The following is a 243,793-nucleotide window of genomic DNA, read 5'->3' as shown; positions in this document are numbered from 1 at the left end:
AAGACACAGCAAAGGCAAGAATTCCCACTCCCTCCTTTCTCAGTCGTGGACAATGAAAGTATCCCCCTGTCACTCAAAGCTATAATCTGGATGTTAACTTTGACCTGGCCCTCTCTCTAGAGCCTCACATCCAGGACATATCTAAATATTTCTACTTCTTCCTAAGTGACACCTATAAGATCTGGCCTTTTGTCTGACAATTAAACTCCTATCCAGGTCATCGTCCTCTTACGCCTTGACAATTGCAACTTCTTCCTCCTCTCCAACCTTGACAAATCCCACCTTACTCCATTTCCATCCATCCTGAATGCTGCTGCAAGATTCTCTACCATCTCTTTATGATGTGTTTGCACAGTATCTACCCCAATGGGGTTTGATCCATGATTGGGGCCTCAAAGCATCTCCTTATTCCAGATAATAAATAATAAAAAGGAGGAGCTAAAGATAATTGCATTGGATGGTGTAAAAGTGTGGCACCATACCATCAGCGGGTGTCAGAATCCATAGGAAGATGCTAATTGAGCCATGCTGACTCACTGTTGAGAAGTGCAGCTTGTTGCCTCCACCCTGGTGAGGAGTGGGGAGGGGAGAGTAGCCTTCTGATCAGGAGGAGTTAGAATCTGGGGGCTGAGAAGTTCTCAGGAAGGAACAGTAGCTTAGTCCAGGAGAAGTGCTGTGGCTGGAATTTATATTGTATTACTTGGAATTACCTTGGGCTAGACCTGTAAAGGGGACTTAGGCTTAACATTGCAACACCTAAGTTCAGGTCCCCTTCTACCCAGTGGAATTCTCAGGCCCAAGTTAGGTGCCCAGGCTCCGTTCACAATGCACAGGTAGAATTAGGCGCCTAAGAAAGAGATTCACAGAAGCCAGCCAGCTAGCAAGCTGAGCAGGTTGCTGCCTAAGCTAGACAGTAGAAAATTCCAAGGAGAAGGCCCTGGCCTATACCCTGATCCTCAAGGGGAATTAAGCATCCAACTCCAGGCTCTAATGCTCACTATTATTTTTTTGTTTCTTCATCTTCCTTTTCCTCTTAAAGACTTTTCTCTTCCTCCAGATTAATTACTTTCCTTTCTTGCCCTTTCCTCAGTGGCTTGTTATCAGGATCAAATTGGCATGACAACTTGCAGATGTTTTTTTGGGTTTTTTTTGGCTTGTAGTGTTTACAGGTCTCTTGTGAAATTGATAGGGATCAATGAAATCCTCATCACTTTAGTATCTGAGCTCCCAGTTTGTTTTTCATCTCCTTTCTATGAAGCATCGGGGACGGCCATGGCTGGAGATGGGACATTGGACAGGGAGGACTAGGCCTCTGAGGCGACACCGAGCATTCTCTCTCTCTCTAGTACTTGGCTGGTTGGTTCTTGCTCATGTGTTCAGGGTCTAACTGATTGCCATATATGGGGTGGAGAAGGAATTTTCCCCCAGGTCAGACTGGCCTTCCTCTGCAGCGTGTGAGTGTGGATCATTTAGCTGCCATTGCTGTTGCCTTGGGCACTGGTGTACCATGGTCTCTCCTGTTCTCTGGCTGTGGCACATATAGTCTAGTCTCCTATAATACTTCGTATAATTTCAGTTTAATGTGTGGGTGCTGGGTGGGGGTGGTAGCAAGGTCAGACTAGATGATCTGGCGGTCCCTTCTAGCCTTAAATTCTGTGGCTCTAAAAGTCATCAGTGATCTCCAGCTGCTTCTCCTCCGGCAAAATTATGGACAAACTAATGGTCTTGTAGCATGTTCTGAAGACTATGCTGTTGCTCGTGCTTACCATAGTAGTGCTAGTCTTGCAATATTTGGCATTTTTCTTGAAGCCTCTGCTGCCGTACTCATCAGATTATGTGTAGATCTCCACTTTTTTTTTTTTTAAAAGCAAGTTTCTGGCCCTTGTGTTTGTGAAGAAAAGATTGAAAACGTGAACCTTAGAGGCAAATAAAAAGCTGCCCAAACTTATTTTTTAAAATAAAATCTTGTGATATTTGTCATCAGATGTTTGGCTGCGTGTGTGTTCTCCTTGTGTGCTGTCCCAGCTCTGCGCAGATAGCTGGCACAGCAGATCTTGAGCGAGCTGCCCAATGATCACAAAATCCGTTAAGGTTCGAAGGCGTTTGGTCAGGTATATTGTCAGCAAAGCACGGTCCTAGCTCCCCGGATCTGTGTCTACAGTTACACAAGCACATGTATGCCCGTGACAGTCAGGGGCGGGACTTTCCACTGCCCTCTCGGCTGGACAAGGACGCTTCCTCTGAGATACATCTTTACACACCAATACAAACAAGTTACGTATCGCCCTCTGACGTATCAGGGTGCCACCCACTGCCTTGTACCTGAAGGTTCAATCAAAACATCTCTACTCATCATGCTGTCATCCTGACCTTATCCTTAAGATGGGTCAGCGTGTTCTTGTTATCATGGGGGAATGTGTTTATCGGGGTGTTCTGGTACCACCCTTCTGCAATATGCTTGTGCCTTGCACCTCTTAGGGGTATGTGTTTTTGCAATATCAGCCCTGTGCTCCGTGCCAAATTCTGTGAGCAGGGCCTGCCTCTTGCTCACAACCTGACTTTGCTTTATATCAGCAAAGTTTCGACCACTTTAATTCAGGCCTCTGCTACAAGGGCTTATGTGTCAGGTGCTCTTCCTACTACCACAGTTATGCCAGGCTCAGGCTTTGGATGGGGATGGTGGTGTCTGGCGGGATTTCCGAGCGCTTGGGACGACTATAGTGGAGCGTGGTGATGGATTCACGGGAGGGCCAGCGGTGGGATCCCAGCAGACGTCCCTGTGGATGCAAGGGGAGGGTCCCGTTGCCCCTGCTGACCCCTGTGGTTTAAACTGGCTGTGCCTCTGTGACAGGGAGGTATCCCCCTTCTCCCTCAATCGCCGGCCCCACCCTGGTCGGGCCCCGCCACAGCCCTGCCAGGAAGAAAAGGAGTACTTGTGGCACCTTAGAGACTAACGAATTTATTTGAGCATGAGCTTTCGTGAGCTACAGCTCACTTCATCAGATGCATACCGTGGAAACTGCAGCAGACTCTATATATACACAGAGAATATGAAACAATACCTCCTCCCACCCCACTGTCCTGCTGGTAATAGCTTATCTAAAAGCCATTTCCAGCACAAATCCAGGTTTTCTCACCCTCCACCCCCCCACACAAATTCACTCTCCTGCTGGTGATAGCCCATCCAAAGTGACAACTCTTTACACAATGTGCATGATAATGAAGTTAGGCCATTTCCTGCACAAATCCAGGTTCTCTCACTCCCTCACCCCCCTCCAAAAACCCACCCCCATACACACACAAACTCACTCTCCTGCGGGGAGCAGAGCGCAGCCGCAGCACGAACTACATCTCCCAGCAACCTCCGGGGCGGGGGGCCGGAAGTCTGCTCGCGCGCGCGCGCGGGCGCACCGGTTGCTGTGCCGGGAGCCGAGCGCGGGTGATTTGGGGCCGGCTGCGGGCGGGTCGGGAGCGGGCACTGCCTGTGGCGGGCACCATGGCGCTGGCCGAGCCGCGCTGGCCGGAGAACCTCTCCCTGCTGAAAGTAAGTGGGAGGGAGGCTCCTCGGGGCTTCAGTCCCGGCGCTGCGCTGGGGGAGCTCGCTGGAGCCGCGGATCCTAGCTGTGTGGGCTGGGACCGAGCCCCTGCACTCCCCCCTCCTCTTCCCCCCCCCGACAACGGGGGGTAGAGGGACAGTGAGAGCGGGGGGAGGCCTGGGGCCTGCCCAGTGAGAGCTGGGGGGCGGGGCCTGGGGGAAAGGCACTCAGGGGGGCGCCCGTTGATGCTTATTGGGGGTGGTAATAGACTTATGGTCCAAAGAGCCTTATAAGTCAGAGTGGAGTCCTTAAAATCCTGAAGGAAGAGAGTGGTTCTCCAGAGCTGGCCAAGCGTCAGGGCTGGCATTTTGATTCATGGGGGGCTCCCAAGAGTGACGTTGGGGATATCTGAAGTATCAGAGGATTGTAGCTGGCCTTAGAGTGGAATTTACCGTGCCCACCCCCCAAAAACTTTTAGGTGGCAGAGCAGGCCCTTTGCTTTCAACAAGACCCATGTCCCTATTTTTCCGAGGGAGGGAGCTGGATGGGAGGAGTTTGTCAGGAGGAATATCCGATAATATTGAATTACTAGTAAAGCTCCCATTTGGGAAGGGTCTTCTGCAAGAACTGCCTTTCCCTTCCCCCTTTTCACTCTTGAGCTCTAGCAGGAGTGCCAAAGATTAAATATACACACTGGAACTGATTTTGGAAGCTGTTCTATGTTCAGTTTGTTTATTGAATTTGTGTTCAGCAAGCCGAATAGCTATGTGACCATTTGCATTTGTGTTTACATTTAGTGTAACAGCTCTTGATGTAAAGCAACTGTTAAATGCATCCCCAAGAGATGTGAGGGATTTTTGCTTTTCATCTATGGGGTTTAGGAAACTGCTGGACAAGAATTTCTGAGATTGAAAGCGTGTAGATATTTCTTATATCATACATATAGTCAGACGAAGAGCTCTTGAAGGGTGTCTTCAAATGACATTAACTTTATTTTTCCCGTTTCAGGCAGTGGATGATTTGTTGCGTTGTGGGATATGCTTTGATTACTTCGATATTGCAATGATCATACCACAGTGTTCACATACCTGTAAGTACAGGAGTATTTTTATGGGTCTGTGTATATATCCCTTACTAGTGTCTGACTCTCATTCCATCCTGTCATCTCTTCTATTAGATCTTAGGGTATGTCTATACAGCAGTGTAAGCCCAGGCTTGAGCCTAACCCCCTCTTGCATCCACATACAAATTGTGTTAACCTAGGGCTTGAACCTACAGTCTCAGGACCCTGCAGGGCTGGAGGGTCCAGGCCCGTGTTAAGCTGACACCTACATAATGGCATAGAGAGTACACTTATAAAGTTTTTGGCTGATAGCAAGCTTTGAAGGGGTTGCAAGAGCTTTGGAGGATAGGATTAAAATTCAAAATGATCTGGACAAGCTGGAGAAATGGTCTGACGAAAATAAGATGAAATTCAATAAGGACAAATGCAAAGTTCTCCACTTAGGAAGGAACTATCAATTGGACACATACAAAATGGGAAATGACTGCCTAGGAAGGAGTATTGTGGAAAGGGATTTGGGGGTCATAGTGGATCGCAAGCTAAATATGAGTCAACAGAGTAATACTGTTGCAAAAAAAGCAAACATCGTTTTGGGATGTATTAGCAGGAGGGTTGTAAGCAGACACAAGTAGTAATTCTTCCGCTCTACTTCGTGCTGATTAGGCCTCAACTGTGTATTGTGTCCAGTTCTGGGCACCACATTTTAGGAAAGATGTGTACAAATTGGAGAAAGTCCAGAGATGAGCAACAAAAATGATAACAGTCTGGAAAAAAAGAATTGCATTAGTTTAGTCTGGAGAGGAGAAACTGTGGGGTGATATAACAGTTTTCAAGTACTTAATAGGTTGTTAAAAGGAGGACGGAGGTAAATTGTTTGAGTCAGCAGTGTGCCCTTGTTGCCAAGAAGGCCAATGGCATTTTGGGATGTATAAGTAGGGGTATAGCGAGCAGATCGAGGGACGTGATCGTTCCCCTCTATTCGACATTGGTGAGGCCTCATCTGGAGTACTGTGTCCAGTTTTGGGCCCCACACTACAAGAAGGATGTGGATAAATTGGAGAGAGTCCAGCGAAGGGCAACAAAAATGATTAGGGGTCTAGAACACATGACTTATGAGGAGAGGCTGAGGGAGCTGGGATTGTTTAGCCTGCAGAAGAGAAGAATGAGGGGGGATTTGATAGCTGCTTTCAACTACCTGAAAGGGGGTTCCAAAGAGGATGGCTCTAGACTGTTCTCAATGGTAGCAGATGACAGAACGAGGAGTAATGGTCTCAAGTTACAGTGGGGGAGGTTTAGATTGGATATTAGGAAAAACTTTTTCACTAAGAGGGTGGTGAAACACTGGAATGCGTTACCTAGGGAGGTGGTAGAATCTCCTTCCTTAGAAGTTTTTAAGGTCAGGCTTGACAAAGCCCTGGCTGGGATGATTTAACTGGGAATTGGTCCTGCTTTGAGCAGGGGGTTGGACTAGATGACCTTCAGGGGTCCCTTCCAACCCTGATATTCTATGATTCTATGTTGTCTTTAACCTTTGATGGTAGGACAAGAAGCAATGGGCTTAAATTGCAGCAAGGGCGGTTTAGGTTGGACATTAGGAAAAACTTCCTAACTGTCAGGGTGGTTAAGCACGGGAATAAAATGCCTATAGAGGTTGTAGAATCTCTGTCATTGGAGATTTTTAAGGGTCAGTTAGACAAACACCTGTCAGGAATGGTCTAGAAGATAATACGTAGTCCTGCTTTGAGTGTAGGGGGCTGGACTAGAAGACCTCTTGAAGTCCCTTCCAGTCCTATGATTCTAGGATCTGAGCCTTGTCACTTTCCTGTTTGCATGTGGCTCCGGTTTGACTTGGGTCCCAGAAGTCTTCTGGATGTATCCCAGAGTTCATTGGGGCAACTTCCTTAGTTTTCTCTATGCGGACAGTCTGTGATGCAGTCTATTGGACTGTATTGCAAATGGAAGCAGCTCAGATAAGCTTTAACTTGTTGTTTCCTGAACACTGGTCTGCAAGCACACTTTATCAGAGAGCCTGCAGGGTTTTTAGGGGAGACTGATCAGAAGAAGCTTTTCGCAGAGGGAGCTGGTCAGCCAGATTTTAGTGCACGCTGCCCAGGTGCCCCTGCACACGCAGCCTCAGGGAGGGCAGGAGAGGCCAGAGAGCAGAGTGTGGACCAAGTGGCTGCCCTGCAGGAAGAGGGAGCATCAGAGCTCTTGGCTCAGCTAGGCTGGGGGAAGGGATGACCCCACAACACCGTGGCCATACCTCCTTCTTGCAGGGCAGCTGCTTGGTCCCCGCTCTACTCTCTGATCCACTCCTGCCCTCCCTGGGGCTGTGTGGGCAGGGGCATCTGGGCAGCGCACACTGTCAGGGCGGCAAGTGGTAGAACGCTGTAAATCTGCTTTATATTCATCGCTGCAGATATCCGTGGACCATGTTTGTGGATCTGATGCGGATAAAGATTTTCTATCTGCGCAGGGCTCTAGCGAGGGGAGCCAGCCCCAAAACCACCTCGTAGCCTCCTGTGGCAGTGACTCTGGCTACTCCTCAGAGCTTGCCCAGAGCAGAGAGCAAAGCTGACAGGTGGGAGGTGGCTCCCAGCTGCCAGGATGTTGGGGGTTATCTCTCCCCTGGCTGTACTGATCCAGGACCTCTGCAACTCTGCCTCCATTCAGGGCAGCCTCTTTGTCCCACTCTGCCCTTTGTCCCTTGCTTCTGGGGCTCCCCTGCCCTTCCTGGGACTGCGTGTGCAGAGATGCCTGGGCAGCATGCACTGTGAGGGCAGTGAATGGGAGCCAGTCCCAAAACTTCACCACATGCTCCCGGGGACCCCTTATCCCTGCCTCCAGCAGTATAGCAGGGATAACGGATTCCCAGGGTGTGTGAACTGGAGTACGTTGCACCCCAAGACCTGGGGATGCACTTCACTGCTTCACAGCTTGCAGCAGCCACGCTGTGTGTGGTGTGTGGTTTTTCTTCTGAAACCTACACTTTGTCAACCTTCAAAACAAACAGACAACAATAAATAAATAACCAAACAAACAAAAACACCTTCATTGAACATCCTATTTTAAAAATTAAGAATCACAAAGTTTCATTTTAATAGTTTCTCAGCCCTGGACAGGGATGTCCTAATTATCCTCAGAACAGGTGCACATGGGGATTTTTCTGCCAGTGTGACTCAGCCTAGAGGTGGAGAGCCCCATTCTCAAACTAGATGGTAGTTCAGTATAAAGCCTTCTCAAACTACCTACCAAAGGAGCTCATTGTGCAGTTTGTGTTACTGAAGGGACTCACGTGCCCATAAGGAGCACCATCAGAGTTAGGAAACAGGGTGGGCAGTAGAGCTTTCTCACTTTGCAACACGTTCGTAGGGCTAGAGCATCAATGCTGGTTTGCGGGGGAGAAGAGGCACTAGGCACTCTGGGACAGAGTTATTTTGACTCAGGTCTGTGCACTGCAGTGTGGACGCCAGAGTTATAGGTTCGAGCACGGGTCAGAAAATCCTTAACCTAGGGTTAAAATGCAGTATAAACATGCAAGCCCAGCGTTCTCTGACACAGTTTAGCTGACTTGAGTCCCACTAACCCTGGGCTTACATTTCTGGTTAGACATGCCCTTAGGGTTTGTGTGCATATAGGTGAACCTTTTTACTTCTTTTGCTTTTTACGACAAGCTTATGCCTACTGTCCTGTGACTAACATTCTAGGTTAGTAAAGGTCATATAAAAGACTTAGACTCAGCGATTACAATGAGCAGTTACAGAACTTGATTCTGTAGCCATGCTCTGTACAGGAGTTCTGTTCACTTGAATTAACAGGAGTTCTACATGTGGAGTGACTGCAGAATCAGGCCCTACGTGAGTGAACCCCTGTGTGGTACATCAACAGATGGAGGCTAAAGTTATGCAGATTCCTTTCCTGCCACCCCTCTTTGGCCTTATAGGATTTATTGCCTAGAGCTAAATTTTCCATGCATCTCTCCACTCTGTCCCAGGGCATACAGGAACAACAGCAGCATAACTTAGGTTGACTTACAGCTTTAGTGTAGACTAGCCCTTAGGAAGGTATATTGCAGAAGCAGTTTGACGTAGGTGTGCTTGTGACTGCTGGAGACAGAGAGGTACAGGAAATTTAATTGGAATGATAAGAAAATGCATGCTAAAATTATCTTTAATAATTGTTTGTTATTGCTTGATGTGTTCTTCCAGCTGTTATTAGACAGCTGAATACCCAAAGCAATCTGTGAATAACTTGGGATGCAGAGCGTGATGCTTCTGACAGACTTTTCCTTAAAAATAAAGTTGTTCCAAGAGGAAGTGCAATTATAATATTATTGGAAAGTTTAATCAACTCTACTTAGGTGTAATGAAAGCCATATCCATGAGTTAAAACTAGGACAGAACATTTACTTGAAGTAGACTAGTAGGGAATAAAAACCTATCAGCAGAGAACTTAATCAAATCTATTAATTTACAGAACAGTAACACTCATATGCTTATGGAGCTTTACATTCTCAAAGCACTTAAAAACACCCCTGTGAGGGAGGTCTTATCTCCATTTTACTGAATGGAGAAATTGAGGCAGAGAAGTGAAGTGCCTTGCCCATATCCACTCACTGAGTCATTGTCAGAACTGGGATTGGAATTTAGGAATTCCTAGGCCCTTCTTACTCCGTTAGTCTGGAGAAGCCCTTCTGGAAGGCTCAATTGTGCAAGATGCTGAGCATCCTCAACTCCCACTAAAGTAAACTTTCAACTTTGGTTGAGGGCACTAAGCACATTGCAGGATCAAGCGCTTACCCCCTTTAATCATTTCTTAGCAGGAGGATAAAAATAATGGCTAATTGAAGGCTCTCTTAAGTTAATGGGAGTTACTGAATTGACTTCAGCGAGCTTTGGACAAGGTCCTAAAAGATAGGAGCATGCAACCTGTGTTAAATCTTCCCCGTGATTTTACTCCATATACTGGATTGGAGTTGAATTTTGTGGTTCTAGGAAGTGTAGTTATTTCAAACTTGAAGGTTAGCTCAGTAAACCTTGCTATTTTAACAATAGTAGTTGATGTTACTTTGGGGTATATTTGCTAAATATTTTTTTTTTTAAATGGACACACAGACTGAGATCAAATGCTGAAATATGTTGGTAAACGTTCCATTAAAATAGAATAGTATTCTTTATTGAATGTTTCTCTTTTTACGTATGACTATAATTACTTTAGTTCACATTTTGCTAGGTTTTTTAAAAAAAAAATAATATAGTTACTCATCTTAGCTTAGTACACTCTGATTATATGGTATGTAACTTGTTTTTTTCAGATTGTTCCCTTTGTATACGAAAATTTCTGTCTTACAAAACTCAGTGTCCAACATGTTGTGTGGTAAGTGTTTTTGTTTTGTTTCGTTTTTTTTTATATATTGTTTTGGGCAAATCTTCAGTATTAAGACCTTTTCATCTTTGGGTCTAATCAAATATGTCATTTTAAGATATACAGAACTGCTTCTTATAGTGTTCACCTCTGCTGGTATTTTCAAACGTGAGGTCCTCAAGTTGAGCACCTAAAATCCATATCTAGGCAGCTACCATAAATAAGTGTCATGATTTTTTTCAGAGGTGCTGAATATTAATTGAAGTCATTTAAATCTTTGGCACCTAAATAAGTGGTCTAATACAGATTTAGGCACTCGTAGGCACCTGAATGCCCCGAAGGGACAATTAATTTTCATCAATCTTTGATCATTCCATGGTGCACGTTACTGGTCTTTTAAAGAGACGCTGTCAGGTTGAATTTGATCCAGAATTTAGGATTAGTAAAAATAAGCTTTTATAGAAACTATAGCCAATAGAAATGGCTTTTGATTGATTCTTCCCTCCCCCCCTCCCATATTTTAAATTGAGGAGTACATGTTATTTGGGGGTGGCTGGTGATGGAATGTTTAGATACAAAAATCACTTCTGAGTATACTCAATGAGAGCATTTTCTAACATTTACAGTTCTGATTAAGTAAGTCCTGTCGATGCTGCTGCTCCACTTTGCATAGTGGAGATTAAGTGTACTCCTATGTGTCTATTGTGTAGAATACGTAGTTTAATATATTTGCTACTCATATTGTAAAATGTGTTCCATACAACACATCAGATATGTAGTGCAGCTCTTCTGGGGTGGGAGATGGCAGTAGACTATACAGAAGAGGGGTGATTGATGTTGGCCATGGATAATGGAGTAAATCCCTTCTCTTCTGAAAAACGCTGTGAGGACCAGCAATACCCCTGCATTACAGGCAGGACTGACTTATTAAGATCTTATCTGAAAGACTTTCACTTAATAAAGTGCATGGAAGACCATTCATCTTTGGCTTTCAGCCAGTTGGGTTTTACTGGATGTTTTTAAATGGTAGGCTGCTTAAACACAACAAACAGTGTTTCAAAAGTACTGGCAAAATATAGGTGATTTTCCTTGCATATTCCTAAAGCATAAGTCTGTTCAAGGCCAGAATTCAGAAAGGTCTGTTTGTAATATATTATCAGTTTTTTGACGTTTAAAAAAGTGCAGACTTCTCGGTATATATTTCTGGACTGCACATTTTATATCCATCCTTCTACCTTCTTAAAAATTGATATGAGTAAGAGCAAAGGAAGCTCTGGAATGGTAACACAGGAGAAAAATTAAAATAGAGAGGAAGGTTCTTTTAAAAGAATATGTATGCAGAAAACTACCCAATAATCTGTATCTTTTATTCCACCATTATTCAGACTATGACATTGTCCTTTGTTTACTCCTTCTTGCTTAATGTTTGCATCTCATTCTTAGGAGCCTACTTTTGTCTTCCAAAATAATTGGAGCTAGGGTACAATAAAGCATTGTTGGAAACTAGTGTTAATGGGTTGGTCTTAAAACAAAGTATTGTTTTTTTATCTATGCTTCTGGATATTACCTAACATTTTCAAGACTCACTTATTTCACGGTCTTAGATGGTTTTCAGTAGAAGATATTTGTACTTAATTTTTATGGAACTTTTTTGACATAACAATTTTGAGGGGTAATGGTTTTATGGGTGGTGTCTGAAACACACATCTGAGAAGTAAATTATGTGTGCTTGAACACTGTCTGTTTACTTCTGTTCTTTTGTAGGCAGTCACGGAACCTGACCTGAAAAATAACCGGATATTAGATGAGCTGGTAAAAAACTTTAATTCTGCAAGGTACAACAGAATTTTACAAATATTATGCATGTTTCCATGGTTAGAAATATAGATATCACTTGACTCCTTTAGTTCAGATTGCACGCCATAGTGTGTGTGGTTTGAGTTAGAAACCCAGGCCCATGTGTCATAATGCAACCAAAGAGAATAAACTAGTGAAAATTTTCACATCCGTGTCTCATATAGTAGAGGAATTGATTAATGGGTGTATGTGGGCAGACTCATGTTTAATTTGTAACCTAAATGCCACAAGGATGGACTAATTTTAGGAAAAAAGGGCCTGATTGTAAAGTGCATTTTGCGTACTTAATTATAGATGAAGTCAATGGAATCTTATATGGGCAGAAGATGTCTCTAATGGTTTATTACAGGTTTTTATAAGGAACCCATCATTGTGATAGCTGTGCACATAATCTGGTTTTAAAAAAAAAAAAAAGTCGGGAGGAAGGGGTGTTTAGCTCTTCCATTTTTACAAATTATGTAGCTTCATTCTGTTCAGCCAAATAGACCAGCTTTGTCATTCTGACTTGAGGCAGATGACCATTTTGAGAACTTGTTCGCCGTTTATGAAGAAATACTGGAAAAAATCACACTCCTGGGCTGTGTGATAATCTTTGTGAAAGATACTAGGTGCTGGAATGTGTTTACATTGTAGTGCACCAATACAAATAAATTAATATAAATAGAGATACATTTACTTCTACCTTTTTGTACCTGTATTCTTTGCACTTCTATTGCCCGATCCAGTGTCTACTGAAGTCTATGGGAGCCTTTGCATGGATTTCAGTAGGCTTTGGACCTGGCCCTTCGTACTTCGTAGTGGTGCCCTCTATACAAGTAAGTAAGATAGTTGGTAGCAGTGTTACAGCTGCTTTATGGTGCTTCAAAGATGTTTGTAATTAATTTTATACTCAAGTTTACTCTGACCTGTGACCTCCCTCCTAGTCAGGTTTGCTTGAAGCCGATAGCAGTACTGTAATTACTGGAAGTCAGAACTGATAATTGTATCCTCCACATATTGCATTGGACAATAACAAATTGAGTGTTGGGTATGCCTGGAATTTCTGTTAAATAGTGAGACCTGCAAACAGACATACTCTGTGGCATGTACTATACTAGAAAAGCTCCTCTGTTTATGTAAATGAATGGTCTTTAGCTGAAAATGACTGGAAGAAAGTCATAACTGCAGTAGAAATACTAAACTAGATATGTTGTGTGCTAGAGTTACAGTATAAAGTTTGTTAGTGTGATTCTAAAATGATGATTATCTGTAAAATTGTAAACATGACACAAGCCTATGAAAATCTGAGAGAGAAGTCCATTTTCCTATTGGATGCTGTACTAGTCTTTATCTACTAAGGTAAGTTCAGTGGAATAAACAGAATATTATTTCAGATTCGTTTGGAAACGTTAATAAATGAGTTAATCCTTTTCAATTGCATTATAAATCATGAACCTCAGGCTTTTCCTAACAGCTAGTGATCTGCTAAATGAAAGAGGAGAAAGCCAAAGCCATAAATAACCGTGCAATACTGAGATTCCTTACAACCAGCCATTACCAAAGAAAATGTAATAGAGAACCTGGCAGTGAGGCAGAGCAGGTTCTGGAACATTTCCTGTAACTCACTAGTCCTGCTGCTGTTGCCAGCCAGCGTAGTCTGCCACCTTGGAAGGCCTTTAAGCTCCTGTTGCTACTGATTTCCCATAAGACCCTTCAGAGTCATAAACTCATGTTGGGAGCCAGCGTACAGGGACAAAGGGAAAAGCAGTGTCAGAGTGCACAAGGTACTTCCTCTGTGAAAGAGATGTTGCCAAATCCATTTTAGGGTTATAGTGACTATTGTTTTATTAAAAGGTGCTGATGAAAGTTGGACAACTTCTTTGCTAGTTGTGAGAATGAACTGTGTTAGCATTGATCTGCTTGTCTTCCAATTCCTAAATGTAATTTCTTTAGTGGGTGATTCATGCTTATTTGCCTGAATGGTTCCACTGAACTTCTGACCTCCCTGTACAGCGTAAACTGTTCTTTTAAATACATTACTAACTCATATATAGGAGGTGTTAAGCCTCTTGTTACTTTTTTTACCTCAACAAAACAGGTTAACTTTATTAATAGGCTAATATACATATGCCCATTTCCTTCTAAGATCAGGGCAATTGCCCTGGGGAAAGGGATTGAATACTGAGATTTGTACAGGGCAGTACTCTGATGGGTTTTCTCTGTAATAGTAATGCTTTTCTTAAATGTAAGGAGTTAATTTTGGACATGGAGATTTATATCATTGCTATGTTTCTTAAAGAAATGAGGACACAAAGGTGAACCACAGAATGGAGAAATGTTACAGTGATACAGATTCAAAAGGACACGTATTCCAATCTAGAAAATCCTAAAACCTGGAACTAGCTCAGAAAAGTCACTTTCATAGGTGAAAGGCAACTGTAAAAAAAAAATAAATAAAAATATTTTGGAGAAGACTTGAGTGATGTTGCTGATATTCTATGGAAGCAGTTGCGTTTCTGAACAGAAACAGAATCCTTCTGTAGCAGAGATGATATAATGGAAACTACGAGAGGGGTATTTATTAGATGCCTGAGACGATAATGGAAGGAAAGAAAGGTCTAACATGCCAAGAGAAGAAGGAGATGTACTGGGAAGACCTAGATTGCCACATCCTATGGCAGCAGCTGCTTTACTTACTTACTGGTCTTAATGAAGTTCCAGCTTGCATTAGTGATGCCTATGAAGGGCACACACAGACCTCACTGAATTTAAATTTTATTTCTTTCACTCATTCTTGTGGGAGAATTTGTGATCCAGAGATGAATTGGAAAGTCCACTCGTAGAGTTAGTGACATTATTCTGGTACGGTGAGGGTAGGAAAAGAGAAAATACACCTTTGCAACAGTATTGTATTACAAATACGCATAATTGAAAGAAGAGTATTTGAACAATACTTTTTAGCCATGGATTTAAAACAAAAACAAAACAAAAAAACCCCCAAAAACTTGTCTGGGTGAAAATTTTTATTTATTTTTAACTGAGCTCACGCTATAATTTTGTAAAAGAAAAAGGGAGTTAAATCATGTAATTTCAATCCGGCTTCAGATTTTTGATTTAAAAGGGCTCATAGAAAAGTACTAGTTTTGTGTGAGAAATTAAAAAAAAAAAAAAATCCCCAAATTTCCCATGAAAATTTTTCTTTTTTATGACCCACTGAAAACCTTTTTTTTTTTTTTTCCCTCCCCCCCCAAAATCAGAAAATATTTTTGGTTTCAAGGTTTTCATAGGAAACAAAATAGAAAATTTCAACAATAATGAACATTTTCAGCAAAGTTTTCTTTTTGGTTGAAAAAATGTTTTGACAAAAATATTTTGACAGTTCTGATGATTATTTACTCAGAAGATAATTCTCACTTAAACTTAAGGGGCAGAAGAAATGTAAAGTTGTCCAAGGAGCCTAAAATCTGAATTTTTCTAGTTAGTTAATAGGTTTGCAGGAATATTGTGCCTTCACTTGGATGTTGTTGTCTTCCTTATTTCCTGCTTTGCTCTTGGTTCGCCTTAGGGATTTATTTTGTGCCCTGAATAGTGGGAACAGTGAAAGAAGCACAAGTTGGTATAGAATTTACCACAGTGTCGGTGCATTTGGCTGTGTGAGATTTCTTGTGCTCACAAAAGGGAAATGGAGAGACTGGTAAAAGGAGTAAGATAGTGAGTGATTGTTTTTGTTCTTTGCTCCTCTTTTTAATTATGCTTCGTTATGGGAAGCAAACGTGGCTATAGGCCATTGTTTTTTTTTTTTTAAAGCTGACCCTCTGCTTGAAAGTCAATGAGGAGTTTGACTTCATAAATGATGGCAGGATATATTGTTCATTTTGTGTGTCTGTCTTGCGAAAGGTCCATGGATGCAATTAGGTTTAATTGAATTTTTTAAAAAAGATTTTAAATTAAACAATTCCAATATTTTAGCTTGCACTTTCTCTCTAGTGACAAATGGATTTTTTTTTAATTAGGATTTAACTTTTCAGGGAACAAGCAGTGCTGACTTGGATCCATTATTATATTGAATCTTAAACCTTAATTTCTTTTGACTGCTTTGATGAATCAATATAAATCTTACAGTTCACAGTGGTTTAATAGTCTTCCCCCTTGTGACTTGAAATTTCTCAACATAGAGCTGGATCAATAGACCTAAAACAATAGTGTCCTCCACTAACCTGGGAAGCATGTAAAACAGCCTTGAAAAAAATGTTTCACAGAGGGGAAAGGAGTACTTGTAGTGCATCAATACTATTCCTTACTGACCTTTGTGGTTACTGTGAATTCCCAAAATCACTTTCTAATATGAATATTTTTCTGTGATGACTGTCAGGTTGCAGGAAGTGTTTGAGGCATAGAATAGAATATGCGTCATAAAATATTTTAAATTGGAAATTGTTGAAATTGGAAAGGTGACCTCAAATGCATTGCATTAGTGCAATTACTGAATTTTGAGCCAATGTTATATTTGGAAGATTATGTAAGGGCTTGTCTACATGGTGCATTAGTCCATGCCAGAGAGATTCTAGTGTGAAACAGGATTATATTCGTGTGCACTAGAGAACTTTAAGGTGTGCCCGCAGGGTCTATGTAGGCCAATTAGTGTCATATTGGTGCACAGTAGAATTTCCACCCCTGTAGTGCAGATTAATGCACTGTGTAGACAAGCCCTCGGTAATACCTCTGTTTGCAAGTCTCTGCAGTGTAATTGCATCAGATTCATTAGAGGGAAAAGTGTATTGCTTTCCATTTTCCCAATTTTAATGAATAATTAGTGCTCTGTCTTCTTTCTATTGTGTGTGCACAGAAGGACAGCTATAGTTGACTATTCCTAAGCTCTTTTCTAAAACCCATTTTGAGACTCTTGTAATTTTCCAATTCACCTTTTTAAGCTAAAGTTTTCCAGCGTTATTTATTTATTTTATTTTTGAAAGTATGTGCAGAAATATTTAGCTGTTTACTGAGTACAAGAAGTGTGAGGGTGGGGAAATATGCCAGGCCCATTTTGTACTCACTCGTGTGGTGCTAAGACTTCCTGGGATATATCCCATGATTTGTAGAGCCTCAAGAAGTTGAACTGCTCTATGAACTCTTCCTAGTGAATTATGGGAGAACTTGTCTGCTTTTCTGGGCACACAGAGTAGAAGGGGGTATCGTAGAAAGGTATTGGAGGACTAGCAGCACTGAGGTGATTGCGTTTATACTACAGAGTGGCCATGTTAGCAGCTGACAAGTTGTGCTCACTCGAGTTCTAGCCTATGCCCCTGTGTGGGCCAGCCAATTCAAGCGAAAATTACCACAGTCATGAGTTAAGGGGTTTTGTGTGTGGATGGGGCTGAATTAAGGGTAACACTGGACTTATAACTCAAGTTAACATGGCAATGAAGACAAGCCCTTACTGTGCTTCGGCTGGACAGTGGCTAAAAGGAGAGTAGCCTTCCTTCATGGAAATACAACTGCTAGAAAGCAGAGGAACATCTGGTCTGAGATACACTGCAATAACTGCTGGTAATTGATTTTGGACACCTAATGAGTGTTTGGAGGCAATAGGGAAACAAAGAGGGGTGAGGGTGTTTCCCCAAACACCTCCATGTGTGGGTAGACTGCTGAAGGAGCCTAAGTGCTATGATCAGGCCATAAAAAAGCCTAGCTGGAGAGAGCTTTTTGTGTGAGATGATGATGATGGGCTGTAATGGCTTGGTGAAAGATGCAGTGTTCTTACTGTGCAGAACTGTGATTGTTTCTCTCACCCCCATGTTTAGTAAGCAGAAAGGATGGTTATTCACCCTTGATGTGTGGAAGGGATGTGCATATAGCTGTAAGGGGCTGGGGACTGATTGGCTCTGTCCTAATGTATAAAGAGCAGTGTCATTAAGCTGTGCACATGTTTAGTGCTAGCTATGGACAGGGCAGTTCATCAGAAAGGAAAGAAAATGGGAGCCTTGGAGGCCTTCTGAATGAGATATGAGAACCATATGGCAAATTTCAGAGTAGCAACCGTGTTAGTCTGTATCCGCAAAAAGAACAGGAGTACTTATACATATGGCAAAGCAATTGTGGCTCCTCAGGGCAGTGGTGTTCTTAAGCCAAAAATCTGTTTTTTAGCAGGGAGTCTTGCTTAATTATAATGTGGTGGTCTTGTGTATGATACTTGCCAAAAAAAGCTCTCAGCTGATGTTTGCAAGAACAGAAACCACCTCATTTGCTTCAAGATTACCAGTCTCCTCTATGTTACTCTCAGGCATGTAAGAGAATGAACACATCACTGGGATACACAGTTTACATTTACATATACATATTTTTGAGACTGGGCTTACAATTCTGTAAGTAATCTCTTAATCAGCTGTATGTGATCCTGAAATCACATGCAGGAGCTGGGAGACTGCTTGTGAGGTTACTGCAGTTGCAAAAACAAAAGTATCTGCAGTAGTTAGTCATTTATAGCCTGACATGGCAGTTCCTTTGCAGCCAAAGGTGACTCCAGTAGGAATATTGCCTGAATGTGGACTCTGCGCATCCAGGTCTTACGGCCCCATTTTGTAATACACAGAGCTGGTTTCTGTCCTGCAGTGACTTGTGCAAGACACTCTTTCCCTTTTCTTCTCCTCCCTCCTGTCCTCTCAGAAAACCTCTCTCAAGTGCCTGACTTTCAAAAGTGCCAAGCACCTGCAGCTTATATTGATTTCAGTTAGAGCCCAGGTGCTCAGCATTTTTAGGCCTTAAATAAATAAATATTTTGTGTGCCACAAAATGGCAATATTTCTCTTAAACAAGCCTTTATGAAAGAAAAATGCTAACGTTGCAAGCACATTTTGATCAATGCTGAGTAAAAGCATATGCTCCAAGGTCAAAGTGTGCATGGGCCTGGAAAGGAATAACCAAAATAATTTTAAACAGTCTTAGGCCCTGATCCTGCAAATTATGTTTGTGATTATCTTCAAGCCCATGTGTGTTTGCAGGATGGGGAACCTAATAAGGATGATGTGGACTCTGAATGTTTGTGAACTGCCCACTGTGTGTAGTGACTCCTGCCCCACCAGGTGGATGTAGAGGGCTCTGAATTGGTATAGTTCCACAGCACAGGTGTATGGGAAGGATTCTGAGGGCTTGTCTTCATTAGCACACTACATCTGGTGAAGACACGCTATGTCGATGGGAGAGTGCGCTCCTGTCAACATAATTACTCCATCTCATCGAGAGGCGGAAGCTATGTCAGCAGGAGAGCGTCTCCGCTGACATAGAGCGGTGTAGACACCACTTTAAGTCAGTGTAACTTACGTCACACAGGGGGGTGGTTTTTCACGCTTCTGAGAGGCATAAGTTACATTGACTTAAGCAATAGTGTAGACAAGCCCTAAGAAGCTGCTTTGGGTGGGGGGTCTTTTTGGGGACTGCATCCCATAGAACTGTGTTCCACATGATCTCCTTGCAACTGACTGGAGGAGAGGGAGTTTTGGGGGGAGGGGCAGGCTACATGCCAATTCACTGGACATTTTTTGGAGCAAGGGAGTGCCCCCCTTTGGGGGCAGTTGCAGCCCTGAGGCTATTGTTGTAGCTGAAAAACAGCCTTTCCCCAGCCTTCTTGGATTTCACCAGCTCACAGCCTGGTTATTTGGGCCATGCTCTAAGGACAACATTTACCACTCTTTGAATGGGGCATGAAAGTGAATTGTGGATCTTGGAGGGTAGAATGGACTGCTGTTGATGCTGCCCATATGTGTTAACAGTGCTGAGCTGCATCACTGGCAGTAAGAACAATGGTTTCCAAACTAATCAGAAATATAAACTTGGGCTGATGTGGTTAAAAAAAGCTCATCTGCCAGAGTTTGTCTTCACTACAACATCTAGCTCAAGTTAGTACTGTAAAGTTACTTCACTTGAGCTCATCTAGGTGTATATGCCAATTTACAGACAAAAGAGAAATTCACTGCCCTAAAGAATTTACAATCTAAATTAGACATAACACAGGAAGATGGCAATAAACAAAGAGTAGGAGGGATGCAGTTGTGAGGATTAAAACAATGAAAGGTTGTGAGATGTTGATTATTTACAGATCTTGTTGGCTCCTCTTTATACCTTTAAAACTAAAGAGCATACACATTCTCAAACTAAGGTTTCCCAGTTATGAGGCTGTAACCTTTCAGATAGGATAATATGCTGCTGTGTTAAAATTATAAAACATCTCATAGATAATTTAGATGAAGGTATAAGTCATTCTTAATCTATAGTTATATACACTTTGCATTATGTTTGCAGTTCCAAATGTGCAATCTTACTGCATCAAACCAGTACTTACCACTTGAATACATTTCTAGGTGAAATTTACAAATCTGGGTGTGACAGAAAGTGAGTTATATGGTAGCCTTGTCTCTGGCCTTTCTGCCTTCTGGATATTGAGGGACAAACGGAACTGCAGTATAATCCTAGTTGTCAAAACCACTTAGAGCAACAATTGTCAGAACCACAAGGGATAATTTGAAGTTGGGATAACTGGGATTCAATAGATGGGAAGAGAAGGTGGTGGCAGTTAATAATACAGCTTCAAGTAGTGTTGGTTCAGGTAAATGGGGCTATATTGTATTTACAACCAAACATACTAGTGACTTTTCATTAGATTTTGGCATTGTGTTGGGGATGTTTGGTTTATCACACACACAATATAGCCACTAGATGTCACCACACAGCTAAATGTAGCTGTGATATGTTGTCAAAAACCATTCGACTCAGAAAATCCCATTGTGTGACTTTTGTCTCCTTTCTCGAATTTAGTAATAGTATTTTGATTCTCCCACAAAATAAAAAGCAGACTGACATGATCCGTTTGTGTTTTGGTAGACGAGTTAAAATACAGTAGTCACAGTATGGATGTCTGAATTGTGAAGGTGTTAAAGTTCTTTCTATTGTGTGTAGTCCAAAGTTTGGTTACTGATGTCTTCAGAAAGTCTGTTTTCAGTCTTGATTATCTAACTCAACATGAGTGAGAATATACTTGATTGTTGTTCACAGTTCAGTTTGGGTAATTGATTTTGAGAGAGAGAATCTTGCAAGTTAATTTTGAAGGATACATTTTTTTTTTATCCCATATGATTTGTGGAGTGGTGTTAGTCAGTAGAGCAAAAGAGTTTGGACAAGCTTCTTTTTCTGTCTTCCTTAAGAAAATATGTGGTTCTCTTAGGCAGGTTTTATGGTTAACATAGAACGATTAACCCATTTTATTTATAGAGAAACTAGGTTTTTGTATTTTACTTTTTAGAAGCCCCGCCTCAGTCGTTATCCCTGGCATTGATGCCTACTTTATACCAGAACATATTTTTAGTATGAGAATTGGAGTTACAAAAACTGCATACAGGATAGTTGTCTGTACATTAGTATCTCTTTTATTTGTATTTATGTAGGATCATGGAGCTATTGTTCTAGCCACTGTACACTGAGATACAAGATGATTCCTTCCCAGAAGAGTTTATAATGTTACTAAGATGACACACTACAAGCTGTAGGCAGGTATAATGATCTTTCCCTGGAAAGATATTTTACTCTTTTCCTAATATTTATCAGTCTAAAGTTTGGTGAGTAGGTAAGCTGATCAGAAGAATGAATTTAATTCAGACATCTGTCAACCATGGACTGGTACCTCTCCAAGCTTAAAGAAATATAATTCTGTCCCAATTATTTTTTTAAATAGTAAACCACATTGTTTTATTGAGGGAATGTGACATCTGTAACATGAGCTGAATACATGAGACCATAAGCTGAAAAGATAAGAGAGATAGATTTAGCTCTGTCATGTAAGAAAACCGAGTTATGGGCCACTAGGTAATCTTTTAGCTATTTCACCAATAAGAACGTATTAGAAGTTTTTTATCATCAGCAATAACATGTGAGAGCTGATGTGTATCAAAGCCAAATGATTATCTTTTCTGATCTGTTTTATGTTATCTGAACTGCGCATAGTTCAGTTTGCTGCAGTGGAGGGAATGGTACCTGCTTGATTTCTGTATAAAAGAACAATTTGAAAAGACTGTTTGCTGACTGTGAATACCTGATTCTGAAGATATGTGCATTTTATGGGACAGTAAGACAAACACCTTGCCCTGACCACATTCTCTCTCTCCCTGTTCTGCTCATCCCCTCCCCCAAAATTATGCCATTGGCAAGACACACTGATGCAACCCTTGTTAGAAGTGAGTTGTGCCTAAATATTTATGAATAATAGGTGTTTAATTTTTTTGCATCTTTGATGTAGGATGCAGCAGTCCACCATGTGACAAATCTTCTAAAATTTCATCATATTAATCTTAATTTGAAGATTACTGTACAGTGATCTGCACTTGTGTCATAAATGTAAAGGGAAGGCTAACCACCTTGAAATCCCTCCTGGCCAGAGGCAAAACCCTTTCACCTGTAAAGGGTTAAGAAGCTAAGATAACCTCGCTGGCACCTGACCAAAATGACCAATGAGGAGACAAGATACTTTCAAAGCTGGAGGGTAGGGTGCGGGGGACAAAGGGTCCTCTCTGTCTGTGTGATGCTTTTGCCGGGACCAGAGCAGGAATGCAGGTCAGAACTCCTGTAAAGAGTTAGTAAGCAATCTAGTTAGATATGCGTTAGATTCTGTTTTGTTTAAATGGCTGATAAAATAAGTTGTGCTGAATGGAATGTATATTCCTGTTTTTGTATCTTTTTGTAAGTTAAGGTTTTGCCTAGAGGGATTCTCTCTGTTTTGAATCTGATTACCCTGTAAGGTATTTACCATCCTGATTTTACAGAGATGATTCTTTTACTTTTTCTTTAATTAAAATTCTTCTTTTAAGAACCGGATTGCTTTTTCATTGTTCTTAAGATCCAAGGGTTTGGGTCTGTGTTCACCTATGCAAATTGGTGAGGATTTTTATCAAGCCTTCCCCAGGAAAGGGGGGTAGAGCTTGGGGGGATTTTTGGTGGAAAGACGTTTCCAAGTGGGCTCTTTTCCTGTTCTTTGTTGGTAGCAGCTTTTAACCTAAGCTGGTAAGAATAAGCTTAGGGGGTCTTTCATGCAGGTCCCCACATCTGTACCCTAGAGTTCAGAGTGGGGAAGGAACCTTGACAACTTGTCTTGTCCTGTTCTCCCATATATGAATTATAATGTTCTTTTGTTGATGGTTAAGGCTTTAAACGGATATGCTGTCTCATAGTTTTCTGATCTTTTAGGATGAAATTAACCCCCCCATGTAAGCTTCTAACAGGGAGCATAAGTGAGTCATAAAGACACTCTGCATGAGATGAATTTCACTCTTTATGTTCTGAACCAGCTAGCTCTTATTTTTCCTGAATTTAGTCCTGTGACAGCTAGAGTTTTTTGTAATTGCAGGTCTGTCGTGGAATAACAACCCTTTCACCAATAGAAACTTACAGTCCACATCTGTTTGAGAGCAGATATCAAAGCATTTGTTGTTGCTGCCACTCTTAATTGCTCTTGACTCTCTCTTGTTTGTGCTGTAGAAGTTCCCTTTGCCATGCTACTATTATAAATGTCAATTTGCAAGTGTAAGGTTGATTTTTTGTAATGTAGAAAAATCAGGATAAGAGCTCTGGGTTCTCTGTGTGTGTCTTAAATAGCTGTTGCAATTATGCCAATGGTACATGGGCTAACAGGTTCAGTGTGAGTGGTAATTGTGGTCCTTCCATTAATTTAAGAGCCATTAACTAGTATTATTGCAGATTCACCTAGTGGCAGAAGTCTGGATTAAAAAAAAACCAACCAACCAACCAAAAGATCTTGTGCAGTTGCTGTGTCTGAATGCAACAAATCTGCACCTTAAACCACTAATAAAAATAGTCTCACTAGTTGGCCTAGTATAAGAATGTCTTGAATTGGACATTGTTACTTGTTCTTGCTTTAATGGGATCTTTCTGTTGAGTGGACAGTGATAATCTTTACCAAGGAGGAGTAATCCTCGGGTAATGCAGAGGATGAATACAGAGAAAAGACTACACTAGTACAAATGGTGTAATGCCAGTGTTTTTGAGAAGGTCCCTGACAGTTTCTTGAATTACTGATTCAGAATGCCAGTAGTCATAGGCTTATATCTGTAGCTTGAAAATACTAATCCTGACACAGGGAAGAAAGGTAAGCATCAGGATATGGATCCTGGACTTCAGGAAAGCAGACTTCGACTCCCTCAGGGAACAGATGGGTAGTATCCCCTGGGGGACTAACATGAAGGGAAAAGGAATCCAGGAGAGCTGGCTGTATTTCAAGGAATCCCTGTTGAGGTTACAGGGACAAACCATCCCGATGTGTCGAAAGAATAGTAAATACGGCAGGCGACCAGCTTGGCTTAACGGTGAAATCCTAGCGGATCTTAAACATAAAAAAGAAGCTTACAAGAAGTGGAAGGTTGGACATATGACCAGGGAAGAGTATAAAAATATTGCTCGGGCTTGTAGGAATGAAATCAGGAGGGCCAAATCGCACCTGGAGCTGCAGCTAGTGAGAGATGTCAAGAGTAACAAGAAGGGTTTCTTCAGGTGTGCTGGCAACAAGAAGAAAGCCAAGGAAAGTGTGGGCCCCTTAATGAATGAGGGAGGCAACCTAGTGACAGAGGATGTGGAAAAAGCTAATGTACTCAATGCTTTTTTTGCCTCTGTCTTCACGAACAAGGTCAGCTCCCAGACTGCTGCGCTGGGTATCACAACATGGGGAATAGATGGCCAGCCCTCTGTGGAGAAAGAGGTGGTTAGGGACTATTTAGAAAAGCTGGACGTGCACAAGTCCATGGGGCCGGACGAGTTGCATCCGAGAGTGCTAAAGGAATTGGCGGCTGTGATTGCAGAGCCATTGGCCATTATCTTTGAAAACTCGTGGCGAATGGGGGAAGTCCCGGATGACTGGAAAAAGGCTAATGTAGTGCCAATCTTTAAAAAAGGGAAGAAGGAGGATCCTGGGAACTACAGGCCAGTCAGCCTCACCTCAGTCCCCGCAAAAATCATGGAGCAGGTCCTCAAAGAATCAATCCTGAAGCACTTACATGAGAGGAAAGTGATCAGGAACAGTCAGCATGGATTCACCAAGGGAAGGTCATGCCTGACTAATCTAATCGCCTTCTATGATGAGATTACTGGTTCTGTGGATAAAGGGAAAGCAGTGGATGTATTGTTTCTTGACTTTAGCAAAGCTTTTGACACGGTCTCCCACAGTATTCTTGTCAGCAAGTTAAAGAAGTATGGGCTGGATGAATGCACTATAAGGTGGGTAGAAAGTTGGCTAAATTGTCGGGCTCAACGGGTAGTGATCAATGGCTCCATGTCTAGTTGGCAGCCGGTGTCAAGTGGAGTGCTCCAGGGGTCGGTCCTGGGGCTGGTTTTGTTCAATATCTTCATAAATGATCTGGAGGATGGTGTGGATTGCACTCTCAGCAAATTTGCGGATGATACTAAACTGGGAGGAGTGGTAGATACGCTGGAGGGCAGGGATAGGATACAGAGGGACCTAGACAAATTGGAGGATTGGGCCAAAAGAAATCTGATGAGGTTCAATAAGGATAAGTGCAGGGTCCTGCACTTAAGACGGAAGAACCCAGTGCACAGCTACAGACTAGGGACCGAATGGCTAGGCAGCAGTTCTGCAGAAAAGGACCTAGGGGTGACAGTGGACGAGAAGCTGGATATGAGTCAGCAGTGTGCCCTTGTTGCCAAGAAGGCCAATGGCATTTTGGGATGTATAAGTAGGGGCATAGCAAGCGGATCGAGGGACGTGATCGTCCCCCTCTATTCGACATTGGTGAGGTCTCATCTGGAGTACTGTGTCCAGTTTTGGGCCCCACACTACAAGAAGGATGTGGATAAATTGGAAAGAGTCCAGCGAAGGGCAACAAAAATGATTAGGGGTCTGGAACACATGACTTATGAGGAGAGGCTGAGGGAGCTGGGATTGTTTAGTCTGCAGAAGAGAAGAATGAGGGGGGATTTGATAGCTGCTTTCAACTACCTGAGAGGTGGTTCCAGAGAGGATGGTTCTAGACTATTCTCAGTGGTAGCAGATGACAGAACGAGGAGTAATGGTCTCAAGTTGCAGTGGGGGAGGTTTAGGTTGGATATGAGGAAAAACTTTTTCTCTAAGAGGGTGGTGAAACACTGGAATGCGTTACCTAGGGAGGTGGTAGAATCTCCTTCCTTAGAAGTTTTTAAGATCAGGCTTGACAAAGGCCTGGCTGGGATGATTTAATTGGGGATTGGTCCTGCTTTGAGCAGGGGGTTGGACTAGATGACCTCCTGAGGTCCCTTCTGACCCTGATTTTCTATGATTCTAATCCTGCAATTTCAAGTAAGGATTAAAAATATACCTTTTACTTCTGTTCCCTTCTGTTTAAAGGATTGGAACAATTGTATGCTGTTTACTTTGATATAATGTAACATATTGCCAGTCAGTTTGATACATTTAAAAATGTAACTTACTTGCTTTCCTCTTGTTGTTGCAAAAAACCCAAACCAAACCAAACAATCTTTTTCCTTCCAGACTTACCATTTTCTCTCTTTATTTTTATTAATAGATTATGGTGCATCTGTGTTATCTCTAGTGACATTCTTCTTCTTTTATCCTATACTTTCTTTCCTACCTTGTATTCTCTACCTATTCCATTATATTTTATTTCTCCTTTTCTATGCCACCCAGAAAATCTGTTGCATTCACACTTTTTTCTAACTTAGCCAGTCACCACATGCCTTGAGCTTGGGAATGTTGCCAATGCCTAAATCTTCTAGCCGTCTACAGTAGATGAAGAATGGAAACCCATTTTTCAGAGACAACATTCCATTGGGAAGCCAACAGTTCCTCTCCCCCACGCAGGTGTTGGAGAAGAGGAGGATTTTGGGATTCTTACCAGGATGTTGCTCCTGGACTCTGCAGTGGGTGGTAGGGGAGGGGTTGTTCCCTCTTATTTTTCCCATCTATGTGCAGAAGGAATTTTGTTATGAACACCAATATGGAGGTGATCTGTGGTGGGGGTCGGGCTGAAGGGTTCGAAATGTGTGTGTGTGGGGGGGGGACCTCAGGGCTGGGGCAGAGTGTTAGGGGCTGTGGGATGAGGGCTCTGGCTTGGGGTGCAGGCTGCCCTAGGGCTGCGGCGGGGAGAGAGGACTCCCCCCAGTTCTCTTTCCCCACAGCCCTGGGGCTGGGGCCAGGGGAGAGGTGCTTCGCCCTCCCGCAGCAGCCCTGCATGCCCCAATCTCCCTCATCACCACCCCCCACCTCACCCCACTGTCCCCAAATACCACCTCATCCCACTGTCCTCTTCCAGGCCCACCTGTGGCCACTTCTCTGAGTGCAGTGTGCACACCTGCGTGGCTCTGCTAATTAAGTGTGCTGCCCTTTGTGGCCTCCTGCGTGGCCACACAGATACACACCTTACAGGGAACGTAGGTGCGGAGCTTAATGTTTTGCATCAGTCTTCAGCTATGAGGCAGCTGATAAATTAGAAGCACTCCAAAGCCATTCTCCTTCTGGAAAAGAATGATCATTCCATCTCTCTTCACATCCATATTCCCACCTCCTAACTTCTTGGCAACCAAGAAGGTAAGAGGATGTGGGTGTAGGTGTAGGACAGAGGTGATCAAACTACGGCCTGCTGGAGGCTTGCCCGTGGCCCCTCCCCCATTGTTTCCCCTCCCCCGTAGTTAAGCCGCTGCGAACTCCTGCCGCTCTGAGCGGCATGGTAAAGGGGGGGTGGTGGCAGCACGCGTGCGGCAGTGGGGAGGTTGGGTAGGAGGTCCAGGGAGCAGTTGGGGCAGTGGGTCTGGGGAGGCAGTTGGGGCAGGGGGTGGTTGGATGGGGTGGAGGTTCTGGGGCAGTCAGGGGTCGGGGAACAGGGTGGGTTGGATAGGGCGTGGGAGTCCTGGGGGGCCTGTCAGGGGTGGGGGTGTGGATAGGTCGGGGCAGTTAGGGGAGTGGAAGATGGGGGGTTGGATGGGGGTGGGATCTGGGGGGGTGGTTTTGGGTGGGGGTCCCAGGAGGGGCAGTCAGGGGACAAGGAGCAGGTGGGGGGTTCTGAGGGGGGGCAGTCAAGAGGCGGGAAGTGGGGGTGGGCAAATAGGGGGCAGGGGCCAGGCTGTTTTGGGGGCACAGCCTTCCCTACCCGGCCCTCCATACAGTTTCTCATCCCGATGTGGCCCTCGGGCCAAAAAGTTTGCCCACACCTGGTGTAGGGGGGTAGGTATGTGTCTGCACTACACCTTGTCTTCCTTCAGTTGCAAAATATATACTTGTGTCCACTACTCTGAATTTCTTTAGCCTCAACTGATGAGTTATTGTGTACAAGTAGCACCAGTGCCTGCCTCTGCTACTATTCAAAGCTTTCCCAATCTTGAACAGAATGAAATTGACCTGATTCCTGTTAGTTTCACTGTTGCCTTTAGGGGGTAATTTTTATATTGCCCCTCTCTAAGAAGTGCAGCACAAAAACAAGCAGCTCTGAGATGGTGGTAGGGGCCAGTGAGACCCTTGATATAACGTGAAACAGCCCTGTGGATTACCGCAGCCTGTTCGCAACTTCCTATGCTCAGAGTGCCACCCAGAATTCCAGCAGTGTTGTGTGTTGTAGACACACTCCTAACATGTCCCTCAACCCCCTGTGTTGGGGCTTGAAGTGCGGTGGCCTCATTGGGCAATACAAGCTGCCTTGTGCAGACCTGTGCCAGGAAGAAGTTTCCCAAGGCCAGCTCTGGAGCTGTAATGGACATTTTAGGTTTCTTCAGCAGCATGAAAGCCCTATACTAGCAAGGAGAGTCTTTCCCAGGGTTCTTTAACAGTTTTCACTTAAGCCTTTTCATTGTGCTTTAGCTGCCACAGGGAATTCTGAGCTGCCACAGAGGCACTAGCTCTGTCTGTAGATTTAGGAAGGTAGCACTGTGGTTACACTTGATTAATGTTTAGTAAGTTCTCTTTGCTGGAAGAGATAGACACTTCTTATTTGTAATGAATTCTTTGATTCTTCAGAACCCTTGAATGCTTCCTATTTTACATGAGGAGGTGCATTTCTCAAGCTGTGCCTTGTTAACAGGCAGGTGAATGACAAAGAATTGGAACTAGAGCTTAGGAAGCTTGCCCTATTCTCTTCACTCCCTGTTTTTTTCCCAAAGAAGGGTAGAGTGAAGCCTATCAGTGGGACACAATGCTATGTTTATCTAATTATATGTTTCCCTTTTGGATATTTCTAGGCAGCAACTGTTCGAGTTGGTCTTGGATTCACCACCAGTTTCTCCTTCAACAAACTATACCAAATATTCTGCTGGCAAAGGTCATGCTGCGGGTTCCGTGGTGGGTTCAGTATTAAAACAAGACAAACAACTTATAGACCATTTCTTGATAAAGGAAAACACTCAGACCCCTAAAAGGAGATCTGTAGCTGCTGAGGTGGAATATAAAGGTTGCAACAACGAACAAGAAAGAGATAATAGACGTTGTAGTTCTGCAGAGACTCATGATGTGGTCAGTGAAGGGATGGCAGCCACAAGTCCCGAAGGCATGAGAAATCTTGAGAAACCCTCTACATCTGTAATGAAAGTAATTACAAAAGGTGAGTTGCCTGTGTTGTCTCTCATTCCATGCTTCAGTTTGCTGTATTCACTAAAATCTTCTACCCTGTTTGTTGCCAATATCAGATATATGCTGCATGCCTTAATTAATTTTTATTAATTAATTAAAATGCTTAATTAATCTTTCTGTATTACTTTGAGATGAAAGGTACATTTACATTCTGCTATATTTAACTGGATGTGCTTCATCCAGAGGGCTGTATTATGGGGACATCTTTGGGTTTGTTTACATTGCAAGTAAAAACCCATGGCTGGCCCATGCCAGCTGACTCAGGCTTGTAGGACTTGGGCTAAGGGGCTGCTTAATTGCACTGTACACATTCAGGCTTAGACAGGAGTCTGGGCTCTGCAGCCAGAACCCAAACATCTATGCCACAATTAAACATGCCGTTAGTCTGAACCCCATGAGTCCAAGTCAGCTGGCACAGGACAGCTCCGGGTGTATAACTGCAGTGTGGACATACCCTTTGAGGGTACTGAATGGTATTGGCGGCTGCTGCTTAATCAGGATGATGTTGCATTAAAAACATACTTCATGGGGGGACTTGGCCCTGCGCCAAATGATTACAATGTAATTCAACTTTGAGAAAGTTATTAGTAAAAACAAAGGCTTTTTTCTCTCGCCAGCATCTACTGAGCCTAAAGTTGTTACAAAGGAGACTATTATTTCTGATGCCGTGTTGGGAGTTGAACCATAAATCTCAGATACAATAATATGCTGTGTAGAATTAGTTTATTGTACTTCTGTCTTGGCTAAGGTATTTCTGATTTGAAATACCGATTCAGGAGCCAGTGGGTACTACCAAAAGTGTGATCACACAACTATCTTTTAGAGTGAGCTTTGTTAGTCTGTATCAGCAAAAAGGAGGAGTACTTGTGGCACCTTAGAGACTAACAAATTTATTTGGGCATAAGCTTTCGTGGGCTAAAACCCACAAAAGCTTATGCCCAAATAAATTTGTTAGTCTCTAAGGTGCCACAAGTACTCCTCGTTCTTTTTACAATTATCTTTGAGTTTCACAAGGTTTTTGCAAATGTGTTATTTGAAGTCTCATACAGCATCAAATTTCTTTACAAGAAACAGTATTACAGGGACATCAAGAATTAATTTTTCTTGTTTAAAACTGACCCTTTTCGTATTAGCACAGTGATGATGATTGAAGAATCTCACTCTCAAATTATGCCTTAAAAATTACTGAGTAGTGGGGTTTTATACAAAGTGATTGACCACGTAAGGGCAAGCATATTAAAAGAATAAAAGGATTTAGCAATATCTTTGTGGATCTCACGGTAACTTTTTACAAATATATGCTTGGGGGAACATAAACACATGAGTTCATTTAAGATGATCTCTGCTGTAGGTGGAGGGGGGAGCATGTCTTACTGGCAGAGCAGGAGATTTTGGATCAGTTCTGGGTTATGCTATGACTAAGTCACATAACCTCTCTCTGCCTCAGTTACCCCTATGAAAAATGAGGTTAATACTTGTCTTCGTCACAGGGCTCCTGTAAGGCACAGTTAATGAATGAATATGTGAAAGTAGTCCTTTTGAAATCCTTGGATTAAGGAAGTGCTACATGAGTATGAAGTATTAGCATAATTTATTATTAATCAGAATTTAAGAACAATTTCCTTACTGGGAGTTGAAATAATTCAAACTAAGTAAACTCACAGTTATGCACAATTCCAGTGGCATAGAAGCCCAAATATTGTTACTCCTATATTTGCAGCATTCATTAGCTAGTACCTTATAGCAAACAAACGAAACATATAAGCTCTGCCAGGGTAGAAGATTCTGCTCAAAATATTGAAAAAGGTAGGAATAAATGTTTTAGAAATAGAAGTGATTACTTTTTTAGTATTTGTCTGGGTGGATGTGCCAAATTTCTAAAAAGAAAAACTAGAATTCTGTGTTTGATTCTCACGAAAGCTTATGCTCAAATAAATTGGTTAGTCTCTAAGGTGCTACAAGTACTCCTTTTCTTTTTTCGTAAATAACAATTGTATTTTTCATATGAAAATATTTGGCTTTGCTGTAAGTAATGAACAAGCTTTTAAAAACACATCAAGTTGCCCTTTATTTTATTTTCAGTAGATTGTCCTGTGTGTGAGGTTGCTATTCCAGAGCAGTATATAAACAGACACTTAGATAGTTGTTTGACAAGAGATGAGAAGAAGGACGGCCTCAGAAGGTAAGAAACTTAAATGTAAGAACTGGTATGTGAATTTGACCAGTTGCTGCTACTTTTGGAGTGAGAAGCTTGCAGTGATATATTATAATAGTGAACTGTCTTCTTGCTTCTCTGTTACGTGCTATGGACATAGAAGTTGCTATGTAAATAACGGTGGTGGTGGTTTTCTTCTCTCAACATGATACATTCAGCACCAGTCTTATTTCTTTTCTTGTAATTGAGTCAAACTTTTATACTGGTAGGAAATTTGGTTAAATTTTATAGGTTTTATGTTGAGTTTAGTCTTGTACGTTAGTGTCTCTGTAGTTCTGGTCATTGAAATTCTATCTAGATGGGTTTTCTTTTCATTTTTCAATGGATGAGAAGGGGCCCTTACTTCAAATTTTCCTCTTTAAAGCTCTGATATTGAGCCAAAAAGCAGGTGTTCCACAAGCTCTCAAGTTAAAAGGTAAAATGTACAATCTCCTGCTTTCAGGGGAGGGGTCTCAACTGGATTGGGCGCAGCTTGCTCTTTAAAGTCCTGATACTGCAAAGACTTGTGTACATGCTTTATTTTATGCATGCATCCCAGGGCCAGTGTTCTGTTACAAGTACCCTCCTAATGATGTCCCACTTTTGCCCTCTTCACATCAGTGATGTGGAGTCTTCTCCCTCATTGTTGTCAATTATCTAAACTGAGCAGGAATATTATCTTCCACTGTTACAGATCATTGAGCCATGCAGAAATTTCTCTGCATGCACCTCTGACATTCCAATTGTATTTCCAGAGTCCTCTGACCCCTCTCCACTTCCTCTTGCTGAGTCCTGTGCTGTGACAGTTTTCCAACCATAGAATGCTATGTATGGTGTTAGGATATAGATATTCAGGCCTGTCTGCAAAGGCCTGTACTTTAAGAATTTAGGTGTATTCTTATCACTTGGCTAGTTAGAGGTATAAAAGAAAGAATCAAAATCACTGTCTGCCAGTGTAAGGTCCTTCTCTTACTGTGACAGTCTGAGGCCCTGTTCTTAGGCTAAGGCCTTTGGCTAAGCAACAGAGGCAGCCATAAGCTGGGAAGCGACCAGTCACGTCCTCACATTCCAAACTAGTCACATTGAAAGAAGGTGCTTTTGGGCTGTTAGGAATACACTCCTGTCCTGATAATGCCTGTCACCTCCAGAGAAAGGGAAAAAGGAAACTTAGTTTGATAGCATCCTGTCTGGCAAGAACTCACTTATCAATAGCTGGGGTGTGAAATCCTCACTTCTGTATTGTTTTGTCATTATAGTTCCCACTTTGCTATTGTTTGTCTGTATAATCTCTGTCTGGTTCTGTGATTGTTTCTGTCTGCTGTATAATTAATTTTGCTGGTGTAAACTAATTAAGGTGGTGGGATATAATTGGTTACATAATCATGTTACAATATGTTAGGATTGGTTAGTTAAATTTCAGGAAAATGATTGGTTAAGGTATAGCTAAGCAGAACTCAAGTTTTACTATATAGTCTGCAGTCAATCAGGGAGTGGGTGGCTGGGTGTGGAGTGGGGAAATTGGAATTATGTTTGGCTAAGGGCAGGAATGGGAACAGGGACACAGGTGTAAGGCTCTGTGGTTTCAGAGCTGGGAAGGGGGACACTAAGGAAGGAAACTGGAATCATGCTTGCTGGAAGTTCATCCCAATAAACATCGAATTGCTTGCACCTTTGGACTTCGGGTATTGTTGCTCTCTGTTCATGCGAGAAGGACCAGGGAAGTAAGCGGGTGAAGGAATAAGCCCCTAACATATGGCTCCCTCCAGAGACATCTTCAAACAGTGCCTTGTTTTTGCCAGAAGCAAGTTGCTAGAGGACAATACAAGTGCTTTCTCCCATCCAATTTCTGAGCACTGTTTCTAGACCTTGCTGGCCCAGGATCGAACACTGGATCTCTGACACATGCTGTTGTGCCAGTACTGAAAGTGATTTTATGTCTGCTTTATTCAGTGCAGGTTTAAACTTGTTTTCTGCATTCTCATGCTTTCTATAGCAAAATCTGCAAGCTGAAGTGTTTGCAAGTGAATAATGGCATTAAAACGTTGGAATTGAGTTGAAAGACTTTGTGCTCTATTCTGCTGCTCAGTGAGATTATCGCTGTTTTCTCGTGCCTTCTTTGACAAATGAGAAAATGGGCTAAATTTTCGTTTTGTTTGCTAGATCCAAGATTTTAAATACAGAACTCTTGTGGTTTTCAAGAGAACAGCTAATTGTGTACGTTAGTGTGGCCATTGCTGTCAAGAAGACAATGACAAACAATCGTAACCAGTCTTATTGCCACAGGAGTGTACTGTGCAGCTCCAAACAGGTGCTAACATCTTATTGTTTTGACAGGTTGTTGACCTTTAGCTAATTCTTTATTAGTTGCAGTTGTTAAGTGCTCATGGCAAGTACATGGTTGAAACACACTTTCCCTTTAGAATATAAAGAATTTACACTTTTTTGTATAATTTGGTTTATTTTCATCTAGACTTCTCAGAGTTTAAAAAGGTGTCCCAGAAGGTATTTGTCATGATGGATTAGTTCCTGTGGAATTAGGCATGAATTTTGAAATATTTTTATTTTTTGCCATAACACTTTTTTAGATTTCTGTAGCACTTCGTATGTTTTTAGTTCCTCTCTGAGAAATTTGCTCAGTTTCTGCTTGTCCTTAATTTAAGGACATATTGAATGCTGTATTAAGAAGTGTCTCATATTTCAGTGAGGCTAGTTATTTAGTTCCAAATTGCACACAGGAGATCAATAATTATAGATAAGTATGACTTTAGAAATTTAGAATTTTTTTTAAACAAAACATCTGTAGAGATCCAACATTCCAGTGGAATAGCTGGCATTATCAGGCAGCTGTCTTTGGCCCCATGCTGTTCTCAGTCCACTACATCATGCAGCCTGTACGTTACAATAGGTGTTAAACTTTTGCAGAGCTTTGAAAAGTTTTAATTCAATAAAAAGTTTGTTCCCCAATAGAAACTTAAACAGCTCTCTTTTCTTGAAAGTAATTGGGAGGAAATGCATCTTTTTGCCAGATGTGCTACAGTGATTACAAGAGATTAAAGTAAAGTAGAAAGCTGTTATATTATGTCTAATGTAGAGAGCCATACTTAAATTTCTGCAAGGGGGTTGTATTCTGCTTCAGAAAAGAAAAGTATCTGCAACTGTTGGTTTTTTTTCAGAGTGGTAGCTGTGTTAGTCTGTATCCGCAAAAAAACCCGAGGCGTACTTGTGGCACCTTAGAGACTAACAAATTTATTTGGGCATAAGCTTTCGTGGGCTAAAACCCACTTACAGACAGCCCCCCAACCTGACGCAAATACTCATCAGCAACGACGCAACAAAAACACTAACCCAGGAACCTATCCTTGCAACAAAGCCCGTTGCCAACTCTGTCCACATATCTATTCAAGGGACACCATACAGGACCTAATCACATCAGCCACACTATCAGAGGCTCGTTCACCTGCACATCTACCAATGTGTGATGTGCCAGCAATGCCCCTCTGCCATGTACATTGGCCAAACCGGACAATCTCTCTGAAAAAGAATAAATGGACACAAATCAGACCTCAAGAATTATAACATTGAAAAACCAGTCGGAGAACACTTCAACCTCCCTGGTCACTCAATTTCAGACTGAAAAGTCGCAATTCTCCAACAAAAGAACTTCAAAACAGACTCCGAGAAACTGCAGAATTGGAATTAATTTGCAAACTGGACACCATTAACTTAGGCTTGAATAAAGACTGGAAGTGGAAGGGTCATTACACAAAGTAAAAACTATTTCCCCATGAAGAAAAGGAGTACTTGTGGCACCTTAGACTAACCAATTTATTTGAGCATAAGCTTTCGTGAGCTACAGCTCACTTCATCGGATGCATACTGTGGAAAGTGTAGAAGATCTTATTATATACACACAAAGCATGAAAAAATACCTCCTCCCACCCCACTCTCCTGCTGGTAATAGCTTATCTAAAGTGATCACTCTCCTTACAATGTGTATGATAATCAAGCTGGGCCATTTCCAACACAAATCCAGGTTTCCTCCCCCCTCCCCACAAACTCACTCTCCTGCTGGTAATAGCTTATCCAAAGTGACCACTCTCCTTACATTGTGTATGATGATCAAGGTGGGCCATTTCCAGCACAAATCCAGGGTTTAACAAGAATGTCTGGGGGGAGGCGGGGGAAGGAAAAAACAAGGTGAAATAGGCTACCTTGCATAATGACTAAGCCACTCCCAGTCTCTCTTCAAGCCAAATTTAATTGTATCCAATTTGTAAATGAATTCCAATTCAGCAGTTTCTCGCTGGAGTCTGGATTTGAAGTTTTTTTGTTGTAAAATAGCGACTTTCATGTCTGTAATCGCGTGACCAGAGAGATTGAAGTGTTCTCCGACTGGTTTATGAATGTTATAATTCTTGACATCTGATTTGTGTCCATTTATTCTTTTACGTAGAGACTGTCCAGTTTGACCAATGTACATGGCAGAGGGGCATTGCTGGCACATGATGGCATATATCACATTGGTGGATGTGCAGGTGAACGAGCCTCTGATAGTGTGGCTGATGTTATTAGGCCCTGTGATGGTGTCCCCTGAATAGATATGTGGGCACAGTTGGCAACGGGCTTTGTTGCACGGATAGGTTTCTGGGTTAGTGGTTCTGTTGTGTGGTATGTGGTTGCTGGTGAGTATTTGCTTCAGGTTGGGGGGTTGTCTGTAGGCAAGGACTGGCCTGTCTCCAAGATTTGTGAGTGTGTTGGGCCATCCTTCAGGATAGGTGGTAGATCCTTAGTAATGCATTGGAGGGGTTTTAGTTGGGGGCTGAAGGTGACAGCTAGTGGCGTTCTGTTGTTTTCTTTGTTAGGCCTGTCCTGTAGTAGGTGACTTCTGGGAACTCTTCTGGCTCTATCAATCTGTTTCTTCACTTCCGCAGGTGGGTATTGTAGTTGTAAGAATGCTTGATAGAGATCTTGTAGGTGTCTGTCTCTGTCTGAGGGGTTGGAGCAAATGCGGTTGTATCGCAGAGCTTGGCTGTAGACGATGGATCGCGTGGTGTGGTCGGAGTGAAAGCTGGAGGCATGTAGGTAGGAATAGCGGTCAGTAGGTTTCCGGTATAGGGTGGTGTTTATGTGACCATTGTTTATTAGCACTGTAGTGTCCAGGAAGTGGATCTCTTGTGTGGACTGGACCAGGCTGAGGTTGATGGTGGGATGGAAGTTGTTGAAATCATGGTGGAATTCCTCAAGGGCTTCTTTTCTATGGGTCCAGATGATGAAGATGTCATCAATATAGTGCAAGTAGAGTAGGGGCATTAGGGGACGAGAGCTGAGGAAGCGTTGTTCTAAATCAGCCATAAAAATGTTGGCATACTGTGGGGCCATGCGGGTACCCCTAGCAGTGCCGCTGATCTGAAGGTATACATTGTCCCCAAGTGTAAAATAGTTATGGGTAAGGACAAAGTCACAAAATTCAGCCACCAGGTTAGCCGTGACATTATTGGGGATAGTGTTCTTAACGGCTTGTAGTCCATCTTTGCGTGGAATGTTGGTGTAGAGGGCTTCTACATCCATAGTGGCCAGGATGGTGTTATCAGGAAGATCACCGATGGATTGTAGTTTCCTCAGGAAGTCAGTGGTATCTCGAAGGTAGCTGGGAGTGCTGGTAGCGTAGGGCCTGAGGAGGGAGTCTACATAGCCAGACAATCCTGCTGTCAGAGTGCCAATGCCTGAGATGATGGGGTGCCCAGGATTTCCAGGTTTATGGATCTTGGGTAGCAGATAGAATATCCCAGGTCGGGGTTCCAGGGGTGTGTCTGTGCGGATTTGATCTTGTGCTTTTTCAGGGAGTTTCTTGAGCAAATGCTGTAGTTGCTTTTGGTAACTCTCAGTGGGATCAGAGGGTAATGGCTTGTAGAAAGTGGTGTTGGAGAGCTGCCGAGCAGCCTCTTGTTCATATTCCGACCTATTCATGATGACAACAGCACCTCCTTTGTCAGCCTTTTTGATTATGATGTCAGAGTTGTTTCTAAGGCTGTGGATGGCATTGTGTTCCGCACGGCTGAGGTTATGGGGCAAGTGATGCTGCTTTTCCACAATTTCAGCCCGTGCACGTCGGTGGAAGCACTCTATGTAGAAGTCCAGTCTGCTGTTTCGACCTTCAGGAGGAGTCCACGTAGAATCCTTCTTTTTGTAGTGTTGGTAGGGAGGTCTCTGTGGATTAGTATGTTGTTCAGAGGTATGTTGGAAATATTCCTTGAGTCGGAGACATCGAAACCTGGATTTGTGTTGGAAATGGCCCAGCTTGATTATCATACACATTGTAAGGAGAGTGATCACTTTAGATAAGCTATTACCAGCAGGAGAGTGGGGTGGGAGGAGGTATTTTTTTCATGCTTTGTGTGTATATAATAAGATCTTCTACACTTTCCACAGTATGCATCCAATGAAGTGAGCTGTAGCTCACGAAAGCTTATGCTCAAATAAATTGGTTAGTCTCTAAAGTGCCACAAGTACTCCTTTTCTTTTTGCGAATACAGACTAACAAGGCTGTTACTCTGAAACCTATTTCCCCATGCTAATTTTTTCCCCCTGCTGTTACTCACACCTTTCTTGTCAACTGTTTGAAATGGGCCATCCTGATTATCACTACAAAAGGTTTTTTTCCCCTGCTGATAATAGCCCACCTTAACTGATTGGTCTTGTTACAGTTGGTGTGGCAACACCCATTTTTTTTCATGTTCTCTGTGTATCTATATCTTCCTACTGTATTTTCCACTGCACTGATGAAGTGGGATTTAGCCCATGAAAGCTTTGCCCAAATAAATTCGTTAGTCTCTAAGGTGCCACAAGTACTCCTCGTCTTTTTTGTTCTTTTCTTGTATCAGTAGCACAAGATTATTTAAATTGAAGATTAGCTAGGAATTAGTATGGGTCACTAGCCAAATCTAATCAGCTCAGATACAAATTTCACCATTAAGGTGACCTGAGCATACGTTTGCAGTTTTATGCATTCTCTGTCTCCAAGATTATGAGTAGAGAGAATGTTACGCTCATTCAAAAATGTAAATGTTTCACTGAGCCTTCCAATTTCTACTATTTCCTGTAATTAAGCCATTTCCCCTGTGCTACAGCAGAATGGATGTCTTCACATTCTTATTTCACACTAAGCAATGTCAGGAAGTGGAGTTCTTTGTAGGAGGTAATTAATTGGGATAGCACTATTAATTTTCTTAATATAATTTGGCACCTACAAATTTGCTTTCAGGATAGTTATTTGATGGTTTTTTCCTTGGAGTATTTCTTTCAGGAAACTGGAAAGTTTTCTAACACAAATCTATGTTGTGACCTTTTAAAATCTCAGTAACTATGCAATTAAGGCGCAGCTAGCATTTGGATGGAATACCTAGGAGCTGAATTCCCTCTAAGTCCATGCTGAACTTAGGCCTCAGGGTAGCAGCTGATATGAATTTGAAGTCTTCACCCATTATAGCTATTAAAGATTCTGTGGTGCTTGTTACAAGAGATGGAGGTGTTCACCCCAATTTCCTGAGTAAATTTAAACTAGAGTAAGTGCATTCTGTATATTTAAAATCCCCCCTCTTGCCCCCCCCCCCAGCTTTAGATGGGTAAGGTGTTCTCACTTCGTAGGGATGTTACTGTCGGTACTGCATTGCACCCTAGAGGTAGCAATATTTCAATAGTGGGTCATATGATTCTTATACGTGTTACATGTAAAGTGCTTTGAGATCCTTCTGGATGAAAAGCACTATAGAACTGTAAGTCATTGCTTGGTTTCCTGCTATACAAGACAGAATTTCTTGGTTTTTCATTGGTTTACTTTTTCTCCTGCAGTTCTGGTCACAAAAGGAAGTGCCTGCCTAAAGTCGTTTACAACTTACTTTCTGACCGTGATCTGAAGAAGAAGCTAAAGGAACATGGGCTGTCTAGCCAAGGAACGAGGCAACAGCTTATTAAAAGACATCAAGAATTTGTGCATATGCATAATGCTCAATGTGATTCTTTAAATCCCAAATCAGGTAGGATGGCAAAGCTATGATGTTTTCACCTAGAGTTCCTAATACATTTTAAGAAATTCTCTCTTTCTCTATCCTGTGAGAAACTGAATTAGCTTTCAGAGTAGGAGCAAGACCGTTTGGGTCCTTGTGGAATAACATGGGGATTTGGAGAATTTGCATTAATCATATAAAAAGTGACCTATGAAGCTAACATTGCAAAATTAGTTGACACACATACTGGGAGAGCATCCAGCACAAACAATTTGTAACTTAACTTTATTAAAAAAATGCCTCTTCTTTTCCACTGACACTTCCTAGTTTGCTCAATGAATTCCAAAATGTTTTGTGGCACTACTGGTACTGCACATGAATAATGATGTTGGGGTGTCTCCAGATTAACTCTTTGGGTCATCACTAGCAAGCTAGGAAATATCAGAGGGTTTTAAGAATGCCAGTGGGAAAGGATTAATAATTATTTCTGTGTTGAATTTCTCTCATCTTGTTCAGTGGGGCATTCTGTATATATTGTTGGGTTTAATTTCAATTTTAGACTTATAAAGAGGAGATGATGTGAAGTGTGTGAAATTACTGAGTAAGAAAGTGCATTGCTATGGAGAATTTTTCCATCAATATAGATATGTGGCTTTGCTGCAGTATAATTAACTGTAACCATAGATCTCTCTAAACAGTTTCCTTTGCTTTGTTCGGAAATGGAACTCGTTCTAACATCTAATGAAATTACAGGGTAAATTTATTCTTTAAGCAACAAACCACTGTTTGTCTGGTGTGGGTTGCATTCTCCTTAAATAGTGCCATGTGTGGGACATGAATGAAATGCATCCAAGCCTTCCAATCTCTACAAGGGCGTGTTGGCTCTCTTGGATTTCTTCTCGCTTTATAGGCAGCATGACCCTTGTTGTTTCTGTGTAGTGCATGTGAGTTAGAGGGAAGCAACTGTATCTGTTACATATACAAAACAATTGGCACAATGGTATAGAAAGAATTTAGTGTAGTTCAAGCCACAAAGGTAACTGTCAAAAATAATATCTTGATATAATTTATAAAAAGTTATGTCTTTTCCAAGACCGACTGTTTGCTGTCACACATTTAATTTCTGTTTTTATTATTATATTTGTGTTCCCCGGGGTTCTTTCAACCCAAAGCTCTTGGTAACTTACTCTGTGCCAGGTAACAAATCGGGGGAGACACGGCCGTCCGACCGATAGATGGCTAGCATAAACAGGACAACACAAGAGTGTTTTCACTTAAAGCTAAACTTTACTTAGTCCCAAGCACTTACATATGTCCGCAACAGGTTAGTAAAACACCCCCAATCCTCGATAATTACCAAAGCTGAGTGTAGCTCTCCAGTGGCACAGCGGCAGCCTGTCTGGATTGTCCCAAATCTGTAGTGAGGAAAGGACTGATGGTTAATTTATAATCTGATCTATTAGAAATGTCTGCCTTTTAATCAGCGAATACCTGTATCCCATACCACCTAAATACCTGGAAAAAATGTTGAACTCCAACCTAAGTTCTCGTGCAGAGATATAATGTGCACCAGAATAGAAACTGATGTAAAACTCTTTGCAGCAATATGTTTGTTACATTTGTGAATGAGTATCCAGATTGCATAGTTGGAATATTCTGATGGTGGGACCAGTCAGAAAACCAGAAATAATTCTTATATTTTTTAAAATAAAACAAGTAGGGGTAATACCATTATGCCTTCTTCTGTCTCGTTGTGGAAACACAATTATGGGACAAACTATTGAGCATGGGGAAACAAAATATTATACCAAAGAATACAACTTCATTTGTCTGATATGACTGTTTACATATCTCCATAAACGTGCATAGCAATTTCCAGTAGCTAAGTAACTATAACTAAATGCAAAGAATGATACGTAAGCCTTGAAGAGCTTGCTTGCAGTCTGAAGATAACAATAGATGCAACATAGGGCTTGTCTACACTGTGACGTTGACGAAATTTTGTCTTTCACGGTGTCATAAATATAGAGGGAAGGGTAACCACCTTTCTGCATACAGTGCTATAAAATCCCTCCTGGCCAGAGGCAAAACCCTTTCACCTGTAAAGGGTTAAGAAGCTAAGATAACCTCACTGGCACCTGACCAAAATGACCAATGAGGAGACAAGATACTTTCAAAGCTGCAGGGGGGGAATAAAGGGTTAGTCTGTCTGTGTGATGCTGTTGCCAGGAACAGATCAGGAATGCAGCCTCATAACTCCTTAAATTAGTAAGTAATCTAGCTAGAAATGCGTTAGATTTCATTTTCGTTTTGCTCTTTCCTTGTTCTTTGTTTAACATGCTTGGTGGTGGCAGCATACTGCTCAAAGACAAGGCAAAGTTTGTACCTTGGGGAAGTTTTTAACCTAAGCTGGTAAGAATAAGCTTAGGGGGTCTTTCATGTGGGTCCCCACATCTGTACCCTAGAGTTCAGAGTGGGGAAGGGACCTTGACACATGGGTTCTTAAAAAAGCTGACCCCACCCCGCGAAAGACAAAAGTTTTGTTGATGCAAGTGGCAGTGTGAATGTGGCTTTGTCGGCAGGAGCACTCTCCTACTAAGCTAACGCCACTTGTGGGCTGGAAGTATTTTGTCAACATAAGCGCTGACAAAATACCTACAGAGAGCGTTTACACATGCTGACTTTTAGCGACAAGGCTGTGTCGACACAGCCTTGTCGCTAAAAGCTGCTTAGTATAGACAAGCCCATAGCAATTTGAATCTATATAGTTGGGGCTACAGTGATGGTACTGTATGATTATGTTGGATTTTCAGATGCTTTTAGTAGGACAGGGAAAGTTCACGCACAATAGGGAGACTGTTCTAAGATGAACGGGCTGCTTGGAAGAAGGTGGGCATGGATGGGAACGGATAGATGAGATCGGGAAGTAACTTAGGTGGGTTAGGGAGTAGACAGAGATAAAGACAAGGGGTTGGAATTAAAGTTTCTGAAAGTGAGGAGAAGCTTTAATATATTGTGGAATTAAAAAGGGAAGCCAGTACAATGATTGGAGACAGTTTGATATAGTTAGAGATGAATGATGTTGGCAGCTGTGTTAATCCCTGTAGTAGCTTAAATGGAAGAGAGGCTACTTTTTTATTGCTGCTTTTTAGAATTGATTTATAATGGTTATCAGTGTAGTTTAAACCAGCTTTAATTTAATGACCAAATTTATTATTGGTGGTAGTGGGTTACAACTCGCTCTGAAGTGGGAACAATACTGAATGTGGCCTAATATCTTGTCTTGCTGACAGTTCAGGGCAACACAACACATAGCAAAACTTCTATTTTCATGCATACTTTTAATTCAGACTGACCCTGACCCTGTATCTGCAAAAAGAACAGGAGTACTTGTGGCACCTTAGAGACAGTCAGCTTTCATTTGAAACAAACAAACACAAAAATGGTAAGTGAAAACCCGAAGGAAAAGTCTTTTGCATAATGCTGTGCGGGAACAGATTCTCAGTGTACGGTAATGTGCTTAGGAGAGAGGAGCAGACAATGGTGGTAAAGAGGTAGTCATTCCTTAAAGAAAACACAATTATAAATTGGTTTGTTTACAAAACAACAAATGTGAAGGTGAAAATCCTTTATCTGTCTGCCATAAATCCACAACAGAATTATGGCTCTTTATTTAACTGTGGCATATATATTATTTTTTTGTGTAATGTAATTCCAGTATGCAAAGTTTTTAAAAACGCAGTTTTTTGAATTGCTTCTGAATAATTATTTTAAGGGTCTATGAAATGACTTTCTAGGAATATGATATTGCTCGGAAGAAACTGTAATCCCTGTTACTCAAGAGAAAGTTTGTGTATTCCTGAGCTGCATATACCATATTTTACATATTGAGAGACAGCTTTGCCTTCAGTTTAAGGTTACTGTTATGTATACATAATGAAATGCAAACAGTTTTAAAGGGAAAGTAGGTAGAGATATATACACATGTAATAATTCCTAGTCACTGATATGTACACCTACAAAGTAGCCTATTAAAAAGCATATGCTTTTTCCTCCTGAACAGCTATACTAGATTACTCAGCATGTTTATCAGGAAATCATGAGCCATAGCAGGTTTCTATCTTTTGTATGTAGTCACAAATTTTTTAATCTAGGTCACCTAGTGAAGGTAACTATATATATGTATATGTATATTTAGAAGCCATATGTCGCTGGTAGCAACAAATGAATGGTGTGCTTTAATTCTACAAAACGCTGGCTAGTGATCCTATAGAAGGAATACACACGTTAGATTTGGGAGCAGTAGTTGTTGTTGTTATTTAATATTTTATGTTGCCATAATTGCTAGAAGCCCAAAGCAGAATTGGCACACCAGTGTAGTAAGGCATTATATGAACACATACCTGCCCTGAATAGTTTACAAAATGTGTTACTTAAGAACATTTGTACTTGGGTTTTCTATACATCATTCCCCTGTTATATTTTAAAGCACTCTGTTCCCTATGCTGTTAATCACAGAGGAAAGTGTTTTGTATGTATAATCTTTTTAGATGTAATGCTTACAATAACTTTAGATTTGGGTAGTGGGTTAGCATTGTGCTTAGCACCCCCATGTAATAAATGTAATTTCAATCTGTAAAATGAAAACAAACAAACAAAAAAACATCATACCCCAGTAGAACCTCACTGGTGACTGGAAATCCTTTGCAAACTACTGAATTTTTCATATTCAGTTTTTAGTCCTGCAAAGAGATCCACCAACATGGATTCATATGCCTACACAGAGATCTATGGAAGTAAGGGAAGATCTTGCCTATTAAAGTAGATGAGACTCTGTATGGGGGCTGGATTAGCGTTAGGGTTTTTAGAGAGTAGGTCATGAGCGAAACAGTTCTACAAGTTTCCTTGAAGGGTCGACGGTGAATAGAATGTTGGGAAGAGAGATAAGTGCAGAAGGTTATGGCCTTCTCTTAAACTGTGAAGTAAGGCTTTTAAACTTCCCCCTTTATGGATCCTGTTTAGGTTCTGTTGTTTATCATCTTAGAGGGCAGATCTGTGTTGGTTACTAGGGGAGGAAGAACAGGAAAAGCAAAGTATAAGCTCCAGAGAGAGGGGGAGGTAAGCATTTTGGGGAAACCCATGTGCTGGAAATATTTATTTCCTCCTTAAATTTCACACATGTCCACCTGTATTTTCAAACAGGATCATCTTGTGTTTATGCACCACATGGTTTTGTGCATGCGTGTTTTAAAATATTGTGTAAAACTTATGCAATATTTTATGGTTTGCAATAATTAATAATTATTATTTGCAATTAAGTTATTTTATGGTTTGCAATTATTTTCACACTTCATTTTGAAAATTTGTTTAGTAAGTTTAGTCAATTGTAGATTCGTTCCATTAAAGAAATATAGATGCTGTTGTGTAGCTTATTTACTAAAGGAACAAAACTAAACTTAAATTTCTTGGACCTTGATTTTACGTAGTAACTTTTACATTGTAGAAGTTTCCTGGTGAAATGAAGTATGGTTTTTGTTTTCCTATTTGAAGAATGCATGTACTGGGGAATGGCTGAGTCTGTCTATAATCTTTTATCACCGTAGATTTGCTTTAAAACAAGAAAATATTAAAAAACAAAACAAAAAACCACTGCCCTTTGAGAATGCCATGAAATTTTTGTTTTGTAATAGTGTATTAAATAGTTGTGTGTTTTGCATTATTACTGGCCATTTCCTTGTCCCCCAAAATAAATCTACATAAACAGAATTCCAAGCTACGTAGTGTCTTCTGGATAATGTTAACCAGTAATGAATAACACAAGCACTTTCTATAAAAAAAGCGCCATTTACAGTTGGCTCTGCCAACTGCACTGTACAAATCCTTTTTATTACTTTAACTTTAATTGTCATACTGTACATCAAGAATAAATATTTGTAGGTAGTAATTTTTATAAGAAATCTAAACAAATATATATTCAGTTACAATACATAAACTTTCTCTTTCAGAATTTCATGTTTTAGCCTAGACTGCTATATTGCTACAAAACAACTGAGATCTAATAACCAGATGAGTACTGTAAGGTTTGATTGTGTTTTTTGGATGCATCAAATTATTTTCCATTTGCTTTGCAAACCAGCATTGTGGCTTTTTCCCCCACTCTTAGTCTCTAGTTAGTGGTACAACTGATATGGTAAAGTTTGAAAATTACTTTCCATTATAACCTCCATTGTCACAAGCTCATAATTTTCAGAAACTTTCCCCGGGAAGCGGGTGGGTGAGAGAGAGAGAGGTGTTTTTTTGTTTTTTTTTTAAATGCTTTGGCCTTTTCTTGATGGTGACTTTTTTTAAAGTTTGAGCAAAATCCCACCAACTGGGGTTTATTTGAGTTATTGGAAACAGATCATTATTTCCTCATTTTAATAAACAAAAATGGTGACCCAGGTTTTCATGAAGGCAGCTACATAAAAATGGATGAAGTCTGAAACACTGTCCTTACTGAAGAGTAGTACTGCTTGGTTTAGTTTCCATGCACCTCATCCACATGAAGTTAAGATTACTCAGGAAGTGAATTTCCCTCTTGAAGATGGCAAAGAGTTAACGTTTTGCATTCAGCATATTAACTTTCAAGTGTCTTAGCATTTGAGTGCTTTCACTTGATCTCCACTCATCACTGTTGTACAGTATGCTTAGGTGGTAAGCTGCTAGTGTTATCGTTTGTTTTAAATGTAGGCAAACTAAGGGCTAGTCTACAGTGGCAATGTTTAATGTGGCTTGTGTAGTCGCGACAGAATGCTGGGAGAGAGCTCTCCCAGCACTTTAAAAAAACCCACCTCCACGAGGGACGTAGCTCCCAGCGCTGGTGCACTGTCTACACAGGCGCTTTGCAGCGCTGAAACTTGCTGCGCTGAGAGGGGTGTTTTTTCACACCCCTGAACGAGAAGTTTGCAGCGTTGTAGTGTGCCATTGTAGACAAGCCCTTAGGCTTGGTCTACACTACAAAGTTAAGTTGACATAAGCCATCATAAGTCGACCTAATTATGTCAGTCTCTACACTAGAATGCTGCTTCTACCGAAGTAAGTGGCCTGCTACAGTGATATCATAATTCCACCTCTGTGAAAAGCCTAGCGCTTATGTTGGTGTAGCTATGGTGATGCAGTGTCCCTGTAGACACTGCGTTACTTACATCCGCTGTTTACTGTCACTTTGTCAGCAACAGGGCTCACAGCTGGAGCTGTGAAATAGACAAGAATGTCTATTTCCGTTAGGTTCCCTGTTGTGAAACTGAGCTTTGTGTGGGGCTCACAGCTGGCCCCACTCACCCCACCCCCATACTCCTGGGTTACAGCCTGAGGTGTGAGCTTGGCACAGGACTCAATTTCTACTCCTGGGAGAATTCTGCATCACTGCACGTGTACAGAATTCACAGATTTCTTTGCTTCCCCACAGAAAAATGACTTTCTGATGCGGATGCAATGGGAAGCCAAAAAGTGGTCACGTGCCCCTCCCCAGCAGCACAGGCATGTGGTTTTGGGCACCCAGAGTGGCTGGTGGAGAGGTAAATCACTGTGGCGGGGTTGGGGATGCCTGGTCGGTATTGGGCCAGACCCCCCATCCCCCTATCCACCCAACCCCCGTGCACCTGGACCCCTCAAACCCGGACACCCCCTTCCCCCTCCCGGCTGAGCCTCACCCACCGCTACCAGTCCCGATGGGTGGGGGTGGAGGGGGAGTGCACTTCTCCTACACAGAGCAGCCAGGGCCGGGTAAGACCACCCCAGAAACCTCCCCCAGGTCCTCACTCCCCACCCTGCTTCCTGCCCCTCAGCCATGGGGGAGAGGGGTCACTATATGGGGAGCTGCTCCCCCACCTACCCAAGCCCCATGCATCCGGATGCCCCCAGGGCTCCCCCCCCAGAGCCGCACACACTTGAACCCCCACCCTGACAAGTCCTGCCCCCTGTGCACCTGGACCCCTCCCGATAAGCCCCCCACACCCAGACCCCCTCCGCTGAACTCCATCTCTCCATACAGACCCCCCACCCAGCTGTAGGTCTACCTAAATTAAGTTGATCTAATTTTGTAGTGTAGACAAGTCCTTAGACGCAGACAGGTTAAGTCACTTGTTTAAGATCACACAAAGAGGCAGTGGCAGAAATGAAAATAGAACCCTGAAGCCCTGACTCTTCTTCTGTAACCACTTGACTATACTGTGTTTGAGAATATAATTACCAGTATTCTAATAAACATGGTAATTTTTATTCAGTGTATAGTGTAAAAAAATAAACTTTTGTGTCTGAATAATGTCAAACACCAAAAAGTTCTAGGTAGGCTTGGCAGAATTCAATTTTTCTATAATTCTGATGGATAATATCAATATTTTATTAAGTATCTTAAAACATTTTTATCAATATTAAATTTTCACAATTGCACAAAATTATGGGGTTTAAGCATTTTTTCTATTGATTTGAATGTTTACAGTTGCAGGAAACTATGAGGCGGGTCACAATTATTTAATGACAGAAGATCTTGAAGTTGAAAAGGTTAAGGTTTCATAACCATTTAAAGCACACATTGTCAATATCACATGTCAAAACATACAAAGTAAATATCATTTCATCAACAAACCAGTCCTATTTTTGCTATTCATTCGCTAGTCCATTTGTAACCAGCCTAATTCAAAATCTAAGTAAAAAATAACTGAATTTTGACTCTGATAAATTCTCAGGCAGAGTTTTTCTTTCTTTGCCTGTCTGTAAAGTTTGATTATCATCTATCAAAATATTTTTTCATTGGTTTGTGTGTATATGGTGAAATTGATATTTTCCGATATTTATCTATTAAAAATCTACTCCTTCCAAGCCTAGTTTTAGGCAAGCATTTTCATAAACAGGAGCCTAAAGTTAGTCATCCAGGTTGGAACTGTGCTTTTCAAAATTAGGTAACTTATTTAGGAGTCTAAGGAATTGGAAGTGTAACTTTAGATTCCTGATTTTGAAAATCTTGGCCTTACTTCCCAGTTCATAAAACACTCTCAGGATTATATAACCTAGTATTTGATGTATGCACCAAAATATATGAGGTACCTCACAGAAACAAGTACATACAGGGCTCTTTACAGAACAGTAATTGAGAGAACTCAGTTTGACATATCCAACACTCATGGGGGTTTTTCATTTTGTTCATTATTTTATGAAATTATTGACTAAGAGTAAAATATTTTAAAGCTTGTAAATGATTTAGGAGCCTAAGTCCCACTGACTTGCAGTTGAATATAAGCATATGAATTGCTAAATCCATTTTAAAAATGGGACTTGTAAACTTCATCCTAATTTTAAAACTGAGTTTGATTACAGCAAGCTTCCTTTAATTATGGAGGCTCAGTAGTGACTCCATCTTTAAGGTGTGTGAGATTTGCCCTTAAATTAGGATTAAAACTCCCAATTGACAATTTCATTATTGAATTTTAGTCTCCAGATTTAACAGAACTCCTCAGAGGACAATTATATTTATTATAATAATTTTTACTAACTTTTTTTAAAGAAATATTAAAAATGATCCCCCTTGAACTGACAGAAAATGGTGGCAGGTGGAAGAAGGATGCAGTATCTAAGGTTAAGACAGAGAATTCAGAGAGGACAAGGAGGAGCACAGGAGTGGAGGGATGGGTTCATGGAAGTGGGGTTTTTACTGGTGTAGGGTTTGTTGTGGCAAAAACAACATAAAAAGAAACCAGTTCTGATCAGGCTTTGGTAGCATGTTTACATAAGACCCACTAAACGTAGGTGCTGCAGTACACACGGTTCTGTATTACAGTTCCAGGGTTCTGGGCAAAAGCTTATGCTCTAATAAATTTGTTAGTCTCTAAGGTGCCACAAGTACTCCTGTTCTTTCTGTTCTAGGGGTGATTTTCACATATAGATTCCCGTAGTAGTAACGAATACTTCCACATGTACTTTAAGTAGCAGCCCATAAATGATGCAGTGCTACCTTTACCAAGTTTTGACTTAGTGTGCTGCTTATAAAGCTGGAATATTAAATCCCAGGAAGCATTAAATCATCCTCAACTATAGCAATGCTGCTGGGGCATTGTGAAATAGGGAAAGCTGAACTATTGTATGCCAAATTCCTGGATTTTAGCTTAAGCCAGGTTCTTTCCAATTTTTATTCCTATGTAATTTAAGGTTTTTTATTCTCTGACCAAACCCTGAACACTTAATTGTCTCATAAAAGTATCTGTTTTTATAAATGCACATAGTTTTCTGGTGGCTCTGCAGATATATTTGGGCATAGAGATAAATTAGTAATGCATATGGCACAATAAATTACACAAAGTACTATATAGCTCTAGTTATGTCTACAGTGTTAATGAGCCCAATTGTGCTTAATCATAATCTATAGATGTGCCTAATTTAATTCTTACAGTAATATGTGATCTTTCTTTGGACGATGGGTTTTGCACTGACACCCACAGGTAGTTTTCTTTTGCATTTGGATGTAATCCTTGGAGCTAAAAAGAATATAAACAGCATGTTTCATAATTTAAACTTTCAGTTAAATATGTGCTATAAAATGGAGACTTTCTACAAATATATGTCTAGATAGCATAGAAAATCGAATATGTTGGTACATGTTGAGAGAGAGATTGAAAATGAATTTCATACCGGGAGAAAGTGAGAGATTAATGGCCTGGGACTGGCTAGGAGCCATCTGAAAGCAAGCACTGTGTAACCTTCAAGGCAGCTCTGCCAGGGCCCATAGCTCTTGACCTTGTGTGCAGACTACCAATACTACTGAACTATTGCAAATTTTGGTTTTGCAATGTTAACAAATGTCCACTAGACTACTGGGATAGGCCTATTATATTTTGTTTTCACTTGTGACTCAAGTCTGGATCTCAGACTGAGTGTCCTGAGGTGAAAGATTAATGCATGTAGGCCTGAATGTCATTTAGCTCTAGGACAGTTCTTTTCAGTGCTGTTTTATTCTTTATCTTAACAGTTATATTGTGGTTCTGCCATTTATAATGCTTGTTGATATTAACAGTTGCAGAAATAGTGAAAGAGCTTGAAAACAATGAGAAAACTCGGACTCAACTTGAATTTAATAAAGCTGGTGAAAATGTAAGTTTATTATCTCTGTACCAAAAGAGTTATGAAGCATTTTTACATATTTCTTCATTAAAAGAATTGCTGGTTCCTTTCAGTGTGCTAAAATATTCAACTGGAAAACCCTTTATATCTGGGGCTAAATCCGACCCAACTCAATCCTTCTGAGCAGGGAGAGGGAATCATGGTGATGGTGATACTTCTAACAGGAGAGTGCTGTTGTTGGTACATGGCAGGATGGCTTGGGGGAGGGAGAGGCTGAGCAGAATGCATGGTGCCAAGACGCTACGATGCCTTTAAATTTAAATCAACCATTAGTAGCATATTCAAGATATTTGTGTGGGTGTATTTTAAATAACTAGTGTAAAAGAACTTACAATTAAAATGTGATATCACTTATTGTTAAGGAGAATACTAGTTTGTATGGTACTGATGTTTCTGTGGTTGAACCACCTACATTTGAGCATTTTATGATTGCAGTAAAAATACCCAGGGGGTTTTATAAAGTGAGATAAAGATACTGACCTGGCCTTGAACCAATCAGAAGACTGGAGGGAGGTTTTAAGGAAGGTCTGTTTTTGTTCTGTTTAGTCTCCTTGGCAGCTTGGCGTTCTCCTGCTGCTCTTGTGAAAGTAGAGCAAAGGGGGCACTTATAGACAGCCCAGGTATATGTTAAATGTTAACAGGTAGGGCTGAGCAGAGGTGGTGGGAAAGAGCTGAACAAATGATCTCCTCCCATATAGGGTTGACATAGTCCTTATTAAAGTGTAGTACTGATTGTTTTGGTGTCTAAAGAGTGGGGGTAAAAAGGAATGATATTTCCTCTGTTTCAAAGGTAAGTTTCCTGCATGTTCTGACATTAAAGCTTGTGTTTTTTAAAATGTGACTATCTTCATTTTCTTCTTCAAATGAACATTTTGTATCACTTTGCAGAGCATGACATTTACGAAGGACCAGACAGAAAAGGAAATGGATGAGATTCACACCTATTATCGTAAGTAATACAACGTACGCATTTTGCATTTTCAAAACTCCTTTGCTGTAGGCGTACATGCAAATATAAAAATAGCCTCTCTGTGCCTCAGTTCCCCATCTGTTAAAAAACAATGAGGACAGTAATATTTCTCTGTATTTGTAGGGGTGTTGAGGCATTAATATACATTCGATATTGTGAGGCTCTCAGATAGTGTGGGTGGAGGCTATATATCTTAGATAGGCAGAGCATGATCTTCCTCCCTCACCTAAGAAGATAATTAACTAATGCATCCAGTACAGTTTCTGTACCATAGCCAGGCCTAAACCCAAACTGACAGGGCTCAAGAATTCTTGAAATTGAAGGATTCTGTTGCAGTTATCTTAGTACTACATTTCCAATAACCTACTTCAAAAAGGGAAGATTCAGTATGTAGTAATTAGACAGTTTGTCCCCAGCAGCAGTTGGTGTGTTGAGCAAGTTGGTGTGTTGAAAAATCTTTTCTTTGAGACCCTGGCACCTAAATAAAGGGTAAGTTTTTATTAGTGAGGGTAATTAACTATTGGAACAATTTACCAAGGGTCCTGGTGGATTCTCCTTCACTGGCCATTTTTAAATCAAGATTGAATGTTTTTTCTAAAAGAGATGTTCAAGGAATTTTGGGGGGGATGTTCTTGTGGCCTTTGTTACACAGGAGGTCACACTAGGTTATGACAATAGTCCCTTCTGCCCTGGGAATCTATGAACCTGTCCTTCCAGAAGGGAAATGTTCAATTCCATTAACAAGACCAATGATTGACTAGATTTTCCAAGCAAGAGGATGGGTTTCTTGCTATTTAAAAATTTATTATGTAGTGTGCATTTTATTCCTTGTATGATCTGATCCTGCAAGTTCCTAGCATCTCCTAAGAGGGAATTTGGAGCTCTTGGTACCATTTGGGATTCATCCTTATTGGTTGGGTTGCATCCTTGCATTCAGATAGCTGGACCTGCATCCTGTTTTCCAATAACTTGCTGCAGAAATTGCATTCACTATATTGATTTTCCTGTTACTCTTTGTGTATTTGCTGGGTTATATGTATATAAGTAGAACATTCACAGTCCTTAGTTCTTGAATTTTAACTTTGCTGTTCTTGGATTTTTTCCTCTCCTATCTACCCCAGTCATTTCACTTCATCGGCAGTCTGCTTGGAAACTAAAGCAATCTCAACAGTGAGCCATATTCCACCAATACAATTTTCCACATTTTACAGGAGCATTACATTTTAATGTCTCCCATTTTAAGCATGGAGAAGCTATGCAATGAAGGGACAGTTTGTCCTGGTTAAGGATCCATTTAAAACTGTATATCCATTTAAAACTGGCTATATTTCCTGTTTCAACCTATCTTTCCTCCAATGCCTTAGGGCCAAACTAATCTCTAGTCTAGAATAATACAACTCTGCATTTACTAGATACAATTCTGACGACGTTTGTAAGGTTGCAACCACTTATGCCAACCCTGAATTTGGGCTTAAATTGTAGGCAAACCTTCTTCTCTTTTACTTTTAACAGTTTTATTTCAGGTATATTTATATCACTGCATACACTTCGTTGTTGGTTTTAGATCTTAAGCAGTTTCATTTAAGTCAAAGCAATTCATTAATAATACTTCTGCTTCCATGCAAAAATCTCTACTAATACAATTTAGGGGAACAGAAATGCAGAAATTCTGATTTTTAAGCTTAAAGGCCTTTAAAGGGTATGCTTTCCTAATTCTGACAAGTGTCTAGTAGCTCTTTAAGGGACTGATCCAAAATCCATTTAAGTAATGTATTTGAACAGAGTATCATGGGCTGCTGAGGACAAGTCTCAAAATGTACCCAGACTTAGACTCCAATCCTGCAAAGTTAGAGGACATTTCAGAATTTAAAAGACTTTCATTGGTATGTTTTGTCTGTAATATGGAGGTGCTTCAGGGTTTTAATATATAGCATGGAACACTTTCGTCCTTTTAATTTAGTACATTTGCCTCCAAAGGTTCCAAATTCATAGCTGAATTCATGTTCATTCTTTGGCTTCCTGCTGGCATGAGTTCCATAACATTCTAAAATATTCCATATGCGGTATTATTTCTTTTGTTGTATTCTTCAGTATGAAACTTGCGACAAGGTGGTATTTTCTTCAACAACCTCTTTTAAAAGGCTCAAAGTAGCCAGAAGCAAGACCCATTTTCTTCTGTTGAGTACAGTTTGCCATACTTTCGGCAAATGGTGAAGTACGCAATTTCCTCTTCAGGTGTATGTGAAGTGTTTTTGAATGACAAATGAATATTTTTTGTCTCAGTAATCTGAATGCGGGTTTGTATGCGTGCTGCTGAAGGCCACTTGAGCTGCTACGAGAATCTGTACCTTTAAAAATAAAAAAAAAAATAAAGGTGATTTTTTTGTGTGTGTGTCAGAGTGGATCCCACTGTAAGTGTGCCTGTGCCTCATGTACACAACCTTAGGGCTTAGCTACAGTTGCAGATGTAGAGTGATTTGCACTAAACCAGCCTTCGTACAGCGCAGTAGGGAAAGCACTCCAGTCTGTCCACACTGACAGCTGAAAGCGCACTGGCGTTGCTGCACTTGCAGCTGCGTTGGGAGCGGTGCATTATGGGCAGCTCTCTCAGCATTCAAGTGGTTGCAGTGTGCTTCCCAAATGGGGAGAGGGTGGGGTGGAGTGTGTTGTGTGTTGTGTGTATGTGGTGGGAGAGATTGGGCTTTTGGGGTGCTGAGAATGTGTCAGCACGCTGTCTTGTAAGTACAGACCCCCCGCTCCCTCCCCCGCCCCTCTCTCACTCACTCAAAGCAAACATTAGCCGTTTGTTTTTTTTCTCGGAGCTGGTAAGCAGCCGGCACTCCAAAATAGAGCTTTGAAAGGGCAACTTCCGCATTCCTGCTGGAGTTCACAACAAAGACAAGAAGGGCCACTTCAGTTAATGGGATTATGGGACGTTTTGGGGAGGCAATCAGAGCGCTGTAACGTAACTCCTCGTTCACACTGACGCTGTAGCGTCTCACCCAATATGCAGCAAACCTTATCTCTCTCGGGGAGGTGGAGTACCAGCAGAGCTCTAGCCAGGGAGTCAGAGCGCTCTGCGTGCCTTGCCAGTGTGGATGGGGAGTGAGTTAGAGCGCTCTGGGCTGCTTTATTGTGGTATAACGTGCAAGTGTAGCCAAGGCCTTAGAATCTTTTGAATAGCTGTGTCTATCGGGGTGGCAAATTCTCCATTTGCCACTCCTCCTTGCACCCCAGAAATTGAGGGACATGAGGCTCCAGCTGCACTTCTTGCCCTGCCATTAGTAGGGGCAAAGCAAGCCCAGAAGATGTTCCAGTTGCCGTCTCCATGCGAAGACTCATCTTTTTCTCTGAGCGAGGCAGTTGCACCAATCCTAATCTTCCTCTGGAATACTTTAGAGCCTTCCAGGAGCTTCACCAGGACAGCAGACACCTTGGAAATTGAGAGGAGAGTAATCCAAGAGAACATACACAAGATGTTCAACATCTTGAGCTCCTCAGTGCCCACAAGGTTTGCTCTACCAGTTAACGAGGGCAAATTGGAGACTGTGAAGGATCACTGGCACATGCTGGCCTTACTTCTGATTTTGAAGCAACTACAGAAACATTACCAAGTCCTGCCTGAGGGCTTTGAACAGTTCTCACATCCCACACCAGGATTTCTCGTCCTCTCAGTGATTCAGGGCAGAAAACAAAACCAAAGATCAACTAAAGCAGGGGTTCTCAAACTGGGGGTCGGGACTCCTCAGGGGGTTGCGAGGTTATTATATGGTGGGGGGGTTGCGAGCTGTTGGCCTCCATCTGAAACCCCGCTTTGCATCCAGCATTTGTAATGGTGTTAGATATATTTTTAAAATGTTTTAAATTTATAAGGGGGGTTGCACTCAGAGGCTTGCTATGTGAAAGGGGTCACTAGTACAAAAGTTTCAGAACCACTGAACTAAAGGGACCCCAAAGAATAAGGATCTCAAGAGGCTGGATCTTTTTTGGGGGGGAGGGGAGGGAAGGTCGACTCAGCTTCCCTGCAAGTTAGAACCACTCATTACCAAGCTCTGTTTTGCAAAATAGAGCTTCCTGATATCGGAGTGGGTGACCCTCTCTTCCTGTTGAGGCTCCCACAAGACTGCTGGGAAGAACTTAAAACCCCATCAAAGAAGGGCAAGTAGTAGCCAGAACATTGCACTTCAGCCTGATTCCCAGAGGCAGCAGGTTTGAAGAGACGGTTGTGAGCCACACTGAAACCAAGATTCTGTAGCCAATCTTCGGAAATTGCCTCATCCTCTTCCGTTGACCAGGGATCACAGCTGACATATGGGTGATAGACATTGTCACTTATGGCTACCCCATCCAATTCTTCTCTTTACTTCCTACCTGCCCTCTTCATTGTCTCTTTGGGGTATCTTCGCACAAGAGCCAGTTGAAAAAAAAAAAGTGGCTTCATTGCTCTGTTTAGGAGCCATAGAAAAAGTTTTGTGAGATTACAGGTGCAGATATTTCTACTCCTGATCTTTCCACATTCTGAAGAAGAAAAGGGGAGAGGTCTTTGTCCTGTCCTAGACCTGAGGAGACTGAATACATACATATGCTGCCTCAGCTTCAGAATGGTAACACTTGCCTCCATCATTCCAGCTCTTCAGACTCACGACTGGTTTGTGTCTGTAGACTTGCAGGGTATGTACTTCCACATCACCATCCACCCAGCCCACAGGAAGTACCTCAGATTTACAGGGAGACAGAATCATTACCAGTACATTTGGATTCTCTACCTTATCAAGAGACTTCACAAAGTGCCTTGCTGTGGTGGCAGCACGCCAAAGGAGGATAGGCATCCACGCCTATCTGTATTTAGTTGACTGATTGATCATAGGCAAATCCTGTCACAAAACACTGGCAAATTGACATTTATGAGACCTTGGAAGTGTAAGGTGTTTAAATTACTATATTTAAAGTACCAGATAGGCATGGACTTTTGGGACAAATGTGTTAAGTGGGTTTTCTGGGGAATAGCTAATGCAAATTCTGCAACCCTGGTTATTAAAAACCCTCGCCTTTTGAACCTGCACTCTGAGGATACTGGTAATTATTTGTTCCCAGAGACTGGATAGTAAAAGCCCTTGCTGTATAAAGAATCAGCCGAACTTTCTAGTTGGGGTCTGGTACGTGACCTAAAAACTGACATGAGCTTGTAACCAAAGGGAGGAAAAACCCCATTTCTGGGGTCTGAAATACTGGGGCTGGAGTTAAGGGTGACCTCTGGTAAGCTTTTAGTATGCATGTAAATTTTTATTATTTTTGTTTTCTCTGTAATGCTTTTGCATTAAGAATTAAATGCCATTTGCTTTATGAAGGCTGGTATACACTGCTGTAGCTCCTGGAGAAAGAGTTAATCACAGGTGCTGGACCCTGGTTAGAACTGGTGGAAAGAACAGTGAGGTGTAGCGAGACTGCAAACCTAAATCCAGTCTGAAGGGAGATAGACATGGGTCTCTGCCCCAAGAGAGATGGCAGCTGGGAAGCCTAAAACCTTAAGTGGGTGCCCTCAAGGAAGATTGGGAGTGTGTGTGTGTGTGGGGGGGTATTCCAAAGGTGCCGTTAACTCTGAAGCTGTGGCAGTAGTCTTTCTCTGTTTACCCAACTGGGCCTCCTGGTGAACTATGAGAAATTGTCTTTCTTTCCATTCCCGATGACAGAATTCATAGGAGCCAGGGTAGAGTCCAAAACAGCGAGAGTGTACTTAACCTCAGGACGGGTTTGTCTCACTAAGGTATTTAATAAACAGGGTGATAGCATGTCCTATTATGATGTTACGGACCTGCTTAAATTATTAGGCCATGTATCCGGTGCATCTGTGACAGCACTTGATAGACTTCACTTGAGGCCTCTGCAACTTTGGCTCAGGTCCATCTGCTCCCCCACCAGGCATAGGCTAAGCAAGAAAGTAATAATTCTGGCTTTTGTTTTCAAGGCACTGACTTGGGGGCTACATCTTAACAGTGCCCAGAAAGGGGAACCACTCAAAATCCCATCCCCTTCTAGAGCATTGGCTATGGATGTGTCTGGAACAGGCTTGGTGTGGGGGGGAGTTTGGTCGGCCTGGGTATCCTACTGCAGGTAAAAGGGACATGGTCCCTAGGAGACAGGAGATTACATATAAATGTCTTGGAACTGATATCCATCATACTGGTGTGTATGGTGTTCCTCCCAGTCCTATGGCCCTGACAGATACTGTCAGATCAGAAGCCAGTGATGTGCTACATAAACAAGAATGGGGCCAGACCTCCTTCCCTGACCCAGTAAAGAGGTGATTGAACTATGGATTGCTACTGCCTACACAGTATAGCCCCGATAGCCCTTCATCCTCTGGGGTCGAGCAACAACTTGGCAGATTTCCTAAGTAGAGAAACTGTCACCAACCACAAGTGGTCAAGTCCGTCCAGTTGATGTTCCACCAATGGGGGAAATCTGGTGATAACCTGTTCACTTCTGGGGGCAGCACCAAATGTCCCAACCTCTGTTCCAGAGGAGACATAAACCTTCCTTCTGCACTAGAATCAGGGAAGTTTTTATGCTTTCCTGCCAATCCTACTGATATCCAAGGTGATTGCCAAACCCAGAGACCAGGCCAAGTGCATCCTTATATCTCCCTATGGGCCAAGACATTTTGGCTGATGGACCTGCTCAGAATGTTCTTGAAACCCCCCGGATCAGGCTATCAAACTGTCAACACCTTCTGTTGAAAGATCATGGTCAAGTGTTCTATCCAGACCCAATGATGCTGTAGTTGCTAATCTGGATGCTGGCTGGCTGAGTACTATGGGAAGAGACTGCTTTTGCACCTTTGTAATATAAGGCAGGAAGCTATTCACAAGAAAAACTTCTTCATCCCATAGGCTTTCGTGGGCTAAAACCCACTTCATCAGAGAGATGCATCTGATGAAGTGGGTTTTAGCCCACGAAAGCCTATACCCAAATAAATTTGTTAGTCTCTAAGGTGCCACAAGGACTCCTCATTGTTTTTCTTGGTGTTAAAGATATTCTTAAGGTGCTTTCTCAGTTCCATGTAAACCAATCTATTGTCTTATCTTGGGGTCTTACCAAAACTGCATTCCATGCATGGGGAGAAGAAGCAACACACTTTGGATGTTTCCAGAGCTCTCCAAAATTACACTGATAGGACTAATTCTTTCAGGTCTGGTCTACGCTACGGGGTTAGATCGAATTTAGCCATGTTAGGTCAGTTTAAAAATGACTGCGTCCACACAACCAACCTCGTTCTGTCGACCTAAAGGGCTCTTAAAATCAACTTCGCTACTCCTCCGCGACGAGGGGAGTAGTGCTAAAATCGACCTTGCTGGGTCGAATTTGGGGTAGTGTGGACACAAATCAACGGTATTGGCCTTCAGGAGCTATCCCAGAGTGCTCCATTGTGACCGCTCTGGACAGCACTTTGAACTCCGATGCACTAGCCAGGTACATAGGAAAAGCCTCGGGAAGTTTAGAATTTCATTTCCTGTTTGGTCAGCGTGGCGAACTCAGCAGCACAGGTGACCATGCAGTCCCCCCAGAGTCGTAGAGCATAGAATGTTTCCACGCTCCCCCTATCATCTCCGTCCCTGAGGTTATCACAGATTAGAAGGCGAAAAAAATTCACTCGCGATGACATGTTTTCCAAGCTCGTGCAGTCCTCCTGCACTGATAGGGCACAGCTTAATGCATGGAGGCATTCAGTGGCAGAGGCCAGAAAAGAATTAAGTGAGCACGAAGAGCAGAGGCAGGGCTCGATCCTGAGGCTAATGGGGGAGCAAACGGACATGATGAAGCATCTGTCAGAGCTGCAGGAAAGCCAACAAGAGCACAGATCCCCGCTGCATCCAATGTATAACTGCCTACCCTCCTCCCCATGTTCCATAGCCTCCTCACCCAGACGCCCAAGAATGCGGGGGCAGAGGCTCTGGGCACCCAGCCACTCCACTTCAGAGGATGGCCCATGCAACAAAAGGCTGTCATTCAAACAGTTTGATTTTTAGTGTGGCTACAATAAGCAATGTGGCCTCGTCCTTCCCTCCTCCCCCACCCCACCCGGGCTACCTTGTCCGTTATCTCTCTTTATTAATTTAAAGTAAAAAAAAAAAAGAAAGAAAGAATGCATGGTTTCAAAACAATAGTTACTTTATTTTGGAGGTGGGAGGATGGCTGGCTTACAGGGAATTAAAATCAACAAAGGGAGTGGGTTTGCATCAAGGAGAAACACATACAACTGTCACACCGAAGCCTGGCCAGTCAAGAAACTGGTTTTCAAAGCCTCTCTGATGCGCAGCACACCTTGCTGTGCTCTTCTAATCGCCCTGGTGTCTGGCTGCTCAAAATCAGACACCAGGCAATTTGCCTCAACTTCCCACACCGCCATAAAGTCTCCCGCTTATTCTCTGATGTTATGGAGCAAGCAGCAATAACAATGGGAATGTTGGTTGCGCTGAGGTCTGACCTAGTCAGCAAACAGCGCCAGCAAGCTTTTAAACATCCAAAGGCACATTCTACCACCATTCTGCACTTGCCCCGTACTACTGTCCAGGCTTCATGAGCCATGGGAGCAAGGGGTAGGCTGGGGTAGGTGCGACCATGTGGTGCTGCCGGCTGGGAGAGCAGCCTGAGGCAGAAGCCTCCAGCTCGCATGATATTCCAGGCAGGACTGAATCTCTATGAGATGAACAAGAAGAGACTGACCTGGAGTATCTGGCTCCCATTCGGTGCTCTAAGAGGAGGATAGCCATGTCTGTCCAGGCGCCCACGATCGACCTCAGAGAGGTCTGCCAGGAGCACCCAGGAGACGTATGACAGCAATTAGTCCTACTGCACAGTCTGCCACGAAGGCAAGGAGCTGCTGCTGTGTAGCAATGCAGTACCGCGTCTGCCAGCAGCACCCAGGAGACGTATGATGACTGTGAGCTGAGCGGGCTCCACGCTTGCCATGGTATGGTGTCTGCATGGGTAACCGAGGAAAAAAGGCGCGAAACGATTGTCTGCCATTGCTTTCACGGAGGGAGGGAGGGGGACTGACAACATGTACCCAAAACCACCCGTGACAATGTTTTTGCCCCATCAGGCATTGGGAGCTTAACCCACTATTCCAATGGGCAGCGGAGACTGCGGGAACTGTAGGATAGCTACTCACAGTGCACCGTTCTGTAAGTCGATGCTAGCCACGGTAGTGAGGACGTACTCTGCGGACTTAATGCGCTTAGTGGGGACATACACAATCGACTGTATAAAATCGGTTTCTAACAATCGACTTCTATAAAATTGACCTAATGTCTTAGTGTAGACATACCTGCAGACTGTCACCACATCTATTTGTGACTACAGCTGGCCAATCCAAAGGCCAGGCTGTTTCTTCACAGACTGTCTAATGGATAATTCAGTGTACCTCACTGTGCTTTCAGCTGCCAGATGTGCTGCCCCCACTAACTATCAAGGCTCACTCAACCACAGCCCAAGTAACATCCTTGGCCTATCACTGTAACGTGCTGCTATCTGAATCTATAAGGCTGCTACATGGAGAAATCTGCTCATATTTGTCAAATGTTATGCCCTGGGCCTGGCTGGTAGGTCTAATGCCCGATTTGGAAAAGTGGTACTCATCTCTAATTGACTGATGCAGCTGATACTCCTCTTTCCCACCATCTTGAAAAGGATACTGCTGGCTAGTCGCAGAAGAATCCAAACTGACCCATTCTCAAAGAAGAGAAAACAGTTGCTAATTGTACAGTCACATTGGTTCTTCAAGATGTTGTCAGTGTGAGTTCCGTGGCTCATCTTCCGTTCCCACTTTAGGAGTCCACAGCTATCATGAACTTCAAGTCGCGAGAGAACTGAAGGAGAGTTGTGCCTGCTCTGCCCTTTATGTCCTTGCACAAGAGCATGAGGAGACATAGGGCAAGCCGTGGCCCCGCCAGACACTAATATTCAAAAGAGTCTCGGCTCATGCGCATGAGATGAATGTACACCTATAGCAGGATCCATAGTCACTACAATATATTGAAGAATTACTGGTAGGTAAGTAACCATTCTTTCCTTTCTGTAATAGCACATGGTACGTGCTGCTGTTCCCATTGAATTCAATGACAGAAGGACAGGGCCTTTTTTTTTATTTGGAGCTGGGAGTGTGCTCAGCTCTTTGCAGGATCAGGCTCCTGTTTTTTCTGGAGATTTTCTTTCATTTATACAAAAAATCATTTTCTACTATAGCTTTTCCTTGTGGATCTCTGTTTGTCTTAAGGTGATTCAGAGAGAGAGGTTTAGTGATTGATATCATTTGGGTTTTTTTTAAATGTTTGTCATTGCATTTGTAGTTGTATTATCAAAAGACCCACAATTCTTAAAAACATGTGCCTGGTGTGATTTCAGAGACTGCACAACAGTGGTTTATATTGTATGCTAGATGTGGCTTCTTTTCCAGGACATCACTTGAGTGATTTAAATGCTATGTAACTGCACCACAAACTAAAAGAATACTGACAGAGGTGGAGGAAAAATGCAAAGAGCCAGAAAAATATCTTAACCAATATGTATTGGTTTAATTCATGCATTTTATGTGTTAACTTTTTGATTGAAAAGAATTGTTCATGGTGTGTTTATTTTCTGCCATCTGCAGCAAAAGGAAGGGTCTCAAATGCACAAGATAAGGGAATACACCATTTTAAAATCTTTTTTTTCCCTTCAGTGGGTAAGAAAGCAGTTAGGATAAGCTATGTCAAGTCAATATCACAGAACTTGAATTCATAGTTAAATAAATTATTATTATTTAAATGTGCATGGTGCTTTACAGAACACTTAATAGCGTCCTTGCGTTGAACAGTTTAATTTCTGTCTAAATTAGTCTATTCCATCCACCACTGTGGTGTGTGAATGTCTCAGATATGATGCATAGGACAAGTTCTGATGGAAGAAGATGTAGAGGCATCTGTGGTAAGAAGAGTAATGTTGAAAGGGTTGGCAGAAGAAGTGAGGTAGAAGGAGCTTGTTGTATGGATCATAGGAGGCACTTCTAAGAATAGTCTCTAGATGAAAAAAAATTGAATCAAACTTCCATAGGTTTTATTTGCTTATTGAACCTAGGATCTTTGCCAAGGCACCTCTGGTTTCTGTGAATAGATTGCAGTGTGCTGATAATTCTTCAGCAGAGCTACATAGAGGGATATTCAGATGAGACTTTTTGTTGAGTTATATCTGTATTGATTTTGATCATTTCATAAAAATCTGTTTTGTTAATTCATTTTCTATGCATCTTCTAAGTTCCCTTTTTCTACCTGATCCAATATTTGCATGCCAGAAAAATCTGGAACTTTGGAGGTCAGGGGAGCATACTCCTCCTGGCTACTGTGAAGAGCCAGGGAGCTCTATTTCCTTTTTATGATGGCTGAAAGACTGTCATAACTGATGAGTGAATAGGAGAGGAAAGGGTGAGTGGAAGGGAAAGAGAATGTGAATGCGACTAAGCTCTTGAGGAGGAGAAAGGGTATGAAGAGGGAGAGCAGTGAGTGGGAATGGGAAGGGAGGCTGGGCATTTGGCAGTGAGGTAGAGGAGTGGAGTGGGAGTAGAAGGAAGCTGGGGTCAAAAACACCAACAGGGGCCTCTTCCAATATCTTACAGGATGGGAGGAGGGGTAGGTGAAGGTGGAGGGTGGGGTGATGGAGGAAAGTGCTTCTATTCTTCCTTTTCAAAGTGTACATGCAAGAGGTGTTAGAGTAAACAGAGAGATGGAGGCTGAATTTCCAGGGGAAAAAAAATCAAGGCTTGGAAGTATACTTCTGTGTCAACTGGGCCAAAAGATTGATTTCACAATTGCAGGATTCACAGCACCTTGGTTTCAATACCAGAAATTAGCTTTCTTAAGCCCTGATGTTATAGGACTGCATATGAAATGTATTGGTATGTTAGATTCCCAGTCTACTAACATAGACTTTGTTGAGTGGACAAGTCCAAACTGATCGTTAGCTCAGTAAATTTTGCAGTGGAAGTAGGTCCAGAGGTAAGCCAATGGAGCTAGGCTGATTTACACCAGGTGAGGAGCTGACCCTTAGACTCCATTTATTTCTTCTGAGGGTTCAAATTAGTTTTTCTGCTACGTGGTTAGGATAGGATCTGCCTCCTCAGTCTGCTCCACAATAAGTGCATTCAGGGCAGCATGTGAATGGCTTTTACAAAGAAGCATCATTAAACATTGTTCTAGTCGACCATAAAGCATAAATATTATTCTGGATATAGGAGGAATTGTTTCCAGGCACCATACTATTCAGTAGCTGTATTTGGTATGTCTGTACAGTACCCCTATATGCTACTATTCTGAGTAATGGTTTGCTAACAGATCGTACACCTGTGTTACCAACAGACTTCTGTTATAATAAGTGGTGACAGAAGAGAAACATTATTGTTTCTCAGAATCCCCTCTGTTAAATGAAGCACTGGAAAATATTTCAGTTTCTTTGATTTTGGGATAGTCATAGAGTCATTTAACTCGTACATCTGTTCATGTTTTTTTTTTTAGGTGATTTGGCTGTCTGAAATCTCTGTGGACAGGCTCTTTAGGTATATTTATGTGGAGTCCTGGAGAATGTCGAGATTAATTTTTTGTGTCAGTAAAAACAGATCTTCGTTGTTGTATGAAAATTTCAGAAATATATTGGGATCGGGGTTTATTTAATTCAAAACAAAACAATGGAAAACAAACAGCTGCTTCTTCCACCAGGTTGGATAGTCCAAATATTAATTATTCTGAAAGGCCAAAAAAAGAATAATCTATTTTTCAAGACAACTCTAAACTTTGGGACTTTTCAGTGGAAAGAAATTTGTAGCCTAACTCTGCCCTTAGATTGCAATACAATAATCTAAAACTAACTACAGGTACCAATACATTTGCATGGCTTTCCTTACTACTGGTAATTACAGTCAAATAACTAATCTTTGGTAAATGTCATTTAAAAAAAATAAACAGTATCTTCTCAACCTATAGGTAGTGTGTCATCTACATAATCTTCTGTCTGAGCAAACTTCTCATTTTGCCAGCCTCTTAGTAAGAGAATTTTGAGTGTCCAAATAATAAGCACTGCATTGACTGACTGCCAGAAACTGGTCATAAACATACTAAATCATCGAAAATGTAATGAGTACATAACTAAAGGGCAGCATTGAACTGTGCTGAATCACTGAGGTATCATAAGTAAACACACAGATGTGTATTAAAATTTCCTTTATTGAAAAAATTGTCATAATCTTGGAACAGAGAGACTTTTTTCTTCAAACGTGAAATAACAGATGTAGTCGTAAAATTTCGCTCTCTGTAGTAATATTTATTAAAATGTGATGCTATTTGACAAAAAATCTGTTGCCTATAAAATTCATTTGGCAAAGTTGCTCAAAAACCAGAGTGCATGGATTTTGAATTACAACTGGAAGTTACATTAGTGCAGAATGAAGATTACCATTCTACGCATAGCATTTTTAAGATTGCTTTACAGAATGTATGTATAGCCTGTTGACCATGCTTTTCCCTAAAACAATATGCAGATATGTTTCACTATCCCTTTCCAGAAACATTAAGTTATAGGGAAGGTAAGGAAAATTATGCGAAGTCTGAACTTTCCTTATTAAATCTTTTTGTTTCCATTGAGTCTAGAAGCTGAAATGGAATGCTGGGAGGTTGACAACAGTGGCACCCAGATAAGACAGTGATGGGTAGAGTGTTTTGGTATTGAAAAAGTTGAGGATAGCTGGCCTAGAACAATGCTTCCCTAAGCACAATCAATGCTTCCTTTTATATAACACACACGCTGTGTTTTCAGGGGAGCTGAGTTAAGGCTGCATAGGCATTCTGGCATTTCATAACTTTTGAATACTTGACTTTGCAACCTTTTATAGTGTTGGTGTATTTTTTTTTTTTAAAAACTAGATGTCTGCTCTTCGTGACACTTGGCATTTTCTTTGCAAAGCCACTTATGCCTGTCTTTCTGAATTCACGCTTTCATTCAGAAAAAGGTAGTAGGCTATTCAAAGCTAGTGCTTTATTTTCCAGAAATATTGATGTAATGTATAGTGGCAGTCCTTATCTGTGTTAGATTGGGGAAGGTGAGGCAAGAAGTGAAATTAGCAAATACAAAATTCTAAGATTAGTGGAGCTTCCTCATTATTTCAGCTACCTGGAAGCCATGATTGTGTGTGTGCAGAAAAGGCAGTTCTGCAAGTTCTGTGGACATCTGCAGCGAAGAGAGAACATCAGTGATTTAAGGCCTTAAGTTCTCCTTTAGGTATTTTTAGCCTTTCCTAGTGGCACAAAATGCCTTAACATTTGTTTTTGATTTCTTTTCTTACAAGAAAAACAGAGTTCCAAATTGTGGTCTGGATCAGCAGTGGCTCACTGAGAGTTGTCTGGCATCTCTCTCTGTTAAGTTTTGAAAGGCCCCCTGTAATATATATGAGTGTTTGAGTTATATTGATTGTCCTGAGGACTGAATCCCTCTGTGCACGGAACAGGGCAGAGCAGCAGCCGTGCACATTTTTCCTACACAATGATCTACCTCTTTCCTATGGAAGTAGAGGGCACCACTGCTAGGAGTAAGAGAGGCAGTCCAGTCTCCATGACCATTCTTTTTTCTGTCAGGTAGTGCCAGCCACGGTGGTTGTTTGGAATGGAGATAGCTTTCCACTGTGTAATGGACTGAAAGCTCTAGCACCTTCTACATAGGCCTCTGAACAGATCCGTTGTGATAACTTTCATTAACTATTGTCCCACTGTGAATTAAGACAAGTGATAGAGGTGAAAAGCTTGCTGTCCCCTTACTGATCAATTCACTGAGCCATCTGGACCCTAATGAGCAACCGGTACTCCAGCAAATCCCAAGGGAACTAGAATTCTTCAACAACATTATCTAATATTATGGCAAGAATAACTGAATTATTTAGCAGATTTTTTTTTAAATTGGCAGACAATGGTATCAGGGAAAAACAAACACTGTTTAATTCCAATGTGCTTGCACACTTAACCTGGCTTTTGAATGAACAGATGTTTTTATTCTATAGCTCATCTTGCTTTAAAAAAAAGTTTAAAATGAATTTTAGGAAAATGCGAACGGACTAGTAATGTTTCTTTTTGCATGTTCTCTTGTCCTACCTTGCATGTGTGATGCTGTTTTATGGACAACATTTTTGTAAAAGTAAAAAACAAAACAAACAAACAAAAACCCTTCCATTTTCTTAAAGGGGGGGAAAAATCCTGAGTCTCTTATTTACATTTTTGACTTTTTAAAAAAAATCTTTTGCATAATTCTATACCTAGTAGTTGGTGATGTAAAATAACTGCCTAAAGTAACCAGAATAAATGGTGGAAATCATTTTTGAATACAAAAAGATATGTGGTTCCAGAGGTTTTAACCAAGTTTATTAAAAAAAAAAAATTAACTAGAGAGATACCAAAATCCTAGCTCCTTTGAAATTAATGGCAAAACTCCCTCTGACTTCAGTGAGCACTTTTCAAAATTGAGCCCTTAAATAGAACACTTAAAATGTTGCAACAGTGAGTCAGTTGGTGATTTTTTGAATTGAGAAATGTTTTCATTATTATGCATTTGTGTTTCTGTTCATGTCCTTTTCACTCTCCCCTTGCACACTCATGATGCTGCCAGTTCTCTGAGCAATTTGTTTTTCATAGAGGAATGTAATTTTGTGTTTCAGGGAATAAACATAAAGGTGAATTTCAGGTTTTAGTGGATCAGGTAAATAACCGATGGAAGAAAACTGGTAAAAGGAGAATCAAGAGCTTACAAGAGAGAGAAGCACCCACTGCTGAAGACCAGGCTATGGACACAGGTGAGTAATGTTTAATACATCTGAAAATAAAAATAATTTTTGGGTTTCCCTAAGAAATGATGCATGCACGCATACCCCAAAGCCACCAATTAAACAACGTCAACTACCCAGTGTTCATGTAGGTCATGATTTAACAAGGTAAATATTTACATGCTTAACCTTAAGCGTATGAGTAGTCCAGTCTCTAGGAACAACATCCAGCATAGATATTCTGTCTTTATTACCTGCAGAGACAAAAAAATACCCATGGGTACTGTTAGTTCTCACACTAGTTTTCAATCTTATTTGTTTTAAGAAATTGCTTCTTGTGGCAATGTGGGTATATCTTTGGTCATGTTTTGGGGATGATCTAGGAGGGTACTTCTAAGTCTAAGCCTTGTGGAATTTAAACATGTGGTTGCAATATCTGTCAGTGGGCAGGTTCTATTTAATGACCTCTGCAAATCGTCCAAATTCCTACCATGTTTTTGATGATGCTTGAATCACTGACTGGACTTCTACATAGAGTGCTTCCGCCGACGTGCACGGGCTGAAATTGTGGAAAAGCAGCATCACTTGCCCCATAATCTCAGCCATGCGGAACGCAATGCCATCCACAGCCTCAGAAACAACTCTGACATCATAATCAAAAAGGCTGACAAAGGAGGTGCTGTTGTCATCATGAATAGGTCGGAATATGAACAAGAGGCTGCTCGGCAGCTCTCCAACACGAGTTTCTACAAGCCATTACCCTCTGATCCCACTGAGAGTTACCACAAGCAACTACAGCATTTGCTCAAGAAACTTCCTGAAAAAGCACAGGATCAAATCCGCACAGACACACCCCTGGAACCCCGACCTGGGATATTCTATCTACTACCCAAGATCCATAAACCTGGAACTCCTGGGCGCCCCATCATCTCAGGCATTGGCACCCTGACAGCAGGATTGTCTGGCTATGTAGACTCCCTCCTCAGGCCCTACGCTACCAGCACTCCCAGCTACCTTCGAGACACCACTGACTTCCTGAGGAAACTTCAATCCATCGGTGATCTTCCTGATAACACCATCCTGGCCACTATGGATGTAGAAGCCCTCTACACCAACATTCCACACAAAGATGGACTACAAGCCGTCAGGAACACTATCCCCGATAATGTCACGGCTAACCTGGTGGCTGAACTTTGTGACTTTGTCCTTACCCATAACTATTTCACATTTGGGGACAATGTATACCATCAGATCAGCGGCACTGCTATGGGTACCCGCATGGCCCCACAGTATGCCAACATTTTTATGGCTGATTTAGAACAACGCTTCCTCAGCTCTCGTCCCCTAAAGCCCCTACTCTACTTGCGCTATATTGATGACATCTTCATCATCTGGACCCATGGAAAAGAAGCCCTTGAGGAATTCCACCATGATTTCAACAATTTCCATCCCACCACCAACCTCAGCCTGGTCCAGTCCACACAAGAGATACACTTCCTGGACACTACAGTGCTAATAAACAATGGTCACATAAACACCACCCTATACCGGAAACCTACTGACCGCTATTCCTACCTGCATGCCTCCAGCTTTCACCCTGACCACACCACACGATCCATCGTCTACAGCCAAGCTCTGCGATACAACCGCATTTGCTCCAACCCCTCAGACAGAGACAAACACCTACAAGATCTCTGTCAAGCTTTCTTACAACTACAATACCCACCTGCGGAAGTAAAGAAACAGATTGATAGAGCCAGAAGAGTTCCCAGAAGTTACCTACTACAGGACAGGCCTAACAAAGAAAATAACAGAACGCCACTAGCCGTCACCTTCAGCCCCCAACTAAAACCCCTCCAACGCATTATTAAGGATCTACAACCTATCCTAAAGGATGACCCAACACTCTCACAAATCTTGGGAGACAGGCCAGTCCTTGCCTACAGACAGCCCCGCAACCTGAAGCAAATACTCACCAACAACCACATACCACACAACAGAACCACTAACCCAGGAACTTATCCTTGCAACAAAGCCCGTTGCCCATTGTGCCCACATATCTATTCAGGGGACACCATCACAGGGCCTAATAACATCAGCCACACTATCAGAGGCTCGTTCACCTGCACATCCACCAATGTGATTTATGCCATCATGTGCCAGCAATGCCCCTCTGCCATGTACATTGGTCAAACTGGACAGTCTCTACGTAAAAGAATAAATGGACACAAATCAGATGTCAAGAATTATAACATTCATAAACCAGTCGGAGAACACTTCAATCTCTCTGGTCACGCAATCACAGACATGAAGGTCGCTATCTTAAAACAAAAAAACTTCAAATCCAGACTCCAGCGAGAAACTGCTGAATTGGAATTCATTTGCAAATTGGATACTATTAATTTAGGCTTAAATAGAGACTGGGAGTGGCTAAGTCATTATGCAAGGTAGCCTATTTCCTCTTGTTTTTTCCTACCCCCGCCCCCCTGATGTTCTGGTTTAACTTGGATTTAAACTTGGAGAGTGGCCAGTTTGGATGAGCTATTACCAGCAGGAGAGTGAGTTTGTGTGTGTATGGGGGTGGGTTTTTGGAGGGGGGTGAGGGAGTGAGAGAACCTGGATTTGTGCAGGAAATGGCCTAACTTCATTATCATGCACATTGTGTAAAGAGTTGTCACTTTGGATGGGCTATCACCAGCAGGAGAGTGAATTTGTGTGGGGGGGTGGAGGGTGAGAAAACCTGGATTTGTGCTGGAAATGGCTTTTAGATAAGCTATTACCAGCAGGACAGTGGGGTGGGAGGAGGTATTGTTTCATATTCTCTGTGTATATATAGAGTCTGCTGCAGTTTCCACGGTATGCATCTGATGAAGTGAGCTGTAGCTCACGAAAGCTCATGCTCAAATAAATTCGTTAGTCTCTAAGGTGCCACAAGTACTCCTTTTCTTTCTGCGAATACAGACTAACACGGCTGTTACTCTGAAACCTGTTCTCTTACTGCATCTGAGGAAAGATGATCAGGACTATCTCACTTGCTCTTGACGGGCTTTGTGTCTTAAATTTCGAATCTTCATAATATTTTTGTATTCTTTAAATATTGTTTGAATTGGTTTTTGATTACAACCATGTTTAAAAAAAGCTTTAATTTTGGATACGTCTTCCTTTGGGGAATTGTATTCTGACCTAATAGATCTTTCCCATTTCTAATCCATTAATTTCAATGGAGCTATGCTGATTTATTGACAGTCTAGCTCACTGAATTCTGCAGTACATTCACAACTGATATGATGAATCCTCTTGATATTTCATTCTGAGTCGAGGGAAACGGTGCCTAAAACTAAATGCCTTGAAGCCTTTATCCACACTGTAGCTACAAAAGTATTTGGCATTTTGTCAAGATCAGTTCTGCAGTGATAGGCAAAGTCATGGTTGACAGTCGTTCTTGAAATTTTTTCTTCTAAGCAATCATGGTTTACATCTCCAGTATTTGCAGGACACTTGTTATTGCAAATTACCATAGTAGGGACTAATGCTTATCAGGTTTTGAGCATTGTATCTAAGCATGGTTTTAATATGGGAATAACTACATTGGAAAATGAGTGTAGACCAGGTATAAAAACAATTTAGTTTCTTTATAATATTGTCTAGGGAATAACCGATATCTCTGTCCCTCTGGAATGACAAAGGGAATCACTTGGGGGTAACAACTGATAAAAACATTTGTCAAATATAAAATAATAGAATTGTTTTAGAATAGTATTTCCTAGACATGCTTCCTTAACTTAAAAAAACCCAAAAAGTCAGTATATTGACATTTCTGTCTTTCCAGAGGCATTGGCAAAGCATCAGCTTAGTTTTATTTACAGCCACCTTATTACCTTGAGCTGTCAAACTTCCGTGTTCTAAAACTGTGGCGTGTAATGATATAAAGTGAATTCATACTGAGCACCAGGAAACAGAGCTGCCACATTTTTGAGTATTTGCTAATTTTTAAAATATGGTGATTGGAGACAAGTGCACATACACACCCGTGGCAATTTCTCTCACCCTCGCTTAAAATAGATATTGGACAAATGTTGCTGTTATCTCTGGTTCATGGTGAGTGTTTACTATGATGGGGAAAAACTTAGGCACTTTATTGAAACAGTGATTCTGATAGAAATCTTGCACAGGTAGTCAAAGGAGGGGAGGAAATATGTTTGAAATATGATTTAAAAAAAAAAAGTTTGGCTTTTCCAAGCTAGAGAATAACAAACTGAAAAAGACACAAAAGGGAAACTAAACTATCTGCTAGGTATTAATCTCTGTCTTGTATTATTTCTGCCAGGAGAACAGAATATTAAAAACCAATGCACAGACCAGACCTTTGTAATAGACCAGTTACCTAAAGCCGAAATACCTGGTTCTGACACAAGCAAATCCTATAATTTGGCTGAGGGCTCAGAATCTCTTTCTCCTGCATTCTCAGAGTCATCAGGATCAGCAAGGAGGTTAGTGGCATACCGATTTATGTCAATCTTTTCTTTCTTATGTATCTCATGATAGCCCTGACAACAAAGGTGGGAAGACTTGTGATAGCATCAAAATGCTGCCTTTCCCTGTGTTTTTATTTCAGCTTCTTGGCAATGAGTCCCTTTTTGTATCATTAAGTTGGGGGTCTCAATTAATTACAAGTAATGTAACAAACTTGTGCATTTTCCAATAGTGATATATTTTTGAGAAGAGACTCGGTTGTTTTTTATTGACAATGAATTACTTTGCTAACGTGAAACCAGTTTTGCTGACAAGTCCTTTCCATTGTTTGATGTTTAGTGCTTGTTTAGGATGTTTACTGTCTAACAGTTAATCTGCCATCCATTCCTGTGTCAGAACTGCGTGTCTTTCTGATTAGTTTTTGATGTCTCTATGATCTTCTAGAACTATCTGGGAGTGTGTGTTAAGTAATCATTTATAAACTGCAGTATACTGTCTGGCCAGGTCGTTTTTGTAAGTGAAGACATGCTCTCAAAGGAAATAGTTATATTAGCAATTTAATTGTAACGTATAGCAGACATTTTAAATGTGCCTTTTTATCATACCTTTTATCTGAGTGTCTCAAAGTACCATGCAAACAATAATTTTCCCTCCATGTTAAGTAGGGAAATATCATCTCTCTTTTACAGATAAAGAAACTATAAGGCTCAGAGTTTAAGTGACTTGCCCATGGTTGTTCAAGAACTTGTCTGTGGAAACATTAGCAAAAAATTCAGTTGGCATGGCTTTCAAAGGTGCTATGCGTTCTCAAGCCCTGTTGAGGTCAATGGAAGCTGACAATTAGGCCACACAGCTCCTAACCCTCACAAGACCATGCTGCTTTCCCATATTACTGCCATCTAGAAATATCGGTGGGGTTTTAATAACGCAACTGTGTATAGACAATAAAGGTTTTGAAAAAACTAATCCAGTGATATAAAATATCTGGCACAATGGAGAATTAGCAAGTTTATGTGAATTGTGACTAAAAATAAAACAAAAACCCTCAACACAAACATGGAGAATAAAAGCAAGATTGTTGGTCTTACCCTCTTAAGCAATTAGACATTCAGTCACTTAAGGAACAGTGTAGTTAGGGATATGGAGACAGTAGGTCTTCCAAGGGATGACAAGCAATTTAATGATGGAAAAGAAAATTGAAGTCAAACATTTTAATTCATGCAAGGAGAATTACATTCTTTATCTTACTGTGTAAAAAGGAGAATATGGGAGAGATGCTAGCAATAGAACATGTTTCCCAGAAGAGGAGGAAGAAATATCAGGGGAAATAGTTTCTGCCATAAAAGGTGATTAAAAAAAATTGTGCTATTTGTTAAATGACTAGTCAAATGGGATCCATATGAAAAGACTCTAGGGCAGTGATACTCAGACCTCAGTGAAAAGAAAAGGAGTACTAGTGGCACCTTAGAGACTAACCAATTTATTTGAGCATAAGCTTTCGTGAGCTGTAGCTGTAGCTCACGAAAGCTTGTGCTCAAATAAATTGGTTAATCTCTAAGGTGCCACTAGTACTCCTTTTCTTTTTGCGAATACAGACTAACACGGCTGCTACTCTGAAACCTGTCAGACCTCAGTGATTCAGGAGCCAAATTAGTGATCAGCGTTACCCTAAAGAGCCACAGTAGTGTGAATTCATTGTTTCATTTATTATTTTTATAGTAAGCTTAAGCTTGTTTCTCTCACCGACAGAAGTTGGTCCAATAAAAGATATTACCTCACTCTCCTTGTGTCTCTCTAATGTCCTGAGGCCAATACACCTGATAGACAGACATGTTCTAGAACAATAAGAGAATGAACTGTAAATCCCTGAACAGAGCCTGTGAATTGTGAGTCTCCCTTGTGAGTGAAAGTAATTTAAAAGAACTGCTCATTACCTCTGTTTTGCTGTCTCATTACATCTGTATATAATTGTTTTAATTGCATTTTTTTCATATAAAGTGGCCTTCTCTGAAGCTCACCCTAGATGGTTATGAAGTTCTGACTTTATAAGGAACATTCCTATGAACCTGTAGCTTAATATGGTCTAGGAGCACCTTGAAACTGTTTTAAACATATTTTTCTTGGTTACTTTATTGAAACAAACCCATTAAGCATTTTCAGAGCTTTTTTAAAATGAATCATGAATACTGGAGACTTGTATTCACAATTAGTGTACCTGGAGATGCTAGTCAGAGTAAAAGGGTCATTTTCATATCTTGCTAAGTATACTGTTACATGTGGCTTTAATTTTTTATCAGCGATACATATGAGACAATGACCGTAATTATATCTTGCTATGAAATAAATCCAACACCGCAATCTCAAAAGTCTTTCAACAATGTAACTATGTCATGGGATCTGCAAGAAAGGTGGATCAATGCTCTCTTGCATTTTGGAAGCATGGTTGCACAGGTAATGAGTTCATCTTTAGTGGGTATATGGAACTCTTGGCCTGCTGCATTGACTTTCCGATTAGCAAAACAATTTATACAGTAGTTTAGCTGGATCTGCATTGACATTATGCAAACTCATTGAGGGAATACTTTATCTTTCCTTCACCACTGGCTGACTAAAGACAACTGAGATGAATTGAAAGGATTCATTTTTGCCTTCAGATGAGCTGTTGCACATTGCCATGTAGCTTTTAAATTAGCTTTTGTACGTGCATGCACAAGATCGGTAGCCTATTTGCAAGTTATGCAGTGATACATAGCTAAGGGAGGCTCAAGCTCTGACCTTTCTTTTACATTCTCAAGGAAAGCCTTGCTTTGGGTGAATAATGAGCATGACTTTTAATTGTATCATTTGTCTTTTGTTTCTTCTCCTTGTCATCGGAGGTTTTGTTGCCACTGGCACTGGCTGAGGGGTGGTCCCTCCCATTCCATCTGCCAGTAGGAATGTCTTACTTCTGTGACCTACAAATGATCCGGCTCACCTGTTTTTCCTCTCACCAGCTTTTTCTCTTGCCTTTGCTGGACTCGATGCAGCTGGAATCAGCCCTGCTTTATTGGCATTTTTTGTGTGTTGTTTGTTTTGGCGTCATCTGTCTCCTTCTTTCCTGAAGCTTTGTGTTTCAAACCTGCAGCCCAGTATAACCCTGGGGACATGACCGAGCTTTAGTTAACAAAGGGTTTCGGGTAAACATGTTTGGCAGCATGAACCACACAGGTTCAGTTTGTGTACACTTTGCAAATTGGAAGTCTGTTCACAAGGATTGGTGGTGGTTCAACTCTATGAAGTTCACGTTGAGGGTCAGGTTTTACAAGCACACATCTCAAAGGGGGATCCCCTGCCCTGAACATTACTACTACTATAGCTGCCCCAGGACTTCCTCTTGCTGTTTTAGTTCCACAAAGTAGACAGTAGATAGAAGGGAAATCAGACTAATGAATGGAAAAAATAGTGCCTAATTCTCATCTGTATTACTCATTTTATTTTCTTGATTTCAAGCTAACTGTTTGGCTTTAATATCCTCAGCAAATCTGGAATTTTAATCTTTTTTAAATGAAAAGGCTTTTTTTGAGAGGCAGGAATAGCATGTAGTGGTTCATTAATTTTCTGTATCATAAAATTTCTGTTTTATTGCAAGTTTAGTGTTAAGATATGCCCTAGGCCTTAGTGCCCTCTCCTGCAGCCTTTTATGTCAATGTGGACTTTACTTCATGTAGGAATTTGAGGATCTTGCTTTCAGCAAAGTTACCTTTCTGTTTACGTTTTATGTGTGCTTTCAGACCTTAATTGGAAACATGGCTGCTTTGTTCTCTTTCATTGCTTAAAAGTGCTGAACATGCAGCAGCAAAAAAAATAAATCTCAGTTCTTCAACTTTATTTAATTAAAGAAAATATTGAAAATAAGGAATTGTAGAATGTGTAGTAGCAAAAACTGTAGAGTTGTTGTGTTTGTCTTTTCTCCATGTGTAGTGGGCTGTTACAGGGGGTCCGTGGTATACATCGGGGTTGTGTTTCTGAAAAGAATGGATACCGGGGAATTTTTCTCCATAAGAAATAATGTCCATCCTGCTTCTTCCTACCCCCCCACCACCACCCCCACCTCCAAGCACGCCCCATCTTCGCTCCTCCCACTCCGTCCCAGTGTCTCCTGGGCTCCGGGGAAAGCACCCAAAGAAAAGCCATGCGAAAGGGGAAGTGACGGATATGCGGATCGGGACCAACGTGAATCGGAACACTTTCCCCTATTGATGAGCGATGGATACGTGAAACAACGGAGAAGGGGGAGATGTGTACCGGGGACCCTCTATATACAGTATGCTCTTTGGGTGAATTCTGACCATGATATGGTCTAGCTATATCAGGTACCTAAGTCTTTTAAAAAGTGTTGGTCCGCCTGCCAAGCTGAAGTAGTGATTATTATAAGTTCAATTATAAGTCTGTTCTGCCATCTTTCTGCTCTAATTGCATAGGGTCTAGTTTTGTCACCCTTACTCATGCTGAGTAATACCTTACTCCACAAGTAGTCCTTTTCTAGTCATTGCGGCTACCTACAAGATGAAGCACTATTAAAAGTAGCTCATGTTGGTAGACTGGTATGTAGGTAGCCATGCATTGTGAAATATCCAGTAAAATTGCCATCTGTACTTGAAATTTGAATGGAGTAGCTGATCTGACCTGCACACAAATCTGAGCTGGCAAAGTATTGTAGGATTTGTTGGAAGAGGCCTTTACAATTTGATTTGCATATTGGGCAGTATGCCCACTCTGCACCCCCTTGTGTCCCCTGTGACAGTGGCTCTGCCTCTCTTTCTCACTTTGTCCCAACAATAGTTCTGCGACAGACCTGCCTTCTCTCAGGGAGGGCCTGTCAGGTAGCAGTGTCTAGTGAAGTCCAAAAAGCATGAAACAAAAAGATCTTCTGCCCATCCTGGTCTGCCCTGCTTCTGTCAGAGTGCTGATCCTGCAGGGCTTCTTCTCTGAAGTCCTTTCCCCCCAGTCTGGTAATCTCCAAGCTGTGTTCCTGGGGGTTAGTCTTTTCCAGAGCTTGCCATAAGAGCCTCCTTTTGGGCCAATCGCAGAGTTAAGCTCCATCCTGCTGATATCCTCCTCAACTGAGCTGTCCCAGCCCTTTTATGGAAATCACCCAGATCTTCCCTAGATGAGTGTAATGGCTGCATTGATCAGCTTGTAGCGAAGTGGGGTGGTAGCTGATCTGTCACACCTCTTAAAGGGCCAGCCCACCTATGACAGCGTATCTTTCATATTTTGAATTAGTTGAGCATAAACTCTATATGCAGGTGATCTTAGTCTGTAGCCTTTATCCTCACATGCATATATGTAGTCAGCACTTTCATTCAAGCTTTGTTTGTGACCTCCACTTCTTTTGTTGGTTTGATTTTTGGAGACACACAGAAAAAATCATTATAAATACAAATACACGAGAATGTGAAATATGTAGAAGATTTTTTGGGAGGGGTAAGGGGGAGGAATTTGGCTATCTTTAAAAAACGTTTTTTCAGTGTAAATTTGCAGAATAGTTGAGGAACAGATGTTTCTTTCACTATCTTTAGAAGATTGTTAATCCCTAAGAATGATGCTTATGTTAAACTGTTTTTGTCAATAATTTATGTAGGTGTGATTTTTATTGCTGATTAGTAAGATCATTGTAACTCTGAAGTATGAAGTCTTCTCTGGAGAACTGTAAGATAATTCTGCATGCCTACACTTTAAAAACCAAACATGTTTTCTATAAACAGATGGTTGGGAATGAATAGATTGCAATCATTCTTGCCTCTCAAGTGAAATGTGCTGTCTTCTATTCACTCTTAGAACTTCTGTTAACCTATGTTTAGAGAAATAATTTATTCAACTGATCTGCCTTTGTTTGGATAACTGAACACACAGATATTCAAATTTTCTGATCAAGGAAAGTACATTTTATTTTACTTTTTTACTTTTAAAAATCCAAAATGGAATCATACTTTAGCTTATATACCTTGACAGGGTAATGGAAAAATGAAGCTTAATGAAGTTAATGCAGCTTAAGCCAAGAAATTTAGTATTTGCAGATTAATAGAGGAGATATTAATGACATAGACCTATTAAAAACTCAGAATAATGTTGATTACTGTCATTTTTAATCTCATTTAGTTTATCTTATTATTTCCTATTATCCATTCTGAAAATTATCTTTGGATCTTATCATGCCTTCTAAGATCATAGAGATGATTTGCAGATAAGTAGCTATTTCAAAATCAAAACCTCTTTGGAGTATATAACATTCCACATATAGTAACAATGGTTGAAGATAAAATAGAGAGAGAAAACTCACCAGTTTAAATGGCTGCCATGAAAGTTTGTTTAACCTCATCTTGTATGTATGTAACGTTGAAAATAGCTTTAGAGTTTAATGTGAATTTTGCATGTGTTTAATTGCATCACTGTACTTGCATGCTCAACAGGATTTTTAATAATGAGACTGCCAAATTACAGACAACTTTTTTAAAAAAATGCATTAGCTACTGTGTGTAAATCCATTTACAGACAGATTTATTAATATTGTCTGTTTACAGAGTGGGTACCTTCTGTTAAAGTCACTGTGTAGTGAAGACAAATTTATCTGCTTTTATTGTACTATTTTTTATAATAGACAAAATATATTCAAAAATAAAATAAACTATACAAGCATTTCAGCGTAAGTATTTAAACAGGAATCTTGTCTACACTGTTTTGACTTTTCACCCTTTTCAGAAAGTGCTATGCAAAATTACTTTTTCCATTTGTTTCTTTCTTAATTCTCAAATGTTGTAAAGTTTGAACATTTCCCAGGGTTGATAGGAAAAGTGTATTAAATTTAAACTGATAATTGGGCATAGAATGGTTGAGTACCTGATGTCAAGTATCAGAGGGTATCCGTGTTAGTTTGTATTCACAAAAATAACGAGGAGTCTGGTGGCACGATAAAGACTAACAGATTTATTTGTGCATAAGCTTTCGTGGGTAAAAAATCCACTTCGATCTGAAGAAGTTTATGCCCAAATAAATCTGTTGGTGTTTAAGGTGCTACTGGACTCCTTGTTGTTTTTGTGAGTACCTGATATTTCAAGACCTCCTTGTTTTCTCTCCTGCCAAACCATTTTCTGTATTCCTCTTTCTGTCTTAAATTTTAAATAGAGAGAAAGGATGAGTGAGGTAATATTTTGTATTGGACCAACTTCTTCAGCTCTGGGAAATGTATTCTCAGCATTAGATTAAATACAAGATGGAACAAATTGTTTAGTATAAATAGTCAACATATTCTAAGGTTAAGTTGCACGTTAACACCCCTGCAATCACGGGACAAAAAAGGGGACATTAGCAGGTTACAGATTGTTGTAATAAGCCATAATTATAGTGTCTTTATTAAGACCTTGATTTTTAGTGTCTAATGAAGTTATAAATTTGCAGCTTCCAGGCTCATCCTTTGAGGTGTTGTGCAGATTTCCTTTGAGGACGAGGACTGAGAGGTCAGATATGGAGTGATCATTTTGTGAAAAGTGTTTGCCCACAGGTGGTATGGTGTTTTTGTACTTTTTTCTGTGTGAGGTCATTCGAAAGCATAATGATTGTCTGGTATCACACACACCATTGTTGTTGGGGCATTTAGTGCACTGGATGAGGTATACCACATTTTGTGATAGGCATGTATAGGACCCTGGATCTTGAAAGGTGTGTTGTGGGGAGTATTTGTCATTGTAGCAGTGGACATATGGTAGCAGGTTTTGCATCTGTTTTTCTGGTGGGGTCTGGTGCCACTTTGAGTTGTTGGGCTCTGGTGTGTGGGGATTTTGCTTCTGATGATGAGCATGAGGTGGTGTGTTTGAAGGCCAGAAGAGGGGGTTCTGAAAAGATTTCTTTTGCGGTATGGTCCCCGTTGAGTATAGGTTGTAGTTGTTTACTGATACCCCAAATGGGTTCTAGCATGGGGTTGTGGGTGACAGCTAGGGTAGTGTGGTCAGAGGGCTTTTTTCTGTATTGAAGCAGGTTTCGTTGGGGTATTTGGGTATCCCATTCCATGATGCGATCTACTTCGCTGGTGGAGTGTCCTTGTTTGTTTGGTATGTGGTGATTTCTTGTTTGAGATGGTCCCTTCTGGAATATTTGAGGTGTAGCAGATGATTCCTCAGTTTTTCTGAAGTTCTTCTGCAGAGCTGTTTGGCACATTTGAAGTTGTATGTTTTAAGTTTTAAATGTATAAACTTCAGTACTTGCTGTAAGAAAGTCTTGTAAAGGATATTAATGTTGCTGTTACTGATAATCTGAATGTACTTTATAGTCCCAATCTGGCGAGTATATGGATGCATTATGCCTAGCCAAAGACAGTGTTTTTGTCCCTCCCTTGTATGGGAACAAAATTTACTCTCAAGTGCAAAAACACAATGAAAAATATCCATGAATTCTTGAATTGTACCCATAATCTCACAGATGCGAACAGCAGGAGGTATCCATTGTAATTATCTGGACCTTCTTTACAAAAATAAATTTTTCGTAGTTGTCAGTGATTTACTCTTTGATCCAGCTCCATGTTGAGTTGCCTCAGAGAAACTAGAGGCTCCAAAGAACTGTGTTTTTTCAGACTCTTTCCTGCTTTGGGGATATTCCTTGTTTGTTTTTTAGTTCAGGTTACTGTGCGACTTAAAATCATGAACCTTAACAATCAGGTACTGGAGTGGTTCAAAAAGATCTTAAAAAATTTGGCAAGATTGTATGTTAAAGCAATACACACACATTCAGGAAATTAGACAGTGTCTGGAGTGCCCTTAGAGTACCACACGTCGTAATTTCTTTGTCTTTTCAGCAAACATGGAGCAAGACTAATGCTAACACAAAAGGTTGAAATGAAGTGCGGAAATGACTGTAGATATGTGCAAGGCAACTGCCCATTGCCAGCTGTGCGTTCCTCTCTCCAAGCTTCATTTTGTTTGAAAAGCTACCAAATATGTTTTTCTGAGAGAGCCACAAAGACTGTACAGACCAGCACTTTCCCTTGCAAGAAAACACACATCATAAATGTTGGTGATTTAAAACAACTCCCTCCCTCCCATCTCCCCTGACCTAGCTCGTAGAGACTGTTAAGAAAAATATAGCAGCCAAAGATGCAAAAAGTAGCCATCTCACTTGGGCTCCCTTCACCCTTGCTCTTTCTCTATCGCTCTAAGAGATAATCTAAAACAAATACTAGAGCTAAACCCAAGCCTGTCTGTTCTTTTTGCCCCTTGAGGAGGATAATGCTGCAGCTGTGTTTACAGCCTTCCCTTGGTTTTAGGCCTGAACGACAGAGTTCTTGCACCTCAGAAGACTGCTTTTTGTGCCAGTCTTTCTTCGGTCAGTGTCTGGAGCAGTTTCTCAGTGTGCTTTGCTGCCTTTTGCTTGCTCTTTACAGTGGTGGACCTTTAAGTAAATGAGGGCTAGTTTGAACATTTAGACTCAAGCCTGATTATGAGTTAGCACCTAGCAGTGTCACCCCAGGAGGAGCATCAGTAAGGAATTGTCACTGTTCCTCTCTTGTGGTTTGTTCTGCCTACCTGCTAGCAATAGGGAGCTTTGGATTACTCTCTTCTCTACATCCAGAACAGCGATCCAGGCATCCCTCATCCAGCTGTGTGGGGGAAGAGTAAGGACACTCTTCCTGCTCAGTTGCATCTAGGCTAGGGATGATCTAGCCCAGGGATGGGCAAACGTTTTGGCCTGAGGGCTACATCTGGATATGGAAATTGTATGGTGGGTCGTGAATGCACATTAAATTGGGGGTTGGGTGTGGGAGGGGGTGAGGGCTCTAGCTGAGGGTGCGAGCTCTGGGGTGGGGCCAGAAATGAGAAGTTCAAGGTGCGGGAGGGGGCTTGGGGTGCAGGGGCTGGGTGAGGGCTCCAGCTGCGGGTGCAGGCTCTGGGGTGGGGCTGGGAATGAGGGGTTTGGGATACAGGAAGGTGCTCCAAGCTGGGACCAAGGGGTTCGGAGGGCGGGAGGGGGATCAGGGCTGGGGCAGGGGGTTGGGGCACAGGAGGAGGTATGGGGTGCAGGCTCCGGGCGGTGCTTACCTCCAAGCAGTTCCCAGAAGCAGTGGTATGTCCCCCCTCTGGCTCCTACGCGGAGGCGCGGCACCGGCCAGGTGGCTCTGCACGCTGCCCTGTCTGTAGGTGCCGCCCCTGCAGCTCCCATTGGCCTCCGTTCCCAGCCGGTGATAGTTGCAGGGGTGGCGCTTGGGGACGGAAGCAGCGTGTGGAGCCCCCTGGCTGCCCCTATGTGTAGGAGTCAGGGCGGGGGACATGCCACTGCTTCCGGGAGCCATGTGGAGCCACAGCGTGCATGGAATGGGTCAAGCCCCCAACCCTGCTCCCCGGCTGCAGCTCAAGGGCCAGATTAAAACATATGATGGGCCAGACGCAACCCGTGGGCGCTAGTTTGCCCTCCCCTGATCTAGCCCTAAACAAATATTTACATTTGGGCAGCTTCAGTGTTTGTAGTGTTCAAGGTATTTTCTGTAGTAGATATTGGGAAGGAGCACCTCGATTCATTTTAGGGAAAACGGGCATTTTTTTGAATAGTCATCTCTGTATTTACTGTTACATATACTGTAAGCTTAACTGGCTGCCCCAAAGCTTTCTTTTTAAAGTCAAAAAAGGCTATTGACATTGGAAGTCTTATTTACCAGAATACATGCAGTGCATTAGATTCAACATAGTATAGCATTTTCTAATTGATACCTGGGATTTAGATAGGTACGATGTTAGGAAAACTTTGCTCGACCATGATTTGTACCTCTTATTACTGTTCATTTATGCTTCATATGAATTAAACTCTTAATCGTATTTGAAGGAAGATGCAGGGCAGATTCTTTATACCCTTCTGTCCTTCTGTGCAAGATGTTGGTAATGCATGGTGGAATGTAATAGTATGGTAATGTAAAAAGAAAAGGAGTACTTGTGGCACCTTACAGACTAACAAATTTATTTGAGCATAAGCTTTCGTGAGCTACATCCGATGAAGTGAGCTGTAGGTCACGAAAGCTTATGCTCAAATAAATTTGTTAGTCTGTAAGGTGCCATAAGTACTTCTTTTCTTTTTACGAATACAGACTAACATGGCTGCTACTCTGAAACCTATGGTAATGTAGTTAGCATGAAATTAAAGTATCTCGTCTGATTCTTGAAACTATTATATAATAGTTCTGGTTATTATATAATCATATAAGAGTAAATGGAGCAGGACTTTAAGAAAAAAAGAATAATTTAGCTCTTTGATTTAAATAGCATTAAATATTTTGTGGAAGACCATGATTTTTGTGAGTGTTGCACTTTTTTTGATAACAGGATATCATCTAGCAATAGTCAGTGCAGTACATTTAAAAGTCCAAACCTGCATGCTAAATATTTATAGGAGAGTAATATAGAGAAGGATTTTTGAGCAAATGACCCTTAAAGTTTAAAAGAATGTATGGTTTCTGCCTTTTTTTGTAATGAAGCACTGTACTCTACATAATTTAATTACCCCTATATTGTTATGTTCATAAAAACTTGTGTTTAACTAAATGATTAATACTAGTCCTTGAGTTTAACTAGTACTGATCTGCTGATATTATTCTAGATCTGCATACTAATGTTTTTAATTGAGGAAATGAGAGTAAAGGGCACTTGATGATATATGTCTAAAGATTTTTAATAAAGTATGTAACTATGGAGTATGACAGTAATTCAGACGTGTTCAGTCTTTTTTCGTCAATTGCTAAACCCACCCAAAGAACAAAATATAAGATGCCAAATGAACAAAACTACAAAAATGCATGACTTTTAAAGGATAATTTTTCCAACAGGTTTAAATGAAGTCGTGTATATAGCTTTCACGAACTGCTGTGTTCTGTATAAATAGTTGTGGTACAGTAACTCCTTGCTTAATGTTGTAGGTATGTTCCTGAAAAGCGCTACTTAAAGCAAAACGATGTTAAGTGATTCCAATTTCCACATAAGAATTAATATAAAGCGGGGGAGGGTTAGGTTAGGTTCGGTTCCAGGGAATTTTTTTTCACCTGACAAAAGACTATATTTTTTGAGGTGTTGGAGTTAGAGGGTAGGATATTTCCCAGGGAATGCCTTACTGCTAAATGATGAAGTAGCACTCGGCTGAACCCTCCAGGGTTAACACATTGTTGTTAATGTAGCCTCACGCTTTACAAGGCAGCAGGAATGGATGGAGGAGGCACGGGATGGCAGAGAGACACAGAGATACACACCGTGTGTGTGTGTGAGAGAGACACACACAGACACACCGTGTGTGTGTGTGAGAGAGATGCGCATTGCCCCTTTAAGTAAGCTGACTCCACTCTAAGTACACTGCCTTTTTAAGGTTTCAGAGTAACAGCCATGTTAGTCTGTATTCGCAAAAATTGGTTAGTCTCTAAGGTGCCACAAGTACTCCTTTTCTTTCTGCCTTTTTAAGTAGATCAGCAAGTTGAGACAGCAGTTGCTGCCCGCAAACTCCCTCCATCCTGAGCTCTGTTGTGTGCCCCCTCCCCCGCTCTTTGTGGAGATAGTTTTCAGCAGCAGGGGGAGGGGGACACCCTGACATTAACACCCTTCTTCTTCCCCCTCCCCTCTGCACAGCAAGCAGGAGGCTTCATTGGAGTCAGTGCCAATGCCAATTTAGCCGTGCCAATTTAAAGTTCTGAGCTTCTGATCCCTGGTATTAAGGCCTCATCCAAAGCCCGTTGAAGTCAGCTGGAGTCTTGGCATTAACTTTTTGTGCTTTAAATGAGGCTCCAATGTACAGATTTTGCAAAGCACTTAAGCATGTGCTGAAGTACTTTGCTGAACTGGGGCTTTTGTCTGCCAATTTAAGAAGCAGATATAGGGAGTGTAGGAGGCCCCTTTTCATTTAGAAAACATGAAGTTTACCAGATATAAACAGTTCTACTAGCCTGTAATCAAAATGTCTGGTTAAAGGGACACTCAGTTTAAAAAAATAATGATATGATCAAGTCTCTTGCTGAATTGGACAAATGAGCTACAGTCACTCATTGTGGATCCTGAGATGAGACCGAAGACCAATTTTGGACCTGCAGCCCTGTCCCCAAGTGCCACAGGTGAACACAAGTTTAGATAAATGTGCACTGCTTTTAGCTTTATGCCTTGCACAGCTCTCCTTGATTGCAGCAATCTATGAGCGCTTGAAGTCTTCCAGTCCAAAGTACAGAGGACTTGTTATGAACTAGGAGCTACCAGGTTTTGAGGTCAACATTGCAAGGTTGACCTTTAGAGTGTCATTATGTTGTTTTCTTGGCCTGCTCTCCACCCCCCCCGCCAAAAGTTCCAGTCTGCAATGCTCCATAGAAGAGAGCCTTTGGTATTTTATTGTTGGACATGCAGACTGCTTGACTGCACCATCTCAGCTGTGCTCTCACTATAAAGGTGTCACCACTTATGCTGTTTCAGGACTCAAGGACCTCGGTGTTTGGAATCTTGCTATTTAATACCCATTAACTACCATAGACATTGTATGTGCAATTAGTCCAAGTATTTTATGTGGCATTAATAAATAGTCCATGTATCTCAGCCATAGAAGAGTGTGGTATGACAACAGCACGGTAACATCAATTTTTGTTTGCAGTTCTGATACCGTGTTTGCTTCAAACACTATGGTGAAGTTTTCTGAAGGCATCTCTGGCTGCCCCAACGCATTTCATAATGTTGTCATCAGTCATTGCATTACATGAAACAAAACTGCATAGGTAGCAAAATTTTCCAGTGAGCTTCCATGGTACATCATCGATGGATGCACCTGGAGTAGTTGCAGTACTTCTCGGTTGAAGCTGGCCCATGACTTCTGTCATCTTTGAGTTGATAGTTAATCCAAAACGGTTTGCAGCACATACAAAGCAGTCAGTGAGCAACTGAATAATTGTCTTCATACCTTTCTGTCTTTGCACACAAGAGATGCAGCTTCAAGAAACCTCCATCCATACTGTAGAGCATATAAATGCCATACTCAATGTCTCTGAATGCATTTATTAGAACAGCTGCAAACATGATGATAATGAAATTGGGGCAAGAACACAAACTTCTTTTACTCCATTGGTGATGACAACAGGGAGCTGAGAATCAGCCTCAGTCAAGGACATAAATCTGAATTCCAGAATGAAAATATTTGATAATGTTGACCAACTTATTGAGGAACCAAATGTGCTGAGGACTGTCCACAGGCCATCTTGATTTACAGAGTAAGTTTTTAATAAGATTGACAAAAACTACGTATAGGTCTTGATTCTGCTCATGGCATTCCTCCTGAATTTACTGGGGTGCAAGGATCATGTCTGAAGTACCAAGTCCAGAACAGAAGCCACATTGGATTTCAGGCATTATCTCCTCTGCAAATTGAGCAGTTAGGTTTAACATGACTCGAGTATTTTTTCCTGCAGTGGCAAGGAGCAAGATGTCATGATGGTTATTGCAAGAAATGTGATTTGTTTTTTTTTTCGAGGTGAATAATGTTGGCTTCTTTAAGTTCCTGTGGTACAGCCTCCTGTTCCCAAAATCTTAAGTTGAGGCCAGTGAGCTTCCTGATCGGCTCATGGCCCCCACATCTGAAGATCTCTACAGGAATACCAGGTGGACCTGCTGCTTTGCCGTTGTGACATTTGCATGACAGCTTTTCATGCTTCAGAGGTGTTCGTTGAAATTGAGAGTTGGTCTTGAATTGGACGTTGTTCATGATCATGAAGTGCTGATGCTGACGTAGTGGACGGGCAGTTCAGAACCTAATTAAAGTGTTCAGCCTATCTTTTCTGAGTTTGTCCATGATCGGTGAGTAGTAGTGACTTATCTACATTGCAGATGGGGTGATACCAGATTGCAGGCCATACTTGGTCTTCAGCTCGTCAAAAGAAACAACCCACCATTTGGAGCCTTTTTGGTCTGCCACTGATTGAAATTGCTCAGCTTTTATTTTCCACAAGCTGTTGTTCATTTGGTGAAGCTTTAGCTTTGTACATAAATAAGCCATCTTTTTAATAGATGAGTTATTTATCCAAAATGCCGGAAGAAAATGCATGGATGTCAAGAATTGCTTTATCTCTGCGTCATTTTCATCAAACCTGTGCTGATTCTTCCTCTTTACAAAGCTGAGGACTTCTTTAGGCACATCAAACACTGTTTCCATACAGTAAACTGTCTGGTCATCTTTTATCTGACTGAGAGAGTGTGTCAAGAACTTAACATTTTTTTAACAAGTATTGTACACGTGAACTCATATTTCAGTGTGTGCGTGTTGAGCTTGGGTATTGGAGATGGATGACATCTACGCTGCTAAGTACCTAATACCCAGAAAGATGGACTGATTAAAGACATTGGCCATTCCCTCTGAAGCTAAGAAAAACGGAGTCCCCCTTTAAAATAAATAAATGTAAAGAGACTAGCTCTTTTTTTTTATTTTAGCTTTTTCTTTTTTCAGGACAGTTGGTTTTCTTTAAATTTTTTTATAGTCAAATCCAAACTCTAGTCAATAAAAGAATGCGTTACTGCTGGCAGAATGCCTATTATTCCATTGTAGTAGCCAGCCATGAATAAACTGAGCCAGACTTGGAAAGTGCTTCAGACTGATGTGATCTGCACTTAACACAACTTGAGAGCAACTCCAACAAATGAGTTCAGACCCCTATTGCTGTAGTTCTCAACTTTTCCATTACAAAGCACTTGAGTTTCAGAGCTTTATAGTTCTGCTATTAAAATTCACTCAGTTGAAACTTAATATGCAAAGTCTTAAGAGCAATGGTTTTTAATAAAGACAAAACAGAAAACAGTTGTGCAAAAAAGTTGTCTGTGGTTTTGGAAGCTGAATGAGATCTCAGAAGTTTGGCTCACGATGTTCGGTTAAGTTAGGTGCACATTTAAATCATATTCAAAAGGCTTGCTTGCTGGGGGAAGTAATCTGTACCTGGTATATATGGCTGGTGTAGTTTATTTCCCCACTTAGAGGAAATGGGGAACCAAGAAGTCACCATCTGATTCTTAATATGCTCCTGGAGCAGCAACTACGCACGGACCTTTGGTCAGAGCTGTGGGAAAGCCACAACTTAACTCATAGTGAAGCGGATGACTATTTTCTTATTTTTTAGGCAAAGGAGAGATTTATGATGTGAAGTAAAAACACTGCTTTCCAGTGAGTGAATTGGCAAAATGGCACTATAAGCTCTTCCATAAGGACAATAAGTGCTTGAAAAGTTTGGCTAACACAGGGAGTGGACATGAAATTGCCGTGTTCAGTCTCCTGTAACTCTCTGTATTAACAGAAGACCAAGTAATGAATCATGGGCTGGATTCTGATCACAAGGTGATACAGTTAAATCTGATGTCAGTTAACTGAGAACAAAATCATGACTATAATTTTTGTGTTTGCTGTTGGTCTCAGTTTAGTTACGTGAGTAATTATTTTGTGAAATAAAGGCTGCATCTTTGTTAATTGTTAGCACTATACCATACAGTGGAAATTAAAATAATGTGGTGACTGACTGGCTCAGCAGATTGGGAATGAGATAACAGTTTTTCCTTGTTAGTTGCTAGTTCAAATCCATTACAGGTTTTAGTGATCAAAAGTCATTACTCTCTGATGGCTCTTTTGTGGTATATGTGAAATTAATTATTAGGGCTTGAATCCCTGCTGCCTGGCACCTTGTGTAGTTATTGACGCTTGTACAAAGTAAATGCAAAGTGAGCATAAACAGCTATTAATCAGAATAGAAGTGTTTCGACACTCTGTAGAGGTGTAAATGATAACACTAGGTGTAAGGCAGTGAAAAGTTGGGCCCAAAGTTTCAGCCTGATTGAGTGTGAATGATCAGCATCTATAAAAGGAAAAAAAGTATTCTATCTAGCAAACTAAGGCTGATCGACACTGCCGAGTTTTGTCACCAAAAGGCAGCAAAGGATGAAACAGCAGAGGTGTACACACTGCAAAGCCACTTTTTGCAAAGAAACTCCTCAGTTGCAGCGCTGTAATAAAACCACCTTGACGAGAGTGGTAAGGCTTTTTGCGCAAAGGTTTTATCGCCAAAGTGCCAGTGTAGGCTGTGTCTACACTGCCACTTTCAGCGCTAAAACTTTAGTTGTTCAGTGGTGTGAAAACACCCCCCCCACGCCCCCGAGTGACAAAGTGGCAGGATAGACAGGGCTTTATCAATGGGAGCCATGCTCCTGGTGATAAAGCTATCACCCCTTGTTCGGGGTGGTTATTTTTTACGCCAGGAGAGCTCTCCCCGGTGATAAAGCGTGACTACACTGCCCATATAACAGCACTACCGTGGCCGCACTGTAATGTGGGCAGTGTAGACATACCCTAATGTAAACACCTTTCTTGCTTTTATTGCTGGTAATTGGCCTCCAGAGGCGTCCCGCAATGCCTGCAGTGACCGCTCTACTTTTTTTTTTTTTTTAACTCAGCAGCCCTCAGCAGCAGGCATGCGCCCTTCCTCTTTCAAAGCCCCCTTCTGACAGCCAGCGTGATGTGCTGCTCTGCTTCGGGAAACAAAGAGCAAATCATTAACGTGGAATGCTCCTGCTGTCTCACACTAGGAACACAGAGGCAGGCAGGGGTGGATGTGTGTGCATATATCCTCAATCTCTAGTACAACATATTTAACACAGTGTAAGGGTTGATTTGAGTATTGGGTTGAAAAAATCCACAATTTCAATTTTTTTTTTCCCCTCCAGAGCTCTGGTTACTATTTGGATTGATAGCTTTTTGTGAGTTTCAGTAGCTAATGTTCCCTAGGACAGTAAGTAACTACATAGTGCATTATGTGCTCAGCTTTACTTCAGTCAAAAACTATTTCAAAACCATGTGTAAAATATGCACAAATATTATGAATTTGTTATTGCTCTTGAGTGTTGCCCAATTTTTTTTCATTTTCGTACTGCTTTGCTTGTGACAGTGGCCTTAGTCTGCCCTAATTGGTAACAAAACCACATCTTTAAAAATCTTTCCTGTAAAGAAAGTATATCGTATCCAGGTACTAACCTGCCTCTTGCTCTGTCAGGGGGTGACTTTTAAAAGCTGAATCTTTTCCGTACAATCAGATATCACTTAGGACGCAAAGAAGGCCTCACCATCCCTGTCTATCATGCTGTTTCAATAACTTAATTTTTTTACGAAGATGGGTTGTTGGCCTATTGCTCAACCCCCAGCCTGGAGGTCCAGTAGACTGCTTTTCATCTGGCCATACCATTTTGACCTGTCTAGCTTGTGTGGCCATACAAGGAGTTAAAACTCACACCGGCATAGCTCTCAGGATCATTGGAACACACAAACCTTCCCATCATGTCAAAGTGCAGTCCGGAGGGAAGGACTTCTTTAAGTATTTTTTTAATGTATTTGGGACAATAGGGTAGGATTTTAAAATAACTACTCATTTCTTAGACCTCCAGCTATCATTCCAGCTAGCCTGCAATAGAGAGGGCCTGTTTCCAATCTCCCACTGCTTTTACTCTGGTGTAATGCCTGACTTCAGTGGAGTTACTCTGGATTTACTCTAGTGTGAGATCAAAATCAAGCCAGTAGTGTCCGCTATTGTTCTAAAACGGGAGAAAACTAATTTGAAACAACATTTCCAGCATTAGTTTCCATTGCGTAGAGTTACAATAAGGATTCCTGCTTTTTGTGTCTGGGTGTTGCAGATTTTTAATGAGACTTATCCTTTAGTTAGCTATATATAGAAAATAGCTGTAGAATTTTAAAAAATCAAATGAAATTAAGATCTGTGAAAAAACCCAATTACAGCAAACTTTCTCACGCCATCCAAACTCACTTTGTTGCTGAGAGCAAACAAAGCAATTGAAAGCAGTACACATGCACAGATTTCTCATAAATTGTCATTCTTTTGTGTGTGTCCATAGTACTGTTAAACTTATCTGTAGTGTTCCATTGCCAATTTCAGGCCAAAACCATAAAACTTCTTGTCTCACCAAAGAGAGATTACGGTTGTGCAAATATCTGTAATGAACTTTTGATAAGCCCGTAGGACTAATGACTAAATCCAGTAGGAAAGATAATCAGACAGATTAGTTAACAGCTTTTATCTCTTTCACTGTAAATCACTGACAGTTAGTTTTGGGTGTTCAACTTCCACATACAGTTCTGTATGGAGACCTCATTGGGAGAGTGGATCCCAGTGAGGTGATGACAGTATAGCTATGTGAAGCCAGTTGTGTATCTGCTCTATAAATCAAGTTTATATCCTTCCCCGGAGGTCAATCATGTTTCCTTTGTAGAATAATTAACTTTTAACTGACCTGAGGCATAAGCCATTGAGTTCTAAATCTACTCCCAAATGTATTCTAGAAGTTCTTAGTCTTCCAGCTGTCAAAAATGTTTTACTATCCTTGTGTTATAATGAAAGTGCACTAGATTTGTCCTTTTTAAAAAAGAAGGCGTTTGGTTGGCAAAATTTTTGCCATGTGAGTATTTAATATTGGTGCAAAGCTTGTACATCATCTATAATAATAGATAACTAGCACTTGTATAGCTATTCATTATTGGGTAATTTACTCTGCCAATGAAAGAAGGAAAAACAGCGATAATCCCTACTCCATATTTTGGACTCTATTTACCATTTAAAATTGCTCTTATTAATAGTGTTCATTATAGTAGTGCCAATGGGCCAGCCAAGTACAGGGTCCCTTTGTGCTATGTACTGGAAGTAGAGACACTCCTTACGTCAAAGATCTTACTGTCTAAATAGACAAGACAGACTAAAAATAGGGGCACAAGCAATGTATTGATAGCCAATATTTGTTCCACCACCTTATTTCCATTTTCTTTTGTTTAAATCATGGTGCGGTTTTGTTCAGAAGTGATCAGCTAGATGATAACATAGTGGTAATGTGATTAAAAGGCAACGTGGTAGAGATTTGAAGAGTATGTTGGAAATACGAAATTTGAAGCCTTCAGTCTCAATGTGTGAAATACAGAAGAGGCCAGCCGCCTCTGTTGCTGTTCTGTTTTCCTGGAAAGAAACGTTCTATCAGTGAAAAATCTTATTTTGAAATAAGAACTATTTTTCTGTCCTTTATATTGCCTTTTTAATCAGCTATTGATTTTCTATCATAGCATAACCTTTATTTAAAGCGATAATTCACTTCACAACATCAATATATTAGATACCCAGAAACCTGTTGTCTGGCTGTGTGCCTCACTGTGCATCCAAAATGTGTGAGCATTCATTATGTCTGTGTACCTCGTTACACTTCTGCTTACCCATATAGGATGTGGGCTGGTTATCACTTAAACCAGTGCAAAACTACAGTAGCACCACTGAAGTCAACAGTGTAGCATTGATTTAAGATCAGCATGTACATAACCACAAGATGAACACATAATCTCTGCCGTGCCAGGGTGTGCACTCAGACAGTGGTCCCTTCAGTGACAACAGAATTTGCTCTCATTAGACCACTAGGCAGGCCTGCTACTCCATTCTTAATGAGCTCTGTTGTGCCTGGACATTTACAGCATTTAAGATCCCACATACCCAGAATGATCTGAGATCCTTAAATTACCTGTGCACAGTGAAGTGAATATGTGACAGGCAACAATTACTTTGTTGTTTGTTTTTTTTGTTTAAGTATGCTTATTTGTTACGGGGCTAAAGGACACGGCAAATTAACTTTTTCTTTTTTTTTAGGAGCTCTGATGTATCTTTTTACTTTAGTTAACTTGCTCAGATTAGTTTAATTATTGCACAGTAAGAAACCAATTATTTCCTCCCCATCTCCCCAGCCCCTGAGTGTTGAATTCACTATAAAATCATAGGTTTCAGAGTAACAGCCGTATTAGTCTGTATTCGCAAAAAGAAAAGGAGGACTTGTGGCACCTTAGAGACTAACCAATTTATTTGAGCATAAGCTTTCGTGAGCTACAGCTCACTTCATCGGATGCATACTGGGCACAGGCCTGTGCCCAGTATGCATCCGATGAAGTGAGCTGTAGCTCACGAAAGCTTATGCTCAAATAAATTGGTTAGTCTCTAAGGTGCCACAAGTCCTCCTTTTCTTTTTATAAAATCGTAGTCCATTTGTTTCTGCAGCTCTTAGCTGGTACAATATGCTGGTGCTCTGTGGCAGGGCTGATGTTTCAATACCTGATTCAACAGTGTGTAAGCACGAGTAGTCACATTCAGAATTCAGGGATTGCTTGTGCTTACAGTTAAGCATGTGCTTAAGTGCTTTGCTGAATTGGAACTCAGAGTAACACAAGTGACTTCTACATAGGTCACGTTAAATCATTCCTCTCCTCTTAACTTTCCCGCTTGTGGGAAGGATGGAATTGGAGGGGGTGTCAGACATTTGTTTGTTTTGGGGAGGGAGGAGTCTTGGTCATTCACGGCTATCAGTTGCGTGGTTTATGTTTATGTAGCCATGTTACTGATTGTATACATTTGAACTCACACAACAGCCTTTGGAGCTTGTTTAGAATGCTGAAGCTTAATCTGGAGACAGGTTTCAGAGTAGTAGCCATGTTAGTCTGTATCGGTAAAAACAACGCGGAGTCCTTGTGGCACCTTAGAGACTAACAAATTTATTTGGGCATAAACTTTCGTGGGCTAGAACCCACTTTGTCAGATGCATGGAGAGTTACTGAGCCCACCAGGCAAGTGTCCATTTGTAAGCCAGATGCAACTCAAGTGGAGATCCCAGGTAGTCATGGAGCAGCTCTTTTCCCATTCTGCATCCTGTGGGGGAAACAGAATTCCTTCCCACTGGCCCCAATGGAGCCCTCTTGTGCCGAGCCCTATGACCAAGCATTGGTGCATGAGGGAGAAATTTACCCCATAATCACAATCACTGCTCTTAATTTCAGATAATGGTATGTCTATATGTTTTATATTATTTGTTAATTACAGATTCTTTATTCAGTGGTTCACAAATGATCCAAAGGAACCACTGGAAAAAGTCTAATGCTTCGCAGGAAACTTTGAAAACCCATTCTGCTTTGAAATCATTTTGTCTGTATACCTCCACTGGTTCTGCTTTTTATCTTCCCTTTTTATCATTATGACTGAGCACGTTTGCACAGACACACAAAGTGGGTAAGGTAATATCCCAAGCTTTCTACGGTAACACGGCAGGCATATTTGCATAAGAAGTCTCACTGCTCCATAGCACTTAATCTGATTTTGGTAGTTTATTTCTCCTCTGAAATCCTAATCCTTTTAGTGATTTCACAGTTATCTCTACAGCAACTAATCGTAATCTTTGCAATCAAGGATTGTACTTTCAGCGGAGGAATAAGCAGCAAGAAGAAAAGAATTGGTAATGGATGAACAGATTCTAATTTTACGTACATGTCTCTTGCCTTTTATTGTAATTTTTAAAAGGGAAGTCAGAAAAGGATATATGTTTGATTTGAGCACTGACTGGGACAGTGTTGCCTAGTATATTAAGCATTGCACTGGGATTTAGGAACTTCTGATACAGATTCCCAGCCACATATACAGGCCGCACACTAGCACAGTCATTCTAATTATTTTTAAAAATATGGCACTCTATCTCATTGAGATTCCATCCTGGTGCTGTGTGGAGTGTAAGAGGTTGTAGAAGGCAGGGGAGAACTGGCTTAGATTAGGCGCATTGGGAAACCTGGAGAGGGTTGGAAACGGAGCAAGAGGAGGTGTTGGAGCAGCAGTTGGCAGGCAGGAGGAAATATAAAGTGGATTATTTGTTTGGCCAGAAGGAGCAGATGCAGTGGCAATATGAATGTTGAGAATGAAGGAATCAGCTGGAGATTGGAAAGACGAGGTTCAGATGGGGATCACTGGGAAATAAAATTTGTGATGCTCCACAAAAGCAGCATGTTTTTGCTTTCACAGTGGCCATAATGTGATTAATTGTACGACACTCTGACATTTATCATCTGTTAGTATGAACAGGTTTTTTTTCATTTTTTCTCTTATTTGTGCTTTTATATTTTTGATCCAATATATTGAAATTATTTTTTTTAAAAGCTTTTCTCTTTAATGATGTTACATGATTTTGGTGCTTGGAGAGTTTGTTCACTATAACACGAACAGGTTCCCTACCCTTGAAAAAATCCTGTGAAATGATTGAGAGAGCTGGACAAGGAGTGGAGTTAAGCCAAAATGACAGTACATTGGTTTATTGTTTGGAATATGGCAGTTCAGTATGATAGGGTTTTTTACGCTTAATTTGTGGTTCTTCAACAGAGGTGATACGTTTTATAAAGAAATTGACATTTTGGTATTCTGCTATCAAAAGTTTGACAGAAAAATTGACAGGAAAATATTTATCTTTGAAAACAAACTAGACACAATCTCTTTATATTAAAATCTGCCTGGTCAAACTGTTCATGCATGATGGTCACTGTAAACAGACAAGGATTACTATGCTCATCTTCAGAGACTCGTTAATCTTGTGGCTGTCATGTTTAACCGCCTCCATGGTAGTGCTCACAGAATACATGTGAGTCTTTATTTCATTGATGCTAACCTAAATGACAACTAAAGGGCCAGTTTCTTTATTCTAATATGTGCCCCTCCCCATTGTACTATGTGATTGGTGCAAAGAAGAGGGAAAGCAGTTGGATCTGGCCAGCTGAGAATTCCACGAATGTGGCTGATTCTTCGTCCCTGCTTGCACACTGATCTCTGGTTCAGGAAGTGGGAAGGGGAAGTGGCCAGAACATACTGCATTCTGGCTATGCTCAGCTGGTGTGTGGTCCTTTAACTTCACTAACCTATGCTGGAGCCTCAGTCAGCTAAGAATCACCCTGAGAATTGGGGATCTGTAATAAGTTCCATGAGAATGAATTTATTATTGAAAGTGGAGTGCTGGATAATAGTCAAGGATTGCTTATATAGTCTAAAAGGTTTTTTTATATTATCCTTTCAGCTCCAGTTCGGATATTTTGAGAGATCTGCAAGAAGTTGAGATGGTTTCAGAGTCATCAGATAAGTGAGTACAGTACACGGATGAATGACATAATTGGTTGAGACTATTTTAGGCCATTTGATGGTTTCCTCTACATAAATAAAAAGGCTTGGTTTAAATAAACAAGTAACAGAAAACTTTGTAGTTAGGGCTGACACGATGGAGTTAGAAATGTTGGAAGATCTTGCATCACAGATTTTACAAATCAAGCACACTTTATTCCAGGCATTCATTTTGGATTCCTTTTGTGTGGAGGGAGAAGTCCACTCCTCTGCATTTAAAAGCTCACCATTTTTTAGAACAGAAAATAATGTTTTAATTATTATTTGTGTTATGGTAGTGTCTTGTGGTCCCAACTGAGATCAAGCTTAATTGTACTAGGCATTGTATAAACACATAGTGAGAAATGGACCATGCCCAGAAGCTTACAGTGTAAATTGATCAGGACACACAAAGGGTGGGAGGGGAAATAGAGGCACAGAATGATAGATGGTTTTGCCCAAGATCACACAACACTGGCAGAGCTAGAACTAGAATCAAGGTGTTCAGAGTCCCAGTCAGGTGCCTTATCCCCAGTAAATTTCTAAAATCCTCGGAAGAGCAAATAGAAATCAAGATCTGGAAGGATTCTGCAACAATACTGCAGTTTGTCATATGAGACTGTGACCTTTTTTTAAGTCATATGATTGGACTAGTTCGTATTTCTGAAAAGTCCAGTATGCCCAGAGGACTGAACTAATTTTGCATGTAAAGTCCCTCCGCTGGTGCTGGAATCCCTGCTTGAATATCATGCCAGCTGCAGTAGTTGGGCATAAGAGGGTGATATTAGAGGAATCGTATCCGCCTTAATTGTGAATTACATTTTTTAAGGAAGTCCTTAGAATACTTAATTGGGGAATTATCCCAAGAACATGTGTGTTCAGTAGATTGGTGCAGCTCTTCATAAACCCCATAGTCCATAACTGAAATGAAATTTGGAACTCTTAAAAGTGTGTATATTATTTACTCAATAAAGTATGGTGCTGTACTGGATAATAACAAATTATAATGGAAACACTGACTTGATTATAATGGTGCCAGAAATCAGTGGGAATGTTAATTAGTAGGAAAGCATCAAATAAGTAATCATTAGAAGTTTAGTGTAAAAACAGCCCTTGGTTAGGAGAGAAATGGGTGATGTTTAGAAGAAGAACGTTCATAAGCACAATTTCTGACAGCACAATTTCTGACAGCACCTAAAAGTGATTTACTAAGACCAGCATAAAATATTCAGTTGTACCTATTTTCCAGTGCTGTAGTCTGCATTGTAACATTTTCCTCATGATTTCCTTCTGCTGCTGTTTCCATTGTCTAGAACAGCGTTTATCAAACTGGAGTCCACAGAGGGTACTCCAGGGAATCCGCAGGCCCTGCTGATCAACTCCTCCCATTTCCTCCCAGCACATCCTGCATGCCAGGGAACAGCTGTTCAACAGTGTGCAGGAGGCTCTGGAAGGGAGGGGGAGGGGATGGAATCATGCCCAGGGCCACTGACCACCCTGCTGATTAACCCCTCGCCATCCCTTCCAGTGCCTCCTGCATGCTGGGGAACAGCTGTTCGGCAGCATGCAGGAGGCACGGGGAGGGAGGAGGAGCGCGGATGGGGTGTGCTCGGGGAGGGGGTAGAAAGAGGTAGGGCAGGGGTGGGGCCTTGGGGGAAGGGGTGGAGTAGGGGCAGGGCCTGGGGCTGACAGGTGGGCTTAGGGGTCCATGAACATTTTAAAATCAAAATGGTGGTCCTCGGGTTGCTAAAGTTTGAGAACTGTTGGTCTAGAAAATTAACCCAGAAGGCAAGCAGCTGTAGCTCTCTTTGCAGCAGGCAGGAGTTAGAACTCCTAATAGTTAGGGTATACTCATGCATGAACCACTTGACTCCTTCCTCAAACACCCGCTTTCTGAAAAGACACATGCGAGTATCATTGTATGATTGGTATGCAGATGTTGGCAACCTAGTAAGAGATGCAAACTCCTTCAAATGAGTTATTACATTTGGACCATAACATATTATCGAGCGTGAAATGATACAGAGTTGGTTACAGCTCCCCTTCGCTTATCTAAAATAATTTTGAATGTGATTTGAACATAAATTTAAGAAAAGGAGTACTTGTGGCACCTTAGAGACTAACAAATTTATTTGAGCATAAGCTTTCGTGAGCTACAGCTCACTTCATCGGATGCATTCAGTGGAAAATACAGTGGGGAGATTTATATACACAGACAACATGAAACAATGGGTGTTACCATACACACTGTAAGGAGAGTGATCACTTAAGATGAGCTAATACCAGCAGGCGAGCGGGGGGGGAGAAAACCCTTTGTAGTAATAACCAAGGTGGGCCATTCTGCACCCTCTCCCCTCCCCCCGCTGGTAATAGCTCACCTTACCTGATCACTTTCCTTACAGTGTGTCTGGTAACACCCATTGTTTCATGTTCTCTATATATATAAATCTCCCCACTGTATTTTCCACTGAATGCATCCGATGAAGTGAGCCGTAGCTCACGAAAGCTTATGCTCAAATAAATTTATTAGTCTCTAAGGTGTCACTAGCACTCCTTTTCTTTTTGCGAATACAGACTAACACGGCTGCTACTCGGAAATAAATCTAAGAGATCCTGTTTTTGAAGTTTATTGGGGCAGCAATTTATTTTAGGATTGGGCTTGAAGGTGGTAGGATAGATTTCACCTTTTTATTCTGTCAAGTGCAGTTGAAAATGGGATGAAAATAACTCAAGGCTAAAATATGAAGTATTTTACGTGTTGTTTTCCTCAAACCCCAGCAGAAATGTGATTTGCGATGATTTTTTATACCTTCTGTTGGCAAAATATGTATATATATGTATATATCTTGCACCTGTTCTTTAGACAATTGGAATGTCCATAAAGACTTATCTGGGACATTCTGTCATTTCCCTAAAAATGTCACTTTCTTGGTTGAATTCAGGTAACATTGCTGCAAGGTACTGAAGAAGTGTTGCTGGGTTTGTTTCCTGCCAGATACTAATAGCTGGTTTCAAAGGCAACTATTAGGCTGGAAAAGTAACAAATAGAAGTGGCTATGGAACAGATTTATACTGCTAAGAAGCTACAAAAATGAGAATATTTATTTGTTTGCAGTTCTTGTGGTTAAGGAGGGAAGAGAGGTATATAAAATATTCCATCTTGATGGGTTGTTAGGAAGCTACCTATGTCTCTTTTTAGTCTCCCATTTTTGATCAGCATATAAATCAGGGTACATGTTTACATATTTGCCTTTTTTTGAAGAGAAAGGGCAAATGTGGCAAGAACTCCTCCCCCTCCCCCGCATCACAATAACACACCTTTGCAGAACAGATCCATACTCTTGTAAATGTTTCTACAAAATGATACGTCCAGATCAACAAATTGCATTTTGATGCACCATATAAAAGGGATTGCTTATTTACTGAAACTTACTTTGTCAAAAAATGACAGCTCATGGTTTCAGATATGAATCAGCTGAGAGGTTATTGCAGATGACAAACATAATAATCATCTGACCATATCTGATGAAAGAAGGAAATTGAAAAGGTCTTTAGATTTGTCCTAAATAGTTATGTTGAAGGATGACATTTGACCTCCATTGCTCGGAATGTTTCCTATTGGGTTACAATTTCTTAAAATATATCTTTGATAATTTCTCTTATGTCCACTGAAAGCATAATACAAATTAGATTAAATTTATAAAAGCAAACCAAAAAAGCATATATATTTGCAGGGCGTATATTTGCATTTCTTATGCTGCAGACTTCACACATTTATCCATAATGAACTGGGAGCTTGTTATAAGCTAAATGTATTCAGTTCAAATGTAGTTTCCATATTTTAGAAAATGCATCTCTATCAACTTGCTTGATCCATAATATCCAAGAAACAAAGTCAACTAACAGTTTCTGACACAATGGAACTGGATGTTGCTATTGTTGAAATGAGTGGCAAAATTTCCATTGGCTTGAAATGGGAGCAGGATCAAACAAAAGGGGGGAGCTAGAGGGCTCTGCTGCATCAGCAACTGCAGACTGGTCACTCTGCTTAGACAAGGAGAAGGAATCCTTCTCCCTTAGATGCCCAGAATCTGCCCAGAGCACAGCTCACTTGCTGAGGGCTGCAAGATGCAGACAGGATTTGGTCCTGTACTGTAGAGAGGTCTCATTATACGCTCCCAAGAAAGATAGACTGGTTTCTTGATTCTCAGACCACAGCTGGAGTCTTTCACAGTGACCATGTGAAGTAATGTGGCCATATGCATGAATAAAGCAAACTGCAGTAATGCATATATCTTTCATTCCTTTATACAATATTTTTATCTCTTCTCATCAGCTAGATGGATATCTTCCTTTTTTCCATTTTTTAGCTCACGACCTAATAGAAGCACCTTATATCATACGATACAGCATATTTATTTTCAATATTTTACTATAAGACTTAATATCATCCCCGTTTTATGTTGAGTAAACTACTAGTATTTGATATATGCTTTCCATGTGAGGATATTTCAGTGTACATTCTGGGGATTTTTTTATTTGTCCATAACTTTCCAAAGTTGCAGCTTATTTATGGATCCTATTGTAACTTTTTCCCATCTGGTGCCACATTTAGAACCCATTGTTTAAATATTTTGGCAGTTGGAAATAATTATTTCTTAGTGAATTATTTTTCTTTCTTACTCCATTCTTGATTATTTAGTATTATCCAGTCTGTCATTGCCATGTATTTTGAGAACGTCATGCCAAGGTTAATGGGGCAGCTAAAATGTCTCTCCCTAGTTGGGAAAATAAGAGTCCCTCCACATCATCATTATCCTCTGGGTCATAGATGGAAGGCCACCATTTTTAAACTACCAGGGAGTGACATGCAGCTAGTTTTCCCAGTGACTACAGAATAAAAATCCTGTGCTCCCTTTTGTGCCACTGAAACTGTGATCCAGAGAATGCCAATGATTGATTTGGTATGAGCAGAAATCCACAGGCTAAGGGGGGAGTGGAACCATTAGCTTCTTTGTGGGTTTGCAGACCATGTTCTATAGTGGAAGAGAGAGTTGAAACTTGCAGAGTTTCTATTCTCCTATGCAAAATATTTCTGCACAGCAGTGTGGGAAATTAATATTAGCAAGATGACTTGTTCATAGAAAAATCATTCCTTGCCCTTGGTAATTTTCTAAACCAGAGAATCTAGTCATTTGATGGGTTTGTTTAAGACAAGTTGTAATAAGATGTGGACAGATTGATTTGTGCTCAAGAATCTAGAGCAGAAGGTAAACTACAACTTTGATTATGCTTCATGTTCTTCAGGTTAATTATAGAACATTATTTATACTTCAGCAAGTGGACACTGAGCTGTACAATAGGTAACTGTATCAAACAAGTGCCTTACCCTGAAGAGTTTATTATATAAAATTACAAGCAGGTTGTAACGATGCTGGTTCTGGCAGGATCCAACTGGGAGTGCTAATTCAGGACAAATTGCTTAAAGCAGGGCAGTTACAGCCCAAGGGTGGGGTTTTTCCACCTCTAAGGCAAACCAAACCAGCCAGACAGAGAAGACTTTGGTTTTCTCCACTGGCTAACCACAAGTCACACAAGCAATTCCCTTAGACACTCCAGTTTCCCAGTATCACCACCAGTGCCACTCATTATGGGGACAGATGGTTATGAAAACCAATACCCCAGTAAAAGAAAAAAGGTTCTCTCGATCCCAAAGGACCAAGCCCCAGACCCAGGTCAATATACAAATCGGACCTTACGCACAAATCACGCTGTTGCCAATCCTTTAGAATCTAAAATCTAGATTTATTCATAAAAGGAAAAAGATATAGATGAGAGCTAGAATTGGTTAAATGGAATCAGTTACATACAGTGTAATGGCAAAGTTCTTGGTTCAGGCTTGATTTCCTTCTGCAGTGATAGAATAAACTGCAGGTTCAAATCAAGTCTCTGGAGTACATCCACAGCTGGGATGGGTCTTTCAGTCCTTGGTTCAAAGCTTCAGTGTAACAAAGTTCCTCCAGAGTTATGTAGCAGGTTTGAAGACAAGATGGAGGAGCTGCAGCAGCTTTTTATATTCTTTTGCCATGTGGTCTGTCTTTCTTTGTTCCAAAGACAAGCATTCCATCACATGGCATGGAAAAACCTCAGAGTTCTGTCCATACGCATGTCCCTGCATACCTTGCTGAGTCACAAGGTGTATCTGCCTTCTCTCAGTGGGTCAGTTGTATAGCTGATGGTCCTTAATGGGCCATCAAGCAGGCTAGGCAGAACTGACACAAACTTGTCTGGGGTGTCATCCAGAAGCATAGCATAAGTTTGAAATACAGACAGTATAGAGCCAATACTTATATCTTTAAATACAAAAATGATACATGCAAACAGATAGCATAATCATAACCACCAAACCGTAATCTTGTCTTAGACACCTTATTTGACCCCCTTTATACAAGATTTGATGCCACTACAGGACCTTGGTTGCAACGATGTTCTGTACAGTCCCAGTTCAAGTCAATAACGTCACACAGGTAAATTGTGGAACAGTCAGAATGACGTGTGGAACTGAGTTCATTTAAAATTAGTCAAGCCAGATACAGACCATTGTTATCACATACTTTTCTATAAATATTTGCAAGAGGGGGATACTAAGTCAAATGGTAGATGGATAGGCCACAGATTTTGGCTGTATGTTTTATAACTTCACTTAAAATATATGAGTGAAGAAGACATTAGTAACATTCCCCAGGTTAGTCTGGATTGCTGAACTCAATTCTCCATTCTGGGATGTCTATTACACTGCTTCGCTATGGGAGCAACCACTGGCCTTGCTCACACACTTCCTCTAGCGTGTAAATTACTCCCAGCTGAGTTATGTGAGTACTTCCAGCCAACCACTCCTGAATTGTTCTGGGGTGACACCAGCAAATACCCAGTCCCAGACTTGTCCCCAGAAATATACATCTTGTACTTCCCAGCTCTTTCCTTTTGTGCAGTACAAGCTCATAGAAAGTCTGTCATTTCATTAAAAGAAAATATGTTATCTCAAACCCTGTTATCTCAAATGGGTGGTTTCCAACCTCTTCAATCCAAACACACACTGGTTTAGATAAAATAAAACAAGTTTATTAAGTACAGAAAGATATTTTAACTGATTACAAGTAATGAGGCATAAGTCAGAATTGGTTACAAAGAAATAAAAGGTAAAATGCCAACTAGCACCTAACTTAACAAGCTAAGTGAATTTAAAGCAAAAGATTTCTCTCCCCATATGTTCACAGCAGTCTGGCTGGATTCCTTCAGCCAGGACCACTTCCCTAGTTAAATGATACTTCCTTTGTCTTTCAGACATTCTTGATGCTGTGAGTAGTGATAAGGGGAGAGAGGTGGTTTGTCTTCTCTTCCTCATTTTTGTATCTTTTTCTTCTCTTTGAGAATCATCTCCAGCTGGGGTTCAGGCAAGTGCCAGTCTGTTTACATGAGAACCTCCAACTGTTACTGTCAAAATGTACATTTCTCTCTCACCATCCTTTTTCTTGCCAAAAAATGGCTACTTATCTAGGTGATCAGCAAACTGAGTTTTCAGATGATACCTCACAAAGCATATTTTGTACAAAATTTGTCAGTCCTGTAAAAGTTTGTGAATATAGGGGTGTGACACTGCACCCCATAGTCTTCACAGTGATATTATTCTGACATAATTATAATGTATTTTATGCAAGATAAGTCATGTGAGGTGTCATTGGAAAAGTTATGATTAGCTGAATATGATTATTCTATTTGTATGCATATATCATTTTTGTATCTGAAGTTATTAATATTGACTGTGTATATGTTTTTTCAAATGTAGTTACGTCTGTGTAATGCCCACTAGACAAGATGCTTTCAGTCTAGATGGTGGTTGGGGAAGGGCCTATCCAGGGCAATGGGCCAGTAGGAAAAAACAATAGGCCTTAGGAGAAGCTTATCTCCCTCCTGGGAAGCCTTCCTGTGAACACTCCAAATAGCTTGTGAGTGATGGCTGCTACAAGGACATGTGATGAGACCACATGTCTCCAGACTCCGTCTTGGGATATCAGTATTTTTCCACAGACTGGTCTGGGAACCAAGTTTTGAAACAAAGGGTTTCCGCCATATGCAAAAGCTATATAAGGGAAGGAGTGACATCATCTGGGGTTCTTTGCTCCTCACACAAAAGGACTCCTGGAAACACCTGAGGACCAAAGACTGAACTGGGGAAAGTGCTGGACGCAGGCTAAAGGGATTTTTAGCCTGCGAGTGAAACACCTGTGGATTCCAAACTGTAAAGCAAGTGCAGTTTGCCCCTTAAGAATCTGCAGCCTGCTTGTATAATCTCTTAAGAGGAGAATCTGCTATTCATAGCCAATCTGTTTAGTTTAGTTTGCAGTTTTTGTTTATTTGCTAGGTAATGTGCTTTGATCTGTTTGCTATCACTTTATCTTTTGTAGTTAATAAACTTGTTTTTGCTTTATCTAAACCAGTGAATTGGACTGAGGTATGTGGGAATCATAACTCAGGGGCAGAAGTCTGTTGCTTATTCCTCTACACATTGAGGGAGGGGGAAAATATTATGAGCTTATGCTGCACAGTTCTCTGTGCAGTGCAAGACCGTATAATTTTGGGTTTATACTCCAGAGTGGGGACGTACCTGAGGAGCTGGGAGTAGCTTTCCGTGCAGGGGCTGGTCAGAGACCCTGCTTGTAACTGCAGCTGAGTGTGTCCCTACCTGTACGCATGTTGCTGAAAGTGCAGGCTGGAGGGCTTTGTAGCTTGTCACAGCAGTACAGTGTGAGAGGGAGCACCGCCTGGTAGGTTAAGGGGCTCATTGGTACCCCAGTTCCAGGTGGCACCCTGGGGGGAACCCGTCACAAGGGGTACAGTCTGTCATAGTGGTGAATAGTCTCCTACTTTGGAAGAAGTCAAGCAGTAAAGCTAGAATAGTAAAATGTAGTATAATATCTGCATAGAATGAGATTTCAACTTTATTCTGTGACTTGAGTAATCGGTTCTTGCAAGGATAGTCATATGCTGCTAAGACAAAAATAGATGCAACTGGCAGCTGCACTTTGTAATGCGATACAACGGACACAGCAGATAGTTTTGATCCGTGTTTCTTAGCCATATACTGTACGATAGCTTAGCCTCACTGTAAAACAAATGCCAACATTTGTGAAATATATTGTCATCTTATATCTAGAGTTTACACAACAGAAAAATCTAATAAGTATAGGAAGAAGGCTTTTCAACATATGGTACAAAAATAAAAGTTAATACTGAACTTTTATATAAATTTTGCCTTTTTTTCCAAAGCAGCATAAGGCACTTAGATCAACTTTGAAAGGTAAAGAATGTTCAAAGTGATACCTTCAAGAAAGTGGAAGAGTATCTTTGTATATAGATGGGCTAACCTACTGAGGTGGGCTTTAAACTAGGTTTTATGGTAGGAGACAAAAGCTAACAGGCAAGTCCAAAACAGAGACACCTGGGTGAAAGGTTGGAATCTGGGCAGAAAACGGGCAGTCACAGCAGGGACAAAGGAAAGACTAGAAGGAATATAGAGGGGAAACCTAATGAACATCTTAGACGTTTGTTTACTAATGCAAGAAATATGGGGAATATACAACTAAAAATACTGGTGAATAATCACAATTATGACGACATTGGCATCACAGAAACTTGGTGGGATTGGAATATTTGTATAGATGTGTACAGCTTGTTCTGGAAGGACAGACAGGGAAAAAGGGAGGTGGTGGTGCCCTGTATATCAAAGATACATACACTTGCACTGAGGATAAGGTAGAAGTGGGAGGCAGACGTGTTGAAAGTCTCTGGGTAAAGGGGTAAAAAAACCCAGGGTGATGTCATGGTAAGTGTCTACCATAGACCACCTAATCAAAAAAAAGAGGTGGATGAGGCTTTTTTTAAACAACTGACAAAATCATCCAAAACACAGGACTTAGTTGAAATCCCCTATCACCACTACCCAGACATCTTTTGGGAAAATACAGCAGGGCAGTGATCATCTAATAAGCTTTTGAAATGAAGTTTTTGGAATGAAGATGGAGAAAGCAACTAGGGGAGAGGCGATTCTAGATTTGATTCTGACAAACTGGAGGAACTGGTTGAGTATTTGCAGGTGAAAGGCATCTTAGAAAATGATCATGAAATGATAGTTCATGATTCAAAGGAATGGTAAGAGGGAAAACACAGAATGAAGACAATGGACTTCAAGAACGCAAACTTTAGCAAACTCCTAGAATTGGTAGGTAAGATCCCATGGGAAGCAAGTCTGAAGGGGGAAAAAGGGTTCCGGAGAGTTTGTGTTTTTTCAAAGAAACTTTATTAAGGGCACAAGAGCAAACTATCCCAGTGCATAGGAAAGATAGGAAGTATGGTAAGAGACCACCCTGGCTTAACCAGGAGATCTTCAACAACCCAAAACTCTAAAAAGAGTCATTAAAAAAGTGCAAACTAAGTCAAATTATGGAGGATTAATATAAATAAAAACCCACAAGCATGTAGGGACAAAATTGAATGGCCAAGGCAAAAAATAAGATTCATCTAGCTAGGGACATAAAGTGTAACAAGAAAACATTTTACAAATCCAAATGAGAAGCCAGAGGAAGACCAAGGACAGGTAGGCCCATTACTCAGTGAAGGAAAGACAATCACAGAAAACACAGCATTGGCCAAAGTGTTAAATGCCTTTTTTGTTTCAATTTTCACGTATAAAGTTAGCAATGATTGGATGACTAACAGTGAACATCAGTGTAAATGGGGTAGGATCTGAGGCTAAAACAAGAAAAGAACAAGTTTAAGAATTACTTAGACAAGTTAGATGTCCTCAAGACTGTAGGGCCTGATGAAATGCATCCTAGAATACTTAAGGAGCTAGCTGAAGAGATCTCTGAGCTATTCATAATCATCTTTTAGAACTTGTAAAGGATGGGAGAGATCCAGAGTGTTGGAAAAGTGCAAATATAGTACCTGTCTACAGAAAGGGGAATGAAGACAACCCAAGGTATTATAGGCCAGTCATCTTATCTTTGGTACCTGGAAAGATACTGGACCAAATAACCAATCAATTTGTAAGTACCTAGAAGAAAATAAGGCGATAAGTAACAGTCAACATGGATTTGTCAAGAACAAATCATGTCAGACCAACCTAATATCCTTCTTTGACAGGGTAACAAGCCTTGTGGATAGGGGATAAGCAGTTGGTGTGATATATCTCAACTTTACTAGGGGCACGTCTTCACTGGGAACATTAAAGCACTGCCGCGGCAACGCTTTAACGTGGCTTGTGTAGTCGTGGCATAGCGCTGGAAGAGAGCCCTCCCAACGCTCTAAAAACCCACCTCCATGAGGGGCATAGCTGCCAGCACTGGGAGCACGGCTACTGGCGCTGGTGCACTGTCCACCCTGGCACCTATGAAGTTAGCAATGTAAAGTGCCAGTGTAGATAAGCCCTAAGGCTTTTGATACTGTCTCACAAGAGCAAACTAGATAAATGTAGCCTGGACAAGCTGACTGTGAGGTGGGTGCACAACTGGGAAAAGCTTACGTAGAGTAGTTTACAGGAGTGGTTCATAGTGAAGGTGGAAAGGCATATTGAGCAGGGATCTGTTCTGGATCCAGTTCTATTTAGTATCTTCATAGAAGATTTGGATAATGGCATAGAGAGGACACTCATAAAGATTGTGGATGATACCAAGCTAGGAGGGGTTGCAAACACTTTGGAAGGCAGAACTAGAACTGAAAATGATCAGAACAAACTGAAGAAATGGTCTGAAATAAGTTGGATGAAATTTAATAAATGCAAAGAACTATACTTAGGAAGAAATAAACAATTGCACAAATACAAAGTGGTAAATGACTACCTAAGTAGGAGTACTACAGGATTGGAGGTTATACTAGAACACAAACTAATGTAATACCATTGCAAAAAAAGTGAACATAATTTTGGGAGTCATTAGCAGGAGTGTTGTAAGCATGTCATGAGATGTAATTCTTCCACTCTGCTCATCACTGATAAGGCCTCAACTGGAGTATTTTGTCCAGTTCTGATCACCAGACCTTGGGAAGGATGTGGATAAATTGGAGAATGTCCAGAGAAGAGCAACAAAAATGATTAAAAGTCTAGAAAACGTTGACCTACAAGGAAAGACTGAAAAAACCTTTTGTTTAGTCTGGAGAAAAGAAGACGGGAGGGGTGGGCGGCACAGTAATGCACGTAAAAGGTTGTTATAAAGAGGAGGGTGATAAAATGTTTTCCTTAATCACTGAGGATAAGAAGTAATTGGTTTAAATTGCAGCAAGGGAGATATAGGTTGTTACACATTAGGAAAAAACTTCCTAACTGTAAGGGTAGTTAAGCAGTGGAACAAATTACCTAGGGAGGCTGTGGAATCTCCATCACTGGAGATTTTTGAGAACAGGTTAGACAAACACCCACCAGAGGTGGTCTAGATAATACTTAGTCCTGCCTCAGTGCAGGTGACCACACTGGATGACCTCTCAAGTTCCCTTCCAATCCTACATTTCTATGATCAAAATTCAGGTTTTATGATGGGAGGAAAGATTCTTAAATATGTATCCAAATAGCAATGTTTACCCACTTAGTATTTGCAAATCCAGCATTACAGTATTGTGCTAGAGCATGAGAACCTACAGAGTACAACTGATTAGGAACCTTATCTACCTTGCTTGTTGGTAACGTAGGTACAAGAAATATGTTTTTATCCAAAAAAACACAAAACTTTAACTTGAGAGTCCCCTTTTGAACACCACCTTTTAAAAATACTTATTACTCTAAAACCACATTTCCTTTCTGTGATGAAGAGGCTAGTAAATATTACTACCTAGGCAATTTTATGTTGTAAGGGACAGCTAACATTGTTCATTGTTATGGTCTTTAAAGCAGGACGATTTTTTTAACCTTAATAGGGAAATGATTATTCCTCAGCTAAATGACCATTCGTTCTGTCAAGTCTGATTCAGAACATTTAACACTCCTCTAACTTTTTACTTAATGTGTTTTTTATGTTTTCCACCCTAATGATTTTTATTCTATTGCGAATTAAGGTTTCCCTTGGGTCTGAATGGATTACAATGCAGACATGCTAAAACTTGTGTGGAGAATAGGTCAACTAGCTGCTCTGTGTTGAGTAGCAAAAGGATAGCTCAGTAATTTAATTTGCCTAGGGTGGTGGTGGTGCAGGGGAATGTATTTCTATGAATGGGAAATCAGCTTTGGATACTTCTCCACAGATCACTTTTTGCTACACACTCCTTTCAGTCTCCACTCAGAGTTGGAACAGTCAGCTAGGATCCTTTTGTTGAACTCCTGAAGCCAGATGACAGAGTGCTTTCAATGGGGAGTCCTTGACTTCGGCATGATATACCACAGCACAGTATGTCAGCCTTTAGGGTATGATGCCGATGCCTTGTAACTTTTCTTTTTCTTTTCAGGGTTAGTGGCTACAAGAGAATTTGAGGGTATCTGAGGGTAAAAGGTGGAGAGTGGCAGTGGCAGAAAAGCGTCTTTCTTTTGATCATTTGATGGCGACAGTTTGGTTTTTAGTGTTTGATAGTACACCTAGTATGAGGGTGACAGGTATGTTACAAATTTCAAAACAAATAGGGTCCTCTGAAAGAAAATCAGAAACCAGATAGCAATCTATACACTTCTGTTAACAGGTATCTAATCTGGTTATTCCTTGCCTGAGGCAGATCAAGAAAGAGCATAATTGAGACTGTAGTTTTTGGATTTTAATTGAATTCTAGACCTTTTATTTTCTAGTAGCTTAAAGTTGGTCTGATCTTACCAACTTCTCCAGTGCATTACCTTTGTTCAGACACAACAGTTTGAAAATGAAAGCTGTATTGACGGTTTTATTGATTGCAACAGGATGATGTTTTGTACATATTAATTTAAGCGGTAGAGCTAATAAAGGATAATTTAGTATTCATATGATGTAGTTAATAAATTGCCTACTCTCATAAAGCTTTTAATGAGCACCATAGAGATGTTACATTTAATCTTCTGGAATCCCCTTTTATTTGCACTAATCAGTCTACATTGACACACACCAGTTAAAAGTTAATATTGAAGCAGTAAATCCAAATATTATTTTTTATTTATTGCACTTAATAGTTATTAATGAAAAGTGTGGAAATGGGCAGCTTAGTAACATCTTACTCCTTTTTACTGGCCTTTTGGCCACTTTTTTTACCTAAATCTTGGGCTCATTCCTGAAATGTATTTAAGCACAATCTTTGCTTTCAGAAAGTTTCTTTTGTTTTTTATTGCTTCCCTCATCCTCTGGAGAAGTAACAAATCAAGCTGCTATCTTTTCAGATATGCTGAGGAGGCTTGCAAACAAAGTTAATTGGAATGTACATGCAGATCACCCAAATCTAATTAAATTGAGGTAACATAGCAGGTGCTCAGTACTGAACTCTGTAGATTCTACTGGAAATCTTCATGGTGATAACTTTATGATGGGTTCATCTATACACAAGATATAGGCTCAAGACATGAATCTGAATCCTTCCGATATCTTCAGACATCATTTAAGGCAGTGTTTCTCAAATGATGGGTCCTGGCAAGGTTCTAGATGGTTTGTCATGCCCATCACTGGGTCCTGGCATAGGCAAACATATGTGTCTCGTGGCCCAGTGTGGAGGGGCAGGTCTGTGGGGTTTGGGTGGATGTTAGAGAGCAAGCTCACCTAGCAGTGGTGGATCCTGTCCTGCCCAACGCCCCATTCAGTTTCACTAGAACTCTGAATGAAACCCGGATATGCTGTTGTAGTTTTTCCATTGCAATATTAATGAAGCTTCAGAAAAAATCTGTGTATACTTCTATTGTATCCTTTGAGGGGGGGAGCAGAGGTAAATTTTGTTATAAACATATTGCTGATATAGGAAATTCCTCCATCGCTTATTCTCCTTTTTAATTTTGAGAACAAAGTGAAATTTGGTGCTGGTGGAAGGTACCAGTCTGTTTGACCTCCCAGGAGGAGGTGGAGCCCCTGAATGGGATGTGAAGGGTACCAGGTGGACAGCCATGCAGTCTGAAAGTGTATCTTTATCCACAGAACTGGTATGCCGTGACCACTGGAAATGCAAACTACCCCAGACCTCACCTTCCACTGTGCTTCAGCACAGTGGGGCCACTTCTAAGGGTGACAGAGTAATTCAATTTGCATGCCCATTCAGTGCTTGTTTTCATTCAGCCAACTTGCATGGCAGTTGCAGTAGTTTTGGGATGATGGCACTGAAAACTGACATTAGAACACAACTTCATTTTGCACACTGTATACCATGTACATTTTGTACCAGGTATAATCAGATGCAACCTGGAATAGCTTCAGACAAATGAAAATCTCTACTTCCCAATACATAACCTATACAGTTCGCCAGGAAATGTTTTATTCTTAAAGGTGACTGTGGTAAGATGTTGATGTAATGTTTGGCTGTGTGCACGTGTTTCATCGGTGTGCTGCCCCAATCCTGCACAGACAGCTGGCCTGGCAAACCTTGAGCGAACCACCCAATGACCACAAGATCCTTTAAGGGATGAAGGCACCCAGCCAGCTTTATTGTTGACAAAGGACGGTACTAGTGTTTCGCAGACTCTACCAGACCACTAATATATGTATGCCCATAACAATGGACCATCTTAGTGAATGATGGGATTTTCTGTTCCTCCCTAGGCTAGACAAAGATGCTCCCTTTGAGATACATCTTTATATCCAGATATAAACAAGTTAGTAGTGCCCCTCTGGCATAGTTAGTTACTGCCCCCTGACATGGCTAGGTATCACCCATCACCTTGTACATCTTGGTTTGATTAAAACATCTCTATTACATACTGTCATCCTGACCTTATCTTTTAGGAGGGGTCAGTGTGTTCCCGTTCTCCTTGCGGAGTGCTTTGTACCATCCTTGATATTGGGCTGTGTTTTCACGAGTATTTTGTGACCAGCCCTTCTTTGGAGTGTGTGTTTCTGCATGGTCAGCCCTGCTCTTGCCAGGTTCTGTGAGCTTGTGATGTTTCCTCACAGCCTGACTTTTGCTAACGTTGCTTTATATCAGCAAAGCCGGCTCAGTGCTTTAGCTGAGGCCTCATGCCAGCCTGTTGATACACGGGCGTACATTTTAGGCTCTCTTTCTATTACAGTAACTATAAAAACATGACCAGGGCTTCTTTATTTATTGTAGATGATTTGCAGATCCTATTTGCTAAGTGTACAAGTTAAAAAAAAAAAAAAAAAAAAGTGGTTTTTTTTTAACTCTGCACTGTCAGCTTGACATAGGATCTGAAAATCAACCTGTCCTCTTCTCCAAGAGTAAAGGTCCTGCAGTTAGAACATACCTGTCAAATTTTGTTGGAGGCAGTTATGAAACAAAATGGAGAATCCAGCTTCACCTTTCTATACCCACATTTGCTCAGATGAGATAAAGGGAGTTTGGGATTGGGATGTAAACTCATTGTCTAACGAATAGCCTTGGTGATTAAGCAGATATGACTGTGACATACAGGGAAGATCTGTAGAGTAAGGAGCCAATTTTACATAATCAGCATTCTGAGTATATCTGTATTTTGGTAAATATACAACAGATTTTGATCAGCACTGATGAGATTTAAACCAGGGTGACTTTTATTACCCTTGTAATAGAATACATTTAATTGATAGATGATTTTCATGGCCATCTAAATTGGGTCCCTGCCTAGGATCTGATATTTTTCCAGTTGTATTTATTTGGTGCTTCACAATGGCTTACTAGCACTTTTATTTACTTAGAGTCTATTTTAATATACTCTTCTTCAAGGTTTTTATTGTATTTTACAGCTGCTAATTGCTTTTTGGTTCCTTAAAGGCTCTTGTTCCATAAAAATCCCCCAAAGTGACTGCTCGTTGCTTGTTGTTCCATTCTGGTATCCAAATGAGTTTTTCGGACTGTCGTCTTAACTAACCTACAATCTTGTAAGTTAAATTCATTATATTCATTTTAGCTTACTTTGTCTTTAATCAATTAAAGTGATGGGTACATGTAAATTCATGTGTAGTCTGGCATCACTGCAAAGCATGCTAGGTTTCAGTAGACATTTGCTTAATGAGATCATAGCTTAATTGGCAATTTTAGATGCCATCAGGGTGCACCAGTTAAGTGTATTTTGCTATATTGATGAAACTATTATTTCATGGCTAAATGACCATTCATTTTACTTGATTCTGTTAGTAACCTTTATTAGCTTACCTAGACTTCACTTCTCCTGAAATGGAGATGAGCAGCTATGTACTCTGGGATTATGGGTTTGGGTTGTTGGTTTTTTTTGTTTTGTTTTGTTTCTGGGGGTTTTTTGTGTTTTTTTTTTCTGTTTTTCTTCCCCTTCTTCCATTAAGTAATCAATCAAGTAAATGTTTTTTTTTAAATATACAGATTCTTTCCCTCATCTCCTTCTCTAAAAAAATTAAAATCTTCATTTGTTAGCAGAGGGGCAAGTGTACTTGTTTTGGATTGGACTTCAATGGAGTGCCAGTTTATCTACAGTTCAGTGCGCCTAAGTAAACAAAGGTTTCAGAGTTGCAGCCGTGTTAGTCTGTATTCGCAAAAAGAAAAGGAGGACTTGTGGCACCTTAGAGACTAACCAATTTATTTGAGCATAAGCTTTCATGAGTTACAGCTTTATGCATCCGATGAAGTGAGCTGTAGCTCACGAAAGCTTATGCTCAAATACATTGGTTAGTCTCTAAGGTGCCACAAGTCCTCCTTTTCTTTTTAAGTGAACAAACACATTATCGTAATTAAAATGAATGTATTCGTGTACTTGAGTCTATTTTAAAATAATAATCTACAGTAATTGAAGTCTTGGACCCCGATTATACAAGGTGTTTCCAAATAGGTTGGCTACTTGGCCCACAAGAAGCCCCATTGATTTCTGTGGATCAAATCAGAGGCTGAGGGGTTTGCTCATGCAGAGCACTCTATGGGAATAGGGGCTGAATAATAAAATGCCTATTGTAAAAGGACTAGTTCAGTAGAAACTATAGAAGTAATTGATGTTATAGGTTTGATTTTTTTTCTCCAAAATATCTCAGTGACCAGCAGTTCTCACGTATGCATTCAAAAAGTACTCAGTATGTGGTAGTTCCTGTCGTTCTCAGAGGAAATTACAGAATGCGGACCATCTTTTGAAAGTCTGGCCTTAATTGTAGGTGGTGAGCACTTCTGAAAATCTGTCTGAATACAATGCATAATTACTCTGAAAAATTTATGAACGTCACCTGAATTCCTATAGAACTCTTCCTTGAAAAACAGTGTCTCAAAGAGTACATTCTAGTCTTTGTTTCAGATTAATCCGTCTCTCTTCCAAAGTCTGGTGGAGAGAGAGATTTTTCTTCCCCACCATTTAAAAATAACTCTGCTTCAGATTTTAGGACAATTATAGGCAAATCTGCACTTTTGTTGTTACATTTATCAAAATATATCCTCTCCTTTTTTCTTAAAACAAAGAACATACTGAGTTTAAAATACATCTTTGTTAATGATAGGATAATCTATAGGATTTTGTCCCACTTCACATAAATGCTGTTGATTAACTGGGTTCGTTTCAGAGAATCATTTGATCTGTAGTCATAACAACTGAATAATTGTTTCAGATTAATACATTTACTTAATGACTGTCTGGGTTCCACAAACATATAGTATTTCTCAGACTAACTGCTTCAGATATTTCAGCAGTCATTTTTATCCTACAATCTCCACCTCTTATTCACCAGATGGATTAGAAATACCTGAACCCATGCCTTCTTTCAGTGAATGTTCTGTATTGCTAAAGACCATCTGTAACATTCCATGCCTATTATACCAAAAAAGGTGGAATTGTGGGTTTTATGGTAAAAGAATGAAATTTGCCACAGTCTTAGTGCATGACCTAATAAAGATTTTCAGATATGGGGCCATCGCCAACTCATCCCATGTGGCTATGGCAGCACTTTTAATAATTTTGTCATAATTGGCAAATAACATTTTACAGTTGAACATACAAGGGATATGTTCTTGGTTTTGCTTCAGCCTGACCTTAACATTGGTGTAAGGACATATTTTGATTGTCATTGTGGTCGTGGCACAATTTAGTCACATTTCTCTTTTTTTCTTTCAGATGCTACTTTTGTTGTGTGAAAGATGTTTGGTGATTTGGGTAATATTAACTGTACACAATAGTGAAAGATGTTAGATGACTATTGGCTATTAATAGTACTTCAATCATGTCAGAAAGATTCAAGCTTGTTTGAGAGCCAGGGCCGTCAACGGAGACATCCCTTTCACCTACTGATTGGAGCAGCGTGTGTTTTATCGGGAAGACAAAAGTGCAGAGTTGATTAATCCAGCAGAATCAAAAAGAGAGCAGATTGGATCTATCAGACTCTAGCAGAAAATTTCAGATGTGTTCATAAACTGAATGCATTTGCCATATCCACTGAAATACATAGATTAAATGATGGTGATGGTATTGAAAAAATGTTGAACAAGAACAGTGGACAGTGGCACAAATCTTGCGACATTATGTTTAACAGGACCAAACTTAAAAGGGCCGAAGGGAAAAAAAAAATCTGAGAAAGCTATGGATCGCCCTGATAAACTGCAGAGGAAATGCACACATTTAAGTGACTGACACGAAGAGCCTCCAGAAAAGAAGTGTGCTTTATTTGTGAATTGCACATACCATCAAAAGACCTCCATGAAGCTTGACATTGATAATGGAGTCTGCAGGTGTGCATGCCAGGTGCAAAATCAGCACTTATTTGCAAAACTAATCGTGGCACAAGAGGCAGAGTATCATGATCATGCAAGATGTTTGGTGTTTCCCTACAACGAAGTCCAGGAGAGGAAAACTGAACAAAGCAACACAGATGATGTCCAGTGGGATTGCTTTTGCTGAACTGATAGTATACGTTGAAGAGACAAGACTGAATGAAGACGTGGCTCCAGCCTTTAAACTAGAAGACCTCAAAAGGCTTTCTACTGCTAGGCTAGAACAGTTGGGGATGACACTGGCTGGGCACATTCACAGCACTGAATTAAAATCCTGTATCCTTTCATGCATTCCAGATCTCCAAGCACACAGAGAAGGACATATGTTCCTTGCCTTCAATCAGAATTTTGGACCTTCCAAAAAGTATGTGAGGAAGACTGTGACGAAGCAGCACTTCACCTGTCCCAAACAGCAAAAATTATATGAAGTCACATGTTTCAAATGAAAACCGAGTTTACTGGATCATTTGATCCAGGATGCCAAGCAAAATCTGTGCCTAAGTCAATATTGGCACTGATGCCCATGACATTGGATGGTCCAAACATTAAAACTCAGTCAGAACAAGTTTCCATTTATCCTGCTACCCTTACTTTTGAGTTGCAGTACATCATCATCCCTCTCCATGAAGGAACAGAAAGTTTGTACCACAGCAGAGCTCGAGGAAACACTTTTACTAATCTACATTGGTTTTGACACTTCATGCATGGACATGAAAAAGTGAGCTAATAGATACTATCTTTAAACTTGGATTGTCCATCTTCTATGACAGTGCTGGCCATCTCTACCAGCATAGCAAACAGTGCATGACAACAGTTCAAGGATGAGAATGTAGTCGGTCCTCTAAAGCTTCATGGTGGGCTGTTCACTACTAAGTCCATAGACAACATAGAGAATAATCCTAGCTCAACCACAGCGACAGATTCCTTCCATGGAACTGAGATGTCACTTTTTCAGGATCCCAGTACTCAAGACAGGGGAGTTGTCTATGGAATTCTCACCCAAGATTGTGAGACTGCAGCATCAATGAAGAAGACTTCATTGATCCTGAAGAAAACCAATGGTTCTATCCCTGCTGCAAATATTGATATCAAGAATGATTACCAGCTGGTTACACAAGCCCTGCAAGAAGAATGCTGGTGACTTGAACAAGTAAGGCAGGCAGCAAGTCTGAATACCTTCAACAGAGATCAAGATGTTTCTTAAGTAGCTTATCATGCCAGCAGACCACCAGTGCCAGACTTAATCCCCAGAAATCACGGTGCTTCTTTCACTCTTTCTAAATGACTCCAAGTCTGCGGCAATGATATGTCACACCATGGGTGTTATAAGGAATTCTGCACACCACCTAAAGTCATGCCAAGTGTCAGTGATCACTGTCTATCAGCCCCTTTTCACCATAATCAAACATAAAGGGAACCTAGCTTGCTGGGTATGCGGAGGACAAATTTGTCATTATGCTGGGTGGTATACATCTGGAAATGGCAAGTCTAAAGCAGAATGGAGATTGGCCTGAACAAGGGCTTCTGTCCATCTAACTTTTAGCCAAAGTGGCCTCCCCAGGAATGGTTGACTCCTCCTTGAAAGTGTCTCAAGTTACATGTGCTAGGCATACTCTCAAAGTAACTGCCAGCAATCTATACATCTTCCTCCAAAATGCATATACCCAGTATACCCAAGCTCTCAGGGAAGATGAGGTTTCCATGGGGTATGATAAATTGTGTGACAAGCAAAAACTAGAAAGTCCAGTGTTCCACTTCTGTCATCCCACACTTCACCTGGAACTTCTTGTATAGACCTATGTGCTGTCAGTCCACCAGGCAAACTTTGCTGTCTACATTGAATGCATTGGAAAGATGTCATCCTGGTTCTTTGTGCTGGCTCATACTAATTATGCTTGTTGGATTCCTGTTCACCTCCTAGATATGGTAAGCCTTCACACATGCATCCAGACACAGCTAGAGAGTTTCTAAAGGGGAACTTCACTATTCACAAGATACAGCATGTTTTCTCTGTAATCACACTTAACCAAGCTCATGAGGCCATAATCAAAGGGGATGGTGGAGCTGTTGGTCTCACGCAGAGTCCAGAGGTCCTTTGGCACTGGATGATAGAGTGACCAGAGGTGGTCAGATTGATAGAATTTGAAGCCACACCAGAGAAAGGAACCACCTGAAATGGGTCTAACACCAAGCAACCTGTGCAGATGAAAGGTGTTCTGGCTTCTTTTGCACGACATGTCAAAATATTTGTTGAGGTCAGAAGACATGGGTAACCCTTTCTGAGAAGAGTGTGTTGACTTAAACTGGACACCAAAGGCATTTGAGAACCTGCTGTGATTGTCTGTTAGGGAGGTTAAGAAGATCGGGCAGCAGCAGTACACCACATTTGTAACAGAGATTGGAGGACAAAGCCAAGCCATTAACAGAGCCTATCAAGTGAAATAATAATAATGGGAAATAATCTCCCTTTGTTTAGCTGACCTCCTACAAGGGAGATCTCCAAGACCAAATTGCGGCTCTCCCTAAAAAATGTTGGGGACGCCAATATTTCAGTATATTGAAGACCGTGAAAGACTTTTTTGTTTCTTAACGCATTTTAGGCTGTGTGTTTACATAAGCTGCCTTTTCAATCTTTTTGAGACACAGCAATATCCTGTTATGCATATATCAATCTGAAATGTTATTATCAAAGAAAAATGTAACTTTGTTCATGAGTAGAAACCTACAAACTTACTATGGTATTTTTCTATATAGTATTTCAGTAAATACTCCCTGGTGACATGATACAGAACATGTTAATTAATATTTTCATATAATTTCAAGCCTTTGCAATTCATTGCTTTAGTTTTTAGGATACCAGAGACCATATGAATATAAATGTACAAAAATGAAAACCCACTGGGATGTTTTCATATCATAAACAAAATCTATCAGAAAAACATTAGGAAAATGCATTCAGATTTTAAAATGTCTGCCACAGCTAGTATGGCATGAATTGGTGATTGACCCATACATGAAAATCTTCTAGGTCATGCCCTAAGACTGGCAAATTTCATGCTTTTATCATAAAACCCATAATTCTTTCCCAAATCTGATCCGCTATTAATGGAACTCTGAATCAGATGCATACTAGTCTGTAGAAATTTAAACTTCCATAGCTTTACTGGCAGATGTAGTTCTTAATTTAAAGCGTAGGAAGAGTGTATATTTTTTTTGATCTCACATACGAAAACGGTTCCTGATTGTAAGCAGAAATGTTAAAAAAGGTTAAACTAGAAGACAAAAAGATAACCAAATTGATACACGTTTTTTAATTCTCATTGTTTCTTGGAGCCTGACTCATGATTTTTAAGCACTTAGAGTTGGCAGCATTACACAGTGTTGTCTACACTACACTTTTAGGATGTGTTAGTCAGTGCATGTGTGTTAGCCAACACTTTCTAGTTATGCATCTTTAAATCCTAGTCAAGACAAATGTACAGTGCTGTCAAATGAACAAACTGAAAACATTAAAGTATTCTTTTCTCTAACTTCTTTTAGCTGTAATTATCTTCCCTGTTCCTTGTAACTGCAGTAGGTTAAAAAAAAATTTCACACTGAAACAGTATCCCTTTAATTTTAAATGTTCAGAATGTCAGATAAGACTTTGTTTATTCACTCATCTCCTATGGGTTCGTCTGTGGTTTTCAATTTCTTTCATACATTGTATATGGAAATACTTCCTAGGGGCCCAGGTTATGAAACTGGAACTTCCTCAGTTTGTTGAATAGGGTCTTGGGGCCAGATTTCCAAACATATTTAAGAGTCTGAAGATACAGACAGCTGCTTGAAGAGATTTTCAGAAGCGTCTATAAGCAGATTAGGCACCCATGTCTCATTGAAATCAATTAGAGTTAAGCCTATAACCTGTTTACGTGCTTTTGAAAATCCCACTAGGCCCTTAAATTATCTTTGAAAATCTAATCCCTGGAGACTACTGTAGCAGTATGGTGAACACCTTTTTGCTTTACTAGAAAGTGAACTTGTCACTGGAACTGCACTCCATTTTGTGGAGAAAATGCTCTGATTCTGAAAGCTACAGTATTTCGCTCTGGGGTCCACTTGTGTAGGAGTTGCTGTATTGAGACTTCGAAGTTCAATTTTCAGTATGCATTATTCCTTGATAGGGCCCCCCTTTTCACCCAACGGCCAAGTATTCTCTTTGTTGCTTGTCATCTTGGCTAGAAGGATAGGGGAGATGCAAGATCTCAAGGAGGATCTGCTATACATGTTTTTTCACAAGGACACAGTCACCCATAGATCTAATGCCAAATATCAGCCTATGTTGGTATCCAAATTTCATATCAATCAATGCACTCACAATCCAGATTTCTTTCTGAAACATCATTCGTCCCCAGGTGAAGAGAGACTTCATATGCTCGATGATGTCTGGGCTTTATTTATTTTTATTTATATTTTTTCTTTGGACAGAACCAAACTACATGCATGCTCAGTCTTCGTGGCATTTGCTGAGAGGGTTAGTGGTCAATCAGTATCATCACAGAGACAATCCAGGTGGATCTCAGACTGTGTTACTCTAGCCAATAAAGACCCACCAGTGCAGTTAGGGATCACTCTACCTGTGCTTCTACAGCCTGCTTTGCAGATGTCCCCATTTCTGAAATATACAGAGCGGCAACATGGAGTTCTGTCCACACATTTATTTTCCGTTATTCCTTGGTGCAAGCCTCGAGGTAGGATATAGACTTCAGGGGGCGCTCCTATGATCACTCTTCAAGTAGACCTTCACTCACTTGCCTCCTGGCTTTCAGAGGGCTACTTGCTGATCACAAAATACAATCTGTGTGGACAATCAGTCAAAGAAGGAAATACAGTTACTTATCCAACACTAATAGTAGTTCTTCAAGATATGTTGTCCACACAGATTCCACGTCCTGTCCTCCGTACATGCTCATCAGAATCTTATACCTGGGATTTTTATTGGCAAAGGAACTGAGCATGGGTGGAGGATGCCCTATCCCTTATATCCCCCACTACAGGCAAAGAGAATGTGTGAGAGGCACAGAGAATGTGTGAATAGCCCCAATGGACACTGCTTTTGAAAATAATTTGATCTTGTATGTGTGGGGCACATGGGCACCAAGAGTGGTATCTGTGTGGACAATACATCTCAAAGAACTGCAGGGTAAGGGTAGGATAGGGTAAGTAACTGTATCTTCTAAAGCTGGCAGTGATGGAACAATTTGATGTACTTAGAATAACTATTAAAAGCCTTAAAAAGAAAAGGAGGACTTGTGGCACCTTAGAGACTAACAAATGTATTTGAGCATAAGCTTTCGTGAGCTACAGCTCACTTCATCGGTTGTACTGCTTTTCTTTCTGCGGATACAGACTAACACAGCTGTTACTGTGAAACCTGTCATTATTAAAAGCCTTGGCATGCATATCACCAATGGAAAGCCTAGTGCAATGAAAATGTATGCTTAGAATGAACAACTTCTACAAACTTGCTCAGCACCCTTATGGTTCACTTTCACACAGCGACTGTTTCTTTAAATAAAAAAATGTAGCTGTGGTTTGTGGAATGCTTTATACAAAGTGCTAATAATAAAACACCTCCGATGAATAGTTGTAAAATTAATAACAACCTTACGTTTATTTCTATATCTTTATGGTCAAACCTTTGTTTTGACTAATGTAACAAGATATTTTTAAATAAAGCCATGCAGATCCATTGCAAGCGGTCTTTATGAGCTAAGTCAATCAGTGATGGGCTTATTAGAAGTGAAGATATCACTAGTTTTATATTTAATTATAATAATGGAATTGTTATAATAAAGTACCATTATCAAATCAATGCCAGCTTGACAAAAAAAGGATCTGTTATCTGTGTTTAAATCTGTTTTTACTCTGTGACCTTGAATATGATTTAACTTTTTTTAAAGGATAAAATTTAGTATTCGTGAAAGTGGGGGACAGGTATATATCAACATTTTACCTTGTAAACTCTTTTTTAATCAGTGCACTCCATTACTGATTTAGGCTCTGATCCTACAAATACTTATGCATGTGTGTAACTTTACATACTGTGAATATCTTCATTGATTTTTAATGGGACTACTCACAGTACGTAAAGTTAGGATATGCTTAAGTCTTTGCAGGAGCAGGACTTTACATCACTCCTAAGTTTGGCCTTGCATCAGGAAAGCACTGAAGGATGTGCTTAGCTCCCATTGACTTCAAATGCACATGTGTGTGTCAGTCCTGTCCTGAATAGGGATGCTGTTCTGAATTGGGGCCTGTAATCTCACAAAAACTGTCATTTGTGTGCTGGTCTCTGAGTATAATTGTGCCCTGAGCCCTTCCAAACTTGTTGAAATTGTTCCTATATCTAAACTCTTTGAACCTACGGTGACAGAGGGTTAGAGGCTTGTGCATTAACCTACTGTGCCACCTACAGTAACCCCTCGGATAAGAATTTAGCATGAATCATTAAGTTAATTGAATTTTGCAGACGTTGTACCTTGTCAAACTGATATTGACATTCAGAATTAAAATAATTTGATTTTAAGAGATTTATTAGATGCTGAAACTTTGTCTCCGAATGCTGTCTGATAACAGTGAAATGCTACAAGAGCTCAGTCTGTGTTTCTCCTACTTTTTTTGTTCAAAGTGAATATAAATGGATTTCTTCACAAGCACAGTTTAAAGACATCTGCTGTTTCCATCTTGTCCATTTAATAGGCGGTAAAGAGTTTGGAAATCTAGTAGCACTTCTAATATAGGAACAATATAGAAAAATACTTTTTTATAAAAAGCCATCACACGATGAGATTTTGGGGTTTCTGCAACATGTACTTTCACTTTAAAGACAGCATGAACATTACTATGTACCGTGTAATAGATACGGTAAACAGTTTATATTGAGTTTTCTATTTCTCAGATGTTGTAAAGCTCATCAATCTAGTGTTTCACATTTTGTGGCATGCATACTATAAATGTTCTGACCTAATGAATTCTATATTACTGGCAGATTATCCAATTTCAGCTCTAGCAATGAAGCAGTGTGATGATTTGGGTGATCTATCTATACAATTTATAAATTCAGGTTGATACTATAAAGTTGTGACCGAGAAGATGGTTCTGTCATTGAATGTCTGTGTAAATGTGGTATCCGCCATGGGCTGGCAGGGGGCTGTATCATGTCTCTGCCAGACCAGTGACAATGTTCATTAGAATTTAATGACTGGACAATAGGCATGCTGAAGAGGTTGCCTGAGTGGAGAAACTATTTTTTTCCAACTTCCTTCAACAAGTGCTGGGGGCTTTGAGAGTGGAAAGTTACCAGCAGTGGAATAAAGGCATCAAGGTAGTGATGCTAGCCTTTAAAATGAATTCACAGGGTTGAGAGAGATGGGAGGTTCTTGGCAGGAAAGGGAGGAAGGGCACATTCCAGCCAAGGTCCGTGACAGCTGAGGGAGAAGGTTCCATGTTTCAGAACACAGGCCATGTACTGCAGAATGGATGGCTTGGATGGCTCCAGGTGACTCTGACCCCAACCCAAAGAGCGCTCTGGAATGATGAGGAAACTGAGAAAGGGAAATAAATACATGTAAAGTTTTTTTGTATTGATCTGTGTATCTCTTAAAGAGAGAGAATTCTGTGCAGTGTCTGTGCATTTCATATGTTACAGCTACCATGTGCCCCCTTCGAGAGAGAAATCAGAAGGCTCATACTTTGTGCTCGAGTTCTGGGAGAGGGTGTGTTTAAGCTATGTGGGAAGTCTGGCTGAGTCAGCACTAGTTCTAGGGGCTGGACAGAGGGCCTTGTGTATGGAACTCTTAGGCAGTGCCAGGTGGAACTGCACCCTGAGAGCATGTGCAGAGCCCCTAAGACAGCAACAGTGCCCAGTTCAGAGTCTTAAAACTCACAGGATCCAATGGCTAGATTCCCTCAGTGGTCTGGTGAGTGGTCAAGAGGGGGATTTTCAATGGGAGTTGCGCCAGGCAGGACATCTGGATTAGTGACCTTTTATTTTCAGTGTATTTGCATTGTTTACAAATCAGTGAGATATTTGTCACCTTGAACTGGGTATTTGGTATTGTGGGATCACAAAACCTCAAATAGTGTTTTCAAAGTCTAGTGTCCTGACTGACTTAAAACATTACTCCTGAATACTTGGTTCTTAAGTAATTTGATTTTTGAAAGGTTTCATGAATATAATGAATGTTTAATGATGTATCGATGTTTTGCAGTGACTGAACTTAAGTGTTCAGCATGTGAGTGGTGTTGCAGATTCCAAGGCAGCTATGCGTATACATCTCAGTAACTGACTTGTAACAGTCTCAACAGTTCTAGTACAGCATCTTTCCATGGGATGGTGTTTTTTTGATATGAACAAAAATCCACTAGGGATCTGATCGATGCCACTGTCTTTGTGTGATTGTAATCTAACTACAAGCCTGTTTCTAAATAAGCTTCTGTGACACAAGAGCCCCACATTTTGGTCCTGATCCTGCAAATCCTAACTCAAGTGAACAGCCCCAGTAAAGACAAAGACCATGTGAATGAAGGTTTGCCGAGGGGGCCCTTAATCTCTATTGGATGAAAAAAAAGTTTGTGTAACACACATCTGTTCTGTTCAGTAATAATTATAAAGTTTCAGTGTTACTTATTCAGAAAGTCACCTGCCTGTGCATGTTAAGCGTGGGCTTGGCTTGCTTCTGTGAAAGCTGATCGTATGTGTAAAGTTAAACATATGCTTAAGTGCACTTCCTGCATCGAGGCCTCATGCTGTTGCTTTCTTTTTATATACTGAAGTAAGTACTTTGGTTTGGACTTTGAGTGTTTACATCAGCTTTTCATTACTGTGCCAATTGATTGCCTGTCATGTGTAATGATCACCACATAGTTTCCAGAATAAAGGTTCATTTTAAAAGTACAGTACAGTTAAAACTTTAAAATGTAAACCTCCTTAACTATGTGATTAATAACACTTCAAAAACGAAGAAAAAAGTAAATGAACAGCACAACCAGGCTTAATTTTTTTAGGTCTTTAAATTTTAATAATCTAACTTTTCACTATTTTTGCTGTTTTCTTTAACATTTCTTTAAACAAAGAAAATAAACTTAGTGGGTTTAATTTTTGTTTCTAGGGAATTTCACTGGTTCTCACGGATAAATTAAATTCTGCTATATTTGGGTTGTAAATATTGTAAGGGATGTTTGCTTTTAAAATGAAATTACAGTTTCAATAAAAGAGGCTTGTATGGGGCTCTGGTTTTGTAAACTTTTTTTTAAATAATATTTTTCTTTTATAAACTCTACATTTTGAACAAAACTTGATCTGATAGTGAACCTTTATATTGTGGCTTAATATTCTACGAACATTTTGTCAAAATACTCTTAAGGTATTTCTGCAAAGTAAATATAAATTAATTGTATACTGCTTCTGAGAACAAAAGCAATATTAAGTCAATTTTTAAGTGTGGGATTTTTTAATGAACAATTTATTTTTAAGTAGTATAGCAATACTTTTTGGATGACTTTAGAAAAATCTATTTTAAATTGGCTTAAATATACGGGGATAGAGGGAGGGTTATATGAAATATTCATTCCTATAGAAATAAAATTGGTATTTCTAAAACTTCTTGAAACCCAAGTAAACATAAATTGTTTTCCAATGTATTTTTTGGAAGAGATAAAAAAATAGAGAGGGATTAGGGTTTTACTTTATGCACTAAGATGAAGGGATATTTGGTGGGGAATAATTTATAATAGCCTTCAGATTTAAATAGATAATTAAGCTCAAGTTTTTATTAAACAGAACAAAATGAAGCTGGTATGAGAGCAGAGAGTTGTATGTTTTGAATTTATGTAATCCTCAGGTAGCCAGTGTCTCCAAATTTGTGGAATGCAAATTCATTACAGATTGATGCACTTGGCCTATAATTGTCCTAGGGCTGTTTCTGCTTCTTGCTGACATACTGTGCTCCCTTAAACCAATGACTCTGCTTCCTGCCCAGTCTAGTGCTTATCCCATATCCCTAAAAACAGCTATATTTGCACTTTTCATGGTGTATCCCCTTCCTCCTAACTGTTTATACATTTCAGCAAATGGATGACTACATGTGTGGCTGCTGCGTCATGGAATGGCTTCTGTTACAGTTTTGAGGGCCATATTTTGGAACACTGAGTTCTTTCTTGGGCAACAGTGTATAAGGAGTCCTAGAGAGCGGAAAATAACAAAGTTAGCTTCTTAGAAAATGAAAACTAATAATACTGTGTATGCATTTCAGATTAAGTGGGAGGAAGCTCGAAACAAGTAAAATTGAAAGAGACTTGGGTGTGATAGTGAAGAGCATATTAGACAAGAGTATGTATACTGAACAGCAAAATTATTTTGGCCACCTGTGCTGCCATACTGCTTGGCAGAGACGTGTAATGGATTAGGGAGGCAATAATCAGTGTCTAATCTGTTCTGGTATGATCTGGAATATTAAATTGATTTCTGGAGTCCTCATTACTAGAGAGATGTTAAGAAATCAGAGGATTATCAGAAGGGAGCAACAAAAATTATCAATGGACTAGAGGAAGTATTAATTAAGTTAATTTGCCACGATAATTGCCTGGCTAAGCAGTGACTAATTGAAGACCAAGTAATGGTCTACAAAAACATCAAAGGTATAAATTTTATGGATGGAGAGAGATTACTTTGGGTAGTACAAGAGCAGGGTTTTGATAGAAATAGTGAGGTAAATATCAGAAAATACTTCACACCGGTGTGATCCATCTGCTTGAGCTTAGGAAATGACACTTCAATCTGGACCCAGCAAAGTACTAATAAATGTACTTCAGGAAACAATCCTGCATTGGAAGGACAATTGTTCCCTAACTTTTCTATGGTGCAGATCACCTCCGAATAGAAAGTGTTTCCTGGAAAATCTCCTCTATCCATCATGTCTGCATAAATCACCACCTCTCGTTTACAATCAAATAACATCCTGTGGCAACTATGGCAATTGTTTATAGGAAAAGTAACATTAAGAAAGTATTTAATGTATGTAATATAATTTAGTATCTGGAAAAAAGGTCGTGAAACCAGCACCATTTGAGCACCAGCAAGTGCTCTGAATACCATCCAGGGTCCATGTAATTAGAGGTTGACTAATGCTCTAAAGCATGAAGGTTTATATCCCTTTCCTTTGCATGCATGTCACGTGCCCAGAGAACTTTGACTGAAACAGGTTAATCTGCAAGAATCCGGTAAATAGATACCAAAGGAAACCACTCCAGCCTGTTTTGTGTTATGAATACTTTGAAAATAGCTCTGTTGCTGATGTTTGAAAAATGACGTTTTGGTATTTGGCAAACTTATAAAAAAGCTGCAGCAACCTAGATCTGTTATGAATGTTTCTGAGATTGTCCAATGGCTAAAGGCTGGACTCTGCAGGGGAATGCTTCAAGGGAACTCAGAGATTGGGATGCTCACCAGCTTGTTTAGGTCATCTGAGGATCAGGTCCAGTTACATTGCCTGTGGGCATTCAGGAGCTCTTAGGATCACACAAACCACCAAAGGAGCATTCCAGTGTTGACCCTGATGTTCAGGGACACAGTCAGTGACTTTGCAGGGGCTTCATGCAGGTGCTGGGGCCCTTCCGCTCTCATTTCAATGCAGGACTAGGGTCTGAAATACGAGTTGCTCCAGTTGTTGGAGGCAGTAATTTTGGCACTTCAGATTTTTCCATTTTTACTTTCTTGCAAATTCCCAGTTTAGCCAGATGATTTTTCCTGGACAAATTTTGGCAAATGGTAAAAAACAGAATGTATTTTTGTGGAGAATTCTGGTACTGTAATAGCTATGGACTGGTGAACATTATGTCACTCATGTCATCACTACATGGGATTCCAAGCTGCTAGTCTGAGAGATGCAATTTAGCTGCCTAATTTAAATGCACCTACTACTGCAACACTCTGCTCAGTTTTAATTAACTCTGCGAATAAGGAAAACCCCCCTATTTCTTTGAGTTGTTGATGGAAAATTCATTGGTACTAAGTGTGAAGATCCTCTGGCAAATGGGGACTGTCTCAAGAAAACTCCCCACAAGTTCCTTTTTTAATAGGGAGCTATGGCAAATATCACTTGTAACTTCTCTCAAGCTCTTTATTGCCAGGAAGAGTTCCATTTTAAGTAGACTTCTTTCAATAACTTACTTATACTGCTTTGTCAACGTTAGCCGTGATACTGGAGGGTTATCTTTGAAAATAAAAATGAAGAGAATTTTATTCTTTTTGTTCAGAAACACTGAAGGGAGCAACTGTATTACTCTTCCAATACTTTGTAACACCAAGAAAGTGCCTGATGGTTGTGTTTTCAATAAGCAATAAACATTTAATTTCAGCTGCAGCAGAGCCTTGTGAGGCAAGGATGTCAGCTAACTGACCTAGAAAACAGAGTTCAGTTTATAGTTTTAAATAACTTTTCTAAAACATATCTCCATAGCTGACATCCTGCTTCAGTGAAATTTTCCTTTTGTAAACTCTTCATAAATATCTTGTTCTATCGTTAACAAAATTCCTTTGTACTGCAGGTTAAAGATGAATATCGTGCTTTAGTCTTGGTTCCATAACCTTTTTCTTTATTTGTGAGCCATAGGAAATTTTTACTGATGCTAACAGGCTAGAGATCTTTTTCAGGGGTGGGGAGTTAAATGGGAGTTAAAATAAGGGAATTTAACATTTACTGTGGTTAGAGCCCCAAAATGATGCAGCTACCATCAAAACATGGCACATGAGAAGTTATTTATTGTAAAATCAAATCCATGTATTTTTGTAAAAAAATATTTAATAAAAGGCAGAATATAAAATATTCCCCTTGCTGTGCACCCATTCTTTTATCAAGATGGGGTATTTTGGGGGGGTGGGAGGGAGGGTGAAAGAGAGGTGGTCAGGTGGTGGAGAAACTGTCTAGTCACCCCCAAAAGTGTGGAGGACACTTTCTCACGACAGCAGCCACTCACTTTCTCTCTGTGTAGCCTTCTCCCTCTAGCATACCCAGGGCAGCAACCACATTTTTGTTGGTTTAACTGACTATACCACCAGTGAGAAAATGAACCAGGAATAGGATTAGAGGGAGGAAAATGAACATCAACAGGAAGCAACAAGATTTAGTATAGGTGTTCCAACTCCATGACTCTGCCGGAATACACACTGGTGGGTGTGGATGCCTGGGAGGAACTGAGTAGATTGGCCTTTCGTTACCAGTTTAAACACACATGCACACACGGTCGTTTTATCAGCTAGGAAGTTTACAGTATTGGAATAAGAATAATGGAGCCCCTTTTTCACAAGGAAAAGATTTCTTTTGCCTATCAAACCTCCAAAGCTTAAGTTTTTTTTTTCCCCTGCAAAGTGTAACTCAAGTAAGGACAACAGCATTTAGGGCTTGTCTACACAAGGAAAAAGTCTGCAAGTGCTGGTGTGCACCAACTACTCCCCACTAACTCCCTGTGTGGACACTCTTAATACATACTGAGTGCCTTTGTGCGTATTAGCTTAATGCACTTTGGAAATGTACTAGGCTAAACCACTCAAGGACACCCCTAAAGTGCAATAGGAGTGTTTACATGGGGAGTTAGTGCGAAGTAGCTAGTGTGTTTTTAATTCACACTTTAGCTTACTGCACACTAATTTCCCCATGTAAACAAGGTACTATGGAGATACGAGCCTTAGAAATACCTAAAATAGAACTGATCAATCTTTGCAACATTCCTATGAAGTAAATATTCCCATTTTACTGATAGGAAAACTGAGGTAAAAAAGCTAAGTGATTCACAAATTTAAAGTCTTGCTTCTGCAAGGTACTGAATCCAATCCAATAAGGCATTTAAATAAGTGCTTAACTTTAAGCAGTTATATGTTACCATTGGGCCAGATCCTCAGCTGCTGAAAATTGGCTATGCCCATTTGCACTAGTTTAGGAACTGGCCCACTGACTTCAGTGGGGTTCTTATATACTTTAGTACCTTTTTTGAGTCAGAGCCCTAGTGAGCTATGTGATTATCATTTTCCTAAAAAGTAGCAATTTTATTTTGAAAGTGTTGGGCCCTCATAGGAAATGTTATAATAAAGTCACATTCAAATTCTCTCAGACTTCAGACTCATGGGTTTACCACATTTGGTGGCTGTGATTCCAAAGTTTATGTCTATTTTAATGAAAGTTATGAGCAGTAAAGAAAGAACCATGTGCTACTAATTAGAGAACAATTTTAGAGACCCAGGAAAGTATTATTTGAAGGTTTAAACAGCTTAGTCTTTTTATTAATTCTGTATGATCAGGCCTGTCACTTTTATGTTGAGTGTCTGTGTACCTAAGAGAATTGATACTTTGCTTGAAACATGATGATGGCATCCTGAGGAGTGGCTTACTGCACTGAAGTCTGAAGAAGTCAATTCACTGAAATGTTTTTTGAAGAGCAACCACTCCACATTTTAACAGTGTATGGTGTTCTCCTTACTCCATGACAATAAATGTTCATAATCTCTGGCTGGTTGGGATTTGCCCCCTTAGGTGCGGAAGAGACATTCTGTACTGACAACTGTTCTTTTGGGTTGATATTATTTGTAGAGAGGAACCTGATACCAAGAGCTCCATTTTCCACCTTATTTTCACGAACTGATGGCTATGAAGCAGACCAAATAAGTTAAAGCAATATTGTGTTTTATCCTCCCAAAGAATATAGAGGAAGGGTGTGCACCGGGTGCTTATAATTCTTAGTAGAAATATTCAGTTTTTAATTACATTTAGAACAGATTACAAAACACATTTTCTTTTCTATTTTTTTTCACAGCAGCTTTCCAGATGTGAAAGTTAGCAAACGGAAATCACGTCGCCCCAAAACACCAGAAAGTGGTCAAGTACTTCCCAGGAGTAAGCGGCGGAAAAACTAGCAATACGGTCACCTTACCTCTAAGCCTATGCAGTCAACTGGATGCTGTACGACATTTCCATACAGACTCCTTATTTGTTCCCAGCAGATTTGGAGCACTTAAGAATTTAAAGCACTGAAATTCTGTGTATTCATATCATTTAAACGGCCTTGAAATAATGGATTTACTTTGTTCTTTGCATTAGATGTGTTTGCTTACAATACCAGAGGCCATTTCACTTTAAGAATGGACATACAGTATCAGTATCTTTCTATAAACATTTAACTCTTCTGCCCATATTTTTAGCATGGCAGATGTAGTGTATTGTGGGAAAAATGGTTTTTATCATTTAGGACCCAATTTTGACAGCTTTTTTCACACTGAAGAGCAGTTTACTCCACTAATAGCCCTCTTGAGATCAGTGTGACTAGTTGTGGAGTAAGTTGTTGCTTAATGGACAAGACTAGCACCTTACAAAGGACAGCGTGTTGTTACACTGCGTCAAGAGTAGAGCACAGACCAAATTGTAATGCAGTCCCAGTTGAATCCCTACTTTCCCCTTTCTGAAAGTGGGGAAGCAGGCTTTGCTCGTTCATTTTCTTGCACTGCTTACTTCCACTGTGCTGGCTCAGTTGGCTGGCTGGTGCACTGTGGGAGGCAGAGACACAAGATTGACTCCCTATCTACTGGTGTAGGAGAGAGGATGTAGCTGCCTGATGGTGACTCCTCTGTATGGGGTGGTAGGGGATACATAGGCCAGCTCACAGTTGGGACCAGTGTGAATAAAGGAATCAGAATCTGTCCCTTAACCATTGCATAAATAGATAAACAGAAGCCTGCATTTAAAATGTCTACATTTCTTAGGAATTACTGTACAATGTTCAACATGCCACCAGGAAACAAACCATACTGAAGAATAATATAAATCCAGTGACCTTTTGTATTGTCAGCATTTTATCTTAAATGTATGTGGCACTTGGGATCTATTTGCATTGGCATTAACCAAAATCCTTGCCTTTTTGAAATCATAAGGCCGATGATACAGCAGGGGGATTAGTATATTTGGTTGCTTTGAAATAATTTGATTTTGCAGGTGGTATAAATATTTCATATTTCAAACCATTTCAGTCCCAAAGCAATATGCTGTGTGAGAATGTATATTTGTAAGGTTATTCTTATTCCTTAGTAATCTTTCATTATTTCAATTTAACCGTTAAGTTAAAATTGGAGATTCTATGGTTCTCAGACTTTAATTATTCTAGCTGTGAAATTAATATTAAAATGTATATACTCTTATTTTTAATAAAGTTAGGAGTTTTCCTAGTTTAAAGGAATACAAGAAAATTAAAGGGCCTTATTCCTTTAAATAGGATGAACACAGAGAAAACACATCCTCTGTGAATTTAAAAATAATCAAATTTAGTCTTAGAAAGCAAAGTCTGCACTGGTCATGACTTGTCTTTGTGTTTTGTATGACACACAAAATCCAAAAACTAGTTAAGGTGGAGAGTTCTGTGAATTTATATTTTAAAATACAGTTTTGAGGTCTGAGATTACACACATGCTTCTACTGGGCATATTGCTTACTATCGGGTATTCCCATTCAACCCATGGTATTAAACAATAAACCTGGTCCAATGGGCATATTTGCAGTTAGTGCAAACTGTCGTAGCACAGATAAGAGATTGGATGTTACATTTTTCAATTAAAGCAATCACTTTGGGAGAAGGTAGCTACTAACTCCACTTATTAGGTCATTGTATTTTGGTTCATGTCAATTTACAGAAGCAGGATGTAAAATCCATACAATTATATAGAGAAAGATAAAACTTGTATGTAGGTCAACATCTCTTGACTTAAATGGAGCTATGACAGTTTACACCGGCTGAGGATGTCCTCAGTGGGTTTGCAGACATGGTCCTTGGGTTTTTTTTTTATAGCCCCATTTTTACAACATGTGGGGGTTAATAAGGTACTTTTAAAAAAAAAATCAATATGATTTTACTCACTGCTAGGCATGGACAACTGCATCACGGAAAGTGTAACCAACACTAGCACATACATGGAATTTAATTCACAGAGACAAGTGTGAATAAAATTTGAGGAGTAACAACATCTGGGCCTTTGCATTGCTTGTTAATCTGCCACTAGTTGTGCTAACAGGAGGCTCTGAATCTGATGAAATGTCAAAGAGTATTATAGCTCTTTTAAAGTAGTGAGTATCTTTAGTTTGTTAATGTTGGTACAAAAGGCAATTGTTTAAGATTATAAATTGTCAACTTGTTTTTAAAGCTATGCATTTGCAAAGTTGAACACATGAGGATGTAAACCAAAAAACTTCCTTTATAAAAACCACTGTATCTTGGTGGAATTGGATCTGTTAGATTTCCTGTTCATGGTGTGTGCTCCAGATATCACTAGTACACGAGGTTATTTCTGTATACTCTGCAGCCAGTTTTGGAAGCAGTCGCCCTGAAACAGTGAAATGTTTAAGACATAATATTTTGTGAAAGTTAAATACATGGCAAAGTTCAGGATATTCTAGGAAAATCATGTGAATGATTGAAGGTTCTGTTCCAGAGATCTATTCTCTCAGTACACTGTGTTCCCTGAGCATCAAAATGACCCTATGTCTTTCCATACATGATGGAAAATTAGAAATCATTAAACTAGAGTGATGTCATTGCAAGCAATACAGTAAGATAGATAGACATGAAATAATTAAAAGAAGAAATCTGCTGGTTAGTGTTTTTATGTTTTTGAATTTGTTTTCATTGCTGATAGTTTTAATTTTTTTATTTTGTGATACTGTCTGCTAATGTCTTTCTAATAAAACTACAAATGCTTCTGCTGTGAGACCCATTTATTTCTTCTTTCCCCATTGTAAGACTTTATGGGTACTTCATTTCCCTTCCTTGCCTACATCTGTCACGTCTCTAGTCATTTAACATTTTGGATTTACCCTTTTTATATGTTTGCACCAATTTTGGTGACCACCACTAATTTAATTATTATTGACTTTTTACTGGAGAAAACACTGGCAAAGACAGACATGAAGTAGCCACATGGGGCATTGAGAGGTGGTTCTTAAATTCTTTTAGGAAATCATGAAAGAATTAGACTGAGCAGTAAATAAAGACAAGAATCTGTAGTCACGGAACAAAGTTAGCTCCTTGGCCTCAGCTTATTTGCTGCCATGCCCTAATAGATATTTTCGTTATAGACCTGACCAAAGTAGCAATGTTTGCAGTAGCTTTGTAGCCATGTTGGTTCCAGGATATTAGAAAGACAAGGTAGGTGATGTAATATCTTTTATTGGACCAACCAAGACCTGAGGAAGAGCTCTGTGTTGCTTGAAAGCTTTTATCTTTCACTAACAGAAGTTGCTCCAAAATTTTTCCTCGCCCATCTTGTCTCCCCAAAGCAGCAACAGAATAGAGGGTATCCATTATTACTGAATCCTATTTCCAAAGTAAGATCACATTCTAGTCCTAATTGAAACTGAAGTATATGTAGATGCTATGATTTAGGGAACAAAAATGGTAAAGTCCGTGCTTACCAACCTTCCACACAAACTTCCTCGTGGCTGGACTTTACAAAAACTAGACAAGCCATTTACAACACATACTTTGCTTCTCTACAAAAGAAAAAGGACACTAAACTATCTAAATTACTACATGCCACAAGGGCCACAACAGTGGTTTCCTTAACCCACCCAGCAATATTGTTAATCTATCCAACTATACTCTTCACCCAGCACAAGAATCTGTCCTGTCTCGGGGCCTCTCCTTCTGCCCCTCCAACCCCACAAACATGATACAGTTCTGTGGTGACCTAGAATCCTATTTTCAACGTCTCCGACTCAAGGAATATTTCCAACATACCTCTGAACAACATACTAATCCACAGAGACGTTCCTACCAAGACTACAAAAAGAAGGATTCTGGGTGGACTCCTCCTGAAGGTTGAAACAACAGACTGGACTTCTACATAGAGTGCTTCCACCGAGGTGCACGGGCTGAAATTGTGGAAAAGCAGCATCACTTGCCCCATAACCTCAGCCGTGCAGAACACAATGCCATCCACAGCCTCAGAAACAACTCTGACATCATAATCAAAAAGGCTGACAAAGGAAGTGCTGTCGTCATCGTGAATAGGTCGGAATATGAACAAGAGGCTGCTAGGCAGCTCTCCAACACCACTTTCTACAAGCCGTTACCCTCTGATCCCACTGAAGGTTACCAAAAGAAACTACACCATCTGCTCAAGAAACTCCTTGAAAAAGCACAAGAACAAATCCGCACAGACACACCCGTAGAACTCCGACCAAGGGAATTCTATCTGCTATCCAAGATCCATAAACCTGGAAATCCTGGATGCCCCATCATCTCAGGCATTGGCACCCTGACAACAGGATTGTCTGGCTATGTAGACTCCCTCCTCAGGCTCTAAGCCACCAGCACTCCCAGCTATCTTCGAGACACCACTGACTTCCTGAGGAAACTACAATCCATCGGGGATCTTCCTGAAAACACCATCCTAGTCACTATGGATGTAGAAGCCCTCTACACCAACATTCCACGCAAAGATGGACTACAAGCCGTCAGGAACGGTCCCCGATAATGTCACGACAAACCTGGTGGCTGAACTTTGTAACTTTGTCCTCACCCATAACTATTTCACATTTGGGGACAATGTATACCTTTAAATCAGCGGCACTGCTATGGGTATCTGCATGGCCCCACAGTATGCCAACATTTTTATGGCTGACTTAGAACAACGCTTCCTCAGTTCTCATCCCCTAATGCCCCACTCTACTTGCGCTACATTGATGACATCATCATCTGGACCCATGGAAAAGAAGCCCTTGAGGAATTCCACCGTGATTTCAACAGTTTCCATCCTACCATCAACCTCAGCCTGGACCAGTCCACACAAGAGATCCACTTCCTGGACACTACGGTGCGAATAAGCGATGGTCACATAAACACCACCCTATACCGGAAACCTACTGACCGCTATACCTACCTACATGCCTCCAGCTTTCATCCAGACCACACCACACGATCCATTGTCTACAGCCAAGCTCTACGATACAACTGCATTTGCTCCAATCCCTCAGACAAACACCTACAAGATCTCTATCAAGCATTCTTACAACTACAATACCCACCTGCTGCAGTGAAGAAACAGATTGACAGAGCCAGAAGAGTACCCAGAAGTTACCTACTACAGGACAGGCCCAACAAAGAAAATAACAGAACGCCACTAGCCATCACCTTCAGCCCCCAACTAAAACCTCTCCAACGCACTATCAAGGATCTACAACCTATCCTGAAGGATGACCCATCACTCTCACAGATCTTGGGAGAAAGGCCAGTCCTTGTTTACAGACAGCCCCCCAACCTGAAGCAAATATTCACCAGCAACCACATAACAAAACCACTAACCCAGGAACCTATCCTTGCAACAAAGCCCGTTGCCAACTGTGTCCACATATCTATTCAGGGGACACCATCATAGGGCCTAATCACATCAGCCACACTATCAGAGGCTCATTCACCTGCACATCTACCAATGTGATATATGCCATCATGTGCCAGCAATGCCCCTCTGCCATGTACGTTGGTCAAACTGGACAGTCTTTACGTAAAAGAATAAATGGACACAAATCAGACGTCAAGAATTATAACATTCAAAAACCAGTCGGAGAACACTTCAATCTCTTTGGTCCCTCGATTACAGACCTAAAAGTTTCAATTCTTTAACAAAAAAAACTTCAAAAACAGACTCCAACGAGAGACTGCTGAATTGGAATCAATTTGCAAACTGGATACAATTAACTTAAGCTTGAATAGAGACTGGGAGTGGATGTGTCATTACACAAACTAAAACTATTTCCCCATGTTTATTTCCCCCCATACTGTTCCTCACACGTTCTTGTCAACTGCTGGAAGTGGCCCACCTCACTTACCACTATAAAAGGTTCCCCCCCCGCTCTCCTGCTGGTATTAGCTCACCTTACCTGATCACTCTTGTTACAGTGTGTATGGTAACATCCATTGTTTCATGTTCTCTGTGTATATAAATCTCCCCACTGTATTTTCCACTGCATGCATCCAATGAGGTGGGCTGCTAGCTCACGAAAGCTTATGCTCAAATAAATTTGTTAGTCTCTAAGGTGCCACAAGTACTCCTTTTCTTTTTGCGGATACAGACTAACATGGCTGCTAATCTGAAACCTCTCTTTAGTTTGTTTTCATTCTGGGGGCCAGTTATTACTTTATGATTAACTGTCACTGGTATTGTATAACATTTGTAGCAATGCTACTTGCATCCTTGCCTACTGGTAAGTGCAGCATTCTCTTGTCTACATTGTATATCTTTCAGAATGCTTTAACGTTGGGTGGGACGGATCCATATGTTCCCCTGTTGTGCAAAAGAACACAGAGGGGAACAAGCTAGTGTAAAACAATGTGTGAAGGAGTTAGCACATTCTCTCCATGCCCCTTTCCATCAACTCAGAATATGCTCTGGCCTTTTTTTTTTTTTTTAAGGCAGTCTGATATGATAATGGCCCCATAGATTGTGTGGGATTTTTAAAAGCCCTGAGCATTGGCCTAATGCTACTTCCAGGAAAGTCAATTGGAGTTTTAATATTGACTTTAGTGGCAGCTGCAGTGGCCTGTGTTCTGTGCTTTTGAAAATCCAAACCTACATCTTCCAGTGGAGTGTTTGTGGTGATTATTGTAATTCGCTATAATTGTTCAATAATGGGAGCAGGAAGATCCTTGAGTATCAGGTGGGTCCCAACCTCTACTGGTCCCTGGGTAGGACAGGCCAGAGAGCAGTAAGATTTAATAAATTTTCTGGAACACATTAATCTTACTTTTTGCCTGCAATAAAGGGCAAATCAACTGTAATTTCAATTAATTCAAATTTCGGTGGTCCTTCCATTCATTTTAAAAGCTGCCTCAACACCCTCTGTTGTCTAGAGAACATCCAGTGAGGCCTACTGTAACTATACCAATCTAAGTAGATCCTTCATTAAAATATCCAATAGCAAGTGGAAGAAAATTAAGCAAAATACTTATACCCATTGTATAATATTACAGTAATGTTGCCATTATATTGTCTTGGTGCAGTATAAAAATAGTTTGAAGAAAATGCTAAAATAATTGGTAAACCATTGTGATGCCAGAGCCACTTTCCAAAGTTTGTCCTTTTTTTACTGCTGTGATAGAATGTGCAAAAAACGTCGACTGGCATGGTGCGAAACTCATTTGTTGGTACATTTACTGGTGAATCCAGGTGTTGGGAGATGTTGGTATGTAGTGTTCTGTTCCCGGAAAGCCTCTATTGTCAAACTAGGATTTGAAAAAAACACTGCCTAAGCTGCATGATTTAAAATGCTTAGAACCACATTCTACTACACATCTTAGGGTGTGTCTACACTGCAATTAAAACTGTGGCTGGCCTGTGCCAGCTGACTGGGGCTCATGAGTTTTGGGCTAAGGGGCTGTTTAATTGCAGTGTAGACTTCTGGGCTCGGGCTGGAGCCTGGGCTCTAGGACCCTATGAAGTGGGAGGGTCCCAGAGCCCGAGTCCAAACATCTACACTACAATTAAACAGCCCCATAGTGCAAGCCGAAGTCCACTGGCATGGACCAGCTGTGGGTGTCTAATTGCAGTGCAGACGTAGCCTTACTGATTAAAAGGTGATCTTTTCATTCATCTATTAGAAAAAAATCCCAGTAGCTTTTTCACTGGAATTCCTTGTAACAATTTTTCATCATTACTAAAATGAGTACAGCTCAGAAATAAGAAACCCTGAAGCCCTGCCTCCCTCACGCCAATTTGAAAGGTATTTTGGAAGAAGATACTATACAGTGTGTTAGAAAGAAGATCCTTCTTCAAAAATATTCTGAAAGCATGACCTGTCTGAACAAACGCTGGTGGTTTTTGGTGACTAAATACTGCAGCCTTCAAAGAAAATATTGCAGAGTACAGCGGGAGAACATCTGTTATGAGTGTTGTACACAAAAGTGAGTACTGCTTAAATGAAATGAATAATTAAATACTCTGTACAATGAAGAGATTTTTCCTAAGGTCATGTCTAGACTAGGAAAACAGCTAATGTTTAAGAACATGGTAGCTAACAGGTTTCCACTAATATGTATTAGCTAGTGTTTTTGAAAACTAGTATAGTTAGTTGGGTCTCTTTAAAACATATTAGCTGCTTTTAGTCAGCACCGGGAGACAGCCTACAGCTTTAATGCCACTGTTGGGTGCCCATAAGTAGTTGTTAATGCTTAGTAATTGGTGTAGAGGGATAAAGCTACTGAAACCAGTCGGAGAACACTTCAATCTCTTCGGTCACTCGATTACAGACCTAAAAGTGGCAATTTTTCAACAAAAAAAAAACTTCAAAAACAGACTGCAACGAGAGACTGCTGAATTGGAATTAGTTTGCAAACTGGATACAATTAACTTAGACTTGAAAAAAGACTGGGAGTGGATGTGTCATTACACAAAGTAAAACTATTTCTCCTTGTTTGTTTCCTCTCCTACTGTTCTTGTAAAGTGCTGGAAATGGCCCACCTTGATTATCACTACAAAAGATTCTCTCCCCCCCCCGCCCCTCCCCGCTCTCCTGCTGGTAATAGCTCACCTTTCCTGGTCACTCTTGTTAGGGTCTGTATGGTAACGCCCATTGTTTCATGTTCTCTGTGTATATAAAATCTCCCCACTATATTTTCCACTGAATGCATCCAGTGAAGTGAGCTGTAGCTCACAAAAGCTTATGTTCTAATAAATGTGTTAGTCTCTAAGGTGCCACAAGTACTCCTTTTCTTTTTGCGGATACAGACTAGCACAGCTGCTACTCTGAAACCTGTATATTGTTTGAATATGTTAACTTCTTTCCATTGAAGCTGCCTTTGCGTGTTGTGTTGGAATGCTGGCAATACCATCTATTTATGAGGGATTTGTGGTAAGTATGGAAAAGGCTTTATTCCTGATGTCCTGAAAACAATGATCTCTCCTCATGCTATGTGGGAAAGTTCTTCCACTCAGATATTGGCAGCTTGTCTGGAGCTGTGCGTACAATGTATTTCCAACCACCAGCATGACAAATATGACATTAAGAGCATTGTCTCAGTTGTATGTATATCTGTTGATGCTGTCTAAACCTATTCCTCGTGCTTTGGAGGTATTTCAAATGCTGCACTTGTAAAATAAATGCACGGGTAGAAATGCTGTGGTGCGTTTTGGTAATTGACTAATTACTTGCAGATTTGAGGATGGAGATGCTACTTAGTTAATGTATTGTATCGGGTGTCGCTGTATTGTCATCAGTCTTTACAAACACAAGTTATATTACTCTGAAACGGAGACAGTTATATAAGACTGTTTTAATGGAACTGAAACAATACTGTCTTTTAGGGAGAGAATATTAAAGAATCAGAGTTGTGATCTATGTGTATCTTAAAGGGAAGTTACATAATACACTCACATTTTATTTAATAATGGCTAAGACTAGGGGTAGCATGATAGCTTACCATTGGCTGTTGCATAGAGGCTGCTAAATTCCTAGATTCCTGTCATTAGGAACAGCAATCTTTGAAATTATATATTTTTGACCAATAGGTGGATTTTTGGACTCCTCATCTTTGCTGCCAAAAGTGTTTTCAGTCTTCATATCTCTATATCTCTCCCATCAAACATACATTATGAAAAGCACACTTTAGGCAGGAGAAAATAACTTCCAAAACTCTGCTCACTTTTGGCATAACAAAATGATTTTCCAATGTGTATTTAGAAGCTTTTGGGAACTTCTTTACTCATTGATAAGGAAGTTTTTCAGCTCACTGCCATGAACCATGCAAAGTTTCCACTTGCAAACAGGTATTTCTCATTAGGTCTTTGTCTAATCTATTTAAAACAGACAATATTATATTCTTCATGTGATTGCTCATGTGTATTCCACAATAGGTGTCCATGCTTGCCACGTGCACTGGTGCCGGAAGTTTTTCCCCGAGCAGTACCCATAAGGGGAAGCACCCCCCGTGACCCCTGGAGTGCCCTCAGTTCCTTCTTGCCGCTAGTGAAGGTGCGTTGGAACTGCTCTACTCCAGCTTTCCTGCAGCTTGTCCCCAGAACTGTTTGTTAGTTCAGCGTTAGTACCTGTAGTTAGTTAGCTGTTTAGTTAGTCAGTGAGCCCGGGCTAAGGCATGCCCCGTGCCCTGGGGTTTAAGTTGTGCGGCTCTTGTAGGCGTTCTGTGCCAAGAAGTGACCCGCATGCAGGCTGTTTGCGCTGCTTGGGAGAAACCCATATCAATGAAAGGTGCAAGATTTGCAAGTCGTTTAAGCCTCGGACCAAAAGAGAAAAGAACATTAGGCTCCAGGCCATCCTGATGGAGTCGGCGCTGACCCTGACCCCGGCATGCTTCTCTGAACCGGTACCTGGCACCGCGGTGTCAGTACGTGGTGACCCTCCGGTGCCATTGAGCAGTCGGCACCGCTCCCCATCCATGGGGCACACCAAGAGTGCCAGGAAGACTCCCTCTTCACAGCGGCATGAAGGGAAGTCTGGGACAGAGGCTAGGCCCATGTCAGGCAGTCCTCGATCCCCACCGGGCCCCAGGCCTCGGACTCATGTTGAGCAGAGTAGCCCGGCCCCTTCGGAACAGGCCTCTCTGGATATCCTGATGCCGTCCATGCCTGAAGCCCTCCAGACGGCCCTGAACACTATGTCCATGCCTGTGCCTGGATTGCTGCCGATGTCGGCCCCGCACTCCAGAGGAATGCTGCCACTGGGATCTCTGCAGTTGCCTCCGTCCTGGTACTGGTCTCGGTTGAGGGAACGTTCCCAACGTTGATCACTGCCCAGCGATCGCTCGGGCAGAGTCCAGGTGGATCGCCCTTGACGCTGACCAGACTGTCTGTCTAGGTTCCGGCCAGCCGGGACTCGCAGCATCACTCGTCCTCAAGGAGCGAATATCGGCGGGACCGCGGTGGGCGTTGCCATCAGTCCTCATCTCAGAGAGGGTACAGTCGATCACGGCACAGTTGTCGACGCCTTTCCCGCTCCAAGTCTCCACCAAGACGTCGCAGCCCCGGGCATCAATCGCTGTCATGGGTCCACCGACGAGGCTGTTCACAGAGCTGCTGTTACCACCGGTACTGGTCCTCCACATCAAGATCGCGGTCCTGTGGCCGTCGTAGATCCCAGCACTGCTGCTCCTCCCAGTCCAGAGACAGCAGCAGATCTTATGCCAGCCTGGAAACCATTTGTAGCCATCCTTCGATGGGCCAGGCCAGCCAACCCGAACAGCCGGCCCCGCCAGTGCCACAGCAGATGCACTGGCACCGAGCATCCTGGCCGGCCCAATGGTACCAGTGGGCACCGTGGCCTCTGGCGAGCCCCTGGTGGGAGCTCACTCGGTGGCCGGAGCTTCGGAGGCACCATCGGCCTCTCTCTCCAGACCCCTGAGAAAGAGGCAGTGGGATGTGTGTCCTCGGCACGGTGCTCAGAGTCCGACTAGGTGGTGGACCCTCCAGGGCTGGCTGACACCCAGAGCACCACACCGGCCTTCTCACCCCTCCCGGAGGAGGCAATTGCAGCCCCGCCCCCCTCCGTCCCGCAGGAGGACTTCAGGGCTCACCAAGAACTCTTAAAGAGGGTGGCAGCAAGCCTCCATCTCCAGGCAGAGGAGATGAAGGAGCCCTCAGACTCCCTGTTTAACATGTTGTCCCCATCGGCACTGGGTAGGGTGGCCTTGCCTCTCCATGAAGGAGTGGCTAAGATTTCAAATGCCCTGTGGCAAACACTGGCCTCGTTGGCCCCCATCTCTAAAAAGGCGGAATGCAAGCACTTTGTACACGCTAAGGGCATAAGTATTTGTATACCCACCCGGTGCCCAACTCCCTGGTGGTCGAGTTGGTCAACCACAGGGAATGGCAGGGTCAGCCAGCCCCTACCCCAAAGAACAAAGACTCTCGGAGACTGGACTCTTTCGGAAGGAAAGTTTATTTGTCTTTGAGCTTCCAGTTACGACTGGCAAACCATCAGGCTCTCCTGGGCTGGTGTGAATTCACTCTGTGGGGCTCCCTGCCCAAGTTTGAGGACTCCCTCCAGGAGCGCGATAGGAAGGAGTTCAAGGTGCTAGTGGAGGAAGGGCTGGTGGCTGCTAAGGCATCCCTGCAGGCAGCCTTGGATGCTGTGGACACGGCCACACGATCAATGGCCTCTGTGGTATTCATGAGACAGGTGTCATGGCTCCTGCTCTCTGGGCTGTCCAGCGAGGCGCAGTCTTCCATGCCTGATCTCCCATTTGACGGGAAAGCTCTGTTTGCGGAGGAAACAGATACAACGCTGCGTGGCATGAAAGACTCCCACACGACCCTCCAGACTCTGGGCCTCTATGTCCCGGCTCTGGCAAAACCTAAGTTCAAGCCGCAACAGACTCCCATCTAGGCCGCCCTCCCAAAGTACGAGGCCGCGCATAAGAAGCAGCGGGACTATAAGAGATGCCCTCAGAGGCAATCTCGGCCTGCCTGCAAGCCTGGGTCCTACAAGGGCAAGCAGGCGGGGAAAAGGCGTTTTTGATGGGACGCTCGGGGACACCCCACCAGTCCTCATCAGGGATCCACCCCCAATAAAGCTTCCCTTCTCCAACCGGTTGTGTGCTTCCTCCTGGAATGGTCGCGGCTAACACCATCTCCTGGGGTTACACCCTCCAGTTTACTTCCTCCCTGCCAACCACCCCCGGTCCCATCCCCCTTGGGGGGACCCCTTGCACGAAGCTCTGCTCGAGCAGGAGGTGGGGCGGCTCCTGGCTCTAGGAGCGATAGAGGCGGTGCCCGAGGAGTTCATGGGCAAGGGGTATTACTCTCGTTATTTCCTTATCCCGAAGGCCAAAGGAGGGCTCAGGCCCATCCTGGACCTCCGAGGTCTGAACCAGTACATGGTGAAGCTCAAGTTCCGCATGGTCTCCCGGACCTCCATCATCCCTTCCCTGGATCCCAGGGACTGATACGCTGCCCTCAATCTACAGGACGTGTACTTCCACATCCACATATTCGAGGTGCACAGGCGCTTCCTCTGTTTCGTGGTGGGACAGAATCATTAACATCACGGTCCTCCCGTTTGGTCTGTCCACTGTCCCCAGGGTGTTTACAAAATGCATCTCGGTGGTAGCAGCCTACCTCAGACGCGTGGGGTCCAGATATTTCCCTATCTGGACGATTGACTTATCAAGGGCGCCTCCCGGTCGCAGGTGAGGGATCACGTGGTGCTCCTCCTGTTCATGTGCACTGCCTTGAGCCTGTTGGTAAATAACACCAAGTCCACGTTAGTCCCGGTCCAACGCATGGAGTTTATCGGGATACTCCTGGGTGTCGGCCAGGGTGTCTCTCCTGCCAGAGAGATTTGAGACCCTGAAAAGTCTCATTGACTCTGTCACAAGGTTCCCAGTGACAGTAGTCAGCGTTTGCCTACAACTCTTGGGTCACATGTCAGCATGCACGAACGTGGTCCATTACACTAGACTCAGGATGAGGCCCCTCCAGCTCTGGTTGGCCTCAAAGTTCTCCCAGGCCATGGACAGGATGGACACGGTCCTCAACATGCCAGACTCTGTGATCACCTCCATATGGTGGTGGTCCACCCCAAACAACATGCTCCAAGGAGTCCCGTTCAGGGACAGGGCCCCGTTGTTGGAGCTGATGTCTGATGTGTGGGACCTGGGTTGGGGGCCCATGTGGGGAACTTTCAGACTCAAGGCCTGTGGTTGGCTCAAGACCTGACCTAACATATAAATGTCAAGGAGCTTAGGGCGGTGCGGCTGGTGTGTTTCGTCCTCCGCTCGCACCTGGAGGGCAAGGTAGTCAGGGTCCTCACAGACAACATGGCCTCAATGTTCTATATCAACAGGCAAGGCGGGGTCTGATCCTCTGCCCTCTGCCGCGAAGCCCTCAGGCTGTGGGACTTCTGTATAGCCCACAACATCCACCTGAAGGCCTTCCACCTATTTGGTGCCCGGAATGAGAGAGCTGATCGCTTGAGCAGGGACTTTTCCTCACAACACGAGTGGTCCCTCCACCCAGAAGTGGCCCACCGGCTCTTCTGAAGGTGGGGAACTCCCCAGGTGGACCTGTTCGTGACTCAGCAGAACTGACAGTGCCCCCAGTGCTGCTCCAGGGAGGTCTGGGGAGGGACGCTATCTCCAATGCCTTTCTCCTGTCCTGGTCAGGCCGGCTTCTCTATGCCTTTCCCCCATTCCCTCTAATCAGCAGGGTCCTGGAGAAGATAAAGATGGACAAGGCCCGGGTCCTCCTGATTGCCCCGGCATGGCCCAGGCAGCAATGGTAAGGGCCTGGCTGTAGCTCCGCCATGGCCGTTGCCACTCCACCCAGACCTGCTCTCTCAGAACCAGGGCCGCCTCCTCCACCCCAACCTGACACCTCTTCACCTCACGGTGTGGCTGCTCAGTGGTTAAGTGGAGAGGAAAGGACGTGCTCAGAGCAGGTTCAGCATGTCCTCCTCCTCAAAAGTAGACAGCCCTCCACTCGCCGCGCTTATTTGGCGAAGTGGTCCTAGTTTTCTAGGTGGGTGGCAGACCAGGGTGTCCCCCCGGTGACCGCCCCCATCCAGCTTATCCTTGATTACCTCCTCCATCTGAGGGCCCAGGGCCTGGCGCCCTCATCAGTCAAGGTGCACCTGGCAGCCATATCGGCCTTCCATCCGCCGGTGCAAGGGTACACAGTATTTTCCCATGCTATGACTGGCCGGTCCCTTAAGGTTTTGGACCATCTTTTTCCATATTCTAGACCCCCGGTCCCGCAGTGGCTAGTCTCATGGAGCCCCCATTTGAACCACTGCCCACGTGCTCCTGGTTTCACCTCTCGTGGAAGGTGGCTTTCCTGGTTGCAATCATGTCAGCCATCTCGGAGCTCAGGGCTCTGACCTCCGAGCCGCCGTCCATGGTCTTTCATAAGGACATGGTCCAGCTCTGCCCACACCCCGCTTTCCTCCCAAAGGCAGCCTCCGCCTACCACATGGGTCAGGACATTTTTCTACCGGTCCTCTGCCCCAAGCCTCATGCGTCCAGTGAGGAGCGCCATTTCCATGTGCTCAATGTGCAGCGGGCTCTGGCTTTCTACCTTGAGCGGACCAAGCCATTCAGGAAGTCCTCGCAACTGTTCGTAGCCTCGGCTGAGCGTGCAAGGGGCCAGCTGATTTCCACTCAGCGGCTTTCCAATCGGATCACTTCGTGCATCCGTTCCTGTTATGAGCTGGCGGGTGTCCCCCCGCCACCGATTGTGGGGGCACACTTGACTCGGGCGCAAGACTCGTCGGCTGCCTTCATGGCCCATGTCCCCCTCCAGGACATTTGTAGGGCTGCCACGTGGTCTTTGGTTCACACGTTCACCTCGCACTATGTGATTGTCCCCCAAACCAGGGATGATGCTGGGTTTGGCAGGGCTGTCCTCCATCCTGGGAACTTGTGAACTCCTACCCACCTCCAACAGATACAGCTTGGAATCACCTATTGTGGAATACATGTGATCAATCACTCAAAGAAGACAGTTACTTTTTCTGCAACTGGTGTTCTTCGACATGTGTTGCTCATGTCTCTTCCACATCCCGCCTTCCTTTCCCTCTGTCGGAGTTGTCTGGCAAGAAGGAACTGAGGGTGGGGGAAGCGCGCAGCTCCCCTTATACCGCACCAGGCAGGTGCCACTCCAGAGGTCGCGGGGAGGGGGGTGCTCCCTCCTATGGGTACTGCAAGGGGAAAAACTTCCAGCACCGGTGCACATGGCGAGCGCGCACACCTATTGTGGAATAGACATGAGCAACACATCTCGAAGAACACCAGTTACGGAAAAGGTAACTATCTTTTTCAGTTGATGCTAGACCCCAAAACATTACGAAGAGTTTATCTGAGTTTTGACACCACTGAGCGATGGTGAATTTTGTTGACTAAGTATCCCAAATGGACGTGATTGTTATTTTTAAGACACTTCCAGATTTAAAGTATAGCATGGTTGCAGCTTCTGTGAAAAGTCTGTAAAGTTCTCATCATGCCATGACATGCTCTATGTGGGATGGGTGATGATACAGGACTAGGGAAGGGATGGTCTGAACTGGGATTCACAAGATTTGGAATTAATTCCAACCCAGGCTTCCTATATGACCTTGAGTAAGTCTTGTAATCTACCCTGTGCTTCAGTTCCTCATTTGTAAAATGGGGATAATGCCTCCCTACCCCGCAGGGGCAGTTTGAGGATAAAATTCATTAATAATGACTGTGAAGTGCTCAGATACTACAGGGATAAGGCCATAAAAGCTCCTGAATAGATGGATGTTTATAACCATAACAGAATTTTTTTTTCCTGCTTACATTGATAGCATTCTTCACCCTAATCTATTCACACGGATGGATTGTCCTAGAAAAAGTTTTGTCATTGAAAGCACTTAAATGTTTGTTAAAATGTTTCCCTGGCAAAGGCGTTCATATCTAAATTTCTATGACACCAAGATTTATCAATGTAACTGTCAGATGCCAAAGATTTATCATAAAAAAAAATTCAAATGCCGAACTTCTATCGCTGAAAATATTAAATGTTGAAATCAGGAGCGGATAATAATGTATCACTGACAAAGACTGCTAACAACTTTGATTTCATTTTTTTCTATGAGCCCTTTACAAGAGATTTTGTGGAGGCTTCCGAAAGTTTTAAAGTGCAGAAAGCAAGTTGTAGAGGTTTTAATAAATATAAATTTTCAAGTTATAGGAAAACAAGACAAAGAAAAGGTGAGATAATCAAAATTCTCCTACCAGAAGGGTTTTCTTTAAAGCTTTATTATTAAAATATAGTGTGACCAATTTACTGTAAATAGTCAAAAAAAACCCAAACACCTTCTATATCATTAGAATCATCACACACAAAAATGGAGGCTCAAAGTAATTTTCTGTTCCAAGTTGATGGATGAAAATAGGGCTTATTTTCTATTGGCACTGAACATTCTTGTGCACAATCTTCCCTTTCTACAAGGGTGGGAGGAGCGATGCACCATGGGAGTCCCATGGCTGTAGTGCATCCATGGCAGATGAAGTCCACTTGTGGAGCCTCTAAAGGAACGTAGGAGAATGAGGCACCCAAACTACAACTCCCATGAGGCACCGCAGCATGTCTAAATCTAAATATTTTGTGCTTTGGCCAAAATATTTTGTTTTTTAGGCATTATGGGTTTTTTTAATGAAAAAACAAAATTTTTAATATAAAAACAGCTACTTTTCACACACAAAAATTTGGTTAGGCAAAACCCCAATTTTATATCCAAAAAATAGTTTCAGTGGAAAATTTTCCACCAGCCTAAAGATGAGCAAAGTCCACCTACTGGAGATATTGACCCATCTATTGCACATTGTGGCATAAGTCAGAACACAGATAATAAAGACTTTAATAATGATGATATGAGTGAAGGGAATAATTGCACCACAAATTCTGAGACCCATAGCAATGTCATGGAGCAATAGAAATACATCTATAAAAATGAAAAGAGGCATATTCATGACAACTAAGTTCAGACAGGAAATAAATCTTAAGGACAGATACACTGTTGAGGACATGTGGCTATTACAATCTGATGAGTTTACTGAGTTAACACTGCATCACTTGTGCAGTTAATCAAAGACATAAGGAAGTAACTTTTTCAAATTTTGATTTTTAGATGTAATTTCATTTAATAACATCTAAGTTTCAATGTTAAAGAGGAGGTGTGCTAGTCAAATATCTATTTTAATAGAAAAATCAGTCAGTACTTCATGAATATGGAGTGGCTCTCCTATCTATTTATGTGATCATTCTCTGTGAATATTGAAATTTGACCTTTTTCACTGTGCTATTATTTCATCTCTCTACTTCTGAATTTTAACCACTGGCAACATGTGCAGACAATAGTTGATTATAATCCTAAAAGCAGCAAAATATGGCTACCTACAAACATAGCAAGATAAATGTTTCTTTCACACATAGGTAAGCATGTTTCCTTAACAAGGGAAGAGGGGGATTCTGTTTGCTATATAGTCAGTGCCATTTCCGGGAAATAAAACAAAATCTACCTTTAATAGGTCAAGGAAGAAAGGATGAAATGTCCATTGAACTCAGTGGGACTTGCAGGTTTCTCAGCGCTTCTTGGAATGAAGTCCAAAGAAAGTTCAAATTAAAACGGAAGAGCAGTGCAAAATAGAGAAAAGGGAAAATAATTATATTAAGGACCCAATTCGGAACCCCCTGGAGGCAGATCAGGCCTGAAGCATATTAAGATAATATAGGTCAAGATATTTTTATTCAGCACTTAGTACAATGGGGTCCTGGTCCATAATTGAGGACAATGGCAGCAGGCCTGGATGCTTCACATGTATGGTTCTTTAATTATATTGCGTTCCCCTTGAAAGCTGCATTAGTTGTTTTGGCTGTATTATTTCAAGAAGCCAGATTAATTTGAATGACTTTGTTTGACAAGCGTTATCCCAGCAAGCCCTGATGATGGGCCACACCTGACTCACTAATCTCTGCTGCTTTAACTAATGACCAGGCAAGATTTAATGGCAACAATATGTAAAAGAGAACATGCTGGGCGTATTTGATGAGCTTAGAAGAGCAACACAGTAATGGGTGGCCGGGTCTGTCTATGCACCTAAAATGCACTTACAAGACGCTTCAAGCGTTTTATTTTGTTCTCTGTTGCTAATCCAGGGAGTTTATTACTGATTGAGATGATTTAGGTTGTGAAATAGGAGATGAGAGAGTTTTTAAAAGGAAATATGGTGAAAATATTGCTTTAAATAGAACAGTGTAAAGAGCAATTCATATTTATCTCAATTATCGTGAATGCAAGCCTCAAAGATGTGCAACTCTCAGTGTCTCCGAATAAATTTAAATCACATATTCCCTGCATTTGAAGGGGCGAAGCAGTTTGCAGTCCCTGACGTTCTTCTAGGCACCCTGTGTACAATCAGCAGTGACCAGAGCTGATCTAAAATTAAAAGTGTCATCAAATTCTTTCCGAACTTGTTATATTTTTCAAGGAGTGCCAGCATGATTAGGGCTCCTTGGGAAAATGCCTATTAGCAAATGAGCAAATTCTGTGAATTTTTTCTTTAATCACTATTTTAATATTTTGTGCATGCGCTGGGAGAATGTTGGTCAGAGCACTTAAAAATGTAAATAAGCAGGTTTTTGTGTTTGCAAGGAGCAGACTACAGAATAGCTGGATCCATTTCAGTTGTTGATAGAAATGTTGGAATCCAAATGAAGCAGCTCTGCGCAAATGCCCCTTTTCAAAATCCATGTTGTATCATCATTACATCGTTCATATATCGTGCTTGTCCATTGGTTAATAAATCCTTTTCCCAGCCAACAGAGTGCTTTTTAAAGTAGTAATCGCAAGGAACTGGGAGTTAGAATGCCTAAGTTTTATTTCTAGCTGGGTCAGTGATTTGCTGTCTACAGCTCATCAGAAAATGGGGAAATGTCAAGTTTTCGGTAAAAAATCAAAATCCAAAACCTCACCCCAAAACCATAGCCGTTTGATTCTAAAATGCCACCAGATGCTTCATGCTTCCCTGATCCTCTGGGGGTTGGGCTCCCTCGTCAGTCTAACTCTTTCATCATTCACGTCTGTCGTTTCGCCTCTTGTCGTCAGTTCATTGTGGAAGTCACATGACACAGTTCATCCTGGGAGGCGAAGTCTGGCTGTGGAATCCGGCCCACAGATTGGAAATGGGAACACGAGGCATCTGAGAGGTGCTGTGGCACGTTTTCAGTGTTGAAATCTTTCAGTTTTCAAGCATTCCATTTTTTGATGAATAATCAAAAGTTTAGTCCAAAACATAAGTTTACATAGGAAAACAGTTTCAAAAGAACATTTTCAACTGTTCCTAGCTACATGAGGTTGGATAAGTCACTAAACTTCTCATTATTTCAGTTTCTGCTACCAGAGACAGACTTAAATAATACTAATAACTTTACTCAGAGGTGTGGAGTCATAATGAGTGCTTTGAAATGTCCTTAAAAACCATAAAGACCTGTTTATTTGAGAACATTTGTAAAAGTGCCCTTGAAATCCGCAGGACTCTGAAGAAGTCTGTAGGCAGCAGTGCTAGGAGGATTGCATTGCCAAATCAGGGCCTCCGTTTGCACGGTGCTTCCTAGAGCTGGCCAAAGGAGGACTATTCCATTGCATAACTTTTGACCGAAATTTGTTTTTGATCCACAAGGGAATGGGAAAAAACCTCACAAACAACCCTTCAGGCTTTTTCATGAAATGGAATTGTGGTGGAACATCTGTTTTCAGATCAAAAGGGTCAAGCTTTCGATTTGGTTCCATCTATCTCTCTCTAGTGCAGTTACCACAGAGTTGACCCAGAGCTCAGAAACTTTTCCATTGAAAGTGATACATCTCCGCAAAGCAGCATATTTTGATGAATATACATTTTGTCGAAAATATTGTGGCCAGCTCTACTGTTTAGCTTTAAAATCATTCCAGTTTTAAATTAGATAGCTATATAAGGCTGCCTGCCAGCAGTTGCAGTATCCCCTAGAGCTTCCAATTTATCAAGTGTGGGGAAGTACAGCAATACCGAGATAAGTAGCTTATTTAGCTATTAAAGCAATTCTGAAAAGTTTTCAAGTCTGACTAATATACATGTGCCTAGACATATTATTGAAAATGAGAGCCATGTAAGTACCTAGATAGATGACAGATGGTACTAGCTCTTCTGATGCATTGGAATATGTGACATAAATAGGTACTAGGATAATTTTTGAAACCATGCTAATTAACTGATACACAGTCTTATGGTAATAGAATGTCATGTCGTGTGGGCTTCTTTCTGTCCTTGGAGCACACCAGATTGTGTCATTTGACTCACTCCATAATTTACCAACTAATTATGATATTCTGAAGCTGTACTTTATGGGCTAGGGACAGTTGTAATAACCAGGCCTGCAAATTTACCCTAAATGTGAGCTCAGTTTTAAGAAGTGAGTGAAAGTTCATAAAATGTCACAATAACCTATAACTACAAATGTTAATGGGAAAAGGTGCAAAAGGCAGACAGACTGAATGAATCCAAATGAAAAAGGCCTTTTGATATAAATCAAGGGCTGTGTTAAAAACATGCCTGATAAACAAGAGAAGTGTAGGACTGGAAATCAGTGGACCAAAATTGATGTGTTGAAAATTAGGTCTAATTGGTGGGCCAAATAATGAGGGGATGGGCTATTCCACCCATCACTCACCTTTTGGGGATCCTTAAATAAAATAATTTGGGGGGGGGGACACAAAAACAAATAAAAAAAATGCTGGCTGCTTGAAAGATGGGAGAATAGGACGAAGCAAGCCTCATCATCATGAGCGTCACCCACACCATCTCCTGGGACCCCACGATGCACTGTGATACCATTGGGCCATCCTGGTCCTGAACCCAAAAAAATGTCCTGACCAGGCCAGAGAGAGAGGGACCCAGATGACATCACCACCAGCACCGGGTTTGGCTAAGTCCCAAATACCCTCTGAATAGCATGTGAGACTTTGTCACCCTTTTCTCCCGCTGTGTTTCATTTTCCTTCCCTACCTTATTCTTCTCTTTCCTGTTCCTTTCCCTTTGCCTTCTGTTTAAAAAAAAGTGTCTGTTGGCTAAGCCAACCAGAACTGTATATTTTGCACCACTGCTGTAAGCCTGTGATCCGAAAGAGGCAACGAAAAGCAGTGCCCTAAACAGCCTGATGCTGGTACAAGTTTGCCAGGTCTTGGAGTGGCTGATATTACTGTGTGCTGTGCCTGTGTTTTTCCAGCAGTGAGAGTCAACACCAGAGACAGAAGCTGCAATTTCTTCCTTTGCTGTTCTTTTCTCTCCCCTCGTGTGTGTTTGCTTTGTTTTGTCTTTTAGGAAATAGGACCAGACTTTGACAACAGTAGTAGCAAAGACCACTCCAACTCATCTCAACTATTGTCTCTTTTCCCTGCAAAGGCCAGTTTTTTACAACCTAAAACGTTGCCAAAGAGGGGATGTTCCCTTCTAAAAACTCTCTCCAGCTAAGAAGAAAAAGAACAAAGGTTGCTGGTAAAATAAAAGCCTTACTTAATACTTTACATGACGAATGCTTTAATTGTTTTTCCTTCTTTTCTGTATCTTTAATAAAAAGTTTAAAATATTTTGAATGGGGTGTTTGCCTTAGTACTAAGGTACATGTATATCATGGAGGTTGATGTATACCAAATCCTGAACCTTGCTTAAAACTCTTTAATGTTGGGTAGTGACAGGGTCATGTTAACACCTTGGAGCTTTGGGCCTATTTATTCCATCAAAATGAATACAGCAGGAGTTTAGAGACATTCCCAATTGTATTCTTATGGATACTCTCACATGTATACTAATGAACATCACTGAAAACTATACCAACTAAATGGATTTGGAGTGATCCAAGTGTACTGACAGGATGTGTAATTCATGTTCAGTGTTCTACATGAAGGGCAGATGCATTTCCACAGAGTCTTGCTAAGACATTTGAACTGTTTCTATTATATATGACGATTGAGTTCGGCCAAAATTCATCATTGATGTGACTCAATGGAACTGAATCAGGGATTAATTTAGCCTGACAATTTTCTTTTTGTGCAAGTAATTTTCTTTATCTCGTAGATGATCCTGTTTTTCTCGTAACTCATTTTTGTAGTAGTGATGGACTGGCTATATGTTGAGCTACATCTGAAATTAAAATTCTCTTGTTTAATGCAAGTGATCCCAGACACTTTCTTTATGGTAGAAGCTCTGAGGAAAGGTTAGCTACTTAAAAATAGTCTATTGGGTTTTTGTAAACCTATGTGGGAGGCTTAAAAGGAAATAATTTGTTGGTGTCAAGTTAACGCTACTCCCACTGAAGTCAAAGATAAAATGCCTATTAATTTTAGTTAGACCAACACTCAATGCTCGTGAAATTCGCACCCTTTTTTAACCAGGTAGATTACTACATGCTCTGTAATAAGTCGTAATAAATAAAAAGCCCTTTATGAACGCCAGCTCTCAGGACATTTCCACGTGATTGTTCCAAGATGTTTCTTGGCCGACAGCTGAACAATTGTTCTTTTCTGTGTGGTGCCCCTGACTGTCTTTCTTTTTATTTCTTTTCTCTCCCTCTCAGTTGCCAAACCATATTCTGAGTGTTCTGCGTGCATTAGCAATGCAGCAAACTTCCACTAACAAGTTTCCCCATCTGAAATTGTGACTAATCCAGCATAAAGAATCAAATGCTGGCGTTGAGGTGGGAGATCTGAGCATTTCAACACTGAAATCCTTATGGAGATATGCAGTAAATATTGCCAAAGTCAGCAATGGAAGTAAGTTGTGGAAACAAATTCAAGGAACCTGGTCACGTCTTTGGAAAATAAATTAACATTGGTTTTGTATTTTCTGGATTTATGAAAGTGGGTCTTGATAGAACATATGAGGCCAGGTTGGTGTAAGTCCACTGTAGTTAATCGAGCTATACCAGGCATGAACTTAACATCCTTATCTAAAAGATTACAACATAAGATAACTCAGGATTTCTAGATATGTTCATCTGTCTCTTCCCACATGAATTCTATTGCAGACTGTAGAGTGCCATATTCCAGAACAGAAGTACTGTGTCCTCAGCTATGAAATGGCATCAGTGACCCCAATAGCTGATGTGACCTCCGACCAGTTAGAATTAAATGTGGCTAAGTAGTAGGAGACAGGAAAATTCATAAAATGAATTAATTTAGAAATCCTGTGCTTGCTTGTTAATTTTTGACTGCTCCCTAATTTGTTGCATGATGACAGGTTTTTCCCCATTAGTGAGGGTTTCCATACATTAAGGGAGGGTTTCCGGAAATGAGAATAAGGACTTTGCCTCAAAGGTTCAACCACGTGAATAAAATGGAGTGAAAATGCCCAAGACCTGTAACTTTCTTAGAGTCCTAGTGTTTAAGGCCAGAAGGAACCACTTCATCAGCTAATCTGACCTTCTATATATCACAAGCCCCCAACACACTATACCCAACAACTGAAATTAAACCTAAGTACTGCAGCCTACAGGAGAACAGACTAGTATGTGCCATGGGCAGAGGAGAGGAGGGATGGACGTCCCCCTGCACCTGAGGTCCCTGCAATGGTAGGGAATTGATTACATCTGGTAGAGCCAGATGAACCTGGCAAGTGCCCTGCAGATAAAGGGGATTATCAGCAGGAGATTAAAAGACTGGGGGGACATATCCCCTGCAATGGTTGCACCTATGCTCTGCCTCTGCAAAGGTCCAGATTCTCCCTGGCCTGCAGGTGGGAGTGCAAGAGGATTTGGAAGAAGCCTCCCCTGACCCTTTGCACGGCCATTGCCAAGGCCTGTCGAGAGTCCTTATGTTTAGCAAAAACAAGGACTTATCCCTCCATTCACTTCCACTGTACACATGGCCCCCGAAAGTGTTAACGGGCATGAAGGAATCAGGACCATTGTTCCACCATGCCCTTGCACTATCCAGCAGAGGCCTTGCATGGGGGTGGAGGCCATAATGCATACCCAGAAGGAGGATATCAGTGGGCACCCACCACTGACACACTAGGAGCCACAGCAGCAGATTGCCTCATGGCCGCGCTGCTCCACACCTCCACCCATGTGGGGTGGGTCTAGACAGCATAGCTGAGCACCAAGGCGGCAGACCTCAAGGAATGAAGCACCTGACACTGCAGGTGGTTCCTTAGAAGTACTTTACTGAGTTGGGCAATGTACCCCTCGCTCCTCGTCTGTCTACGTATTCTGCGACATCAGCCCACCCTCAGCCTTAGGGCTGATGTGCCTGTTCCTCCCTCTCACGCTGCTGGGCGACAGAGTGCTATTGCATTAGCAACAGCTTAGTTCTGACTCCCAAAGGAAGTACCGCCCCCACATCAGAAGTGCTGACTCTCTGGGGCTCTTGTAAGACCATATGTATGTAACACTCATCATCCAGCTGTACTGTTGGGGAGTATTAGCATGTGGTGAGCCTTTTCCATTGTAATAAATGGAGGGGTGGTTTCTAAATGGAGATTACAACTTGTGTAATATTCTACTGGTTGGATAAAGGTCCGCAGGAAATCCCAAGCATGCTCATTTGAGAATCATTAAGATCCCCAGCTCCTAGTCGTACAACGAGATCATCTCCACAGGGCTGGGTTGGATGTCATTTCCCAGGTCATGAACTCTAGAAATAAAAGAAAATCTTTCCCTTTCCCTGGGATTTTTTCATGAGTGGACTAAGAATCCCCACGTAATGAATATAATGGAGACTCTGCAATAAGAAGGGAACTCCATTAAAAATAATGTTCCCATGAAAATGATAGTAGAGAGGACTGTGCTGTTACAGTAGCTGTCCACCTTGTTCTTTAATTGCTGGGATCATTGGTAGCTGAAAACATACTTCCCCAAAGGTATTTTTGCATTATTCAATATGCAGCATAATTTCTGATTATAACTGAGCAAACAAATCACAATTAGAGCTGGTTGGATCATTTTTGTCAGAACAATTTTCCATCCAAAAAAAAAAAAAGCTGCTCAGACAGAACAGATTTTTTCCAAAATCATATCGATTTTCACAAAATTTCCCACGAAAACAAGTATTTTCTAAATGCTTTCTTTTTTTTTTTTTGGAAAAAATTTCGAAATGGAATTTTCATTTCAATTTTTTTTCATGTTTATATTTTCTTACACTATTTCACAACATACTAATAGTAACCATAGTACATAATATAGCATCATGTCAGTAAAACAGGATCCCTGCATATTCTCAGAAAGAGCATGATAGGACATGACTTATAGCCCAAGTACATGTAATTAAATATGAGAGTGAAATCTGAGAGGAAACACACAGAAAATGAGTTGTAGGTTTTGCTCAGCTCAACTCTGCTATTGTTTTGCATTAGTAATTTATTAGCATCTTCAATTACAAACACATCACATGTTAATATCATATGTACAGTGGGAATGGGAAAATCACATCAGTGAAAATGCTAACGTTTGCACAGAGCCTTTATTCTGGAATTCATCTTGGGAATCCCAAAACAATCCAGTTCTATTAATTTCTTTTAAATGTTCTCTTGCACTTCCTAGTGTAGGCTATTACAGTAAATAAAATACCTGTAGCTCAGGAGAGAGGCTTAGTCTATTTCAGACTTGGCGCAAAGCAGGAATCCCTAGAAAGCTAGACAGAGAGATGCCATTCATGCATGCTTAAAACCAAAGGCTTTTGGAAATAACATCCACATTTCTGGATGTTTATCTGAATGGCACCTTTTCAAGTTTATCCATCAGCAAAATGAATATTCAAACAGTCCCTTTCAAATGCCTCAGGGGTATCATCAAATAAAGCTGGAGCTGGAAACATTTGTGATGCAGTTTTATATTCTGTTTGGTGAAATGTGACAACTTCATGATTTTGAAGAGCACCTAACTATAATACCATAATTTTTGAAAGTTCAAGGAATCCTATATCAGAGGGGTAGCCATGTTAGTCTGGATCTGCAAAAGCAGCAAAGAGTCCTGTGGCACCTTATAGACTAACAGACATATTGGAGCATAAGCTTTCGTGGGTGAATACCCACTTCGTCAGATGCATGTCACGTGCATCCGACGAAGTGGGTATTCACCCACGAAAGCGTATGCTCCAATACGTCTGTTAGGCTATAAAGTGCCACAGGACTCTTTGCCGCTTTCAAGTGAGTCTTCCTATAGTGCATGAAAACAGCTGTTGAATCATCTTTTTTATTATCTTAGAATTAATTGTTTTGGATCAAGTATATCCTTCTAATGGGTGTGAAGTATGCCCAGTTGTACACTCATCTGCCATATGTGGAACTGATGGATATTTTACTCTAATGCTTTGTGAAATTATTATTGGGGATATAAAAACCAGTAAATGTTTTGCCCAAACATTTACAAGTTTTTACATCCCACATAGAGAGACTATCAAAGTATTAGACTATGGCCCGCATTTTGCTGAACAGGGACCCAATCTTGCAAAGACTTGCGCCTGCATGCTTAACTTTATGCATGGTGTGTAGTCCCTTTGAAGTTAATGGGACTATTTACAATTGTTATAAAGGTACATATGTCTTTCTAGGATTGGGGCCTATGGACACAAAAATGTGCTCAAAGCTGGCATGATAGCATGTGCCATCGGGGTAATTATATAATTATACGGGCAAATTATACAGATCTCGACCTTTGTATTTTTTTCATAAAGAAAGATCCCTTTCCCATTAAAGCCTATTCAGCAGCTCCGATTCACTGCAGTGCAACAGAGAATAATGGTAGAAATTATCTGCTACAGACCTTGCATCTCGAGCTAGAGGTTTGGCAATAAAAACAGCTCTGATCCCAGGAGAATCTGCTTTTTCTATAGTATTATTTATTTTATTTAATGATTTTAAATATAAAATAATGCTCTGGTCCTCCGCTCGATGGGAGCGGCAGGTGCTCAACCATCATACAGTGGACCTGATTCTTCTCTTGCAGTGACTGAGGGCTGGGCAGTGGTAGCTGAGCTAGCCCTGATCACCGAACTCCAGTCAGTTGCCCCAGAGCACACCTCACTCTGGGGATAGTGCCCACTTGATAGATTGGGTTGGGCTGGAGAGAGTTGAAAGGCTAATTAACTCATTAGCCCAGATGGTACAGGAAGGAAGCCCAAAAAGAGGGGAAGAGAGAGGGAGTCAGAACCACGAGAGAGCCCTTCCTTGCTGGGCTCCGGAGTTGAGGGCTCCCTGCTATGGTTGAGATGAGGGGGCGCAGTCGGTAAAGGTGGTGGAAAAGAACACTGTAAATAAACTGCATGAAGTGTTTTACCAGCAGAAAGTCTTTGAGCTCTTTGTGGACTAGACTGCAGGTCAGAGGTGGGCAAACTACGGCCCACGGGCCACATGCGGCCCGTGGGACCCTCTGGCCCGGCCCTGAACTCCTGGCCCAGGAGGCTCGCCCATGGCCCCTCCCCTGCTGTTCCCCCTCCCCTGCAGCCTAAGCTCACTGCGTTGCTGGTGCAGTGCTCCGGGCGGGGGGGCTGCGAGCTCCCAGGGCAGCACAGCTGCAGAGCCCGGCCTGACCCGGTGCAGTGCTCTGGGCAGGGGGGCAGCTGTAGCACCCCCAGCCAGTGGTGCTCCAGGCAGCGCGGTAAGGGGGCAGGGAGCGGGGGGGTTGGAGAGAGAGCAGGGGAGTTCAAGGGGGTGGTCAGGGGCCGCTGTGGATAGAGGTTGGGGCGGTCAGAGGGTGGGAAACAGGGGTGTTAAATGGGGGGTCCCAGGAGGGCAGTCAGGAAGGGAGGAGAGGTTAGATGGGGCGGTAGGGAGCGGTCAGGGGACAGGGAGCAGGGGGTGGTGGATGGGGCAGGAGTCCCGGGGGGTGGGGGCGAGAAGCAGGGGGGTCAGATAGGGAAGGGCCACCCCTGGCTGTTTGGGGAGATACAGCCTCCCCTAACTGGTCCTCCATACAATTTTGGAAACCCGATGTGGCCCTCAGGCCAAAATGTTTGCCCGCCCCTGCCGTAGTGTGAGATCTGACCCTGTACTGCGCTGTGCAACTCAGTGGATGGAACCCTGGACCAGGACTCAGGAGACCTTAGTTCTATTCTGGGCTCTCCCATAGGCTGTTCTTTGTGACCCTGGGCAAGTCCCTTCATCTCTCTGTAAAATGGGGATATTGATACTTAACTTCTTTATAAAGAGCTTTGAGATCTAGGGAAGAAAACCCTTTACAGAAGTGCGAAGGGCAGGTCTAACAGGGAGTTATTCTGGAACAGCTGTTCCTGATCAACTCCATGGATACAAGAGTTCCAATCTATGTGAGATCAGAATAATCTATGTATCTGGATCCTTTCAGGTTTGCAGCTTGTGCCAAGATTAAATTATTTTGTGATTGGAGAAGTGGGCTGCATTTTGTTATCTCCAAAGTCAAAACTGCATATGTAGACAGAATTATTAGCTTTTTCCCACTGCAGTAGATGTTATGGATTTTATGAAGCCATCGAAGCATAACTTTCCCTCTGAGTGAAATCTGCTCTTGTGTCCATAGATGGCTGATTTAAATGGATGAATTCACTCATCTTCTATCTGCCAGGGTATTTGTGTGCTCCTGTAGCTAGTGGTTTTTGGTTTTTTTTAAGAGATTGGATAATAGACCAGAGGCCCTTTTGCACTAACATTTCTTCCAAGCTCTCTGCAGCAAGCTCTTCTAATTCCCAAATCTGTATGTTTAGGTAGAAGATTGCAAGACTTTTAATGTTCAGTTAACTTTTACTGCTTTCTGTCAGTCTTCTCTGGATAGGCTGCCACAGTAGGAAATTAAAATGAAGTGAAATGGCCACAAAGCTAGGATTGAATTGGCATCTTTCCCCTTCAGAACTAAATGCCAGCCATTCAGAGCAGAGTTCTTCAGGGGAGCATGGGGTGGGCTGCTTGACCTTGTGGCTGAGTCGCTGCATGTCTGGCTCTTGTGGTGCTGGCATCTGGACAGGATTTGTTTCTCCCTTCCTTTCAGGATCTGGGCATAGGTACTGGAGATTCAAATGTGATCACCAAAATCACTGGTGGGTCTAACAAAGGCAGGCAGTGTTGAATATGTGTCTGCTGCTGACGCTCTGACCAGTTTTGTGAATGCGAAAGGGCTTGAATAGTGTCGGCTCTGACTGGTGTTCTAGCACGTGAGAAATAATCATGAAGTTTTGATCCTAGATTCAGTCCAACCTCTCTCTCTCTCTCTGTGTGTGTTAGAGAGAGAGCGAGCAAATGAAGGGGGTGTGTGCATGCCCACGTATTGTTGCCCCTCTGACCTGAGCAGTTAGCCAATATTTGGGACCTTGCAGGGTTGTTTTTGTTAGGATGAGAAATGGATTATATGAATCCAGGTGTATATTGTCTGGTGTAATTGTGTTTATTCGTAAAATATGTATACAAAGTCCTGTTTCCCTGAACATAGTAAAAACAATCAGCAACAGTCAGTTTTCTTCATCAAAAGTCCCCCAGCTATTCCATTCAAGTGAGCTCTGTGCCCAAGAAGCTCTGTCTTTCTGCTTCCTCTCAGGGTCTCACTCGCAACTGCTTCTCCAGGTTTTCGGCTGGCTTTTCGGCCTCTAAATACACACAGGCAGCAAACCTAATATCCTTGCCCCTGGTGTTTGCAGTCAGGGGAACCCCTCAACACATACAGCTTCGCTCTAACCTACCATGTGCCTTGGGCAGACCCTCCGATTGTCTATAACTCTATCCCCTACCAAAAGGGGTTTAATAGTTCTTTCCACTGAGTCTGAAAGAGTGTTTCTCTCTCTCTCTTTCTCTCTCTCTCTCTGACTTAACTGGGTCTGTGATTAACTTTGGATTAAAGCCTGATGCCTGATGGCATCCATCAACATCAATCAGTCTATATTATAGTTAGTATGTAAAGCTAAAGTCCCGTGGAGTTCTAACACCTCTAAAAAAACAAAGCCATGAAGAGATTCAGAATCTTCCAGGAAATGTCCATTTTAGAGTAGAACAAGTACAATAGCTGCAAATAAGAATAAGCTTGCATAGGTGAAGAAAATAAACCCTTTTAGGGGATAAACAAAGTAACATGAGATGCCAGCAGCATGGCTGATGTAGAAACAACATCAAATTTGCTAGCTGTTGGCCTAAAGCAGTACCACAAGATGGCAGAGAGTGATCTGAAGGGAAGATTTAAAATCACCAGTCAAATTGCAGGGTGGAAGCTATGGTATTGCTTTAAAAATCCAGGGAAAAGCTAACAAATATACTGTGCATTCATATAGTGTGTGCTTGTGTTATGTGTGTTTGTGTGTATAAATATACAAGAGTGTACATGATGGTGTGGTGTTGTGACGTAAAGCTTTATTGACATGAGTTTGGCTCCTGGGTGGAACAGGGAGTTTTGCAAATCATCCCAAATGAGTTCTTGATCATGTAGTGTGGATCATGGATAGCCTTATGTACTGTAGGAATATAAGTCATACTAGGTCCATTTTAGTATCCTTCCAACTGTACAGCCAGGGTCTTAGTTGCCCCAAGTCCAAAAGTACAGAACTCAGAGGGAAACATTAAAGCCTCTAAAAACACCTAAAATAGCTCTTCTGTACTTCAAAATGTCACCACTTTAAAGTCTCCTTTCTCAGGATTCCAGAGTTAGACTCAAGGGTTGGGTCACTCTGAGAATCTTCCCCCTCAAACGGTATAATTTGCTGATTTCTCACACTGCGGGGTCATGAGCTGTCAGACTTTGCACTGATGATGTTTTTATACAGAGAAAAATCTGTCGTCATGGCAGAACTAGGTCTTGGGTGGGCTAGGCCTTAGGTAGAACCATGGGCCTGACTTTTGGGGGGGCAGAGGGAAACATCTCTCTGGTATGGCAGGCACATTGCAATAGCCATGGCTGGGATATTTCTCTCAGTCAGGATCGTGTGGCAGAAGAGAAGGATCCCGTGCCTCTGAAGTGTGCACAGACCCACCCAGTGCCTCGGGGCTACGGTGCATTGTGCCAAGCCTGCCCTCAGAAGAGAGTGAAGGATATGGCACAGCTGTGGATTCGCCATGGGGAAGGAAGGAAGAATTTCCCACTTTCCTTAAAATCTGGATTTTTTTCAGAAACTTCCCCCTACTTAATAAGTTCCACTTGTTTGATTAATAACTGAGAACAGGTACTTAACACTCCAAGGACCTGATTTGGGGTTTGATTCAAAACTCAGTGAAATCAGTGGGAGTCTTTCTGCTGAATTCAATAGGCTTTGGTTTAGGTCCCTGGGGCCTGATTTCTAGAGGTATGGCGCGCACATGGTTCCAGCTGAAGTTAGTGGGGTGACAGCTGCTTAACATCTCTGAGCCTCAGGCCCTTAGAATTTATCGCTGCTGCAGTCTTTGGGGTAGTTGTTAATCCCCTGGCCGTACTTAGTTTCACAACAGTACAACATGCAAAGAAATGCCAGATGAAACACCACTGGCACACAGGTACTGCAGTGATGAGGGCCACATGAATACCCAGGTAGATCGGGATGACAACAAGTTCTGAGACTCTTTTCTTGTTTTGCAATGTGCTTTTCAAGCCCCTCGATTATGTGCTGTCCCATGGACAGCACGCTGTTGCTAGCATTGCACGTCTGATCTAGGGGAAAGCAGCTGTTTACATTTTCATGAACCATTTTGGTTCCTTTAGCTGGGATGAACACATGGGTCCAAGGGAAGTTTTGTGTGGAACTGGCAGATGTTTTTATTACTCTTCCCTGCTAAATATCATCCCCACCCACTCTGATTTCTCATTTCCTTTAGTGCCTGTGAGGGCATCACTGCTTCAAGGCAAGCAGCCTTCTTGTCTCTCAAGAAGATAAGCAAAGTTGTTGTCAATAGCAATTGTTCGTTATGTTGGTGTAATAACAACAGCTTTAAAAACTAAAGGGATTCAAAAAAGAGATTCAGTGTCAAGTGATCCCGCCTTTTGTGGGCTTTTGTCCTATGTGCTTCTGCCACCACAGTGCAGGACCCAGGGGTCTGGAACCTCGGTTGTGCTGGGACTCAATAAAAACTGGCACCAGTTGGGCCCAGTTCTGGAAGTGTTGACCATCCTCCGCTTCCACTGCTGTCAGTAGAAAATGATGGCACTGGGCAGCTCTCAAGGCCCATTGTTTCTGTTCTTTTCATTTATTTACTTTGCTGTGGGAGCTCGTGTCCTCTAAGTATAGGTTCTTCCTCGCTGTACTGCACCTGGGAACCAGTGATGCAGGCTGGGTGAACTGGGCTGGGTGGGGAACAAGAGGGTTTTCAACATCTTTTTAATTTTGGGCCACCTTCTTACTCCCTCTCAAGATGCGATTGTATTCTATCCCCTAGTGCTCTGGCTGCTAAAAGCAGAGCTGGTCTCATCTGAAGCTTCAGTGCTACTTCTACAGCTGAGGGTGATGCTAGACAGCAGTAAAGTCCTTCTCTCCTGCAGGAAAGCATCTCCCAAAGATGGTCTAAGGAACGAGAGAATGGGGTCTATAATGACCCTGAGTCTTGTAATGGCAATGACAGACATAAAGAGCTACCTTTTGTGGAGCCCATTGTCACACTAGGGTCTTGTTCTGCAAGAGCAGATGATAATTGCTGAGATTTTTTTAATGGATAAAGAATTATCCAATCTGCATTTTCATCTACTTGAGCTTTGGTCATAGATTAAACTTCACATGTTGCTACCCAAAGCCAACTTCTGAAATATATTACTTCGCTGATAACTAGATAATGTCCTAACTTTTGGAGAAGATTGAAAATGAGCCTCAAAGAAGGAATCTTGGATAAAATGTACTTCTGCCCATATTGAAAAGCCAACCAACCAACCACCGAAACCTGTTAAATGAAGATAATATTGAAAAATATTCCTTGCACTTGACTCTACAGATTGAAAAGATTTGCCTGGTGCATTAAGGAGGGGGTGGAGCAGATATCGCTGCCATATGCCGCAGCAAGCTACAAGACTGTATGACTGAGAATTCACAGTAGACTCCAATTGACCAGACCCAGTATATGCTTGCAAACAATACAACTAAAGTGTAACGAACACATCCCTTCCTAATGCAATATACAAAGAAGCATTGGATCTCAACCTGTTGTATGTAAAAAAAGGTATATTTTAAATGTTGACATTGCATTTCTTGTCACATTGGATTCCTTTGGGGACTGTCTGGCTTCCTTTCTATGATGCACAGAGAGGTAACCAGCAAAACTCTGGCGAGTTTTGGGAACTGGAAATGGTATGTGCTAATTTTTTTTAGTGTTTGTTTGCACTAGTTTTCAGTGCACAGGTTATTGTGCAGACCTTTCTCCTCTTCAATTTTCCATCACATTTACATCCCAGGAATCAAAGCTTGTGATCCATTCCCCCTGCATGACTGATGCTGAATGTTCCAGGTGCTCCCCTCAGATAGAATGCACATGCTCTGCTGCAAATGTTCCAGGTCCGGGCAGGTAGAAAACCCTTGGTGAAAACTCACGTTCTCCAGGTAGAGTGCATCTGTTGAGCTGCTGTACACTCAGATTGAAGGCACCTGATAATTCTCCTAAATGTACCTAGTATGTTCAATTAGAATACACCCTTGCAAATGGAAACTGAGTTTCATATGGCATTACCAAATAGATGGGTAGACTAAATTTATCTGCAGATAAATTTAAACAAAATAGTTGAAAGCTAGTTGTTCCTTAGTTTCTCTGATACAGGGGTGGGCAAACTTTTTGGCCTGAGGGCCACATCGGGGTTGCAAAACTGTATGGAGGGCCAGGTAGGGAAGGTTGTGCCTCCCCAAACAGCCTGGCCCCTTCCCCCTATCTGCCCCCTCCCACTTCCCACTGCCTGACTGCCCCCCTCAGAAACCCCGACCCATCCAACCCTCCCTGCTCCTTGTCCCCTGACCACCCCTCCCGGGACCCCACCCCCATCCCCGACTGCCCTGACCCCTATCCACACCCCCATCCCCTGAAAGGCCCCCGGGACCCCCGACCCATCTGAGCCCCCCTACTCTTTGTCCCCTGACCGCCCCCTCCCGGGATCCCCATCCCTAACCGCCCCCCCAGGACCCTACCCCTATCCAAACCCCCCTGCTCCCTGTCTCCTGACCGACCCCCCCCCGAATCTCCACCTCATCCAACCTCCTCCTGTCCCCTGACTGCACCCCAGGACTTCCTGCCCCTTATCCACCCCCCCACACCCCCTTACCATGCCGCTCAGAGCAGCAGGACAGGCTTATTGGAAAGCCTGGGAGGTGGGCGGGCGCAAGCCGCGCTGCCCACACGGCAGCGTGGTTGCAGGAGAGGGGGGACAGTGTGGGAGGGGCCAGAGGCCGTAGTTTGCCCACCTCTGCTCTGGTAGGATCTGAGTTTAGGGCCATGAGCCTGGTGAACGCTGCTTGCAGGTACTCTGCAAAGGAACAGGCTGTTTGTACATACTCTACAAGAGCTGAAGACGTCCCCCCGAAGCATATGAGGAACAGTGCTTTGCATGAAGTGTGACTAGCACAGATTCCAAAGTCTGGATCTTGGCAAGAACATACCCTTTCACTCTGCATTTTTAAGGCCTTCAAGTGATCAAACATCCTCTTGCTCCCTTCCTCCCTCTTAGCATTGCTTCAGATCACTAGTCACACCAGCCAACTCACATTCACTCTGACTGCTCTGGCTCTGCTGTGATATTAATTTGTTGCTATGACTCATTTTAGAAGTTATGGCATAAAGGATCCTTGGCTGGGTTTTATCGCGATACATTGCTTTCATATTTAGAGCTAAAGCAAGCACAATAACTCTGCCACCTTTAGGAAGGGTTCTACAATTTTGTGAGCCTAAGTAGGAAAGGGAGCATGGGCCTAAATTTAGAACTTATTCAGAAAACATAGGTTCTAGCTTTGGAACACAACTTGATAGGCCAGATCTCCAGCTGGCATAAATTAATGTGGCACCTTTGGCTTCAGTGGAGCTGTTCTGATTCATCCCAGCTGAAGATCTTGCCACAAATATTTGAGGTCTGATTTTCACTTAGCTCTGGGGAGAAGTTGAGCTCCAGGCCACTGATTTCCAATGTTTTTTATTTCCCTGGTTATCTGAGAAAAAGAGCAAGAGTAACTTTCATTAAAGACTCTTTGATTCAGATTCTGGAACCTTTGAGAGGAGTATTTTTTATTATTATTGTCAATGGACCCAGTCCTCTGAGGGTGCTGTTATAGACCATTGGGGGTTGAAAGCGCTCATCACCTATGTTAGTGTTCCATCCATATTCCAGATCCTTAAGTCTGTACTCACAGAAGCCTTCAATGAAGTCAATCAGTCAAATCCGGAGAGGTGCTGAGGGCTTGCAACTCACCCTGAAGTGAATTGAGTTGCAAGCTCTCAGCACCTCTTGGGATTTGGTTTATTGACTTTAATGAAGGCTTCTGTGAGTAAGGACTTCAGGATTTGCAGACGGAAAGTGTGGTATTCCACCACCTCATTTTAGGTTTCAGAGTAACAGCCGTGTTAGTCTGTATTCGCAAAAAGAAAAGGAGTACTTGTGGCACCTTAGAGACTAACCAATTTATTTGAGCATAAGCTTTCATGAGCTACAGCTCACTTCATCGGATGCATACTGTGGAAAGTGTAGAAGATCTTTTATACACACAAAGCATGAAAAAATACCTCCCCCAACCCCACTCTCCTGCTGGCAATAGCTTATCTAAAGTGATCACTCTCCTTACAATGTGTATGATAATCAAGTTGGGCCATTTCCAGCACAAATCCAGGTTTTCTCACCCTCTCCTCCCCTCCCCCCCCCAACACACACACAAACCCACTCTCCTGCTGGTAATAGCCTATCTAAAGTGACCACTCTCCTTACAATGTGTATGATAATCAAGGTGGGCCATTTCCAGAACAAATCCAGGGTTTAACAAGAACGTCTGGGGGTGGGGGGGGTTAGGAAAAAACAAGGGGAAATAGGTTACCTTGCATAATGACTTAGCCACTCCCAGTCTCTATTCAAGCCTAAGTTAATTGTATCCAATTTGCAAATGAATTCCAATTCAACAGTTTCTCGCTGGAGTCTGGATTTGAAGTTTTTTTTGTTGAAGAATTGCAACTTTCATGTCTGTAATCACGTGACCAGAGAGATTGACGTGTTCTCCGACTGGTTTATGAATGTTATAATTCTTGACATCTGATTTGTGTCCATTTATTCTTTTACGTAGAGACTATCCAGTTTGACCAATGTACATGGCAGAGGGGCATTGCTGGCACATGATGGCATATATCACATTGGTGGACGTGCTGGTGAACGAGCCTCATTTTAGAGCTCCCTACAGCTGAGTTCCTATAGGGCACTGGCAGATATTAAAGCTGCCTCCTGTTCCATGACAAGACAAAAGCTGGATCTCTTCTGAGGAAAGGGCTTTGCTAAGGGGGGAAGGTGAACTTTACAGCTTTCCTGAAACTGGCCCAATAAGTCTCATCTCTCTTGGGTTGACTCAGGCCAATTATAACAACATCTTCTTTCTGGCCTTGACAAATGCAATCTTGCCCCACTCATAACCATTCAGAATGCTGCTCTAGTGGTAATTTTTCTGACCTGTCGTTCTGACCATGTCACTCCTCTCTTTGTATCCCTCCCCTGCCTTCCCTTTATTAATCACATCAGACATAAGCTACTTGTCTCCAAGGCCTTTCACAGTCAATCCCCAGCCTATCTCTCATCCACTATTGAGAGGTCAACTCCCACCTCCAACTGGCCCATGATGCCAGCCTCCATTTTCAAGCAAGCACTTTTATGCTTTCTCTCATGCTGCCATTCACACTTGGGAGAAGCTCCCTGTAAAAATCTACAAAACTAACTCATTATCCCCTTTCAAATCCCTGTTTTGCAGTGAAGCCCACACAAAACGTGACAGGCTGCTGGTGTACTGAGACCACAGCCTGTCATGAGGACCAATATTCTCTTCTTGTTTCTTTGTACTCTCCTGCCTGTCTGTGCTCATCTGTTGTGACTTTTCTTATAGTTAGAGCAAAAGAACAGTCCTTGCCTAGCACAATGAGGTCTTGATCTATGACTAATGCTTCTACATGCTATGGTAATATAAATAAGAATTCAAATGGGGAAGTTGTTGCACTCTACCAGCATTCCTGGGACAAAATGATTTCATTAAGTACCAGACATTCAACATAATGAAAACATCAGTGGAAGAGAGGGTTGGCAGAGGAACTCTGTCCATTGCTTTAAAAATGCCCCATTTGGCTTTGTCACTGCATTAGCAAAATGGCACTGTTGTCTTGGTGCCAGTGACATTTCTTTAATAAGGCATTTTCTATCCTCTTTTGTGACCACCGGAAAGCATGTGCTGAACTTGGTACACACTTTGGTTTAGCTACGTCTGTGGGAATTCTGATGAATTGTCCTTGATTTATTTTGTAGAACACCTTTAACATGTATCTATGGGCTTTCCAATGTCCACACCAGCAGCATAGTGGTGCACCTATCAGCTGATAACAGAACAGCTCTACAGAAAGAAAAATATAATGAGGATAAAAGCATTTTGCAGTAAATCAGGATTTGGAATAACCAAGGGAACTGGCAGTGCTGCTTTCACTCCTGTGCAGGAGAAGGTGTACCACGGATAACCCACTTAGGCCTTATTTTGAGGGCATCCAGGGGACTTTTTTGGGTACATAGACCTTGTGCTGAGCCTGCACGAAAGGTTGAAGTTCAGCTAGGCACGGAGGTATATACACAATCAAAAACTCTGCAAATAAGTGGGGACTGAGTCATTGAGGCTTAAATATTAACAGCAGGCTTTTAACCTCTGAGTATGCCAATTGACATCAGTGGAGGTGTTTGTGATGTGAACAGCTGTCCACTGAGAATTGGACTAAGGCCCACTAAATCGGATTCTCATTAAAAAAAAATGCCATAACTGTACGTGTTTAAATGGAACTGTTATCTGAAATGTTAATCAAGATGCATTAAAATTTTAAAAGCACAATCCCTCACTGGTTGACATCGGGGAACACACCATCTTTCCCAGTTGGTGACATCCTGACATTTGAGTTTCAAGAATAGTTGTGTGCCATGAGAATCAGGTTATTTAAACATGGAGGAAACCATCTGGACTTACCCATGAACGTGAAGGATGTAATCATACTGGGCCTGAGTCTCTTTTGCCTTGCACCTCATGTAGTCATTACACCTGTGCAAAATGGGTGTAAATTGTTATAAAATCATATGGTTGCATTTGATGTCCATTTTGTACTCACTGTGTAGTCTAAATGGAGACCCAAGGTGCAGTGGAGAATTAGATCCATTGCCCACAGAGTCTGTTTTCTCATTCATAACTCATGAATTTTCCTTCCACATAATTGAGAGTTAGGTAACCCTTCATCAAAGGCCTGATTGATTACAGTATCTTAGCCAGGTTAGGCTCACAAGGTGGGACCTTTCACAGGGTGACATTTCATGCTGTGTGACATAAGTCTTTCTTCTATGCTCTGCTACAGCAACAACCAAATGACTAACAAAATGACTGACTGTCCTTAGGTCCAGCGGAGGCTCTCAGTTGGGGTTTTCTCCATTGCTAGCCCAGGAATCTGGAATGCTCTCACACTAATTATTCACTGGAATAAATCTATCGCATTCTTCTGAGCACAGCTAAAGATTGTTTTAAAAAAATATCCTTTCTAGGCTCTGATGCTTACTGCGGTGTTAGTGTTGTGTTAGTGGGTGCTATTTGGACAAATTGTCGGTTGGTGATTGAGTTCAGATTTTTGTTAAGGTTCCTAGATGCCTTGGTTGTATATTAAAATGCATTATCATTAATAATCTGAGGATGTTGTGAAGGCCAAGACCATAACAGGGTTCAAAAAAGAACTAGATAAATTCATGGAGGATAGGTCCATCAATGGCTATTAGCCAGGAGGGGCAGGAATGGTGTCCCTAGCCTCTGTTTGCCAGAAGCTGGGAATGAAAGACAGGGGATGGATCACTTGATGATTACCTCTGGGGCACCTGGCACTGGGCACAGTCGGAAGACAGGATACGGGGCTAGATAGACCTTTGCTCTGACCCAGTAGGGCCATTCTTATGTTCTTATATAATATTTGTTCATTGTTATCTCTGACCTGTTCTGGGGGTTGAGATATGGATTCATGTTTTATATCTTTATTATTTATAGGGGAAGCTAGTCTATACTCAACACCAATTTGCTGCGTTTCTGGTGGTTTACATTATTTTGGGAACTCTAGTGGGAAATAATGTTGCTGAGTGCCTATTTGGTACCATTCACAGGAATAGCTGAAATAAAGATATTTGAGTATAGCTCCCGCTGATTAGAAGGGAAACAAATTACAAGTAATTTTACTGCTGTTTGAATAGAAGTAAAACTAAATGCACAATATTTACTCATTATTTTAATGCTTAGAGTTTTTTTCCGTTGAAATGTCTTTGCCATAGTCATCATTGTGCTTTACCATTTAACAGAAAGATTCTTTAACTGTGAAATTCACCGCCATGCAAAAGGCCCACGTGTTGCCGATATACCACTCAAGTCCCGTAAGCTGTCTATTCTAGTGAGCTCTGCTAAACAACTCATTTTATGAGGGTTTAAGTGGGATGGACGTGCTTTCTCTTTGTGCAAGCAGTCTGCATAGGAATTAATTTCACCCTAAAAGCATAACCACCAGTTTATCACCATGAGAGGCCCTGGTTTTATTCCAGCTGAAATCAGTAGCAAAATTCCCATTGATTTCTACTGAGCATCAGGCTCTTGATCTTTATGGTAGACATTTGGTAAATTTGAAATAGCTTATTCCAAACCTTTTGATAAATCAATCACCGTTACAAATTGCTCTTATTTATACTTTTGGTAACTTACCACCTGATGGTAGTGGTGGCTTATTAATATTTGATGCTAGAGATGGGCAATCAAGAACTCATAACATTGTCATTAAGTTGTTTACTACCATTTTAATCCCTTTAGCTAAATTCCTGTTTTCTGTCTCTGACTTTGTATGTTCTAGCTCACTGAGATGGCTGCCTAGGCAATGACTTGACAAAATCTCCTGAAAGCCTAGTGGTGGATTTTTGGAAATGATACTGATAAAAAAGAAACATTACAGAACTGACTTACATTAGCTGCAAGAAATTAAAGCTTTCAAGTAATGGATCTGATTCTGGAACCCATGCGTGCCCCATTTAGAAATGCTGCAATAGTAGCTAGTAAGAGATGAGGGCATCTCTTGAATTCAGATGAACAGGCCAGAATTCTTATTTGATCTAAAGTAACTCCATTGACATCAGTGGAACTATGCTGATTTACACCAGCTAATGATCTGACCTAATTATGATTTAAATGAGTGGTTGGTTCAGTAACCACATCTGCACTAATTTAACTTTGGAAAAAAGCCGGAAAGTTTATTGACAGAGGAGGGGAATTGGAGTAATAAAGAAATCAGTGATCTTTCTCAGAATAAATGTTTCCATTTCATAGTGCCACTCCCACTGCAGATTATGATAATCTATTAAATAGAAAAATAAATATGAAATGTGATAGTCCCTTCCCTTATCCCACCCCCAATAATAAATATCCTGGGTATTTTTTAAGTTTTTGGGACTCTGTGATGGGGTGTATTAGGCCCCGAGGCTTCCTGTTGGAAGCCTTGTGGTCCTACCACAAGGACTGTTGAGATAGGCCTGGTTGGGCTGTATACCCTGGAAGGGGTTTGTTTTGTTTCTGACAGGGACTGTGTGTAAATCGGCTGGAGGGCTGAGTCACCAAAGACCCACCTGACAAACACAGCACCCAGCGGGGGGCACTGTGAGAAGAAAAAAACTGCAGGTATGCACACATGTGACCAAGGGTGCAGGTGTGAGGTGAGTGCGCCATTAACAGTTGGTCTGTTTTGAAAAAAGTGACTGTTTCTGGTTTTTAATTGTTGTTTGGAAGAGCTCATTTTATGCAAACCAGAGCTTGCTTTGACAGGCTTAACAGAAGTCTAAACATGCCATTTCTGCTTGAAAAATGCCTCTTGACATATTTAATATCAAAAGCCTACCACACTTTTTGTAATAATATAATAATTGATAATAAGTATTACCATATATGAAAGGGACACTGTCAAGTCAAATTTAGTTCAGGTGTTATAAAAATTAAACTTTTACTGACGCAGGATGTCTACAGGCATAGACTAGAATTCTTCACAGCAGGTCTGTGGTGTTTGCTCTGGAGGCAGTCTCTCTCCTGAAAAAAATGCAAAGAAATGGAAAATAAAAAGTGATTTAATCATAATCTTAGCTCTATATGTAACCTTTCCTCACAAAGTGCTTTACAAAGCTTGGGTCAAGTTCAGCTCTTGCATAAGTAGTACAACCCATTTTGACTTCAGCCCCTTCACCTGCAAATGAAATGCAGCCACTTCTTGGGTGCAGATTGGCAGCTATTCAATAGCTTGCGTCATTGCTATGTTACAGTTTGATGGGAAGTGAAGTTGAATCCTATACAGTTGAAACTACAAACAGAATTTAGTTTGGCAGACTGCAATTACCCAAGCTGGAATTTGGCAAGGACACCAGGGTTAACTCTTGCATAAAGTGCTGTGGGAACTTCAAAGATAACTGCAATATGTCAGAACCCCTTTTTACGTCTCATCCAGGAATACAGACAACTGACACAGCAAAAGGAAACAATAGGGAGTGTAATGTAAATGACTGTTTACCTCCAAAAGCAAGAACAAAAGTGTCTGAAAAGACCCCACATATGAAACTATACATGCAAATGGACCAAATGAAGTGAAGCAAAATGAAGCTGGGTGAAAAAACAAACAAACGGACAAGTGAAAGTTGACTAAAACTGAAAGGCCTGAAAAGCCAGGAAGAAACTCGGTCTGAGAACTAAAGACAGCTGAGGCCAGGCCTCCACGACAGCGGTGCAGCTACAGTGCTGCCGCTGTGGCATATGCTCTTCCTACGTCGACAGATGGTTTTGTTCTGTTGATGTAGCTCAGGGATCGGCAAACTTTGGCCCGTGGCCCGTCAGGGAAATCTGCTGGTGGCCCGGGCTGGTTTGTTTACCTGCAGCATCTGTAGGTTTGGCAGATCGCAGCTCCCACTGGCTGCGCTTCGCCGTTGCACGCCAATGGGGGCTGCGGGAAGCGGCGGCCAGCACATCCCTCAGCCCGCGCCGCTTCCCGCAGCCCCCATTGGCCTGGAACGGCGAACCGCGGCCAGTGGGAGCTGCGATCGGCCGAACCTGCAGTCGCTGCAGGTAAACAAACTGGCCCGGCCCGCCAGCGGATTTCTCTGATGGGCCGCGTGCCAAAGGTTGCCGATCCCTGATGTAGTTAATCCACCTTGCCAAGAGGTGGCAGCCAGGCTGAAGGAAGAATTAGGATGACATAACTACAGTGCTCAGGGCACAACATTTTTCACAGCCCTAACTGATGTAGCCAGGCCAATGTCATTTTTAAGTGCAGACCCGGGCTGTGAAGACTCACCTTGTAGGAGGTGTGCTTTCAAAAGACAATAGAGCAGTTCCTCAGCTGGTGTCAGTGTAGCTTGGTGACTTCAGTGGGGCTCTGTTGCTTATCACCAGGTGAAGATCAGGATTTCTTAAATAGGTTCATTATTTCTCTAGACATGAGACTCAATGTCAGTCTATTTACTTAGGTTGGGTTTCTAAACTGATATAGTGAATATCATACAAAAACTACATGCCCAAATCCCCCAAAAGGAGATCGGTGAAGTTCTAAGTTTATTCCACATGTGGGATGAGAGGAGAAGGGGACATTTTATAAACAGTTCTAAGTATGTTGTAATCCTTTCTTCAGGCATTGCTGTGCATCTCGAGCTTTGCATGTTTGTATGAACGGGTACATATCCACTTCTTCTATATCCACTTTTGAATTACCTACATAGAGCTGCAAAGAGTACAAGAGCCTCTGGGTGGCCCCTCTTTTCAATTTTTAATGCATCGTGAACAAACATAATCAAAGCCCCAGGAAGTTTGGTTTTCAGACGTATTCTCCATCTTGTGTTACATTTCAGTTAGAATAAACAAACAAAACTTGACTTGAACACATATAGCAGAGACTCATTAGGCCTCTGGCTTGCTATTCTGGTCTGGGAAGTGGTTGGCATCTTGGCTCTGAAGAGACAAAGAGAAGGATTAGCGTGGGAATCAGCTCATAAAATTGACCAAACATTTTTGATCTCAGGCCCTAAGTATTGCACCTTGTGAACCTGATCCTGCAAGGTTCTGAGCATTCCTGAGAGTGCTCTCAGCTCCCACGGATCTCCTGGGAGGGACTCAGCAACCTACAGAACTGTGCCCTAAAGCTGATATATGCACTGATCTTTTTTCCCCTGCAGTAATCAGAAGTACCAGCTGGGGAGTCTGCATACAAGAGGAGCTATGGCAAATGCAAGCTTTCCTCCACTGCCCTCTGTCAATGTTTCTCAACACTGACCAGGCAGCTACAGACTGAGAAGGTGTTCACGTTCTAAGGCCCAATTTACCCCTTCGCCCCAGCATGATTGTATTTTCAAAATAACAAATCAAGACACTTTTTTAGCAGCATAATTTGGGGTTTGTATGACACTCAGGTGCCCTGAGTCCTGACTTCTTTGTCTGGTCTGCTCAGCCTGGGCTGGAAAAGAGTCATCTAGACTATTGCAAAGTAGATCAAAGAAAGGTTGAGATCTGCCTCTTCTCCTTGGCCCTGTTTATTCCTTGCTTTTCTCCTCTGTATGGTTCTGGCAAGGTAGCAAGCCTGAATTGGAAGCGAAATGGTCCAGTTGGGAGGGCACCGGTCAAGTCATGAGTAGGGCAATGCAAATAACTGCATATTTGGTTCCTGGGCATGTCCAAAATAAAATGAAATAAATAAAAGTAGTTTTGGGTCAATCCAAAATGAAAATGTTTTTAAAATTTTGTTGAACCCCCAAAAAAGTGTCAATTCAGGTTCACTGATACATTTTTGGTGGCCCTGAAACAAAACGCTTCATTTAGAGTTTGAGGTAATAAAATAAAGGGGAAATTCTGCAATGAAACATCTTTCTAAAAGGAAATGTCAAAATATTCAGTCTTGGAAATGCTGAAATGAATCATTTTGACATTTCCATTTTTTTCCCCCAAGCAAAACAGTTAGCCAAATTTTCAGAATGTTTCAACCAGCACAAATCCTACATTTTTCAGTGAAAAAAGGTTTTACAAAAAAAAAACAAAACAAATTGCCTAGTTATAGTCAGGAATCTCCTGTCTCTGCCACTGACCTGCTGTGTGACCTTGGACAAGTCACTTTGGCTCTCTCAACCTGTTTCTCCTCCCATCCTTCGACTGTTTTGTCTATTTAGTCTGTCTGTTTGCGATGGCTCCTGTCTCTCACTGTGGCATTGTACAGCACCTACCACACTGGGCTAAAAAGTGGTACTCCAACATGAAGAGGAAGATGCAGCAGTCAGAGACTATGATGTACCCACCTCTGCATCCAGTGACCTGGGGTGCCAGAGCAGGGGTTTTGCACTGCCTAGAGAGGGCCTTTGGTTCATCGGACTCTTACTGCAGAGTGATGAACCTTGACCTCAAGCCATGGCTGGTGAGGAGTGCGAATGAGAGTGAAGCAGGAATGCACAAAACACCTGCTATCGGTGTGGCCGTATGTCTTGAAAACGTAGGGAACTCGGATATTGCAACTCATGTCTTTCAGTAGTCGGATCCTTTGTTGGAACAAAGTTTATCAGCATTACATGGCCCTTTTTATAGTTCGCTCCACCTCAAAGGGCTGGTTGTCACTGGAGAGGCTGCTCTGAGCAGGTGGCTTCCTGCCGATTTCACGCTTTGCGCTGTGATTCCCTCTGTAAAGGTCAGTTTCATGGAAAGTGCTCAGTCTATGTCCGTCTTCTCAGACCATTGCACACGCTCACAGGCAGAGGTCTGCTCGGGCCTAATTTTAAAGCGGGACCCAGACATGACCCTGACCCAAGAGTGCTGAGTTGTTTTCAGACCTGACCTTCCCCTTGAACCTATGTCAGCGCTACTGCCTTGTCTTTGGGGCTCAGCCTGCCGGGGGCCTTCCCGCTTCCCACATCCTGTGCCCGGGATCCATCTCCTGCCTTTGGGGTCGGCATGGCAGCAGCTGCATGTCCCGCTCCCGCTGGGCACTGCTGCCTTGCTGCACGGTGTGGGCTGCAGGATGAGAGGTGCTGCGACTTATTGGCACATTCACGCCAGAGTGCACCAACCGCAGCGAGGGGGCAGCAGCTGGCAGGAACGGGGCATGCAGCCACTGCCCTGCTGACCCTGTGAGCAGGAGGGGGTGATCAGAGCTGACCAGACCCGACCCATGCCTGAGGGCTTGGGTTGTTGTCAGACCAGACCCAAACTTGACACTTGTAGTTAGGTCCCATTGGGTTTGGGATGGCTTATGAGGCTCTAAATCCAGGCCCAGTGTTGTGCTCAGGAGGTGTTGCTTTGTTTCCCAGGTCCTAATTCTGAACTGTGCCTGGTTTAACGCTTCACTCACAATAACTAGTAGTCTAGCTGTGATGTATTAGGGAAATGGTACTTTATTTTCTTTGTATTAAATTGGCTTCATACACCCACTACCTCCAAAGAAGCATAAAAATTGTTATATTAGATCAGTCCCAAGGTCCATCCAGTCCAGTCACCTGCTTCTGCTAGTGGCCAGCATCCTGGATGCTTCAAAAAAGATTCAGGAAACCCCACAGTATGCAGATGTGGGATAATCTGGCCCCTATGCAGGTCTCATCTTGATCTCTCCTTGTCAGGGATTGGCCTAAAGCATGCGGTTTTATATCCTTTCCCTTCAATTTTGTATGATAAATATCCCAAATCTGGTTGGGTGTCTAAATTCTTATTTATTCAGATGAAAGGGGAAAGGATAAATACAATGTATGGCTTTAAGTTAAAAACAGGAACTGCATACGGCATGCCATGCCACGCAGTCAAGATCTGTGTGTGTGTATGGGAGGGCTACTATTGTTTGATACAAAAGCAATGAAACTTAAAGCAAGCAATTTTGCCGTTAAAGAAAAATGTTTCACCTGCACCAGCTCAAAGCTCCAGTTCAAATTGCTGTCTGCATGGTAGATTTGCTCTTTCCAGGAGAATTTAATTGCACCTAAGGAAAATGTCAACATCTGTGTTAGCAGGATACCGGGATATTAAAAATTGTGTGATGAAATATAGTGGCTGGGGGAAAATATCAAGTGCTTGGCCAGCGGTCATCATTCACAATTAGCTTTCATTTGGCAGTATTGTGGCCTCAGGTTACATCATCAGCTTTGTCTGTGGGGCTCCCAACGAGACAGAAATAGCTTGCTAGAGCTGGTAAGCCATTGTGAAGTTCCTGACCAAGTCATTTTGGTTCCTTGCCCTTGAGTTCTCTCTCTTTCCATTCTGATTTTTTTGGGTACAAAGTGCCACTCTGCTCCCCTCCCTTCCCCTCTCCCAAAGGAAAAAAATGGTAAAGGACATTTTAGACTCTGGTGATCAGCTCTGTGTTTAATCTGACCAGAGTGGTACTTTTCATCTTCGGTTCTCAATGTGCTTCACAAAGATCGATAAATATCATTAACTCATTTTTCTAGATGGGACATCTAAAGAACTGAGGAAATAAGCAATTTATCCAAGAGCAAACAGTGGTTTATTAACAGGGCCGGATTAAGACCTTTAGCGGCCCTAAACGCTGAAAAGATTATGGTGCCCTGCATATGTAATTCAAAATAAAAACAATACTATACCGTAAAATAAAATTTTATTTTTTGAAATAACACAAAACTTACATGTATGCTGAAATTAAAATAGTTTCGTTCTAGATTTTCTGTTTGCAAAATCTGATTGCAAAATTCTGGATAAGTTCATCAAAGTTGACTTGACAAAGCATGTCTGCTTCCATACACAATAGGGAAAGTGAATCAAGTCTGTTCTGATGCATTGTTGTTCTCTGAGGGTTTTTTATTCTTTTCAGCTGAGAAAAAGAGTGTTCTGCGGAGCAGTTAGTAATCATCAGTGTTAGAAAAATAGGTCGTGTGAGCTCTACATTTGGAAATACACATTGCATTCTGTCTTTCAATTTTGTGTCATGAAGATCAATGTGACTGAATTTCATTTTTCCTGTTTCATTAAACTTTGTGCGCATATAAGAGTGGAACTGCCGTACTTCTCCACAGAGATTCATGTTCAAGTCAACAGGGTATGAGTCAACTAGCTTTTGGGAACCTTGTGAATATTGTTCATCAGATAAGTCCATATTGTTTAGAAAACAAAATCCACTTGTACACTTCACCTCTCCTCTTCATAGGAGCTTCAAGTGTATCAATTATAGCATAGTAAGTAGATACACGAAATTTGTCTCTAGGATTCAATGCTGTTTCTGTTGCACTGCTATCATTTGCTTGTTTTTTCCTGATTCACTTGCGGGACTGGGCTTCTTTGTAGTTAGTATCAGGCAAGATATCTTTTGATATGTCTTCAAATCTTTCTAAATCATTCCTCAAAGTGTGTAAGTGGTCTGCTAATGATTGACAGAGGTCTGCACAAGTTTTCAAATCAAATTCTTTTTCTTGGAGAGCTCGACTTGTGTGGTAAAAGTGTTGTAAAATTTCATTCCACATGGTCAACATGAATACAAACTCTCGTTCTCGCGTCTTGTTTGCAATGTTTTCTGCCTCTCATATAGTTTCTCCCTTTTGTGATTGGTCTTCAGCTATACTTTCTAATGCAACCACAATCTTTGAGTAGGACTCCAGAATTGCACTTGTTGCCACTGCATGTGCCTCCCAGCAAGTATTAGAAAGAGATTTCAGCGCATGATCATTGCCCAAATATGTTTTAAGAACTGCCCATCAGTGTGTTGACGCAGAGAAAAATGTATAAAGTAACTGGACTGTTGAGAAAAAACACTGCCACCGGACAACAATCAACAGCACTGCGGCCAACAAGATTGAGAGAGTGTGCAGCACATGATATGAATATGGCATATTTGTTCTATTCTAAAAGCTTCTTCTGCATTCCTTGATAATGCCCTGACATGTTGGCAGCGTTGTCATAAGATTGACCTCTGCACTTTGAGAAATCTATTTTGCAAAGTTGGCACAGATAATGCAGTACTTGATTTGCCATTTCTTCACCAGTGTGGCTTTTCAAATTGAGGAATGTTATAAATCGTTCAACTGGTTTTCCATCTGTGGGAGACACATATCTTAGTACAATACTCAATTGATCAATATGAGAAATATCAGGTGTAGAGTTGACAGATAAACTGAAGTACCCAGCAGTACTTATTTCATCCACAATAGCTGAACGAACTTTGTCACTCATTAGACCAATGAGTTCATCACATATTGCCTTGGATAAGTATGATGGGTTACCTTTGCCAGCATTCCCATATTTTGAGATATGGCCTGCTAAAAATGGGTCAAACTGAGCCACAAGCTCCAACAATCCCAAGAAATTTCCATTCTGCAATGATCCAAATGTGTCATTTGATCCCCGGAAAGGCAGACCACGTTCAGCTAATGTTTGAATAACAGCTATAACACGCTGCAAGATATGTTGCCAGTATTCACGCTCCCCTTTAATTTGTTCTTCCAATTTTTGTGTCAATCCAAAGCCCTGTCTTCGATTTAAATATGTCAACATTGAATCTCTTTGAGTAGTGCCATTTTCATGTTGTTCAATTAAAACAGTATTCCACCAGTCACTACATCCATCTGCAGCAAACCGGGATGTTGAAGGTTTCTATGCAAAAAGTTTGCAAACAAAACAGTACACAGTACACAGACCCTGCTGATGGTGAATACAGTAGCCATTCTCAAGTGTATTTCTCACCATTCGCTTTCATGCCAAAAAATATTTTTTGTGGACAATATCTTGTTTGTTTGCCATTGGTAAAAGTCTGATGTGATTTCTCAAATGGCTCAGTGTGGTGACGACAGTTATTTGGTCCACGATCTATCCAGTAGGCTACATCATCAGTACTGAAATCAACCCACATACCAGGATCTTTTCTCCTATTATTTACAGCATGAGCAGGTTCAGCCTCTGACACATCCACACCTTCTAGAACAATATCTGTTTTACCACCAGGAGTAGGATGATCAGTTACAGTCTCTGACACATCCACATGTTCTGGAATGGTGTTTGTTTCACCAATAGAAGAAGGGTCAGTCTCTGAAACACCTACAGGTTTTGGAACGATGTCTGTGCTACTGAGAGAAGATGTTGCTTCTGATGGATTCACTTTGAAAAATGATGTCAGCTTTGGAAGATTTTGGAAAATTTCACTAGTTTCTTTTCTTCTGCCAGTTTACGTTTCTGTGCTCCACTCAGTTGGTTAAATTTCATCCTACCCCTTAAAAAAAAAAACAAATTACAGAATGAACATTATTTTTATGTATCTATAATATATATATATATATATATATATATAAGAAAGAAAAAAAATGAATCAAGTACGTATAACTCAGAAGAATATATCAATAATAAAACATAAATGTATTGCAATACATGACAGGATCTGATTTCCTCGCATTATTTTGATCTATGTTAGTAGGATGTCCCCCTTGGTTTAGGTGGGGATAAGTAATAAAAAGAGAACAGAAAAATGGGGAAAGTGTGTGTAGTGGAATGTAAGGAAGTCTAACTAAGTTCTGATTTTTCCCGTGATGACTATTTCGAAGCTTTTTTTGAAATATCAAATATCAAATTTTTTCCAAAAAAAAATGTCTTTTTTTGGTGCCCCCTGCTTTGCTGGTGCCCTAAGCATGTGCTTAGTCTGGCTATTGGGTAATTGAGCCCTGGTTATTGGGAATGAATCCCAGATCACCTAATGCATAAATCCTGGGATTTATGTTCTGCACCATGTTGCCTTGGACAATGGCCTGCATCCTGCAGTTCTCTGGGACGTGCACAATGGTGTACGTGTGCATGGTGCTCGTAGCACTGAGTGCTAGGTGTACTTCCTCACACTGGGCAGCAATAATTCTCAAGCGTGTTGTAGGTCCACTCTTTTTTACTCTCAAGAGCTTCCGGTTAAAAAACAAAAGTTGTGATTAGTGAATAGGCCTGTCTGAGTTCTCATGGATTGAAGTGTGATCCTCAGTGAAACACCTAGCTATTTGCTTCTGTCTTTGACCTTACCCCTGCTACTGGGCAAGGAGTAATTTGGTGTGCATATAGCAACCTTTTCATTAATGCAGAGTTGTGTTCTTTTGCACTTCTGTTCTGTTCTGTATTCTTCACCTTGTTTTTCTATAAGCTCCTATCTTGTTCCTTTGCCCAGGTGACAGCTAAGAGCTTTGTTTATGGTGCTAAATGAAGCATCATAAAGTTTGTAAATAGGAAAATCCCTTTTGTGATTTTTCCCCCCCACTGAAGCATAACCCTGCACATGAATGAGAAGAGAACTGCTAAAACTCAAGGTGAATCTTCCCATGTAAATACTTAAGTACCTCATTAAAAGTGCAGTGAATTCCATTTCTTTTCTACATAGCCCAGGGAGATAGGTATTGACAATGATGGAGTGACCTTTAAAGCTCTCTGCAAACCTGACATTAAGATGAATATGTGAACACAGGCTTGTTACCTCTGAATTAAGCATGAAAATCATTCAGCCTTGCAATTAGTGGATTTCAGTATGCACTGGGCATCACCCTTATCTCCCATAAGTGGTTTGAAAAAGCCAATTGTAGACTAAGGTATATCAGGGCACTTGGATTCTCCAGGCGCTAATTGTGACTTTTATCCCTGAAAACCCTACCTGCCTGCAGGGGAATAATGAATGTTTATTCCGATTTGTTTTTTGTTTTGGTTTGGGTTAGGGAAGGGGTTAAACCTAGTGGTTTGGGGAGGCTTAAACAGCTGCTGATTTGGTCTGGCAGCAGTTTGGTTTTGTTACACATGTAGGCGAATCTAGCCTTTTGAATCCTGATCGGCCTCTTGGAATCTGACCTTGCCTAGGCATTTATCTTAATAAACATTATAATGGAAATCAGCTTCATGAGACTGGTACAACCTTATTTTTCTTCATGTTCCAGAAAAATTGTAGCTAGTATGGGCTATGTTGAATACACTAGAGATACTCAACCTCAAAAGCCTTATCTGCACTAGGGAAAAATTTTCCACTGTATTAAACCTAGTTTGGCTCTACTGGTGTCAGCAACAGCAACGTGGGGAGTAGAGATTGGTTGCTGCCTGCCTATGGCAGAGCCCCTCCACTAGGGATCCCAGCGTTGCTAAAAGCAGATGGAGTGAACCCATGTTAGCAATGGTTAGAAATTGTTGCAAAGTGTCCCTAATGTCATTGCCAAATAAGGAATCTTGTATGCTCTGTATGAGGTTTTTCTCTGCCATGTTTCTTGTGAAACTCCCAAGTTTCATCATCCTTGCTAAATACATCAGTTCTTTTTTCTTTATTATAGATACAACTACCGTTTGAGTCCCTCTCTTCTTGTGAGTTCCCTTTAGCTACCAGCATTTGGGGAAACTTTGTTTCCCAGAAAGGAAAATAGTCATTCTTTGCTAGTCTTAATCAAAATCAATTTGACTATCACGTTACAATCTCTAGTAGAAGACTGTGATGTATGTTGTTCCTAAATCCCTAGCCAAAGTAGCCCTTCAGTCTAGGAGTTGTTTGCAATTCCTGTTGGACATTGCCTTACAAAACACGGATGATTTATGTAGCATAAGTTCGGAACTGTACTAGTCTAAACAAACGCAGTTGTCTCACAGCAACATGTTGTGTCGAAGCACAATTACCAAAAGTGAAACTGTATTTCATTGTATTATTATAGGACTGTTTCCCAGAAGAGTAAATGTACTTATCTGTGCACTAATGTTAGGTAGGCAACTCATACCTACTGGCTGAGCAACATTTTGAATACAGGCCTGAATACCTGCATCCTTCCTGCTGAGATCCCGTGTAAAGACTGGTGTTATCAGAGAGCTTGTAGTAGTATGAGAGCGAAGGGCTATGAGGTGCAGATGGATGCCCTAATCGTCGGAGTCCTGGGCTCCTGGGACCCCTGCAACGAGCGTGTGCTGCAGACATGTGGGATCGGTCGACGCTACGCATGGCTCATACGGTGCCTCATGGTCTCAGACACCATCCGATGGTCCAGGGACGTCTACATCGAACACGTCACCAGCCACCGACAGTACCAGGAGATGGGAGCCAGAACGACATCATGCACCAACTATGAGAAAGGGACCGAGAGACTTTTTCCATTGGACCATGAACTGGAACCATAAACTCACTGAACATTAAATCTCACCAAATGAGAGTAAATCCATCCTCATCATCGTATCCATTCATTATACTCTAAACCTGAACATAACCATTATATGAACAACATACCCTCATATCTCAATGTACTTTGACCCGTTAATCTTTTACCCCCAATCAGGGATATTGCAGATTATGTATTCCTTACGCCACCCGTTCCTAAACTGAACTTTTCCCCCCTTGATAATCTGTACCTTATTCCCTGATAACCAGAAACGTCTACGCTTAAACTCTGTACCATTTCTTTTATTTTAAAATCATCTTAATAAAATTATTAAATGTAAGAAATGAGTTAGCTAAGATGCTAGAGACATGTTGTACCCTCTTCTGAAAAGCATCCATGAGATCATCTTTCATATCTGAAGTAATCAGTAGGTAAGGGGAGATTGCTCTTGGGTTTGATTGTTCAGACCATAAATTATTTAATCCTCCATTGCCATTGGAATATGCTATCAGAACTGGATTCAAATTCAAGTCTAATTTTAATTAAATTCCACAGCCTTCTGATGCAGAGAGCACCTTCAGTTGTCAGGCTCATCTGCCAATCAGTGGTAGGAGTGGTTCCAGTGAAGCATCTGTAATCCAGAATTATAGCAGCTACATCAATACAGTTTTGCATGTTGGTGAATAAACTGTTTTAAAGTTTTCTTAGATGGTGTGGTAAATGGATGAACCTAGATGAGCCATGTGACCTCCTTCTGTCTCAAAGTGTTGCTCTATGCTACACAGAGTATCTTCATAAGTAGAATTCTCAAATCAGTGAAATCTGTATTCTTAGTTGCCTTGCAATTTGGTATAACCCTAACCAAGGGTTGTAGGAGATTATAATTCTGTGGCAGTGATAAACATTGATGATATCTAGACCAGCTACATAAATTACATTTGGCCATCCTCCTTGACTTCATTTTGTTTGGGCTAGAGACACTATTTAGCCCTCATTATTGGTTATTGCTAATAATAGTACCGCTCACTAACTGCATATAGCACTTTTGATTTTCAAAGTATCTTGCAACCATTTTTCTTTCAACATACCTGTCTGTTCTGTTCCATGCAGCTTTTCGCACTATGTCGATCACTGTGATAGCTGAGTGTCTTCAAGGTATCTGAGTGCCTTGTGAGGTACTATAAAAATATTTTATAGAATGAGACAGAGAGTTCAGTGACTTGGCCAAAGTTTCTGAAAGGAGTGAGTGTCAGAGCCTGGATAAGAGCCCTGTAGTTTTTGGCTCTGTGCTTATATCACCATACTTGTGTCAAAGTCAGATTCAGGACTCACATAATTTGTCAGACCACTCTGTTTATTAGCAAAGCGCTTTGCCAATGCACCCAGATATATGTGAGCCCCCTGCGAAAGCTCAAGCTAACTTATTTATACAGAAGCCAAAGCCAATTTAACATAGGAGACAAAAGGAAGCAGAAACTGACAAATATACATACATATCTTATTTGCATACTAACGTTTACCAATCTCCTAGCTCAGTAGAAGCTCTAAGTTAATTATTTTGAGGACCCATTGTCTCACACTCCTTAATGTTTCTCTTCCTGACAACTATATTTCAACAAACTCTTCAAGCAGCATTTCTTTAATGAATTATAATTTCAATATAATTCATTCTACTTTCACACTTTGAAAAGAACCAAAGGTGGGCGGATGGGGAGGAAACGAGATGAAAAAATGTGGCAGGAAAGAGACTGATTAGAAGTAAACGAAGAGACTAGTGGAAAGAGAATGTTAGATAGCTCAACCCTCTGCATGTCTCATTTCACCTGCAGGAGCTGTTGCTTGGGAATAGGACAGTTGGGGTCCCATTATGTATGTAACTTTTTCCCCAATTTGGATATTTCCATCCAAGTTGTGTCTGGTTCACCCCTTCTAAAATCAGCCTTCTGAGTCATCTCTGTTTTGAAGACTCATGGACTCTACCATGGGATAAACAGGGATTTCATAGTTTCTTGCTAGCAGAAAGACACCTTTGCTGCTGTAACTTGGCGTGATGCTGCAGACAGATCTGTAGGCTGGGCCTTTCTAACTTCAGCTTCTTTTAGATAAATACTGGCAATTCTATCATTAAACGCAGCAAAGGGACTGTTGGGACTCTTTCTGTTGGCAAAGGGCTTGCTCATAATTCAAATTCTTGTTGTCAGTTTCCTCTCCTGAGCTTCCATTGTGTGAGGGGCAAACCCACTGCAAAGAGAAGCGTGTTCTTAATTCAGTTTGGCTAATGTCTGTTAGCGAACTGAGTTAAAATAGCTGTGAAGATGCAGCAACTCCGCTTTCAATGCAGGTTAGCTGCCTGAGTTCAGCCCCAGGCTCCTCTGTGGGCTTTAATTGAAGCCGCTAACCCAGATTAAAAACTGAATTGCTGGCCTTCACTGCTATTCTAACCCAAATTAGCTAATGGGGGATAGCTAACCTGAGTTAAAAACACACCTTCCTCCCCTTCCAGCCCCCCCACCCCGGTTGACATAGTCTATGACATGCTCTCAGTGTGTCTGAGATATTCCAACCTGACATAATTCGTTTGAACAGCACCTGGATTGCTTCTCTTGACAGTAAATCGCTCCTCAGGGAGGCAGCTACATTTTTATTCTCTCCGTCAACAACAGATAACTCCACTTAGCCCTTTAGGGAACTTTATGGAAAGCCGATTTCTTGCCTCTCTTCTCCTTTTCTTGGGCAAAGAATGTTCAGAATGACAATTGGGCTCTTTTACAAATACTTGGTGGAGTCAGTGTGCTTAGAAATAGCTAACAGTATCCCAGGGACCCAGGCCCAGGCCCAGACCCCGCCCCCCCCACACTTTAATTGCTTGCACATAGCCATGACTCATGGCAATGCTGTTTGACACGATACACCCTATTAGCACTACTTTGTAAGCAAGTACTTTCTGCTTAAGAACAGACGACAAAGTAAGGTTTTGAAATGAGCAGGGCAGAAATAAATTTTCTGCAGTGATACAGCACGTTCGCTGGGCTTTATCCTGCATAGTGCAGACATGGAGTGTGACTCACATAAGCAAAAAGGACTGAGCAGAGAGCAAGGACCACAGGGAATCCCATCCTGCATTAATGAGAGCTGAGACTGGGCTACTAATGTATGTCTGCCTAATAACAGCAATAAGCTCAAGGAAGGGAGCATGTAACCAAGCAGCTCATCTGAACGTTGAGGATAGCACATAAATCAATGGGTCTTCATTTGCCACTCCAACTTGACTGATTTTTATCTTGAGCTTTTGAGAGTAAGGGAGTGAACATGCGAGAGGTGTCAGACTTAGGACAGCCTGGTGCTAAGGCCCTTATCCTTTCTTCCACTGATGCATAGACTCTGCTCAAAGCTGCAATGCAGTGCAACAATCTCGCACTTCCCGGTGTACATTTGGTACAGTAACAAAGTGGATCCTCATGATCCACGTGCAGTTGCTTTATCTGCTTATTTGAATTAGTAGAATTCCCACCACCATTGTAAGAAGACTACAAAAGTACAGAGAAAAGCAATGAAAATGATTTGTGTTGTGTGGGTATGAATTATGAATCAAGATTAGTAGTGTGACTTAGCACAGACATAACCCTTTATATTTGCAAAGTGCTGTAAAAATGATAATCCGAGATTAGCTGTAGAAGTTCTATATAGTTTAAATAAAAACAGTTCTGGAGATTTGTCTTTTGGGAGTAGATCTATTTTTTTTAAAACCGGTCCTGTACTGAAGATACTTGTGTATAAGCAAATCAGCCTGCATTTCTTTGCATCAAAGATGGTAGTACTACAGACTAATCTCTCAACATGACCCAAGAAAATGATTTATGTAGAGTCAGGCCACTTCAAGTGGAATCAGGGAAATACTGCTGGAAAACACAAATCGGACACCAGGAATGGTAACACACAAAAGCCAGTGGGAGAACACTTCAATCTTCCTGGACATTCTATAACAGATTTGAAAGTAGCTATACTTGAACAAAAAAACTTCAGAAACAGACTTCAAAGACAAACAGCAGAACTAAAATTCATTTGCAAATTTAACACCATTAATTTGGGCTTCAATAGGGACTGGAAGTGGCTGGCTCATTACAAAAGCAGCTTTGCCTCTCCTGGAATTGATACTTCCTCATCTATTGTTGGGAGTGGACTACATCCACCCTGATCAAATTGGCCCTGTCAGCACTGGCTCTCCACTTGTGAGGTAACTCCCTTCTCTTCATGGGTCAGTATATTTATGTCTGCATCTGTAACTTTCACTCCATGCATCTGAAGGAGTGAGGTTTTTACCCATGAAGCTTATGCTCAAATAAATGTGTTATTTAAGGTGCCTCCAGACTCCTTGTTGTTTTTGTGGATACAGCTAACACGGCTACCCCCTGATACTTGACAATCACTTAGGTGTATGCTGTGAATTATATTGTCAAGATTAAAGGTAACATGTTTCTTCTGCATATGTATGGGCAGATAGTAACGAACCTTAAGATTCTTTTCTGACTCTTTGTATTGCAGTATTTCTAAGGTTATCACAACCTCCCATCCACCCATTTGGTAACGATGGCTATTAGAAAACCAAAAACATTGGTGGTGAAGAGCAAAGGAAGGTAACATGAATAAAAAATCAATAATAATAGAACAGTGGATTACATACTAGGCATTGCTCAATTCCACCAGTTAAAGAGTCTCACTTTGGTATCTGTGTATTTGTTCATGTTGACATGGCAGCACATATCCTATAGGAATTTATAATCTTAGCAATGATAAAGCCACCTTCCTCTTTCCCTTTACAGTGATTATTATTTACTGAATAAATGAAAAACTTCGATTTGATTGGGGTGGGATGAGTTACTTCAAAATTCTTGCAGGATTGGGGGTAGAACAGCAGGTTTGCTGGGTATCTCATGTTTTGTCTTTAACTTTCACAACTCTCTCTGTATTCCTCTCATTTGGAACAGCAAAATAATTCCATCCTTGGCTTTCCCCTTGGCTCTTCTAATCTTGAGAACCATCTTGTCCTGGACAGAGAATTCCTTTGAGGCTGATGTGTTAATTAAATGGGCCTTCTCACAGCAGCCTTATCACTTTGAACCTTAGCTTGAGTGCCACGCTGGGACTTCTGCATGGCGTGAGGCGTCCATCTTTGGCTTTGGGGGATGCTGTTTGCAGCATTGCCCAGCAGATGCACAGACCCTGAGTTGCAAGAAACTGCCTGGCACCTTTGCTTTCATCTAGTAAGAGACTGTATCAAAAGAAATCAGCATTTTGGAACAAATGGCTAATTACTGTGCTTTCTTGCTCTGTGCCTGTGCAAAGCAAAACAGCAGCAGTTGGGATAGACAACTCAGGGATAGAAAACTCCAGCTGCTTCAACTTCTGCACGGTTTGCTCTGTGCAAGGGGAAAAGGTTTAGGGAGCATGTTCAGGGAGTCCACATTCTCTCTTTCTTTTCCCCTCTTCCACCCCTTCAGCAGGGTGCGGGATTTTAGGGGCAGGGCATGCTTTACCCAGGGAGATGGGGTAAATCCACTACGGGAGAAGGGTGGATATCTGCTGTGATGGGAGGCGTGGTACTGAGTTGCAGGATGAAATCTTCTAAGCAGAGGGCCCAGAGTAGCTCTACAAGCAAGGTGTAGGATTGCTTTCCCTCACAAAACTCCTCTGCTTACAGCCTGGTTACTCACTGTATGTACTGGCATGGGGATTTGGCTCTACAGAAGGAAGAAAGAGGAGAGCTGGAAAGAGGCCAGTTTGTAGTTTATGACCTTGGGTCTCACCCCGGAATTACACTTTAAAGTGAAGATTTCTGCAGGTTGTTACTAAGGATGCCTCTGCAATGGCAAACCCACCATCCTTGAAGGTGTGTCCCCAAAGAACGGCTTCTTTTCTCCTGCAGGTTTTATTAGATTCCTGCATCTGGCCACATTACCTGAGGTTGCAGCATGTGATTTAGAACCTGCCTTTCATGGCCTGTAGGACTAGAACAGGGGCGGCCAACTGGAGCCTGAGAAGGAGCCAGAATTTACCAATGTACATTGCCGAAGAGCCACAGTAATACGTCAGCAGCCCCCCCATCAGCTCCCAGCACCTCCCACCCACCACCAGCAGCCCCACCAACCAGTGCCTCCCCCTCCTTCCCCATCAGCTGTTTCGTGGCATGCAGGAGGCTCTGGGCGGAGCGAGGGCATGACAGGCTCAAGGGAGGGGGCGGGAAGGGGTTCAGTGGGGGCAGGGCCTGTGGCAAATGCAGGGGTTGAGCAGTGAGCACCCCCCGGCACGCTGGAAAGTTGGTGCCTCTAGCTCCAGCCCTGGAGTTGGTGTCTATACAAGGAGCCGCATGTTAACTTCTGAAGAGCCTCATGTGGCTCCGGAGCCACAGGTTGGCCACCCCTGGACTAGAAGAATGGTACAGAGTTCAGCATTAACTCGTATTCAACATGTCCTCTAACTTGGTAGGCACGTATTTTCCAAAGACTGCTTGTAAATGTTTCATTTCTATCTATTATGGATCTGATAAGTGTGTAGAATAAATGGAATAATCAGAATACTCTCACAACTCTTTTAATCAATGAAGTGCTGTAGTAACGTTAATTAATCCTTGCAACATTATTAATTATGAACCTCATTTTACAGATAGGGAAATTGAGGCAGGGTAGATACAAAATTTCCTCTGGACCAGAGAGGTAATGCAGTGACAGAGCTTGGTTAACATCTCTGGAGACCAGTAGGAGCACATCTCTCTCTCTCTCTATAATTATGGTTATCCAATATTTATAGCCAACATTCATGTCACTATGACAATACACAATATGTAGTATTCTAAACTGAAGAAACTATAGCCGTGCTTTGCATTTCTGTTCAGCCTTCCAAACATGGCTCTTAAAGTTCTTTGTAAACATTCATGAATTTAGAGCTCACAATGCCCTTGAATGGTTGGGAAATATTATTACCCTCATCTTCAGAGGTTCTGAGCATCTGGCTCCCATTAAATCAGACCATTAAATGAGGTATCTAAACAGGAATTTGGATGCCTAAATTTAGGCACCCAACTTTCTAAATCTTGGCCTAAGTGACTTACATAGACAGTCCAAGGCAGGAATAATTAGACAATCCCTGACACCCTAGTCATGTGTCTTAAGCACAATCATCCTTCCTCCCCTATAAGCAACCATGTAATTGAAAACGTATGTTTATATAATTCAAGACTGTGGTCACCAGTCATGGAGTTACCAGGGTTACCAGAGTACTAGTGGACAGAGCCATGTTCTAACCCTCCCTTACTTGCTGTTTTGTTAGGGTGAATTTTCCTCCACTCAGTTTGCTATGATGCAGTTAAATAAAGCAGCAAGTTTCCCATTCTGCAGTCCTGTGAAGAATGTGTTATTTCTGTTGCACCAAAGGGTCCATTTACAATAAAGAGCAAAACTCCTTCCTTATGTTCTGCTGTTTCGAAAACCACAAGTGATTTGTTACCAGCACCCTCTTGATGGAATTTCTGGGCTTGCTTCAGCTGACTTTCTGGACACAGATGCCTGTGTGAAGCTGGCAGACCAGGTGCCAGCTCTTGCCAAGGTCCCCATGTGTCATTTGAGCATTGATAAATACATAGCTGGAATCAGTTGGGTTTACCTGTGTGTTAGTATTGTTAAAAAGAAGTATTAGTATTTAGACTTTTTGAATGCTTGTGGGTTGCTGCATGCATTAATATCATAACATCTATATCCCATATTGCAAGGTAATATTTGAGCAGTTATATTGTGAACTTCTGTGACTGTAAATCGCCAGACAGGAGAGAGACATTAACTAGTGTGAAGGGCTGATCTCCAGCAGAAAATGTTATGCTCTTCCCAATAGGACACCAGATGGATTATTGTGGGATGTTAAAGAAGACAAAAAAGCTTGTTTGTTCTGCTCTCCCCCTCACTCGCCCATGAAGATGAGTCATGCAAGTGAATTCCTCCCATCAGCTGAGTTTGCAGATCAGAGCACATGGCAGGAGGAGGATAAAAACCCCAAACAAAAAAGAACTTGGGATCTCTATGCTGCTTGGACTCAAGGGTCAGGAGTAAAGTCAGAAGTAAAGCAGGTCAGGAGTAAAGCTAAACTGTGTGTGTGATGCTTACACAGCTTGGACTATGCTACAAGTGGGGCTGTTTGTTTTTCACTTTCATGACCTCTAAGTTCGCTTCCATGTTCTTGTAAGACCCATGCCCAGAGGAGCTGAAGAACGGAACTCTGTTCCCTCTAGTAGGGAAAAAGCCAGCTCAGCCAGCTTCATTTACATCTTGTTTATTCACAATTCCACCTTCTAAGTTTGGTTGTTTTGGTTGGTGTTTGCTTAAGTTTTGATTTGTAAAGTAGATAATAAATAATTATTCTTACTGTCTAATACAGTGGTTCTCAACTCTGGTCCATCGCTTGTTCAGGGAAAGCCCCTGGCGGGCCGGGCCGGTTTGTTTACCTGCCACGTCCACAGGTTTGGCTGATCACGGCTCCCACTGGCTGTGGTTCACCGCTCCAGGCCAATGGGGGCTGCGGGAAGGGCAGCCAGCACATCCCTTGGCCAACGCTGCTTCCCGCAGCCCCCATTGGCCTGGAGCGGTGAACCGCGGCCAAGGGGAGCTGCGACTGGCCGAACCTGCGGACACGGCAGGTAAACAAACTGGCCCGGCCCGCCAGGGGCTTTCCCTGCACAAACGGTGGACCAGGGTTGAGAACCACTGGTCTAATGAAAGGGCACAAGAACTGTGCAGGATTTGCCTTGGTAAGGGGTCACCATGGATGGACTAGAAATGGCATTTAGGTGGGTAATGAAGCTTGGATCCAGCAGAAAGAGGGAGGCAGAAAGTACTCTGTTCTGTTCTTGTCCTGGAGTTCCCAGTATGGAGATCCATATTCCTATATGGAGGAATCTGAGAGAGGAGGTGCCAGTAGTGATATAGTTTTCTCCAAGACCAAACCAGCCGTATCAGTAAAGCAGCAATGACTCTATGGAGAGGCCTGACTGGACCGGCAATGGAGCAGAGATGACTTCACAGAGACCGGATTAGATCAGTAATGAAAGAGCAGAGCTGACTCCCTGGTGAAGATCAATTGATCTGTCATTGGTGGAGTTTGCGCTGATTTCACAGTGCCCCGATTCACGCAGCTAGTGCAAGCAGAGTTGAACCACTGAACTGTACATCGGAGCAGACGGCTGCATCCCAGAGTGGGACCTGGCTGAGCAGTTATCTCAGGACCAGAGCATACTAGCAGAGGAGAACCCCTCCTGGATGTCACATAGATGCCACTCAGCATGACTTGACCTGTGAGTGGGGTTTTTGGTGGGTGGAGTTTCTGGTAACACGGGCTTCTCCATCAGCTCAATATTTATTGCTGCAGAGAGGGAAGGATTGATCAAACTCCTAATGTGTTAATTTTGGGTTGCTCCAGTTTGAATATGAATATATATATATATTTAGATAGGGGATTTTCATGTTTCCTTTGCCCGTGTTCCCCTTTTTCCCCAAATAGAAGTTTTCCTGTGCCCCATGTTCCCAAAGGACCTGAGGCTTCTAAGTGGGACCAGAGAAGTGTCCCAGAGACACAAATAGGAGCACGGCTCTGGGTGGGGGCTTGAGTCATCATTTTATTCATTTTCAAGAGGCAGTCCTAGAAATTTTGCCCCCTGCCCTGGTTGTGATCATTGGCACCTAGCAGAAGGATTACGTTTTTGAAAAGAATAAAAGGGGAGAAAAGATTTCCAGTGATCCTCTAATTTAGGAAAACCAAAACAGGTTGGTTGGACTCTATAGCAGGGAGCTTCTTAGAACATCAAGGACCAACAACCTCTTTTTTACCTCTTATAAAGTTTCCTTCTATTCTCTTCCACTTCCTTTTGTGCTAATCATAATCCTGGTGATTTAGCCATACAACACAATGGAATCCTGCAAACAGAGGACTGCGCTTTGCTGTAGCTGACGCTGCATGAAGGGGAAATGGCAGGCAGGGATGTTTGTAAACCACATCAGCAACATTTTCAACATGGCTGGCAAACTCATGTTCATCCCTTCCCCTCCAGAATAATGCTGGGGCAAGTTTATTAGAGGGATATGGTTTTGAGTCATAGTTCACCTAACTGCTGGTAGAATTTTGGGGAGGCAATGTGTTCCAATACATAGACCACTGGTCTGGGACTCAGGAGATATGGGTTCCATTCCTGGCTCTGCTGCCAAATGGCCTTGGGTAAGTCAATTTCTCTCTCAGTGACTCAGTTTCCCCATCTGTAAAATGGGGATAAGGATACCCCCTTCTTTTGCAAGGTGCTTTGAGAGCTATGGATAACAAGGACTATAAAAGAGCTAGGTGTTATTTATTAATTTAAAAACAACTCATTTGGTTCTTCCCCAGCATACGCTTAAACCCATTAGCTAAGCTCACTGAGACCCTGACATTTACTGATTTCCCCACCTCCAACCTCTTTAGTATACCTCATTGAGATCATCAGTCTCTATCAGTGCAATATTTATTCCTCTGAGGAGTAGCTATTCTGCTATCCTTTCAACAGCGAATGCCACATCATAGTCTTCTAGGAGAAGCGGTGGAAGTCTCAATATTTGAGCCATCAAAATCTCAGCCAGACAAAAGGCTTACAAAGATATGGTAAGATTTCCAAATGAGCTCCAGGGCTCACCACCCACAATCAAGGCTAGATCTTCAAAAGTAGAGCAGATAGACATGTTTCGCAGGACATCATTTGTTTGTTTATTTGGCAAAAATAATTGCCTTTTTTTAAAGTAATTTTTTGGGTGAAAAATTGTTGATGTTCTCAAAACATTTCATTTTTTCATAACACTTCCCCTGGCAGTTTTAATGGGCCACAAAGAGCCTGGCATGGTATAAGTGAAATCATTCAGAGATTTATTGGCTGAATCCTGACTGTCTGGATAGCTGCATAGTACTGACTCAACCCCACTAAAGTATCAATCCTGACCTGAACGAAATCTTATGTAAAACCTGTTCTTTAGCATGTGGGTTTCATTTTGTTCATGGCTAAGCCATGATCAAGAACACAGAGGGGAACTTTCCAATTGCCTGTTTTCTCCTCTCTTGTTTAAATATCTAGTCAATTAAAGAGATTGGGGAAGGACCGAATGTATATATTGTAAACCTGGCAGCTGGTGTAGCTTCAATAAATCATTTCTGTAAGAAAAGTTTTAAAACCATGTTGCCAATGTATTCCGCTCTATTAGCAGTGAGTTAGGCCTAGAGAGCTCATCTTCAGATCTCCTGTTTGGTTTATAGATTATCACAGCTCACATCTTGTCCTGAGCAGTTTATTTCAGATTTCCATTTCCCAGGATACCATTAACAATTTAACTGTAAGAATTTCTCAGATTTTTATAGAACAATGTCCAGTAAATCCCTTTCTGAAGGGGTTTCACCAGGGGCTAGATCTGCTTTTGCCTTCCTAATGCTCTTTTGGTTCCGAGTAGTTCTTGACTTGCATTTGGTAACTTGGCATCTTGATGACCACCGTGCATGTAAGTAAGGAAAAGAAGGAAGCCTATGAGCAGGAGAGGATGGTGGGGACTGTGCAGAAGGAAGGGGTTTTGAAGAAGAGGAGGATTGTGAAAGAGGGAAGCATGCGGGAGCGTTAGCAAGCTGGGTCTGGGAATGTTTGAGATGAACAGTGTTTGGGGTGGATGTACTGCCAGCCTTGGGAGAGGTCTGGATTTCAGTGGAATGAGAATAATCTATCCAGGGCTCCTTCATTGGATTTATCCATCTCTGGACTTATTTTCAGAGAAGGATCTATACAGTTTACTCTGCATTTTCCAACAAGATCACTTCCACATGGCCAGCAGAGTGACTGAGTGTCAGGCCGTAAGGATTTAAGCAAATGAAATAGGTTTTATCCCAAAAGCCCACGTTAAATTTCTTGACATGCCCTTGAATTCTTTTGGTTACAGATGGGCTGGTAGCCTGTTGAATTATGGGCTGTGGTGTGGCTGCGGGATTGGGGAAGTTTATCAATACACACATACTCAGGAGGGTAGCAAGAGAGTTTAGGAAAGATCTGCCCCATGCTGCAGCAGCGTATACTCAGCAGGTATGTCTAACTTTCAGCTCAGGCAGCCATCCACATGCTAGCTCCAGTTGAGTTAGGGAGCTAAAAGCAGAAGCATAGCTGCGGCGACATAAATGGTGGGACAGGCTAGTCCATGTGTATAAACCTGTCTGAAACCCGTGGTGCATAGTTGAGGTGGCAAGCCCCTTCCATCACCCAGGAATTGTTCAGTACCTTTTAGGATTGGGCCCCAATATGACATGTGACTGTCCTGCCACTGTCACTCACATGTGGTATTCACTCTCTGATTCTGTCCCCCGGGATGAGAGAGAATGAACCACATGTAACTAGAGCTGGGGGACATTTTTTGGACTAATTGTTTATCTGATGAAAAATGCAGTTTGGGTCAACCTCAGACTGTTCCCGAAATTGACACGATTACTTTCGATCATTCATAAAATGGCCAGAAGAGGAGGAGATGGCACTCCTGCTGCTTCCTCCTCCCCCGTTTCCCCAGTGATTATGGCATTCACTTGGGATGAAGCGGACCGAGGTTCAAATCTCCACTCTAGGATAGACCCGAAATTGACTTTTTCGAGTCCCTGAAAATTCTGAAAAAATTCAGATTCAGTTTGACCCAAACCAAATTCTTTTTGCAATTATTTGGGACAGCCACCAAACTGAAAAATCAATCTTTTGTCTAGGTCTACACGGAACAGCTGCTAGTCACATTGCTTTTTAATGCACGACACAAAGGTGCTCTGGTACTGTCGTGATGAGGACAGTGTAAGAACCTAGGTAGAATGGAATAGAAGGGGGAAAACATTTATAAGAGTGGCTGTGAAGCAGTTCAGCCTGCCCACTGCTGTCCCTCACTCTGCCGCCCCACTGTAGCTCCCCCTCAGTGCATTATGAGCAGAAAGGAAGTGAACAGGACATTCTCTACTTCTCAACTCCCAAGGGAGCACTCTTTGCCCTGATGCATAAGCAAGGCCTTCTGTTTTTTTTTTTTTTCTCTCGCTGCTCCACCTCAGAGCACTCCTTGGCTGGCTCTTCGTAAACCCAGTAGACACGTTGCTGAGATGTCGCTTTTGAAGGCATACCGTTTCTATCAGCTGGCTCGAGCTGATTGCAGATATGGGGACAAATCAGAAGCCTTAGGGGCAGGAACTGGCTGCCTTATCTGTGCCATTATGTTCTCCTGTTTGAATAAATATTGCCAGCTCTCTACCATGGATTTATGGCAGCTTCTGTGTTGGCTTTAAAGATTATTTGTTCATATGGCGCAATGAGGTGAATTATGTAATGGCAAACAAGCTCTGTAGTCCCTTGATAGGATTGGCCTACCGATCACTTTAAATTCACTTTTTGCTTCAGCACTCTGTAGGCAAATAGCAAGCCAATACCTTTCAGCCTTAACAACTTCTGTTTGAGACTGACGACAGCAAAACAAGGTAGAAGGGGACCTCTGAGAGAGCACACACAATGTGCGTGCCTTCAACAGTCTTCATGGAGCTGATTGCAAAATGGCAGCTGCTTCCAGCCAAACAACTAACCTCTAGTAATATAAAATTGCAGTGTATGAAATAAAATCACAACGGTTACATAGCTATAGATGCTACAGTCAGCCATTATAAAAGGGTAGTATCGGCAAGGCTTGGTACTTAGCAATCCTGCCTCTAAGCTGAGAAGACTATCAGTTCATATCCTACTCTAGGACTGGGTACAGAAATTTAAGGCACCATAGTTGAGCTGTTACATTGCAGAAAATTTGGCACTTATTCCTACTTTTTACTGTCTATCTTTTAGCTAGTTTCTAATCCATGACACTACTTTATCCCATAAGTAGAGGTGATGCTGAGTCACATCCACCAAGCCATCGAGTTTAGAACTTGCACTATTCATTGAAAGAAAAGGAGTACTTGTGGCACCTTAGAGACTAACCAATTTATTTGAGCATGAGCTTTCGTGAGCTACAGCTCACTTCATCAGATGTGATGATGAAGTGAGCTACATCTGTAGCTCACGAAAGCTCATGCTCAAATAAATTGGTTAGTCTCTAAGGTGCCACAAGTACTCCTTTTCTTTTTGCGAATACAGACTAACACGGCTGTTACTCTGAAAACTATTCATTGAGCTAGTCACAGGGTGTTTCTCCACATTCATTTTTTAAATTAGTGCCCTTCAAGTTTCCATTCCCCTAAGGAGCATCTACATGTGAGTATGAGGGCTGGGCACCTTTTAGGCTGAGCTGATCAGCCTGTTTGTGATGGGTGTTCTTTACATGGAAGAATTTCTCATCTCTGAGGTTTGAGATTTAGCTGTCTTTCAGATGAGGGAAGTTCAGAGAAATATCTAACTAAGCTCCCAACTCTTTTCTGTTTACCCATCACCACTAATGATCGCAGATTTTCAGTATACAGGAGGCAGCAGAGAATAATGAGGCATTTAAGGACGCATGGTCTGGTGGTTAGAACAGAGGATTGGGAAGCAGGTATCATGGATTCTATTCCTTTCTCTGACACTGTCTCACTGTGTGACATTTGAAAAGCCATTTCCTGTCTCCGGCATGGATTCTGCACAACCCCAGATGTGCCGTAGGGATGCATTCTTGCCCTGGCACTGGTCTGTTGAGCTATCCACTAGATGCTCCACATGCCAGAACCGGGGTTGGTCAAGAAGTGTTTGCTGATCATACCACCTTACTTGTGGAGAAGTCAGAGAATTTCAGCCCTCCCCCTCCAGAAGGTCTCCAAGAGGTCTCCTGTACTATGGGCTTGAATATCTCATGGCAGAAGACCAAGGTCCAGAACTTTGGAACTGGACCACCAGAGCCCCCAGTGCAGGTAGGATCAAGTACCATGAAGAGCGTTGATGAGTTCATCTACCTAGGCTGCAAGCAGAGTTCAAATAGTCATAGGAAACCAGAGGTCTTGCCTCTTCCTGCATGAAGTCCAGGTCTTGTCTATGGATGTAAAAATGTCTTTGCACGGAGACAAAGTTCAGGATCTATCAGAGGTACAGCACAGAATTTCACCCTCCATGCCTAGTGTCCTCATCTATGAAATGCAAATACTTAATCAGCTTTTCAAAATGCTTTGAATCCTGGAATGAGAAGTATCTATCTAAGTATTTATTATTGAAACAATTTACCAAGAGTCTGTTGTGTTACTGTCATTTGGTACATCAACCTGGCATTTTGCAATGTCTAGTAACTGTGGTACAAGCACGTGGTCATGATTCTTGCTTTTATCCCAAACAAGCACTGCCTTTTGGACACATGGCTTCATAGATAGCTGAACCATGAACATTGCAACAACCTTGAGAAGTGTCCTGTCAACCTGGTTCCTGGATTTGTAGTCAAGAGGGGATATATTTGCATCAAAGGTTAAAAATATTGCATTTTATTTGTTATTCAGTCTGGGGCAAAGCTAAGTAGTTGGCCTTGTGCCCTCTGATTGGTGGTGATCAGAGCCTGAGTGGATCTTGCCAATTGGCATTGCCCCATTTCACCGGGGACTCAGTGACTATGGGGCAAATGCATTGCACATTATCATAGCTGCCATTCAAATTGGATCCAGACCTGCAAAGAGCTGAGCAACCTTGGCTCCCAGGAGTTGCATGGTATCTAATAGGATGTACCCAGGGCCAGTGAGTAACAACTCTTCCAGAGAAGGAAGCTTCCTCCTTGGAGAGCTCCTCCCTACTGTACAACACGCCTTGTGCATTCAACTGTACAAATCAAGCCTGGCATTCTTCAGGTGCCAGTATGTTATGAATGACCTTTTAATGAAAACTCAAACATTATAATGCCGACATACATCATGAAACAAGCTCTTGAGCCTTTTGTTTCAGAAAATCAATTATATTCCAAAGGCAAATACGTCAGATTGCTAATGTTTGGTGGTCCCAGAAACAAATTTGCATGAAAAAATGAAGTTAGGATATCCATTCTCTAACATCTCTGATTGGGAGGAGTCTGCTTGGTTATGGAGAATTAAAATTTAGATGAAAACAAGCTCAAGAGCCATGTTAATGCCATGATTGGAGCATAAAGTGATTACTCAGTGTAATAGAACAGAGACAGGACCAACTATACAACATTAAATAGAGACATAAATCAATGTGCTTTGTGGACATGCTCAGTAGGTTCATTTTTCACACTGCATATTCGTGAAATCACAGTTCAAAGCCCAAAATATTGTTATCTTTATTGGCGATGAAGACTGTGCATTAATTCAGCTCATCTGCTACGAGCCGCCTCTCTCATATCTACGAAGCACTGTGTTAAAAAAGCACTTTGGGGTGTTGTCACAGGGTCTGCACAGGTTTCCTCCTTGTCTCCCCTGTGATTAGGCAAAATAAGAGTCCTCATGCCTTCTTCCAGTGTTTCACCCTTGTACTTTTATTTACAGTGCAGTCCCCTTTATCCCCCAACAGTTATCCCCTTTCCAACCCATTCCAGGGTCTCCTGGCCTGTGAGGCTCCCTTCCTGTGGTGAGGAGACAGCGCTCCTGTAGCCTCCTGGCCCCTCCCAGGCTAGCCTCCTAACTGAGTTTTGTTCAGGGCTTTTATAGCCCTCCCAGTCTTCAGCCCAGCTCAGCCTATTGCAGTGAGCCAGCCTTCGTCACGGCCCACAGCTGGGCACCTTGCTGACTGCTTTGAACCACTGCACCTGGCCCCTCTGCCAGAAAGCGGGGTTTTAGCCTACATTTTAGCAGGGCATTCAAGGGGTTTTACCCCTGCCCTGCCACAGGTGTTAATGGGTGTTTGTTCTAATAATTATTATGAAATTACTCATCTAGTAGTGTTAGGTGGCTGCTCATATTTAACAGGTCTGTGCTCGCTTCAGATGGCTTGTGAAGGCTTGAGATTGATAGATGTCACCTCCTCCCATTCATAATGGCTTAAAATACAGTGGAAAACTATTGAAGACATTCAGAATTCGTGTTTTAAGCATGACTGAAACATGTGGTGTGTGTTGGAGTGAGAGCTACATTTAAAATGGGACACTGGGGGCTGACTATTCTGAGCCATAAGTGAGTTTAATGAGCACAGATAAACATACCAGGGCTTCTACTTACTAAGATTTAGTACCAGATTTTTTTTCCCCTAAGGGCAGTGAATCAGAGCTAGAGCAATTTAGCTTGAATGTGAATGAATGGGACAGGATTTGAATTGGAGCCCACTGCACATAGGGGAGGGATAGCACAGTGGTTTGAGCATTGGCCTGCTAAACCCAGGGTTGTGAGTTCAATCCCTGAGGGGGCCATTTAGGGATCTGGGGCAAAAATTGGGGGCTTGGCCTTGCTTTGAGCAGGGGGTTGGACTAGATGACCTCCTAAGGTCCCTTCTAACCCTGATATTCTATGATTCCAAGTATCAGGAACATTAACGTGTTAAAACTGGGGCTTGATCCTTGTCCCTTACTGTGGTTTCCTGTGTGGCCTTGGAATGGATCCATAGAACCTTAAATCAGTGACAGTGTTGCTGAAGGTTTCTCCCAGGGAGTGGAATTTTCAGCTGAGATAGAGCTGCAATCAGTTTTACACCACGGAAACCCTCTCTGGCATAGGGGCTATGCTAGGGGCAGGTAAGAGGTAGGGCACAGCTAGATAGCTGATACTTTGCCAGCACAAAGGTCCCTGTGGGATTGTTTCAACAGCAGAATCTAGAGCACCCCTTAGGCTGCTATGAATAACATTGGGCTGTTTAGGCCTTCAGCAGCCCAAGGTGACTTAGTGCCATTTTCCCTCATCCCCACTCCTCAGCTCTGCTGAGCATCTGGTCCTAGAAGGACAAAGGCTAAGAAAAAGGCTGTGTGGTTTTGATGGCGGATGTAAAATGAGTTGGTGGGCCTCGTTCCTGTTTCTAAGATAGTATTTTTATTACAAAAACTATCACCCCCATTAGCTCCAGCTGGCAATATCTGCCTTATTGGCAAGCCCAGTAGGACACCAATGAATCGGTGAGAATAGAGACTCACTTACCTATTCACTCCTAGAGACAATTCCTCTAGAACATGTTTGGAGCTGACTGGTGAGCTCCATTCCGTCACGATTGAGTCAATATGTAATTTGAGAAATAATTAGGGTAGCAAGAAAGAAGGAAACCGCCTGCCCCCCACCTAAAAAGTGTCAGATATTCCCAGCTGGGCTTGGAACAAACCAAAAGCAAAGACAGCTCTTAAAAGTGCTCTTCTAGGGCCAGACTGCAATTCCCTTACTTTCACTGAGATCTGAGAAGTATCTTTCTTCATGAATAGCCCATTGATTTCAATGGGACTACTTGAGAAGAGCTACTACTAAGCATGAGGAAGAGTGTTAGTATTAGAGTATTAGAATCTACCCTGTAGAGGTTTGTAGAGATATACAAAGCACAAAGTGGTCTTTTGCGAGTGATGTTACTTGGCTGCAAAATGGGATGCCTTGTTTTCTCATTTATACCAGTATAACTGCTCTGACTTCAGTGGAGTTACTCCTGATTTACACTCACATGGCTTGCTTCTATAAGGCAAGTTGCAAATTCTTTCCCATGGCTCTTTAAACATAAATGGACTTAGGTCCTACCTGGGGCCCTATGTCTTAGCGCAATGACCTTCCATCAGCTGCCTCCAGCTTCGTGCCCTTTGTCTTCTATAATCTTTATACACCTGCCTCAGGCCTACTTTAAATTCTTTCCTTTTTATCCATCTGCAGGAAGAAAAATCTTGTCATGCCATAATTAATTTAGCCATGGAATGGCCCAGCAGGCAAGGGCTTGGAGGCATAAATTAAAACGAAATGAGCAATTATAAACAAAACACAAAAACAAATTCCCAAGACCCTAGGCTGGTGCCATGTGAGAAGAAAGGAGATACTGTCCTGGGAGTAGTGGAACAGGAATAATAGAAATAATGCAGGATGGGGCAAACAGTTTGTACTTCTTCCCATAACAATATCATGTTTGTTGAAATGCAGCTTCCAGAGATTTGTATAAAAATGTTGGAGGGAATTTCTGTTAGAGTCTTCGTCAAAAGGCAAAGGCATCTAATTGGAAGCAATAGCAAATGCCACCATGAGCTTGTTTCTGTACCTTTTGTGAGGTTCCATTTGGACAACAGGTCCTCAGTGAGAGAACCGGTCATCCCAAGAAAGTAGGTTTTATTCTAAAGCCATCTGATATGGGGATCATACAATGTAGTAGATGTACTTTGTGTGATTAAAAGACTGATGAGGGTTGCCTGGTATAATTTTAATCTTGTTTTTGACCTTTATAAATGTTAGTGTTTTGAAAGAAATAATCAGGAATTCGCTTTTATTTTGCCACAGTTAGCTATTTTTCCAACAGGGAGGAAGGTGTGTTTGCAGTTGAATAGCTGGATTGAAGTTATGATAGTTTATTTTTCTAAAGGGTTTCTTTTTGAAATGGAACCTCATTGACTATCAAATTGTTGTTTTTGTTTTGATGTTCTACTAAAAGATTCCCGCAGTGGAACAATGGAACCTTAAACCAGTGCTATACAATAGCAGTCATGTTTCATGGTTGGTTCAGATTTTGAACGGCTGAAAATGGTTTAATTTCCTCAAATTTTCAGAAAATCGGTGTATGGTAAGGCGGATTGAAAATTTCTATCAAATTTTTTTTGACAGAAAATTGGGGTTTTGACTAAATGAAAATGTTAATGGAAGTGTATGCTTTCCTCAAAAAAAAGTTTGACTTGTAACTGGAAACCCAAGAATTTTCAACTGGCCAAAAATTCAATTTTTGGTGGTTTACATTTTTTTTTTTAACCAAAAGTCAACATATTCTGTGGGAAAAAAACCCCTCTGATGAGCTCTAATGGGCCTCAATATAAATCACATCCTAACACAACTTTGATATGAGGCTGAATTGCAATCTGTGCCAAAACTAGGTGTCTTTTCACATAATCAGTATCTGAGGCCAGGTTTTGGGAGACTTCAGTCAGGGTTTTTGCTGTGTGCAATCCCACAGCATCTTGCCTTGCCACTTGCTATCCAGGAGTTAGTTGACCCCTATTCTCAGACAGACACCAGATCAGGATCCCACTTCAACCAGTTTTGTGAGGATGTGGCCCATCCTAGCCTCAAATTGGTAAGATACCTTCTTAAATGCTTGTGGTGCTGACATATTTATGGGGAAATATCCATTCTGTAACAGAGGGATTTTTCTCATTGTTCCAATGTCTTCGTATATTTTTAGCTGTCATTAATGCTGCTTTAATTCCAGATTGTAGAGAAAGCTCCAGATATCACTTCTGTGTTGTTTAATGCACAGAGGTACCGGGATTGCCATGAATCCTATCCTATAATCTCTTTTATAGCACTGAGTATTTTCTCCCAAATTTCATAGATAATTTCATTCTACCAGGTGCATTTTTGCACCTCTAGCATGATCTTTTTCTAATGCAGACAGAAAGAAGGAGTCAGAATAGCAGAAAACACATTAGAATAGAATGCTCTGACCTGATAAAGGGAGTTCAACTGTGGTGAGTGATACCCCTCGGAGCAGTCTTCAGATGAAATGTGGACTATGCATTGGTTAAAAAGGTACTTGATTTTCATGTTAGGCTAATATTGCTCAGAATGAAGAATCACTTTAAAGCTAGTAAAAACAGTGGCTGCATCAGGTTTGGTTTTTGACTGCCTAGAAATGTTGGAAGATCCAAAGGTCAGATTCTAATGTGTTGAAGTCAATTGTAAAACTCCCACTGACCTCAGTGATGCAGAATCAAGCCCTAAGGTTTTGGCATGTTAGAATGCAACATATGTTAGCAACACAAAGGTGTAATGTAAAATTAGTCCAAAAAAAGGCACTCTGGGTGAAAACTTTGCTCCCCTGAAGTCAATGCCTTTGCCTTTGCTTCAGTGGGACCAGGATTTCACCCTTCATCTTCCCAGTACAATAGATTGTGGTAGCTAAAGACCATTCCAGTATCTTGAGCCTATCAGGAATGGCCTTCTAGTAGGAGTGTGAACAAGGACTCCTGAGAGAGAAGTATTGCATGATACTATCAATAATAGGGGGTTTCTTTTGATAGGAGAATGTACAGTCAAATCTATGTTGCTTTCTCCCTCAAAGTGTTGGAATATCATTCAATCAAGTATAATCATGATAAATTGTTAAGCATTTGTAAAGCACTGTAAATATTCAGTGTACTTTCAAAAACATAGGATACGATGTGGGGCCCATTCCTGCTCCCACTGGAGTTAATGGCAAAGCTCCCATTAATTTCAGAAGGATCAGGATTGAGTCCATGGTCTCAGCTCGGAAAGCTCCCATTAATTTCAGAAGGATCAGGATTGAGCCCATGGTCTCAGCTCGGATTTGACCTTTGAACACAGGGTAGGGTTTGGTAAGATTGTTGCAGGAGGGATCTGATTAGGAATGATTCACAGAAAAATGAATTTAGAGGATGAGAGAAGACATTTGCTGCCTAATGTCTGGGCAATCCACGTCTCCTGTAAGATCTGTAAAGAAGGGGAACTTAGTCCGGATGGGAACTCTGTTACTCTTACCTGAGAACTTTATGCACATTACAGAGCTACATCTATAGGTGTAAAGAATATGAGACTTTTGGCTATTGCACTAAATGTGCATGACATGGAAGGAAGGATACAAATGGGACTGGGAAAGATGACCAATTAAGAGCCATGCTAAATTCCAAGGGTCTCATGAAAATCAATGGAGTTGCACTAGGACCAGATCAGGGTTGGGCTCTTCGTGTCCCCGGTCTGGAAAGTGCCTTTTCAAAGCTCTCTTCCCAGAAACAGTTTTTTGTTGGCCTTTTGCATTATTGCTTCGCTATCTTGGGAAGGAAGAAGAATGCAAGGCTGTCTTTAGGATTTCATTCAACCTTGAGGGCGTGGTCTTGGGAGTGGTAGAACATTTTTTGAATGAAGAACTTCTCCTAGAGCAGTAATAACAAGAGCAGCAGCTGCCAGGGGGCAATGAGATCATCACAAGTTATTGCACATTTTGATATTTGATATTACCAAATTTTGGAATCCTGGCACGACAATATCATTTAGTTCTGCCAGTTGTAGGATCATTCTCAATTAGTTAGAGAGAGCTTCTGAAGTTTATTTCACTTACAGCCTAATTAAATCACAAGGACTGGGAAAAGAAGCAAAAAAACCACCGACGCAAGAGTGTAATCTAGTCCTGGAGGCAGCGTGCTGCAGTAGTTGGGGCAGTGGGTGGGGAGTCAGGAGACTTCAGTTCTGTTCCCATCTTTGCCTTTGAATCTGGCCCTTGGTCACGTCACTTCACCTGTCTGTGCCTATCATTTCTCATCTGTGGAAGGCTTCCCCTCTTTTGTGAAGTGCTTTGAGAGCCAAGAATAAAAGTGGTATGTAACTGCTGGGTGGTATGTTACTTTCTTGTTATAGTAGGCTTCAGCTTTGTTCCTTGAGTTTCTCAAAGAGTGCATATGATTGAGCTGTTTCTTTCATGATAAAGTGTCTGGCGGTACATGTATTTCTCAAGAAATGTAATTTGAGTTTGCATGGTTTTGAACAATATTCCATTTGTAAAAATTATTCTGCTGCTGCTACTTTTTTCCTAAATAGCTCTCAGTGTCAATCAGACCAATAACAACACAGTGGAGGTGAAATCACATCACACAAGGCTCACCTGATAATATTAAAATTTTCAGTCTTCATTGGATTCTTTCTTTTTACCGTTAAGTGCGGCTGCATGGCTAGTCACATTCACAACCTTCCTTAGGGCTGGTTGAGATCACATATATTCATTCTTTATACCTCCCTTCACACCTCTGATGATACTGTCTTGTTGGTCTAAATGAATCTCTTGGCAGGATACTATCCTATGTATACAAGGGTGTTTGTATTTAGTTCCTCTTTTGTGCATGTGGGGTCATTCTGGAATCCAGATGTTTCACATACAATGTGCAGCATGGCCAACAAGCTATAGGACTTGCTTCTTAATGTTCTTGCTCTATGATTGGCTCCTCACTCTGGTTCATAAATTCACTGGGCAATAGTCTTCCTGAGGGTAAAAAAATCCAGTGACACTCGGCCTAGCAGCATGGAAGTAGGAAAGAATGGAGCTCTCCCTCCTTAGAATCCATCTGCTGGAACTTGGCCTTTTGGGCTTTAGGGGGTCATGACCAACATGAGAAATGGTAGAATGGGGCTCAGCCACTTACTACGCCTTGGGGCTTTCTGACCAGATATGTAGTTGGGTAACAATGCTCTTTAAAGAGCATTAATTCCTCTGTGTCCTCTCCACAAAGGCTACTCTGTAGCCACAAGGGGAGGGTGCAGCAGGAAGGTGGTGAAGCAGGGTGGCTATGTGAAAACATATGTAGATCTCATGAGTTCTGCTGCTTTGGGGCTCTGGTGGGCCAGTAAGTTGGACATTTTGCAAGTTGAAACTTAACTTCTTATATGGGAAAAGCCAGCCAAGAGGAGAATATGAACTATTATTATATACACAATGTACTGCTACATAATGTGATGGACATTTTGTCATCCTTATCATCCCATTTCCAACTTTGCAGCAGTTGTGAACCTCACTTTCTGGTACGTTTTTATGCTTTTACTAAGCAATCAGCCAATTAATGTTTTTAATTCTTCACTCCATTGGCTCAGGGTTGAGTCTGGATGGAACGCAGGGTTCTTCTATTAACTATACAAATTAGATTCAGGGATAAAAATTCAAAACACTCAGCTGTTGTCTTGGGAAGGGAGGGATCTTTCCTGAAAGCAGCAATGAAACAAAAGCAATATCCTTCCAGAGGGAAGTGGACTAGCTGTACATACAAAGGGAACAGAAATTCCACAAAAGGAAATACGGCCTCTCCCTCCTCTGACCTGACTAAAACATCGATATGTGATCAAATTATATAGGCTTCAGTCAGCCCGAAGTAAAAATGCCAATGGAGCTACTGATTTGGGTAGATTTTAACATATGATAAAATACACCAGGATTTTAAACTGAAATCCAGGATACAAACCAAACACTCACCAAAAAAATCAATGAATTATTAGTACCAATATTCAGAAATCTGCATTATACATTGATCAAAACTGTTAACAAACTTGATTTTTGAACAACCAGGAGAAAAGAAAAACCTAGATGTTAAGAGTAACAAGAAGGGTTTCTTCAGGTATATTGGCAACAAGAAGAAAGTCAAGGAAAGTGTGGGCCCCTTACTGAATGAGGGAGGCAACCTAGTGACAGAGGATGTGGAAAAAGCTAATGTACTCAATGCTTTTTTTTGCCTCTGTCTTCACGAACAAGGTCAGCTCCCAGACTACTGCACTGGGCAGCACAGCAAGGGGAGGAGGTGACCAGCCCTCTGTGGAGAAAGAAGTGGTTCGGGACTATTTAGAAAAGCTGGACGTGCACAAGTCCATGGGGCCAGATGCGTTGCATCCGAGAGTGCTAACGGAGTTGGTGGATGTGATTGCAGAGCCATTGTCCATTATCTTTGAAAATTCATGGTGATCCGGGGAAGTCCCGGACGACTGGAAAAAGGCTAACGTAGTGCCCATCTTTAAAAAAGGGAAGAAGGAGGATCCTGGGAAATACAGGCCAGTCAGCCTCACCTCAGTCCCCGGAAAAATCATGGAGCAGGTCCTCAAGGAATCAATTCTGAAGCACTTAGATGAGAGGAAAGTGATCAGGAACAGTCAGCATGGATTCACCAAGGGCAAGTCATGCCTGACTAATCTAATTGCCTTCTATGATAAGATAACTGGTTCTGTGGATGAAGGGAAAGCAGTGGACGTGGTGTTCCTTGACTTTAGCAAAGCTTTTGACACTGTCTCCCACAGTATTCTTGTCAGCAAGTTAAGGAAGTATGGACTGGATGAATGCACTATAAGGTGGGTAGAAAATTGGCTAGATTGTCGGGCTCAACGGGTAGCGATCAATGGCTCCATGTCTAGTTGGCAGCCAATATCAAGCGGAGTGCCCCAAGGGTCGGTCCTGGGGCTGGTTTTGTTCAATATCTTCATTAATGATCTGGAGGATGGTGTGGATTGCATCCTCAGCAAGTTTGCAGACGACACTAAACTGGGAGGAGTGGTAGATACGCTGGAGGGTAGGGATAGGATACAGAGGGACCTAGACAAATTGGAGGATTGGGCCAAAAGAAATCTGATGAGGTTCAACAAGGACAAGTGCAGAGTCCTGCACTTAGGACGGAAGAATCCAATGCACCGCTACAGACTAGGGACCGAATGGCTCGGCAGCAGTTCTGCAGAAAAGGATCTAGGGGTTACAGTGGACGAGAAGCTGGATATGAATCAACAGTGTGCCCTTGTTGCCAAGAAGGCCAATGGCATTTTGGGATGTATAAGTAGGGGCATTGCCAGCAGATCGAGGGACATGATCATTCCCCTCTATTCAACATTGGTGAGGCCTCATCTGGAGTACTGTGTCCAGTTTTGGGCCCCACACTACAAGAAGGATGTGGAAAAATTGGAAAGAGTCCAGCGGAGGGCAACAAAAATGATTAGGGGACTGGAACACATGACTTACAAGGAGAGGCTGAGGGAACTGGGATTGTTTAGTCTAAGGAAGAGAAGAATGAGGGGGGATTTGATAGCTGCTTTCAACTACCTGAAAGTTGGTTCCAAAGAGGATGGATCTAGACTATTCTCAGTGGTAGAGGATGACAGGACAAGGAGTAATGGTCTTAAGTTGCAGTGTGGGAGGTTTAGGTTGGATATTAGGAAAAACTTTTTCACTACGAGGGTGGTGAAACACTGGAATGCGTTACCTAGGGAGGTGGTGGAATCTCCTTCCTTAGACGTTTTTAAGGTCAGGCTTGACAAAGCCCTGGCTGGGATGATTTAATTGGGGATCGGTCCTGCTTTGAATAGGGGGTTGGACTAGATGACCTCCTGAGGTCCCTTCCAACCCTGATATTTTATGATTCTATGATACATAAAGCAGCCACAGCATGCAAATTCCTCACTAAGAAAATGTTATCAGTGCAATAAGGATGTCTTGCAGGCTGAGCCATTTTACACCATCTGTTATTGCTTTTGATATTAAAGGAGAGGGAGGATGGTTCGGTGGCTGGGGACTTGAGAAACGAGAGATTTCCTGGGCAAATCACTTAGGCCCACAATTAGCCACCTAGTTACCTGAGAGGATTTGGGCCTTAGGACATGTCTACACTTACCTCCGGAGCGATCGATCCAGTGAGGGTCGATTTATTGCGTCTAGTGAAGACGCGATAAAACAACCACCGAGCGCTCTCCCGTCGACTTGGGTACTCCACCAGAGTGAGAAGCGCAGGCGGAGTCAATGGGGGAGTGTCAGCAGTCGACTTACCGCAGTGAAGACACCGCGGTAAGTAGACGTAAGTACGTCGACTTCAGCTAGGTTATTCACGTAGCTGCAGTTGCGTAACTTAGATAGATTCCCCCTCCACAGTGTAGACCAGGCCTAAGTCTCTTTATGCAAAGATAGTAATGGTACTTTCACCTCACAAAAGCATGTGGAGAGGACAAACACCTTGAAGACTGTGAGATGCTCAGATATCATGGTGATGGGGGCCATCTAAGTACCTAAATAGCTAAAAGGGCCACTCTTATAATGTGTCAGAGCTTAGAGCAGGTGCATTGGGGGGCGTATGGAAAAGTGGTGGAAAGCCTGATTTGTGCCTTTAGGTGTGCTGAGTGCTGCTCCAGTGCCCCTGAGAATCAGGCAAGTCTTTGACTTCTGATGAATATTATAGTAAAGAGACATTATGGAATATTAATTTGATCAGTTCCCTCTGATAGGAAGTTCCCTCTGTAGAATTTAGCCTTGACAAGACTCTTTTAATTTAATGTAGCGCCCCTTCTCCACCCAGTTACCTTCCTTAATGCCAATCTGCTTACAGGTTTTGATGGACAGGTCTGGGTTCTTCTGGATCCCGCCACCCACTCAGCAGGGTGTATCTTCTTTATTTTTCCCTATGAATTTATTTGGCGGTGCCTCCACTCCTGTTGCTCCTTCCTGGCAGGGTCACCAGGGCCACTTGGGAGGAAAATTCTAACCACAGGGTAACCCCCACTTACTTGCCAGATAGTTGGAGACTCCTAAGAAATAAACACAGACACATACAATATATTCAACACAGTAATTATATTAAACGGGAGACAAATATAACGTAACAGGGTAAAACACTATTCTTAGGGTCACCGGTGCCCATGCTGATAATACCCATGACTTTCCACAGTCACGTGACCTGATGTAGCAAATGTAAGGTCAGCGTCCCATTGGTACGCATACTTTGTTGGGGCCCTTGATGACCTATGACCACAATATCTACTCTACAGTGGTTTAGCAGGGTGGCTGACTGGGTTCAGTACAGCCCAAAGGACTCAAACCTGTGGAGGGATTTACCACCTTCTCCCACTCATAATACGCAGCAGGTGATAAAATCCCCAAACTCTTCCTCCTTGGCTTAAGGACACAGTTCAGGGAGTAGGAGGTCCCCAAAACGATTTCCTTGACTGACTAAAAGATGGTGCACTCACAAACTCCATGAATGATCCTCGGTTCAGAGATGACTCTGGACTCCTCAGTCACTGCAGAGGGCAGTGCTGGCAGGGATCCTCATCAGTCAGGAGTCAGGCTGCTTCTGGTTCCAGGATTTCTCCTCACCACAAAGGGGTGCAGGGTTCCAGGTGCAGATTACACAACTGTACTAAAATCCAAACTGTAGTCTCCTAGCCCAGTGTCCAGACACACTCTCAGCAGAGATCAGGCCTGGACAAGCAGGCCTAGCAGAGCTGACCATGTGGCGACTGGTCTCACCTAGGGAGCTGGAGGGCTAACTCAGCCTCGCTGGGGAAGTTTCCCAGCAACACTCTACAAACTGGGAATCATCAGTTGAGAGGGAAAAGCCCAGCTGAGGGATCTTGCTTTCAGGTCCCTAGAGGCCAGTTTTCAGGGGGAACCGTGCATGCAAGCCTGGGACTCACCAGCAACCCACGCAGCCAGTCCTGCCCTTGGCCTAGCTGGCTCCAGACTGACTCAAAAAATGACTTCTCCCCTTTCCTGAGCTCCCTGGGAAGGGCCTCTCTCTCCCTATTGGTCGCCGGGCAGACTCTGAGTTTGCCTTGGCTCCCTCTCCCTACCAGGGACAGCGTGCCTCTCCCTGAGCTGCCAGCAGACAAAGCCCTAGGAGTCTAGGTAATCTCCTGGGGGGTTACACGAACATTAAGATTTCTGCTACATCTCTGCCTACAAGGATAGTCTGCAGATGCTAGATGCAAAGCTGCATGGCTGAGGGTTAATATATATTTGAATTTTGATTTACTACCATTGCTGGTAGATTTTTGTGCAAGTACTGTCCTCTAAAATGTTATCAATGCACCATTGCTTCCAAAACGATGCCTGGGCCAAGTCCTGCAGTCTTTACAAAGCACCTGCTCAAGCAAAAAGAAATCCCTATTGCAGTAAAGAATGACAGCAGCCAATGTCGGTAATGAGTGTGGGACGGCTGGCTTGTTCGTACTCTATTATCTGATGGTAATGCCCTTTTGGAAGGTGGGCAGCACATTAGTTATATAAAGGAAGCATTGTACTCTGAGGAATATCATGTGTAGGAGGCAGTTTAAGCCAAAAGGGAAATTTTTGATGCTGGCATCATAATGAAACATTCATGCTGAACACAACGTGTCACAATCAGATTAGCCACCTCTCTGCTTGCTAATCACAATGCAGCACTGCCAGTGGGGTAATAACTCAATTCATTTTAGCACAATTGGAATGTACAGATGATATTTGACCCAAGCCTGTCCCTTGTCTGCACCTGCAGTCATTACATGTGCAAGGTGTACAATTAATTGCACATTCCACCATGGAAATAAGAAATGTTTCTAATTAAGTTTCTAATCAGTTTGATCCGTTCTAACCTTTCAAAGCTGACACATAATTCTGGCTTTTGCTTAACTGGCTTTAGAATGTTTGAGCCACAGTGAGGAGAAAAAGTAACAAAGAATGTAAACTTATTGTTTATTATTTGTATTCCTGTAACAGCCAGGAACCCTAATCATGGCCCAGGACCACACTGTGTTAGGTGCTGTACAAACACAGGAAAAAAAAGACTGTTCCTGACCGAAAAGCTGACATTATATTCATTGGTCCATATTCCCAACTGGTGCAAGTTCATGCAGCTTCACTGATTTCAAGCTGTAAGTCTGATACTTACTTTATTGTATTAGTTCCATAATAAAATTGTTTTTTTGTTGTGATGGAAATGGTTCTATCAAGCAAGCCCAGCTTCCAATTTTGGAGCTGCTTTTCCTACCATACAACTTGCTTAACACTAAAACCCTTTAAGACACTCACATCACTAATAGATTTAAATACATTTTGTTTTCTTTGTCTTCTCCTCCCAATTCAAGTTTTTAATGGGCCTTATTGTTCAATGCTGCTGAAATTCTGCTGTCTATGCTACACAACCGGCACATGAAGCATAACAACTGCATGCAGCCGACGAAGTGAGCTGTAGCTCACGAAAGCTTATGCTCTAATAAATTCGTTAATCTCTAAGGTGCCACAAGTCCTCCTTTTCTTTTTGTGGATACAGACTAAAACGGCTGCTATTCTGAAAACTAACTTAGTGAAGTTTCAAAAATGCTCTTTTTGCTAATAGTTAATCTTTCCCCATTAAAAACAAATAGTGAGCTGGATGAATTTACCAGCTATAATCACTTAATTATGGCTATGACCCCAGTGAAAATGAGCGTGCAAAGTACTGCTGTTTGTGTTGGCAGTGGATTTAAACCAAAGGTGTGAAATGGCCAGACTGGGGTCGTAGACCCATTGAGATCATCAGATGGAAGGTGCAGAGTGACTGCAAAGTAATGCCATTTCGGTTAGTTCATGGAAATGTGTCTGTTAATGGCAAAGTGGAAAGCGCGTGGAGGTTCCAGGACCTTTACACTAAGGCCCCTTGTCTGCTAGAGAGCAGCATTAAGGGGCTTTAAAACGCGCGAGGGGCCTTAGTGTAAATGAGACTCAGGCCCAATCTCTCTAGCCATAGTTAATTACGTTGCTCATTAGAAACTGTTTGGATCTGAACAGGAGTGTCAGGAGCCTAGATCTAACCTTGATCTCTTTCCTTCAGAGGTGCTGCTATGTAGTGAGACAGTTTTGTCACGTTCGCCATTTGGATACATTCACTAAATCCCTTCAGGGAGGGGGTAATAGCACATTTATTTGTACAAGTGTCAAGAAAGGAAACTCAGCAATTTTATGCAGCTGCCTCTGTGACTTTGATGCTCTGGTTCTCCATGAGGTATCTCTATTATTCACCATCACTGTTTAAGTCCCTGGTTTCTTTGTTTCATGGCTGACTGGGCATTCTACATCCGCTTAGCCATATAAAGCCATTGTCAGGAGAATGTATACAGTGCAGTTTATTCCTTGTTTGCCTGTTTGCATTTGGTGCTCTTAATTAATTAATGAGCTGGCTAGTTTGTCTTTACCTCTGTAACGGATGACAAATTACAGCTTCATTTTTCTGCTTCACTGGTTCGTTCTGCTTTTGCTTGTTTTGTCTTGGCTTTCATCTATGACAGAAACATTATCTGCTTGACTATTTTACAAGCAAGGTGTCAGATTCATCCCTGGTATAATCCCACTGAAGTCAGCATTGAATTTGATTGGCCCAATGGCTTTTCTCTTTAAATAAAAAAAATTGTATACAGCTAGAGTTTGACTCTCCATTGCCTTGAATCTTGCGTCATTGTTTACATCTGCACAAAGTGAATGTAAAATAATCACTATAAAAAGGATTTGACTCTCACTTTGGACTCACTTTACATAGATGTAAATGACCTCCATGAGGTGCAAAGCACTGAGAAGCAGGCCCCTTGCTGGATTTTTTTATTATTATGCCTACACATTTTATATCTTGGATTTTGTTTTTTTGGATAATTGATGTACCTGAGAACAAATAATTTGAGGTTTTATGAAGGACAGCGTGGCTGAGAGATTACTATTACATGGCACAGTCTGTTTCAAGAAGAACAGATACTGGACCAGATTCTTAGCTGGTGTAAATCAACCTGGCTCCACTGAAATCAAAAGGACTATCCTGATTTACACTAACTCATATCTAGCCCATTGTCGTCTTGATATTTTTGAATAATGCTTGCCTAGTGTCAACAATTCTTTTTGTCTAGGAGTGTTTGAGAAGTAGAGTTATATTTTGAGATTCCCTTTCCTTCTAAAACTGTGATGTAGATTTCTATGTTTTTAAATCTTTTCCAATTGCCTGGATGAAATGTCTATTCAGGTCTAATAATCTCCTTTAGCAGGATATGCAATGGAATTTTTCCACTTTGACAAATCCAGTCTAATTTGCTTAAATGAAGGTCAGCTTTAAAACAGAGAGAGAGACCAAGGTATATGGAAATGTAAGTACAGAGAGATCAGAACATACAGTCCTATGAAGTGGAGAGAAATTCTTAACAGCTGTAACTCAAAGCATTGTGCAGCAGCAGGCATGTCTTTTAATCTAATCTCACCCATTACAGGATTTTCAGATCTGTTTCAGTTGAGTGATTGTTCTCAGGGTCTTATTTACACAAGTGATTTTGCGCAAAAAAACCAAAACCAAAACCACAACCAAACCCTCCCACTCCATGTCTCCCAAAATACAAATAAAACCCAGATCAAACTTCTGTAGTTTCACGGGAACAAGACAGAATTATTTCTGATGAGAGAAGTAACCCCATCAAAAATATCCTGTTGGGCTGCTAAGAGTGAAAAGAGAATAATTAAAAAGCAGAAGGTTTAAACACAAATGTTTAAAGTGTCATGCCAAGATCAAGCCTGTCAGAGTTCACGAGGGAGAGATCAGAGAGTAAATTTTCTTATTTTGTAATGTGAAATAATGTAATAAAAAGACACAGGAATGGTGGGATGGGGGGACTGATACAAGACAAATGAGTTATGAAGACAGTGTACTGCAAAGTGTAATCCATTTACTTCTCAAAGACAGACTCTCAGTAATTCACCGTGGAAGGATATTTAGGGAGTATTTTGAGTTGGGATGTGGGGGACAATCTCTTTTGTTATCTTTTGATCTACTTTAACCCAAGTGAGTGGGTGTTACAAGTGCCCAATCCCCAAGAGATATGAGTCTGTTTCAGCCCTAACTCAAGAGATTTAGTTCATCTTGTAGTAATTCCCACCTTTAGCTCGGAAGGGCAGTGGTTCAATATCCAATATGCTGGCAAAGATGGTAACTATCACACCTGCCTAGCACCTCAGTTTTGGGCTAGTGCTTTTATAAATCCAAATAAATTATTAAAATAAAATAGAGAGGCTATACCAATATTAGATCTGCCAGGGTGCTCAAATAAGAATGAAATAGAGGCTGTTGAGTGTAAGCCCTCGTCTACACTAGGAGTTGAGGTCGAATTTAGCAGCGTTAAATTGATTTAACCCTGCACCCATCCACACGATGAAGGCCTTTTTTTTGACTTAAAGGGGTCTTAACATCAATTTCCTTACTCCACCCCTGACAAGGGGATTAGCACTGAAATCGGCCTTGCTGGGTCAAAGTTGGTGTACTGTGGACACAATTAGACGGTATTGGCCTCCGGGAGCTATCCCAGAGTGCTCCATTGTGACCACTCTGGACAGCACTCTCAACTCAGATGCAGTGGCCAGGTAGACAAGAAAAGGCCCTTGAACTTTTGAATTTCAATTTCCTGTTTGGCCAGTGTGGCAAGCTGCAGGTGACCATGCAGAGCTCATCAGCAGAGGTGACCATGATGGAGTCCCAGAATTGCAAAAGAGCTCCAGCATGGACCAAATGGGAGGTACGGGATCTGATAGCTGTATGGGGAGAGGAATCTGTGCTATCAGAACTACGTTCCAGTTTTCGAAATGCCAAAACATTTGTCAAAATCTCCCAGGGCATGAAGGACAGAGGCCATAACAGGGACCCGAAGCAGTGCTGCGTGAAACTTAAGGAGCTGAGGCAAGCCTACCAGAAAACCAGAGAGGCGAATGGCCGCTCCGGGTCAGAGCCCAAAACATGCCGCTTCTATGATGAGCTGCATGCCATTTTTAGGGGGTTCAGTCACTACTACCTCAGCCGTGTTGTTTGACTCCTTCAGTGGAGATGGAGGCAACATGGAAGCAGGTTTTGGGGACGAGGAAGATGATGATGATGAGGTTGTAGATAGCTCACAGCAAGCAAGCGGAGAAACCAGTTTTCCCGACAGCCAGGAACTGTTTCTCACCCTGGACCTGGAGCCAGTACCCCCTGAACCCACCCAAGGCTGCCTCCCGGACCCGCCAAGTGGAGAAGGGACCTTTGGTGAGTGTACCTTTTAAAATACTATACATGGTTTCAAAGCAAGCATGTTTAATGATTAATTTGCCCTGGCATTCGCGGCTCTCCTGGATGTACTCCCAAAACCTTTGCAAAAGGTTTCTGGGCAGGGCAGCCTTATTCCATCCACCATGGTAGGACACTTTACCACTCCAGGCCAGTAGCACGTACTTGGGAATCATTGTAGAACAAAGCATTGCAGTGTATGTTTGCTGGTGTTCAAACAACATCCGTTCTTTATCTCTCTGTGTTATCCTCAGGAGAGTGATATCATTCATGGTCACCTGATTGAAATAGGGTGCTTTTCTTAAGGGGACATTCAGAGGTGCCCATTCCTGCTGGGCTGTTTGCCTGTAGCTGAACAGAAATGTTCCCCGCTGTTAGCCACGGGGAGGGGTGAGGGGTGAGGGGCTAGCCACGTGATGTGGGGAGGCAAAATGCGACCTTGGAATGAAAGCACATGTGCTATGTATGTAATGTTAACAGCAAGGTTTACTGTGAAAGAATGTACCCATTGATCTATAAAATGTGTCTTTTTAAATACCACTGTCCCTTTTTTTCCCTCCACCAGCTGCATGTGTCTCAAGGATCACAGGATCTTCTCCTTCCCAGACGCTAGCGAAGATTAGAAGGCGAAAAAAATGCACTCGCGATGAAATGTTCTCTAACCTCATGCTGTCCTCCCACACTGACAGAGCACAGACGAATGCATGGAGGCAGACAATGTCAGAGTGCAGGAAAGCACAAAATGACCGGGAGGAGAGGTGGTGGGCTGAAGAGAGTAAGTGGCGGGCTGAAGAGAGGGCTGAAGCTGAAAGGTGGCAGCAGCATGATGAGAGGAGGCAGGATTCAATGCTGAGGCTGCTGGAGGATCAAACTAATATACTCCAGCATATGGTTGAGCTGCAGGAAAGGCAGCAGGAGCACTGACCGCCACTACAGCCCCTGTGTAACCAACTGCCCTCCTCCCCAAGTTCCATAGCCTCCTCACCCAGATGCCCAAGAATGCAGTGGGGGGGGGGCCTCTGGCCACCCAGCCACTCCACCCCAGAGGATTGCCCAAGCAACAGAAGGCTGGCATTCAACAAGTTTTAAAGTTTTAAACTTTTAAAGTGCTGTGTGGCCTTGTCCTTCCCTCCTCCACCACCCTTCCTGGTGCTTCTCTCCTCCACCACCCCTCCTGGACTACCTTGGTAGTTATCCCCCTATTTGTGTGATGAATGAATAAAGAATGCATGAATGTGAATCAACAATGACTTTATTGCCCCTGCAAGTGGTGATCGAAGGGAGGAGGGGAGGGTGGTTAGCTTCCAGGGAAGTAGAGTGAACCAAGAGCCGGGGGGTTTCATCAAGGAGAAACAAACAGAACTTTCACACCGTAGCCTGTCCAGTCATGAAACTGGTTTTCAAAGCTTCTCTGACGCGCACCGTGACCTCCTGTGCTCTTCTAACCGCCCTGGTGTCTGGCTGCACGTAACCAGCAGCCAGGCGATTTGCCTCCCACCCCGTCATAAACGTCTCCCCCTTACTCTCACAGATATTGTGGAGCGCACAGCAAGCAGTTATAACAGTGGGAATATTGGTTTCACTGAGGTCTAAACAAGTCATTAAACTACGCCAGCGCACTTTTAAACATCCAAATGCACATTCTACCACCATTCTGCACTTGCTCAGCCTGTAGTTGAACAGCTCCTGACTACTGTCCAGACTGCCTGTGTACGGCTTCATGAGCCATGGCATTAAGGGGTAGGTTGGGTCCCCAAGGATAACTATAGGCATTCCAACATCCCCAACAGTAATTTTCTGGTCTGGGAATAAAGTCCCTTCCTGCAGCTTTTGAAACAGACGAGAATTCCTGAAGATGTGAGCGTCATGTACCTTTCCCGGCCATCCCATGTTGATATTGGAGAAACGTCCCTTGTGATCCACCAGTGCTTGCAGCACTATTGAAAAGTACCCCTTGCGGTTTATGTACTCGCTGGCTTGGTGCTCCGGTGCCAAGATAGGGATATGGGTTCTGTCTATGGCCCCACCACAGTTAGGGAATCCCATTGCAGCAAAGCCATCCACTATGACCTGCACATTTCCCACGGTCACTACCCTTGATAGCAGCAGCTCAGTGATTGCATTGACTACTTGGATCACCACAGTAGATTTACCCACTCCAAATTGAGTCCCAGCTGACCGGTAGCTGTCTGGCATTGTAAGCTTCCACAGGGCTATTGCCACTCGCTTCTCAGCTTTGTGGGCTGCTCTCATCTTGGTATTATTGTGCCTCAGGGCAGGGGAAAGCAAGACACAAAGTTCCATGAAAGTGCCCTTACGCATGCGAAAGTTTCACAGCCACTGGGAATTCTCCCAGACCTGCCACACTATGTGGTCCCACCAGTCTGTGCTTGTTTCCCGAGCCCAGAATCGGGTTCCACTGCATGAACCTGCCCCATTTGCACCATGATGCCCACATTGCCAGGGTCCGTGCTTTGAGAGAAGTCTGTGTCCATGTCCTCATCACTCTCGTCACCGCGCTGACGTCGCCTACTTGCCCGGTTTTGCTTTGCCAGGTTCTGGTGCTGCATATACTGCGGGATAATGCGTGTGGTGTTTAATGTGCTCCTAATTGCCAAAGTGATTTGAGCTTGCCGTGGTAGGGTGTCTGCACAGAAAAAAGGCGCAGAACGATTGTCTGCCGTTGCCCTGACAGAGGGAGGGGCAACTGACGACATGGCTTACAGGGTTGGCTTACAGGGAATTAAAATCAACAAAGGGGGTAGCTTTGCGAGAAACTGAATGGTCCCCTCAAGGATAGAACTCAAAACTGGGTTTAGCAGGCCGTTGATTTCACAGAGGGAGGGAGGAGAAAATGAATACAAGACAAATCTGGTCTATTTCTTGTTTTGAGCCACTTCATCTATCTTTATACATCTTGCTGGCAGCAGACTGTGCAGTACGACCACTAGCCATCGTCATCTCCTGGGTGCTCAGCAGAAGACGGTGCAGTATGACTGCTGGCCATCATCTTCTGCTGGCTGCTTATTAAAAGACAGTGCACTGCCGGTAGAACTAAATCACCATGAGACGAAACTTAAAAGGGAAATGACCTGGCTGAGTCACTCCCGTGTTTGCCCAGGCGCCCCTGACCTCATCGAGGTCGGTTAAAAGAGCACCCAGGACTACATCGACAACGGCTACCAGTCATACTGCACTGTCTGCTGCCAAAAGGCAATAAACTGCTGCTGTATAGCAATGCAGTACTGCGTCTGCCAGCACCCAGGAGACATACGGTGACGGTTAGCTGAGTGGGTTCCTTGCTGTGGTATGGTGTCTGCCTAGGTAACTCAAGAAAAAAGGCACAAAACGATTGTCTGCCCTTGCTTTCACAGAGAGAAGGAGGGAATGGGGGCCTGACGATATGTACCCAAAAACCACCCATGACAATATTTTAGCCCCATCAGGCACTGGGATTTCTACCCAGAATTCAAATGGGTGGCGGAGACTGCGGAAACTGTGGGATAGCTACCTACAGTGCAACGCTGCGAAAGTCGACAGTTGCCTCAGTACTGTGGACACACTCTGCCGAGTACATGCACTTAGAGCATTTGTGTGGGGACACACACAATCGACTGTATAAAAACACTTTCTACAAAACCGACTTCTATAAATTTGACCTAATTTCGTAATGTAGACATACCCCAAGAATACAGGCTGAGTAATAAGAAATAAGTAATATGGCTGAGTGTAAGAATACAGGCTGAGTGTAATACAGGCTGTTGAGTGTAAGAAATGGGAGACTAACCAAAAAAAAAAAATTTCTGAAGCCATTCCCCATCCCGGAAAAAGGATCTTTTATTATTTGTAGTAGAAACGTTACATAAACTTACCAGTTCTTCTACCAAAAAAGATCTTCCCACGTAATTAACTTTTCAAGTTACATGGACTTTGCAGGCAGATGAGGGTGGGGATTAAACATTTTGCTTGTAGACAGGCATGTCAGCAATTTCCAGCATTCAAGTCTAAAAATGGATTAAATGAAAAATAAAGGAAAAGTGACCAGAGAAGAGAAAGAGAGAAGGCACTGATTTGCAAGCACACCTCTTCAGTTCTTATGCTTATTGTGTGGCTTGTAGTGCATGGATCTTAACAGAGATCTTAGGTTCTGGTTGTGTAATCGCATCCCTGCAATTATACATGTTTCAAACTATATTTATTTACTGCTCCATTTAACTAATAATTACGCATTTCAAAGCACCCTTAAAAATAAAAATATTTCTCTCTGATTCACTGATGTCTCATGGTACCACTTTTTCAATTATCTGTTACCTCCTGCTGAATAGTATTATTATCAGAAGATAATGCTACCATCTAGTTGTCTGCAAATATTTAAATATTAAATTCCAGGTGTAACCCTTCTGTCCGTCAGAGTTGGCAGCAACAAGGGCCGGGTTCAATATCTAGGGGATCCATTCCAATAACACAATGCAAACCGGCTCGAGCCCCCACCCAGTGACTTGGGACAAATATACACCACCCCCGCTGGGCGCCTCCAAGAGTCAATACTTCCCCTCTCGCAAGCACATAGTCTGAGTGTAGCAAAAAGCCTTTTAATAACAGAGAGAAACAATGTGGCATTATGTTGGGGAAACACCACCAACAGGATTCATAACACAACCCATGAGCAAAAAAACCCACCCCAAGCAAATTGGGGCATGCCCCTTCCCTTTGGTTCTTGAGTCCAGCAACCCCAAATCACCCAAAGTCCCAAAAGTCCAATGACCCAAAAGTCTCTGTCCCTGGTCAGGGCAGCCCCAGATTTCGAAAGTTTATCTGCGGAGCTTTACCTCCCAACCTGGGTGGAGACGGGACAGGGGTAAGAGGCACCTTACATGATCTGAAGCTGACCGCCCCACAGCTCCATAGGCCTTCGCTCTGCTCCGCTCCGCCAGCCATCCCACGAACTCCTTCGCTCAGCTCCGCTCCGCGGCCCACAAGCAGCTCCCGCCGTCCCACGAACTGCTCCACCAGCCGGTCCACAAACTGCTCCGCATCCCACCAGCAGCTCCCGCCGTCCTACGAACTGCTCCACCAGCCTGTCCACAAGGCACTCCAGCCGTCCCGCAAACTGCTCTACAATATATCTTCAGGCTCCCCCACTACTTAACACAACGCTCAGTGATTGCAGCTCTTAGTCAGTTCAGCTCTTTGGTGAATTCAGCTTGTAGTAGGGGAGCACTTCTTGCTCCGTCCTTGCAGGCACTACTAAAGGGGTCGTGCCCGTGTACTTCAGTGCCCCAAGCAGTAGCTCAGATGTGTCCCTTTTAGCACTCTCAATTTTCCTATAGGCTTCAGCACAAAGCGTATGGATCATCAGGGTATTCAGGTACTGTCCCCAGCCCGCCTTCTGCAGTAATCTGCGAGTACCTTGAAGAGACTGGAGTTGGTCCCTATCAGCACAGACACATCAGAGGTCCCTTTAGGGTCAGGGCATATTAAGACAGCTGTGTCTACCTCTTCTCTTACCCCAGCAACCTCCTCTGGGAATTCCAGGTGCACTATGACATACCCTTGGTAGGAGTATTCATCTATGCTGAGGCCACACAGGCCAAGGCCAGTCAGTGGCTGTATAGGCAGGTGCCTAAGCATCTGTTGGTAGAATGACTGAAATATAATAGTCACTTGAGATCCAGTGTCAAGCACTGCTTTACACTCCACCCTTTCGATCCTCACCGTGACCTCTGCTCGAGGCCCTATCAGTCCTGCGGGGATCCCAGCTGGACAGTCTTTTCTGGGGGAATCTTCAAATCCTGCAGACCTGGGGGGGTCCCCGTCCCCAGACCCTCTGGCAGCTACCGGATCTCTCCCAACTGATCCTCAGCTTTCCATACACTAAGGAGGGGTTTTCTTCATTACGGCACTTGGCAGCACTGTGTCCATCCTGACCACATCGGTAGCAGAAGAACTGACCTTTCCCCCTTCGCCTGGGTGGATGGTGGCTCTAAGTGCGGGCTTCTCAATCGCCACAGTTTGAGGCTTCTTATTCCTGGAAGTCTTAACTCGGTCAACGGTACTTTGCAGCTCAGCTATCCGTTCTGTCAGGACCTGCATTTGTTGGGCAAGTTCCTCTCTGGTGCTCACCATCAGTACACTGGCCATTTGCAGTGGTGTTGTGCTGGCTGGATCCGATGTTTGGGCTTCCCAAAATTCACTGGCAGCCTGCCTTTCTTCCTCCTCTCTGACCCCTTTTATCAGCTGGGAGTAACTTGGGGGATGTTCCCGTCGTTCTCTTAGCTGGAGATGAAGTGGAATCGGGTTCTGATACTGAGTTCCTCTTACAATTTGAGCCAGTCTGGTCTGATCCATCTGCTCAGCAGTCACTGCTCCCCTCATGACAGCTCTCTGAAGCAGTCTCTCCAGTCTCTGTATGTAGGCTGAAGCCTTCTCGCCCTTTTGTTGTCGGGAATTAAGGAACTTACAGTAGCTGTCTTCAGGGCCCTCTACGCTCCCAAAGTTGTGTTCAAGGGCCTCTAGGCAGTCCTTCACACTGACCCCAGGGTCAATGAGCTTCAGGGTGCAAATCACATCTAATGCTGGGCCGCCAAGGCTCTCTATGAGGCATCTTCGCTTTTCTGCATCTGGTACGGCCCACTCTTGCAGCATTTCAGTGTTATGCTCTAACCAGGGTTCAAACTCCTCCTCCCCAGCAAATAATCTTAACTTACGACAAGAGTTTGACGCAGCATGGGACAGCACAACCTTTTCCAATGTTTGCCCCAGAGCTTTTGTCCAATCATCAGCCGAGGCTGCAGCCTCTGAGCTAGAAGCTGCTGAGCCAGGGCCCAACAAACCTGACATATTAACCATTATACAAACAGTAATTTCCTCAAAATATAAGCACAAACAAAAAAAATATAAATTGTTTCCCAATGTAGTGGATCACTCAACAGGTGCTTGCAAGGGGTACTGACCCAGGCATCCCGGATGAGCCCTCAAAAATGTAACCCTTCTGCCTTCAGAGTTGGCAGCAACAAGGGCCGGGTTCAATATCTAGGGGATCCATTCCAATAACACAATGCAAACTGGCTCGAGCCCCCACCCAGTGACCTGGGACAAATATATACCACCCCCACTGAGCGCCTCCAAGAGTCAATACTTCCCCTCTCACAAGCACATAGTCTGAGTGTAGCAAAAAGCCTTTTAATAACAGAGAGAAACAATATGGCATTATGTTGGGGAAACACCACCAACAGGATTCATAACACAACCCATGAGCAAAAAAACCCACCCCAAGCAAATTGGGCATGCCCCTTCCCTTTGGTTCTTGAGTCCAGCAACCCCAAATCACCTAAAGTCCCAAAAGTCCAATGACCCAAAAGTCTCTGTCCCTGGTCAGGACAGCCCCAGAGTTCGAAAGTTTATCTGCAGAGCTTTACCTCCCAACCTGGGTGGAGACGGGACGGGGTAAGAGGCACCTTACATGATCTGAAGCTGACCGCCCCACAGCTCCATAGGCCTTCACTTCGCTCTGCTCCACTCCGCCAGCCGCCCCACAAACTCCTTCGCTCAGCTCTGCTCCACGGCCCACAAGCAGCTCCCGCCATCCCACGAACTGCTCCACCAGCCGGTCCACAAACTGCTCCACGTCCCACCAGCAGCTCCTGCCGTCCTACGAACTGCTCCACCAGCCTGTCCACAAGGCACTCCAGCCGTCCCGCAAACTGCTCTACAATATATCTTCAGGCTTCCCCACTACTTAACACAACACTCAGTGATTTCAGCTCTTAGTCAGTTCAGCTCTTTGGTGAATTCAGCTTGTAGTAGGGGAGCCTCAGTGCTGGTGCACCATTAGCCCAAAGTGAGCTCAGCAGCCTGTAACTAGACTCCTAATGGAATCAAAATTAGCTCTGATACTCCACAGTGGAGAGAGGAGGAAGTGCAATTAGCATGTAAGGCCCTCACCAAGGGGCCCATACAATCAAGTATTAATACTTGTCCCCAACCTCTCTCTCAATTCACAGAGTTTTAAAACCCATGACCCTTGCCTAGCGAGTGCTACTTAGTTGATGGTGAGTCCCTCCATCATAACAAAAGGCCAAGTACAGTTCCAAGCACAGTTCCCGTAATCAGGGTAATAACAATTTATTATTCCTGCCCCAATAACAGAGACACTGGGGATCCCACAGCAGCCAAAGTGACCATATGGGCAGCTATGGCCTCATTCTAGGCGGGGTGGGTGTGCCTATGCAAATGAGATCGGCCCCTGAAGTTCTTTTCCACAACTTGCCACACCTCACCACCAGATGTCAGGGTGGAGCTCATCCTGACACTGCTTACACAGGTTTGAATCATTTACAATTAGCAGGAAATTGTACAAGTTTAGAAACTTGATTGACGAGGACTACAGTAGATCTTATTGTGCTGTGTTAACTTAAGATGAACGTACATTATTTTGCTTGATGTTCCTTTGTTCTCCACTCCTACTTGTGATTGCTGATATGCATATTCCTTTTAAGGGACTCACTTAATATCTTATTATTGTCAATGTACATGTCGCACTAGCCCACTGATGCTTTTATCTCTAAAAATGTTCCAACCTAGAGCATTCATTTGAATGACCTTTCCCATTACTTAGACCTGGTCCACACTATGAGTTTAGGTTGGATTTAGCAGCGTTAGGTCAATTTAACCCTGCTCCCGTCCACACGACCAAGCCTGTTTTGTCGACTTAAAGGGCTCTTAAAATTGATTTCTGTACTCCTCCCTGGCGAGGGGTTTAGCACTAAAATCAACCTCACAGGGTCGAATTTGGGGTAGTGTGGACGCAATGTGACGGTATTGGCCTCTGGGAGCTATCCCAGAGTGGTCCATTGTGACTGCTCTGGATGGCACTCTCAACTCAGATGCACTGGCTATGTAGACAGGAAAAGCCCCGGGAACTTTTGTTTTTCATTTCCTGTTTGGCCAGCGTGGCAAGCTGATCAGCACAGGTGACCATGGAGTCCCAGAATCGCAAAAGAGCTCCAGCATGGACCGAACGGGAGGTACTGGATCTGATTGATGTATGGGGAGAAGAATCCGTATAGGCAGAACTCCATTCCAAAAGACAAATTGCCAATATATTTGCCAAAATCTTCAAGGGCATGATGGACAGAGGCTACAACAGGGACACACAGCAGTGCCGCATGAAAGTTAAGGAGCTGAGGCAAGCCTACCAAAAAACAAAGGATGCAAACGGTTGCTGTGGGTCAGAGCCCCATACATGCCACTTCTATGATGAGCTACATGCAATTCTAGGGGGAGCCCCTACCACTACCCCACCACTGTCGGTGGACACCTGCAAGGGGGGAGTCTCACGCAACGGGGATGAGGATTTTGTGGATGAGGAAGATGATGATGATGAGGAGGTTGAGGATAGTGCACAGCAGACAAGTGGAGAATTCCTTCCCTCTGACAGCCAGGAACTGTTTATCACCCTGGAGCCAATACCCTCCCAACCCTCCCAAGGCAGGCTCCCGGACCATGAAGCTGGAGAAGACACCTCTGGTGAGTGTACCTTTGTAAATATAATACAGGGTTTAAAAGCAAGCGTGTTTAATAATTAATTTGCCCTGGAGACTTGGGGTGCATTTGCGGCCAGTATAGTCACTGGAAAAGTCTGTTAACGTGTCTGGGGATGGAGTGGAAATCCACCAGGGACATCTCCATGAAGCTCTCCAGGAGGTACTCTAAAAGCCTTTGCCATGCAGTGGGGGGAGGCCCATTCATACTGAGCTGTTCACGTTTGGTTGAGAGGGATCTTCCCTGATACTTGCCACGTGGTTGGGGTGGAGGGGGGAAGCACATGTGCTATGTAATTTGAATCGTTTGATTCAGTGTGAAATAGTCTTCCCTTTGTTCTCTAAAATGTATCTTTTTAAATACTACTTTCCCTTTTTTTCCTCCCACAGATGCAAATGTTTCTACACTCCTGCTATCATCCCAGAGGCTAGCGCAGATTAGAAGGTGAAAAAAACGCACTCGCGATGACATGTTCTCAGAGCTCATGCAGTCCTCCCACACTGAAAGAGCTCAGCAGAATGCATGGAGGCAAACAATGGCAGAGTCCAGGAAAGTTTTAAATGAACGCGATGAGAGGAGGGAGGAGCACGCTGAGAGGAGGCAGGATGCAATGCTGAGGCTAATGGGGGAGCAAACTGACATGCTCAGGCATCTGGTGGAGTTGCAGGAAAGGCAGCAAGAGCACACAGACCTCCAATGCAGCCCCTGTATAACCGCCTGCCCTTCTCCCCAAGTTCCATATCCTCCTCACCCAGATGCCCAAGAACACGGTAGGGGGAGGAGGCTACAGGCACCCACCCATTCCACCCCAGATGATTGCCCAAGCAACAGAAGGCTGGCATTCAATAAGTTTTGAACTGTAGTGTGGCCTTATCCTGCCCTCCTCCCCTCATCCAGCACCCCATCCGATGCTTCCCTCCTCACCCACCCATCCCAGGCTACCTTGCAAGTTTTCCCCCTATTTGTGTGATGAATTAATAAAGAATGCATATTTTGAAACAATAATGACTTTATTGCCTCTGAAAGCAGTGATCGAAGTGGGGAGATCAGTTGGCTTACAGGGAAGTAGAGTCAACCAAGGGGGTGGGTTTTCATCAAGGAGAAACAAACAGAACTGTCACACCGTAGCTTGGCCAGTCATGAAACTGGGTTTCAAAGCTTCTCTGATGCGCAGGGTGCCCAGCTGTGCTCTTCTAATTGCCCTGGTGTCTGGCTGCTCGTAATCAGCCACCAGGCGATTTGCCTCAACCTCCCACCCCACCATAAAAGTCTCCCCCTTACTGTCACAGATATTGTGGAGCACACAGCAAGCAGCAATAACAATGGGAATATTGGTTGTGCTCAGATCTAACCGAGTCAGTAAACAGCACCAGCGAGCTTTTAAATGTCCAAATGCACATTCTACCACCATTCTGCACTTGCTCAGCCTATAGTTGAACTGCTCCTTACTACTGTCCAGAGTACCTATGTATGGCTTCATGAGCCATGGCATTAAGGGGTAGGCTGGGTCCCCAAGGATAACTATAGGCATTTCAACATCTCCAACAGTAATTTTCTGGTCTGGGAAGTAAGTTCCTTCCTGCAGCTGTTCAAACAGACCAGAGTTCCTGAAGCTGTGAGCATCACGCACCTTTCCCAGCCATCCCACTTTGATGTCGGTGAAACGTCCCTTATGATCCACCAGTGCTTGCAGCACCATTGAAAACTATCCTTTGCGGTTTACATACTGGCTGCCAAGGTGGTCCAGTCCCAAGATAGGGATATGCGTTCCGTCTATCGCCCCACCACAGTTAGGGAATCCCATTGCAACAAAGCCATCCAGTGTGACCTGCACATTTCCCAGAGTGATCACCCTTGATAGCAGCAGCTCAGTGATTGTGTTGGCTACTTGGATCACCACAGTAGATTTACCCACTCCAAATTGATTCCCGACTGACCGATAGCTGTCTGGTGTTGCAAGCTTCCAGAGGGCTATCGCCACTCACTTCTCAACTGTGAGGGCTGCTCTCATCTTGGTATTCTTGCGCTTCAGGGCAGGGGAAAGCAAGTCACAAAGTTCCATGAAAGTGCCCTTACGCATGCGAAAGTTTCGCAGCCACTGGGAATCATCCCAGACCTGCAACACTATGCGGTCCCACCAGTCTGTGCTTGTTGCCCGGGCCAAGAATCAGCATTCCACTGCATGAACCTGCCCCATTTGCACCATGATGTCCAAATTGCCAGGGCCCGTGCTTTGAGAGACATCTGTGTCCATGTCCTCATCTCTGTTGTGATCGCGCTGTCGTCGCCTCCTTGCCTGCTTTTGCAAGTTCTGTACATACTGTAGGATAATGCGTGAGGTGTTTACAATGCTCACAACAGCAGCGGTGAGCTGAGCAGGCTCCATGTTTGCCATGGTATGTCATCTGCAGGAGAGCAGAGTTGCAGCGGAAGCGGTGGATGACGACGGATGCCACGAGAATAGATATTTATACAGAATGACAGGAGGACCTGCGAGGTGGATTCATGGCACCAGGAGAGCACAGTTGCAGTGGATGACGACGACGGTTAGCAGTCCTACTGCACCGTCTGCTGACAGCAGTATGGCATTTGCTCAGAAAAAAGGCGCAAAACGATTGTCTGCTGTTGCTTTCACAGAGGGAGGGGCAACTGACGACATGTACCCAAAACCACCCGAGACAATGTTTTTGCTCCATCAGACATTGGGAGCTTAACCCAGAATTCCAATGGGCAATGGAGACTGTGGGAACTGTGGGATAGCTACCCACAGTGCAACGCTCCGAAAGTCAATGCTAGCCTCAGTACTGTGGACGCACTCCGCCGACTTAATGTGCTTAGTGGGGACACACACAATCGACTGTATAAAGTCACTTCCTAAAAATCAACTTCTATGAATTCGACCTCATTTCATAGTGTAGACATACCCTTAGTGCTTGATGCAATCAAATATTATCCCACCAGTAGTATCCAAAGGGGATGATAGCTTTGATTAAGTCTGAGCAGTGGATGCTGGGATCTGTAGTCTCTACGGGCCACATTAAAATAAACATAGCCATTATGCTGCATTTTCTGGCAAGTCACTAATGCAGCCTTTAAATGGGCAAAGTCTAGCAACTACTCATTTAACCAACTAGTAAGACAAATATGGTGTGTAAAATGTGTATGTAAATTGTCTGAAGCAAAATTATTTACAAAATTTAGGAAAAATTGCAGTCTTTCAGAAAATTCAATTTACAAATGTTTGTAAAGTTCTTTTAACCCTGTATATTCAGTACATTGTGTGGGTATGACCCCATGCATGTGCTTTTTTACATTTTGTGTTACATGTTTGGTGGTGTAGGTTATAAATAAAGAGATGTGGCATCCATGCACTGGACTCCATTGATTAATGTATTCAGACCAATGTCATGGAAAAGTGAAGCAGATCTGTCTTGCTCAATACATCTGTGGTCTCAGCTTCTTTGAGTACTATGAAAACTGCTTTGTAAAGAAGAACTTCTCAGAAGGACTGAGCATCGTACCTCTAGATTGCTCCACAAAGGTATATAGAGTAAATATGATCTTGATGACCAATGCATATTAAGCTATTTAGCCCTAATCCGTAGCCAGTTTAAGGTTACCTGATCATCAGTTGCTCACCACAAGACGCACGGCATAAACCCAACCATCAAGCAGTCAGCCCAGTGTCAGCATGCTTGGTCACAGCCTGGAAACTTCCATTATGCCTTACGCCATTGACCGTAGGAAACTGGCTGTGGGAATATATGTGAGTGAGTGTGTTCCCATGTTAGGTTAACCTCAGGGTAGGTATGTAGGCAGGCAATGTGATCTCATTGTACTTATTTTGGTTGCTAGTGCTTGCTGTTGACGAATGACCGTGCTGGGCAACGGAAATAAATATGATTCAGTTATATTAAAGCACAATAAAAAATAAACGAGGGCAAAGCCATTAAAAATCCCCTGGGAGCGTGAAACTGAAATCTGTTCTTGTACCACAAAATAATTCTCCCCTCCCCCACATCATGTTCACAGACTGGTTTGTTATTGTAGGGTTGCTCACAGATGCTAGGCTGAATAACACATGTTAGAACATGGCATGGGCTTGCAAACAGGTGACCTGGTCCAAAACCTATTAAAGTCCATGGGCATTTCTTTCATTGATTTCAATGGGCTTTGGCTGAGGCCCAGTGATGGGCAGCATTGGAGCGAGGCAGGCTGCCATGGAGCCTGGGGAGTTGAGCAGTCTGTTTGCCCGCCTTCCAGGCAGGAAGCTGGCAAGCTAAACAATTCCCTTTCATTTCCCCCCAAATGGCATTTTTCTGTCCTTTTACTTCTTGTGAAAAATGTGGAGATTTTGGGTTTTCATTCTGATTTGCAAAGGACTTCTCCCCCCTCCCAAATCTTGACACTGTTTGCAGAAGGGAAATCCTGTTCATTCACAGCTCAGCTCCTGAGCACCATAGGGCTCTTGACACTATCGCTGATGTTCCATGCCAGGGGTTAATTCCTAAAGCCCTTTTGGGTATTCCTTTTGAAAGCAATGGAGCTTCACTTTATTAAGGATGTCAGGATTTAGCCCTCAGTCTTCTGCATACCTGAAATCCAGTGGAGTGATCCAGATCCTCATCTCCTGTAAATAAGTGCAACTTCATTGACTTGAGCGGAGCTATGCTAATTTACAGCAGCTGAAGTTCTGGCCCTTGGAATCTCATCCATAGGTCTCTATTTGCTGGCATTTGGTTAGAAACCCAGAGGTGCATTTCTGACACACTGTGTGGGTGTTTTTAGCGGCAGCCAGATGGCTAAAACTCCACGCAATGCTTGGAAAACGTATCTCTTGGGTATTGACCTAATGCCAGAAAATGCAGAGTTTTGGCCAACACTCCATATGTAGAAGGGCAATGGATGTTGTTTAGACTTCTGCAATGGCACAGTCAGGAGGCAAAACCATGTGAGTTAAGGATGATATTTCAGATTTCAAATGGAATAGGATTTCTTTGAAGGAAGTCTTTTGAACCATGTAAAGCTATGAAAACAACGAGGACTGTGGTGGCACCTTAAAGACTAACATTTATTTAGGCATAAGCTTTTGTGGGTAAAACCCCCCACTTCTTATTCACCTGATGTGGAGAAGTCTGAATTTCTCAAAGGCAGACATTCAAAGTTAAAGCGAAGTTTCCCTTGATAAGAAAATAAATACTAATTTTCAAAAAGTTCTTGATATATGAAACTTGCTTGTCCACGTCTTTTTTCAGCTGAGACATACTTGTTCCTATATTCAACCCAATCTGCCCTTCCTCTTTTATCTGTTTGCAAGACAATGAGATTCTTCCTAATCTGTTTTTTCCAAAGCAAATGCTCCAATGATATATTTTCCAAAACAAAATCTATGTTATTCCAACATAAAAGCTATGCCCAATATGAACAACCCTACAATAACAAGCCAGTATGTGTGTTGATAGAAAGAAAATCTTTGCTATGCAAACAGATTTACATTTTATTTTTCCAGCATGTTGTTTGGTTATTCTGTTCCAATAATATTTTCTATGAAATATGGGCAATTGGGCATCTACCTGGGAGCAGATGATCCCATAATATTATTACCAATATTTTTTAACCCATAACTTTTAAAATATATTTTAAATCTTTCAATACTTAAGCTCAGTACAGTGTTACTGCTTAGCTGAAAATGGAATGTAGGTTGATGTGATAATTTAAAATAACTATTTTGTACCAAATACTTCTATGTATTACTTATGTTACCGGGTAGCTCTTAGCATAAATGCAATACATTTGTACCACATACATACTTACACTGGTTTATATACAGATAAGTATATCTACTGTAAAGTATATCAGGTAGGTAGGTAGGTAGATAGATCTCCTTCCTAACTATGCACTTAGGAGCACTTATGTGTTTCTGTTAGGTGCTGTACAATAGGGTGTGTGACTGTGGCTCCTAGGTGCTACAATAATAATAAGTAATATCTACCATTTGATATATAACAGCCATATAGACTTCTAGCAACAATAGCTAAACATTGATGAATTTCTCTATAATTATTCTTTTTGCAGGGCCCTATTAAAAGCCCACTGAAGTTATCTGGAACCACTCCATTTACTTGAATGGCCTTTGATTCAGCTATATGAATTATTTTCATGGAGAGCTGTGTGCATTGGAGTGAGTGTGTGTGAATGTATATTCCAATGTGAATGCTTAGCTTTTTGCAGACTCACTGAAAACGGAGGGATGTCGGGGCTAGGAAAAGATTCCAAGAAAAAATGATTTCCCAGGAAAAGCCAGCCAGATAAAACATTTTGGCTTTCTGATATCCTAGGTTGCAACCTCTGCTACTGCACATATACATATAAGGGAACACATATACAGCCATGGTCCCATCTGTAAATGAACTTGATTTGAAGTGGTAACTTTGTCAGGCCTCTTGTATCATGGGGACTGCAAAGTTGGGATTCAAGATGGTTATCAGAAAAAAAGAACTATTTGAGATCCAGCAGTGAATTAAAATGCAATTAAATTTCCTTTTTTACTTTTCTAAAATATGTTTTTGAAATAAAAATGTTTCCAACTTAATCAGATAATTTTTAAAGCTGGAAGGAGCCCAAGGTGACTCATAAACTCCATTTATTCTGGCAAGATTCTTTTCATAAAAATCTATTTTTTAAAAAGATTGAGTATCACTTGAGGTCAATAGGAGGATTGCTGGAGTAAGGACTGAAAGACTGGGATGTCAGTTGCGGGATTGGAATTGCACTTGCTTACACCAGGCCAAAATTTGGTTTAAGATCCTAGGCAGAAAAGAGTACAATCAAACATAACTTTTGACTCAGTCTGTTCACAGTTAAATGTTGTTCAATGAGCTGAGATGCCCTAAAGTGAGGATTTTTGTTATTTGCAGCAATGTCTTTTCCATCAGAAAAAATAAAAGAAAGCGACCATTAGAAACTTTTAGAGGGAGCCTTTTTATGTCATGAATCGATGCACTTGATCATCCTTTAACTGCTGGGGCTGTGTAGACTCTGGCATTCAGCAACTGTGACAATGTCAGAATCCAATAGCCACTCTTAGCAGTGAATGTAACTTGTTCCTTGGTAAATTTCAGTCTGCATGTACCCAATCTCTTGTATCATTAATTCTGAGCACTCACAATCAGGTTCTATCTACAATTACCTAAGTCATTTTTACTGAGCTGATTTTTAATGAAATCAGCATTACATTTCATACTCTGTAATTCATGCCATAACTTTGGTGTCCTAGCCAGAACAGAATCAGCTGATGAAACTTTATATCTGCCTTTCATGCATGTATGACAGCCCCTAATTTAAAAAGCCCCAAACTTGGATTCTTTTAAAATATTAACCAAAGATCCCAAATCAAATCTGTTTGTTCTTCTATACCAAACATAAAGCGGGACTGAGCAAACATGATTAAAAATAAACTGTTTGGATTTCACCCAGGTCCAATTGTATTGTATTTACAGTTCAGGCGGGTAAACTCTCTAACAGATTCAATACCACCAGAAATAATAGCGAAATGTGTTTTTCATTCACAGAATGTAACAGGATCCTTTTCCTTCACACCAGTCCCTTTACTGTAGCTCGTCTCCCTTTCTTAGGCTGGCGTCAAGGTTATTGGCTGAGTGGTGAAGGGCTGATGCCTTGATATGTGCCAGCTAAATCTCCGAACAAGAAGAAATCCTATTAAATGAATTGTCTGTATGCTGTATGGTTTACATATTTCCCTCTCATCTTCATTTACTCAAAACTAACTTTTATATGCCCCAAGTGCAATTAATTATTATGACAGCTGGCATTTGTGGAGAGAGTTTATTTTGATTGAATTTAGTGGCTGTTAGAGTTGATGGGGAATTTTCCTGTGAAACAACACTTAAGCAAAAAATGGGAGGGGCGGGAGGGAAATCACAAAAATGTCTGTGATCTCCTGCTTGTTGGGTCTTTTGCTCTTTATGCAACATGAAGAAATTGCACACAGAAACAGTGTAGTAAATATACAGTACATACACATGGTGGACCTAGTTACTTCCATACTGCAGCTCTGATGGGTTTTCTGGTTATTCATAAACCAGGGTGAATGCCACTAGCAGATACCACCCTCTTCCTATACATGCCATCCCCCATTTTCTGGTCATTATTCAACTGCTTGTTAAAGGTGCTGGATCAACAGCAACTGTTGTGGTGTTTTCTCGTGAACTGGTTTGAGGCAAACAAATAGTTCCACAAAATTCCCTGAGGATCCATCACAGCTGGGTAACAGCTTGGGGATCTCTACAGACCTGCCTTGATTTTTGACATGATAAGAGTGAATATCTGGGGAAATGTCAGAAATGCAAAATCTGCTGGAGTAGCATCCCCAGGCAGAATGATGGAAGCCCCATTACTTGAGACTTTTAAAACTGGACTGGAGAAAACTCTAAAAAAATATGCTAGAGGAAACCATCCTGCATTGACTGGATGACTTGATGGGGCTTTTCCATCTTCTAATCTGAAGCACAGTATTTGTTATTAAAACAAGAGGTACGGGACTCTTCTTGCTTAAATAAATGCTGTCCCTCATTACACATCAGTCTGTGCTATTGAAGTAAGACTAATTAATTGACAATTTTCCTAGAGGTGGAAAGGGGAAAAAAATGTCCCTCAAATCCTGGTCAGTTTCTGTAGTCTGCTGTGACTCCTAGACTTTGAGGTCAGAAGGGACCGTTGTGATCATCTAGTCTGATTGCTTGTATATTGCAGGCCACAGAACCTCACCCACCTACTCCTGTAATTGACCCCTAACCTCTGGCTGAGTTACTGAAGTCCTCAAATCATGATTTAAAGACTTCAAGTTACAGAGAATCCACCTTTTATATTGTTTAAAACTGCAAGTGACCCATGCCCCATACTGCAGAGGAAGGTGAAACCCACCCAGCGTCTCTGCCAATCTGACCTGGGGGGAAATTCCTTCCCGACCCCAAATATGGTGATCAGTTAGACCCTGAGCAGGTGGGAAAGACCCACCAGTCAGACATGTGAGATAGAATTCGCTGTAGTAATTCAGAGACTTTCCCATTTAGTGACTCCTTGGCACTGTCAAGTGACCATGAAGCCACCTTAAGCAGTCAGCTGAGGAGTCAATGGGAGTGGTGGGAATCTCTTGGTGGCACTACTCACCCAGTACAGATCCTGGCCAGGGAGTGTAATCCGGTGAAAGGGGGAAATCAGTTGGGCAGACTATAGCAGTCAGCAACAATGCCCATCTCAGAGTCTAACAACAGAAGTCCTAGTACTGAATGTGGCTGGTTCCTCCGTAAATTTCAGGCCATGCACAATCTCTGTTATCTTTAAACTCTGAGCGTCTCAAAGCATCTCTGTGCTCTGGCAATCCATGGCTACTAAACAGGGTCTGATCCCAGGACTGAGCTGCTGCAAAGTTGGGATAAAACTACCTTCACGCCACTTAGCAATGGATCCTATGCCAAGTAGATCTTGGCTGACTCTGAGAATTGGGACCTTTGCATCCTCTTCCTGTTGGAAGGGGTACACTGTGTTCTTGCTACTACCCGAGAAGCGGAAAAGGGAAAAATAAACTTTCTCCTTTTAATGCCAAGACTTAATGATGAGTGAACCTCACATGTCTGGAAGTGCATTTGAGTTCTGGTAATAAACACACAAAAGCTTGGATGCTGATTCAAACCATCTGAACCTTTTACGGTCTGTGAAAAGCCTGGGATTTGCTCTAACTCTTGTGAGATGAGACTGTGGGGACCTACTTCTAGCTGGGTTGGAATGAGATCAGAATTCCTTGATGTATTTTGATACTTCCTGCTGGGCTAATCTGGCTACAGATGCCCAGCAGCAGAGAATTCCTTTGGCAAAAGGGAACTCTGCTTAGTGCAGGATGACTCCTCTACACCTGGGTGTAGGGGACATGCTAGAATCAGGTGAGCACAAGGCGGGGCTGCATGATGCCAGTCCTCCATTGGCATAGGATCCATTAAGTGCAATTTACAGCTGTAAATTGTAGTGTGGTTGAGGCTGGCCCTGAGAAGCAGGGACCTGCAATCGACCCTTAACACACCTCACCCACACACCCTCATCTCTGAGCCAAGAGACAATCTTGATCAGTATCCCCAGGCTGCAGAGCTGACTGGCTAAGAGGACAAGTGACCTATTAAGGGTGCTGGGAAAGGACAACAACGCAAATCCTGACCCTGAATTTGGCTCCATGTGCATGCGGACTCCTGCCCTCATGCAGAGCTTCCCTCAAGTCAGTCCAAACCAATGAGCTGGCTGGGGCAGGGAAAAGGTTAGAAAATGATTAAGGGCAAGGTTAAGGGCAAGGAGACTGATTATGAAATATGAGTATGCCCCCTCTCTCCCTCCATCACACGAGGAATAAACATGCTGTGTTTTCAGCCTGGAGTTGAAGCTCTGCTCCGCGTTGGATATTTGAAAGCAGTGGAGGAGCACCGGTTGATCACGCACAGGAAGAAAGTAATTCTGTGCTGGTGGCACATGGTGTTGACAGGAGCCTGGTTTACGGATCGCGATAGTGCTACAGAGATTTCTTTTTTATTTTCATGCCTGAACTGTCACTGCTTGTTAAATCGAATGCAGCTATCCCCAGACTGCTCTGGCTCAAATGGAGTTGTTATCACATGACGTACAGAGAGGTGGACCTCACATAATTAGGGATTTAACAGGCTCAAAAACCCCAGGGAGTACAAAGTAGCTCTGAGACAGGCTCAGGTAGCTGAAATTCCACTGTGAAAAGGAGAATTATTGTGTGAGCAGGCCTAACTGGAGGCCCTGCCGCAATCCCCAGCCATGAACATACTGAAAAGACATAGATGTAGGGAGAAACACGCAATCCAGGTGCTAGCTTGGGTGCTCGCTGGATCTAATAAGTCTAATAATTCCATCCTGACGCTTTCCTGAATTACTGCTCTGAGATTAGATTCATGTTAGACTTTCCATCAAGGGGATACTTTATTTGTTTCGGCATTTATAAATAATGTGTGTCCATCACAGCCTCTGAGAGGTAGTGTGTTTCAATGGCTAGGACACTGGACTGGGCCTCAGCAGACTTGGGTTCTGTTCCTGGCTCTGCCACTATCTTATTATGTGACCTTAGGCAAGTCACAGCCCTTCTCTATGCCTCAGTTTCCCCTCCCACCTTTATGTGTTATATACTTAGAGTCCTTGTCCTGAGTAGCTTATTCTCTATCTTGCTATAGGTTTGTACAGTGCCTAGCACAAAGAGCCACTGGCTGTTAGGAGAATAGGAATTGCCCAATCTGGGGGTCCATCTGGTTCAGTATCCTGTCCAGGGCTGTGGCCAGGACCAGCTGCTTCAGACTCAGGAGTCAGAAACCCCTGAGTGGATAATTATGGACTAATCTGCCCACTGAAGCAGATTCTTCCTTTCCCCTGTTAGCTGGAGGTGAAGTTGGTTTGCTCTTGTTTTATGCACCTCTACCCTTTGTGGAATCTTCTTTAACATATTCCTTGCATAGGTGCTGGAGCACCCATGGGAAAAAAATAGCGGGTGCTCAGCACCCACTAGCAGCCCCACCGATCAGCTCCTCTGCTCCCCCCAGCGCCTCCCGCTTACCTGCCGGTGATCAGCTGTTCAGCAGCATGTAGGAGGTGGGGGGGAGGGGGAGGCAAGGGAGGAGTGGGGGAAGGAAGAGGTGGAGCAAAACAGAGCAGGAAGAGGCGGGGGGGGGAGGGGCCTTGGGCGAAGGGGTGGAGTGGGGGTGGAGCACCCCCAGGGAAATGAGAAAGTTGGCACCTCTGATTCCTTGTGTGTGCTCCCCATCTGGTTCCCTTTATGAATTTTCCCAGTTGTTATTGTCTAATTCCAGCCCATCAGCTGATTGCACTTTGGAGTTATATAAGTGTTCTTAGATTTTGTACTAGGGAGGCCTGAGCCCATTACCTCTGTGATCAGCGCATTATCTTTCATTGGCTTGAAGATAACACCCGTCATTTGGTCACTTAATGACTTTGAAACACAGTTTTCTCTTCCAGCTGTTCCCTCCATTAATCACAGCTGCTTACATATGTATATCCTGGAGGAGCCCAAAGCATGTTTGTGGGGGCCAGATCCTCATCTCAGCTATGTGGATGTAAATCTTGAGTGTCTTCATTGCCTCCATTATCATGGGGGTGCTCGGCAACAGACTTTGGTCCTGTGTGTCTATACATCAATTTATCTCACTTATATGCTCCTCCTCACCATAGAATCTGGGCTCCTGGGTATGTAGAGCTAGCGTGTGGCTTTGCCACAAGACCTGTGTGAGGGGCACCATGTTGTTACGCTGCCCCAGGAGCAGACTCAGTCACAGTCTGGTTCCACGTAAAAATAATCTGTCAGTTCTATACCTGGGTGGCTCAGATATGCTGGTTGGTACCTTGGGGAGGAAGAAACCTGGATCCACCCACATTCATGGGAGGAGGAGTAGCAGCTCCATGGAGAGGCTGGTCTCCTCTAGAATGAAGGAGTAAGGGGGCACTTTATGGGCACACAGGAAAGGTCACAATCTGGCCCATAGCGGCCTGGCCCACTCACCTACCGCTGAAATGCTGGTACCTTTATGATGGCCTGTTAAGAATGAAACTTCTGCGCTTTCTGTTCAGGAAGCAGAGCTCGAACCCCAAATTTGCTCTTCATATGAACTACATGGTTGTGTTTTGCATGTATAATCAATCTTGGGCTCATCACTGCATGATGCCATTGGAATGTTTTGACTATATTAGCAATGTCTTAACTTCCCCCTCCTCACCACCAACAAAGAAAGGTCCCTCATTTCCCTACCTGGCAAATAAGCAGCACAAATAAAACTGATCAGGAACTGCTATGTGAAAAGGAGACAATGAAAACTCATCATGCTGTGTTTTACCTCCCAAAATGCAATCCTAGGAAGCATGCAATTACCTTCCCTCCAACAGGAAAATGTTGTGCAATAAACTAGACTAGAACACAAAGGAATGTTAGATAAATTCTGGAATGACCCACATCCCATCACCAGCCAATGATTGCCAGCATTCTATATCTTGCAAATAATGCTAAAGCAGCAAAACACATGTGATGAAATCCTGAACCCACTGAAGTCAATGGCAAAAGTCCCATTGACATCAAGATTTCATCCAATGTCATTTCCTCTTTACAAAACTCTCCTGAAAAAGGAAGAACAGTGTAAAAAGCATTGTGCGTGGTTCTCACAACACTCTCTTCAATGATGCCAGAGAGATTATTGCATAAGGAGGAAGAACATAAGGGAAAAGCATGCCAAAGTACTAGCCCACTTAGAATTTCTACATCTCTCAGGACTTAAAGGCCACCAAAACATTTTCTTTGTAAGATAACTACAAAATGTTTATTCTAGGTGTATTCTAAATAGAAATCACTATGTTTTTATCAGGAAAAAGCAATCCCGTGGAATGAGTATTCAGTGTAATGAACAGTGCTTGGAGGGAAGAGGCTGTAGAAGTTACAAGAAATGAGTGTCTAGATGAGTTCAGCAAGAAACTTTGAACAAGTGTCATTAGCATTCACTTTGAGCAAAACAACATCTCTGATAGCTTTTACAAACTCCAGATCATCAAAGGGAGTGAGGTTCCTACATGTCTTGGAGGATTTGGGCCTATGGGATGGATTTTTAAAGGTATTTAGGTGCCTAAAGATGCAGATAGGAATCTAGTGGGAGTTTCAAAAGCACCTGGATAGCTAAATATATTTAAAAATCTGGCTGTAATTTGCTGGAGGAAAAAAACCCTCCATTCTGTGAAGTATTCATATTGAGACAGAAGCTAGCAGTGGTGATGCCAGCAGACATTAAAAAAGAAAGTGTTCATTCTTATTTTGTAGCAGCAAGTTATTACTCTAAAAATCTTGCTCGAAAGGGTCCCAGTTTTTAATTTTTTTGAATAATATTGTCAAATAGTCCAGACCTGAGCTCCATATTTAAACTTGGTACTCTACCTCTTGTGGTTGCAGATCAGAGTAAATGAAAGAGACCCGGAAACAACCGTTCTGGGAGCTGAACTGCAATCTGCTTCTAAAGCAACCATAAATCCCCCAGAGCCGTAGCGTACCCTCTATCCCCATATTCAGTAAACAGTGTAGTTATGAAATGCATTTTTCATTAGTGTTTGACATTCATTTATGTTGTCTGATTATCAACACAAAAGAGGATAGTTAATCTGCAGCTCCTGCCTGTTGTAACAGATGGGGTACTTGTCAAAGGTTTCACCACAACCCTAATTTTTTACTTCAAGAAAACAACAGCTCCTCTTCACTTCCAGTTTCCCCATATGCTTTTCACTGTTGCCAGACATCCAAAGTCTGGGGAGCAATTCTGACACCTAGTTAACAAAGATAGCCAGAGACAGAAACAAGAGTAAAGCAACAAAAACATTCAAGGCATCGTTTGAAACAAACAGTTTAAAGCAGATAAATAAAGTTACACACCGCAGCTGACTTGTGTTTAACCTGGAGCATTATTTTTTGGGGCAACTCCATTGCATGGATGCTATTTACATATACCGGTATGTATACGTAAAAGGAGGAGAACATGATTTACGTATGTCACAGGGGTGCTTCTGTGAGGATCAATCAATCCAGGGCTCTGCATAACAGGGAAAATGTTACAGCCAATGTTATTCATTATTTTATTTGATCATTTACTTAAAACTGTTTTTACCACTTATCTGGAAGACAGTGTGCCCAGATATAATACATTCTGATGTGTTCCACTGTGCTAAACAATTAAATACACCTGGGGGAGGGGGGACTGGGGAGAGAGGGAAATAACCTTATTTTATAACTGATTAAAATGTAGCACAAGACAGAGCAACTATAACTAAAGAGGGAAATGTTAACTTTTACTTTAATGCCTTTGTTACCCACATTGTAAATCCAGCCTAACACCCAGAGCAGTTGCTCCAGATTTATGCCAGTGTAACTGAAATCAGCACCCAGTTCCCAATTCTGTAAGCTATTCTTTAGATGAGCAGGTGAAGTAGTGGCCTCTTTCGCCACCTAGGGGATAGAACTATAAATGAAGCAATTGTACAGTATGTATCGACCCCAGCAGCAGCATACTTGATCCATAATGAGTGACTCCTGAAGGGCTGACTCCAGTCTCCTTTCCTCCTCCCCCACTTCCCTGCTTTCTCGCCATCTGGATTCATTTGAGAGCAAAGTTGTGGAGCAGCCAGACAGTCTCACAGTGGGGGCTTCTCTCCTGAACTCTTCTGAGAAAGCAACTCCTTGGTCTTGTGTTTTAAGCAGAAAACAGCAACTTCAAGGAGGAAAGCTGGGAGCTGCCAAAGGAGGTAGCGGTAAGAAGGTAAGAAGGATTTTGATCTGTTCTGTTAGCAGTATTTTTGATTGGTTTACGTCCCCAGCTCTGCTTGTGGCTATTTCACATGAAGATGGAAAAACTCACAGCAAGTGGGTGAGGGAATTCCGTGTCCTACTCTCCTGGCTGGTTATTGCTGTGAAGTGAATGAGGGGGAAATGATTGAGAGGTCCTTGAAATGTAGATTTTAGTAGGAAAAAAGCAATGCTCTGGGAAGGCCCTGCAGTGGCTCTGAAGGGGATGGGGAGGGAGAGATATTGCTACTGAGATGGGACAGTGACATTGGTTTGCTTGTAATGTGCCCTCCCTTGATTTGTTTCTGTTTGAGGAGGACACGCCAAGTGCCTTCGGAGGGGACAAGGTGGATTTGGATGCTAGGACTATCTCTGCCTCAGGAGCACTGAGACTGGCTCCCCTTGGCTCATCCGGAAGGAAGAGAGGACAAGCTCCCAGGCCAGCGGTCACCACTACTGAAACCAACAGAGAGGGAAAGGAATCAAAACTTGGGAAGAGACGAGAAAAGAAATAGGGGGAAGGGGAGTTCCAGAGGCAGGAGAGAAGAGCTGAAAACCATGGTCTCCTGCAAGGGGAGGCTGTGAAGGGGAGACACTGCACAGGAGACCCCCACCGAAACCCTTGTTGGTGCAAAGTGCTGCATGGGAAGGGGCTGGCCATGGAGAAGCTGTCCCTGGAAGGGACCGACCTTTGGACTGTCAACGGCTCACTGATCAACTGCAGCCTGAGCCTTGAGAACCAGACTTATGGGGTCAACAGCACCACTGATCCCCTGAAGAGGAATGAGGACATGGCCAAGGTGGAGGTGACGGTGCTCTGCCTCATCCTCTTCCTTGCTCTGACTGGCAACCTGTGCGTGCTGCTGGCCATCCACACCACCCGGCACAAGCACTCCCGCATGTACTATTTTATGAAGCACCTGAGCATCGCTGACCTGGTGGTGGCCATTTTCCAGGTTCTGCCCCAACTCATCTGGGACATCACCTTCAGGTTCTATGGGCCGGATTTCCTCTGCCGGCTGGTCAAATACTTGCAGGTGGTGGGGATGTTTGCTTCCACCTACATGCTTCTGCTGATGTCCCTGGACCGGTGCCTGGCCATCTGTCAGCCCCTGAGGTCATTGCACAGGAGGTCTGACCGTGTATCTGTCCTCCTCACCTGGCTGCTATGCCTGCTGGTCAGCATCCCCCAGATCCACATATTTTCCCTGCGGGATGTGGGCAATGGGGTGTATGATTGCTGGGCAGATTTCATCCAGCCCTGGGGAGCCAAAGCATATATCACCTGGATAACGCTGACGGTTTACATTATCCCTGTGCTGATGCTGAGCGTCTGCTATGGCTTGATCAGCTTCAAAATCTGGCAGAACGTGAAGTTAAAAACAGCCCACGAGACCAACATAAACCTGTCCTCCAGTGGGGCAGCCCTCTCCAGGGTCAGCAGCATCAAGCTAATTTCTAAAGCCAAGATCCGGACAGTCAAAATGACCTTCATCATAGTCTTAGCTTTCGTAGTGTGCTGGACTCCTTTTTTCTTTGTGCAGATGTGGTCTGTGTGGGACAAGAATGCTCCCAAAGAAGGTAAAGTTCTCCCTCATTTCATATATAGAAAATATATATTTGTATGTAATAGTTAGTGTTGGTGACTAATAATTAATACATCAGTAGGCTTCAAAACAACCATTCCAGAGGTGATGGGGGCGGTAGAGAGATTTCAGTCTGAATCAAGGCTCACTAGGGTGCTGAAAGGAGAAAAACTGATGACTTGCATCTGATCCAAGGCATGCAGTTTTGACATTTCATTGGAGTCA

At 42.3% G+C, this 243,793-nt stretch overlaps 2 protein-coding genes across 6 annotated transcripts in view; both read left to right on the top strand.

The window, feature by feature from the left end:
• The first annotated feature begins 3,427 nt into the window (after positions 1-3,427).
• Positions 3,428-133,658, top strand: RAD18 (RAD18 E3 ubiquitin protein ligase). Of its 5 annotated transcripts, XR_013346690.1 has the most exons (14): positions 3,428-3,544; positions 4,545-4,626; positions 9,914-9,975; positions 11,728-11,798; positions 29,029-29,387; positions 31,499-31,598; positions 39,459-39,643; positions 50,658-50,734; positions 51,653-51,713; positions 67,459-67,593; positions 71,891-72,053; positions 95,949-96,011; positions 112,934-113,040; positions 130,724-133,658. XR_013346690.1 is itself a non-coding variant. In XM_077822455.1 (13 exons), exons 1-13 carry the CDS (start codon positions 3,497-3,499, stop codon positions 130,821-130,823), a joined length of 1,503 nt encoding a protein of 500 aa, XP_077678581.1. In that variant the 5' UTR covers positions 3,428-3,496; the 3' UTR covers positions 130,824-133,658. The 5 variants fall into 5 exon arrangements, 4 of the variants coding, with proteins under 4 accessions (XP_077678581.1, XP_077678580.1, XP_077678579.1 ...); XM_077822455.1 differs by lacking the exon at positions 112,934-113,040 and having other exon boundaries at positions 31,502-31,598; XM_077822454.1 differs by lacking the exon at positions 112,934-113,040 and having other exon boundaries at positions 130,727-133,658.
• A 108,983-nt stretch (positions 133,659-242,641) lies between these two features.
• The window catches only part of OXTR (oxytocin receptor), a 12,461-nt gene continuing 11,309 nt past the window's right edge, over positions 242,642-243,793 (top strand). The window contains exon 1 of the mRNA XM_077822530.1: positions 242,642-243,563. Within this exon, the coding sequence (XP_077678656.1) occupies positions 242,642-243,563 (922 nt within the window). The remainder of the gene's footprint in view (positions 243,564-243,793) is intronic.

This window comes from Eretmochelys imbricata, chromosome 7 (assembly GCF_965152235.1).
Source record: "Eretmochelys imbricata isolate rEreImb1 chromosome 7, rEreImb1.hap1, whole genome shotgun sequence".
Taxonomy (NCBI): Eukaryota; Metazoa; Chordata; order Testudines; family Cheloniidae; genus Eretmochelys; species Eretmochelys imbricata.
The sequence above is the reverse complement of the archived record's forward strand: the minus strand, read 5'-3'. Positions and strand labels throughout refer to the sequence as shown.

Bases quoted from the DNA above. Each gene is read 5' to 3' on its own strand.
- RAD18 (XM_077822453.1), top strand. From the start codon at position 3,497: ATGGCGCTGGCCGAGCCGCGCTGGCCGGAGAACCTCTCCCTGCTGAAA. The intron at 4,627-9,913 runs GTAAGTACAGGA...TGTTTTTTTCAG, and splicing joins ACCACAGTGTTCACATACCT to ATTGTTCCCTTTGTATACGA. The intron at 96,012-130,723 runs GTGAGTACAGTA...TTTTTTTCACAG, and splicing joins GTTTCAGAGTCATCAGATAA to CAGCTTTCCAGATGTGAAAG.